At 41.7% G+C, this 288,358-nt stretch overlaps 2 protein-coding genes across 4 annotated transcripts; one reads left to right on the top strand and one right to left on the bottom strand.

The window, feature by feature from the left end:
• Nucleotides 1-71,581: 71,581 nt before the first annotated feature.
• Nucleotides 71,582-241,027, bottom strand: TLN2 (talin 2). 3 transcript variants are annotated; one of them, XM_075273793.1, is made up of 59 exons: nt 240,944-241,027; nt 200,210-200,242; nt 179,620-179,785; nt 179,156-179,253; nt 177,489-177,618; nt 175,497-175,649; nt 174,971-175,113; nt 174,653-174,780; nt 172,379-172,442; nt 169,937-170,041; nt 166,551-166,706; nt 166,123-166,224; nt 163,313-163,389; nt 162,989-163,172; nt 161,351-161,464; nt 160,063-160,171; nt 158,277-158,485; nt 157,336-157,434; nt 157,084-157,251; nt 155,906-156,200; nt 155,469-155,635; nt 154,878-155,006; nt 153,295-153,408; nt 151,793-151,906; nt 150,692-150,826; nt 150,484-150,612; nt 148,894-148,996; nt 141,113-141,321; nt 139,171-139,290; nt 138,567-138,764; nt 137,033-137,172; nt 136,610-136,703; nt 133,415-133,504; nt 132,600-132,722; nt 130,454-130,597; nt 129,811-129,972; nt 126,427-126,567; nt 123,587-123,768; nt 123,006-123,138; nt 109,373-109,474; nt 107,456-107,626; nt 106,240-106,386; nt 104,946-105,047; nt 104,617-104,736; nt 104,175-104,321; nt 102,426-102,592; nt 101,814-101,997; nt 101,639-101,710; nt 95,118-95,243; nt 94,439-94,555; nt 91,520-91,705; nt 91,308-91,415; nt 91,122-91,227; nt 87,012-87,136; nt 86,371-86,496; nt 74,346-74,408; nt 73,453-73,635; nt 73,033-73,158; nt 71,582-72,195 (listed from the first exon to the last, which is right to left on the bottom strand). In XM_075273793.1, exons 3-59 carry the CDS (start codon nt 179,753-179,755, stop codon nt 72,067-72,069), a joined length of 7,704 nt encoding a protein of 2,567 aa, XP_075129894.1. In that variant the 5' UTR covers nt 179,756-179,785; nt 200,210-200,242; nt 240,944-241,027; the 3' UTR covers nt 71,582-72,066. The 3 variants fall into 3 exon arrangements, with proteins under 3 accessions (XP_075129894.1, XP_075129895.1, XP_075129896.1); XM_075273794.1 differs by lacking the exon at nt 101,639-101,710; XM_075273795.1 differs by lacking the exon at nt 129,811-129,972.
• A 12,902-nt stretch (nt 241,028-253,929) lies between these two features.
• LOC142203202 (C2 calcium-dependent domain-containing protein 4C-like) lies at nt 253,930-256,152 on the top strand. The gene is made up of 2 exons (XM_075273747.1): nt 253,930-254,023; nt 254,213-256,152. The coding sequence occupies exon 2, from the start codon at nt 254,241-254,243 to the stop codon at nt 255,459-255,461; it is 1,221 nt and encodes a 406-aa protein (XP_075129848.1). The 5' UTR covers nt 253,930-254,023; nt 254,213-254,240; the 3' UTR covers nt 255,462-256,152.
• Nucleotides 256,153-288,358: the final 32,206 nt, after the last annotated feature.

The following is a 288,358-nucleotide window of genomic DNA, read 5'->3' as shown; positions in this document are numbered from 1 at the left end:
TAAAATTTGTATGCATATAATGCAAAAAGAATAGCATTCAATATACATCTCAGACAGTTCACACTCTTCATTCACATAAAAGGGGCCTGGCCCTTGCCTCAGACAGTCTTTGAACTAGGGGCCCTGTAAGTAGCCTGTTGACTGGTTTTGACATTGAACTAGAACCATATTAGCCCTGTGACCTGAGGGTACATAGTCACACAGCAGCAGGCGACAGATGATTGGAGCCTCTGCAGCAACATTGATGTAGAATTAGGAGAGAGAGAAGATACTGGTTGTCTTTCTTCCATGCCTAGCTAGACATTATCTCAGCTTCGCAATGTGATATAAACGTAAACTAGGTTGTCTGTTAAATAATCTGCCCAGGCTATTATTGCAGTGCATAGGGTGGTTGCTATTCTATTCACTGCCTATGTGTATTGCAGTGTACTGTGCTGTGTACTGCTCATGCAGGCGATGGAAGGTATGGGGTCCACTGAGGAATTCACCTGCTCACCTGTAGCTCTGTCCAGGGCTATACCTGTTATACTATAAATAATTCATACAATATTGTTCACTATGAACAAATTGTTTTCACTAAAGGCATTCTCTCATTAAAAAACACATAGGAATAGCCTTTAGAGAGGCTATTATATTATACAAGCAGTCAATCCATCACACTTTTAAAGGGAATCTGTCAGGGTGATTTGGAACACTAAAACACCCACACTTCCACAGGGATTGGGGGTTTAGTGTTCCAAATTGTTCTGTTGCAAAGTCATCCATACCTGCAATAAAATGAAAAAAGTTTTATGCTTACCCTGCTGCTGTACTGGCACAGTTCATCACTGAAGCCAGAAGAGTAAACCTCTGTTTAGTGTGCATGCGCCTTACCTCTGGCGCTTGGTCAGTGAAGTCAGAATATAGGTCCTTTGCTTCTCTGAAGAACTCCATAGGCCCTGGCAGCAGCAGAGATGAATCTGATGAGATTCATCGGACTCATCTCTAAGTAAGTATAAGGCCGGGGCCCCACGGACTGGAAACGCCGCGATTTGCCCGCAGGGGAGACGCTGCAGAAAAAATCCCGGCGTTGTACAGTGCAGGCAAAGTGGATGGGATTTGCATGAATCCCATCCCCACTTTTCTGAAAAGATTGCAGTGCGGACATGCTGTGATTTACAAAGCCGTTGTGGCTTTGCAAATCGCAGCATGTCAATTATATCTACGGAAACGCTGGCGGCTTTCCCGTAGATATAATGTTTAGAGAAACTCCGCAGAGGAAAACTCTGTGAACTTTCTATTAAAAGCGCTGCGGAAAGAACCGCAATGCGTTCACGCAGCGATTCTTCCCGCAGCGCTACAGTGCTGTGGATACTGCCCGCGGGGCCTTAGCCTAAAGATTTGTCTTCCTAAAATGCAGACATGGAAGGATTTAAAAACCGGGTGATTTGGGACATCTTTCATGTTCACTAAGAAAGGGTATGTTATATACCATTATGAAGATAATAGTGCATTGAATTCAGAACACTTTCAGCTTTGTCGGTATAATCTCCTGTTCCAGAGATATTAGTGCCATTAATTTCAGCTACTGACTTCACTGTACTGTCGGGGGCTGGTCTTACAGCTCAGTATCTTTGTTTAGAGGATGGGGAACGCCCCCCTCACAGAATACTTGCATAGTTTTGTACTCCGAAGGGGGCATTTCAAACCACCCTCTGACAGTGAAGTGATATTGGTAGCTGAAACTAACAGCACTGATAATTCTGGAATGGGGGAAGATACTGGCAGAGTTGAAAGTCTGCTGAACTCAGCGCATTGTCAACACCATTCCCCCCTCCCCCCCCAAAAAAAGTCCCCTTATTTCAATCATTCTTTCTAAGTGATTCTGTCACCAGAACAGTCCCTTTTGAACTAATAGTACAGTCATATAGCTGGGGTTCAAAAGAATGAAATGCTTTTACCTACTTCCATTATTGAGATATTAGCTTTTTTCCTGATATTTTAATTAGCTGTTTGGTGACCCTTAAATAATATTTCACCATTAAAAAATCCATATTTGGTAGTGCTATAATTGTAACAAACAGAGTGAAAGTTAACCTATTATTTGCATGCTTGGTGTAGAAAAAAAAATTGCCATTTCAAAGTTGCCATGACAGTCAAAAGGCCAAGCAATGGCCTCCTGCCTGCTTAAACCCATCACATATAGTAAGCCTATGTGTGATGTGCTGGAATACGTTATGTTATACAGTGTTGGCCAAAAGTATTGGCACCCCTGCAATTCTGTCAGATAATACTCATTTTCTTTGAGAAAATGATTGCAATCACAAATTCTTTGGTATTATTATCTTCATTTAATTTGTCTTCAATGGAAAACCACAAAAAGAATTGTCAAAAAGCCAAATTGGATATAATTCCACACCAAACATAAAAAAGGGGGTGGACAAAAGTATTGGCACTGTTTGAAAAATCATGTGATGCTTCTCTAATTTGTGTAATTAACAGCACCTGTTACTTACCTGAGGCACCTAACAGGTGGTGACAATAACTAAATCACACTTGCAGCCAGTTGAAATAGATTAAAGTTGATTCAACCTCTGTCCTGTGTCCTTGTGTGTACCACATTGAGCATGGAGAAAAGAAAGAAGACCAAAGAACTGTCTGAGGACTTCAGAAGCAAAATTGTGAGGAAGCATAAGCAATCTCAAGGCTACAAGTCCATCTCCAAAGACCTGAATGTTCCTGTGTCTACCGTGCGCAGGGTCATCAAGAAGTTTAAAGCCCATGGCACTGTGGCTAACCTCTCTAGATGTGGACGGAAAAGAAAAATTGACGAGAGATTTCAACGCAAGATTGTGTGGAGGGTAGAGATGAGCGAACACTAAAATGTTCGAGGTTCGAAATTCGATTCGAACAGCCGCTCAATGTTCGTGTGTTCGAACGGGTTTCGAACCCCATTATAGTCTATGGGGAACAGATACTCGTTAAGGGGGAAACCCAAATCCGTGTCTGGAGGGTCACCAAGTCCACTATGACACCCCAGGAAATGATGCCAACACCTCTGGAATGACACTGGGACAGCAGGGGAAGCATGTCTGGGGGCATCTAACACACCAAAGACCCTCTATTACCCCAACATCACAGCCTAACAACTACACACTTTACACACTCAATACCACCTCTCTGACAGTAGGAAAACACCTTGAAACATGTGTATTTGGCACTTGCAGTGAGGAGAGCTTGTCACCAGCAGTGAATTTGGCCCTTGTAGTAAGTTGAGGTTGGCACCAACATTTGTTTTGAAAATCAGGGTGGATTGAGCCTCTAACCAGCAGAGTTTGGGCAAATTCATGGTGGAGGGAGCCTCTAAACACCCCAGTTTGGGCAAATTCATGGTGGAGGGAGCCTCTAAAAACCCCAGTTTGGACCAATTCATGGTGGAGGGAGCCTCTAACCAGCCCAGTTTGGACCAATTAATGGTGGAGGGAGCCTCTAACCAGCCCAGTTTGGACCAATTCATGGTGGAGGGAGCCTCTAAACAGCCAAGTTTTGGGAAATTCATGGTGGAGGGAGCCTCTAACCAGCCCAGTTTGGACCAATTCATGGTGGAGGGAGCCTCTAAACAGCCAAGTTTTGGGAAATTCATGGTGGAGGGAGCCTCTAACCAGCCCAGTTTGGACCAATTCATGGTGGAGGGAGCCTCTAAAAAACCCAGTTTGGACCAATTCATGGTGGAGGGAGCCTCTAAACAGCCCAGTTTGGGCAAATTCATGGTGGAGGGAGCCTCTAACCAGCCCAGTTTGGACCAATTAATGGTGGAGGGAGCCTCTAAACAGCCCAGTTTGGGCAAATTCATGGTGGAGGGAGCCTCTAACCAGCCCAGTTTGGACCAATTCATGGTGGAGGGAGCCTCTAACCAGCCCAGTTTGGACCAATTAATGGTGGAGGGAGCCTCTAAAAAACCCAGTTTGGACCAATTCATGGTGGAGGGAGCCTCTAAACAGCCCAGTTTGGGCAAATTCATGGTGGAGGGAGCCTCTAACCAGCCCAGTTTGGACCAATTAATGGTGGAGGGAGCCTCTAAACAGCCCAGTTTGGGCAAATTCATGGTGGAGGGAGCCTCTAACCAGCCCAGTTTGGACCAATTCATGGTGGAGGGAGCCTCTAACCAGCCCAGTTTGGACCAATTAATGGTGGAGGGAGCCTCTAACCAGCCCAGTTTGGACCAATTCATGGTGGAGGGAGCCTCTAAACAGCCCAGTTTGGGCAAATTCATGGTGGAGGGAGCCTCTAAAAAACCCAGTTTGGACCAATTCATGGTGGAGGGAGCCTCTAACCAGCCCAGTTTGGACCAATTAATGGTGGAGGGAGCCTCTAACCAGCCCAGTTTGGACCAATTCATGGTGGAGGGAGCCTCTAACCAGCCCAGTTTGGACCAATTCATGGTGGAGGGAGCCTCTAAACAGCCCAGTTTGGGCAAATTCATGGTGGAGGGAGCCTCTAAAAAACCCAGTTTGGACCAATTCATGGTGGAGGGAGCCTCTAAACAGCCCAGTTTGGGCAAATTCATGGTGGAGGAAGCCTCTAACCAGCCCAGTTTGGACCAATTAATGGTGGAGGGAGCCTCTAAACAGCCCAGTTTGGGCAAATTCATGGTGGAGGGAGCCTCTAACCAGCCCAGTTTGGACCAATTCATGGTGGAGGGAGCCTCTAAACAGCCAAGTTTGGACCAATTCATGGTGGAGGGAGCCTCTAAAAAACCCAGTTTGGACCAATTCATGGTGGAGGGAGCCTCTAACCAGCCCAGTTTGGACCAATTAATGGTGGAGGGAGCCTCTAACCAGCCCAGTTTGGACCAATTAATGGTGGAGGGAGCCTCTAACCAGCCCAGTTTGGACCAATTCATGGTGGAGGGAGCCTCTAAAAAACCCAGTTTGGACCAATTCATGGTGGAGGGAGCCTCTAACCAGCCCAGTTTGGACCAATTAATGGTGGAGGGAGCCTCTAACCAGCCCAGTTTGGACCAATTCATGGTGGAGGGAGCCTCTAACCAGCCCAGTTTGGACCAATTCATGGTGGAGGGAGCCTCTAAACAGCCCAGTTTGGGCAAATTCATGGTGGAGGGAGCCTCTAAAAAACCCAGTTTGGACCAATTCATGGTGGAGGGAGCCTCTAACCAGCAGAGTTGGTGGAAATCAGGGTGGAGGGAGCCTCTAACCAGCAGAGTTGGGGGAAATCAGGGTGGAGGGAGCCTAGTATTAGCAGAATTGTGCAACGCTTATGGTGGATGAGTATGAGGATGCGGAGGAATTGGAGAGGTTGAGTACAGACATGGAGTTTCATGTTGGGGTGCTTTACACAGGTGGGCACAAAAATGACGGCTCTACCCAGTGGTGGTTCATTTTTATCAAAGTGAGCCGGTCGGCATTCTCAGCTGACAGACGGGTGCGCTTGTCAGTGATGATGCCACCGGCTGCACTGAACACCCTCTCAGATAGGACGCTGGCGGCAGGACAGGACAGCACCTCCAAGGCATATAGGGCAAGTTCAAGCCACAGGTCCAACTTCGACACCCAATACGTGTAGGGCGCAGAGGGGTCGGAGAGGACAGGGCTGTGGTCGGAAAGGTATTCCCGCAACATGCGCCTATACTTCTCACGCCTGGTGACACTAGGACCCTCCGTGGCGGCACTTTGGCGAGGGGGTGCCATCAAGGTGTCCCAGACCTTAGACAGTGTGCCCCTCGTTTGTGTGGACCGGTGAGAACTTGGTTGCCTACTGGAGGAACTGCCCTCCCTGCCGCCAACGTCACATGCTGGAAACATCTCCATCATATTCTGCACCAATTGCCTGTGGCAAGCATTGATGCGATTGGCCCTCCCCTCTACCGGAATAAAAGACGAGATGTTGTTTTTATACCGGGGGTCAAGGATAGCAAAGATCCAGTACTGGTTGTCCTCCATGATTTTGACAATACGCTTGTCGGTTGTAAAGCACCCCAACATGAACTCAGCCATGTCTGCCACAGTGTTAGTTGGCATGACTCCTCTGGCCCCACCGGAAAGTTCAATCTCCATTTCCTCCTCATCCTCCATGTCTACCCATCCGCGCTGCAACAATGGGACGATTCGAAGTTGCCCGGAAGCCTCCTGTATCACCATCACATCATCGGACAACTCTTCTTCCTCCTCCTCCTCCTCCTCCTCCTCCATTAAACGCAGTGAAGCGGACAGATGTGTGGACCTACTCTCCAGCTGTGACGGATCGGATGCTATCCCTAACTCCTCTGTGTGATCTGAGTTATCCCTGATGTCAATCAGGGATTCTCTCAGAACACACAAGAGCGGGATTGTAAGGCTCACCATCGCATCCTCAGAGCTCACCCTCCTTGTGGACTCCTCAAAGACCCGTAGGATGTCACAAAGGTCTCTCATCCATGGCCACTCATGGATGTGAAACTGAGGCAGCTGACTTTGTGGCACCCTAGGGTTTTGTAGCTGGTATTCCATCAAAGGTCTCTGCTGCTCAACCACTCTATTCAACATCTGAAACGTTGAGTTCCAGCGTGTGGGGACGTCGCACAAAAGCCGGTGTTGTGGCACATGCAGGCGTTGCTGGAGAGATTTTAAGCTAGCAGCGGCTACTGTCGACTTGCGAAAGTGGGCGCACATGCGCCGCACTTTCACCAGTAGCTCTGGAACATTGGGGTAGCTCTTTAGGAAACGTTGCACCACTAGGTTGAAGACGTGGGCCAGGCATGGAACATGTTGGAGTCCGGCAAGCTCCAGAGCTGCTACCAGGTTCCGGCCGTTATCACAAACGACCATGCCTGGGCCCAGGTGCAGCGGCTCAAACCATATTGCCGTCTCATCGAGGAGGGCATCCCTCACCTCGGAGGCAGTGTGCTGTCTGTCCCCCAAGCTGATCAGCTTCAGCACAGCCTGCTGACGTCTACCAACGCCAGTGCTGCAACGTTTCCAACTCGTAGCTGGGGTCAATCTAACAGCGGAGGAGGAGGCGGTGGCGGAGGAGGAGGCGGTGGCGGAGGAGGAGGCGGTAGAGGAGGAGGAGGAGGGGGGTGTTCTTCTCGTGTCCCTGCCAGGAATGTTAGGCGGGGAGACGAGGTACACCGGGCCAGTTTGGGAAGCAGTCCCAGCCTCAACTACATTCACCCAGTGTGCCGTCAGTGAAATGTAGCGTCCCTGTCCGCATGCACTTGTCCACGCGTCGGTGGTCAAGTGGACCTTTGTGCAAAGCGCGGAACTAAGGGCCCGCCTGATGTTGAGTGACACGTGCTGGTGCAAGGCGGGGACGGCACACCGGGAGAAGTAGTGACGGCTAGGGACGGCATAGCGAGGTGCCGCAGTTGCCATCAGGTCCAGGAAGGCGGGAGTTTCAACAAGCCGGAACGCCAACATCTCCTGGGCCAGCAGTTTAGCGATGTTGGCGTTCAAGGCTTGCGCGTGTGGGTGGTTAGCAGTGTATTTCTGCCGCCGCTCCAATGTCTGAGAGATGGTGGGTTGTTGTAAAGAAACGCCTGATGGTGCCTTTGATGGTGCAGGAGAAGGAGATAAGACAGGACCAGGGGAGGATGAGGTAGAAGTCAACAAAGTGGCGGAGGCAGATGAAGTGGTGTCCTGGCTCGTCCTCTGGAGTGCATCGCCAGCACAGTCAGCAGTGGCAGTGGCAGAGGCAGTGGCAGAGGCAGTGGCAGTGGCGTGAACGGCAGGCGGCCTTTGTCCTGCCGTTGCTGCCTGCCACTGATTCCAGTGCTTGGATTCCAAATGACGGCGCATTGAAGTGGTGGACAGGTTGCTCTTCTCAGAGCCCCTAATCAATTTCGAGAGGCAAATTGTGCAGACAACACTATATCTGTCCTCGGCGCATTCCTTGAAAAAACTCCACACCTTCGAGAAACGTGCCCTCGAGGTGGGAGTTTTTCGGGGCTGGGTACGAACTGGAACATCTTGGGAGATTCCGGGTGTGGCCTGGCTTCGCCTAAGCTGCTGACCTCTGCCTCTGCCTCTAGCTACCCTTTTTGGTGCTGCACCTGCCTCAACATCCACACTACTTTCCCCGCTTGACATCCCCCCTGTCCAGGTCGGGTCAGTGTCCTCATCATCCACCACTTCCTCTTCCAACTCCTGTCTCATCTCCTCCTCCCGCACAATGCGCCGGTCAACTGGATGCCCTGACGGCAACTGCGTCACATCATCGTCGATGAGGGTGGGTTGCTGGTCATCCACCACCAAATCGAACGGAGATGGAGGAGACTCTAGTGTTTGAGCATCTGGACACAGATGCTCCTCTGTTAGGTTCGTGGAATCGTGACGTGGAGAGGCAGGTTGAGGGACAATGAAAGGAGCGGAGAACAGCTCTGGGGAGCAGGGACAGTTTTGGTTATTGTTCTGTAAAGCTTCGGAATTTTGGGAGGAAGGAAGACAAGACTGTTGGGTAATAGGAGGAGAGGAGGCAGAGTCTGACTGGCTGCTGGACAATGTGCTGTAAGCGTTCTCTGACAGCCATTGCAAGACCTGTTCCTGGTTCTCGGGCCTACTAAGGTTTGTACCCTGCAGTTTAGTTAATGTGGCAAGCAACCCTGGCACTGTGGAGTGGCGCAATGCTTGCTGCCCCACAGGAGTAGGCACGGGACGCCCTGTGGCTTCACTGCTACCTTGCTCCCCAGAACCATTCCCCCGACCTCGCCCACGGCCTCGTCCACGTCCCTTTCCGGGAGCCTTGCGCATTTTGAATTCCTAGTTAGAAATTGGCACTGTATACCAGTAGTAAAAATTGTGGGTGCACGTAACCCCAATATATTCTTTGAATTACCAGTCAGAAACTGGCACTATATGGCAGTAGCAAGAAATGAGGGTATTTATAACCCCAATATATTCTTTGAATTCCCAGTCAGACAATGGCACTGTATACCAGTAGTAAAAATTGTGGGTGCACGTAACCCCAATATATTCTTTGAATTACCAGTCAGACACTGGCACTATATGGCAGTAGCAAGAAATGAGGGTATTTGTATTCCCAATATACTCTTTGAATTCCCAGTCAGACAATGGCACTGTATACCAGTAGTAAAAATTGTGGGTGCACGTAACCCCAATATATTCTTTGAATTACCAGTCAGAAACTGGCACTATATGGCAGTAGCAAGAAATGAGGGTATTTATAACCCCAATATATTCTTTGAATTCCCAGTCAGACAATGGCACTGTATACCAGTAGTAAAAATTGTGGGTGCACGTAACCCCAATATATTCTTTGAATTCCCAGTCAGACAATGGCACTGTATACCAGTAGTAAAAATTGTGGGTGCACGTAACCCCAATATATTCTTTGAATTCCCAGTCAGAAACTGGCACTATATGGCAGTAGCAAGAAATGAGGGTATTTGTATTCCCAATATACTCTTTGAATTCCCAGTCAGACAATGGCACTGTATACCAGTAGTAAAAATTGTGGGTGCACGTAACCCCAATATATTCTTTGAATTCCCAGTCAGACAATGGCACTATATGGCAGTAGCAAGAAATGAGGGTATTTATAACCCCAATATATTCTTTGAATTCCCAGTCAGACAATGGCACTGTATACCAGTAGTAAAAATTGTGGGTGCACGTAACCCCAATATATTCTTTGAATTCCCAGTCAGACAATGGCACTGTATACCAGTAGTAAAAATTGTGGGTGCACGTAACCCCAATATATTCTTTGAATTCCCAGTCAGAAACTGGCACTATATGGCAGTAGCAAGAAATGAGGGTATTTGTATTCCCAATATACTCTTTGAATTCCCAGTCAGACAATGGCACTGTATACCAGTAGTAAAAATTGTGGGTGCACGTAACCCCAATATATTCTTTGAATTACCAGTCAGACACTGGCACTATATGGCAGTAGCAAGAAATGAGGGTATTTGTATTCCCAATATACTCTTTGAATTCCCAGTCAGACAATGGAACTGTATACCAGTAGTAAAAATTGTGGGTGCACGTAACCCCAATATATTCTTTGAATTCCCAGTCAGACAATGGCACTATATGGCAGTAGCAAGAAATGAGGGTATTTATAACCCCAATATATTCTTTGAATTCCCAGTCAGACAATGGCACTGTATACCAGTAGTAAAAATTGTGGGTGCACGTAACCCCAATATATTCTTTGAATTCCCAGTCAGACAATGGCACTGTATACCAGTAGTAAAAATTGTGGGTGCACGTAACCCCAATATATTCTTTGAATTACCAGTCAGAAACTGGCACTATATGGCAGTAGCAAGAAATGAGGGTATTTGTATTCCCAATATACTCTTTGAATTCCCAGTCAGACAATGGCACTGTATACCAGTAGTAAAAATTGTGGGTGCACGTAACCCCAATATATTCTTTGAATTACCAGTCAGACACTGGCACTATATGGCAGTAGCAAGAAATGAGGGTATTTGTATTCCCAATATACTCTTTGAATTCCCAGTCAGACAATGGCACTGTATACCAGTAGTAAAAATTGTGGGTGCACGTAACCCCAATATATTCTTTGAATTCCCAGTCAGACAATGGCACTATATGGCAGTAGCAAGAAATGAGGGTATTTATAACCCCAATATATTCTTTGAATTCCCAGTCAGACAATGGCACTGTATACCAGTAGTAAAAATTGTGGGTGCACGTAACCCCAATATATTCTTTGAATTACCAGTCAGAAACTGGCACTATATGGCAGTAGCAAGAAATGAGGGTATTTATAACCCCAATATATTCTTTGAATTCCCAGTCAGACAATGGCACTGTATACCAGTAGTAAAAATTGTGGGTGCACGTAACCCCAATATATTCTTTGAATTCCCAGTCAGACAATGGCACTATATGGCAGTAGCAAGAAATGAGGGTATTTATAACCCCAATATATTCTTTGAATTCCCAGTCAGACAATGGCACTGTATACCAGTAGTAAAAATTGTGGGTGCACGTAACCCCAATATATTCTTTGAATTCCCAGTCAGACAATGGCACTGTATACCAGTAGTAAAAATTGTGGGTGCACGTAACCCCAATATATTCTTTGAATTCCCAGTCAGAAACTGGCACTATATGGCAGTAGCAAGAAATGAGGGTATTTGTATTCCCAATATACTCTTTGAATTCCCAGTCAGACAATGGCACTGTATACCAGTAGTAAAAATTGTGGGTGCACGTAACCCCAATATATTCTTTGAATTACCAGTCAGACACTGGCACTATATGGCAGTAGCAAGAAATGAGGGTATTTGTATTCCCAATATACTCTTTGAATTCCCAGTCAGACAATGGCACTGTATACCAGTAGTAAAAATTGTGGGTGCACGTAACCCCAATATATTCTTTGAATTCCCAGTCAGACAATGGCACTATATGGCAGTAGCAAGAAATGAGGGTATTTATAACCCCAATATATTCTTTGAATTCCCAGTCAGACAATGGCACTGTATACCAGTAGTAAAAATTGTGGGTGCACGTAACCCCAATATATTCTTTGAATTACCAGTCAGAAACTGGCACTATATGGCAGTAGCAAGAAATGAGGGTATTTATAACCCCAATATATTCTTTGAATTCCCAGTCAGACAATGGCACTGTATACCAGTAGTAAAAATTGTGGGTGCACGTAACCCCAATATATTCTTTGAATTCCCAGTCAGACAATGGCACTGTATACCAGTAGTAAAAATTGTGGGTGCACGTAACCCCAATATATTCTTTGAATTACCAGTCAGAAACTGGCACTATATGGCAGTAGCAAGAAATGAGGGTATTTGTATTCCCAATATACTCTTTGAATTCCCAGTCAGACAATGGCACTGTATACCAGTAGTAAAAATTGTGGGTGCACGTAACCCCAATATATTCTTTGAATTACCAGTCAGACACTGGCACTATATGGCAGTAGCAAGAAATGAGGGTATTTGTATTCCCAATATACTCTTTGAATTCCCAGTCAGACAATGGCACTGTATACCAGTAGTAAAAATTGTGGGTGCACGTAACCCCAATATATTCTTTGAATTCCCAGTCAGACAATGGCACTATATGGCAGTAGCAAGAAATGAGGGTATTTATAACCCCAATATATTCTTTGAATTCCCAGTCAGACAATGGCACTGTATACCAGTAGTAAAAATTGTGGGTGCACGTAACCCCAATATATTCTTTGAATTACCAGTCAGAAACTGGCACTATATGGCACTAGCAAGAAATGAGGGTATTTATAACCCCAATATATTCTTTGAATTCCCAGTCAGACAATGGCACTGTATACCAGTAGTAAAAATTGTGGGTGCACGTAACCCCAATATATTCTTTGAATTACCAGTCAGAAACTGGCACTATATGGCAGTAGCAAGAAATGAGGGTATTTATAACCCCAATATATTCTTTGAATTCCCAGTCAGACAATGGCACTGTATACCAGTAGTAAAAATTGTGGGTGCACGTAACCCCAATATATTCTTTGAATTCCCAGTCAGACACTGGCACTATATGGCAGTAGCAAGAAATGAGGGTATTTGTATTCCCAATATATTCTTTGAATTCCCAGTCAGACAATGGCACTGTATACCAGTAGTAAAAATTGTGGGTGCACGTAACCCCAATATATTCTTTGAATTCCCAGTCAGACACTGGCACTATATGGCAGTAGCAAGAAATGAGGGTATTTGTATTCCCAATATATTCTTTGAATTCCCAGTCAGACAATGGCACTGTATACCAGTAGTAAAAATTGTGGGTGTATATAGCCCCAATTCTATTGCTAGGGGACTTGCAGGGTATTTCTGGGGTGAAGGTGGGGGGGCACACCGTTGGAACGGGTATCGGGGTATATATCGGGTATACGGGAATACACTGACAGTGTATTCCATTCAGGATCCTGGGAAAGCTGGGTTGCGGCGATTGAGCCCGTCAGTGCCACGTTACACTGACAAGCTTCTCCCTGGAATTTAGCTCTTATAAGAGCTGTTGGTTGTCTTCTCCTTCCTATCCTAGCCTGTCCCTGCCTACCCAGAATCTAAGCCCTAGCTAGCTGGACGGAAACCTCCGTCCTCGGTGAATTGCAAGCTCAGAATGACGCGAAGCTGGGCGTCGCTGTTCTTTTAAATTAGAGGTCACATGTTTTCGGCAGCCAATGGGTTTTGCCTACTTTTTTCAACGTCACCGGTGTCGTAGTTCCTGTCCCACCTACCCTGCGCTGTTATTGGAGCAAAAAAGGCGCCAGGGAAGGTGGGAGGGGAATCGAGTAATGGCGCACTTTACCACGCGGTGTTCGATTCGATTCGAACATGCCGAACAGCCTAATATCCGATCGAACATGAGTTCGATAGAACACTGTTCGCTCATCTCTAGTGGAGGGTGGATAAAGAGTTCAAGCTGCCCTGCAGTCCGAGGGTACAACAGTGTCAACCCGTACTATCCGTCAGCGTCTGAATGAAAAGGGACTGTATGGTAGGATACCCAGGAAGACCCCACTTCTTACCCAGAGACATAAAAAAGCCAGGCTGGAGTTTGCCAAAACTTACCTGAGAAAGCCAAAAACGTTTTGGAAGAATGTTCTCTGGTCAGATGAGACAAAAGTAGAGCTTTCTGGGAAAAGGCATCAACATAGAGTTTACAGGAAAAAAAGAGGCCTTCAAAGAAAAGAACACGGTCCCTACAGTCAAACATGGCGGAGATTCCCTGATGTTTTGGGGTTGCTTTGCTGCCTCTGGCACTGGACTGCTTGACCGTGTGTTTGGCATTATGAAGTCTGAAGTCTACCAACAAATTTTGGAGCATAATGTAGGGCCCAGTTTGAGAAAGCTGGGTCTCCCTCAGAGGTCATGGGTCTTCCAGCAGGACAATGACCCAAAACACACTTCAAAAAGGACTAGAAAATGGTTTGAGAGAAAGCACTGGAGACTTCTAAAGTGGCCAGCAATGAGTCCAGACCTGAATCCCATAGAACACCTGTGGAGAGATCTCTTGATGGCAGTTTGGAGAAGGCCCCCTTCACATCTCAGGGACCTGGAGCAGTTTGCCAAAGAAGAATGGTCTAAAATTCCAGCAGAGCATTGTAAGAAACTCATTGATGGTTACCGGAAGCGGTTGTTCGCAGTTATTTTGTCTAAAGGTTGTGCTACCAAGTATTAGGCTGAGGATGCCAATACTTTTGTCTGGCCCATTTTTTGCAGTTTTGTGTAAAATGATCAATGATTTGACTTTTTTTTCATTCTCTTTTGTGTTTTTTCATTGCAAGCAAAATAAATGAAGATATTAATACCAAAGAGTTTGTGCTTGCAATCATTTTCTGGAAGAAACTGAGTATTATCTGACAGAATTGCAGGGGTGCCAATACTTTTGGCCAACACTGTAGTACATTGCACTGGGAATCAAAGATCACATGTTGAAGTTGCCTTGTGGGACAGGTAAAAAGTGCAAAAACTAAAATTTAAAAATGAAGAATAAAGAAGAATAAATGTAAGAAGGTTGAAAAAACAAAAAAACAAAAAACAAAACACCTTTACAGTTAAAATAACAATGTAAACAAAAAACTAAAGAAAAAAACATGTTTGGTATGCCAATGTATCAAAAAACAGCGTTATTTATCCCATACAATGAATGATGCATGTACATGTTCACACTATACATCATCTTTCACCCACACTACTGTAATATCTGTCTATTTGGCCCCGTCTAACACCCTTGCAACCCTTCCATCCACCTTTAACTCCACAGCCTGGTTAATTCACTTCACCTCTTTGCCAGTCAAATAAAATAATATCCACAACCTTCCCTTTCCAATCTCTGCAATTCCCCTCATGATTCCTTCCCAGGTGTAATCTCTGGTCAATACTTTCTTCTCTATTCTCCTCTTATCTTCTCATATAATCTTCTTCTCCTATGTATCCTCCATACTCTCAAACTTTTTATCTCAGACTCTCCCACCATTGAAACATTTAAAAACAACCTGAAAATCCATATTTTAAGATAAATTGCACTACACATAAATTGCTGGGTTATAATATAATCTTATTCCTTTCCTCCTTTACCCTTTTTCCTCCCCCCTGTACATATACAGTATAGAATAGTAGAGCTACGGGGAGGAAAGGACTCCTAGTGTCACAGATCACTATGTTGCTTGGCGTCCCACTTTCCTGACTGGGTTTGGGCCAGAAATATCTGGCTAATGTACGGACAGAAATTTCTGTCCCGTATTCCCCCGTGCGCAGGAGGCCTAAACTGATTAGGGTTCTTATCTAAGGCTGGTGTCATTCACAGTCTTTTTGTCGTAGTAAGTTGCATCAAAGCCAATGGATTAAAGTAGATTCAAATGGAATGGGAAAGGGCGTACTTCAGGGAGAGCCACTTGCCCCACCAGATTTATCATCATTTACACCATGTTTCTGAGCAGGCATAGATTTCAGTATCGGCGCATGTACTGCCAGAGGATACACCTCATTTGTGATGAGACCTGCGTCATCCACACCATAAATTGGTCACAATATCTAGCGGCACAGGGATTATCAATATTATCAATAGCTGAAACTATCTCCAAAATCTCATCTGCATGTTATGAGAATAAAGCCTAACCCCGCATTCACTGAGTTTCTGCTGTGAAACTAAGTCTGTGTATTTGCCGGATTTACCGGACTGAACAGTAGGCCGGGAGAGGGACTCCTAGCAATACAGTTATCTGATCCATGTGTGCCAGTGACTTACTGTCCTATACTGATTATAGTACTGATTATAGTACAGGACAGTAAGTCACTGGGACACATGGACTCCTAGCATCATAAATAACTATATTGGTCTCTCGGCCTACTGTTCAGACCGGTAAATCCGGCCAACACACGGACTGACTTTCAGAGCTGAAACTCGGCCATGTGAATGCAGGGTAATATGAGGTAATGTTATAAAATGCCCTGAGTGCACCTTACCTATCTATCAGTAGAGATCTATACATTATCGCAAAAGAGGAATCCAATGAACTATTGGTCTAAAGCAACAACATACTGAACACATGATGTAATATCTATAAAGAACCAAGCCATAATTTCTAATTTCTCTGTTTGCCAAGAGAGCAAATTCTTCTAATCGTGAAGGAGTTAATAGTTAAACTAATATGAGGAAGAATGGGTTAATTGACTTGCCCAGCTGCTGCCTTCCTGATGGGTATTTTTAGAGTGCTTGTTGCACCTGCTCCACTTTGTATCTCTGTGTGTCATGACATGTGTTTCATTAGAAGCCCAGTGTAGAGGCATCTAAAATAGCCACAGCGCCCTTCATTTTAGTATATTAATTCATTAGTTAAATATGTCTATTTATTTGATAAAATATATAAAGAATGTATTAAGACAATGGCTGTCATTGGTTAATAAAATATCAATGGTTATGCAATGTGAAGGCCAAAATACAGGCAAGAGCAATTAATGCAATTGTGTCAAAATAGTTGCTTAACAGGAATTCCGTCATATATTACCAAAATTTTCAGGGTAAAGGATGAAGACACAAAATCAGACGCCATTTGTAGGTGTACCCACAAAAATCACAGAGCAGTGAACAGAGGAACAAGGCATAGTCAATAAATGATTAATTATCTGAGTGAGAATATTAGAGGCTCAATCTGTGACTGGCACTGCATCATGTGTCTTCACCCCGAGGGTGCCCGTACACAATCAGTTTCTGTTTAAGAGTGCATGTCCAAGGTGCAGCGGCCTTACATATACAAAATTTGCTTGCATGTGGCCACCAATGTTTGCATAGTTATATTGTAGACTCGTACAAACAATGGCGGATACAACTCCATGAGCATGAACCTAAGGCTGTATGCACTTGGGCCGAAATTGGACAGTTTTTCCTGGGTCAAACCTTGTTAGGAGACAGGACTCCCTGCCCCAATTATAATGATCTATAATGCTAAGAGTCCTTGCCTGCCCGTGGTTTCACTGTCCTGTATTGACTAGCTTCAGACCAGAAAATCAGGGAATGTGCTACTCATTGCTGTGAATAAATACTGCACACAGTTTTTCATAAAGAAGGCAGCTTGTAAACCCAGCCTTGTACAGAACCTAATCATGAGCAGACTGATCCATGGAACAACCAGCAAAGGCAGAAGAAAGGACTCACTCTTACCCAGATAGTCATAAAGGATGAGCTTTATTGATATCCACACGCACAATGCATTTTGGGGTTTGACCACACCTTTGTCAAATGTAGCAGGTTAATAACTAACATCAACACACACAAATTGTTTCATTATATATATATATATATATATATATATATATATATATATATATATATATATATCGTATTTTTCGGACTATAAGACGCACTGGACTATAAGACTAATAAGGTTTTAGAGGAGGAAAATAGGGAAAAAAAATTTTGAAGCAAAAAATGGTAAAATATTTAATATATGGGAGTTGTAGTTTTGCAACAGCTGCAAGGCCACATTGACAGGTGACCCTGCAGCTGTACGGGGATGCATAGAGTGTTTTTTTTGCGGGGCCAGAAGTACTTTTTAGTTATACCATTTTGGGGAATATCTATTTCTTAGATCACCTTTTATTGAAAAAAAACCCGGTGGTTTATGATATATGATTTTCTACATATATATATATATATATATATATATATATATATATATATATATATATTCTAGGGACAGGAGGTGATTTAGAACTTTTATTTATTTCATATTTTTATTATATATTTTTAAAGCTTTTTTTTTTTTTTTTTTTTTATACTATTTTATTCCCCCCCCCCCCGGGGCTTGAACCTGCGGTCACTTGATTGCAAGTCCCATAGACGGCAATACAACTGTATTGCCGTCTATGGGACATTCTGTCTATTAGTATTACGGCTGGTCATAGACCCAGCCACAATACTAATATAGCAGTGACAGGCCTGGGAGCCTCATTAGGCTCCCGGCTGTCACCCGAACAGGTCGGCTCCTGCGATATCGCCGCGCAGGAGCCGGCCTGCAACTTTACAGGTACAGGGCCGATGGGGACCGGCCCCGAGGGAGAAGGGGCCGCTGATACTGACCCGGCATCCGCTGTACTAGAGAGGCGGATGCCGGCACGGGATAGACGCCGGGGCCTGAGACATCGCTGCCCTGCCCTGCATGAAGCCAGCGGCGGGGGGACGGAGGAGCGGAATAGCAGCATCACTCCTCCCGCTGCTGGCTTCATGCAGGGCAGAGGAGCGCAGCGATGTGGCAGGCCCCGGCACCTGTAATGGCGTCTATCACTTGCCGGCTTCCGCCTCTCTATTACAGCAGATGCCGGGCGGCTACATTCGGACTATAAGACGCACCCTTCTTTTCCCCAAAAATTTTGGGGAAAAAAGTGCGTCTTATAGTCCGAAAAATATATATATTTACTTCTAATATAAAATCTGACCATGGTTTGAATGCATTTCTTTTTATGCTAATGTATTCTGCTGTTTGGTTTACATACATGAAAATCTCTGTAATATATCCAGCAGTTGATAGATTTAATTTTTATGTGTGTAAAATCCAAAGATTTATTGTATTTTTATGCTCTTTTTCCACATGGTATTTTTCAAAACATACAGTTAGTACTTTCTGTATACCATTAGACTGTAAGCAGCAGCCATACTGCTAAGGCCCCTTGTAGACGACTGTGGTATGGGTCAGTGTGCTATCTGTGTATTTCACGGATAGCACACTGATCCATTGTTTTCTATGGGCCTGTATACACAATCCGTGAATTTTACGGTTCCGTATGTGGCCCAACAGTCCGGGATGCAAAATATAGAACAGGTCCTATTCCTGTACTGTTTTGCGGCCCTGCTTCTGTGGCTCCTATTCATTTAAATAAAGGAGCCGTGGAAACACGGCATGTGCACGGGAGGCACACGGGAACATCCATGTGTCCCCTGTGTGCAGTCCGTCCTTTTAATTCATGGCAGGCCAGTTCCAGCAAAGTCGTCTGCAACTGGCCTAAATTTGAGCATGAGCAGACTGATGTCTTTTACAAAACAAATGGAGATTTTGGCTAGTATTGGGGGCATTACAGCTCAGTTGCAATGACTGTAACTGATACTGTGTGTTTCATCACATTACAAAGCAGTGAGCATGTACAGTATAATTGCACATGCAAAAATTATCCTTTTGCCAAATCCAACGGTACAAATCTGCATCAGAAATTGATGTGTCAGTCTTGGATATCATCCACAGATCCTTTTATAAAATAGATCTCAGATTTAACCATGAAATGTGAACATGACCTAATACAGTGATGGAACATCAGATTCCATATAATAGAGAATGAAACAGAGGTACATGGAATTCATATTTATCAACTGACCATTGCACCATAGTGAGAAGGTCTTGGCTAGGCCTCCTCTATCAGAACAGAATATAACGAAAATATGCTGCAGGCATCTTGCATATAATTTGAGATTACTTTATGAGCAGTTGTCTGCTTTTGCCAGCATTACCAGTTATGTGAATGAACTCTGAATTTTTAACAGTATTAGCTATAAGGAAAATAATTTCTATTGCTTCCTAACATTTAATTTCTTTCCAGTGTTCGATTATATACAGTCTGCAAGGAAAACACATTGAAATGTACAACAGGGAGGATTGCCAGGACATTATGACGAACAGTGGATTATCCCCTAATGCCCTAAAATTATCTAAATCAAATATTCTAGCAATAATATGAACATGCTGCCGCAGCCAGAAACTGTGCTGCCTAACTGTACAGGCCTTAAAAGGTAACCAGACTCAAAATGCACCATTCCCCTATTAGTTTGATAGTTTATTCTAGATTTTTGCCCAGCATTGTTAAAGTATGATGTGACATGAGAACCACATATCTCATGGTATGTGTGTATTTGTGTGTGTATATATATTCTGAGAGGGTGACAGGCAGAGTGCTGGAATCATACTATATATTACCCGGGTTTTTAACTTTTGTGTGGTCCAGTGCTTGAGTAGGCCTCAACTCCAGGTGTAGATCCTTGGCTCATTACTGGCCCAGAAAACACTGTAGACATGCCTCCTAACCGTCCCGATTTCCGCGGCACATTCACGATTTGGGTGACATGTCCCGCGGTCCCGGTTGGAAGGAGGTCTGTCCCGATTTCAACTCAGATCTACGCCCAGAGGACGCAGATCTGAGTTGAACACATATGTGGCTGAAGCAAGGAGCTGACACAGGTCAGCTCCTCGCTTCGCCGCTGTGCGCCTCTCTTGCTGACACATATGCGGCTGAAGCGAGGAGCTGACCTGTGTCAGCTCCTCGCTTCGCCGCTGCTGCCAGCTACTGGCTTGTAGACACGACACAGGTCAGATCCTCGCTTCAGCCACATATGTGTCAGCGAGAGAGGCGCGCAGCGGCGAAGCGAGGAGCTGACCTGTGCCGCACATTTTGTCCCTCTTTCGGTTCTTCAAAAGTTGGGAGGTATGCTGTAGATCCTACATTCCAGTTCAGATCCAGGGAGTGAAAGGAGGTGTATGGGTTCTTTCTTGTAACCCTGAGTCTGGTGAGACAAAGTTGTGGTTGTGCTTGTTTGTGTGGCTGGAAGTAAGCTGCATGCATTTTCTAACATGCAAACTATTGTATAAAGGGGCTCTATCAGCAAAATCATGCTGATAGAGCCCCACATATGCGTGCATAGCCTTTAAAAAGGCTATTCAGGCACCGTAAATGTTATATTAAACTACCCCCAGTTTTAAAATAATACCCTAGAAAAGAATGTGATCTACTTACGCATCGTGCACGATGGGCGGGCATTCAGGGTGCGCTGTCTTCTTCATCCACGCCTCTTCTTCCTCCGATGTCCTCCAGTCCCGTCCTCCTACGGCGCTCGCGAACTGACACTGATAAAAAAAAAAATGGCCTGGGCGCCTGCGCAGTAGCCGTAGTAGAAGCCGCATGCTACTGCGCATGCGCCCAGGCCATTTTTTTATATCAGTGTCAGTTCGCGAGCGCCGGAGGAGGACGGGACCGGAGGACATCGGAGGAAGAGGAGGCGTGGATGAAGAAGAAGACACACCCTGAATGCCCGCCCAGCGTGCACGATGCGTAAGTAGATCACATTCTTTTTTAGGGTATTATTTTAAAACATATTTTAAGATTTATATGTAAGGGCTCGTTCACATCTGCGCCCGGGTCTCCGTTATGTAGGTTTCCGTTTCCTGCACGAAACTAGGCAGGAAACAGAAACCTGCAGGCATTTTTCAAACCCATTGAATGGGTTTGAAAAGTGTCCGGCTGTGAGCGGCGGTGAGCGTTTTGTGCTCTCCGCGGCGACACCGTTTTTCTTTTAACCAGACACAAAGTTGGACATGCAGGACTTTGTGTCTGGTTAAAAAAAAAAAAACGGTTTCGCCGCGGAGAGCACAAAACGCTCACCGCCGCTCATGGCCGGACATGGTCTGACAGGTTTCCGTCTTCTGTCTGCAGAAGACAGAAACCTGAGAACGGAGACTGAGGTGCAGGTGTGAACCCCAGCGTAATCTGTTTTTTTCAGATTATGCATGAATAAATCTGTCAAGAATAAAACTAGTGACATGGGATTTGAATATATAGAGATCATCTAGCATATTGCTCCAAAGGCAAAATATGTATCTCTGTACACGCTGGGGAAATCTATTAAAGCCGTATTCCCATCTCAATGATTCTATCTAAACTACTATTTTATGTAAACTCAAGAGATTTACTAAATACATTGCTTTAGAGATGCTGCTTCTTTTACCTGGTATTTGAAATTATTCCTCCCATTGTTTACACAATATTATTTCAAGGTAAAGGCAATGTCTGTATCTACTGATGTACAGTACTTCATAGTGTCTTGTCCATCAAACAATAAGGGCTAGTTCACACGTGAACTGCCCGCGCGGGTTTTGACACAGAGAGAGACTCGGCGAGCCGCGTCTGTCACTTGTCAAAACCCGCCCGCCGCGACCATCGCTGTTGCGGCTTAACCCTCTGCTGTCGGCTCAAATGAATGAGCCGACATAGGAGGGAGCTGCCGGGGGCGGAAGCCGCGCGGCTGAGCCTGCGCGGCTTCCACCTGAAGAAAGGACATGTCCTTTCTTTTCTCCGCTAGCAGCAGCCCGCCGCTAGCGGAGAACAGAAGCCCGGCGGTCTCCATAGACCACCATTATAAGGGGAGGTTTTGGACGCGAAATCCGCTGTCAAAAACCTCCCCTTATACTCACGTGTGAACTAGCCCTAAAAGTACCCACCAGCCTACTGAAAAATTTAGGAAGTGAGAAAGAGACAGCTGGAAAATTGGTGAGAGGGCGAAATAAGAAACCCATTTGAGGCTGAAGCACTATGTTGCAGTAACACAACTTTTTTGTTGCAGATTTTGCTGTGTTTTTATGAGCCAAAGTCAGGAGTGGACTGAGCAAAAGGTAGACGTATAAGTACTTTCTATATATTTTTCATTCCTTTTGTAGCCACTCTTGGCAGCAAAAAAAGCTGCATTTGTACAATTTGGGGTCTTAGCTTAAGACTGGTATTCTGTGGGACCAAGACATCCCTGCCATAGCCGGCCTTGGTTTCTGCCCACTTTTGTATAAAATGGTGAGCATGGCTCAAAAAGAGGAAAGTGACATTTCTTTGGTGCTAAAAAAAAAAAAAAAAAAAAAAAAAAGCCGGTGTACCAAAGATGTGCCACAACTATTGCACCTACCCTAGTTTTTTGGAGTATAAGAAATAGTAATTTCCCTTCCCCCAAAGTCACGCTGTACATCCCTTGAGTGTGGAGCTGTACAGGTACTGTGCACAGGGTTCTGCCATGTATAAACGTGTATTCACATAACATATTCTTGATCAATCAGAACAGAATATTGGGGTGTGAGAAGTCTATATTTATGACAGTTTTCAGGCTTCACTACATTGAAGACATACTGGCACTTACACAATATGCCAATATTGATAAATACAGTTTATATTACCTTGAACCATGTTATTCAGAAAAATGTGAATTATGCATTTGGAGATGTAACATTTACAGATTTCTTAATGGTAATTGTGATTATACATCTTGTATTGGCTTATCATTTATTGTCATGCTGTTGAATTGACTAGTACCATTCATAGTCCAGATAAGGCATTCAGAATGCATGTGCCAATGTATGGCTGCTCATGTCACCATTGATTGACAGTTTAGTTAAGGAATGGTTAATTCCTTTAACACTATTTAAAGCCTGAGCTCATGTGTCACTTGTCTCACTTGCTAGTTCTGCTAGTATAAAAGGATACTGGGTATGGCCATGTGTTTTTAGAGGGTCATCTGCTAGAGAAAACTTGGCTGTACTAATAGGAGCTCCTGCTGGCACACTGGATTACAGGATTTTGGGACTGGCTAGTACTTCTAGTGGTGGGCACATGGTTGTAGTGAATTCATTGTCTGGGTTTTACATCTACATAAAGAACCTCTCCCTGACTTTAGTTTTCTAATGAATACAATGTACTCAATGCAGTGAATTCTAGTGAATCCAGTACAATCTGCTGTTTCTACTTCATCTTATATGTGATATTTTCAGTCATTTTATTTATTTTTCTAATTTCGCCTCATATTCTGTTTTGTATACACAATATTCTTCTTACAGCATTGTCACACATTCATTTATCCATTCACAAAATTTAGTCTCCCACAGAAGAGAATGAATAAGGCTCTGTGCACACTGCTTTTTCTCTTCCAATCAGAGGTATAAATTGGGAAGGCTTCTCAATGTATACTTCTCAAAGAAGGTTCTGATGTAGAGGAAGGAGAGACCCAGGATCCGCGCTCAAAGGTCACGCCAGGTGGATGACAACCAATCGGCAGATAAAATTAAATCGATCTTTATTGGTACAGAAAAAGCACAACGCGTTTCGGGTAAAATAAAACCCTTTTTCAAGTGCGTAAATTACCAGAGCATGTCGGGCAGGGATGCATCCACCTGGCGTGACCTTTGAGCGCGGATCCTGGGTCTCTCCTTCCTCTACATTTACTTTCCCGGATAATCCGGTGCTCTGCCCTGGAACCGCTGCCACTCTCACCAGAAGTATTTACTTTCCGTATACGAATGTAGGGTGTTGTGACTTTATCACAACCCCACCAGGTGAGAGGTCTACTGGTCAATTCTCTTTTTCTTTGTCTTTATCATCCCATTGCATTAATACTACACTTAGTGCGCTCGGTGTCCTTCTCTCTCTTTTTTCTCAAAGAAGGTTCTGAGATATGCCAATGTATATAGCTATATGGCGGCATATGTTGCTCCATAGCATCCCTTTATGGGAAATATCTATCACAAGGTGTACATTTTTTGTGGTGATCCTCTGTTTAAGAAAGTGCTATCTGCTGTGCTATCCTATACAAACGTAAAAAGGTGTGCCCACATATAACATCCTAGTGGAGGCCAAAAGAACAATGTTTGTAAACAACGATGTGTGAATGTGCTGAAAAAGCCCCCTTTGGCTTATACTCGAGTCAAGCAAAAAAAAAAAAAAAAATTTATTTATTTTTTTTTTTTTTTTTTTTTTTTGGGGGGGATCTATGACCAGCCACAATAGTAATGTATAGAATCTCCCATAAAATAGTGGAAAGAAAAGAAGCTTTAATAAAAATAAAATAAAAAAATAGAATAAATAAAAGTTCTAAATCCCTCCTTTCCCTAGGATACATATAAAATAGAAAATGACTGTGAAACACAAACACATTAGGTATCTATGTGTCACAAAGTGCCCGGTCTACTGAATATAGGGGATCTGCAGTGCTTCTGTTCCATCAGGAAGGGGTTAATAGGAGCACTGCAGATACCCTATAGTCAGCCAGGCTGAATTCCAAGTGGGGGAAAAAAAAACAGTCCTCAAGCTCAGGGAAGGGGCAGACAGACAACCAAAACACCCCCTCCCCTTTCCCAGCACCCAGCAACTACTGCACCATTTTAATTTTTGAAAACTTCCAGTAGCTGCTGCATTTCACCCCCCCCCCCCCCCTCGGCTTATACTCGAGTCAATAAGTTTTTTGTTTTTAAAATTAGGGGGGTCGGCTTATACTCGAGTATATATGGTATATTTTTCTGTCTTCTGTAATCTGATCTGTGTGTGTGTGCAGGTAGAGATTTTTGTTAGATGGTATTTGTGCAAGTATTGCAGCGTGTTTGGAGCTAGCAAGCTGTTTACCAGATATGATTGAGATGGTACTAGACACAGATCATCTTTCAGCTTCTAATTCATGTCTGCGTATTTTATAGACCACATCCCTATCTTGGCCAGCCACAATGTTTTAGTATTTATAAATGGTAACAATCCTGAGAAATCACTAAGGCATATTTATATAAACTCTCTTTTTCAACAATTTTCCTTTTCCAGGGACACAGGGTATTATGGCCCATTAGGAGTTAAAGGGGTTGTCCAGGATGAAAGCTATTTCTTACAATAATCTAAACACCCTCCCCCCACCTACTTTCTGAATTACATAATTCATCAAAAACAATCCATTTCCCCATTTCCAGAAACCAAATGAAGGCCGTAAAAATGAAACCCGTAAGAAAGTCGCACAAATGCATTTTTTCTTTAAATCCACCCCATTCTGAATTTTTTTCCAGCCTCCCAGTACATTATACAGAATAATTAATGGAAGCATCATGAAGAAAAATTTGTCCCGGAAACCTTAAGGCCTCATATGGCTCTGAGAGCAGAAAAATAAAACAATTATGGGGTTTGGAAGAGAAGGAATGGGGGGGGGGGGGGAGTCAAAAATGGAAATAAAAAAAATGCCGCAGCGGGAAGGCGTTAAAGACCATACACTGCACTGTTATTGGTTCGGGAGGTATTTTAGACCAGACAGTCTCCCTTTAATGTACCATATGCAAAGTGTGTGAATAACAATTGAAATTATTTCACAATGTAATTGCACCAAAGGAAATTTTTATCCATCAAACTTTTATGCCTTTGGCTTCCAAGGACCACCATTATAACTACAGTATAAGCTTCACTGCAGTATTGTTTGGTCATAAAGTCACAATCGCACATTGTGCTGTGGTCATGGCTCCAGTGGTCTGGCATTCGGTTTTTCTGTTCCAATATTGTCCCTGTGATGCTGGCCCTTAAGAGATTTATTCAGCCACATCAAGGTTTGCCCTTCTCCTCTCTTTTCTCAGAAGACAAACAACTCATTTTCTCTGTTGTACAACCAGTGTAATAAAGTCAAAACTGCTATATACACTTTAGCTACAAACATGGTACAAGCTGTTGTTTTGTAGAGAATAACACAAAATGATCAAATTATTTAATAAATCAGTATTACAAAATCAATTGTAGCAATAAGGTACCGAGAGAACAGAGTGTCATAAATGGCTTATACATTTTATAAGAAAAAGATGGTATCTGTTATGTTTGGCATGCATGCCATTGATAAATACCTGACGCTTCCCCTTTATGAAGTTATGCCTAAAGGATTAAAAGGTCCCATGTAGGACAAGCAGTTTGGCAGTGATGCAGTTATCTGCTATAGGTAAAATATTTGCCATCCATTCCAGTCATAGCAGGATCAGCGTATGTAGCTAATGCAATCAGATGTAACTCTGGCCTTGGAAATGCATTGCTGGATTATCGGCTGTTCACCAGTAGCAGGATCAGATTTCCGGCTTTTCTTCAAACAAAAGCTATAAGAAACTATGGAATATTACCAATAGCAAATGTTAAAACTGTATGCCTAACATTTTTTTTCTCTTTTCTACCCAAATGATAATGTATATATTAACAAAAAAGGAGAAAAAAAAAGCACAAATATATGCATGATTTAATATACATTATATACATATGTAGAATAACTGGGATTGGATCCAAAGGACTGCCAACACCTTTTTAGATTGGGGACAAAAAAATGAAAGGCATGTGAACAAGATGCTGTAATTGTGTGAGAATCTACACTGCAGTTTGCGATCAATAAGAAGTAAATAAATTTTATTTTTATTAAAATTCAATAAACGAATAATAAGTAATCAAAACGCTACCTGTGTGGCTTGAGCAAGATCATACTTATTAGGTACCCATAACAATCAATCAGAATTAAGATTTTATTGTAACAGAGCAGTCTAAGGGTCAGTGCACACAGTTTTTTTGATGTTGAATCTGCCTCAAAATCAGCCTCCAAATAGAGTTCTATTGGGAGGCTTTTTTTGGAGGCTGATTTTTCAGCGTTAAAATTAGCGCCAAAAAACTCAATGTGCACTGACCCTAAGAAACTAACTGGACCCATTGGTGCAGATTTCTTATGCCTTGTATGCCCATTGTCTGGTATACAAGGCATAAAAACATACAATTATATTTTTGTGCTGCCATACTCACTTTCTCAAAAAGGAGGCAAAGATATGCAAGTGGGTGAGGCCATCCCTCTTCCCCTAGATTTATTATCATTATTATCAGAAATCTGGCATAAATATGGGACAGTGATTGAGAATGTCTGTAAATCACTGCATAATATGGTGGCGCTATAATAAGCTAGCTAGCTAAATAAATAAATGATGCTGGAAATCTACTCCAACTGTGAGATGACATACATTTCATCCTGATGCATGGCCTGGCAGAGATCGTGCCTCATTTATTGACACCAGCATACGAAAAATTTACACCAATAGCCACTTCATGATCCAAAAATCTGTGTTTGGTGGTAGGTTATGGGTACCTAGATAGTGGGTCCAATTTGATGAAAATAAGAACACATATGTATAAGACACAGTGACTGAATTACCTGACTGGTAATGTTTTTGAAACAAATGTCTAAATTTTGCCCAAGCTGAAAAAGTAAACTGAAATTCATGCCTAGAATATCGAATATATGGTGTTGCAAAAGGTGTCCCTGAACATAAGACGGCCACAACATTGCATAGCCTCTAACCCTGTAATTAGTTTGTACACCATTGGAAAATGGACATTTTGTATCCCAAGTGTCAATACTTTGTGTGGCCACCATTTTTTTCCAGCACTGCCTTAACCCTCTTGGGCATGGAGTTCCATAGAGTGTCACAGGTTGCCACTGGAATACTCTTCTACTCCTCCATGACGACATCACTGAGCTTGGAAGATGTTAAGAGACCTTGCACGCCTCCACCTTTTGTTTGAGGATGCCCTACAGATGCTCAATAGGGTTTAGTTCTGGAGACGTGCTTGGCCAGTCAGGTACCTTTTCCCTCAGTTTCTTTAGCAAGGCAGTGGTCATTTTGGAGATGTGTTTGGGGTTTTTATAATGTGAGAATCCTGCTCTGCAACCCAGTTTCAAAGGGAGGGGATCATGCTCTGCTTCCTGTCACAGTACTGTATATCACAGTACATATGGTATTCAGGATTCTCTTAATGAATTTACCCACAGCCAGCAGCATTAATGCAGCCCCAAACCATGACTCTCCCACCACCACCAGGCAGACAGTGCACTGAATTCAGTGCTCTAGCGGCTTTCCCGTACTGTGCCCTCTGTGAAGAGCTATCGGTGCCGGTACCGTAGCTCCCTACCGTCAGAAGAACGTTTTTGACAGTCAGTCAGGAACGCCTTTTCTCACAGCAGTGTCTATAGCCCTGTACTGTGAGATCGGGGAGGAACGCCTCCCTCCCCTCCTGATAGTGCTTATCCATAGATGACACTAGGGAGGCATTCCTCATCGCCCTCACAGTACAGCGCTATAGACGCTGCTGTGAGGAAGGGCGTTCCTGACTGACCTTCAGAAACACCCTTCTGACGGTGACGAACTATGGTACCGGCACCGATAGCACTTCACTGAGGGCACAGAACGGGAAAGCCGATTTCTGCGCACTGTTAGCTTTCTAGCGGTGTATTAAACCGCATGTGCCCTAGATGGCACTACATGGCACTCTTTAAGATATCTGCTACCCAGTCACACCTGAGACCTTGTAATACTAATGTGTCACATACAACAGTGAGGGTAAATGAATAATTGGGGACAGTTTGTCTATTTTCACTTAGGGATGTGCTCACGTTTTTTGGCAGGGGTTTAGACATTAATGGCTGTATGTTGAGTGATTTTGATGGCAGAACAAACACTGTTCGGATCAGCTGATCCGAACAGCACGCTCCCATAGAAATGAATGGAAGCACCTGTGACGGCCGCCGGCAAAGTCAGCGTCACAGTGTTCGCTCATCTCTAATACCTACAGAAACACCGGTGGTTTCCCCATAGGTATAATTGTAACAGAAAGTCCACAGAGGAAACCTCTGTGAGCTTTCTGGCTAAAGCACTGTAGGAAGAACTGCGATGCATTGCTGCTGCGTTTTTCCCAGTAGTGTTTTTTTGATGCTGGACACCACATGAGCTCCACATTCCGGAAACACAGCTGTTTTTGTTGCAGATTTTGCCGCAGTTTTTTTTTAGTCAAACCCAGCAGTAGATTGGTAGAAGGTAGTATAAGAACTTCCTATATATTTCCTATTCCTTTTGTAGCCATTCGTGACTTTGGCTCCAAAAAAACACTGCAAAATCTGCAACAAAACAGCTGCTTTTCACAATGTGAAACACAGCATTTTTTGTTGAAGATTTAGCTGTTTTTTTTTTGTTTGTTTTTTTGTTTTTTATTTAGCCAAAGTCAGGAATGGAAAATTTAACCCCTTCCCGACATGCGCCGTAATAGTACGGCGCATGTCGGGTCTGTAACTATGGCGACCGCCATAGCCGCCGGGTGTCTACTGCTTTAAGCAGTAGACAACCGGCTCTAATGCCTCCGATCGGTCCCCGGACCGATCGGAGGCATTAACCCCTCCGGCGCCGCGGTCAAAGGCTCCGGAGGCGCCATTTTCCCGGCGGCGCATGGGCGCCGCCATTTTGGCCGGGATCGCCGGCTCCTGTAGCATGCTCCAGGGCTGACGTCCCGTTGCCATGACAGCCGGGAGCCTTGTACAGGCTCCCAGGCTTGTCTGCAAATACTCTCTTTTGCAGGCTGGTCTATGCAGCCTGCAAAAGAAAGGCTGCTTTTTTGCAATGCATTGCAATGCATTAGCATTGTAATGCATTGCATTAGTGATCAGACCCCCTGGGGTTCAACACCCCTAGGGGGTCTAATAAATGCAAAAAAAAAATAAAAAAAAAAAGTTTAAAAAAATATAAAAAAATATAAAAAGAATTAAAAGTTCAAATCACCCCCCTTTCCCTAGAACACATATAAAAGTAGTTAAAAACTGTGAAACATATACATGTTAGAAATCCCCGCGTCCGAAATCGCCCGCTCTACAAATCTATAAAAATATTTTTCCTGTTCGGTAAACGCCGTAGCGGGAAAAATAGTCGAAAGTTTTGATTCTGATAAAAATTTGAATAAAAAGTGATCAAAGCAATAACATTTCCCGAAAATGGTAGAACTAAAAAGTACACAAGGCCCCGCAAAAAAAGACGCCCTATGCATCCCCGTACACTTACGTATAAAAAAGTTACGGCCGTCGGAATATTTTTTTAGGGGTCAAAATGTAAATAAAACCATATAAATTTGGTATCCCTGGAACCGTACCTAAACACAGAATATAGGGGACATGTCATTTTGGCTGCACAGTGAACGCCGTAAAACCAAAGCCCGTAAGAAAGTCGCAGAAATGCATTTTTTCTTCAAATCCACCCCATTCTGAATTTTTTTCCTGCTTCCCAGTACATTATATAGAATAATTAATGATAGCATCATAAAGAAAAATTTGTCTCGCAAAAATTAAGACCTCATATGGTTCTGGGAGTGGAGAAATAAAAAAGTTATGGGGTTTAGAAGGAGGGGAGTCAAAAACGAAAATCAAAAAATGCCATCGGCGGGAAGGGGTTAAATAAAGCACATAGATGTTTCCCTTCTGTTAAAGGGGTATTCCCACCTCACATACTCATCAGTCTTTACTGTTGTAAAATCTTCTTTCTTCCTGGTTTCTTGCATCATTTGGTGGGCGGGGTTTCACATGCAACCTGCTGTTTAGCTCCGCCACCAAATTTGTGTGTAGCTCCGCCCACCCATATTGGACTATGAAGTACAGGCAGGAGCAACTCCATTCTGTATTACATACAGAGACTGCCTGTCTCTGACATAACGAACACAATTGAATTAGCTAGCCTGATAACTGGGAGAACAGAAGAAATGAAAGCAGCTCCTCTCCCCTATCTGATAGCAGGAAGCTAGGTCACATGGTGTAGACACAGGAATAGCTAGATACACAGGCTCACTCCCGTGCACTTAGCCCCTCCTCCCTCCCCCCTGAGAGCAGCAGATACATCACTTGACTCATGAGCAGCTAAGTCAGGGCTGTGGCCACAAAGAATTTAATAAAGTAAGATAATGGACAAACAAAGCAGTTTTGCTGAAGCAGTGTATTTAGGAAAAGTCTTACATCCACATTAACAAGCAGTATAGATAGAATCCTTGTGATGGCACAATCCCTTTAAATCCTGACTTGATCCTGGCTCAACAAAAAAAAAAAATGCAGCAAAATCTCAAGAAAAACAATGCTTTTCCCGTTGTGGAAAATTGCAACATGTTAACTTTAGCAGTGGCATTGCGAATGTGTTCACTATATATTGAATTGGGGAAGAAAATAAAAGAAAAACAGCAAAAATTGAATTAAATATATGGTGGAGAAACAGAACATTTTGACAGTATTTTGTTCCCGTCAAGGTTTTTTTTAGCTGCAATTTACTAGGTGGGAACCTAGCCTAAATCCTTTCTCAAATCTGAAGATCAGAAAACATTGCTCCACAGCAATTGTTAACAGTAGTTTCTTTGTTCTTTTATTTTATTTATCCTTTACTATTCCTATCCTTCACTATCACACTGGACATATATGAGCAGTGAAATGGTAATTCTCAATCCTTTCCTGAATGAGCAATTCTGTGAAAATAACCAAATAGTTTGCTAGTACTGTTGGTCTTTGACTAAAATTTTCATTAACTTGTCTGTAAACCTAAAATTTAACTTGACCATGGGTATCCCATATGTTCTCATATGTCCAATCCTCACCTCCTCATGTTGAGCAGCCTTCTCATCCTTTCCATTACCATAGAGTCAAACAGGCATAAGCTGCTGACAGGACATAAATTGTCTCTAGATCATGGCGAGCTGGAAGATCCATATTAGTACATGTGTTGGCATGAGTAGTACAATGGATACCTAATGCATACATTTCTGCTGGAACAATAATGAAAAAGCATGCTTCTTTTTACATTTGTATGTATGTGTTAGAGCAGTCTACCATATGTGCAACACAACAAAATACTTGGGGGTCGTCGAGAAGTATGTGCCCTTTGCTGCACAGAATTTTTTCAGCACTCATATTAATCTGGGAGGAAAACATTGTGTCCCTTCCCTTTCATCAGATCTTAGTTTTGCAAACAAATGTGCTACACCCACAGCTGAGCAAACCCAGCTTAACCCTTTGCCACCACAGTCAATTTTGGCCATTATAAACAAAACCTCATTTTCCAAATCTGACTTGAGTAATTTTATGTTGTAATAACTTTATAACGCATTCACCTATCAAAGGGGTTCAGAGTTTTTTGTTTTGTTTTTTCCCCATTTTATGACTCATAGCCTCTGGCAACCCCATGTAATTTCAGCAGGGTAAGGGTTGGCTCACATTAGTGTATGTATTCTGTCTGGATAGAGTCCACATGGAGACACCCCCCTACCCCAGATAGAATACATTCGCAATTGCCAGCGCTGTGCGGAAAAAGCGCGTGGACCCCATAGACTATAATGGGGTCTGTGTGCTTTCCGCGCACTGCCTGCACGAATGATTATAGTCAATGGGGTACGTGTGCTTTTACAGCACAGAGCTGGCAATTACGATTATATTCCTTCTGGTGTTCTCCATGCGTACTCTACCAGGACTGAACACATACGCTAATGTGAACCAGGGGTACGGGTGAAGCATTTGGTGTGGAATTTCGGCGCTGAAAAAAAAGCCTCCCATTGACTTCAATGGGTTCCTTTTTCTGCTAGCACCCTAAGATGGATGAGAGAGGGAATCCCCCTCCTTCTATCAACTACATGTATGCCATGATCACTATTGACTATGACTTCTTAGGGGTTAAACACATTTGATTTTTCTCCAATGGTGGGTGCCGCAGGAGGGTGTCAACTTAACTTACAGCTAACAACCTGCTTCCCTGATGCGCCATATACAATGGGGAAAAAAAGTGCTTAGTCAGCCACCAATTGTGCAAGTTCTTTCACTTAAAAAGATAGGAGAGGCCTGTAAATGACATCATAGGTAGACCTTAAGTATGAGAGACTAAATGAGAAAACAAATCCAGAAAATCACACTGTCTGATTTGGAAAGAATTTATTTACAAATTAAGGTGGAAAATAAGTATTTGGTCTCCTACAAACAAGTAAGATTTCTGGCTCTCACAGACCTATAACTTCTTCTTTAAGAGGCTCCTCTGTCCTCCACTCATTACCTGTAGTAATGGCTCCTGTTTTAACTTGTTATCAGTATAAGACACCTGTCCACAACCTCAAACAGTCAGGATCCATTCACACGGAGGAAAATGGTGAGGAATTTGGTGTGGAATGATAAATGAGGACATTTCGGTAGCAAGACCTTCTTCATGCTAAATCTACAAAATAGTAATAAATTACCATACAGTAATCATATCAACCAAAAATATACCGTATTACCATTTTACTTTCAGATGTACGGTATATTTTTGGTGAGCTTAGAAACTCAAAATGGCCTCAACATCCACGGAGCACAAGAGTGGTAGATGATTGCAGAATCCTTTCCATAGTGAAGAAAGCCCCTTCACAAAACCCACCCAAGGCTAGATACACATCTGGGTTGGAGTCTTCACAAGTGTACCATAAAGTGAAGACTTCATAAGAGCAAATAAAGAGGGTTAACAGCAAGGTACAAAGCATTCATTAGCCTCAAAAATAGAAAGGCCAGATTAGATTTTGCCAAAAAAAAAAAATCTGAAGAAGGCACCCCAGTTCTGGAACAGCATTAATTGGTCAGATGAAACCAAGAAAGTTTCAGTATGGAGAAGGCTTGGAGCGTCTCATGATCCACAGCTCACCACATCCTCTGTAAAACATGGTGGAGGTAGCGATGGCATAACAGTAAAGGCCTGGCAAATCATCACAAAGGATCTCCCAGACTTCAGAAACTCATTGCCTACAAAGGATTCTATACAAAGTATTAAAAATTTTAAAGGTATGTAATCTCTAAATTTTATAGTTAACATTTTTCAAAATTTGCAGTGTAAAAACAGATTTTTAATCCTAACATTTCTAGTAATTTTACGAAGATATGTGCAGGTAGATGTAGGCCTAAATTATATTTAGGAATTCTCTACATGTGGAGCTTCATTTTAGAAGGTGTGGTGCATATAAATTGGGTCATTCTATTAGCTATCAATATTCATTTTTATGCATATTTTTATATAAAAAATATACATTGAACCTAAACTGTAAGAAGGCTCCTGTGTGTAAACTACTGAGTGGCATTTTGAAAATGATTCTTGTGCCTACATTATGAGAATTTATAGGTACAGAAGTTAGTATTGTAGTATTTGTTTACAAGTCAAAAAAATGTGATCATTATTCTAGCTACCAAAGGTTCAAAAGCCATTTGGCAGAGAAAGGGTTATAATGGGACAGATCTGTTTTAAGGTTAGGAATATGTCTACATTAAAAAAAAAAAAAAAAATCTTTCATCATCAAAAATCACTGTGAATTTTGTTATCCACAGAAATGACTTCAATTTAAAGGGGAACAGATACAGAAAGAATATTGGAAAATTGTACAACTTTGATTATACAAAGAACCTGCGTTACTGAAAATGTAATAACCCTTTAAGATGCAAAAACCTATTACTATGAGTTAGTTCTACAGTTTCCTCCAACAATATGCATGCAGCTGCTGCTTTGATAACATGGAACACTTAGGTCTCCTTGTATCTTGGCAATCAGGTGTCAGTCTATCACTTCTTTGACCAGAGAGGATATTGTTGAAAGTGCTGAATAAGTGAAGCATTAATATCATCTTCTCTCTAGGCTGAAACACCTAGTCTACATAAAATGAACTGGGCCTTGACCCAAAAATAAAGTGGTCCTTCTCCTTACACTTTGTCAATCCACCATGCACGCTAGATGCCCTGTTATAAGATTACTCACCATGCTGCGAAGCTCTCCAGATCAGCACTTTTATATATTGATAACACACCAGTGATATGGGGAAAAACTAAGCCATCTTTGCTAGTTTTCTGGTGTAGATGGGTGGTAAGTAATGTGGTGCTACTTTGGCACACTGCCATTCTCTATACCAAAGATGCTCCACATCCTATGTTCTTTGTCTCATTCGTCACTTTCTGCAAATGTGGATGGAGTGGGTGGGCCAGGTTTAGGAATATTTATTATAACTCATTCCAGAAAACGAAAAAATGTATGAAGTTCCTGACTGGCCCAGATTTCCATTCTGGGAGATGGGGTTTCTTAATAGCTCAGGCTTAGTAATTGACTGTCAGAGCCTTTTTTTTTTTTTTTTTTTTTTTTTTTTTTTTTTAAAGGCTGGTGTAGGAAACACCAGGCTTAATAAATTCCCCATTCATTCCTCAATTAGATTGACCTTGTTGATTCCCTCGAAGACTTTTTCCAGCGTTTGTAGATCGTTTCATCTATGCGTGATGAAGTTATTAGACTTTTTATAATATAATTTTTTTTTGTCTGTTCCTCATGTTAAAAACTGTTCTCTGTATACGGCATTATTGTTTTAATTTAGACCCTAAAATTCATTTTAAACTTAAAGGGGTATTCATTTAAACTTAAAGGGGTAACTTTATGCTATCATGTGGATTGGGGATAACTTACTGATTGGTGAGAGTCTGACCACTCGGATCTCCACCAATCACATGAATGAAATCCCATTCACTTGTCTGAATGGATCATGAGAGCACACTCTGCTGCCTCATTTATACTCTACTAGCAAATACACGGTCTCCCCTCCCCCTTCCCTTGTGCACCCGACGTGCTGTACCCCCACCATCGCACCCCCAGCCCACATAACCTAATATAGTGGTTGGACCGCACAGATCAGCAAATCATCGCTTAATCTTTACCTAAAATGACAATAATAATCTGTTAAGGTGCTGCTTTTTAACCATACGGAGTTGCCCTCTGTTATTTTTTCAAATACTGTGACTACTCACCAGTGCCAAGATGGTGGCAATATGGCTGCTCCATTGCATCTAGCACAGCACTCTTATGCAGCCAACATGCCAATTTGCTGGCCTGTCTCCCCCTGAGCTGCTGCCCAGACACCAACTCCTACAGATGAATCCAAGCCTAACAATAGCTTTGTTTCGAAGCCTATTAGGCAGCCTATAAGACCCTCAGTCTGTCAGTATAAAATTGACAATGTAGACAATTAAACAATCCCATGTCCAAGTCTTCCCATAGGACTATAAATATTGTAAATAAAAATTAGAGAAAACTGGAGCTTTGGCAGCTATATCCATGCACCAACTGCACAAATAGACCATTTGCATCTTGGAGGCAAGATCACACTTTGACACAGGAAATGTATATGCAGTATATGAGTAGTGGCCCCCACAATAGCATATGAGTTGTTTTAAAGTGGTTTTGGTAGTGGTAGATTTCCTTTAACACCTTGCCAACATCCACCGTAGTATTGCAGAAGATGTCAGCAATAGCAGAAGCAAAATAGCTGTTTTAAATTCCAGGTCTCTGTTGCTGTAAAGCATTCTGATCATGGGCATATATTGCTGCTCTGCCCTCCTGATACCACCTCTGTGCTCCCCACCCCGGCTTCAATGAGGTTCTAGTGACAGCCTAGAGTTTTGAGATGGAGTATAACTATTGAGGCTTGTCTGTGGCAGGCCTCAATAGTGTGTAGGACATTTCCCAGAGAATGCAATACAATAGTATTACAGTTTATGGCACAAGTGACCTAATGATCGCAGGTTCAAGCTCCCTAGAGGAGCTCAAAGCAATAGAAATTCAAATAACCCTCCTTTCCCTAGATCACAAGTAAAAATAAACCAAATCAAACAAATGAGGCATCTCTGCATTTGAAAATAATAAACTATAAAAATATAATTAGATATATCTCATATGGCAAGCTCTCAGTGGAAGAAACGTCTAAATTGTTGAATAATTTTTATTACTAAATTTAATAAAGGGTGATCAAAAAATTGTTCAAAATTGTACAAGTAAAAAACAAAAATCAAAAAATTGAAAAAATAGCTGTAAACAAATATGCAATCAATATACACGACTAAATATAGGGCAAAAATTGGCAAAGCAATATAAATAGAACACTATGCTAAAAAAGCACACTGCCACAGAAAATGTTTAGCAAAAAATATATAAATCTTTATTTAAATACATTTTAAAACATATATAAGGGGAGCGCGTTCACTACATGAAGGTCCACCCATAGGTAATTTACTACTTGGTATCATGTTATTTCACAGAATATTTGCACTTTAAAAAACTATGTATGTTATATATGCACTTTAGAAACTATGGATGTTTTACATATCCTTATATATATATGTAATGCAAGTGTCATTTATTCATCATCAACCATTAGTATTCCATCTTGGGCCTTCATTGTTCTGTTTGGTTGTATCACCCCATTCATTATTTCTGTCTTATATATGTTTTAAAATGTATTTAAATAAAGCTTTATATATTTTTTGCTAAACATTTTCTGTGGAAATATGCAATCAATCTATATAATTTTTTTAAAGTATAAGTTTCAGACAACCATAATACAGATACATATTAAGATGTGATATACAATCCTAAGACAAAAATCCGCCACATTTGTACTGAACCAAATACAGTAGATAGTATTATGCACAATTTTAGGCAGGTACAGATAAAATTAAAGTAAGAATGATTTAAAAAATAGCGTTACTAATTATGTTAATTGTCAAAAATTACAGTAAGTGAATGAACAAAGGAGAAACCTAAATCAATATTTAGTGTGACTCCCCTTTGGAGTCCTGGAAGTATTGATATGGCCCCCAACAGCACCTGATATCAACCTCATCGAGTCTGTCTGGGATGAAATGAAGAGACAGAGGCCTAAATCCATAGACTATGTGCTTAGTTCTCCAAGATGTTTGAAGCAACCTGCTGAGTTCCTTAAAAAGCTGTGCACAAGTGTACCTAGAAGAATGGATGCTGTGCATTCTTAATTTTGTAAATAGCCAGAAATAAACTATTAACATTTCTATGTTAGAAAGTATTCCAATTTTGCTGCATTTTTTTCACATGTGCCTAATACTTTTGCATAGTATTGTGTGACAGTAATGATGAAGTCTGTACGCAATGTCCTTGCAATAGATTTATTGCTGTACAACAATCAGTAGTGAGTGAGTAACTTGTAGCTTATTGAAGATTTCCATAACTACATTGGCAAAATGCTATCTGTTGTCCTGCCAAAGTGATGGATCCTTGTTGGCTTGATTTCTCTGCACAGTGTCTGCAATCCTGTTCACAAGCTGGTTTAGATCTTGTTACACCGATAAGCCTCTCTAGTCCATCGTGAAATACTCTTTCCTAATATAGATCCCCTTTGAGACTGAACCAAGAGCACTCATGTATAGTACGGTTACTGTGTACTAACTATAATGAATGAACAATTGGTGAAGCCATATGGAAAGGTGCTGCAGAAATAAAAGCGCAATATAAACAAATATTTCCAAATTCGGAGGGTGCCTTTGAGACATCATGCTGCATAAAATTCTAAAATAAGGAAAGCCAAATCATCTCAATGTGCAGGGGAGGAGTATGTTAGTCCTGTAGGAAGCAATGCTGCCAGGGAATGGGTTAAATGTGGTGGGCAGTGTCATGATCTAAACAAGAAGGACATGCAGGACACCGCTGAGTGTTAGATAGTGGAAGCTATGGGAAAACACACATTCTATAGATAGCAGACATACGCACTATAAATAACAGACCACCTCACATCTACTACTAATGGCTCCAGGACCAATATAAAGAGCCTAATGCCTACTATATATTTATAATTCTATGTATAAAGCAAGTAATACACATTCATACCAAACACCCATAGTCACAATCTATAATGCTATATCAGTTACTGTTATCTTATTCATACCACAATCTTACTGGTATTTGACGTAGGAACGTGTTCAGTTTTATCACTGCTACTAGCGCAGATAAAAGTCAACCAGGCCAGACCCCTATCTGTCACATTTATTCATATTCATTATTGTTCTATCGTTTTGCTTACCTTGAACTCCATTTTAAGTCCTCTAAATAAGGCCAATTTAATATCATAATTTCTTATTAAGTCTCTACAGTATTTATAGAGCTGTTTATTTCTGATAAGAGACTTCATATTCCCTGCATAGCCAGCATTAAATGATAAAACATATGGGGTGAGCTTATTCCATACTGCTTATATATTGTATTAATGTATGCAAGAAATATGGAGGCTGCTGGAGGTCAGAATAGAATTCATGTAAAGCTAGCCTTCAGTATTGCATAAGAAATGAACAGTTGCTGTGGAATACATAGCAAATGTACCTGTGCCCTTCTTCAGGTCAGGTGCTGCAGATCTGCCGACTCCTAGGGCCCTCTTCTTTCACTTAAGAAGTTTTTCATATTCCTAGACTATATTATACCCAGTGTACAGTGATAGCCCGAGGCAATTGTCCCTGTGGATGTTGTGGGACATGGGATCTGAGCGGAAGACAGAGACTGACACAGTACTGATATCATCAGTGCCAGGAGCAGTGTAGAAAGGTGTTTATTCAATGGATGACTTATAATTTCTCTCCAGTTTGGTTGAACATATGCTTAGTGGCATATTTATTTATGGGGATAATGTCTATCCTTAGGGAGAGACCACCTTCTCAGGTGTGTGGAGACTTATACAGCCATAGTTGCTCCACTGCAAAGGAACATGGGAAGAATATGCAAATCTGTCTCCCAAGATGTAAACAGGGAGACAGTGCCTCTGTTATGCTGCCCTCTATAGCAAGCACCCTGAACAACATGCCCGACTTCCCAGAAGTCTTCACTGCATGATGCGAGGTTATAACCAAATCAATTTCTCAGCTATGGACGGCACCGTTTCTGTCTCTTTGGACTTCATCAGTGCAGCCTAGAGAGAATTGATTTGGTTTAAGTGAGAGGCTGAAAGACCAGATTGTGGGGATAACGTCTATCCTTAGGGAGAGACCACCTTCTCAGGTGTGCATATTCTTCCCATGGTATATTTATTGTAAGAATTATTTGATGATAATCGTGCCAATTTACTGTCTAATAGTTAGACCTAATAAACTCATTCTAAAATAGACTAGGCAGTCACAAATGTGCCATATTTATCACAGACTGTATTTGCATTAATCTTTTCATCAGACTTTGTACAAAGAAATGTTTGAAGAAAGGGCAAGTCCATCCTCAAAACACTTTGCTCAAAAATAAGTATCTTGTTTAATATACTACTTGGACTTTTCACTGTATGCAACATGAAACCCAGCAGCGCCATCCAAAGGCTTCTTTTGTTTTCCTTCTAGTCTTTCTTCAGTCTTCATGTGGCTCCATCTGGATGACATTCCAAACCATGAAAAGATGATGCTATTGTTGTTGGTGTTGTGCTGGGGGTGAGTACAACTTTACCAATGGTGTTGACCCAACTTAAAAACTCTCTCTCCTTATTGGTTCTAAAAGTTGATCCACTATGGAGAGTTTTTTTTCAGATTTCAAAAGATAAGTGACATGACTTGGGTTTTCTTAGGTCAACAGGTAAAGTTTAACAATTTACAATATTATTTAAAGTGTACCTCCAGTTATAAACAACTTCACAAAAATAAATAGTGAATGTGGATATAAGAAACTTTATCATATATTGTATTAAAGAAATATGTTTCTTTCTATATTATCAATTTTGAAGAGGGAAGTTGGGGAGGAAGAGGCTACTGGAAAAGTCTCTAAAATAATTGCTTCTGCTACACTCTACTAATTTGTGAGCCAGAAAGCACATTTAATACTAGGTTTGCAGATAAGAGACTATACTGCACAGAATGAGGCAATAAGTCAATTAAACAGCCAGCAGAAAGCCTCCTCCTGCCTCCACCCTAATACTCGTCCCATATTCTTCTGTGTGTGAGACTGGGGATGGACAAAAATCTCTATGTTAACAACAATCTGAGTGAAAATAAGGATGAGGGGAGGAGCTTAGGTGGTGAAGGAAAAAAGATTATTTAATAAGCTATATTACAAAGTTTTTTTAGATTCACATGCATTATTTAAGAAAAGCAGTCTATAACTGGAGGTACACTTTAACTGTAATTATTTTTATTATTGTTTATGTATATAGCACCATTAATTCCATGGTGCTTTACATTTGGGGGTTTACATACAATACACAAAATAACTAACTATTTTGTGTTATTTTATGTCTTGGTCATTACGTATTACCCCTTCTTACAATGAGATATATTGTGGAATTAATACAAATTAATTTTTCTGTTTAAGCACTACAAAGACAGAAATATCTGAATGCCACATCTGTCTTATGGATTTCAGTCACATTCATTGCTAAAAGCGGCACAACATTAAAAGTAAAGACAGAGATTGAGGCCAGCTCTACACTGCAAATTTTTGTAAGGCAATTGGTTGATTTTAACTATTGAGTGACAGCTGTAGAGCACAGGATTGCAAATATCATTCTTGCGGAGTGTAGATGTAGCTCAATAGTTAAAATCAGTAGTGGTCCTATAAAAAATTGCAGTGTAGCCCTGGCCTTAGATTTTGTTGATGCAAATCTCCAAGCCAAAACAAGGATTCCATTAAAAAATAAAAATGCACGAAGCTTGCTAGGTACTGCAGCGGGGGTCTCATTAAAGTCTATGTGACACCACTGCTGTTTCCATAACTTTTGCCACCAAGAACTCGACAAGACAGTGCTCAACAAACCGCTGATCTGCAAGGGTCCCAACAGTCAGCAAAAAAAGAAAATATAATCTGTGAGAGGTAACTAAATGACATGTGTGGCCTAAATCCACTTTAAAGCTTTTCCATATGAGAAGGACATTCATATGGCAGAAAAGTGAAAATCAACCCATATTAATGCTCAGTTTTTTGGTATATGCAATTTGTGTCTTATATGTGTTGCATGTTCAAATACTGTATCTTGTAGTATGTGTGTTTCCATGCATGCACCTTATATTTAGCATGGGAGATCCAGTCTATCTTGTAGCTAATGAAAAGGGTAATACGGATATTATTACTTTCGGCAGTTAATCATTAGATACTAGTTAGTCCTGAAAATCCATGCATTACAGGCTCCTACAGTGTTAATGCACCTTAACTGGACTCTTTGCTGATGCAGCCCAAATCGATATGTCTGCCAATACAAAGTATCTCTACTAGGTGTCAATTACACTCCTTCCGAAAAAGTGTGGTGGGAGCAGCCCTGAAGATCCAAAATTAGATCTTGACTGAATGCTGACAGCAGAAATTACTTGGTATCCCCCTTGACTCCAGGGAAACATAGTCTTTAAGAGGGGAGGGGAGCAGAGTAGAGCGTAATGTAGTAAAAAATGGCTGTTACATTGTAAATCATTGATGTACAGAGAAAAAATACTCTAACAATTGTATGGATGTTTTTATTTTACATGAGATAATGATAATATATTGTCAGGAAAATATTGTTAACATAATAAATATAAAATCAACCATAAATATCACTAACTATATGGTAACTCTATATATTTCTATTGCAGTAAAAGGTTAGAAATGTTGCAATAGAATTGTGGTATATACTTTCCATTGAAGCACACCTTGTTTTGAAGAGACTTAAGAGGCTGACAAAGCAGATATTTCTTGAGGAATACATTTTTGGAACTTCCTAAATACAAAAAAAAAAAAAAAATCAGCTGAAGATTTCTCACCAAAATCTGCATATATGTCATATACAAATCCCTGAAATGAAGGTACACATGCCCCTTTGGCAGTTCATGGGTATAGTGCTATTCCAGTGAAAGGAAAGTTGATGACTATTGCTGCAGCACCTTCAGACTGCAGATCTCCACAGATGTAATGTACTATAGCATCACTTCCTATAGTGTGAACACTCCTTTACGGCCATGTCATGTAGGCACCTGAAGTTCCAAGGTTACTCATGCTGAATTGTGTTAACAATTGGAAGGTCACTTTGTCATTTACAATTATTTAAAATTACTCTTAGTCTCTTACAGAGTTCCTAATGGTTATATTTTCCTTCTCCTTCCTAAATCTCAGCAGGGCTAAAACAGAGTTTATAATCTTTCCCCATCTCATTCAACCCTCCTACCTGACCTATCAATCACAGTTAGCGGCTCCACACTTTCATTAGTCTAACACAGGGGTAGGGAACCTTCGGCTCTCCAGCTGCCATGAAACTACAACTCCCAGCATGCTCAATTCACTTCCATGGGAGTTTCAAGAACAGCAGAGCAAGTATGCATGCTGGGAATTGTAGTTTTGCAACAGCTGGAGAGCCGTACGTTCCCTACCCCTGGTCTAACAAGTCCACTTCCTTGGAGTAACCTTCAATTCTGCTCTGTCTTTCAAGCCGCACATCCAAGCCTTTACAACTTACTGCTAACATCATTATACCCCTGCAATCCGCCCATCCACTCTGCTGCCTACCTGGTTAATCCACCTTCCCCCTAGTTTTTGATCTGTAACGTCTCTCCTATCCTGTGGACAGGGGGATAATTTGCAGAGGCGGGAAAACATCTTGCGTGAACGTATAAAACAGATCTACACATGATATTTTTGGCTACTACTTTCAAGAACAAACATCTCTGGCATCTCATTGGGTTGGGTGCACCGGTGAAGAAAATGCATAGTTTCATAGTCAAACAAATGGTTGAATTGGTGACTTGAATGTATTATCAGATCTAGTAAAGGCACCTTCACTTTATTCCACATTATACAGTATAACATCCAGATTAATCCTGTTTGGTCAGTGTTTCATGAAGATGCCTTTCTTGCTTTGGTCATTGTTTAAACATCGGATATACTTAATATAGCTGCCTGCAGAAAGTCTGTTATAAGGGTTTAGAGTACAGAAAACTATCAGAATGGGACGCCACATGGTGGGAAGAAACAGCTGAGACAACATGGTAGCAGGACCAGTTACAGACATACCACAGATATATTAAGCAGTAGAAATTTAACCCTTTAGAGACATTCCCAATAGATTACCTCTTCGTAACTACAAGTGTTGGGCAATAAAATTTGTCTTAAGGAAGTTCTCTTCCATCAACACACTAGATGAGGAAAGTGTAGTTTCTATGTTCAGCACCTCTCTCGGCTTACTTGTGAATTAGTAATGCTCATGCCCCAGGCTTACAGTTCTGTTTGTGCCTGCCTAGCACAGGATGTGTATAAAAAGCCTTCAGAGATGACAACATGGGGGGAGCTCAGTCAATCTGTAATGAAGGCACGTGTGTAAAGTACCTGACCCTGGAGTCACAGTACTTGAAGAGATGCTATTGTACAACTGGCCTTTATAACTGGGGAACGTCACATGAACATACAAAAAGCACAGTCTGGGCACATTCAGCAGGGAATAAACACATAACCCAGTTTACCTTTTATAGAGATCAGGCTCACTCACCTCCCTCTTCTGTCCTCCCCTCCATACCGAATTAAATTGGCAGAGACTTTACTACACTGAACTTCGGCAGGTATATTACATACACCAGGCTCTTTATTTTCAGGATACAAGCACACAAAAATACTGACAGCTGCTCAAGGATACCAGCAGCTGTAGATATATGTGCATGTGCTGCACTACATGAGCTGTGCTGTGAGAATACATAGTTAAGCTCAGTTTGTCAACATTAAAACTCATTATATATATCCTACTAATATTATAAATGTGAAAGTTTGTGTGTTTGGATGTTTATTCCTTAATCACGCCAAAATGACAGAACCGATTTGAACATAGGCTGGTTAAAATCCCTGGGCATCCCGACCACGAGCACTGGAATTATGTTCGGTGTAGGCCGATAGGGTCGAAAGGATGGTGTGGGCAGAGGTATAGAGGAAGAAGCTGGCCGCAGAGCGAAGTGAATAAGATGGCATCTCATGTGCAGGCCGGAGTGCAGCAAACATGCAGCCTTGCTTTTTTGGGGGTACGACGCGTGGATCCGGTGAACAGTGTAGGTGAATACGCCAGAGGAAGGGTGGGGGGTACTGGGGCAAAGTTTTGTCATCCCAGCAACAACGGGTGGTGAAGCCACGGGAAGGGGCGCGCAGGGTGGGTGGGGGCCTGGGGCGCATGGAGGGGGGGCCCTGGGCACGCGTGATGATGAGGGAGGTCTGGGGGTGCAGGGGGAAAGGGCATGCGGGAATGGGCGAAGGGGGGCTGGGGGCACGGGGGGGGGAAGGGGCATAGACGAGTTAGGGCTGGGGCATGGGGGGGGGGAGGGGCAGAGGCCCATGGGAGAGGAGGGCTGGGGGCAAGCGGTAGGTAGGGGGGCCAAGTAAGGGAGCGGGGGCGTGCACAGGGACGGGGCTAGACGTGGATCATACGCAACAGCACTTGCCTAACTATATGTGGCTCAGCGCCAACACCAACCCGCAGATGTGGGCAGTTCCTGTGAGGACCGATACGTGGTGTACTGCTTTTTCCAGTAAAAGGACATTTTCCATCCATACAACTTGCTGGCAGACCGGATTGTTTTTTCTATTGAGAACCCTTTTGGATAGAGAGGGGTTTCTGCCATGTAATTTATCGCATGATGCCCGGATTTGCTGGTGTTCATGCAATGGTTTATCTTTAAATATATATATATTTGGGCAAATTTACTAAGGCTGGCATATTGTAAATCTGTTGAAAGCTCTGGCACCAGAATGGAAAGTTGCATCAGGTAGCGATTGGCATAGATTTCCATTCTAACTCATGCCTGGAAGACTGGCATGGTTTTAATAAATCAGCTGGACTTCCCCGATCCCCACCCCCGTAACATCCACATTAAGCAAGGTGCAGATTGGGGCTTAAGGTGCTCGCGGTTTTCTGGCATAGAGGGAATGATAAGTTCATGCTCTTAGAAGAGATTACCTGATCAGATATCTGATTACAATAGTTAAATCTTTGGTTATCCATCCTTGGCTAAACATCTGCCTAACATATACATCAGTAGATGTGGTGTGAACAGCACCTTTAGATGTACACTTAGATTTATAGAATACCTGCCTGTCATAGTCAGGGCCTTACAACCTTTCTCCTCCTTCTCAGTCCATGGGGCAGGTTTTTTTTTTTTTTATCACGTTTAACTGAAAAACGGTCAGTATTGCCCATAGCAACCAATCACAGCAGTTTTCATTTTGTAATTGAAAGCTGCACAATGATTGGTTGCTATGGGCATCGTAGACAGCTTTTCTTTAGAAATTATAATAAACCTTCCCCATATGTGTTTGATTAAAGTAACTGATGAACTTGAGTACATTATGTAGCCAATGGTCAGCCATGGACTTCTATAACTCTAAAGAACTGTGAGAGCAACCATTGGCCTGCCCACTGTGCACATAGCCTGATGGTCCTGGCCATGTTGTTGTATGCTGCTGCATGTGTGGCCATGTGTCGATGTAATATACAGCAATCATTATTTTGGAGTTGGTTTGGTAATGCAGAATATGCAGTAGGGTTTATGCACAAAAACACACTAGAGATTTGTTTCATTTTGGGTTCGGGTGAATATGACACTCCTGTCATGACACTCAGCGTGGCCATGTGATCGCTCCTGGCCCAATCACAGGCCTCACCGGTGACCTCTGGAGAGTGCCATACACCGCAAGGAGGCCCAAAAGGTCTAAGGGAAGGTAAGTATGAATTTTTTTTTTTTTTTTTTTCAATAATCCCCTCCCTTGGGCCTCCATCTATAATGCTCTCGGGTACGAAGAGGCCATTTTAGTTTGCCAGAGACAAATCTCCATTTGTTTGGTTTTGTAAAAAAATTAACAATTTGGAACATTCGGGTCAAACCTGGTCCAGTATGAGTCAGTTGTCCAATCTCTAAGACACGCCTGTACATTACCACAGGTCTGTGTAGGGGGTTGTGAGACTGGGGGAAAATTCAGGAGAAGTTTCTTTACATGTCCATTTGGTGGCGGTTGTGTAACAGTTGGCTCCCCCTGGTGACCAGAAGCAGCCACAACCCTAAGGCTTGGGAGTGGAGTGATGACAGCAGGACTCCCCCCATTTGTGTGTGAGAGCCTGGCACTACCGGTAGTAAACCCTTACTGTTGTGGAGATCTACTTCACTAGTGCCATCTTGTACAGATAGCTCCCATAAAGTAATGTCCAATTCTTATGGGGATGCGATTTATTTTTATTTATTTATTTTTTTTTGGGGGGGGGGGGGTGTAGAAGGGGCTGTATTGGCTTTCCTTAATGAAGAGTCTACTGTATCTGTCATGCTAGGGCTTATTTTTGGGGAAACGTTATGTATTTCACTTGTATGCCAACAACCAGTAAACTGAAGACCTTCCATGTAGTGACTGTTAGTGTACAGGTGAGATGCAAACTAACGTGCTACTAATTACTTCAATTACCTCTTCTCGACATCTGCTGTATTATTAAGGCGGATATCGGGTATATATGGAGCCCACTGAGAAGCAGAGCAGGTGCCATAACTGCCTGGTCTCCATTGTTTCATACAGCAGAGAACGGGCAGTAATAGCCACGATTGGAACTAGCTCGAATTGTGGGCAATAACCTTTTCATTTAGTGGTACATTTTGCCTGTTGTTCTCTGAAGCGTCCGTGGAACAGAGACCTAAGGAACAGGGAAAACTGAATATTACAATTTTATTCTTTGCTTGAACCTTTGTACTGTGAGACCCAAGAAAGGGACATGAAACTGTGGGAGCAACCAGAAGGAGGACATTATACTGAGGGCACACCAGTAGAAAGACTTTATACTCTGGGGACTACTGAAAGGGGACATTATACTGTGAAGGCAACTGGAAGGGGACATTATAATATAATGTCTGATGGAGCCACTGAGAGGACAGATTGGTGTGTGATGGGCCATTATAATATATGCGGCTATCACAGGGGCATTCGCCCCATTTAGGGGCATTATATTGTATGGGCGACTAAGGAAGTATTATGCTCTGTGGGAACCCCTGAAGGGGCATTATAATTTGTATGGGTCAGGTATGTCTAAAAAGAGGGTGATGGGGAAAGGGACCACTTATGAAAGCTTTGCACAAGGCCAACCAATGTGTTAAAATGGCCCTTTTACCATGAAGTACAATCTATCCTGCAAAAAATAAGCCCTCATATAACTGTGAAAGAAACAAACATTGAAAAAGTTATGGCTTTTGGAATGTGAGAAGCAAAAATAAAAATAAAAAATATTAAAAATGGGTGCGTTGGGAAAGGGTGAAAAAACTCTGTGCAGCCCTTCAGCATAAAAGTACCATGTAAACTCAGACTCATAATCTCTATCATCTATGATATACTAGAAGATGATGTAACAGCGGGAGGAGAGTAGTTAGGTAGAGTTTAGACAGAGCTTGAGGAGTCACAGGGAGCGGTTTCTTGGCAGAGGAAAATTTTTAAACAGGATCTTTGTACTCTGTAATCTCATCCTTTAGGTATGCTGAAGATTAATGATCAGATGATGTCAAGCTCTTAATGTGGCCACCTTCTGTTCACATAAGTATCCGAAATAATAATTCCATAACATAATATGATAAATGATAGTCTAGACTTATGGAAGGAAACGGAGTAGCAGTACAATCTGGTATGTCTAGGCAAATAAAATGCCATTGAAATCTCCATGTCATTTCTATGTAGTTGTACACTGCGCAAGAAATTCTTTTGTAAGGCTAAGACCACACAGGGTGTAACGCAGAAAAACCACATTGCGTTTTTTTGCTGAAGCATTTTACATTGAGTTTTTGCTGCATTTTCTGCAGTTTTTCTCCCCTATTATATTTATTGGGAAAATGCTGGTAATTTTTCAGCTAAAATTAACATTTTGCGATTTGAAAAAAATGCACCTAAAGCTAAGGGAACACATTGCGAAAGAAATATAAGTCTAAGTCAAAAATAGATTTATATTTACTGCAGGTATAATGAACATGCTGTATTTATGAAAATAGTGTTTCCGCGCCATTCTGTTTCTGCAATGTCTGAATGAGATTATCTGAAGTATCAGCCACTTTGTTGGTAATGTAAATTGCAGCATTTTTGTTTTCTCCTGCATTTCCATAATGCTTAGCCTATGTGCAAGACCAGTGTATCAACTCCAGTCCTAAGGTGTTGTAAAAAGCCAGTCTGATAAGTAGAACTGCAGTGTAATGCAAAGGGAAAATAAGTAGTGAAAGTTTCTAATGATATGGCAAGTCTATTTAATCATTTCTACTAAATAAACAGAATGGTCACTTTATTAGAGGCATCCATCTCATAGCTCATTGGACTTTGGTCTTTAAAACTGCAGCAATTTGTTGTACGTACAAAGGTATCAGAAGAGCCCGGGTGTGCCAACATTACACCAGACACCATTACTCCACCTCCACCTGTCTGAACTGTTACCTGACAGGAAGTTTTTTTGTGTTTATGGTTCTTGCAACAAATTCTGGCCCTCTCCTCAGTATAATAAAACCGAAATGTGATTTCATCTGACCAGGCTTTTTCACCAGGCTCAGTGATGCCACTTTTGTGTTTCTGCCTACTTTGTTTCTTGCCATTGTGTCTTTTAGAATATTAATATTATGGAGAAAAAGCAAATGCCGGCATATTTTCATAATGTCATTTTAGGCCCCAAATTCTATGCAGATACATTTCTTAATTATCTTTCTAACAGTTGCAGCTTTGTATTTAATAATGATAAGTCTGGCTACCTGAGGCCACCAATACAGGGAGTTTGCATTATAAGTTTACACATTATACTCAGAGGCATAGTTAGCAGGGTGGCAGATTAAGCGGGTGGGCGCAGGACCACTGACTCTGGGGCCAATGCAAAGTAGCAATTTAATTGTAATACAGTTGAAAATGCGGTAGAGGAGGAAGCTGCTTTCGTCCTTCTTTATCATTCTTAGTTTGCATGATATAGGCCACTGCACACTCTAATGACCAATGTGGGGCCTGAAAGCCACTTTTGTACACATCCTGTGTGTACCTCCTATCCTGGTCCCGGGCCCTGTGGTACTATAGAGTAGTAAACAGGGGACTGGGGAGGAGAATAGGAAGTGCATACAGGAGGTGTACAAGAGTGGCTTCCATGCGCCATGTCAGAAGAGAATAAGAAGGTAAATGATGCAGTTTAACAGTGAAGGGGACATGCTGACATGGTACTAAAGGTATGTGAGAGGGCACTATGGCAGTAACACTGCCCTCCACACATAAGTAATTACATAATAGTATTACTTATGTGCGGAAGGGGTTTATTACTGTAGGGCTCGTTCACACGGGGCAAGAGGGGGCAGATTTTGACGCTGAATCCACCTCAGAATCCGCCCCCTCACAATAGAGGGCTATGTAGACTGCTAGCTTCCTTTTTCCCATGAGCGGTTTGTTCCTGCTCGCAGAAAAAAGAAGCGAGCTGCCCTTTATTCAGGCAGATTCAGCGGCTGATTCAGCCCCGATGTCCTCCTCGCGCCAGCACCCTCCGGACTAGGCCCATTCATTTGGGCCTACTCCGGAGTAGGAAGCCGCGACACTCGTATTTTGGTCCTATTCTGACGCAGCTATCTGCGTCAAAATCAGGACCAAAATACTTGGTCACTAGCCTTGTTTGAACTAGCCCGAAGTCTCCTCTCCAGGTAAGTCTCCTCCCACCTAGGTAATAGTGCGCCCAGGTGATAGATACAACCCACATAAAGGGAATAACTATTACCTGTATGGGAGGAACTACTACCAGGGAGTAAACTATTCGGTTATGTGGAATTCAGCCATCCACTGCTCTATTTGTATATAGAGCAGTTACAGTGGTGACGTCACATACACAGGACCAGGGAAGGCAGTATATACCTGAGTGTAGTGAATGGCTGCAGTGATCTTATTGCTGTGACATCACTGCTGTAGCCGCTAAGCATACATATATGCAGAAGGGATGGCTGGTCTAGCACAGAAACAGAGGGGAGGATGCAGATAAGTAGAAAAGCTTTTTCATTTATTTTTACATGTCCTCTGCTGTTTGCATACATTTTTGTTTTAAATCATGGGCAAACCATTTAATATAAGAGGGGCATACGGGAGCAGTATGTATGCATGGAGACATCAGCGACATACTATTAAAGAGGGCATTAGGGGGTTAACCACTGGGGAATTGGTCAGTATTAATTGGGCATTATTTATTTAGTTGTGGTCTTAAAGGGCACAAGGTGGAGGGCAAACAGAGGCATTACTAATTTAAGGGAGCACACAGGAAGTACTATTAACCTAAAGATGCACATGGGTCTTATTCATTTCCAGGGGATTTTTATACTATGTATGATATAATTGGAGGTAGCAGCAGGATGGGTGTGCAGGTGAGGACAATGTGAGTCAGGTGACTGGAAAAGTGAGAAGCCAAAGATGCCTGTGCTACAAATGTTACAGAGGCACTTTGCAGCTGGTAAAAGTGGTCATGGCGGTCCAGGTGGGAAAGAAGGGAAGTGTGAAAAATTACAGTCAGGTGTCACCTGTAAGTAACTAAATTATGCCTATGCTATATTCACCGAAATGGTCTGCAGAGCCTTGTGTACAACCAATATCTATATGGTCACTACATTTGGGTAATATTGCCCATAGCTACACCTGATTACTGATTGTGGGGGTCCCATGGCTGAGCTTCTCAACAATCCTAAGAACTTAGAGAGTTTGCAGTCATCTCCACTCCATTCATTGCAATGGAGACGCAAGATAGCCAAAGTTTTTGTGGCCTAACCCCTTTAATAACATTCACCTGTAAACTTCGTCACAGTACTGTACAATGTTTGAAAAGGTGACACAATATGCAGTAAGTTTGAGGCATGTTGAAGATTTTAAATCTACAGAAAAATCTATAATCTTTTGTAAAGGTGTCAATAAGTGAACTTGTCAGCTCAATATGCACCAAAATGAACAAAATTCACATGTAAAACATACAGTGTACATTTTAGGTTGGTTCTATATTGTAATTTTATACAATGTGTGAACCTTGTCTTAGGCCTTATAAATGCTTCCTTTTTCATGGGTGTATATACTGTCCATGTTCTCAGACAACATCATGGATGAGAACACCAACTCACTACACAAGCATGTGTGACCCTGGCTATACCCTTAAAGGGGGACTCAGTTTCCATATTTTCTAAAGTGAGCCCCACATCCATACAAATAGCTGCCGCCACCTGCCATTTAGAGTATACGAGACACCAATATACCCAATACCACTCACACCTGCACACACTGGAAAACATAAAAGTAACAAACCTAAGTGGTATTTTTTCTCTTTGGGATTGTGGGGACAGTTAGAGCCAATCTGTTCCCTAGTGACTACAGTATGAGACAGTATTTGATGTGTAGGCAGGGACTTATGACATGACATAACTACAGCATCATACAAAGATCATTTCCCTGCATAGCATTCAGGCTGGTAAATCCTGCTCACATATGGACTGAGTATCACAGTCAAAACTCAGGCTAATGCGGAAATGCGGCTTTTTGTTGCAGATTTTGTTGTTTTTTTTTTTTAATTTTTTTTTGTCAAAGACAGACTTAGTAGCCCCTACAGAAGGAATGGAAAATATAAAGGATGCAAACATGCTTCTCTCTCCTGCTCAATCCACTCCTGATTTTGACTCAAAACACCACAACAAAAAAAACAAACAAAAAACAACTGTTCTTCTTTGCTATAAAAACAAAACAAAAAACCCCAGATAGTATTGGCTGCGACTACTGAGTAAATAACTCTGACAATTTGACGGTTCCAAGAGAAAAGTCATTAGAAATGGCAGATTATTCCAGTAAATACATTCTATGTTGTGACTCTTCTGCATAGACACTCTTTGACACGACTAAGATGCTGTGCCATGTGCCAGACAGGCTACTCCACCAACTAACAGCTGAGGACAACAGTTGTGTTGAAGCATATTAGAGCTGGAACACATGGGTCATAAAACACAAGACACAGATTTTCAGCCCTATCATTCAAAATCAAAGTAGGTCAGAATAGGGAAAGGACATACCATGAGCATGGACATAACATTACTTCCATAGTCCTCAACTTGGGAATGTTCATTATCCGCACAAGTCTAGATACCCTGTTTTTGTTTTGATCTTGCAGCATGGATTTAAGACACGTCTATGATATTTTTGAGTCTGTCAGCACCAATCACAGCACAACATTCATTTCATAGTCAGCTCTTGAAAAAATTAAAGCTGCACTGTCATTGCAAATAAAATAGATTTTTGTTTTTCCATGGATTTCCGCTTCACTGTGTCTCAACCTAGTACCATGAGCCGATTGGCCGACTTTCAATAGTCCAGTAGTTTTCACACAAAATAGTTGGCCATAAACATTAGATATATGGAAACAAGATCCTTCAGTAATCTAATGTGTAGGAGGGCAGCCCTGACAGACATCCAGCATCTCTACTGGGGAAAACCAGTGTTTAGGTTTAACCAGTCAGAACCTGGTTAGCTACACTGAATGATAATGGCGCTAATCCATGTACCATCTACTGTGCATCAATGGCAAATGCATAGCAGAAATCCGTGGTAAGATTGGATTGTACATTGGATTTTAGTTATGGAAATACATGTTGGATTTTAATCCATGTAAACAAACCCTATGGCCAGCAGTTACAAGTTGTTGGATGTGTGGGAAATATGTCCGACATCTGGTCCATATTTCACAAAACAAATATGCCCATGAGAAGTTAGAAAGTCCTCATACCATGAAAAGCAGCCACACGATGGACATAATTTGCATTAACCGTCATCTGGCAGTCTTTAGAGTACATAGATTTTGTAGAGTTCAAGTACAGACAAAGAGATACATTATAAAGAAATAGTCACTTCACACAATGGGACTGAGGGCCCTGCTCGCAAAAGCTTACAATCTATGAGGTAGAGGGGTGACACAAGTGGTAGCAGGTGTGGCATCAGAGGTAGCACTTCTTATAGAATGGTCAGACTATTTTGTAATAGAGGTTACTGTCATTACACAAACATAAAACTGTATGAGCAGTCACCAGTCGTGACCTTTAACGCGCAGGTGGTGCCTGGACATATAAAGTTAGCCTGAAACGGCATCATATCGTGTGCTGGAAGAGAGGAGGGTTCATTTTAGGGATTCGAATTACAGAGCGGAAAGGTTTATACATTAGGAATTGGGATAAGCCTGTCTGAAAAGATGTGTCTTTACTTTGCGCTTGAAGCTGTAGAAATTGGGAGTTAATCGTATTGTCCGGGGTAGAGCATTCCAGAGAAGTGGTGCAGCTCGGGAGAAGTCTTGTATACAAGCATGGAAGGTTCTAATAATAGAGGATGTAAGTCTTAGGTCATTGAGTGAACGGAGAGCATGGGTTGGGCAATAGAAAGAGATGAGGGAGGAAATTTCGGAAGATGCAGCATTATGGAGAGCCTTGTAGATGAGGGTGATAAGTTTATATTGTATTCTGTAATGAATAAGCTGCCAATTTGGTGACTGACGCAGACCGGAGGCATCGCTCTAGCGTTTAGACTAATAAGTGAGCCTGGCCGCTGCATTCAGAATAGATTGTACAGGGGAGAGTTTAGCAAGGGGAAGACCGATTAGTAAGGAGTTACAGTAGTCAAGGCGAGAATGAATCAGAGCGACAATAATGGTCTTTAATGTATCTCTGGTAAGGAAAGCACGCATTCTGGAGATATTTTTGAGGTGGAGATGACATGAGCGTACGAGTGATTGGATATGGGGGGTGAAGGAAAGGTCTGAGTCAAACAACTCCGAGGCAGTGGGCATGCTGCCTAGGAGTTATAGTAAGGCCGGAGACTGCAATGGATATATCAGGGACAGATCTACTGGATGGTAGACTTTGTAACTCATCTGCAAAACAGCTCTCTGACAAGCTTTGGGACTCTCAGAAGCTAAACAAGTTGAACAGCCAACATGGAACAGTCCAGATAAGTTGCCATTTTGCTGTGTCAATAGACCTCAGCAGGTGGCAGTGAAATATTTGGACTGTATTGAAAAAGATATTATTTGTGCCATATCATTATAATATTCTTATTTTGTAAGTTGGTGATAAGTCTTCACCAGCTTAGAATAGTTCCTATAGGAGTTTCTTGGTTTATTAAAGGGGTTGTCCACTTTCAGAGCAATATTGAGAGACAAATGTTATGGTTTGTATAATAAAAAGTTGTACAATTTTCCAATATATTTTCTGTATCAATTCCTCACGGTTTTCTAGATCTCCGCTTGTTGACGTTCATTCTGTTACTTCTAGTGGATAAAGGCCTGACTATGGGCATGTGATTTACGGTCCATGGTCATGTGATGAGCACACAGGTGCCGCTTGTTAGTCACATCACAATAATCAGACATCTGCCTGGTAACGAGCTGTGCACCTGTGCGCTCATCACATGACCATGGACCGTAAATCACATGACCATAGTCAGGCCTTTATCCACTAGAAGTAACAGAATGAACGTCAACAAGCCGAGATCTAGAAAACCGTGAGGAATTGATACAGAAAGTATATTGGAAAATTGTATATCTCTTTAAGGTACAAACAATAACATTTGTTTTGCAGTATTGGTCTGAAAGTGGCCAACCCCTTTAAGTTACAAGCCATACTTTATACATAGGCTTCATCATTTAATATTGTAGTGTGTTGAGCTCCCCTTGGGTGACTGATCTGGTAGTGGCCTTCTACCTATAGCTTATGTATAGTGTATTCTGTTACATGGGTTATTCTATGGAATGTAAAAGGCCTCTGTTCACCTACCAAAGTTATGATGGTATTGTGCAGGGTATATTAAAGGGATCCTATCATTCAATCACTTTTTTTTCTAACACGTCGGAATAGCCTTAATAAAGGCTATTCGTCTCCTACCTTTCGTTGTCTTCTCCGCGTCGACATTCGCCTAAAATCCCGTTTTTTCTTGGTATGTAAAGGAGTTCTTTCGCAGCACTGGGGGCGTCCCCAATGCTGCCAGAGAACTCTCCAGCGCTACCTCTTTCTTCTGCAGTGACGTCTGGTGGTGGCTTGTAACTTCTAGGCCTCGGGCCTAGGACAAGCAGACTGCACATGCTCACGGCAACAAGAAAAATGGCCGCTTACATAGTATTGGAAGCAGCCATTTTCTTGTGGCCGGCGGGGCCCGCCCCCAGTGTTGCGACAGAACTCATTTACATACCGAGAAAAACCGTGATTTTAGGCGAACAGCGGTGCAGAGAAGACAACGAAAGGTAGGAGACGAATAGCATTTCTTAAGGCTATTCCGACGTGTGTGTTAGAAAAAAAAAAAAGTGATTGATAGGATCCCTTTCAATGCCTTAAAGAGGATATTGTTCTGTTGTAGGAGACTCATTTGGCTGAGGAAGATTTCTGCCAATGGACAAACTTTTTATTTATAATGTGTATAGCCCAAATGCAGGTCAATTGTCCTTCTTTAAGACATTACAAGCTAAGATCTTGCTGGACTTGTGTGTTGGTATGTTATTTCAATAATGTACAGTAGTTCTAACCCAAGAAAGCAGATGAGCTCATGAACCAAACTTGCCAATGCCAGAAAACCACCCCATCTTTTTGGAAGATCTATTCTCTACCACCTTACTCACGGAGTAAGTAAGCACTTCCATGCGGGTGATAGAAATATAGACATTACTCTCATGTACATACTTCCTGATCCCATATAGTTTATTTCTTTAGAATCTGTTGGGCTGCCCCTTAGAAACTTCCCTGATCCTAGGTAGTATTAATGACCTGGTGATTTATAATGTCAGGGTCCCCCTGGATAGATGCCCAAAGGAAGATGGATTTCTAAGGAGATTTTCATCTTGTCCTTTGCAGGATAACAATTTTATTGGCCTATTTGGAGGATGGTCATTTGAGTATACAGATGTAAATAGAGAGAATTCAACAGTCCATTAGCTAGGAGACCAGGAGAACAGCTATTAGGGGATGCCGAAATGCTCATATGGCAGCATGGATAAAAGGGAGGTCGAGAGCAGCATAAAAACACTAATTCTTGGCTGCAGGAGATAAAAATAAATGGGTTTCTACAGAGTGAGACTGATGCTTGGGTTACCATTGGAAGGGTTTTTAGTAGGACACAGTAGGAAATTGAATTTAGACAGTTCTTGAATTTAGGCTTCAAGAAGGCCCTGAAGACTCACCTATTCAGGAAGGCCTACAACCTCCAATAACACTATCACCACACCACCATCTATACAGCCTCCCCCCTCTCCTCCTGTCTCTACCCCCCTTCCCTCATAGATTGTAAGCCCTCACGGGCAGGGCTCTCTACCCCACTGTGCCAATCGGGCATTGTTAGTATTATATCTACCTGTATATTCTGTGTATTGTATGTAACCCCCAAATTGTATGTAACCCCAAATGTAAAGCACCATGGAATTAATGGTGCTATATAAATAAATAATAATAAATACTACATTTTAATGATTATTGGCCAACTTGGTTGTGGCATGAGACCCTATCATATTATCTAAGTGATGCGATTACTGGGTGTATCCCTGACCTCGGACCATAAAGAGAACAATTTTATATTGGGACAGTACTTTGCAGCATTATACACAGACAACCCTGGGGAATTGACTATGGGTAGTGTATTACTAAACAAAATCTCTTTGCCAGGCATCAGAAACAGTCAAGAGCCCTGAACACTCCTATATTAGAGGATGAATTCAAGAGGATGATAAAATCCTTGCTGCCTGGTATGGTCCCAGGCCCAACTGGTAACTCAGGAAAATTGTATGAGTTTATAGAGTTTCAGATCATCTTGGTACTTTTTTTTTAATGACATACTAATGGGAACAAATCCAGTACTTCAGTCTAATATGCTTAGGTGAAATTTCTCCTCAGGGAGTACAGAGATGTAGAGTTGCCATCTAGATTTTGACCTCTACTTCATTGGCCAAATTTTAAAATCCTGCTTAAATTTATGGTAGACTGACTGGCACAGATTCTACTGACACTGATATTCACCTTTCAAGTGGGTTTGAAAGGTGTGTAGACACCAATCTGCAGAGTCCTGATGACCATGGTGATGCAGATGTATCTGGAAGGGGCAGACTGGGACCTTCTCTGATCGTCCTCAACATGAAGAAATCTTGATCTAGGTTAATTGTTGCAGGATCAGGTGCTATATGCTGTGGGGGGGATGGAAAATTTCATGCAACTCTATCAAAAGTATACTTTGAACCTTAGTCTAGGGTATCCACAACTGGTTTTCTCTTAACCCCTTTCTCCCTCCAAAAGGGTACACGAAAGGGGTGCTCATCACCCTACTGCTCTTTGATCTTGGTCTGAAGCCCATATCCTGAACATTAAATGCACTGGATGTTTTCTGTAGCATCCAGGTGGGACAGAACTATCTTCGCTTAGCCCTTTTTGATGACAATATTAATTTATTTATGGCAGACCCAAGGGAAAATTCCCTGAGTGTTTTAGGGTTCCTTTTACAATTTTTGGAGATTCTCCACCTTTTAACAAGTTCTAGTTAGACATGAGATATTGCATTTGGTTTTTCAGATTCTCAGAGGCAAAATCTTGGCATTACACTGGGACACACTGCAGATATAATCTACCAACTGAATTACCCTTCCCTTATCTCAAAAGTTCTACAAGAGCTTCAATGCTGGAATTATCTGCTCCTAGACCAGTGATGGCGAACCTATGGCACGCGTGCCAGAGAGGGCACGCAGAGCCCTCTATACCGGCACGCATGCAGTCGCCCTGATCGCTCACTAACGGGGAATCCGTTACAGGGTTCCCCGTTAGTGAGCGATCGCTGCCTTCAGCTGGTTGTGCAAATGCACATCCAGCTGAAAGCTGTCAGTGTAGGCCGCGCGGTCCGCACTAACTACAGTCTCTGACCTCTGCATCGGCGCGGGTGTGATGACGTAAGTCATCAGCGCGCGTAGTGAACAGAAGAGAGGACGCCGACAGCTCTTCAGGTAAGTATATTTATGTTTGTGTACTGTCTTGGGGAGGGGGCTACTGTGGACCATTTGATGCTGTGTGGGAGAGGGCTACTGTGGACCATTTCATGTTGTGTTGGAGGGGGCTACTGTGGACCATTTGATTCTGTGTGGGAAGGGGCTACTGTGGACCATTTGATGCTGTGTGGGAGGGGGCTACTGTGGACCATTAGATGCTGTGTGGGATGGAGTACTGTAGACTATTTGATGCTGTGTGAAAGGGGGCTACTGTGGACCATTTGATGCTGTGTGGGAGGGGGCTACTGTGGACCATTTCATGTTGTGTGGGAGGGGGCTACTGTGGACTATTTGATGCTGTGTGGGAGGGGGCTACTGTGGACCATTTCATGTTGTGTTGGAGGGGGCTACTGTGCACCATTTCATGCTGTGTGGGGAGGGGGTCTACTGTGGAGTATACAGGTGTAATCCTGTGTGGGGGGCCACTGCTGGGCCGATTGTACTGTGTGTGGGGGGCCACTGCTGGGCAGATTGTACTGTGTGTGGGGGGCCACTGCGGGCCAGATTGCACTGGGTGGGGACCACATTGGGACAGATTGTACTGTGTGGGGTCCCTTCACTATTTATATCACACAGTATCTGTTTTATAGCAGACGTGATTTTAGTTCAGGCTGTAACATTGCGTGGTCACTATAAAACAGATCCTGTGCAATGTAAATAGTGAACATTAATTGTTCAAAAGTAAAAAATGCAGACCTTTACCTTTCAGTACAATCTCTGTAAAGCCCCATTCACACAACTTTAATTTGTGGGTCTATAATTGTCCGCAATTGTGGATCCACAGAGTATTAAGGTTAAATTGCTGTGTTGGCACTCCGCGATAATTTATTGAGTTTTGGGTTGCAGTTTGGGCACTCGGTCTCAAAAAGGTTCGCCATCACTGTCCTAGACCCATTAAAAATGAAGAATGTATTCAACTACTCAGTCTTTTACAAATGGTGCCACTGCTCTTAAAACAGTGACATAAATAAAAAAAAAAAAAACTAAACTGACTAGCCTTTGCAGATTTCTTTTGGTACAATAGGGTGCCATAAACTGATGGCTACCAGGGAAATACATTTACCCAATTTAAGGGAATATAATTTTGTAGATTTCACTAGACATTTTATTGACTAGATTAAAATGACCAGCTTCCATTCTGATCATGTTATGGAGTTGAAATTTATGCAGATGAGTCTGCAATGTGTTCCTAGTTCCTTAGGTTCAGGTGCAAGTGTATTACCTGCTCACATAAACAGAATACCTGAACCAAAACGTGCCTTCATACTTTGAGACATGAAGAACTTTATGGACAATTATATACTGGAAACTTGTTTCAGATAATTTGTAGTTAGTCCTGTGCCGCTATATAGACTTAGTCTAATCTCATTTTGTAACTCATAAAGATAACAAGAACCCTCTTCTAATGTATTTATAGCATAGAGTGAAGAGCTGAGCATAGACGACCCAGGCCAGAAAAACTTATTTGAGAATGGAAGTGACAGGCTACATTAGCAGACAAGACATTGGATAAACACAGCCAAATATGGTCCTGCTTACTAACCACGTTTGAGCCCAATCCTTTATCATCTCTACTCTGTAGGAAGGGAACTCAGCCTTCCCTCCCACCTAAAAATGAAGGCGTATTAACACTCTAGCCAACTGCACTGGGAGTGAAGGGATACTTACAATTAAGTGTAGCAGAACAGAGCAGTATTAACAAGATAACATTTACTGTACAGGAAGGAGAGACAATATCCCAGGAAAAGTACAGAGTCGCCCTACTTGGTTAGGCGGCACTGCAATCTATGTGGTCATGAAAGGGTGAAGCCACAGCCCACCAAAATGAATTCTCAGCCTCAGACAGTGATGCGCTATATAAGGAATGCACTTCTTGTAATCCTGATGGGAACCTCAGATTTACAACACACTCCTCACATCCTCCCGACTCCTGTTATTTTTTACAGCCACTGCAGATTCTGAGTTACTACATGAACAAGCCTTGGCTACAACCCCAACCAGGAAACAACTATTCTGCACTCTGGGAAACGATGTATTATTGCTCAAATTCCAGCAATAGGGTATATATGTGTATATATAGAAAGGAGTACGAGGCTAAAACTTCTGGAATACTTAAATACTTCAGGATGAATAAAGCCTGTTTTGTTTTAGCATTTCTTTGTATTCACTCCTGGTTTGTAGTTTAGCTTAGGGGCCTTTAATAGGAGCAGAAACATCCATTTGTGCCCATAAACTGATGAAGCAATGCAGGGATCATCTTTTTATGGATTTGCTGTATGATTTGAATGAGGAGGGGCCACATTTCCCATATTTGTCTTTAGACAATCTCAAGTGTTCCAGTACTCCTCTGTTACTGCCTAACACCATCTCATTTTCTGGCTCTTCCTGAGTCACATCTGTCTGTAGGCAAATCTGTGAAATTAGACCCAACCCCATTGTAGTAACCAGTATATCCATTAAAATCTTTACTTCACTTCATCTGTCTGTGGCCACACAAGTAAGTTTCTGTGCCTAATAGAGGCCGTTACCATTATTGGTTTGGAAAGCATTTTGGACATGATAGATTCCTTTTAACCCCATCCTGACATTTGCCATACTATTACAGTGGATGTTGGGTCTTTAAAGATGGTGGCCGCTCTATTGCAGAGCGGCCACCATAGCTACCAGTTCTCCCCTGTATTCTAAAGTGAAGTACAAAACGAGTACAAAACTCTTTTTCTTGGTAGAATTTGGTGAAATTGTTGATAGAGGCTCAGGTGGCAGCCTTACAGACCTAGGTGGCTGAAGTCTAGGAGGCTCTGAAACCCCTTGTGGAATGAGCCGTCTTTAGGCAGCAAGCTACCCTTGAGTTGATAGGCCTCCCTGATAGAAGACCAGTCCACCTGGAGATGGAAGCCTTGGAAGCAGCCAGGTCTTAACGAGGGCCCTCAGGGAGAATAAACAAGTCATCCGAACGACAGGAGGGGTCTGTGAGAGACAGGGAATGGTATGAGGATGTCCTCTGAAGAACAAGAAAGGAGGCTTACAGGAAAGAGCAGCCAGTTAAGAGACCCTGAGAATGAAAGCAATGGTCATCGAGAAGGCAACCTTCCAGGACAGAAGTCAAAGAGAGATCTCACACAAAAGCTTGAAGGGGGAGCTTTAAGCACCTCAAGGACTAACTTAAAAGGTCCTACAGAAGGATGGTAGGGAGGAGCACAGTGCACTACGCCTTGCCTGAAAGTCTTGAAAAAAAGGCAATGGTGCCGCACACTCACAAATTGAGAAAATGTGGTGCAGACGTCGAAGGGTCCTTCGACCCCACAATCAGATTAATCAAAAAATGTTGTCGAACACACAGGTTTTGTTGCCAAAAAGGGAAATAAATTTATTTACAACACCGTGTACTCGGTGTTGTAAATAAATTTATTTCCCTTTTTGGCAACAAAACCTGTGTGTGCGACAACATTTTTTGATTAATTTGCCTGAAAGTCTTCACTTGGATTCTAAAGGCCAGGGTCTTCTGAAATAGAATAGAAAGGGCAGGCACCTGTCCTTTAAGAGAAGAAAGACCAAGTCCCCAGTGCAGACCAGATTGGAATAAAAACCAAGATCCTGGGAAGAGAAAAGGAGAGCTGATGGAAGTAATTACTCTCGCACCACTACACGTAGGCCTTCAACATGCAATGATAGATCTTAGCAGACTGAGGTTTTCAGGCCTTAACCATGGTCTGGCTAACAGGCTCCGAAAAAAACGTGATGTCTTAGGACCTCGGCTTCAACAGCCATGCAGTTAGATGCAGTTGAGGTAAAGACGGGTGGAACAGCGGTCCCTGGGACAGGAGGTTGACTTGCGGAGGAAGAGGCGAAGGAACGTCTGCCAGCAGTGAAATAAGATCTGCATACCAAGCCCTGCGGGGCCAATCTGGAGTCACCATGATGACTGGAAATCTCTTTGTCTTTAATTTCTTGAAAATCTGCGGGAGAAGAGGAAGAAACAGGTATAGTAGGTGGAAGTCCAACCAAGGGATCACAAGAGCGTCAGTGGTGATGGCCCGAGGGTTCTGGGACCTGGCCACATAGGAGGAGGAGCTTGTGGTTCAGGCAGGAGATGAAGAATTTACAGCACAACTGGAGCAAGATCTGCTAGTGAAGCAACCACTCATCCAGGTTATGCCTTTCTTGGCTTAGATAGACCGTCGCCCAACTTTTCACTCCTGGAATGTGGACCACCAACAGGGCTAGAACATGACACTCCACTCAAAAAAAGAGTGCAAGAGGCTTCTGGTGTCCCCCTGATGGTTTAAGCAAGCAACAGGGGTAGAGTTTGCTGCCATCTTGGCAGAACAGCGAGTTACCTCCAGAGAGGCATTGCACAGGTCCTTGGAAGCGTTTAGAATTTGTTAAACAAGCAGCTGATAAGATCTGCATACAAGACCCTGCGGGACCAATCTGGAGTCACCAGGATGAATGGAAATCCCCAGTTTGGAGACACACTGGTGTGGAAAAGGAATGATGATGCCTGACTTCTTAATTGAAGGACCAGGATATGCAAGCCTAGCTGACACAAAGGGGGGGGGGGGGGAGGAGTCGACCGACGGAGGCTTTGACTGTTTGGAGACACACTGGTGTGGAAAAGGAAAGATGATGCCTGACTTCCTAATTGAACATGGGAATAATATGCAATTCTGACTTCCATGGTGTAATTAGGATGTCAGTGCCTCAAGTATGCACACCAATAGAGGGTGTTGACTGAGAATGTGCAAGTCTATCTTCCATGATGTAATTAGGAAGACAGAGTCTCAGTCAAACAAACCTATAGAGGGCGCTCCCTTTAACATCATGCCAACCTTCTCAGAGGCCTTTGTTTGCAATGATGTTTCGATTATACCAGATACAGTCTTCTCAGCCAAGGACAGCCGTTTTGATGTATTTGCATCTATGAGCCTCTCACCTCTACCAGATCAGTCCTCTCTGCATCAAGCTGATGAGATGCAAATACATCGAAACGGCTGTCCTTGTCTGAGAAGACTGTATCTGGTATAATCCCAACATCATTGCAAACAAAGGCCTCTGAGAAGGTCGGCATGATGTTAAAGGGAGCGCCCTCTATAGGTTTGTTTGACTGAGACTCTGTCTTCCTAATTACATCATGGAAGATAGACTTGCACATTCTCAGTCAGCGCCCTCTATTGGTGCACATACTTGAGCCACTGACATCCTAATTACACCATGGAAGTCAGATTTGCATATTTTTCCCATGTTCCTTTGCACAGTGGAGCGCTTATGGCTTAATAAGACTCCACACACCTTAATGGTGGTTCTCTCCTTATGGACTGATGATATCCCCTCATTCCTAATTGAAGTCATTCTTCATTTAAGATATGGTCAAACGCCCTGTGGTTGAGAGAAGACCAGAGGAGGGTGGTGACTGTGGCAGAAACAGATGTCCTCTTGAGAAGTAGGATCCGGGTCCTCTGAGGTATGCAGGGCATCTTTGACCGCATGGATGAGCTTCTGCATAACAGCGGATATAGATGTTCCTAGCTTAAGGGGCCTCTAGACGATCAATATTATTGCGCAATATTTTGGTTTGTGCAATAAAATTGATCATATGTGGGCAATATTGAAAGGTTGTGCAATATATTGTGTGATGTTCAAAATCTTGAAAATATATTGTGCAAACGGGATAATATTGTGCCGCCTGTTGGCAATATTGCGCAAATTTTTGTGTTAGTGATGCATATGCATTTGGGCTTGATAGTGTTCCTTTTACCGATTTCAGGAGTAACCAAAGCGAGGAATTCATCAAATAATTCTCCATCCATTTGTACAAAGTTGCGGAAATCATTTGGTTCAATTACTCTCAGTTCATTGAGTAATTTGTCGCGGGTGAACTTCTCCCTATCAAACCACTGTTTGGCCCATTTTCTACCTTTCTGTGAGCCTTTTTTCTTTCCTTTTTTACGACTTGCGGTCAAAGCAATTATCACGCAACACAATTCAGTTTCACTCAACATGTTGACTTCTGGCAGAGCCTGTTTGCACAATGTGGTTGTACGTCTGTGCTCGCGATTGCGCAACGTATTGCACAACCTTCAATATCGCCTCCATACGGTACAATCTTTTGTACAAACCAAAATATCGTACAATAATATTGACTGTCTAGGGGCCGCCGGCAAAATATTGCACAATAATATTGAACATTGTGGGGAATCGCTCAGGTAGATGCTTGTAGCAGTGCAGGAAGCAGGGACACAGACACTGGATTGCACACAAGTTCAGACTTTATTCACATGTAGCGCATACACTGCTTTTGCAAAGCCACAGGATAAACAAATACAAACTCCTTTGCGGCTGAGAAAACTAACTTAAACGTAAGTAAACTTTTCCCTGACTATACAGGAGGCTGGCTACCAGTCTCCCACCTTGGCAACAACAACGGGTGGCACAGTACCTGCTTTGGAGGTCCGGTCTGGACAGTTCAACTCTGTCAGTGTGGTGCCACCCTGCTAGTCTTCACACTCAGACTGTTATTAGGGTCTGATTAGTCAGATGACCTCCCTGGTGTGAATCTTTACCAAACACCCTTTAGATGCCTGGCTGGGATATACCTGTCTTCCCAGACCACACTCTTCACTCTCTCACAACATCTATGGGCTACTTTAGGCTCTGAGTCAGAGTCAAAGGTGTCCACAGGTGAAACAGACTGTTCAGGAGGAGACAAGATTCCGCCTGTGAGCTGTGGCCCTGGCACTCCCCAGATAGGAGGAAGGGGAAGAGTACAATGACATATAAGATGATTTCCTGGTCCTTTTGTGATGACAGATCTTGGAGCTGGAACGGGAGTGAGGAGGGTGCCCAGGGAGGAAACTAGAAATCGCCAACTGAGCACCAATCTGGGAAGGCAGCCGTTCTAAAGTTTCCACCACAAACTGGTTAAGTCTGGCAATGTCGCCTATCGCTCAGGTAAAGGAAGCTGCCCAGTGCAGGGCGAGGATCCTCCAGATGGGCTGGGAGGGTCAAGAACTGGCTTAGGGGGAAAGCACAGAGAGCAGATGGACTCATGTTACCTGCATTGGAACATTTTTTTTTATAGCAGGCGTACACGTAAAACATGGCAGGATCTTCCCTGTCTAATTGGCCCTTCATGAGAGGATATGGAGGAAGGGGTCCTAGGTATTTTTTTTTTAAAAAAAACTGTAGCTGAGTGCTACAGTATGGCGGCACAGGAGCAGGAGAGGTGTTGTGACCATCAGGATAGGCTGAGAATCCTGTGGAAGAGAGCCTGGAGTAGCTGCAGGAAATTGCTGATGCTGCTGAGGTAGCAGGGATACAAGAACAGAAGAAAAAACTTGCAGAAGATGAGAGAAAATCCCTTCCACAAAACTTCTCCTGGGGTCTATAGGAAGGCTAGAAGCAGACTGGAAGACCGGGAAGAGGATGAGCCTTGCTGCAGCTTAGTCAAAGGCAGAGACTGGCGAGTAAAGTATTCAGCTGGTGGTGAGGAACAAGCAGTGGCACTGGAAAGCCCAGAGAGGGCTGAAAAGACATGGGGGCCTGGATTAGGTCCCCAGAAGAGGGAGGACCATAAAAGTATTGACCTGTTGTCAGAGGCTAGAGAGATGTGCGGCATAAGTGTGGGTTAATAATTAAACCCCAGCAGCAATGAATGCTTCAGTTCAAGGCAGCCCGTTTGGGGGTGGGGTGCTGGGGGGGAAGGGAATTGGGTGTCAAGGCCAGATTGCTCCCAGATAGCCATACCCTAAAGGGGGAGTTAGAGCTCTAATACATATTTTTCGGGTGCTGCGGGATCACCCCCATCGGTGGACCTCGCCCATGATAGTGGGATCACCAGCATACCAGCCACCAATGCAGTAGTGAAGACTGGGTGACCCTCGATTGTGCAACTAGAGTGGCATACTCTCCAAGGCCCCCCTGCACCTGAAAGACGTAAAAACAAAACAAAAATGCAAGACAGAAGACCTGAGTGAGCTTGTGTCTGCCTCCTACGGACATAGACTAAAACTGCGAAAGGCTGTGGAGAAGCAGAACTGACATCTTTTGTTATTCCTAGTCTCAGCCTCCTAGTGGCCAGGTCTATACCCATTCTGCTACGTCCCCCAATGAAATGAGAGAGAAAAATCAAAAGCTCCAAATTGCCGGTTTTTTTTCACTGTTTTGAAAAATATGAATAAAAGCAAACAAAACATCAGACATTCCCCCCCCAAATAGTATTACTAAAGTACATTCATATTGTTGTTCAAGTAAATAGAAAATCCAGTTACAAATACTGTTAATGCTATGTAGTGCAAAGGCCTTCTGTTTCAATATCTTACAGAGCCTTAAATGTAACAACGCTGCCTTCATGTGGTCACTATTAGAACTACAATGTACAAGAAATCACACAGAACGGAGCAGGTCATATAGAAGAATAGTGAATGTAAAACAATGTGGTAACCGTATTTGTGGTTAGGGTTACGGTTTCTATGGAGTATGTAAATCACTGGGCAGTGTAAAATACAAATTATATTAAGTACGAGTAGTAGTTTATGTCCCACACCAATATCTACAAATATAATCTATGGGAATTATACGGCACATGATTTCACAATTACCATGAATAGTTTCAGACTAGGCGTAACGGTTGTTCCAACATTCAATATTATCTTTCTCTGTATATTGCAAAATATAGCAATTTCTTAAACTGAATGATTTTAAAAAAAAAAAAAAAAATCACTTTGGTCTCGCTGTTACATACTTGTTATGGCACCATACTTGTTATGGATGCAGAACTGCACTACTGTTTGCCCCCGAGCAGAGGTAGCCTGTGAATCTCCCCCAGTGCCCCATCACAGTGTAAGGTGAACCTTCGATGACGGCTACCCATGTGCTTAAACCAGAGCAGTGATGGGGTGGGCAGGACCGCCTCTTGCACACAGCCTTTGCTTGTCTTCTATTTTTCTCCCAGCAGTACCATACACTAAAGGTGGAGGTACCAGTAAGAAAAATAAAGAAACACACGGGTTGTGTGCAACAGGTGGTCCTGTCTGCCCCGCATCACTTCTCTGTACAATATGAGCATTGAATGGTAAGGGGGGGGGGGGGGGGGCACTGTAAGGCACTATTATCGTTATAGGGCCCACTCACAGTGGATATCAAACCTATATGGGAGGCTATTACATTAATAGTGTCCCCTGCAGGTTATAGCATTATTTATGAGGGGCTCTATTTCCTTATGATTGCCTTCAAGTGAATATAAATGTAACCACGCCTGCCTGGCACAGCTACATTTACACAGTGACAGTGTTACTAACTTCCTTGAGGGTGATGTGGCCCTCGGCAAAAGAGAGTTTGACACTCCCAATCTAGACAACAGTATTTCATTTAAAAAAAAAAAAAAATGTGTTTATTGCATAATCTGGCAGAGAAACATAATATTAATTCCCAAATAATGGAAATGAATCTTTCTTATATACTTAATGTTTCAAATACTCAACATTTCACCAACAGTGTGGCTCAGTACAGTTTAGTGATATTCACACATACCGTGTTTCCCCGAAAATAAGACAGTGTCTTATATTAAATTTTGGTCTTAAAGATATGCTATGTCTTATTTTCAGGGGATGTCTTATTTTATTTTTGTGTGCTGCTGCCACCACTGCTGAGATGTGCTTGCTGCGCAAAAATTGTATGAAGAAAAACATTGCAGCCGGCTGAAGGCTGTCTGCAGTGCTCCGTGTGCGCAGATATGCTGGCTGCTGACGCCGCTGCGATACGTTGTATCCACTGTTCCTGCTGCTGTAGGATGAGCTGGGAGAGTGGACCCCCTGCCGCATACGATACTTACCGTAGTGTATGCACAGCGGGCATCTCCTAGCTCAACCTACAGCAGCAGGAACAGTGGATACAACGTATCGCAGCGGCGTTAGCAGTTGATATACATGTGCACACGGAACATTGCGCACAGTGTTCAGCTGGCTGCAATGTTTTTCTTCATACAATTTTTGCGCACAAAAATTATTATTATTGGGGATGTCTTACTTTCAGGGGGTGCCTTATATTAGCAGAGGTTTTGTTGAATTGCCTATGTCTTACTTTCAGGGGATGACTTATTTTCGGGGAAACAGGGTAGTATTGACTGTTTACTGAAATTTCTATATATCTAAATGAAGTTGTTTCTGTGGAATATGCATGGATTTCTGAAACACCTATTCCCATGGATATAATGGTGAATTTCAAAACTTTCTGCAAAAATCTGGCACAAGTGAATATACCTCAAAGAAAGGTTACAATGGACATGTACAGGACAGGTTATAGCTTTTATCAAGATGTTTCCAATGACTGACGGCAAACTGGGATCTATAAAATGATGAGCACTTGAAGGACAAAGTAGATTAGAAATGCATAGTGTTTTTTTTTTATTATACAGTGATTACTCAATACTTACAGAAGACCCCTTACTCTTACTGCCAGTATACCAATGTGTCTATTTTTGGCTTATGCATGCTACCAAGCATTAACAATCTAAGGCATATCTTAAAAAACATGAATGGCATAGTACCCAGTACCCAAGTGAAAGATTATTTGTCAGAAATACTGCAACTGGTGCAAACATTATTAAAAGGAGAAATGCTTAAAACGTTAAATCAGCAATTAAGATGTTTTTTTAAGTGTAGATTATGATCCCATATAGGGCTCACAATGTACATGTTCCCTACCAGTATGTCTTTGGAGTGTGGGAGGAAATCCACGCGAACACCGGGAGAACATACAAACTCCTTGCAGATGTTGTCTTTGGCGGGATTTGAACCCAGGACTCCAGTGCTGCAAGGCTGCAGTGCTAACCACTTAGCCACCATGCTGCCCCCAGCAATAGAGATGTTGTACATTAAATACTGGGTGATTATGACCTAAATCAAAATCGTGACCAATTGGACATTTTATCTCAATTATGATTAATGGCGATTATTTAGGTCACATCCCTTTTAAAACCACACCCCTTTTAAAGTACAAGTATATGTTGAGGGATTCATCTTGCGAGGTTTGCCCAGTGGCTTTGAGCAGACTGAATGTGCCTGAACTGAAACTGCTATCATATTCTGGGGTGTCTTCAGACCTCAGAGTCTAATTACTGGAAGCCCATGGGGATCAAACCTAGACAAAAGAGTTACTCTGCTCTCCTGAGCTCCACCATGATTCCTTGTTCTCTTCAGGCCTTCTACCTGATGTCTGGGACTGATGAAGCCTGTGTGTGGGCCCAATCACAGGCTTCAGCAATCCCTGATGTCAGTTAGAAGGCTGGAAGAGAAGAGTCGCACCAGAAGGTGAGAAACACTGTTTTGTTATGTTTGCTCACCTTTGCTGGGCCTCCGCTTATTATATAAGATCTAAAGACACCCTAGAATATAATAGAAGGTTCAGCTCGTTTTCGGTATAACCTTGCAAATATTGTAATATCTGATCCAATATAACCAACATGAACAAAATCACATTGGTTATTTGGTTACGGCTATTTTTCTACTAATTGCCCAGCCCTACACTGAAATACTAAGTAGATCAATCGTATTGAGATGAAGGGGGTACACCCATATTAATACTGAAGTAGGAAAATGCAAAACTCTCCAATAATAATAATAATAATAGAAATACAGTGTAAAAGTCTAAATTAATGACAAGTTAAAATATTATAGACTACAGCAGGGATATTTTGGCCCTCCTGGACCTTGTTCATGTTGCCACCAAAAGAGTTAAAGAGAGGGTGCTTATAGTAGATACTCCTTGGCACTACCCACACCTTCCTTCACTAGCCTGTCCCATGAACATGCAGTCCGATCTGCAGGCAGCATCTTATAGAGCAGGAGGAGCTGAGCCGATTGAGTCTAGATATATACAGTATATGTTTTTAGTATATCTTGTCATTTATTCATTCAGCAGACAAGACTGACATCTCAGCCTATTTCTGAATGCACAGTGAAAGGGGAGGCCATCATCACTTACTGGACTAATAAATGGCAGGCTATACTAAATGCTTTCCTACAAAATTATGTATGAATCTGCTCAACTACTTGTGCGACAATGTGGACAGGGTCGGCCAGGCCTTTTCAGTAACACTACATATATTATTTTTACTAATCGTTCATTTGGACTTTACATTATGAAATATTATTTTAATGGAAATATTGGTGGCATGCGCTACGATTTACTTCTACAGCACTGTGATCCCTGAGCCAGACATGTCCTGCGACCATTTTCTGCCCTTTGCTGTAATAAACACATGAATATGAAATATTAAACAAATGAATATGAAATTAATTGAATATGAAATATTTTAATGGAAATATTGGTGGAATGCGCTACAATTTACTTCTACAGTACTGTGATCCCTGAGCCAGACATGTCCACTGACCATTTTCTGCCCTCCGCTGTAATAAACACATCACCGCACACGTCGCTGCTTAATTACAAGTGCCTTTAATTCCCAACAGGCTTTGTGTACATCATTTCAGGGTACATAGTTGATCCATTGACCAAATTGTAAAACATACTAGAAAATAAAGGTCATCATTTTAACCAACTTTATGCTTTACTCTGCATTGCAGACACCTGCAACATGAGTGGTTACATGAAAAGGGAGACAATCTTTAAAAGCACACATGTTATTGCAGGAGGGGCTGTGCCCTAGGTCACAGTCTCTTAGACCCCCCGCTGCTATGTATAACTTTTATATATACTTTATTTATATAATTGTGTATGTCCACCTTGGGAAATAATACTGCTTGTCTTCGGAGTGTGACACTCGCACTACCCCCTCCATGATATAGTGGTTTTAGTGGTTTCCAGTGGGAGACAAGGAGGGAGGCTTCCAGCTACAGTAAACTTTTGTCCCTTCCTCCTGCAGAGTAGACTGGTTCCAAGTCTGAAGACAGGAAGAATCACTAGCTATCCTCCTCTCTTAGGGCGGACGGAAGGAACTTATACTGTTGTTGACGGATTTGGGCCAGTTTCTTACGTGCTTCTTCCAGCTCTCTTTCCTTTTTCAGCATTTCCTCTTGAGCTGCAATGATCTGTGAGGAATTTTGCCAAAAATGATTATATTTAATCTTAGGCTTTGCTATTCTGTCTATGACATGTTACCCACTATGTATTAAATAAACAATACATGGTAGATGTGATCAGTAGGGGTCGGACTCCCATCAATCTAGAATAACTTGTTACTACCACAATAACCCATTAAGGTTTCTGATAATAATAGCGCTATGAATAGTGCTCTAACTATAATGAGATGCATCAGGATTCCATCATTTTTGATAGCAAGGACAGTACTGAAGCAAACTAAACCTTAAAGGGGTTTTCTGAGACTTTTAAACGGATTTTCTTAGGATAGGTCAACAATTGATGATTCCACACTCAGGACTCCTGTGGGTTAGCTGTTTTTCATGGCAGTGGCTCTCCCTGAGTGTCACTTCCTCTTCACAGGCCATGCATGTGAGATCACATAATCGATCATATGACCAGATTGAAGCTCAGTTCCATTGAAGTGAATGGGTTGAGCTGAGACGCCAAGCACAGCTATTGCACAAATATATACAAAGCTGTGCTTATTAAGTACTGAAGAGGCTGAAGCACTCGCCCAAACACTGCAACCACTTTATACAGTTGATCAGCTGGAGCCCTGAGTGTCAGACCCCTGCCGATCTTTAATTGATGACCTATCCTAATAAGTCCAGAAACCTCCTTTAACCCATTTATGCCGGAGGTTATATATTGTTCAGTTCCATTAATGGAACTTAAGGCATAAATGGGTTAATGCTTAATAAATTCTGCCTATTGTAATGTATATGTTCACATTCTTGCCTAAGATCCAAGTCCACTGTAGACAGAATTGTGTCGTTTTTACTAACCTGTGCAATTCCACCTACAAATTTTGTCTTTACGACAACATCATCCTCTTCTGCTTTACTGAAGGCAGCTTTTTGGGCTGCCCTGACCAGGTTATCCGATGCTCGCTTCACAGCATTGCCGGCAGCCTGTACAGGAAAAGGTCAGGTACGGAAAGAATATAAAGTAGGAAAACAGGTAAACAATGAAGGCAACAGAAAGGAAAGTGCAGGTTAAAAGAAAAAAAAAAGAAAAAGGCTTAGCCAGTTTATCACAACCAAAAAATAAATCATGAAATGAATGTGCTTCCCCAATTCCATTGTGAGCTTTGCTGTATTTATAGCATTGATAATCTAATCATACTATTACATCTATTGTTAATAGAAGGATCCATGTTGTGTGTGACAATCAGGCCCAATCCAATGCAGATTTAAGCAAACTACCTGGAGTCTTCTCATGGCTTCCGAGTCTTGGTCAGCTTTCACCTTGCAGGCGACCAGAAGTTGGGCAGTGGATGCTGCTACTTGCTTGGCAGAGGAGATCAGTTTCTCCTCACTGGCGTGGCCTTGTACTGAGGCGTTAGCCGATTCACACAAGTTGCTTGTTGCCGCGGCCACCATCCTGGCCTAGAAGAAGTCAACAGTGGCCAAATGTCTAGCAAAAGGAAATCTTTGTCTGCAGTGTAGGACAGCTGCAGTCTATGCAACCTATACAATGTTAGTGGCGCTACATCCGCTACAGAATATTGTTTAATAGGTTATTCATGTTTAGTATCACAAAGCTTACAATCTAAATTGGAAGTTGGTTGGTTGGCAAGGACAGGAGGACTATCTTCTGCCCTTGCGTTTTTGTAATGCATGGTGACTTTTTTTTTTTTTTGGTTAGCTATGATGCTTGATGCATTGTTAGAAGGTACTTAGATTTCATGGTTGACAAGTGCAGGGAGTTGCACCAAACAGTGCTCCATACAGTTAATGGTGTTAAGATTAGAGGGAAAATGCAGTATCAGGGTGAAGACACAAGCAGAGTCTCTGGTCACACTACCAGCATTTTCATTTATTGACCATTGGCTGGTGCCAATAATCCATAAATATTAAAACTTTTGAAGGTGCTGCAAGTTTTTTCACCCTTACAATGATGCTGGTAAGTAGAAAAAATATTAAACATCAATGGTAGCTTATATGGAGTTTCATTAGTTTAAGGCATTTCAGGTAATATTCTATTGAAGCAAGTAAATATATATGTATTTCAGGAGAGCAACTCAAAGGGGAAGCAATGTTCTATGTGGCATTAAGCAATAGAGAGAGTATATGGATGAAAAAAACAATATACTTACAGCAGAAATTAGTCCCTGGGACCACTGCCCATCATCAGCTGCATTAGCAGCAATTGCGCCAACCTGCAACACAAAGAAAGAAATGAAATAATGTTGTTGAGTAATGACCATGGATGGAACTCTGTAAACCTTATTCCATGGGAGCACATAACCTAAGGACTCTTGCAGAAACCACAGCCGTGATCAGTGTGCTATCTGTGTACTTTATATTCATTTCTATGGGTCCATACACATCACATGACCGTGAATTACATGGTCAAGTGTGCAGGCCGAGAGTCCGGGCCACAAAATATAGAACTGGACCTATTCCTGTCCTGTTTTGTGGCCCTTGCTTCCGTGGCTCTGATTCATTTAATGAAAGGGGCCACAGAAGGATGGCCAGGGCACAGGCGGTACACGGGTGCATCCGTTTCTTCCTCGTGTGCCGCCCTTGTCTTTAATTCATGGATAGAAGCACACGGTCGTGTGCTAAAGGCCTAAAACTGTAACTTTTAGACAGTGCAAAGACCAAACAATCTTAAATTGCACCAGATTTTCTAAAGTGTCTATTGCTGTTTGAAAATCTGGCCTACTTGTAGACTATCTAGTCTTCCAAAGCATACTAATCCACACCCCTTTAACTACATGCTATAAGTATATAAACTGTTAAGTGTCAAATTACACCAGAATTCTAGTACATATTTATTAGTTTATCTGTCCACTAATAAAAAAAAAAAAATAAAAAAAAAAATTCTACTGCTCAAGATGTAGCAGTGACTTGTCTTGTTCCATTATGTGTAAGAGGTAGTTCCCATTCAGCTGATACTTTAAACAGAAGAACGGGTAGTTAAGAAGGCTATTATTTGGTTGACATGACTAGATCTTTGACATTTAGCACTATAGATCTCATCCTGCTCTACATTCTTCTCCAGCAATAACCTCTGATTAGAGATGAGCGAACAGTGTTCTATCGAACTCATGTTCGATCGGATATTAGGCTGTTCGGCATGTTTGAATCGAATCGAACACCGCGTGGTAAAGTGCGCCATTACTCGATTCCCCTCCCACCTTCCCTGGCGCCTTTTTTGCTCCAATAACAGCGCAGGGTAGGTGGGACAGGAACTACGACACCGGTGACGTTGAAAAAAGTAGGCAAAACCCATTGGCTGCCGAAAACATGTGACCTCTAATTTAAAAGAACAGCGACGCCCAGCTTCGCGTCATTCTGAGCTTGCAATTCACCGAGGACGGAGGTTTCCGTCCAGCTAGCTAGGGCTTAGATTCTGGGTAGGCAGGGACAGGCTAGGATAGGAAGGAGAAGACAACCAACAGCTCTTGTAAGAGCTAAATTCCAGGGAGAAGCTTGTCAGTGTAACGTGGCACTGACGGGCTCAATCGCCGCAACCCAGCTTTCCCAGGATCCTGAATGGAATACACTGTCAGTGTATTCCCGTATACCCGATATATACCCCGATACCCGTTCCAACGGTGTGCCCCCCCACCTTCACCCCAGAAATACCCTGCAAGTCCCCTAGCAATAGAATTGGGGCTATATACACCCACAATTTTTACTACTGGTATACAGTGCCATTGTCTGACTGGGAATTCAAAGAATATATTGGGAATACAAATACCCTCATTTCTTGCTACTGCCATATAGTGCCAGTGTCTGACTGGGAATTCAAAGAATATATTGGGGTTACGTGCACCCACAATTTTTACTACTGGTATACAGTGCCATTGTCTGACTGGGAATTCAAAGAATATATTGGGAATACAAATACCCTCATTTCTTGCTACTGCCATATAGTGCCAGTGTCTGACTGGGAATTCAAAGAATATATTGGGGTTACGTGCACCCACAATTTTTACTACTGGTATACAGTGCAATTGTCTGACTGGGAATTCAAAGAATATATTGGGAATACAAATACCCTCATTTCTTGCTACTGCCATATAGTGCCAGTGTCTGACTGGTAATTCAAAGAATATATTGGGGTTACGTGCACCCACAATTTTTACTACTGGTATACAGTGCCATTGTCTGACTGGGAATTCAAAGAATATATTGGGAATACAAATACCCTCATTTCTTGCTACTGCCATATAGTGCCAGTGTCTGACTGGGAATTCAAAGAATATATTGGGGTTACGTGCACCCACAATTTTTACTACTGGTATACAGTGCCATTGTCTGACTGGGAATTCAAAGAATATATTGGGAATACAAATACCCTCATTTCTTGCTACTGCCATATAGTGCCAGTGTCTGACTGGTAATTCAAAGAATATATTGGGGTTACGTGCACCCACAATTTTTACTACTGGTATACAGTGCCATTGTCTGACTGGGAATTCAAAGAATATATTGGGAATACAAATACCCTCATTTCTTGCTACTGCCATATAGTGCCAGTGTCTGACTGGGAATTCAAAGAATATATTGGGGTTACGTGCACCCACAATTTTTACTACTGGTATACAGTGCCATTGTCTGACTGGGAATTCAAAGAATATATTGGGAATACAAATACCCTCATTTCTTGCTACTGCCATATAGTGCCAGTGTCTGACTGGTAATTCAAAGAATATATTGGGGTTACGTGCACCCACAATTTTTACTACTGGTATACAGTGCCATTGTCTGACTGGGAATTCAAAGAATATATTGGGAATACAAATACCCTCATTTCTTGCTACTGCCATATAGTGCCAGTGTCTGACTGGGAATTCAAAGAATATATTGGGGTTACGTGCACCCACAATTTTTACTACTGGTATACAGTGCCATTGTCTGACTGGGAATTCAAAGAATATATTGGGAATACAAATACCCTCATTTCTTGCTACTGCCATATAGTGCCAGTGTCTGACTGGTAATTCAAAGAATATATTGGGGTTACGTGCACCCACAATTTTTACTACTGGTATACAGTGCCATTGTCTGACTGGGAATTCAAAGAATATATTGGGAATACAAATACCCTCATTTCTTGCTACTGCCATATAGTGCCAGTTTCTGACTGGGAATTCAAAGAATATATTGGGGTTACGTGCACCCACAATTTTTACTACTGGTATACAGTGCCATTGTCTGACTGGGAATTCAAAGAGTATATTGGGAATACAAATACCCTCATTTCTTGCTACTGCCATATAGTGCCAGTTTCTGACTGGTAATTCAAAGAATATATTGGGGTTACGTGCACCCACAATTTTTACTACTGGTATACAGTGCCATTGTCTGACTGGGAATTCAAAGAATATATTGGGGTTATAAATACCCTCATTTCTTGCTACTGCCATATAGTGCCAGTTTCTGACTGGTAATTCAAAGAATATATTGGGGTTACGTGCACCCACAATTTTTACTACTGGTATACAGTGCCATTGTCTGACTGGGAATTCAAAGAATATATTGGGGTTATAAATACCCTCATTTCTTGCTACTGCCATATAGTGCCAGTTTCTGACTGGTAATTCAAAGAATATATTGGGGTTACGTGCACCCACAATTTTTACTACTGGTATACAGTGCCATTGTCTGACTGGGAATTCAAAGAATATATTGGGAATACAAATACCCTCATTTCTTGCTACTGCCATATAGTGCCAGTGTCTGACTGGTAATTCAAAGAATATATTGGGGTTACGTGCACCCACAATTTTTACTACTGGTATACAGTGCCATTGTCTGACTGGGAATTCAAAGAATATATTGGGAATACAAATACCCTCATTTCTTGCTACTGCCATATAGTGCCAGTGTCTGACTGGGAATTCAAAGAATATATTGGGGTTACGTGCACCCACAATTTTTACTACTGGTATACAGTGCCATTGTCTGACTGGGAATTCAAAGAATATATTGGGAATACAAATACCCTCATTTCTTGCTACTGCCATATAGTGCCAGTGTCTGACTGGTAATTCAAAGAATATATTGGGGTTACGTGCACCCACAATTTTTACTACTGGTATACAGTGCCATTGTCTGACTGGGAATTCAAAGAATATATTGGGAATACAAATACCCTCATTTCTTGCTACTGCCATATAGTGCCAGTGTCTGACTGGTAATTCAAAGAATATATTGGGGTTACGTGCACCCACAATTTTTACTACTGGTATACAGTGCCATTGTCTGACTGGGAATTCAAAGAATATATTGGGAATACAAATACCCTCATTTCTTGCTACTGCCATATAGTGCCAGTGTCTGACTGGGAATTCAAAGAATATATTGGGGTTACGTGCACCCACAATTTTTACTACTGGTATACAGTGCCATTGTCTGACTGGGAATTCAAAGAATATATTGGGAATACAAATACCCTCATTTCTTGCTACTGCCATATAGTGCCAGTGTCTGACTGGTAATTCAAAGAATATATTGGGGTTACGTGCACCCACAATTTTTACTACTGGTATACAGTGCCAATTTCTAACTAGGAATTCAAAATGCGCAAGGCTCCCGGAAAGGGACGTGGACGAGGCCGTGGGCGAGGTCGGGGGAATGGTTCTGGGGAGCAAGGTAGCAGTGAAGCCACAGGGCGTCCCGTGCCTACTCCTGTGGGGCAGCAAGCATTGCGCCACTCCACAGTGCCAGGGTTGCTTGCCACATTAACTAAACTGCAGGGTACAAACCTTAGTAGGCCCGAGAACCAGGAACAGGTCTTGCAATGGCTGTCAGAGAACGCTTACAGCACATTGTCCAGCAGCCAGTCAGACTCTGCCTCCTCTCCTCCTATTACCCAACAGTCTTGTCTTCCTTCCTCCCAAAATTCCGAAGCTTTACAGAACAATAACCCAAACTGTCCCTGCTCCCCAGAGCTGTTCTCCGCTCCTTTCATTGTCCCTCAACCTGCCTCTCCACGTCACGATTCCACGAACCTAACAGAGGAGCATCTGTGTCCAGATGCTCAAACACTAGAGTCTCCTCCATCTCCGTTCGATTTGGTGGTGGATGACCAGCAACCCACCCTCATCGACGATGATGTGACGCAGTTGCCGTCAGGGCATCCAGTTGACTGGCGCATTGTGCGGGAGGAGGAGATGAGACAGGAGTTGGAAGAGGAAGTGGTGGATGATGAGGACACTGACCCGACCTGGACAGGGGGGATGTCAAGCGGGGAAAGTAGCGTGGATGTTGAGGCAGGTGCAGCACCAAAAAGGGTAGCTAGAGGCAGAGGCAGAGGTCAGCAGCTTAGGCGAAGCCAGGCCACACCCGGAATCTCCCAAGATGTTCCAGTTCGTACCCAGCCCCGAAAAACTCCCACCTCGAGGGCACGTTTCTCGAAGGTGTGGAGTTTTTTCAAGGAATGCGCCGAGGACAGATATAGTGTTGTCTGCACAATTTGCCTCTCGAAATTGATTAGGGGCTCTGAGAAGAGCAACCTGTCCACCACTTCAATGCGCCGTCATTTGGAATCCAAGCACTGGAATCAGTGGCAGGCAGCAACGGCAGGACAAAGGCCGCCTGCCGTTCACGCCACTGCCACTGCCTCTGCCTCTGCCACTGCCACTGCTGACTGTGCTGGCGATGCACTCCAGAGGACGAGCCAGGACACCACTTCATCTGCCTCCGCCACTTTGTTGACTTCTACCTCATCCTCCCCTGGTCCTGTCTTATCTCCTTCTCCTGCACCATCAAAGGCACCATCAGGCGTTTCTTTACAACAACCCACCATCTCTCAGACATTGGAGCGGCGGCAGAAATACACTGCTAACCACCCACACGCGCAAGCCTTGAACGCCAACATCGCTAAACTGCTGGCCCAGGAGATGTTGGCGTTCCGGCTTGTTGAAACTCCCGCCTTCCTGGACCTGATGGCAACTGCGGCACCTCGCTATGCCGTCCCTAGCCGTCACTACTTCTCCCGGTGTGCCGTCCCCGCCTTGCACCAGCACGTGTCACTCAACATCAGGCGGGCCCTTAGTTCCGCGCTTTGCACAAAGGTCCACTTGACCACCGACGCGTGGACAAGTGCATGCGGACAGGGACGCTACATTTCACTGACGGCACACTGGGTGAATGTAGTTGAGGCTGGGACTGCTTCCCAAACTGGCCCGGTGTACCTCGTCTCCCCGCCTAACATTCCTGGCAGGGACACGAGAAGAACACCCCCCTCCTCCTCCTCCTCTACCGCCTCCTCCTCCGCCACCGCCTCCTCCTCCGCCACCGCCTCCTCCTCCGCTGTTAGATTGACCCCAGCTACGAGTTGGAAACGTTGCAGCACTGGCGTTGGTAGACGTCAGCAGGCTGTGCTGAAGCTGATCAGCTTGGGGGACAGACAGCACACTGCCTCCGAGGTGAGGGATGCCCTCCTCGATGAGACGGCAATATGGTTTGAGCCGCTGCACCTGGGCCCAGGCATGGTCGTTTGTGATAACGGCCGGAACCTGGTAGCAGCTCTGGAGCTTGCCGGACTCCAACATGTTCCATGCCTGGCCCACGTCTTCAACCTAGTGGTGCAACGTTTCCTAAAGAGCTACCCCAATGTTCCAGAGCTACTGGTGAAAGTGCGGCGCATGTGCGCCCACTTTCGCAAGTCGACAGTAGCCGCTGCTAGCTTAAAATCTCTCCAGCAACGCCTGCATGTGCCACAACACCGGCTTTTGTGCGACGTCCCCACACGCTGGAACTCAACGTTTCAGATGTTGAATAGAGTGGTTGAGCAGCAGAGACCTTTGATGGAATACCAGCTACAAAACCCTAGGGTGCCACAAAGTCAGCTGCCTCAGTTTCACATCCATGAGTGGCCATGGATGAGAGACCTTTGTGACATCCTACGGGTCTTTGAGGAGTCCACAAGGAGGGTGAGCTCTGAGGATGCGATGGTGAGCCTTACAATCCCGCTCTTGTGTGTTCTGAGAGAATCCCTGATTGACATCAGGGATAACTCAGATCACACAGAGGAGTTAGGGATAGCATCCGATCCGTCACAGCTGGAGAGTAGGTCCACACATCTGTCCGCTTCACTGCGTTTAATGGAGGAGGAGGAGGAGGAAGAAGAGTTGTCCGATGATGTGATGGTGATACAGGAGGCTTCCGGGCAACTTCGAATCGTCCCATTGTTGCAGCGCGGATGGGTAGACATGGAGGATGAGGAGGAAATGGAGATTGAACTTTCCGGTGGGGCCAGAGGAGTCATGCCAACTAACACTGTGGCAGACATGGCTGAGTTCATGTTGGGGTGCTTTACAACCGACAAGCGTATTGTCAAAATCATGGAGGACAACCAGTACTGGATCTTTGCTATCCTTGACCCCCGGTATAAAAACAACATCTCGTCTTTTATTCCGGTAGAGGGGAGGGCCAATCGCATCAATGCTTGCCACAGGCAATTGGTGCAGAATATGATGGAGATGTTTCCAGCATGTGACAGTGGCGGCAGGGAGGGCAGTTCCTCCAGTAGGCAACCAAGTTCTCACCGGTCCACACAAACGAGGGGCACACTGTCTAAGGTCTGGGACACCTTGATGGCACCCCCTCGCCAAAGTGCCGCCACGGAGGGTCCTAGTGTCACCAGGCGTGAGAAGTATAGGCGCATGTTGCGGGAATACCTTTCCGACCACAGCCCTGTCCTCTCCGACCCCTCTGCGCCCTACACGTATTGGGTGTCGAAGTTGGACCTGTGGCTTGAACTTGCCCTATATGCCTTGGAGGTGCTGTCCTGTCCTGCCGCCAGCGTCCTATCTGAGAGGGTGTTCAGTGCAGCCGGTGGCATCATCACTGACAAGCGCACCCGTCTGTCAGCTGAGAGTGCCGACCGGCTCACTTTGATAAAAATGAACCACCACTGGATAGAGCCTTCATTTTTGTGCCCACCTGTGTAAAGCACCCCAACATGAAACTCCATGTCTGTACTCAACCTCTCCAATTCCTCCGCATCCTCATACTCATCCACCATAAGCGTTGCACAATTCTGCTAATACTAGGCTCCCTCCACCCTGATTTCCCCCAACTCTGCTGGTTAGAGGCTCCCTCCACCCTGATTTCCACCAACTCTGCTGGTTAGAGGCTCCCTCCACCCTGCTTTCCCACAACTCTGCTGGTTAGAGGCTCCTTCCACCATGAATTTGCCCAAACTGGGCTGTTTAGAGGCTCCCTCCACCATGAATTGGTCCAAACTGGGCTGGTTAGAGGCTCCCTCCACCATTAATTGGTCCAAACTGGGCTGGTTAGAGGCTCCCTCCACCATGAATTTGCCCAAACTGGGCTGTTTAGAGGCTCCCTCCACCATGAATTTGCCCAAACTGGGCTGTTTAGAGGCTCCCTCCACCATGAATTGGTCCAAACTGGGTTTTTTAGAGGCTCCCTCCACCATGAATTGGTCCAAACTGGGGTGGTTAGAGGCTCCCTCCACCATTAATTGGTCCAAACTGGGCTGGTTAGAGGCTCCCTCCACCATTAATTGGTCCAAACTGGGCTGGTTAGAGGCTCCCTCCACCATTAATTGGTCCAAACTGGGCTGGTTAGAGGCTCCCTCCACCATGAATTTGCCCAAACTGGGCTGTTTAGAGGCTCCCTCCACCATGAATTTGCCCAAACTGGGCTGGTTAGAGGCTCCCTCCACCATGAATTGGTCCAAACTGGGGTTTTTAGAGGCTCCCTCCACCATGAATTGGTCCAAACTTGGCTGTTTAGAGGCTCCCTCCACCATGAATTGGTCCAAACTGGGGTGGTTAGAGGCTCCCTCCACCATTAATTGGTCCAAACTGGGCTGGTTAGAGGCTCCCTCCACCATTAATTGGTCCAAACTGGGCTGGTTAGAGGCTCCCTCCACCATGAATTTGCCCAAACTGGGCTGTTTAGAGGCTCCCTCCACCATGAATTTGCCCAAACTGGGCTGGTTAGAGGCTCCCTCCACCATGAATTGGTCCAAACTGGGGGTTTTAGAGGCTCCCTCCACCATGAATTGGTCCAAACTGGGGTGGTTAGAGGCTCCCTCCACCATTAATTGGTCCAAACTGGGCTGGTTAGAGGCTCCCTCCACCATTAATTGGTCCAAACTGGGCTGGTTAGAGGCTCCCTCCACCATGAATTTGCCCAAACTGGGCTGTTTAGAGGCTCCCTCCACCATGAATTTGCCCAAACTGGGCTGGTTAGAGGCTCCCTCCACCATGAATTGGTCCAAACTGGGGTTTTTAGAGGCTCCCTCCACCATGAATTGGTCCAAACTGGGGTTTTTAGAGGCTCCCTCCACCATGAATTGGTCCAAACTGGGGTGGTTAGAGGCTCCCTCCACCATTAATTGGTCCAAACTGGGCTGGTTAGAGGCTCCCTCCACCATTAATTGGTCCAAACTGGGCTGGTTAGAGGCTCCCTCCACCATGAATTGGTCCAAACTGGGTTTTTTAGAGGCTCCCTCCACCATGAATTTGCCCAAACTGGGCTGGTTAGAGGCTCCCTCCACCATGAATTGGTCCAAACTGGGGTTTTTAGAGGCTCCCTCCACCATGAATTTGCCCAAACTCTGCTGGTTAGAGGCTCAATCCACCCTGATTTTCAAAACAAATGTTGGTGCCAACCTCAACTTACTACAAGGGCCAAATTCACTGCTGGTGACAAGCTCTCCTCACTGCAAGTGCCAAATACACATGTTTCAAGGTGTTTTCCTACTGTCAGAGAGGTGGTATTGAGTGTGTAAAGTGTGTAGTTGTTAGGCTGTGATGTTGGGGTAATAGAGGGTCTTTGGTGTGTTAGATGCCCCCAGACATGCTTCCCCTGCTGTCCCAGTGTCATTCCAGAGGTGTTGGCATCATTTCCTGGGGTGTCATAGTGGACTTGGTGACCCTCCAGACACGGATTTGGGTTTCCCCCTTAACGAGTATCTGTTCCCCATAGACTATAATGGGGTTCGAAACCCGTTCGAACACACGAACATTGAGCGGCTGTTCGAATCGAATTTCGAACCTCGAACATTTTAGTGTTCGCTCATCTCTACCTCTGATACCTCTGTACAGAGTCTTCTAATATGAATTCACAAGTCTTTCATCTCAAGGTACTATTTCACGTTAATGCCAACTCTAAATAGCATTTCACAGTTGCGGCCAGCCAGGGATTTCCCCGGTATTCAGTTCGACTAGTCATGTAACCATTCACTGGACACCATCCAGGAGAAGATAAAGCTGTGGGTTACCAAATACTAAGGAGGGATTAACCCACTTCAGCCTCATGAGTTCTAATGACAAGGTCAGGAGAGAAGCCATTTCTGCACCTTATCAAATCTCATATTGTCATTCTGCTCCTGCCAAGCACCAGTGATGATTTTACATTGGCAAAGACATGCGGCATGTACATCAACACACACAACTTGGCTTACACATTAGGAAGGAGGCAGAGAGTAAAAGAAATAACCACACTCTTGACATTGATCCTACTAAATGTAATAACCTTGTTGGATGGTAGGCAATATAGCATAAGCTATCATGGAGATCTCAGCAGTTGAGCCCTCATTGATTTAGCAATTTTCCTTTATCAAGTGGGCATCTAGTTTTAGTACCCAACATTGGCTAAGAACTGGCACCAATGGACAATGCAAGTCACTGTAGAGTGTAAGAGTCCACAAAGTGTGCATGCAAGACTTTGCTTGTTTATTTATGTATAATTAAAATTACATTTTTACTTTTATATCTTCATTTTAATGTTACATATATGCAATCTTGCTGCTAAAATGTAAGACATTAATGTAATAGTTTATTGTTGTCAATTAATATAATGAAGTATAAGAATAAGAGTCAATTCTAAATCAAAATCAATATTTTGTGTGACCACCCACTGGAAAATTCTTGAAAGTGATGATATGGTCCCTGCAGAACTCTGATCTTAACATGATTTATGCTAGGTTCACAGGTTTTTTGGATCTACTTGGGACCTGAAAAACATAAAGCTAACACGCTTAAAAAGTGGTTACCCGCAGAACTCATAGACTATAATGGGGTCTGCCAGGTTTTTCGCCTGAAAAATGCGAAGAGATAAGCCCTGCTTGCAGGATTATTCTCTCCGCAATTTATAGGCAGGTTTGGAGATGGAAACCATTGAACAAGCAATGAGTCCTAATGTGAACCAAGCCTTAGTCTGTCTTGGATTGCATGAAGACACTGAAGGATTTGAGCAAGTCTACACATTCAGATAATTCTCCAAGGTGTTCGGAAAAACCTACTTGCTGAGTTCTTGCAAAAACTGTGTACTTAGAAAAACTGATGCTTTTTGAAAAATAGTCACACCATATATTAATGCAATTTAAATTTCCATTTTGTTTATTCACTTAATAGTTACATTTTTGTCAATTATGTGTCCATGAAAATGTTTTTGTGTCAGCTTACTAAAATGGGCCAGATATATTATACCTTGCATGCCAATTAGCAAACAAATTAAAAATATTTAAAAGTATATCTAGTGTTAAAATTACTCAGTGGATTCATCATAATAAATGGATTCTGGACCCTCTAGCTTCATACATAACCTCAAAATAATTTGCAACATAAGGGAAGCATGGACAAAAAACCCCCAGAGAATACTTCTAATCTGTATATTTATCTAGAGACACAAACACACATATAGATATATATGAAAACGTATATCCAGTGCAAAGATAAAGAATATATATATATATATATATATATATATATATATATATATATATATATATATATATATCTTTATTTGCATTGGATATACCTTTACATATATAATCCGTATGAGGTACTATAATAGCACCACATGTTAAACGTGTGTGTCAATGTTTAAAGCAATAAGTATAATAAAATAGTATGTATACAGAGTATTTCTATGATCTTATTGATCCTTTATTTATATCCTTGTTGGCAGTTGTTATAACATAACTACAAAACTGACTTCCACTAACCCAATAAAACCAGACATTTTCCTTGGTGTAATACTTACACTATAGTGACTGATGAGATTACTGATACAATCAAATAAATTTAAATGAAAACCCCTATAGCATATCCATTCGCTCTCTTCATCTCTATTCTCTTGTGGAAGTGAACATATTATCAGCACCCTATGATGACTTACCTTGCCTTGTGCCACCAATTCCCTCTGTGCTGCTGAGGCAGACTTCACCAGTGCACTTGTGGCGGCTGCTATTGATTTTGCCGCCTCCAGGATCTGTTCTTCAAAGTCGAGGGTCTCATCTGCTTGCTAAAATACAAGAGAAGGGACATTAAAAAGAGGATAAGAAAATGTCTGATAGTGAATAGAATGGTGACCATCCTGCGGTAGCTCTCTAGAACCCAGCACAGCCCTGGAGCACACGCAGGACACTGTAGCAATATGTTTGATATATAGTTGAACGAATTAACAATCTAATATATCAAACATATCAGACAGAGACTGCAAGAGAGGGTTCTTGGACCGATTCCACTGACAGAAAGGGACATGGATGGGATGTGACTCTTGATCAGGAAAATCCTCTAATTCTGGGTTAATTTGACAACAGACACTGCTGTGGTTAATCCACATGTTTGTCAGTAACACTGAGCCCTACTTTCTATGTGCACAAACATCTGCAGAGGGCTCGGCATTCACTGTATAACAAGCATGTTATAACATTTACACTGGGCCTGGCGTATGAACGTAAAGGTACAAATGAGATGGCAGCGTTTACATGAAGACTTGGATTGCATAAAGTTATGAACTTCACATATAGCACTTACTCTTGGCTTGGCTCGTGGCTTGAGTTGTTCCAATTTTTTAGCCGCTGCCTCGATAGAAGCTGCAGCTCCAAGTAATTCTGTCTCAGCGATCACTGTCGGATCTTCAGGGTCAACCCATTCTGAACCTAGAATCACAATAAGATTGGAAAGGTGAAAGGGAACACTATTCTATATAATGTAATATATGTGAAAAGTGACAAGATATATTAAATAATACTTGTCCATAAGCAGAGTGGGCAGTTAAGAAAAATTTATAGAACTGCTATTCATTTTCTGTTATTATTAACAAAGGCTCTATAGAGAGTTTTCTAAAAAATACTATTGTTTTGAGTGGTCCTTTGCTTCAAACTTGCAGCAAAGAAATCTCATTACAAGAAGTGATATTGTTCATGATGCTCCTGGCCATTGTGGTAGAGCCTGATATACCCCATTAAAAGTCAATCTTGTGCCATGAATCCACGACTGTTAAGGATTCCCATTTTTGATAAATACAGCCAAGATGCAAACAAGCTTAAAGAGGTACTAAAGCAGAGAAACTATAAAGACATTTAAAAGGAGGTGTGAAGGATGTCACCTTGTGGCTGTAGCCATCTTACATTCCTTTCTCAGGGTGCGGCCCAGAGCTCACCCTCCTACAAGAAAATGCTTAGCTACTGGATAAGGCACAGAAAAAGTTACATCCTCTTTCTAGATACGTTACAACAAATTCTATTCATCACACCGTCTCTTTGTCTATGCAATGTATAACCACACCTACAATGTATTTAAACTTCACCCTTTCATTCACTGAACTCAGAATCCATTATTCACACCAGGTGTCTTAGTACTCTTAGCTAGCCAATATAACAATTAATTTATTTGAACTTCAATACGATGGTACTTAAAGCATAACTCCCATGTGAATGCAATCTGCTCTAACGCTTTTGCTTCTAAGTATCTCACATAGCCTGAGAAAGAGTTACTTTAATGTGTTAAGGGCATTATTTATTTTATTTTAATTTATTATGCCTACTTGTATAGCGCCACCATATTTTGCAACGCTTTACAGACATTAACAGTCACTATCTCATATAAGACTCACAATCAACATTCCCCATCATTAGCAGGAAACTGGAGTAACTGGAGGAGACCCACGCAAACACATGGAGAACATACAAACTCCTTGTAGATGTTGATGTTGTCCTTGGCAGGATTCGAACTCAGGACTCCATCGCTGCAAGGCTGCAGTGCTAACCACTGAGCCACTGTGTTGCCCTAGGAAATACCTCCATGCTATGTGCAAGTCAGTGACGTAATTAAATTCTTGTGGGCTCTGGTGCAAACTTTTGTCTGGGGCCCCCTACCAATTCCCATCAGCAAATTTTTGATAGTGATTTTTACCGATGCTGCAGCGGTGTTTCAGATACTTGAAAAGGATACAGTTTTAGTACCCAAAACTGCGCTATGATTATTATTATCATCAATAGTACAGTGAGTGAGCAGCACAGTGCTCAGCATGGAAACAATACTGAGAGATGCAAGCTGTGGGAAACAGCTGATCTGCAGGGTCCTAACCGTGTAAGATGTAAGAGATCAGTGGGTGTCCAACACCCAGGGTCCCTGATGATCAACTCTTTGAAGATACTGTGGTGCTTTTGCGAGCGCTGTGACCCCTTCACTATTTACATTGCACAGTAGCTGATTTATAATGACCATGCAATGTTATAGGCCGTTGTTTTCTAGCCTTGCTAGATAACAAATGGCATCTTATATGAATAGAAAAGGTGCCCCACACAAAAAAAATATGCTCCACAGTGACCCCACACAGTATTATATGCTCCACAGTGGCCCCCTAGAGCCGCTGTTATTATTATACTCCTGGGTCTCCTCAGTCTCCAGAGTATAATAAGTAGAGGCCCAGGGGAAGTGATTCAAAATAACTAACACTAATACTCGCCTTATCTCACCTTTCCTGGGCATCCTTGCTATGTCTGGCTCTTTTCAGCATCTTCTTTAGTCTTCTTCTGCCTGTGACTGAAGTAAACACACCCCAGGCATCACTGCTGGTGCCTGCAATTGGGCCTTAGCGGTCACAATGGGCGCGATGATGTCATTATGCCGTCAAAACACGTGACCACTGGGACCCAATTACAGGCCCCAGCAGTGAAATCTGGGAGGCAAGACCTCAGTCACAGGCTGAAAGAGTCCCAGAGAGGATGCCGGCAATTGTCAGCAGCCTAGGAGAGGTGAGTATAAGTATTTATTATTTTTACTCATCTCTCCTGGGCTGACATCGATTAGAAAGGGGCCCCATGCTGGCCCTTTCCATTAACAATTTGTATAGTGGTAGGGGAAGCTGCCTTTCCCCCTCTGTTATGGTGGTCTTGGGCCCAGGCCACTTGCAGCTGGCCGCAGACCTTGTACCCCTTCCATGCAGAGTCTCAGTCACACCCCCCGCAACTGCGATAACTACGCCACTATTTACAGTGCTCTCTTGGAATTTATAATACCTAGAGTTGTGAATTGAGCTGAAATTCTCAACTCTAAAATGGTACTATTGACTGGCTGTATCTGCGATTGTATAGAAGCTAAAACCACAGTTGAAAACATGGGAGAGTGGGAGCTCCCTGTATCCCTGTAGTGCTCTATCTTGGAATCTAAAGCAACTACACCTGCAATCCTAGTAACATTTTGAAGCTGAGAAAGCTTATCAGGATCACAGTTCTAGGTACTACAGATCCCATCATACAGCAATCTGAGATACTCCCAGAGTCCAGCTATCAACCCCACATTCACCATCAGAGGACTTATTTGCTCTCTAAATATCATCTATGGGGGGTCTTTTTTCAGTGTGATGATGAACACTTACTCAACTTATTACTCCTTGGTGCCCTAGTAGGTAATTTAATGAATCAAACAGACATTTACTAGTGTCTGATTGCGTTGTCTAAAAAGTCTCTCCAAACACTTGAAACACATAAACCATAAGAGGGGAAATAAAGCACATGTATTATTACCATCTTAGTTATGTAGGTCTAATGATATTGTTAGGGATTATAGTTATGGGTTAGGGTTATGGTTTGTATAGGGGAATAGAATTTAATTGCATTCAAAAATTGGTTGGTGCATTCCTGCAGTTTTCTGGCTATAGCAGTTGCTCATGATTTTTTTTTTTAATTTATGGTATTTCCTTAGGATAGACTATAAATATCTAATTGTGGGGGGCTGACAGGTGGGCACCACATGGATCAACTGTTCAGAGTGTCCAAGGAGAGGCCATAAATAAAACTCCTCTTGTCTTACAACAATTTGGAGAGTTAATTTTGTTTGCACAAGGGGTCTATTAACGTGCGAGTTTTAGTTGTATATTAGAATTTTTGTAAAATTTTTGCTTAGAATCACTCTTTACTGCAAAGTTGCATTATGGTGGTTGTGTGTAATCATTTTTAATAAGATTTTATCAGTCCAGCAAGATTAAGATCAAATATCTTTATTTAGGCGCTTATCAGTATATGGCAGCCTACATGTTTTGTGTGTTCATATTGCTTTTACTGATGGCTAATGACCCATGCACGGTTACTATATGCTGGACAGCCAAAAACCTGGAGAAATATATCCAGTGGTTGAACTGTTCCAATTTTTGTATATATTCATTAATCAGCTGTATTGTTATATATTGCACTGTATGATGAGATGTTTCGCAGCACTATAGCTGTGTGCAATGCATACTTTTAGCACATTTATAAATAATGGCCAAATAATGCATGGCTTCTGTTTTGGTGTTTGTATTAGTACAAACTCTTACTGATATTGGGAACTTTAACCCATTAATTTTTAATGTCTGCCTTCAAGCAGGATTTAGATGTGCAATTCCTATATTTTATAGATTACAACTTTCTCAAAATTTTCAATTTAAAAACAGATTTTTGACCTTTTATGACACTTCAAATTCTAGTGATTTCATGAAGACATGTGCATAGACGGACAGAGGCATTAATGGCCTGTAATACAGCGGAAAAGAAGGGGTTAAATAAGTATACATAATCATTTACAGATGTCCCTCACTGCAGAGAATTTTCTGACAGTTCTTGCTTCTTCCACTGTCTACAAGGGTGTCTGTAGAGGTCCTACCTTTCATAGTTTCTGTTGTCTGGATTAGTTCGGTCACTGCTGACGCAATACGTTTTGAGAAGGCTGAGAGTTGATGCTTCCCTTCTGGAGTGGGTTTCTGCAGAATCTAAATGTAGAAAAGCACCAGCTGAGTGATATACTATATTCACCTTCACTGTAGACCCACTTCATAAATAATGTACTCACAGCCAGCACATGCTCCAGCATCTCCAGGTATCCTAATGTACATTCTGTGCCGTATTTCAGTGCCCGCTCCCTTGTTTCCTCATTTATATCAGGGTGATAAACAGCTTGCTGCAAAAACAATGTTTTCTTGTAGCTGACACACCTTTAATCTTCATTCATTCTTAAGAATCTTAATTCTTCATTTTACAGATCTCCAGGTGTAAACAACTCACCTTGCAGGCCGTCAGCATTTCAGAGACCGCTTTACGGCTTAAGTTGGCGGTAGCAATGACATCTTCCTGTCTGCAAGAGTTTCCTGCTGCTACTGCTTTAGCTGTTGCTGCAGTAATTCCTTTGGTCATGCGGATCGATTCTTCTGGTGTTGTGTTTTTTTCAGGTGCGACTTTCGACTGAAAAACCTGGAAAGTATATCATTTGCATGAATGATCTTGATATAAGTGACATTGGCTGCTCCCAATGAATCCTGCCGTTCAGTGAATTCTAGAAATAAAGTATCTCACAGTCTATAGTAGCAGACAGCAGGCATACACCAAATAGATCTAACTTATTTCACGATGATAGAATCAGCAAATAGGATTTACTGGTGTATTAAAGAGGACCTTTCACCTCCTGGGGCACATGCGGTGTAATACACCGCTAGAAAGCAGACAGTGCACTGAATTCAGCACACTATCGGCTTTCCCATTCTGTGCCCCCAGTGAAGGGTTATCAGTGCCGTTACCGTAGCTATTCACTGTCAAAAGGCCATTTATTTTTTCTCTATGTAGATTGTGAGCCCAACATAGGGATCACAATGTACATTTTTCACTGGACGAGTACTATCAGGAGGGGAGGGAGGCGTTCACCACTCTCACAGTACACCGCAATAGACGCTACTGTGAGGAAGGGCGTTCCTGACTGACTGTCAGAAACGGCCTTCTGACAGTGAAGAGCTACGAAACCGGTACCGATAGATCTTCACCGGGGGCACAGAACGTGAAAGCCAATAGTGCGCTGAATTCAGTGTGCTGAATTCAGTGCACTGTCTGCTTTCTAGCGGTGTATTACACCACATGTGCCCCAGGAGGAGAAAGGTCCTCTTTAAGATTTTACAAGTCATATTTAAAGAGGTTTTCCAAAATTATATCAGTGATGTCTTTATCCTTAGGACAGCAATATCAGAATGTTGGGTGACTAACATGCAGAAACCACACCACTCAAATACTTGAATAGGCTACAGCCTATCCACTGCTTACAAAATTAAGTGGTGTACATTGTATAGCTGCTCTGAACATGACTGACCTGCACACAAGCGAAAGATGAATATGTGGTTCCTGAACACCCCTTTATTTACCCAGTGTCGCAATATTTGCTCTTAAAGCACACCTCCACTTAAAAACAACTTTATAAATTAATAGTGATTTGAATAGAAGAAACTTTGTAATGAATCCTAAAGAGATCCATTTTCTTCTTCACTATTAAGCTGTTGATCTCCTCATCTTCAATTTGGCAGTTTTGTTTACATAAGTTTGTCTCCGTATTCAGCCTCACACACAGAGCTCTATGGAGAGGGGAGGGGGAGAAGGAGCAGCAATTATTTAACTGTGTACTCTAGCAGCCTTTTCATCTCCCTCTCCTCTTCAAAGACTAATATGTAGAAAGTATCTCTGCCTGAAAAATGGATAAGAAAACATATTTCTTCAATAATATATATAAGAAACTTTTTGTATTAAGGTGTACAATTTATGCAAAGTTGTTTATAATGGGGCGTATACTTTAAAGTTTTGTTTATGGCTTGGGCTACAAGATGACAGTGACTACAACAGGTCAGATGACCAATGACTACAATGTAGTGCTGCTTTCATGGAAAGCAAAGAAAGTGAATGCCGTCTTGGTGCAATCTGCAAGTTACTGCAACATGACAGTCACAAAAAAAAAAAAATCAATCAAGTTTGTATTTCTTGTAACAGTCATGTCTCAGAAGCAACTTTCACATCACACTGTAACCAAATTCATTTCCATGACCTGCAATAAGGGCAGAAATAAATTATGTTTTCTTGCATGGCTTACTAAGAATGGATTGGTTTAAGATTCAACACTGTGCAAAAACATTTTAGTGCTTCTATTCGGTGTAAACAGCTGGTGTAAAGTTTAAAGAGGACCTTTCATTGTCCGGGGCACAGGCAGTTCTATATACTGCTGGAAAGCTGACAATGCGCTGAATTTAGCACACTGTCGGCTTTCCTGATCTGTACCTCAGGTAAAGCGCTATCGTTCCTGGTACCGTAGCGCTTTACAATCAGAAGGGCGTTCCTGACAATCTGTCAGGTAGGTCCTTGTCCACAGCAGCACCTATCGCACTATACAGTGAGAGCAGGGAGGAACACCGCCTCCTTCTGCTCACAGTGCTCATCCATAGATGAGTATTATCAGGAAGGGAGGCAGGCGTTCCTCCCCGCTTACACTGTGCAGCGCGATAGGCGCTGCTGTGCAGAAGGACGTTCCTGACTGACTGTCAGGAACGCTCTTCTGACTGTAAAGTGCTACGGTACCGGGACAGATAGCTCTTTACCCGGGGCACAGATCGGGAAAGCAGACAGTACGCTGAATTCAGCGCACTGTCGGCTTTCCAGCAGTATATAGAACTGCCTGTGACCTGGACCACAAAAGGTCCTCTTTAAGGGATTGTACCAACTTTTCAAGTTATCCCCTATCAATATTTATGATACCGGAGACTTAGGAGCAGATGTTAACCTACCATTACACAGTGTGAACTTAGATTTGTCACTGGATGATGCTGAATGATAAACACGGTGTACTTGTAGATGGTGTATTGTAATTTTAAACCATCTATTCGTTGGCTTACTTTCTGGCAAAATTGTGCCAACATACTGGAGCACATTGCTGCATCATAAACCATGCCTCTCTTCCCATAAGCCACAAGGCCTTGTTAGAGGAAATGAAAAATGGAGACTACAATAAATATGGCGTATAGCAGGTACACCAGCTTTTTGGTGGTGTACTTGGTTTAGTGAATCTCCCAAAATGTTTCCAGCAAAATCTGCACCTTATCTTGGCCTTAGGGTACTAATACACATTTGTACAATTATTAGAAATCTGCATGTGTAAACTACAAGCTGCATTCTCCTCACAGTAAGCTCTTGCTTGATGTGCTCAATTGTGGCCTCCAAAGCCCTTGTACCACGTGTAGCTTCATCTTCCACAGCTTTCACAGTCTTCAACAGGGAAGTAACATTGGTTACCATAACCTGGAAGAAGTACAAAGAGTGAATATAGACCTTCTAGACCACATACCCGCCTTAGCTGCATGCAGCTTTACTGTGATTTAGCAAGGTTATGCAATGGAGTAATTTCATACATTTGTTAACATTCTACATTACTTTGGCAAAAAAAATTAAAAATAAATAATATTTATATATATATATATATATATATATATATATATATATATATATATATATATAATATTTACACACACACATACATACACACACACACATATACAGACACACATATACAAAACTGGGATTTGTGAGTTTTTGAAAGCTACTTGCAGAGCGGCACTTTTGCATCACTGTGGCCTCTTGCACCAATGCATAGGATTTACCAAGACAGGAATACTAAGTGTTCGTTTTGATAAAATCCCACCCCCCACAGCCACAATTACAATTTCCTAAAACCACTGCAGATACTAATCACAGTGCCTTAATAAAACCTTCCAAATCGTATCATATTAGACTCTCATCCAGGATGCTAGACACGTTAGAAACTTGTTACTTAGATTACGTAGTCATTTAGCTGGGTCATTACCTTAGCCGCGCTCTTTAACTGATACATGGATGGATCATCGGCTGCTTTCCCAGCTGCCCCTTTGGTGGCTCCGATAAGATCCCCTAGAGCCTTTGCCACATCCTTGATAGCATTGATTAGCACCACCTATAATACAAGCAGATGACTCATTAGACATTCAATTAAACTTACATGGGTCCCATACAGGAGCGCATGATCCATGCTTCTTTAGCAAACGGGATTAATCCTTATGGTGCCACAGAAAGCAGCAATACAACACAGTGCAGAAAGCCTAGCAGATATCACACCCTTTACAGCAAGATGAATCTTTCATCATGAGACATAATGGCACTAGATTGGCCATCCTACATTCAACAACTGTTTGTTATGTGGAGGGATATAATGTATGAACATTTAAAGGGGCTCTATCACTGGGAAAAGTCATTTTTATCTAAACACATGCTTGCACAGGCTTTAGAAATGCTATTCCACACTTACCTTTTGTATGTAGATTGCCTCAGTGGTGTCTGAATAAGTCCGTTTTTATTCATATGCTAATGAGCCTCCAGCCAGTACAGGAAGTTTCCAGCAGCCTCCTCTCTCCCATTATCTTCTATGTGTGTGAAGCAAACAGGAAGCGAGTCATCAGCAGCAGCAGGAGCCGTCTCCCATAGAAGACAATAGGAGAGGTGTGCACCTTCTATCGTGCACTAGTCTAATTAGCATATGAATATAAACAGACTTATTCAGAAACCAGTGAGGCAATCTACATACAAAAGGTAGGTGTGAAATAGACTTTCTAAAGGCTATGCAAAGGTGTGATTAGTTAAAAATGACTTTTCCTAGTGATAGAGCCCCTTTAAGCATTTTTGCTCAGATTGAAAGTTCATCTTTGATTGAGAAATATATATTAAAAAAAAAAAATAAAGCTCCAAAATATTAGTTTTTGAAAGGCATAAATCTGTACATTTCCTGCTATGCCTATATAGCACAACACCTATGTTATACAGTCAGAGTGACCATACCATCAATAGGGGACTACTTTTGGATCAAAATATTTTTAAGGAAGCAATTTACTATGCTAGGCTTCTTTCATGTTAGTGTTCGCTTTTGCTGCTCTGCTTTTTTACAGGCAGATAACCACAGAAGCATCGTATCTCTGCTCAATTCAATTGGTATTTTCTTCCAGTGGTCATCATTTTGCTGTATTTAATAAAAATAATAGAAAAAAAACCCAAAACACACACAACATGTCCTGCAAGTAAATTTACCATTTGAGGCTGAGGTCCCATGTTGCGGAAATACAACTTTTTTTGTTACAGATTTTGCTGTGTTTTTTTTCAGCCAAAGCTAAGAGAGGCTACAAAAATAATGAGAAGTATAAAGAAAGCTCTTATGCTTCTACCTTCTGCTCAATCCATTTCTGGCTTTGGCTCAAAAAACCGCAGCAAAATCGGCAACAAAAAAAGCTGCGTTTCCACAACATGGGCCCTTAGCCTTAAGCCGCTTGCACATGACCATATGAATGGTTAGTGTGCTGTCCGTGTTTTTCCCGGATAGCACACTGAACCATTCACTTCTATGGGCCCGTACATATGACCGTGAATTACATGATCCCATGTGAGGGCCGACAGTCCGGGCCGCAAAATATGAAATGGGTCCTATTGCTGTCTGACTTTGTGCCTGCGCTTTCTATCCATTGAATGAAAGGGGCTGCAGCAGCATGGCTGGCAAACATATGACACCCGGGTGTCACCAGCACGCTGCCCATGCCGTTCATTCACGGCTGCCAATAGCACATGGTCATGTAAAACCAGTTTTACGCAGTTTTTATTAAAAAAAAATTTTAGTCTCTTAATGTGTACCTTTCCACAACTGCATGAGTGGGTATAAAACTTTTATAAAATACCATATTTGCTGATATAATTTGGAATATGCAAGTTCTGCCCTGACAAGCCCACAAACTAACCATTTTGGAAGTAAATTTGCTAAAATAATGCCTTTATATGCCCAGCTTTTGGGACTGTCTGCAGATTTGCAGTGCTTGCAAAGCCATTTCCCACCTTTAAAAGCCTTGGTCTCAGAAATGTATGTAGTTACTTCCTAATTGTAAAATTATAAGTCATTGTTATAGACAATAGCCAGTAAGGTGTTTGGGGTAATAATAGTTTCAATATGATCAATACACATAAAAGTGTAATAGGAGCAAAAACGGAAAAGAAATAGGCCAGTGCCTTTCCAAAAGAACTGAAAGTAAGTATGGGGATAACATCAAACCCATTTGCAACACCACGAATAGAACGGAAGCTTGACAGGCTTTGGGAGTATTAGTGCAACGGTTCTTTCAACTGCATTTGATGAAATAGAAGCAGCAGTACTAGGAAACCAGTTTTTAGTGTGCAACATTATGAATAGAGTGGAGGTCAAATATGAAACTGAATTTGACTATAAAAAATAACGTAATTCATGCGCCCAATTTTAAACACAGAGGGCAAGTTCAGCCATCACACTTGGGGAGATGATCCACTCCTTTTTACCTTCACTTGTCTTCTTTTTCTTCTTCCACTTTTCTCCTCCGTTTACTTTTTAAGGACTTTTCTTCCAGTTATTTTATAGTCTAAGATATGCTCTTCATTTCTTCCATCATGAGGACCCCCCCTCTTCTAACATGTGGTTATACCTCACCTTTTGCCAGCAGCATTGCCAGGCCCCCTGCACCTTGACTAATGGGTGTACCATAAACTAAACACATATCTTCACACAGTAAATTCTGAATAATGCTTTGTACTGCCCTGGCTCTTCTGCTTATTCATACATGTTTCAATAATATTTAATTATAAAATTAATCATAAAACATCTTTGCTAAAAGTCACACTGAATAAAAAAAATCTGAATCAAAATTGGCTATGTCCGTTACTGTTGATTAACCCCAAAACACTACATTTGCAACATCTAAGCATCTGAACAGAAGGACAGGGTTCTCTTTGCTAGTCCCTCATCCTCCCACGATATAATTGTGGCGTGCTGGGGTTGCCATGGCAGGAGGAAGCCCAACGGTGGGCTCGGGATCTAACAATTATGGAAGCCTATTAAACCTGTCATAGGAAGAATCTAAAAGGCTGGATGTCTGGCAGAATAAAACAGACATTTTATAATACACTGCAATAGAAAAGTACTGCAGATAAGTACTTATACAAGCTATCAAGTCATTGCATATTGAAGGCCTCTACTGGTAGTAATAAAGAAAAGCTTAAAAAATGTTTAAATTAAGTGTTAAACATTTGAAAAAAACATTACAAAGACTTTTTCCCCTCAATCATCCGAAGCTGAGGAGATAATATTATAAATGTAAATAAATAAAAATGTACACATAGCGGTAATTGGTAATGACCCAAAATTAAAAAGTTATGTTATGTAACCCATATGGTGAGCACAAACGTAAACAATGTAAAAATACCCATTTTTGGTTAAAACTGTGCCATTATAAATTCAACTTGCCTCTCAAGAAACAAGTTATTAGGCTGTATTGATTTAAATAAATAAATAAATAAATAAATAAAAAAGTTACAGTGCTCAGATGAGGAGGAAGAAAAAAAGCTGGGAAAAAAGGCTGCATTCTAAAGGCCAAGAGAGTGAGGGTAAGTTCATACGGGGTTTTTTGGTCCGGAACCTGAGGCAGAGGCCGCCTCAGGTTCCGGACCAAAAACTGGGTAGCCGCAACTGAAAGCCGGTGCCCTGCACCAGCATCCACCCGTGTACTCCACTCCAGATTAGTCCTAATGAATAGGCTTAGTCCGGAGGAGGGAGTGTCTTCAGGCCAAATCCCGAGGTGAAACGTCCTGAAGAATGCGCATGTTGCTTCTTTTTCTGGGAGCCGGTTTGTTCCGGCTCCCAGAGAAAAGACCTGAGCGGCTCCCATTGAAATCAACGGGAGCTGTCTTTTTGGTCAGGATTTTGAGGCGGATATGGTCTCAAAATCCTGACCAAAAATCTCTGTGGGAACTTACCCTAAGGGTAGCTCACAGTTCAAATTGCATTCTTATTTCCAGCAGGAGACAGACTGGATGACCAGACTACTGGAGAAGATCATCACTGAACTAAAGCGTGCTACTTTTTTTTTTACCCCACATCGACTGTTGAAAAATTGTTGTTTATCTGGCAGTATGCATTGATCATAGCAACAAAGTGAACCAGCCACACAAAATATATGAATAAAAATTAACTTTTATTAAGTGCTCCTAAAAAGGTGTAGCAACATATATACATACAAAATATATAAACAAACATAAAACAAAATCATATAGGGGTAGACAATGCTACGAATACCAACTTGTCAGCCATGGAATGTACACTGGATGGCAACACTAATATCATGGTACAAAGGGCTCAACCATAGCTAAAACTGAAAGTGTCCAATAATAAAGTGTTGTAAATGAAAACAACAAATAATCAGTGTAATAACCCACAGATAGCTATGAGACTGCCCACATAGGATGATCCAAGATTAGCCTCCATACATACCAACAGTAAAGGGACCCGACGCGCGTTTCACCTGTACTTGACAGGTTTTGTCAGGGGTCCCCTGACGAAACCGGTCAAGTACAGGTGAAACGCGCGTCGGGTCCCTTTACTGTTGGTATGTATGGAGGCTAATCTTGGATCATCTTATGTGGGCAGTCTCATAGCTATCTGTGGGTTATTACACTGATTATTTGTTGTTTTCATTTACAACACTTTATTATTGGACACTTTCAGTTTTAGCTATGGTTGAGCCCTTTGTACCATGATATTAGTGTTGCCATCCAGTGTACATTTCATGGCTGACAAGTTGATATTTGTAGCATTGTCTACCCCTATATGATTTTGTTTTATGTTTGTTTATATATTTTGTATGTATATATGTTGCTACACCTTTTTAGGAGCACTTAATAAAAGTTAATTTTTATTCATATATTTTGTGTGGCTGGTTCACTTTGTTGCTATGGTCATTTACCCACACATAATTTGTTATATTTGCCTCTATTGTTTACTATAGTATGCATTGATGCAGGTGCATGAGCGGCTTGTGTGAAGTCCAAAGTAGACAAGGACTGAAAATACGTCAGTTTATGTTACCGCTATAGAGTCAGTTTTAAATGTTGTGATAATTTTTTAAAATCTGTTTTTACTGGAATTTAGTTTTAAACACAATTGCTGTCTCTATTGCACTTGGTGGTTCACAAGTCTGAATCCACAGAAGAACTGGAAACACATGAGAAAGCAGTTAGCTAAATGATTATTTTGCCATAAGCTTTCTCCCAGCAACTTACCCACAAACATGCATGTTTGAATAAGCAGAGGGTGAATATTTATGGAAGGGAGTGAGGAATAAGCCACAACCAATCATTACCTTCAAAGAAAAAGAAGGACCGAGCACGTTGATATCCAACATGCCCAACCCTATGTTACCACTAGCACCAGACCATAATGGACAGATGAACTCTCTCCCTACAAATATTCTGCAGGAATTGGTGCATTTGGCTGACATCTAATGACTTCATTGGTAAAACAATAAAAGTAGCTGCATCACCAACAAGAGAATAAACATTGGTGGAGTAAAAGGAAAATTCTACAAATTTCTATTAGGCTGGTATCACACATACCATTTTTCATCAGTTTTTTCTATCCAAAGTCATTAGAGAATTTGAAATGAATAAGAAATATAAAGCAAGCATCTTGACTTCTTTTATGCTGGATCCACTTCTGGCTTTGGTACAAAAAAACTGCATCAAAAAGTGCATGTGCTACAGTCTTAGAGTTTACCTGAACTTCTTCAATTAATTAAACTGTTGCAGCATGAAATCTGGTCACAGAAGACCAACCCCCCCCCCCCCCAAAAAAAAACAAAAAAAAAAAAAAAAAAAAAAAAACCCAAAAACATTGTAAAGTCATTGAAAAAAATTTCAAGACCACAGTCTAACCATTTGCAGATGCTCAGGTTAACACAAGGAATGTCACCCAATCTTCTATACCAAGATGTAGATGAAGGACGTACTCAATGAAATATGGAGAGGTATTCACACAGTGTGGACAAGACAGTACCCTACTGACCCTCATTTAGGTTATTATTAATGACAGCATTTTATTCTACAGCATACAAAGTGAGCTGAATTCCTATGGACCATGAAAGTTCTGGCTGGTCTAAAAACGCATCCAAAAAATGCAATGACTGTGTAGTAACAGTTCACACTGACAAGAAAGTTTACTACTTTGTACATCTCTTCATTACACTGTGCTGCAAAAACTGTAATGAAACAAAGGATAGTACTGCTGCTTTATTTAGTGGTCTAAGTGAAGTTAGCAAAACAGCAAACAGGTAGGAAGTTATATAGGACTTTACCAGTGAAAAACATGGGTAAGATCAAACTTATCCCCAGTGCAGTGCTGTGGGGGTCCTTCAGGAACTTTATATTTAAAGACTGCCTCGAAGAGCAAAATAAGGGTGGGGAGGAAAAGGAAGGGGTATACAGAACACACGGGCAAAGCTTGTTACATGACTATACCCGACAGTGCTCCGTGTTCATTTGGAAAATCTTTTCCTGGCCAGGACGTCTTATTTGAAGATAGATATAGAGCTGGAGGGCGTATAAAGGAAAGCAGGAGTAAGAGACCCACGTCTCACATTTCTGATCCTCCAAGGTAGTAGCAAAACCCTCTTCTTACAGTTAAATCTCTTACCTGAGTTTCAGGGTCATCAGACCCTAAACTTGCTGCACCCAATTTCACCACCTCTGCCAGCTGTGTAATAGTGTTGGCGGATGACTGAGCTGCCTGTGCCAGTTTATCTTGACTAGATGCTGCACCAGATACCAGCAGCTTTGTATCCTCTACAAGAGCCTTGGCAGTCTTCAGGATGTTCTCCCTGTGAGTAGAGCAAGTATAATATCACATACTGAAATAATTAAGATACATACAGTCACTTATACGTAGATGTGTCCAAATCTGACAGGGGCAAAAAATAATTAAAAAAAAAAAAAAAAAAAAGCAAAAAAAAAAAAAAAAAAAAAAGCTCAGGCTCTTTAGACAACCGTGATAGAAAATGGGCGTGAAAGAGGGACCTTTTTGGGGGTGCTAATACATGGTGATCCCAGAACTCAGAACCTGGTCATTTAAACACAGATAGCCTATCTGTAGGATACCAGTAAAGGAAAAAGTCCAGGAGAACCTGTTTAAGATCAGTATACTAAAAACCTACAATATAGAATACCACACGTTCTTAAAAATGTTAACTATAGCAGCTTAAAAAAATCACATAAAATTACCAAGACATTAAAAATCATTTTAGAATACCTGTGGTCAGCAAAAGATTCCTTGTTCTCAGAGTTTAGTGTGCCAGCTGTGGCAAACATAATGGTAGTGTCCAGATCGGCAATAATTCCAGAAACAGCAGTGCCCGCTGTAATACAGGCCTGTGTGCCCTTATTTCCTGCCTGTAAAGCTGAGAGTACCAGAGATACCTGGGCAAAAGCATGATCATCAATTAGCATGGAATATTTCATTGTGTATAAATGTATACTACTAAAATAGTATTTTAAGTCAACGTAAGCAGAAAGTTTATGAAAAATTGACATATTGTATACCATAAATTAAAATCTGCACTAAATGACCACTGTACTTGAGACATCTATACAGTAGCTCATTGGACTTCCTTTGGCCTTCAAAACTGCAGCAATTCATTGTAGCATACAACACTGCATCAGAGGACCCAGGGGGCCAAAGAATCATCATAGAAGACCATTATCTCTCCTACAACAATATGAACTGTTGACATCTTACAAAGAGCTCATCAATTCATGCCAAGTGAGTTGAATCCTAACCCTCCTTTCAGCACGGTGCCACAGAGATTTGGATTCATCTATCTAGGTGATGTTTTTCTATGGCTCAGAGGTACAATTTTTCTGCCCACTCAAGACTTGCCTTTCAGTTTCCCTTACACAGTGATGGCACTGAAACTGGTTATCTGCTCTTATAGACCCATCTGTTCTATAGAACAATGTGTTGTGCAATTGGATACATTAGATAGAGAATCAATACTTAATATTTGACTGCACACCGCCTGTTCATCAGAACAATTATTGACATCCTTCTCTGACTCCTCCCCTTCTCCCATTTTTTTCCCCAAAAAAGCTTACATCTACAGGATCCAATTTCACGTTTTATGGCCCTTGATCAAACCATTCTCGGTATATTGTACTCTTGAGACAGTTGCACAAAGAAAATCCCACAAGGTTGGCGGTTTTTGAAAAACTGAACCCAGTTAGTGTAACACAGATGAACATTCAGTCTTGCTCAGATTCTTCAATCTTCTGTGGGGTCAGGTTTCTTATTTTCCCATACAGTAAAGCTCCAATCATGAAAGGACAGGTATCTCTAAAAAAGTGGCCATCAGCGTACCATTCATGTTATGTTATATTGATATAAATAAATCTTTAGTACCTAATAGAGATGAGCGAACACTGTTCGGATCAGCCGATCCGAACAGCACGCTCCCATAGAAATGAATGGAAACACCTGTGACGCCGGCCGGACGCCGGCAAAGTCAGTGTAACAGGTGCTTCCATTCATTTCTATGGGTGCGTGCTGTTCGGATCGGCTGATCCGAACAGTGTTCACTCATCTCTAGTACCTAATAATGGGATAGTTTATGTTTTTTAACCATTACTCTTCTTCTTTTTTTTCTTTATCAGAAATAGCAGTTTATAAAATTCATAGTGGCAAAATAATAAATTAAATGAACTGGAGGACGGGAAACCACATTCAGACATTAGCAGAACCTCCAAAGCTGCTCTACATATGAGGTATATGTATACTATTTAGTGTCTGCATATTATTACATTAATCATCTTTTTCACACATTCTTTCATCTACAGCTGGGATTACTTTATAGTTTAATAGATTTTGGAAAATTTCTACAGAATCTCAGCTCTCATTAAACTAAAAATACTTTTAGGATTGAAATTAAAAAAAAAAAAAAAAATCTGGTTTCAACTACACAGAGACTTCTGATCACCAAGGATGAGGCATAATCTCTTAGGTCACCTTTTCTGTCACCGCTCGAGCACACTCAATCAGCTCCCGTTTAGTGTAACTATCAGATGGGCAGATTTGTAGAGCTCCAGCTTTCTGCACCAAAAATATACAGCCATGTCCCAAATCTTGAATTCTTGTCTTGATCTGAAATCCAACCTGAAAAAAACAAATTAAAACAGTGAGATCATAGATGCACTTTGTCCAAACACACCCTATCTCATCAACTCTCCACTCACAAACTGCAAGAGATTTGTTTTTGTAATGTTTTGATAGACAAAATTACAAAAATGTTTACACTTTCAAAATGTGCACAACAAACCCTTTGTTCCTCCCATACACTGTCCCAAGGAGCCAAACAAAAACTTAAGGAGAGATCTACAAAGTCAAGGCCATTAAAAATAGGAATTTAGGGAGGTACCTAAGAATGTGACATTTAATATACAAACTTTACCTCTTTAGGTTCTGCTGTAGCAGCAGCCATTCGCCCCTGGACAGCTAAATTTCCATAGTCGCTCGTCACCTGGGATGCCAAACCACCTAGTTCCTCTGGATTTGTTACAGATTTTGTCATCTAAAGACAAAAAGAAAATAATGGAGCTCCAATAATTTTGCATATACATACATTAAGCTATATATGTATATTAAAAATAATATATGTGGTCAGTATAAAAGAGTATAGATGCACAGATATACTGAGCAAAACTACTTGGGAAATATAAAGATACTGTAAAAAAAAAAAAAAATTATTATTTTCTTAGACAGAAGCACATTTCTTCTTACCATCTCTTGGGCAGTTACGGCGATGGCCTTGGAGTACTTAACACCTGTGGTTTGGTAATCCACAAAAGTCCCTGTGGGTTCTGGTGGAGTCCCTTCATCAAGCTGCAACAAGAAAAAGTTAAGAAGCATTGTCAAAGCAAACCCTTTTCCTATGACTTGACTCTTAAAAGTATTACTTCACTAGCCTTTTTAGAATAAGTTGCCGTGTACATCAGGAGTAATAATATTACTGGTCTTTATAGTACTTAGATTCTGCAATTTTTAACAGATTTCCCCTCTGCAGGCTCTGAGAAGGTTGGAGGAGACTAGCTGAATTACAGTGCTCCATAACTGACTGTCTCACACTCAAACATCCCCAGGATCATGCAGGACATAAATAGTTAAGTGTGACATGTAATTCTTTAAATAAAGTTCTTTGGTTAAGATTGAAAGCTATGGAATTGGACTAAGCTTTTGCTTCCATCTCTCTCGGCTTGTGCTTACTCCTCCACCTCCCCATAGACTTCTATAGAGAGTTACATGACCTGAGGTTCGCCTTGAGACAGCTACTGTATAAAAGATCATTCAATAATGAAAATGAGTTTAGGAGAGATGTGGAGGGGGATGAAGGTACACAACTATATTACAAAGTTTCATATAATCACATTTGTGTAATATCGGTTGATAAGATAGCGCCTAATTAAGCTTCTATAAAAGAATCTATGATTCCCTCTTTGGCAAGTACAATAAGGGACCTTACAATGTTTTATGAGCCATAGACAATGTTGAAAAATATACATTTCTGCTGTATTCACACTACCCAAGGGTGTTATATAGTTTAAGCAAATTAATGCTATTCTTTGTATAATGAAAAGTTGTGCAAATTTCCAATATACTTTCTGTATCAATTCCTCACAGTTTTCTAGATCTCTGCTTGCTTTCATTCATTCTGTTACTTCTAGTGGATAAAAGTCTGTCCATGGTCATGTGATGGACACACAGTCATTATAGTCACAGCACAGAAATCAGACATCTGACTGGTAACAAGCTGTGCACCTATGTGTCCATCACATGACCGTGGACTGTATATTTTTATCCACTGGGAGGAAGCAGAATAAATGACAGCAAGCAGAGATCTAGAAAACTGTGAGGAATTTATACAGAAAGTATATTTAGAAATTGTATAACTTTTCAACATACAAAAAACATTTACTGCTGAAACTGGAAACCCCTTTACCACTGAAGAAAGCAGGAAAACCCCTCTGCCCTCATGTTAGATGAACCTTTTCAACAAGATAATACTAAAAGAGCCTACCTTGCTCATGGCATCTGCAATGGAGTCCACCATGCCTCCCACCATGCCAACTTCACTGGCAGCCTCATTCAGTGTAATCATTAGGTCGTCCACAGCCTCCTTCATAAGCTGAGCTGCTTCTGCAATGGCATCATGTGTGTGGGCCGCCTGTCAAAAGCAGATACATGAAGTTATGTACTGTTGTCTGGATAACAATAAAACTGAACTCTGAGCCGTCACATATTTAAGTGCATATTTTTAGGTGGGCTTAACAGCAGACTGAGAGGAGGGACATTGAAGTTGGACAAAGTTTCTTCTTGCATACGAGGTAAATTATTTATATTAGTATACTATTAAGTCAATTTTCATTTTATTTTAACACATGACAATACAATTCCACTTATTGGGTTACCAGAACGCTATAGACCTCATATTTTCCCATCTCACATGAATCTTGGGTTTGATAATCTATACATTGCCATTTTGTTATCAATGAGGTAATCATGCAGAGTACTGTCAAAAACATGTTGGCCCCTTATGTCCACCTTAGAAAAATATCTCATTTATGCCCATATCAACCAATGATAGCATTTCAAAACCCTGGCTCAATTTCCTGTATGTGAGAACAAATGGGGGCCATTATACTGTGTGTGGTTGGCACTAAGGGGCCATTATATTACGTGGGGGCATATATATGCATATTTAGAGGTTATTGGTTAGAGCGATTTGAAGTGGTAGAACCAAAGACCAAATGTATTATAAAAAGGTTAATATTGCTTCTTAAAGATTCTTGCTTCTCTTCCATTTCAATTATAGTTCTATTTTAGCTTTGTTTCAAGCTTTCTAGAATGTTTTGGTACTATCTGATGCAGAAGGTGTAAGGTCATGTTCGAAACTAGGAACCGTGGGACAAACTTGTAAATTTTAAGCGAGGATGGGGGAGTATGGCTATAAGCTATAAAGGTTCAATAAATGTTACGTCAGCTAACCCATGCTGCAACTAAAAATCCCAGCGGTTTTAAACCCACAACATGTCAATTATGGCCGCAGGTCTCACCCACAGCTTTTTATGGAACACTTACAGCAACTCCAGCAGAGGTTGCTACAGCAAAATCAACCAGTTTCAGTTGATTTTCATGTGGAGGAACACACTGCCACCACATGAGTTGTTCACTGGATCGATGTTGCCCAAGAAATCCTGGAGCTGGCCCTGAATGAAGTTATAAGCCTTATGTACCTTAGGGTTTCCACCGCCCTCCTTGGCTGCATATAGCATCTGCAGTGCTGATTCAGCAAGGGTCTTGGTTTGATCCAGCACGGTCATCTGTTGTTGATGGTCCAGGATTTTGGAAACCAAACCAACGGCAGCTTGAATTAGTGGCTCAAAGTAACGGGCAAGTTGTGTCACCTGTATTAAAGAATAATCTTTACATGGCTTGCAAAAAAAAATTGTAACATTGTCTTACAAACTTACTTTTGCTTCCTAAAATGCATTTCTTTGAAGATTGGTGAAGAATTTATTTCATATTTATCTAGATTCATCTTAAACTGAACCTCCAATTATACAACTTTTTATATAAAATAGTATATTTCAATCCAATATATCTAAGTAAAGAAATAAAAGTTTTCTTCTCAAATTCAGCTTTTCTCCCCTCCTTATTGTCACTCAGTCGGTTAATTTGTAAAGACTCCATCCCTGTTCTTCCCTAACACACACAAAAATATCATCTGTAAAAGGTGTACTTTAACATCCAACTATGGTACTCTTTGGCATGAGTCAATGTATACAAAAAACCACACACACTAAAAATAAGCCTAATATATAGCAATACTTTACACTATATTCCTTCTTCAAATCAATGTTACCAGACACCTATGACAAAGGGCTGCAATTGATGATGTGCTAGACTTCTTTGTTATAAGAAACAGTCAGGAAAAGAAGGGAAAAGGCAGTGGCTAATAAGAAGCACTGACATAAAGCTAAACATTTATTCACATATTAAGCCCCCATGCATGCGATCGTATGAAAGGTCAGCGTGATATCTGGGTTTTTCCTGGATAGCGCACTGACCCATTCATTTCAATGGGCCGAAATACATGACCATGAATTACACGGTTACGTGTGGGGGCCAACAGTACGGGCCTCAAAATACAGAACAGGTCCTATTCCTGTCCAGTTCTGCAGCCCTGTTTCCGCTGGTCCTATTCATTGAGTCAACGGGCTGTCGAAGAACGGGTGGCACACAAGTGATTTCTGTGTAATTCTTCCAGTTACCACCCCACTTGCTAGGGACAGTTATTCAATGCTCCAAATATATAAGGAACAGGACGAAAAAGTCAGTATGACTAAATGTGACCAACTAAATATAGGCCTCTAGAGGGCAATATTGCAGAAGTCAGTCCCATAAATTACCCCATCTTACAGAGAAATAAAGCACCAAGGTTTAGCTGATTCCTGCTTATCTTGGTTTCCCTGACACAGTTAAGCTTAGGGGCATTTTACACGGTTCTAACGGTTGGTCAAATATATCGTCTGTAGAAGTTTTCATTACTGATCAGTCCACCTATCAACTGTCAGACGAGGAAACGCTTCTTTGCGGGCTGAACATGCCCTTAATACAAGACAAAAAAACCAAACCTGTTGACAAAACAGCTTCCATGTAAATAACGCAGGCATAATTTACAGTATATGTAGGGGGGGTGGGGGGGTGGAATGGTTCACCCCTTCAAAATCTTTCTGATTTTCACCAGTGGCAAGTAGAAAATCGGGACTTATAAAAGTACCTTTATACATAAGATAATAAGAAGTTCTGCTGACCTTATCCAATGTGTGTGGCCAGAATCACAGTTCATGCTTTGTATTACTCATTTACCAGCAATTCAGTTTCCTTGATATATACAATCAAAACTATTCAGATGTTCAAGAATAAGAGTAAACTTGTTATAACAAGAATCAATCAAACATCAATTATGACTTCCCCTCCCCCACCCCACTGTCACAATTATCTATTCACACAACATGATAGCACTTGTAAAAGAGCATGGGGAGCCTGGAATATACTATAACCATGCTCACTCTTATATAATCCATTCACTTACTTTTTATAGATAGGGGACACTACCATCATACACTCACTGTACATGGTGTTATTACCTTATGACCAAGCTGGGCTGCTTCACCCCTTGCGGCTGTAGTAATAGGATCTATCAGGTGACCTATCTCTTGTACCACAGATGTAAGTTGTTCTTGAAGAGCCTGAACAATGGAAAGCAAAAGACAGCAGGAACGAGTTGTGACTGTGATCTCAACATTAACCATTTCTAGTCAGACTTGCACAAACTGTTATCGAGTCTTTTCTTCATAGCACCTATAAACTACATCTTCGAGTCTATAAAAGTACTAAAGCTGGCCATATAAATCTTCTAGCTCTCAGATTTGTTAATATGTGCCATATTTGGTGTAATATGGCTAAAATCATCTTTTGTTGTGGATTTTTAAGGCCTGGTTCACATCTGCATTTGGTATTCCGTTCGGGAAGTCCGCATGGGGGCCCCCCGAACGGAATACCAAACGCATTGACAAGCGGTGAGCAATGAAAACACACGGACCCCTTAGACTATAATGGGGTCTGTGTGTTTTCCACGCGGTGTCTGCACAAGTCATGTGGAAAGGAAAGTAGTTTGTGAAGTACTTTTATCTCTGCATGTTCCATGCGGACACAGTGCAGAAAACACACAGACCCCATTATAGTCTATGGGGAATTTGATCACACTGTACGTAATGAATCTATAATATATAGGAGAGTCACTTATTGAATTGGATTACTGAAATAAGATATTCTAAGTTATTGAGAAGCACCTGTAAGTAGTAGAGATGAGCGAACAGTGTTCTATCGAACTCATGTTCGATCGGATATTAGGCTGTTCGGCATGTTCGAATCGAATCGAACACCGCGTGGTAAAGTGCGCCATTACTCGATTCCCCTCCCACCTTCCCTGGCGCCTTTTTTGCTCCAATAACAGCGCAGGGTAGGTGGGACAGGAACTACGACACCGGTGACGTTGAAAAAAGTAGGCAAAACCCATTGGCTGCCGAAAACATGTGACCTCTAATTTAAAAGAACAGCGCCGCCCAGCTTCGCGTCATTCTGAGCTTGCAATTCACCGAGGACGGAGGTTTCCGTCCAGCTAGCTAGGGCTTAGATTCTGGGTAGGCAGGGACAGGCTAGGATAGGAAGGAGAAGACAACCAACAGCTCTTGTAAGAGCTAAATTCCAGGGAGAAGCTTGTCAGTGTAACGTGGCACTGACGGGCTCAATCGCCGCAACCCAGCTTTCCCAGGATCCTGAATGGAATACACTGTCAGTGTATTCCCGTATACCCGATATATACCCCGATACCCGTTCCAACGGTGTGCCCCCCCACCTTCACCCCAGAAATACCCTGCAAGTCCCCTAGCAATAGAATTGGGGCTATATACACCCACAATTTTTACTACTGGTATACAGTGCCATTGTCTGACTGGGAATTCAAAGAATATATTGGGAATACAAATACCCTCATTTCTTGCTACTGCCATATAGTGCCAGTTTCTGACTGGTAATTCAAAGAATATATTGGGGTTACGTGCACCCACAATTTTTACTACTGGTATACAGTGCCATTGTCTGACTGGGAATTCAAAGAGTATATTGGGAATACAAATACCCTCATTTCTTGCTACTGCCATATAGTGCCAGTTTCTGACTGGGAATTCAAAGAATATATTGGGGTTACGTGCACCCACAATTTTTACTACTGGTATACAGTGCCATTGTCTGACTGGGAATTCAAAGAATATATTGGGGTTATAAATACCCTCATTTCTTGCTACTGCCATATAGTGCCAGTTTCTGACTGGTAATTCAAAGAATATATTGGGGTTACGTGCACCCACAATTTTTACTACTGGTATACAGTGCCATTGTCTGACTGGGAATTCAAAGAATATATTGGGAATACAAATACCCTCATTTCTTGCTACTGCCATATAGTGCCAGTTTCTGACTGGGAATTCAAAGAATATATTGGGGTTACGTGCACCCACAATTTTTACTACTGGTATACAGTGCCATTGTCTGACTGGGAATTCAAAGAATATATTGGGGTTATAAATACCCTCATTTCTTGCTACTGCCATATAGTGCCAGTTTCTGACTGGTAATTCAAAGAATATATTGGGGTTACGTGCACCCACAATTTTTACTACTGGTATACAGTGCCATTGTCTGACTGGGAATTCAAAGAGTATATTGGGAATACAAATACCCTCATTTCTTGCTACTGCCATATAGTGCCAGTTTCTGACTGGGAATTCAAAGAATATATTGGGGTTACGTGCACCCACAATTTTTACTACTGGTATACAGTGCCATTGTCTGACTGGGAATTCAAAGAATATATTGGGGTTATAAATACCCTCATTTCTTGCTACTGCCATATAGTGCCAGTTTCTGACTGGTAATTCAAAGAATATATTGGGGTTACGTGCACCCACAATTTTTACTACTGGTATACAGTGCCATTGTCTGACTGGGAATTCAAAGAGTATATTGGGAATACAAATACCCTCATTTCTTGCTACTGCCATATAGTGCCAGTTTCTGACTGGTAATTCAAAGAATATATTGGGGTTACGTGCACCCACAATTTTTACTACTGGTATACAGTGCCATTGTCTGACTGGGAATTCAAAGAATATATTGGGGTTATAAATACCCTCATTTCTTGCTACTGCCATATAGTGCCAGTTTCTGACTGGTAATTCAAAGAATATATTGGGGTTACGTGCACCCACAATTTTTACTACTGGTATACAGTGCCATTGTCTGACTGGGAATTCAAAGAGTATATTGGGAATACAAATACCCTCATTTCTTGCTACTGCCATATAGTGCCAGTGTCTGACTGGGAATTCAAAGAATATATTGGGGTTACGTGCACCCACAATTTTTACTACTGGTATACAGTGCCATTGTCTGACTGGGAATTCAAAGAGTATATTGGGAATACAAATACCCTCATTTCTTGCTACTGCCATATAGTGCCAGTGTCTGACTGGGAATTCAAAGAATATATTGGGGTTACGTGCACCCACAATTTTTACTACTGGTATACAGTGCCAATTTCTAACTAGGAATTCAAAATGCGCAAGGCTCCCGGAAAGGGACGTGGACGAGGCCGTGGGCGAGGTCGGGGGAATGGTTCTGGGGAGCAAGGTAGCAGTGAAGCCACAGGGCGTCCCGTGCCTACTCCTGTGGGGCAGCAAGCATTGCGCCACTCCACAGTGCCAGGGTTGCTTGCCACATTAACTAAACTGCAGGGTACAAACCTTAGTAGGCCCGAGAACCAGGAACAGGTCTTGCAATGGCTGTCAGAGAACGCTTACAGCACATTGTCCAGCAGCCAGTCAGACTCTGCCTCCTCTCCTCCTATTACCCAACAGTCTTGTCTTCCTTCCTCCCAAAATTCCGAAGCTTTACAGAACAATAACCCAAACTGTCCCTGCTCCCCAGAGCTGTTCTCCGCTCCTTTCATTGTCCCTCAACCTGCCTCTCCACGTCACGATTCCACGAACCTAACAGAGGAGCATCTGTGTCCAGATGCTCAAACACTAGAGTCTCCTCCATCTCCGTTCGATTTGGTGGTGGATGACCAGCAACCCACCCTCATCGACGATGATGTGACGCAGTTGCCGTCAGGGCATCCAGTTGACTGGCGCATTGTGCGGGAGGAGGAGATGAGACAGGAGTTGGAAGAGGAAGTGGTGGATGATGAGGACACTGACCCGACCTGGACAGGGGGGATGTCAAGCGGGGAAAGTAGTGTGGATGTTGAGGCAGGTGCAGCACCAAAAAGGGTAGCTAGAGGCAGAGGCAGAGGTCAGCAGCTTAGGCGAAGCCAGGCCACACCCGGAATCTCCCAAGATGTTCCAGTTCGTACCCAGCCCCGAAAAACTCCCACCTCGAGGGCACGTTTCTCGAAGGTGTGGAGTTTTTTCAAGGAATGCGCCGAGGACAGATATAGTGTTGTCTGCACAATTTGCCTCTCGAAATTGATTAGGGGCTCTGAGAAGAGCAACCTGTCCACCACTTCAATGCGCCGTCATTTGGAATCCAAGCACTGGAATCAGTGGCAGGCAGCAACGGCAGGACAAAGGCCGCCTGCCGTTCACGCCACTGCCACTGCCTCTGCCTCTGCCTCTGCCACTGCCACTGCTGACTGTGCTGGCGATGCACTCCAGAGGACGAGCCAGGACACCACTTCATCTGCCTCCGCCACTTTGTTGACTTCTACCTCATCCTCCCCTGGTCCTGTCTTATCTCCTTCTCTTGCACCATCAAAGGCACCATCAGGCGTTTCTTTACAACAACCCACCATCTCTCAGACATTGGAGCGGCGGCAGAAATACACTGCTAACCACCCACACGCGCAAGCCTTGAACGCCAACATCGCTAAACTGCTGGCCCAGGAGATGTTGGCGTTCCGGCTTGTTGAAACTCCCGCCTTCCTGGACCTGATGGCAACTGCGGCACCTCGCTATGCCGTCCCTAGCCGTCACTACTTCTCCCGGTGTGCCGTCCCCGCCTTGCACCAGCACGTGTCACTCAACATCAGGCGGGCCCTTAGTTCCGCGCTTTGCACAAAGGTCCACTTGACCACCGACGCGTGGACAAGTGCATGCGGACAGGGACGCTACATTTCACTGACGGCACACTGGGTAAATGTAGTTGAGGCTGGGACTGCTTCCCAAACTGGCCCGGTGTACCTCGTCTCCCCGCCTAACATTCCTGGCAGGGACACGAGAAGAACACCCCCCTCCTCCTCCTCCTCTACCGCCTCCTCCTCCGCCTCCTCCTCCGCCACCGCCTCCTCCTCCGCTGTTAGATTGACCCCAGCTACGAGTTGGAAACGTTGCAGCACTGGCGTTGGTAGACGTCAGCAGGCTGTGCTGAAGCTGATCAGCTTGGGGGACAGACAGCACACTGCCTCCGAGGTGAGGGATGCCCTCCTCGATGAGACGGCAATATGGTTTGAGCCGCTGCACCTGGGCCCAGGCATGGTCGTTTGTGATAACGGCCGGAACCTGGTAGCAGCTCTGGAGCTTGCCGGACTCCAACATGTTCCATGCCTGGCCCACGTCTTCAACCTAGTGGTGCAACGTTTCCTAAAGAGCTACCCCAATGTTCCAGAGCTACTGGTGAAAGTGCGGCGCATGTGCGCCCACTTTCGCAAGTCGACAGTAGCCGCTGCTAGCTTAAAATCTCTCCAGCAACGCCTGCATGTGCCACAACACCGGCTTTTGTGCGACGTCCCCACACGCTGGAACTCAACGTTTCAGATGTTGAATAGAGTGGTTGAGCAGCAGAGACCTTTGATGGAATACCAGCTACAAAACCCTAGGGTGCCACAAAGTCAGCTGCCTCAGTTTCACATCCATGAGTGGCCATGGATGAGAGACCTTTGTGACATCCTACGGGTCTTTGAGGAGTCCACAAGGAGGGTGAGCTCTGAGGATGCGATGGTGAGCCTTACAATCCCGCTCTTGTGTGTTCTGAGAGAATCCCTGATTGACATCAGGGATAACTCAGATCACACAGAGGAGTTAGGGATAGCATCCGATCCGTCACAGCTGGAGAGTAGGTCCACACATCTGTCCGCTTCACTGCGTTTAATGGAGGAGGAGGAGGAGGAGGAGGAGGAGGAGGAAGAAGAGTTGTCCGATGATGTGATGGTGATACAGGAGGCTTCCGGGCAACTTCGAATCGTCCCATTGTTGCAGCGCGGATGGGTAGACATGGAGGATGAGGAGGAAATGGAGATTGAACTTTCCGGTGGGGCCAGAGGAGTCATGCCAACTAACACTGTGGCAGACATGGCTGAGTTCATGTTGGGGTGCTTTACAACCGACAAGCGTATTGTCAAAATCATGGAGGACAACCAGTACTGGATCTTTGCTATCCTTGACCCCCGGTATAAAAACAACATCTCGTCTTTTATTCCGGTAGAGGGGAGGGCCAATCGCATCAATGCTTGCCACAGGCAATTGGTGCAGAATATGATGGAGATGTTTCCAGCATGTGACAGTGGCGGCAGGGAGGGCAGTTCCTCCAGTAGGCAACCAAGTTCTCACCGGTCCACACAAACGAGGGGCACACTGTCTAAGGTCTGGGACACCTTGATGGCACCCCCTCGCCAAAGTGCCGCCACGGAGGGTCCTAGTGTCACCAGGCGTGAGAAGTATAGGCGCATGTTGCGGGAATACCTTTCCGACCACAGCCCTGTCCTCTCCGACCCCTCTGCGCCCTACACGTATTGGGTGTCGAAGTTGGACCTGTGGCTTGAACTTGCCCTATATGCCTTGGAGGTGCTGTCCTGTCCTGCCGCCAGCGTCCTATCTGAGAGGGTGTTCAGTGCAGCCGGTGGCATCATCACTGACAAGCGCACCCGTCTGTCAGCTGAGAGTGCCGACCGGCTCACTTTGATAAAAATGAACCACCACTGGATAGAGCCTTCATTTTTGTGCCCACCTGTGTAAAGCACCCCAACATGAAACTCCATGTCTGTACTCAACCTCTCCAATTCCTCCGCATCCTCATACTCATCCACCATAAGCGTTGCACAATTCTGCTAATACTAGGCTCCCTCCAACATGATTTCCCCCAACTCTGCTGGTTAGAGGCTCCCTCCACCCTGATTTCCACCAACTCTGCTGGTTAGAGGCTCCCTCCACCCTGCTTTCCCACAACTCTGCTGGTTAGAGGCTCCTTCCACCATGAATTTGCCCAAACTGGGCTGTTTAGAGGCTCCCTCCACCATGAATTGGTCCAAACTGGGCTGGTTAGAGGCTCCCTCCACCATTAATTGGTCCAAACTGGGCTGGTTAGAGGCTCCCTCCACCATGAATTTGCCCAAACTGGGCTGTTTAGAGGCTCCCTCCACCATGAATTTGCCCAAACTGGGCTGTTTAGAGGCTCCCTCCACCATGAATTGGTCCAAACTGGGTTTTTTAGAGGCTCCCTCCACCATGAATTGGTCCAAACTGGGGTGGTTAGAGGCTCCCTCCACCATTAATTGGTCCAAACTGGGCTGTTAGAGGCTCCCTCCACCATGAATTGGTCCAAACTGGGCTGGTTAGAGGCTCCCTCCACCATGAATTGGTCCAAACTGGGGTGGTTAGAGGCTCCCTCCACCATTAATTGGTCCAAACTGGGCTGGTTAGAGGCTCCCTCCACCATTAATTGGTCCAAACTGGGCTGGTTAGAGGCTCCCTCCACCATGAATTTGCCCAAACTGGGCTGTTTAGAGGCTCCCTCCACCATTAATTGGTCCAAACTGGGCTGGTTAGAGGCTCCCTCCACAATTAATTGGTCCAAACTGGGCTAATTAGAGGCTCCCTCCACCATGAATTGGTCCAAACTGGGTTTTTTAGAGGCTCCCTCCACCATGAATTTGCCCAAACTGGGCTGTTTAGAGGCTCCCTCCACCATGAATTGGTCCAAACTGGGCTGGTTAGAGGCTCCCTCCACCATGAATTTCCCAAAACTTGGCTGTTTAGAGGCTCCCTCCACCATTAATTGGTCCAAACTGGGCTGGTTAGAGGCTCCCTCCACCATGAATTGGTCCAAACTGGGGTTTTTAGAGGCTCCCTCCACCATGAATTGGTCCAAACTTGGCTGTTTAGAGGCTCCCTCCACCATGAATTGGTCCAAACTGGGGTGGTTAGAGGCTCCCTCCACCATTAATTGGTCCAAACTGGGCTGGTTAGAGGCTCCCTCCACCATTAATTGGTCCAAACTGGGCTGGTTAGAGGCTCCCTCCACCATGAATTTGCCCAAACTGGGCTGTTTAGAGGCTCCCTCCACCATGAATTTGCCCAAACTGGGCTGGTTAGAGGCTCCCTCCACCATGAATTGGTCCAAACGGGTTTTTAGAGGCTCCCTTCACCATGAATTGGTCCAAACTTGGCTGTTTAGAGGCTCCCTCCACCATGAATTGGTCCAAACTGGGGTGGTTAGAGGCTCCCTCCACCATTAATTGGTCCAAACTGGGCTGGTTAGAGGCTCCCTCCACCATTAATTGGTCCAAACTGGGCTGGTTAGAGGCTCCCTCCACCATGAATTGGTCCAAACTGGGGTTTTTAGAGGCTCCCTCCACCATGAATTGGTCCAAACTTGGCTGTTTAGAGGCTCCCTCCACCATTAATTGGTCCAAACTGGGCTGGTTAGAGGCTCCCTCCACCATGAATTGGTCCAAACTGGGTTTTTTAGAGGCTCCCTCCACCATGAATTTGCCCAAACTGGGCTGTTTAGAGGCTCCCTCCACCATGAATTGGTCCAAACTGGGTTTTTTAGAGGCTCCCTCCACCATGAATTGGTCCAAACTGGGCTGGTTAGAGGCTCCCTCCACCATGAATTGGTCCAAACTGGGGTGGTTAGAGGCTCCCTCCACCATTAATTGGTCCAAACTGGGCTGGTTAGAGGCTCCCTCCACCATTAATTGGTCCAAACTGGGCTGGTTAGAGGCTCCCTCCACCATGAATTTGCCCAAACTGGGCTGTTTAGAGGCTCCCTCCACCATTAATTGGTCCAAACTGGGCTGGTTAGAGGCTCCCTCCACAATTAATTGGTCCAAACTGGGCTAATTAGAGGCTCCCTCCACCATGAATTGGTCCAAACTGGGTTTTTTAGAGGCTCCCTCCACCATGAATTGGTCCAAACTGGGCTGGTTAGAGGCTCCCTCCACCATGAATTTCCCAAAACTTGGCTGTTTAGAGGCTCCCTCCACCATTAATTGGTCCAAACTGGGCTGGTTAGAGGCTCCCTCCACCATGAATTGGTCCAAACTGGGCTGGTTAGAGGCTCCCTCCACCATTAATTGGTCCAAACTGGGCTGGTTAGAGGCTCCCTCCACCATGAATTTGCCCAAACTGGGCTGGTTAGAGGCTCCCTCCACCATGAATTGGTCCAAACTGGGATTTTTAGAGGCTCCCTCCACCATGAATTTGCCCAAACTGGGCTGGTTAGAGGCTCCCTCCACCATGAATTGGTCCAAACTGGGCTGGTTAGAGGCTCCCTCCACCATGAATTTGCCCAAACTGGGCTGTTTAGAGGCTCCCTCCACCATTAATTGGTCCAAACTGGGCTGGTTAGAGGCTCCCTCCACCATGAATTTGCCCAAACTGGGCTGTTTAGAGGCTCCCTCCACCATGAATTGGTCCAAACTGGGTTTTTTAGAGGCTCCCTCCACCATGAATTGGTCCAAACTGGGCTGGTTAGAGGCTCCCTCCACCATGAATTTCCCAAAACTTGGCTGTTTAGAGGCTCCCTCCACCATTAATTGGTCCAAACTGGGCTGGTTAGAGGCTCCCTCCACCATTAATTGGTCCAAACTGGGGTTTTTAGAGGCTCCCTCCACCATGAATTGGTCCAAACTTGGCTGTTTAGAGGCTCCCTCCACCATGAATTGGTCCAAACTGGGGTGGTTAGAGGCTCCCTCCACCATTAATTGGTCCAAACTGGGCTGGTTAGAGGCTCCCTCCACCATTAATTGGTCCAAACTGGGCTGGTTAGAGGCTCCCTCCACCATGAATTTGCCCAAACTGGGCTGTTTAGAGGCTCCCTCCACCATGAATTTGCCCAAACTGGGCTGGTTAGAGGCTCCCTCCACCATGAATTGGTCCAAACGGGTTTTTAGAGGCTCCCTTCACCATGAATTGGTCCAAACTTGGCTGTTTAGAGGCTCCCTCCACCATGAATTGGTCCAAACTGGGGTGGTTAGAGGCTCCCTCCACCATTAATTGGTCCAAACTGGGCTGGTTAGAGGCTCCCTCCACCATTAATTGGTCCAAACTGGGCTGGTTAGAGGCTCCCTCCACCATGAATTGGTCCAAACTGGGGTTTTTAGAGGCTCCCTCCACCATGAATTGGTCCAAACTTGGCTGTTTAGAGGCTCCCTCCACCATTAATTGGTCCAAACTTGGCTGGTTAGAGGCTCCCTCCACCATTAATTGGTCCAAACTGGGCTGGTTAGAGGCTCCCTCCACCATGAATTTGCCCAAACTGGGCTGTTTAGAGGCTCCCTCCACCATGAATTGGTCCAAACTGGGTTTTTTAGAGGCTCCCTCCACCATGAATTGGTCCAAACTGGGCTGGTTAGAGGCTCCCTCCACCATGAATTGGTCCAAACTGGGGTGGTTAGAGGCTCCCTCCACCATTAATTGGTCCAAACTGGGCTGGTTAGAGGCTCCCTCCACCATTAATTGGTCCAAACTGGGCTGGTTAGAGGCTCCCTCCACCATGAATTTGCCCAAACTGGGCTGTTTAGAGGCTCCCTCCACCATTAATTGGTCCAAACTGGGCTGGTTAGAGGCTCCCTCCACAATTAATTGGTCCAAACTGGGCTAATTAGAGGCTCCCTCCACCATGAATTGGTCCAAACTGGGTTTTTTAGAGGCTCCCTCCACCATGAATTTGCCCAAACTGGGCTGTTTAGAGGCTCCCTCCACCATGAATTGGTCCAAACTGGGCTGGTTAGAGGCTCCCTCCACCATGAATTGGTCCAAACTGGGTTTTTTAGAGGCTCCCTCCACCATGAATTGGTCCAAACTGGGCTGGTTAGAGGCTCCCTCCACCATGAATTTCCCAAAACTTGGCTGTTTAGAGGCTCCCTCCACCATTAATTGGTCCAAACTGGGCTGGTTAGAGGCTCCCTCCACCATGAATTGGTCCAAACTGGGGTTTTTAGAGGCTCCCTCCACCATGAATTGGTCCAAACTTGGCTGTTTAGAGGCTCCCTCCACCATGAATTGGTCCAAACTGGGGTGGTTAGAGGCTCCCTCCACCATTAATTGGTCCAAACTGGGCTGGTTAGAGGCTCCCTCCACCATTAATTGGTCCAAACTGGGCTGGTTAGAGGCTCCCTCCACCATGAATTTGCCCAAACTGGGCTGTTTAGAGGCTCCCTCCACCATGAATTTGCCCAAACTGGGCTGGTTAGAGGCTCCCTCCACCATGAATTGGTCCAAACGGGTTTTTAGAGGCTCCCTTCACCATGAATTGGTCCAAACTTGGCTGTTTAGAGGCTCCCTCCACCATGAATTGGTCCAAACTGGGGTGGTTAGAGGCTCCCTCCACCATTAATTGGTCCAAACTGGGCTGGTTAGAGGCTCCCTCCACCATTAATTGGTCCAAACTGGGCTGGTTAGAGGCTCCCTCCACCATGAATTGGTCCAAACTGGGGTTTTTAGAGGCTCCCTCCACCATGAATTGGTCCAAACTTGGCTGTTTAGAGGCTCCCTCCACCATTAATTGGTCCAAACTGGGCTGGTTAGAGGCTCCCTCCACCATGAATTGGTCCAAACTGGGTTTTTTAGAGGCTCCCTCCACCATGAATTTGCCCAAACTGGGCTGTTTAGAGGCTCCCTCCACCATGAATTGGTCCAAACTGGGTTTTTTAGAGGCTCCCTCCACCATGAATTGGTCCAAACTGGGCTGGTTAGAGGCTCCCTCTACCATGAATTGGTCCAAACTGGGGTGGTTAGAGGCTCCCTCCACCATTAATTGGTCCAAACTGGGCTGGTTAGAGGCTCCCTCCACCATTAATTGGTCCAAACTGGGCTGGTTAGAGGCTCCCTCCACCATGAATTTGCCCAAACTGGGCTGTTTAGAGGCTCCCTCCACCATTAATTGGTCCAAACTGGGCTGGTTAGAGGCTCCCTCCACAATTAATTGGTCCAAACTGGGCTAATTAGAGGCTCCCTCCACCATGAATTGGTCCAAACTGGGTTTTTTAGAGGCTCCCTCCACCATGAATTTGCCCAAACTGGGCTGTTTAGAGGCTCCCTCCACCATGAATTGGTCCAAACTGGGCTGGTTAGAGGCTCCCTCCACCATGAATTTCCCAAAACTTGGCTGTTTAGAGGCTCCCTCCACCATTAATTGGTCCAAACTGGGCTGGTTAGAGGCTCCCTCCACCATGAATTGGTCCAAACTGGGCTGGTTAGAGGCTCCCTCCACCATTAATTGGTCCAAACTGGGCTGGTTAGAGGCTCCCTCCACCATGAATTTGCCCAAACTGGGCTGGTTAGAGGCTCCCTCCACCATGAATTGGTCCAAACTGGGTTTTTTAGAGGCTCCCTCCACCATGAATTTGCCCAAACTGGGCTGGTTAGAGGCTCCCTCCACCATGAATTGGTCCAAACTGGGCTGGTTAGAGGCTCCCTCCACCATGAATTTGCCCAAACTGGGCTGTTTAGAGGCTCCCTCCACCATTAATTGGTCCAAACTGGGCTGGTTAGAGGCTCCCTCCACCATGAATTTGCCCAAACTGGGCTGTTTAGAGGCTCCCTCCACCATGAATTGGTCCAAACTGGGTTTTTTAGAGGCTCCCTCCACCATGAATTGGTCCAAACTGGGCTGGTTAGAGGCTCCCTCCACCATGAATTTCCCAAAACTTGGCTGTTTAGAGGCTCCCTCCACCATGAATTGGTCCAAACTGGGCTGGTTAGAGGCTCCCTCCACCATGAATTTCCCAAAACTTGGCTGTTTAGAGGCTCCCTCCACCATGAATTGGTCCAAACTGGGCTGGTTAGAGGCTCCCTCCACCATTAATTGGTCCAAACTGGGCTGGTTAGAGGCTCCCTCCACCATGAATTGGTCCAAACTGGGTTTTTTAGAGGCTCCCTCCACCATGAATTTGCCCAAACTGGGCTGTTTAGAGGCTCCCTCCACCATGAATTGGTTCAAACTGGGCTGGTTAGAGGCTCCCTCCACCATTAATTGGTCCAAACTGGGCTGGTTAGAGGCTCCCTCCACCATTAATTGGTCCAAACTGGGCTGGTTAGAGGCTCCCTCCACCATGAATTTGCCCAAACTGGGCTGGTTAGAGGCTCCCTCCACCATGAATTGGTCCAAACTGGGTTTTTTAGAGGCTCCCTCCACCATGAATTTGCCCAAACTGGGCTGGTTAGAGGCTCCCTCCACCATGAATTGGTCCAAACTGGGGTTTTTAGAGGCTCCCTCCACCATGAATTTGCCCAAACTGGGGTGTTTAGAGGCTCCCTCCACCATGAATTTGCCCAAACTCTGCTGGTTAGAGGCTCAATCCACCCTGATTTTCAAAACAAATGTTGGTGCCAACCTCAACTTACTACAAGGGCCAAATTCACTGCTGGTGACAAGCTCTCCTCACTGCAAGTGCCAAATACACATGTTTCAAGGTGTTTTCCTACTGTCAGAGAGGTGGTATTGAGTGTGTAAAGTGTGTAGTTGTTAGGCTGTGATGTTGGGGTAATAGAGGGTCTTTGGTGTGTTAGATGCCCCCAGACATGCTTCCCCTGCTGTCCCAGTGTCATTCCAGAGGTGTTGGCATCATTTCCTGGGGTGTCATAGTGGACTTGGTGACCCTCCAGACACGGATTTGGGTTTCCCCCTTAACGAGTATCTGTTCCCCATAGACTATAATGGGGTTCGAAACCCGTTCGAACACACGAACATTGAGCGGCTGTTCGAATCGAATTTCGAACCTCGAACATTTTAGTGTTCGCTCATCTCTAGTAAGTAGTAATTTACTATACATTTGCCCATTGAACGTTCAGCAAGCTACGGATTTCTCCAGTCTCTTTCGTGCTTTTACGCGCAGAGAAAAGCATATCACCTGGAATTGGGGTCTGTGTGACCACACACATATCAGTGGAAACATGACCTTAAGATTCAGGCGTAACCAAACCACTAATCACGGACTAATACCTCTAGTGAGATGTCATCCCGCATGGCTAAATTCTGGCTGACACTTGCTAGAGATGCTTGTTCAATGTCTCGAATACAACGGTTGATGCTATCAATGGACTGGTCACACTCTCTCTGTCCTGGAGCTTTGTCCCTTTAATGAAAAAAATAAGTTTATTATGAATTAAAATAATTACTGAACAGAAAAACTGTGATCCACATTTCCTTTCACTGTCTTATGTCAACCAATGGTTTGGTGAAGATGAGAGTAAGAGACTTTCCCTCGAGTTTAGTACACCAGCAAGATGGCCATCAGACGCCCCTATGTGATCAAATGAGTGCAGTCATACTAACAATCTGATGCCAAGAAACCCCACACTTAGATGAAAGATGAAGAAAAAAATTACTATATGCAATAACATTTGCGTGGGCAGGGCACTGGGGTATAACACAACTCCCCAACAGTTTTCTTACAGTGGAAGAGATAAAGGAGAAACAAAGGGTGCATAAATAATTCCCTAAAGATAAAGAGGTGCAGGTACTTCACATGCTCAGTCAAAATTATTTAAGTTCTTATAACCACACAGCACTTCTATGCATACCTGATAGATGTGATCAAGCTCTTAATAGAGTCCGAAACTATTCTGGAGTGCCCAGCGAGACTAGACCATGTTGGAGGATCTTTTGGATTAATTGCTAAAGAGCGGGCTGTTTTGATAAGTGATGATGAACTCTCTAGCATGGTAACAGCAGACACCAATATAGGCTCCTGTGCCCGAGCCCCCTGTGTGAAAAAATATTTCATGCTTTTACTTTTATACAGAAAAAGAAAATAAAGAAAACAAGCAAACATGGAATCAGTTAATTTTCATATGAATTTTTGCCACATAGAGAAAGTTATCTTGTGCTGGGAAAGTATTCTATTCTAAGGAAACGTCAGTCAATGGTTACCACAAAGACAGATGTGATTGTAACTTAATGGGTTTAACACAAGCTTCAATGTTACCCCCAATTCACAGAATAGGAAATAACATGTTGTTAGGTGGGAGCCGAAACACTAGGATCTCCACTGACCACAAGAATGGTCCCATTCCACCATGGGCAATATGGCTCCACTCAATTTTTATGACAGTTCTTTGTATATTTGTAACCTACACCTACTAAAAAGATGTCTAGCAGTTAGGGTTGAGCCAATCCTGACTTTTCAGGATCGATTTTAAAATCCGATTTCCGATCATTTTTTATTCGAACCCGATCTCGATCCCAATGCAAGTCAATGGGATTTTTTCTATTAATCGGAGATCGGATTTTAAAAGCAATCCTATTCACTATACTGCATGGAATCTAACAATTGTTAAAATCCACGCTGTGTAGTGAATCACTAAGTAGCTAGAGGATTTTTTTTTTTAATCCTCTGGCTACTTAGTCCCCCCTGGTGTCCACTTACCTCTAGAGATGGCTGCTCCGCTGCTTCTGCTTCTTCTTGTCCTCGCTGCCGCTCCAGCTGCAGTCTTCTTCTCCCTTCACTGCCCTCTCCCTGTCAGGTTAGGAGAGTGTGGGCGGGTTAGGAGAGTGTGGGTGGGTACTGGGAGGGGAGACGTGACGTCTCTCCGCCCTGTACCCGCCCACACTCTCCTAACCAGCCCACACTTTCCTAACCTGGCAGAGAGGGGGCAGTAAAGGGAGAAGAAGACTGCAGCTGGAGCGGCAGCGAGGACAAGAAGAAGGAGAAGCAGCGGAGCAGCCATCTCTAGAGGTAAGTGGACACCAGGGGGGACTAAGTAGCCAGAGGTGGTGCAGGTGGTGATAACATATATAATGGCTTTTTCTCACTTTTAGGCTAAGGGTCCGTGTTGTGGAAACTTCCTTTTTTTGAGCCAACGCCAGGAATAGATTGAACAGTAGGGAGAATATAAAAGCTTCCTTTATATTTCTCATTTCTTCTGTAGTCACTACTATCTAAATCTGCCAACAAAAAAAGCAGCAACTCTGCAGCGTGGGGCTTAGCCTTAAAGAAAAAAAAAAGAAAAACCCATGAAATGTGACTACGAGGAGGCACATCTGCTCAACTGGTAAGATGGATAATAACGTTAGGGAAAGATCAGGTGCCCCCTTCATGGGGTCATTTGAGGCTATGCAGAGGAGAGATCACAGTAGCAGGCTAATAACTTTCTTTCTGATTGTTACGTACAGCTTTCCACCTCCCACACCTCTGCTACACAGAGAAACAGGAAATAATTTCAACCCTGTTCCCCAGCTTCAAATGTGTGTTGCCGAGCTCTAAGTTAATCCATCATCTAACAGCTAAAAAAAAAAAAAAACTCATGTAAATTTAAAGATTCCAAGGGTAACTCATCTACTGATTCCAGTGCTGTTGGAATTTTTTCTTTAGCTCCCACCATTCCCAAGCAATCAACGAAGGTAGTTTTCATATGTGTTATGCCAACTATATTCTCTAAGATCAAGTGGGTGGTGCCAGGCAGAAGAAGTCAAGGGAGCATGACTCAAATCCTCAATTAGCTCAGGACAGTGTCAGAGCTCAGGACCATGCCCCCTGCCCTTGCCTTGTTTCGACCTGGCACCACTCACTTGACATTAAAGAATCTAGTCAGCATAACACACACCAAAACGAACGGCACTCATTGTTTAGAAATGGCAGGGGTTCAGAAAAAAAAAAATCCAACTGCACCAGAACCAGTGGTGGAGCAACTATTAATGGATGAATAGAACTCAATTTGGTGGAAGCAGTAAAATGTCCTTTTTTTTTTTTTTTTTTTAAAATGTAGATTGTGAGCCTCACATAGGGCTCACAATGTGCATTTTTCCCTATCAGTATGTCTTTGGAATATGGGATGGAAATCCATGCAAACACGGGGAGAACATACAAACTCCTTGAAGATGGTTTTATGCCCTTGGCGGGATTTGAACACTAGGACTCCAGCGCTGCAGTGCTAACCACTGAGCCACCGTGTGGCCCCCTGAAATGTCCTTTTCAACGCAACATCAAGATCTGAACCCCAGTCCTTAAACTCTAGTCATGGCAAGCAATTTAAGCCATGACATGGTACATTCATCTTTGGTAGTCAAAGTGTTAAAGCTGTAGTTCTACTGCATTTTTGAAATAGTAAAGAATAAAAAATGAGATGTTATAGTGTAGATGTCTGAAAGGATATTTGGAAGCTTTAAAAGGGCAGTGAGGAAAAGTGTCAATGTGAATAATGACATAGGGACTTAACTAGAAAGTAGTACTGGAAAATATTACATCTAAGGACTATAATTCATGGGCACAAAAATAAGAACCACAAAGACCAAGTTATAAGACACTTCCACATTACCTTAAAAGCATAAGGTTAAAGTAAGCCAAGCTGTAAGGAAGCGTGAAATGGAAAAAAAAAGCGAATGTCATTTATGAGATGAGTAGGAACGCTTTCTGATTTATTACCTCTGAACTTATCTGGGCTGGAATACTGGCAAATTCAGGATTTGATGCAAACGCAGTCAGGTTCTCCACAGCTGATATGAGGGGTGATGTAGCTTTGCTGCACTTCTCACGATTATCATCTGAAAAGTCTCCATCCAAAGTCTGCATGAAAGACAAATAAAAACTGAATAAATTCCTTTTACCTGCAACAGAACGGATAAGCTAAAATTGTTTAAATGGTTAAAAACGTGCTAACAATAATTCAGCACAAACCCTTAAAAATTACACCCACGTGTCAATAATGAGGACCACAGATTGTTCTTTCCCTGACTATAGGAAGTGGCTGTATGGGCACCATGAGGATAATGCGTTGGTATGTAATATGCCCATTGTGGCATGTATACATCCATTGCTAGCCTCTTCAGCCACCTCACAAAATATCTATTCGGGAACTTCCCCAATTTCAGTGGGACAAACCTCCCCTTAGATTACCAAGAATATAAGCTGCTACTAGTGGCTTACTATACGCTACTCACCAAAAACATAAGCACACTCGGTCTACCCAAGAGTGTATGTGTATGGGAGAGTCATGTCGAATGAACAAACAAATGGCTGGCAGCTATTGAGAATGTATGGGAGAATTTAGCCCAGGTTCACATGTTCAGAAATCTTTCAGAATTTAAGAGCACATTCTGTTGCTAATCCTCCCTCACAGAATCCACCGACATGCTGCTGGCATTGCATTGGAGTGTGGAATTTTATACCCCACTCACATTCCTTAGGAAAATTAAAGGAATGAAGTAGACAACACAATAAGTCTTCATTTGGAAAAACCAGAGCCTAATACAACAGCATGCAGGTGAATGACATAACATAAGTTACACACTGCAGATATTTTCACCCAGACAGCAATATAAGGGACAGAATTTTCACAGCATATTTTGTCTATTTCAATAAGAGGGGGTGAATTTAAAAAAAAAAAAAAAAAATCAGCTGCCAAACGCATAAGTATAACATGCAGACTTTGGTGCGGAAAATCTGCAGCAAACACTTTTGCATGTGCATGTAGCCCTGTAATGTCATTTACATTACTGGAAAAATTAATGAAATCTAGAAAATATTACTGTAGGAAATGGTAAGCTGGGACAAAGGAACTTGGCAGATATCTTTTATAGATGTTGTAATGAGTATTAGATACAGAGAAGAAAACAGGTGTCATGTTGTTAATTTACTAGTAATATCTCATATTTAGACTGGGTTCACCCTCTGTCCAGCACAGATCAGTCATAAATCATCAGAAGAAAAAAAGTGCTGCAAACCCGACTTTTCATTTGACAATCTCACTTACAATGAACATTCGACATACCCCATTATAACCAGTGGATTTTCTTGGGCTCTGTTTGTTGTCCGTATTTCCATTTTTCTGGTCTTTCATTGGACCAAAAAAAAAAAAAAAAAAGGACAACTTGTGCAGATGTGAACCTAGTCTTGGATGTTACGTGGACCTCCACCTTTCATCACCATGAAATTTCTGGGCAGTTTAATTCACTTTTTAATATCTATTGCAGTTGGAGTGGGTTTTTTTTACCTTCCACAAAGCATCAACTCTCCTGCGTAGACATGGATTTAAAACACTGGTGCTGCTGTACATCCCGGCAGTGGTGGGCGGGGCTTAGCGAACCTTCATGGGCAGGGCTTAGCGATCCTCAATTCACTGACAGCAGCCGCTGGAGGCTGTGCTCTGTGTGCACAACAAAGCCGGCTGCTGCCTCTTCTGTATGCCGGCGGCTGCCTCTGGGATGAGCTGGGAGAGCTCATCCTACAGCAGCAGGGACAGTGGACACAACAGCAGAGGCAGCAGCTGGATTTCCTTTGCACATCAAGCACAGAGCACAGTGTTCAGTCGGCTGCAAAGATTTTTAGGCATGCCTTATTTTCGGGGGGTGCCTTATATTAGGCAATTCAACAGGTGTCCTATTTTCGGGGAATCACGGTAAATTATGGACGTATACAAGAAATGAGAAGAGGAGACAGCAGGCAGGGCTGCAGAAACAGATAGATAGAAAAACCCCTTTAAAGAGGACCTTTCATGAGTTGGGGCACAGGCATTACTATATACTGCTGGAAAGCCGACAGTGCGCTGAATTCAGTGCACTGTCGGCTTTCCCAATCTGTGCACGGGGAAAAGAGCTATCGGTGTCGGTACCATAGCTCTTTACAGTCAGAAGGGCGTTCCTGACATTCTTCACAGCAGCGCCTATAGTGTTGTACTTTGTGAGCGGGGAGGAATGCCCCTCCCTCTGCTCACAGTAGTAGTTCCTCCCCGCTCACACTGTACAGTGCAATAGGCGCTGCTATGGAGAAGGACGTTCCTGACAGAGTGTCAGGAACGTCCTTCTGACTGTAAAGAGCTACGGTAACGGGACCGATAACTCTTCACCTGGGGCACAGATCGGGAAAGCCGACAGTGTGCTGAATTCAGTGTACTGTCGGCTTTCCAGCAGTATATAGAACTGCCTGTGCCCAAATCCCTGAAAGGTCCTCTTTAAGGGACTATCTATATTAATATTTTATGGCATATGTCTCATATCCGTTTTTCAAACGTAATATATTTTAACAAGTCAAATAAAATAATAACTGAAGAACATGGGGGGGAGGGTTTAGAGCAATAATAGAATAAGGGCAACAAAATGCATAGACAAAGACATTCACGAAAAAAAAGCCTTAAGGACAGGAAAAATAACATGGCAAGAGATCAAAGCTAGAACACTGTAAGCAACAGATAATAGCATATTCTGGCTGAATAATATTTTCTCCTACTTCTACATTTATTGCACATTCCTTGGGCAGATTTGCAGTTAGAAGCTTTATGTGCACCATGTATTAGTTTTGCATTACTTAATTGAGCAGGAAAAAAAATGAAGCCAATCACATCTGCACATGCCTAATGCTACAATAAATTCATAAAGTGGTGTTTATGGTATGAAAATATTGAAACATAACTTTCATTCGTATGCCCTAAAAACGCTAAAAAAAAAAAAATTGCTAGGCTGCAATTGTTTTTAATGTTTCTACTAAGTTTGACAGACAGTGGATCCATCACATTGGTGGTATGCTTTAGATCTGTATAATGGGCAGTATCGCCTCTTGTAGCCTTGAAGCGGGTTGTGTGCCCTATATTAGGACAGTAATAAGGTCCTATTCGTTTGTATCTCTATGCCCATTAGTACCAATAAATATCTAACACATTACAATTGTCAACTATCTATAGTGGTCAGTTGAACCAACAGTGTGGTGTGCAGACAAGCGCGTATAGCATTGAAAGCAGCCACTGGAAATATTGTAGATCTCGTGTTAATACAAAGAATGAGCACATGTACTGTGTAACAAATACACTGGCATTACCTTGATTGTTTTCACTAAGTTGGCAGTACTGTTCGCCACCTCTTTGGCTGACTGGACAAAGTGCCTCTTAGCCACAGGATTGGCTGTTTTGGAGGATGCAATGCGGCAGGCATTGCACAGTGCAGAGGTGTGTTTGGCAACTATGGTGGCAGCTGATAGAACCTACAGAACAAGCAAACAAGTGGAGACAATGCCAGCAACAAACATAACAAAACACAACATTTGTGACTTCTGCTTATTTATACCAACTTGTAAAATACACCAATACAAAGACACATTAAACAGAAACGTGTATATGCTATATTTCTGAAATATTGGCATCCTCTAATTATACAACATTGCCGAGTTCTGTAGTCCATTAAAGACATAGTGCGAACCTTATCTGAATAAGTGTTGGCCCAAAGAATTTACTTGTTACTTTTGTGTTACTTGTTACTTTTATTTTTTATGAATAATAGATATACGGGAATTGCACACACTATTAGGCAGTTCAGATCAGATTTTGTGGTTACATTAACAATAATACTCAGTGAAGAATAATGGAGGGTTCCATAAATTGATACCATATGGCTTGATGATAAAGTCATTGTGTCTGTACTTAAACCACTCTTAGGTTTGAAAATTGCAACCTAGACCTACTTACCTGGGAGGGGCTACTGGCTGGATCCACTAGATTCTGGCATGCCATTTGGATGGCTTGATTAGCTCTAGCAAATTGAATTGGGTCAACCAGCCCTTGTTGTCCAGCCTGGCTATTGGGATCTGAAATGCCCACCAAGTAAGCTGCCTGAAGGAAGAAATAGGATTAGAACTTTATATGTTAAGTCACTGAAGGAAAAAAATATATAAAATAAAGCAAATAAATACACAATAATATTTCAGCCAATATGAATATCTTTGAGGATATAGCTACATATTCAGTCCACTACAATTATACGTACGGTATGGACTTTAGAGAGAGAGTACCAGCAGAAAAATCGTTATCAGACTATTGAACAGTACCTTGTAGGACAGCTTCTACACTCTCCAAAGAAAGTCTCGCTTATCCTTCATTGCAGATTTATTTTTATGAAAAATCAACATTTTATTCCTATGCAAATTAGATAAAAAGGGCTTTATGGGGTTTTCTTCTCCTGCCAATGCTTTGCTTTCTGCTCTAGATAATCAGTCCTAACTGCAAAAAGTGATAAAGTCTGCATATTCACACAAGTCTACCAAGTCGCTAAACCAGATGCCCTGGCCTTTTTCCTGTTACATGTCTAAGGATCCATTCTCACGGAGTAATGCGCCGCTCATTTAGACACGTATACACTAGAGATGAGCGAACACTGTTCGGATCAGCCGATCCGAACAGCACGCTCCCATACAAATGAATGGAAGCACCTGTGACGCTAAATTTGCCGGCGTCCGGCCGGCGTCACAGGTGCTTCCATTCATTTCTATGGGAGCGTGCTGTTCGGATCGGCTGATCCGAACAGTGTTCGCTCATCTCTAGTATACACGTGTCAGAGCGCGGCGCTTCAAAACAGATCCCATTTATTTCAATGGGTGCCGGCTTATGCGCGTAACACATTGAAATCGATAGGTTACAAAGCCTCCCATTGATTTCAATGTGTAGTGCGCGTAAGCCAGCACCCATTGAAATCAATGGTATGTGTTTTGAAGCGCCGCGCCCTGACACATGTATAGGTGAGAACGGAGCCCTAAGAGTTCTCTCTTAGTGCCTACCATAAGTCTTCTCTTAAAGAGGACCTTTCACCACTTTTGGGCACATGCAGTGTTATATACTGCTGGAAAGCTGACAGTGCGCTGAATTCAGCGCACTGTCGGCTTTCCCGATCTGTGCCCGGTGTAAAGAGCTTACGGTGCCGGTACTGTAGTGCTCTATGGTCAGAAGGGCGTTTCTGACCATTAGCCAGAGACGTCCTTCTGCCTCGCGGCGCCTATCACGCTGTACTGTGGAGCGGGGAGGAACGCCCCCTCCCTCTGCTCACACAGCTCGTCCATAGACGAGTATTATCACGAGCGGGAGGGGGGAGTTCCTCCCCGCTCCACAGCACAGCGTGATTGGCGCTGCGAGGCAGAAGGACGTCTCTGGCTAATGGTCAGAAACGCCCTTCTGACCATAGAGCACTACGGTACCGGCACCGTAAGCTCTTTACACCGGGCACGGATCGGGAAAGCCGACAGTGCGCTGAATTCAGCGCACTGTCAGCTTTCCAGCAGTATATAACACTGCATGTGCCCAAAAGTGGTGAAAGGTCCTCTTTAAACACTTTGTGAACGCACTTAGAACCAGTATCCTGGCTGTCTAGAAGTCTCCTATCCAACCTACACAAACATTTTGGGTCCACATCCAGAAGATAAAGGACCTCACAGCCATATAAGGGTCAATTACTTATATTTGCTGATACTGGCGCTGATGGTGTCACATGTGTGCCTTTATTGTTACTTTTCAACTATTTGTATTTCTTTTTTGATGAAGAATTTATAAAAAAAAAAAAAAAAAAAGTGTGACAAAGTGAAAGATGGCAAGATGTCACTCACACAATGAGGGGGTGGAACTGAGCAGCAGGGGCAATTATCTACAGCAGAGAGACCCCCTTTCATCTAATTTGCAGAAGAATAACATTGAAATTCAGGAAAATTGAGCTGCAATGCAGCATAAGAAAGACATGTTTGTTAACTGTAGAATCAGCCTTACAATGTGCTGACGTTAGTCTGATACCGATTTTCCTGCTGACAGACTCCCTTTGCTGTTTGTTTGAGAGACACATATTCTGTCTTACCTGTGCAGCAGCCTCTGTGAGACCACACAGGGCCTTGGAGGCTACACCTACACAATCTCCAAATGCTGGTAAAGCTCCTGTTTTTGCATTCTGAGAGATACCAGCCATGGATTCTCCAAGGACCTATAGTAAAATCCAGCAACAATGAAAGTCTTAATATAGTTTGAAAATCCTAATACGTGTAAAAACATCAATTATCAGTACAGAGATTTCTGTAATGACCTTTTCATATCCAGGCATGGGTAGATCAAAGAAAGTTATGATGGGTCAGATTTACAAACTAAGCTACGCTGTTTCCAGAACTCACACAAAAGTGAATTAGCATTATGGAAACAGCTTAGCACAGTCAGCTTCTGTGTTTCCGTAATTTGTGATATGCATAGCCACGCTGTTTCATTAAGGCGGGAATAAATGAGGCTGCATGGGATTTGGGCATACCTCCCAACCGATTCAGCAGGAGAGTCCTGGATTCCGGGCCCTGTGCCGCTGCCCCAGTCAGTGGGAGGTATGTCCCAACTTCAATTCATCTGGGTCCTTTCTAGTCACAGATGAGTTAAATAAAGCGGTAAACCAGTAGTTTCACCACTCTGCTCTGTGCGCTTCAGCCCTGGGAGCTGTAGGCGCAATGTGATGACATTACTCACATCGTGCCCTTAAGACTCCGAGAGAACAGACCTCAGATAAAGCAGCAGGGAAGTGAAGAGAGGTGAGTATCAGTGTCTTTTAAGTTTCTTTGTTACCAGCAGGAAGAACTTAAACTAGGGGGGGGGTTACGCATTTATGTGGAACACATTAGAAATAATTTACATTTTTACCTTAGAATTCTCCATAACACTTTCAATGCAATCAAAATAAGACAGGTCACTGACAGGCTCATTGGGATTCTCAAGCATTCCTTTCACAGTCTGAAAGAAAGAATGAGAATAAAATACAGCATAAATGCAAGGATATATCAAGGAGTTTACTATGAATGTGAGGACAGAGATGTCAAGACTGGCTGCCATGTTTGTGTACATGAAAAAGAACACTATTTCTTGCCATTATAGGAATTAAAATTCTGCATTATTTAGTACTAAGCTCCTCTATGGGCTCAATCTATAGATTGCATTTCTCCCGAAGCAGGAAAGAACATAACAGCTCCCATACTGGCTCTAACTGACCATCTGTAACATAAAAACGGCACAAGGATAATACAGAAGACCTATACCACTACTGATGCGAATAAAGTACCTGCATTGTCATAGAAAGTTCATAATTAGCTTCTGCAAAAAAGGCATTCAACTCCGATAAGATATTACAGAGTTTCTTATATTCACTTGTGCTATTGAGTTATGCAAGGTTTGCTGAAATGACAGACCATTTAAAGAAAAATTCAAAAGATCAATAGTTAAGAGTATTGCTTCAAAAAAAATAAAAGAACAGACCTGCCTTACAACCTACATTTGGAGAATACAAACATATTCAGCAGCTTACAAAGGCATCAACCCAAGCTTATTTATTGACCAAGCTACTTAAGAGCATGGCCAGACAGTGCAATAACCACAGAGAATTACGTAGGTGGGGCTTCTAATGTATGCAGTTGCCACAGCCATGCCCTAAATGGTTAGATAATGGAACTTCTAAACTTGCAATCCTACTAATTCTACTAATCATACTAATATTATAAATGTGACAGTTTGTAGGTTTGGATGTTTGTGGATTTGGGTGTTTGTTCCTCAATCAGGCAAAAACGGCTGAACGGATTTGCAGGAAATTTGCCACATACATAGATAGGAACCCCGATTAAAACATAGGCTACTTTTTATCCCAGTAAAAGACGTCACTACACGACCGCAGTAAAGGAATTTAGGTACACACAACACTAAAGGACCTGTGATGACATCATCACAGGTCCTTCAGCCATTCTAGGATAGGATCATGCTAGGCAGTGGGTGGAGTTACACACTATTTTGTGGGCGGAGCTATATAGGATGAAGCTGGACAGTGTGAAAGCTGAAGAAAATGGAGTCTCATGGAAGATCAGGAGAATACAGAACATGCAGGCTGTGTGTGGGAAAGAGGAGTATATCAGGTGTAGAGTTTCAGTGAGTACGACGGGGAATGTGTTGTTCTGCTTCTGATGGGGGAGAACTTTGGAACATTTCAGCAACATCCGTTCAGACCTTTGTAACACAGAAGCTGATCAGTCACATAACAAAAACCCCTGTAATCACAATTGCCCGATGTAGCAGAGGTACATTGCGCTGTAGCACACCTGTAGGCTCTCCATATGCAAACATGTACATACAGCTGGGTATCCTACACATATGCAGCGATGTAGCAGAGCCAAGACGCAGGAGCAGGCTGATCGAACTTTTGGCACATTTCAGCAACATCCATTCAGCCCTTTGTAACACAGAAGCTGCTCACACACTGACATAAGAACACCCCTCTAATCCAAATGGCCAGATGTAGCAGAGTTTAAGCCACGCTGTAGCACAGCTGAGTACGCTCTCCATATGCAGAGATGTACATACAACTGAGTATGCTGCGCATATGCTGCGATGTAGCAGAGCAGAGACGTGGGAGCAGGCGGATCATCCACAGCAGCAATTGGCTAAATATAAGCGGCTCAGCGCTAACACCAACCCGCAGACGAAGTCGCGGGCAGATGCTAGTTTTCTAATATAATTTAGACTTCTGCTTTAAACTGTTGATCACTGGGTGTGTTGGTACCAACTAGTACACATGTGGAGTTGTAATAAGGACTACTAAATACTATATTTACCTACCTCTTTACATTATAATTAATCTTATAGCTTCCCATTCAGGATTCTGGGAAAGCTGGCTAACATACCAGATAATATAGTATCAGGGTTTGTTGAATGCTAAATATACCTAAATAAAATCGTTGCTTGCTCTCAAAATCATGCCAAAGATTGCTTGATTTGCTTTTCAGAGTTCTGTGAAATTCAACTAAATAAATCCAAATCCTTGCCATTTTATTGTGTCATATAATATCAGATGTGCTTTTCGGGGTCCCAGGAAAGCTGTGTAGCATACCAGCTAATGCTGTACTATAGCCTGCTAAGTACTAAATATACCTAAGTAAATCCTTCATCTTGCTGTATAAATGAATGTATTTTTCAGGGTCCCATGAAAGCTTGGTATCAAGCCAGTTAATACTATAATACCAGTTAATGCTATAATACAGACTGCTGTAGTATCAAAATTTACCTATAAAAACCATTTCATAAGTTATGACATAGTTAGCTAGCTTTGTCTTTCAGGAATCTGGAAAAACTGAGTGATTTGCACAAAGATGACAAAAGCCACACAAATATAATCCTCTTTTCTTCCTGGTATAATTCATGCTCTTGAGCTGCACTGTCTCCATTACACTCAATGGCACTCCATTACATTATTAGACTGATTGGGAACTAAGTCTTATCCTCTCTTCAACATCCTTTGATGTCCTTCAAGTGCTTTTGTAACTGTCTCCAGCCGGTAATGGCACAGCACAGAAGCTGGAAGCACTGCTCAGAGGTGCAGTTTAGCAGTTGGTCCTGTAGACATAGCTAGAGATGAACTATATCATGCAGAGTTTTGTTTTTATTCTTGGTATTCAGGATTTATTTTACCTTCAAAGAGGAATGTTGTAGAAAAGGGAAAACAGAAAATAGGTCATGGTTTCTGCCATACGTTGGCACAGACTTGAAAAAATGGTGTGAATAAGGATTTGAATGCATCTATTCCTCTGAATGATCCCTTATGCATAATTCAATACCATTTTCACTTATTTACAGATTTGTTTAATGCATATTTGTTCTAAAAAAATTCTAACTTCTGAACAGTAAACAAAAACAAAAAAAAGTGCTTGCTAACTTCATACTTTCAATGTGCAATCTATTCCCACGCAGAATAGAACATACGATTGGTACTTTTGGCACTTGCTTTGATGTGAAATAGGGGTCATATAAACATACTAGTACACTAGGTGGTATATCAATTGCTTAAATCACAAAACAGACCTCCAGTTCACGCAGAGCATTGTCACATTCTTTCTGCCCTGGTGCTTGTTGAGTGCAAATGGTGATCAGCTGGTTTATGCTCTCTGTCACGGCCCTGGAATCATACAAAGCAGATTCAGTATTAAGACTTTGTACATGCAGGTTCTCCTGTCTAAAGTTGTGCAGAAGAAAGGTAAAGTTCAGTGTATAATTTATGCTATAGATACAAAAAAGTAAAAAAAAAAAAAAAAAAAAAAAAAAAAAAAAAAAAAGAAGAGGACAGAGAGGGAATGATAAAGAAGAAATTCAACAGGATGGCATAAGGATGAACAAAAAGCAAGGTGAATGCTAAGATTACAATAGAAAGACAATTGACAATAAGAGAAAGGAGTATCTGAACAGTGACAAAGTTACGACACAGTGATGGTAACTTCAGCCTCCCACCTTGCAGCAGCTGCTAGAAGATTTTTGGCACTTGGTGCTCCAGAATCTACAGAAAGAGACTTTGCAGCGAGCAGCAGTTTGCTAGAAGCCATAGAGATGGTTTTGAGGTTTCCTATAACTTGCATCTGGTCATCTTTATTCTGTAAAAAGTTTACAACACTAGGTGAGGTATGTTCTGAACCCACAACAGCAGCGCATACACAAAGGTGTGTAGAGGATTTGGTCCCTTCTGACACTCTTCTTCCCACAGTTTCCAAACAAATTCTCATGTTGGACATACAGGTCTTGGTATCCGATTCTTACATCAATAATGTTTGGAGTCTGATCTCATTGTGAACTGATCATGCATTATTCAACACGAAGGTCTTATCCATTTACAAATCTAACTATGGTTCCAGGTCAAAACATTAAAGGAACAAAATCACAAATTATATGTGTGTGTATATATATATATATATATATATATATATATATATATATATATATATATATATATATATATATATGTGTATATATATATATCTGAAAAAGCAAAATTCAAATTAATTTAGATACAACTTCCTCTAAAGAGGAACAAAAATAGAAAACAAAATTCTAAAAAAACCTGGATATTAACTTTTACTGTAATAAGTTACTTTTTTTTTTTTTTTTTTTAAAGACTGGGAAAGGCCTCTGCAGAAAAGTATTGCAACAATACTTACTTGGCATAATGTAATACATTGCTAAGATATGTGCTGCTCTATTACTAACTGAAATCTACTACAGGATTTAGAGAAATTGCACACAGAGTTAAATGCAAGGCGCCTTCTTTCCACCATAAGATTGCCCGCCTGTGTCTATGGGTTACTTTCTGTTAACAAGTGAGACAAACTATGTCATGAGTAAGGAACATAATACAAGGCGGTCTGAAGCTAGTACGTTTTTGTAGTATACAATTTCTACATTCGTGTTGAAATATATATTTTTTATTATTTAGAAATGAATGCATTACCACTAAAAGGGGCTTTATTAGAGTTAAGTATAGTTGACCGATCATAGGAGTAACGTCAATAATATAAGCTACTTGAAGAGTCAGTAGTGCCAGGGTGAGTGCTGGTTCTCCTTCATAGTCTATTGATATCACGTTGATTTGTCACATGGCCTGTTTGCAGCTCAGTCCCATTTGTATGAATGTGTTTCAGCTGCAACACAAGCACAGCCCCATTGCAACGTATGGCATGGTGTTTGGTACTCAGTGATAAGACTGCTGCGCTTACCCAAATGCTGCCGTCTCTTCAAACACATGATTTGTGGGGGTCACGGCTTTCGAACCAACACCAATCAGATATTGCTGACTTACGCTGTAAGGGTAGGTCATCAATATTTAACTCCGCAACAACCACCTCTTCAAAATTTTAGGTATTCATAAAAATTCCGAATTTGTAGTCCCCATAACTATGGTGGGAAGAAGGAATTTCCTTTGCATTTCATAATCCCTTTCAAATTATACAACACAAAACCACAAGAACAAGCTTGATGTGTATGACAATCTGACCTGTGTCTGTCCAGCCATTTCAATTCCAGCATCCAAGAATTCGTCAAAATCTTCACTAAATTTACCAGAAGCAGCTGCCAACTCTCCACTTTGCCCCCGGGAAGCATGGACCACCTCTCCAGCTGACTGGTTCAGATCCTCTGCTGCCTGGTTTAATCCACTCTGTGCCTCTTGGAAAGACTTAGTGCTTGGAGGAAGCTAAATAGACAGTTCAGAGATGTCATTGCCATTGTAAAGAACAACAAGAGACTGTAATGTAATGTGTAATTGAATAGTAGTAAACAGGAGCTGTCATGAAGAAAAGGCTCTTCTCCACACAGTACTAGCTTTACAGCATTCCTAGGGTTGTAAAGTGAACAGAGGGCATCAGCCAAGAAGCTAGGTCTCTGCTTTACCTGTAGCTCTGTACTTCTGGAAATGTTCACAGTAGTGCAGAAGTGAAAAATGTACTAATTTCTGACAATATAATTTTACCATGGAATTTTACCAAACACTATGAAATGCACATAAAAATAAAATATAAATATTAATAATAGTAATAATAATAATAATAACAATAATATCTACAATACAAGAAAACACTATATTGGAGGCACATGCTCACCGAATCCACAAGGAGCTTCTTGCTGGACTCTCCAATGCTCTTAAGAGCCATGTCTACATCCTTCTGCCCCGGAAGGCAATTCACACAGTTATTCAGTGAATGAGACACAGCTTTAGCCACCTTCAAAAACAAGAGATTAACTGGTGTCAGAGTATGAAAAGTAATTTCCCATTGACAAAGGGATTGGTACATCCATTTTGTCAGTTTAGTAGAATTGATATTTTAGGCTCATTTTACATGGTGTGTAAGGACGAGGATGTTGTGATGGATTTCAATCACCTTTGAAACATTAGATTATACTAACCAATTTAATTACCGTATTTTTCGGACTATAAGACGCACTTTTTTTCCTCCCAATATGGGAGGAAAATGTGTGTGCGTCTTATAGTCCGAATGCAGCGTGTGCAGCGTCTGTGTCCTGTCTATGAGGAGCAGCACGGAGAGCAGCACGGTGCCTGCCTGCTCTGCCCCTCCTTCCCTGTCTGTGTCGCGTGTTTGCAGGAGCGAGATATGAGAGGCAGGGAAGTAAGGGCGGGCCAGACGGGTGAAGGAAGCCTGGTTTCAAGCTTGCCGAGAAAACGACGCCTCCTTCTCCCGTCTGGCCCGCCCCTCCTTCACTGCCTCTCAGATCTGGCTCCGGCAATGAAACCACACAGACAGGGAAGGAGGGGCGGGCCAAACGGGAGGAGGAGGCGTGGTTTTCTCGGCAAGCTTGAAACCACGCCTCCTTCACCCATCTGGCCCGCCCCTACTTCCCTGCCTGTGTGGCATCATTGCAGAAGCAAGATCTGAGAGGCAGTGAAGGAGGGACGAGCCAGACAGGTGAAAGAGGCGTGTTTTCAAGTTTGCTTAGAAAACCACACCTCCTTCACCCGTCTGGCCCGCCCCTTTTTCTCTTCTTACATAGCTTCACTGCAGGGTGTCTCTTTCCATCCATGGATGAGATTAGATAGAATAGATAGACAGACAGATAGACAGACAGATAGATAGGAGATAGATAGATAGATAGATAGATAGATAGATAGATAGATAGATAGGATAGATTAGATAGATAGATATGTTCAAATCACCCCCATATCCCTACAATACATATAAAACAAAAACATTACTGTGAAACACATACACATTTGGTATCCCTGTGTCCGAAAGCCCCCGGTTCTATTTACATTGGTGAAATATTATATTATTAGGTTATTAAATATTTCACCAATTTTTTTTCCTTAATTTTTTTTTCCCCTCTTTTCCTCCTCTAAAACCTTAGTGCGTCTTATAGTCCGAAAAATACGGTACAGTCTTTAATGAGAAAAAAAATGTTCCTGTGTCTACAGTAGCCCCCTTGGTGTTCTTTTGATCCTATCTCAGACTGCCCACTACCAGGAAGAGGGCTGGAAGGCTACTAGGGCAGCCGGAGGATCCAGGTTAGATGTGGTAGCAACAAAGGGATGGCACAACAGAGGCTCAATGATTATCCAGAATTGTCATTTTATGGGAAAAGAACTATTTACTAATATAGACAGCCTATATGACAGACATAACTTCCAAAATCAGATCTACTAAACAAACGTTTGGCTTCTGTGGTGATCCAAGTTCTACCCATAGTGCTGGCCACCCATTGCTTTAGTACATGACCACCAATCATTAGAGCTAGCAAAACAAGAATTATGTAAGTAGAAAATTTTCTACTGTAACAGTTAAGACAAGGTGTATAAGGGAATATGTAGGAGAGAAAACTGTTAACTGCTTAATCTGCAATGTTTTCTGTTTGTCTCCAGTATAATCATAGGTACTGTATACATTTGATGGAAACCATGGATTATTATATATATATATATATATATATATATATATATATATATATACACACACACACATACATATATATACACATACACACTATATAATTTGTATGAGTGTTACTTGCTAGCCGGGTTGAATATCTGACCTGAGCCAACCTTTGCTGGACCTCTGCATCCCCAGGAGCTACTAAAGCTTGCTTTGCTTCCTGGATGAGCTTGGCTGACCCATCCATTACATCTCTGGCTGAATCCAACATGTCATTTGCAGCCTGTGGATCAGTAGTTGAAGCTGCAACCCCTCGAGCTGCTTGTGCCAAGGTTTTCAGGGCCTGTGCAGTTTCCCTTGCAGCAACACCTAAACAGGAAATCACATGAAATAATTATGTCAGATGATAGAAATAATTATGTTCATGCAAAAATCAAGTATTGTCACAACTTTGCTCCGAGTCATAAAGTAGCCTTGGAAAGGGGGAAAAAAAAAAAAAAAGAATTAGTTATGGTGTACATTTAAAACACACAGAAGTTATTAGTGGTGAACCACAAGGATCTCGCACATGTGCAGCTAGTCAAGCTCCCAGACCATGCACAGAAGCTGTCAGCTCAGCAGAAAGTTGTCTCACCCCGTCCGTGCTCCAGGCACATGGGTGAGGAGTATGAAAACAGGCCCAGGCTTCACTGGGCAGGATAAAATGTGTGAGATGTATCGGAAACTGCTTATGTAACGTTAGACCATCCTTAGAAAGCCTGTCCTGCTGCGAAAGGCGTCAATGAAACGCCAATAAAGCTTACTATTCAATGCGGCAGACATGCCCGATGGGTCATACAGCATTACCATACAAAATAATGACAGGGCACCACGTTGCGAACTGCTGCATTTTACAGTACCTGCAAAGTGCATGGGATTTTGTCTAATCCTATCCACACATTGCTGAAAAAAATTCAAAGCAGAAAAGCTGCATTTTCAAAATGCAACATGTCAGGTGCAAAAAAGTCAGTAGAGAAAAACTTTGCAGACTCTCTGTGAAAAATGTAGCAGAGAGTTTATGCCGCAGTTTTTTCCGCAGCTTTTTTTTGCTGTGCTTCACTATGTGGGGCCTTAGCCTAAAATTTTCATTTAAAAAAAATAAATAAATAAAAAATATTGCTCTATTTTTGGCAAAAGTATGCCTATAAAACAGTTTAGGAGGACTATGGCAAAATAGTTAGGGTTTAGGTTCATCATTAGAGATGACGAGTAGTATTTGATCGAGTAGGCATTCGGTATACGGTATTAGAAATACTTGTACTCGATCGAGTACCACTCGCTATTCAAATGGAAAAGTTCGATGCAGAACCAGCATTGATTGGCCGAATGCTATACAGTCGGCCAATCAACGCTGGTTCTTCTCCTACCTTTAGAAGTCTTCTCCGTGCAGCTTCCCCGTGGCGTCTTCCGGCTCTGAATTCACTCTGCCAGGCATCGGGCCTGGGCAGAGCCGACTGCGCATGCCCGCTTGTAGTGCAGGCATGCGCAGTCGGCTCTGCCCAGGCCCGATGCCTGGCAGAGTGAATTCAGAGCCGGAAGATGCCGTGGGGGACGCTGCACGGAGAAGACTTCTCAGAGGATCCAGCCCGACCCTCACTCGTGGACTTGGTAACTATAATTTGATCGAATGTTGCCTACCCCTGAAACGAGCATTTTCCCCCCCATAGACTATAATAGGGTTCGATATTCGATTCCAGTTGTCGAACATTGAGGGGCTACTCGAAACGAATATCGAACATTTTACTGTTCGCTCATCTCTATTCATCATGAAATCCATGCAGCAGGTTCCCTTTTAATGGCGCAGATAGCTGTACATAAAACTCTAGAGCGGACAGCAAAACAGACAGATCAGAAACAGAATATTCTAGCACTGAGGAAAAATTATGGAAAAATAGACTTTTTAACTTGTATATAAGATTAAAAAGTCTGCACTAACCAACCAATCTGATGGTACCTAATCCAGGCCCATACACTTTATATGACAGCTATTCTTACTAACCTCCAAAACACTTCAATGTTCAATACTGCTAAGTGTGCATGTGTCCTGAATGGGGAGATAGGGAGTAAACTATAGGGCACCTTTGCAGCTCATCCTTACAATAGGTACTCAATATCAGATAAGTGGTGTCCCACACCTGGCACATCTGCTGACCATTAGCTTTGAGAAGGCAGCAGCACTCTTTACAGCTTGACATCAGTTTCATCCGTCCTATGGCCGGTTTATAACTCTGACAGGGCCCCCCAGAGCAGACTTGCTTGGGGGACACATGGCACCCCCGAGTTTTTATAAAATAACTTGGGTAAACTTTAACTTCCAGAATGCAATGTGGAGGCTAATTTACATCTGAATAAAAGCGGGCCCATTCAAAAACTACTGAGGCGATTTACATACAAAAGGTATGTGAGGAATAGCCTTTCTAAAGGCTATGCAAGTAGGTGCTTAGTTAAAAATTACTTTTCCCAATGATAGAGTCCCTTTAAATACATAAGGGACAGTACAGCACAGTAACATGGAAAATTAAAAATAGAATACTCAAAAACTTTAAAAAATATGTTTAACATAAAAACTTGGTAATAAAATAAGTCATTTTCAGGTTAAACATTCTCTTTAAAAAGATCGTTTAGAAGAAAGAGGTCAGAGAAGAGGAGACAAATTTGCCAGAGAATAGTATTCTGCAGCTTATATTGTAGCAGATGAACATCAAGCTGTAAAAGATTCAACTAAACCCAAATACAAAAGTGTTTTAGCATTTTAGCACAGAATATTTACAGTTCTATAAAAAAAAATAATACATATATACACACACACATACATATATTTATTACATATAATTGAGAAGGTGTACATATCTTTTTCCAAGAGGAAAGTAACAACACGCCTTTTTATGATAAAGTATACTCTGATAAGTCAGCGATAGCAGTGCTGGCTGAACACCAGAAGGCAGATTACAGAGATCCCATTGTTCAGAAAGGCACTGAATTACATTGTGTTCTTATGGTGTGTGAGGACATAAGATCTGCATTTTATAAGTACACAGACCATAGAAATAATGGTGTTTAAAACCAGATATGATCCTGAAAGATGGAAGGTGATCACGAGGTCATACTGCTATTACATAACATCAGGTTATTCAGTATACATCATACTATACATTTTCAGTGTAAACACAGATTACGCTATTATGGGTAATGTGTATGAATCACACATTTATGGGTAAGTTACAAAGGATCGATGCACATATATTGTCCAGAACCTCTGCATACTTAACCCAGCTTTCCTACTTGTTACTCTGTGCTTATCTAAGCCATTTCTTCTCACTCCCATTTTGGACTAAGATCAGAAAACAGTTCTGCCAGATAATGCATTATTACACTTTCAGCCGGGTCTATGGCTTGAAGATACACTGGTGCCATTCTGTCTCACCAGTATCTGCATATTACTTCAATAGTATTTTACAGTCATTTACGTTCATCCGCCTGGGTCCTATTTCTACAAGGAGAACAGTAATTTATCAGGCATAGTTTTCTCCAATGCATGCAGTTACATCATATAAGCCAGATGACTAATGTACTCGTTTCTCAACAGATGATTTAAGTCACTTGGAAAGAATAAGTGAATATAGCAAAAAAAAAAAATAGATCAACTGTTAGTGAGGCCTCCTAAGGGATAGTGGAGGAAAAATGTCTCTCTGTATTCATAGATGAGTGATTGGGAAATACAAATAAACTATTTAAAGGGAACCTGTCAGGAAATTCAAGCTACCTACACCATGAGCATTATGAAATCCCAACAGGCTGTTTCAATCAATTCTACAGCATTGAAGAGGTAGAAGTTTCTCCTGGGCAGCTCCATGCCCGCTTTTCTATGCCCAACTTGATTAAAGGGATCATATCATTAAAACACAATTTTTTTGCGACAAACACGTAGGAATAGCTTTAAGAAAGGCTATTCTTCTCCTACCCTCAGATGTCTTCTCCACGTCGCTGTTTGCTAGAAATCCCGGTTTTCGTCAGTGTGCAAATGAGTTCTCTCACAGCACTGAGGGCGGGCCCCAGCACTCAAACAGCACTGGGAGCGTCCTCAATGCTGCGAGAGAACACTCCAGCACTGCCTCCATCTTCTTCTGGAACGTCCTCTTCCAGCGCAGGCTTACAGACTTCTAGGCCTCGGGCAGAGCCGACTGGGCATGCCCGCTTACACAGTAAGTAAGCGACCATTCTCTTGTGGCCTGCGGGCATGCACAGTCGGCTCTGCCCGACGCCTAGAAGTTTGACCCCCAACGCCGGAAGACAACGTGTGAAGAGGCTGTTCCAGAAGATAGAGGTGGCGCTAGAGAGTTCTCTCGCAGGATTGGGGATGCTCCCAGTGCTGTTTGAGTCCTGGGGCCCGCCCCCAGTGCTGTGAGAGAACTCATTTGCATACAGACGAAAACCGGGATTTCTACCAAACGGTGCCCTGGAGAAGACATCTGAAGGTAGGAGAAGAATAGCCTTTCTTAAGGCTATTCCAACGTGTTATTCACAAAAAATTGCATTTTAATGATAATAGCTTTAATAGCTCGCGCCTTATTTTTGGAAAGGGAGATTTGACAATAAATCCAAAATGGGCAGAGGGCAAATGGAGGGGAGCTTCCATGTGTACACTTTCCATGTGCCCAACTAATATTCCCAATTGTAACTATAGACCGTGCTCATGCCACTTTCAAAATGGTAGGAGTGAAGTAGACAAATCCAAGAAAAGGGGCAAAAAGATTCACTAAAATCTCACCAGTCCCTAACTAGATTTCAGCTTCTGCTGCATGGACTGCAATATTGGCCAACATTATTATTAATAATCTATTATTATTATTATTATTATATTGCTGTAGTAAGCAAAGGCTACCAAAATAAATAAGAATATATATCATCAAATGCAAGGGTTAATAACAAAACTTCAATAAACTAAATGTAAATTCCCCTCTGCCTCTTAATCTGTTCTATCCATCTTTATTATGTAATGCCAAAGCTTAGAACTGTTCTTTGCCTTAAATGGACACTAAATGTGACTGATTCTATGAGGTGAGTGAAGATCCTTGAAAGAAGTTGCCAAATATGTACTACTAAATACTATTCCTCAGATCTGGGGACACATATTGCGCACATTCAGCAACGTGTGTAGATGAGGTCCACACATATCGGAATAGGAAAGTGTACAAAGAATGCACAAGATTTTGCCCTAAAACTAAATGTTTGGGCCCCAACCTATTTCACAAGTCACTATTGGCATCAATGCTCAGAAGAAATGACCTTTATAAACCAGTTACTTGGCTGCAGATTCATCTGCATCTGTAAGTTTTATATGAAATTGAAGGAATAAATAATACAGTTATTGCTCCAACTCTCAAACTGCACTCATACTGAAATTCTACATGTTGTGTAATATAGACAATACAGTCGCACAGCGTTGGGTCAAATACTGTAAACTCAAAGAGAATTAAGAGGACTGAAAGAACAAAACTGTATTGATGACTAAACTGAACCAGTGCCGCACCTCCCATGAGGCGACCTGAAGCGAGCGCTTCAGGCGGCACTATGCCAGGGCCTCAGGGAGGGCGGCATTTTTGCTTCCCTAAGCCAGTCCAGGACAAGCTGTCCTGGACTGGCTTATCACCGAGCGGTGGTTTGGGGAGGCCACTGGAGCAGCGCTGCTCCAGCAGCCTCCCCTCACGCTCAGGCAGAGAGCAGGCAGTCTCCGGGCCTACTCTCTGCCGGCGAACGGCGCCAAGCCCCGCCCCTTCACTCGGCCACGCCCCCGACCCGCCCGGCCACGTCCCCCGCTCCGCCCCCTCCTCGGGGGGGGGGGGGGGCGGCTTTCTGCAGTTAGCCTTATACTGCATTGCATTAATGATCAGACTCCCTGGGGTTCAAAACCCTTAGGGGTTCTAATAAATGCAAAAAATAAAAAATAAAAAAGTTATATATATTTTTTTTTTAAATATAAAGTATTAAAAATTCAAATCACTCCCCTTTCCCTAGAACACATATAAAAGTACTTAAATACTGTGAAACACATACACATTAGGTATCCCCGTGTCTGAAAACGCCCACTCTACAAATCTATAAAAATATTTTTCCTATACGGAAACGCCATAGCGGGAAAAAAAGTCAAAACTGCCAAACCCACATCCAACATTTTCTATCAACAAACTTTAGCTAGTGTTTCACAAGTTAAATAAAAAACTGATCCGATTTTTTTTAGCAAAAAACTGATGCAAATAGATGCACATCTGTTAACAGATCAGTCTTTTTGATGCCTGAATTGACATCAGTTTGAATCAGTTTTTTGATTAAAATAATGGATCCGTTTAACTGATCAGTTAAACTGACATGAAAAACGTGATGTGAAAGCACCCTTAGAGGGTAAAGAGATCCTGGGGCCCTTCTACTACAGGGGAGAGATTGTGAAAGACTGCACCCCAAATAAAAATATGATGTGAATCACATAGTGTATCTGCTAAGGGAAATCTTGGCGTTCAAGGAAACAGAGGGGAAAAAAAGAAGTCTATTAAACTTGCAATTTAATCAGGTCTGCTTGCAAAGCATTATACTGAATGACAAAAATTAGTCAGAAGAAGGTTAAAACAATGCAATTACTATAAAGACAACTATTTTCATTTTAACTGAAAAGACCTGCTTTTAAATGAGAAATCTAAATATGGGATATAAAGTATATTAGACCATCACACTTTGAAAATACAGGATATAAAAGTAATATCTGATAGCACTAGAAGTAAACATAGAAATACACCATTTTCCTATATTTTACTGGAATAAAACAAATCTATAGACATTTTGGAGAGAAAAAAAAAATCTATACTTATTGTATTATTTCACAATGTTGTACCTTGGCTCGGAGCTTCACATCTTACAAAAGGCTATATTTAATTTAATCTAGAAAGCCAAGCATCACTAGAGATCGGATAAGGGTGGGGAGGGGAGCTTAGTGTTTCCCCATCTTCTCCAACACTACTTGGAGTTCAGGCCCTTCAAACAGCTCATATTCACCCAGGAACTCCCATGTTTTGAACAAGATCTTCACTACTAACAAATAGTAGTGAAGAAATTGATTTGGTTATGACCCCGCATTATGCAGTAAAGACTTCTGGGAAAGTCGGGCATGATGTTCAGGGTGCTTGCTATAGAGGGCAGCATAACAGAGGCACTGTCTCCCTGTTTACATCTTGGGAGACAGATTTGCATATTCTTCCCATGTTCCCCTGCAGTGGAGCAACTATGGCTGTATAAGTCTCCACACACCTGAAACGGTGGTCTCTCCCTAAGGAGTGACATTATTCCCATAATCTGGTCTCTCAGCCTCTCACTTCTACCAAATCAGTTCTCTCTAGGCTGCGCTGATGAAGTCCAACCAGACAGAAACGGTGGCATCCGTAGCTGAGAAATTGATTTGGTTATAACCCTGCATTATGCAGTAAAGACTTCTGGGAAAGTCGGCATGATGTTCAGGGTGCTTCCCATAGAGGGCAGCATAACAGAGGCACTGTCTCCCTGTTTACATCTTGGGAGACAGATTTGCATACTCTTCCCATACTAACAGATAGTCCACTTTGTTACCATCCTCCTTGGGGGGCAGAGGGTCTCTCTCCCCACCTTGTTCAAAAAGATATGTTGCACGGGGACCTTAATAAAGGTCTTGTTCTCAACTATTTACCAACTCCTCTCCTCCTCAGAGGGCTCCAACCTGCCTCTCATAGATTTATGGACAAATGAGAAGAAGCTGTAAGTAAGACCTATTTCTCCTGAGCAATAGCAGGTAATCTGGAATTGGCCTCTAAGTAATCTATGCACATTACATATAGAGAAACTATTTTTTTCTTCAAAATGTTAGTATAAAGATATCTATACCTGTGTAATGTTCATTCCCCTGAGCTGCACATGTCAACAGCTGAGCCATAGAGGAGCCAACGGTCTTGGATGTACTGCCAAGGTCTTGGGCACATTTCTCCAACTGCAAAGTCATAAAGAGAAAGGGAGAGTTTTTATGTGCAGTCTAACTTATATCTGTCATAAGTAAACTTAATCTCTTTTTCAATTATTTGATTTGTCTTAGATAATAACACAAAGAATTTATAATACTGTTGCTAAGGCTGGCAATACACTTTAGACTGCTTTCAGACGGAGTAACTCTCCGCTCATTCTGACACGTAATCAGAGTGAACGCAGTAAAATAGAATCCCATTGACTTCAATGGGTTCGGTCTTACACGCGCTACCCATTGAACTCAATGGGAGGCTTTTTTACCTATAGCTTTCAATGTGATACGCGCGTATACGAGGGTTACTCCGTCTGAAATCAGCCTTAGATGGCTGCCAGATGAATGCACATTCGTCAGACAACTGTTCTCCTGATCACCTATACTTAAACCTGCATGGTTTTTCATCGGTGAGAAGGTAATAGAGTTGTTGCTAGTGAAAATATCTTTCTGTGAGAATAAAAGGACAGGGCAGGTTGAATTGAATTTACCCACCAATCCTTTTCCCAAACACCAGCTATCATGAAAATGTCGCAACAGACCCATACACACCCGATAGTCAGAAGGGCTGGCTGTAATGCACCTAATGTGTGAAGCTCCTTATTTTAGGGGGGAGTCATAGGTCTAATAATACTACTAAACATATTACTATGTATTGCTAATACAAGAGCTAGGTTTTCTAGCAGGACACTATAGTAAACGGGACATCTGCCTACAGTACATATAGCAAAAAGCAGTTGTCACTGTGAGGACCTGGCCACTCCACGGGTCACTATGCAGCACTCCATTTTCCCTGAAGCAGAGTCTATGACTGGCTGTATCATCATGGTGATAACAGCCAGCAGGAAAATGCTGACATCACTGCAAAAATGGTTAATTTCATGAGGCATGCAGTTTACAGTGATGCTTGAAGGGAATTTTCCTAGGAAACTTTACAACATGTAGAACATAACCATGTTTTTCAGATGAGGTTATTCCGCCGTGTTTTTTCCTTTATGAATAATGGGACTAAACAGCCACAAAACCAGTTATTTTATAATTGGCAGCGTGCTATATAAACGGTGAGGCTCTGCAATTTATTACTTACCATCTAGATTTAGAGCAATTCAATGCTACAAACTGCAAATGTGAACAGAGTGCTACGATGACAGCTTTAGCTATACATCATATGCAGGTCAAGGATAATCATAGCCAGGATCATTACTCATTACTGTTAATACCAAGTACAAATCAAATGCAGTAGAACAGCATTACTTAATACGACTATCACTTACTAATGTTCTCTGCATTAGATTTTTATGTTATCGTATTAGAAACAAGCTTCCGGCATTATCGTCTAAGGAAAATTGCCAAACACTTTTATATAAATTTCAGTACACCTGGATACCGAAGAGACACAACGTAATGGATCGCTTATTCTGTAAGCAGAGAAAATCCAGTAAATTTACAAGGTTCTTAATTACCGTCTCCCCAGGAAGGGGCTTCAGTTGCCGATCTGTAGCTGCTATCTTTGCATCTTGCAATTCATTCTTAAGAGTTTGGACGGAATTCAGGGCAGAATCAATCTCCATAGGGCCACAAGCTTCATGAGCCTAGGTAACAAAAAGTTGACTCATTATCCTTCATCATAAACAGTATGGCAATATGGGCACATAAACCTAAGTAACTCACCTTCTGTGTTGCTGTACGCAGCTCGGCCAAGCTAGTAGCAAGGTTCTTGGCACACTGACCTAGCTGCATGGCAGCTGCTTGATCTGTCACAGTGGGTACAGCAGCTTTGGCAGAAGCAACCATCTTACTTCCAGGCTGTATTTAAAAAAAGGATCATTATTCACATTATTCATAATTTCTACATTTTATATATTATTGCAAACATGACTTCAAGAAGCAACTCCATTAGTCATTTCAACCAAATGCATTATGGGAACTTATTGCAGATAACGGGGATTTTCAGTGTGAAAATGCTAAAACAAGGGTTTCGATGTCTCACCCCCTTCCTGCACCTGAAAGAACATCTAATTATCATTCATTATCACTCTTTACTGTGTCTTAATAGCCAACATGGAAGTGGTTGCATTGGCCAATAAGCAGAGTCAAGACTATTGTGCTTTGTAAATATGCATCGCTGCATCTCCACGGCCTCAAGTGGCATTTTCCCAAGAGTGCACAGCCAAGCACATATCCATTTATATGGGGAAAATGATACATACTTGTGAGCTATACCAATCACCCCATATACATTGGTGTATGCCAAAACCTTTATAGGGCTTACAATGGCTCTACAAACATGTAAAAATTCAGACTGATGTGACATTTCAATACAGTCCATTGCTATTACTATCAAAAATCAAATGAATTCAAAAGAAAAGCTAAATGTCCATTAAAGTAAAATCCAATAGTCAGAGCACATATATGCCATCTCTGAGAGCATAACGTACCACCCATCAGAACATATGTTATAAATCAACTGGGCCTCCTTACTAATCTCAAAACCGCACTGTTGTACTTGGACAAGTAGTACAACACCGTGTCGCAGTCACAACAATAAAGAAAAGCACACTGCAACATGTAGTAGCACCCAGAGGGAAAGGAGACATATTCAGGTTTTACTGATATATTTGAAGCCAAAACCAGGAGTGGATTGAAAAATAGGGAAATACCATAGGCCCTTTATGAGCCACACTGGACATGAAAAACTACATTAACAAAACACCAGAACTTATGTCCTTAACCTTAGAGTCATTAGGCCAAAGAAAAGGAAAGGTCTCTCACCTGTAGGAAGTTCTGGCTGGAGACAATGAGAGCTAGCTGTGCACTCAAATCATCAGCTTGTGCTTGACTGCCTCTTACCCCTTGTACCAACTGAGGGATATGGTCGGCCACAGCCTGCAGATAATAAGTTTAAATACCTTATTAGAATGGAGTGCATATCAATATCCACATCCCACACAACGTATTTCTCACAGTCACAGTATTACATATTATACAATGGGTAACAATCATTAAAACTGCTGTAAAGTGAATCCAATAGACTTGGCCCACAGCATCTAATCATATAGATGGGTCCCTGCAAAAATTCACTGCTTTCCATGAGCTGCTCCTTATTTTTCCTCTGCACCTGTTTGATAATCTTCCCCCATTCTCGCTCCATCTGTTCTAGTACACTTGGAAACAGACGCGAAAGCTAAAACATTACATCTTCATTTTAGTTCCAAAAGATTACTTGTTAAATGTTTTATTCCAATCTATAAAAACATAAAGCAGAAATGTCTATATATAGCTATTTAATATTAAAGTGGTTGAACAGAAATTGAAGAAGCAGAAGAAAAAAACAAAAACAAAAAAACCAAAAACAACTATCTATGGGTAAGCTTGCTATTGCAGCCCAGCTTCATGGGAATTGATAAGGTTGAGCTGCAGCCTTTTAGTACTGGAACGTTCCTTGTTGTTAAAATAGACATACTATATAGAATCTCAGTTTACAGATCATTTAAAGGGTTTTTCCCACCTCGGTGACTTATCACCTAGCTTTCAGAATAGTGGGGGCGTTTTTCTCTACAGTTTGATGGAGCAGTGTTTGGAATGGTACATCCACCTTAAATACATATCAGTGGGATTACCATATTAAATGAAGGGAGAATCGAAAATTTGAGAGAAACACCCTTGGAACTCCAACTTGACAACCTAGGCAAAATATTGTATGGCTAGCTGGACAAAAAGTCCCAAATCCTATCCTATGTCAGGAGTTTGAAATCCTATGTAGAAGATGACAATAAATACAGTACAATGCAAAAGCTTTTGGAGGATGTGAGAAAAAATGATGTAATGTAAGAATGTTTTCAAAAATAGAAGTGCTGATAGTTATTAAAGGCAAAGTGAATTAACAAAAGTGAAATCTAAATCCCATTAATATTTGATGTGACCAACTTTTTAAGGAAGAGTCCTTGAACTGATGTGATCCCCCACAGAAACCTGATGTCAACATCATAGAGTCTGTCTAAGATTACATGAATCCCAGAAAGATTTGCGCAAGACTACATCCACAGAAGATCTATGCTTAGGTCTCAGATGTTTGGAACAACTTCTCTGCTGACTTCCTTCATGAATAGTTTGAAAGTGTACCTAGAAAAATTGAAGCTGTTTTGAGGGAAAAGGGAGGTCACACCAAATATTGATTTGATTTAGATTTCTCTTTTGCCAATTCACCAAGCATAGCTTATTTACCGCAGTAACTGAACTGCATTAAAACAGAAGTACAATGGCTTCCCAGTTACCTTGCAGCTCTGGACCAGCTGCTGATGAGCCGACATGTTCTTGTTGGAGACCGAGGCATTCTGTGAAGCAGCAATGGTCTGCGTAGCTGCGGCAGCGGCCTGTTTTGCTGCAGCCTGCAAAAATAAAGCAGATAAGTAATGACACCCAAACGACTACAACAAAGGAGCAGTCAAAAGGAAGAATGAATGATTTTATAGTAAAAGTCACTGCAATTATATAAAAAGGAAATTACTCAGTCATTAATATATTTTTGTTTATTTCATGTTCCATGGTGTAAGGCAAGCACAGTGTCTGTGGGAGAAGTTACCTTCTGTTACAAAGCTGAAGTCAAAGATGTTGTGACTCAATAATGCCTTGATTTTAAGATGGGAGTATAACATTACCATAACTGCTTTAGGAAATGATTTGCGGTGGAACAAGAGCTTTTCTTATTACTTGCATAAAACCTCTATTATTGTTCAAGTAACATTCAAGTATCAATTCCCCAGGATATTGCATTCTGTAAATGTAATGTTATTGCTTCACATATTTAGTATCTGAATAAAATCTAATAGAAATTTGGAAGGTTAAAAATCAGATCTCAAGTCTCCGCTTATATAACACTGATCTTCAAGCTGCCATGGTGTCCTGATTTAGAGACCAGAAATATGTTGCACTGTGTAGTAGATTACTGCCTCTATAGAGCTATACCATGTCATGGAATCAGAAAATGGGAAATTTAAGAAATAATTGACACTATTTTTGTAGTTCGTAGTTTTGTAGCAATTTTCAAAAGTGACAAAACTTGGAAAAGTTTAGCGGGAGTGGTTTCTATCTGTCCAACAAACATAACATATTTTTCGCAAAATAAGACACAACTGATGATAAGAAGCACCCTGCTTTTAGAGGAGGAAAATAGGGAAAAAAAATTTTGAACCGAAAGGTTCAATATTTTTAACCAATTCTTGGACGACCTCTTTAAGAATAATGTCCCACAGTGTACACAGTATAAAGTCCCACAATTACCCCTTTACACAGTATAATGCCCCATAGTGACCCCTTCACACACTCTAATGCTATATAGTAAGCCCTACACATAGTACAGTGTCCCCTGATGAACTTTCCAAACACTACAATGCCCTAAAGTGGCACATACAGGTTTTTTTTAATGATTTTTTGGGGGGTTTGTAGCCCCAGAGAATAATCAGCAAGGTCCAGGGAAGATGATGAAACATAATAAGCTGTTTAAATGACGTCAGAGCCCCTGCTTGGTAGAATATATAAAGAAAAATAGCAGAAAAAGATCCACAGCAGATATACTGTCAATTATAGCTATGGAAATGCTGGCCGTTTCCATATAGGTATACCGTAATTAAAGCACAAAGTTCACTAAGGAAAACTCTGTGGTCTTTCTGTGAAAAGCGCTGCAGGAAAAATGCACTGTGTTTCCGCTGCAGTTTTCCCCGCAGTTCTTTTTGGCTGCAGCTCGCTATGTGGGCCCTTAGCCTAAAGCTTTTTTGTTTCCTTTTAGCAATGTGTGATAATTTATGTTATCTACTGTTAAATTTTATTTCTATGTAACCAGAAGGCCAAAGCCATTTACCTCAAGTCTATTAACAATCTTCTTCTTGATGGCGTTCTGGGCTGCAGCATTGGTAGCCACCCTCAAACCCTCTGCTGCTTCTCTAAGCCGCTGCTGCTGATCTTCATTCTCAGGGTTGGCAGCAGCTCCCTGGGAGTAATATGGACTTCATTAGGTCAAGTCACAGCAATATACAGTATAGCATTAAGATCTCTGCCCTATATTTGGCACATATACCAGAAGTGATCCTAGAGTAGGTTTAATGTATCCATAGAGCTCTGTTCACCTGACAGGAATCAAAAGTGTGTTCTTAGGGTAAATAAATAAATAAATAAATAAATAAATAAATAAATAAATATTAAATAATACTGTATTATTTCTGCTTCAATACTGTGTGTTCTTAGAGTAAATAAATAAAATAAATATTAAATACTGTAGAGCATGCATTTATTTTATCTACAGTTCAATTTTCATCTTAAGTCACTGGGTGATGTATGCCACTGTATACTAATGAAGTATACATCATGTTAGAAATAGATCCTACAATAGGTTCTACCACCATGTGCACAGAGCCCAATCCCTGCAATGATCATGGTCCACTTATCTACTTACCTTTGCGGCCTCCACCATACGAGCAGTAGAATCAGCTAAAAGCTTGGCAGCAGCCAACAGTTTCTTGGAGTTGTCCATATCCAACTCTGCCTCAGCATCAGATCTCATAGCGTTGACAAGATCAGATGTTGCCTGAGCCAACACCCGTGCTTGTCTCACCATTTCTCCTGCAAATATACACACATTATGATGATATAACTATATACTTGCTCTATGAAGTATTTACTTTTGAGTTCTCAAATCAGCACTGGGAAATTCAACAAAATGTAAGGAAATTGAATTAAACAAATATCATATTAAATAACATTTATTTATTACAAGGATACAGAAATGCACATTCTAGTACAGTTGTACATGATCACCAGTCACTACAATGGACTCCTGTCATGTACTCACACTGCAAAATTACAAGTCATCTGCTTCACGAGACCACTAACCTGCATCACCCATGGAGCTGAATATACTCTCTGTGACTGACATGATTGTGTCTGTTGCTTGGTCATAACGTCCAATGGGTTCCCCACGGCTGGCAAATTGGCGGACATGTTGCAAGAGGTCATTAAGGGCTTGACTGACCACACTGGCTGCAGCACTGACTTGCTTTAATAGTTCGACATCTTCTGTGGCCGATTGGCAGGCTCGCACACAATTCTCCACAGAACGATCCACGAGTTTCCCAGCTTCAATTAGTTGTTCTTGACATACTGGTGAACTAATAGTAGGACTGACCACCTACAGCAGAGACCAATGATCAGATCTGACAGCAAACCATTACATTGTAATTTCACACTTCTAAAGCAATAAATCATGGCTTACACCAAAAGACATGTAGATACATTTGCTTCATTGTATATGTAAGAATCTATAATGGATAGTAAGTGCCACTTTTATCCACTTTGCTGCACCGTGAATGTTATTACCTTTCAAATGGGATGTTAAAGAGAACCTTTTACATCTCCACTATGTTCTTAGCATCTGTGAATAGGGGAGAGACACTTCACCGATTCCAGCGCAATTGGATTTTTCTCTCTAGCCCCACCATTCGAAAAAACAAGCACAGTGGTGATGTTGCCTGATGTTCGATGCAAGCTCTGTAATGTCAGAAGGGCCGTGTCAGGCAGTGCATGTGATTCAGAGCTCCAATCAGAGGCAGCCAGTGTCAGAGCTCAGAATCACACCCTTGCCTCTTCCTGTCGGAAACCGCAAACCTCACAGTACAGAGTCTAAATAACACATCAAGCACCAAAACAAACAGCACTGATTTCTAGGGAATGGTGAGGGCTAGAGAAAATATTCTATCTGTTCCAGAACCAGTGGGTCAGCAGCTATAAATTTACTTGTAATGTACTTGTAATATATATGTAAGCCTGTACAAAGTACCTCTGGCAGGTTATTGCAATAAATTGAAAAAGCTAGTAAGAATATTAGAGATTCATTTTTGACAATATTTAAACAGAGAGAAAGGACTGCTCCTATTTGGCATGAATTTCAATCCTACAAAATACAGAAGATCGCTCACAAAACATTCTGCTTTCATTAAGCCCCCAAAGATTTTCATGTAAATAAAGAATTGCCTTGGCGTTCCTTTAATAATCTAAGAGACCGGCTGGCTCACCTTTGCACATGCCACTAGCTGGGAGGTAGAAAGCGCACACTGAGTAGCAGCTGCAATCACTCTGTTCTGTAATACGGTGTCTTCAGTTACTTGGGCCACATTTTTAGCCTTCAGGACCAACATTGCAGCTGCATTGGCTACAGCTTTTGCCAAACTCATTAGCACATCCTATAATACAGAAAACATAAGAGGTGTAGAGAGGAGACGGTTATGAGGAACAGATCGTCATCAATCTTACTACTTTATACTTACCTGGAACCGTTCATCCGCTTCACTCTCTCCAATCTGTCGTAGCAGGTCTCCACTTGCCTGCCCTATACTGCCGGCTGCAGTGAGAACAGTCTGACGGGGCTAGAAGCAAAAGTAAACATTTATATGTAATACATTGTGACAACATCATTTGTTTCAGGAGAAATATAGTGAATTTGTATTGCTCAGTTTACCCGGATGTCATCAGATATATTGTGGTTCATCACATAATTTGTCAAAGATTGGTCATAGTAACAAAATACTTTGACCGTGATAGATTAATAGGTTTATTAATCACATGAATGACATTACGACAGTAAAAAATAATGGTAAATCTGTTGCAATGCACATGTAGCCTGATCTGCCAGTAGACTGAATATAAACGTAAAATTGTGTGTGGGAAAAAAATAAATAAATAAAAAGTTTCACTACAATATACTTCACATTCATTTAAATCTCTTTCTATGCTTAAGAGTCCAGTGGGTAATCTTACTCTGTGATTGACAGCAATCACTATATGCACACTGATACGGGAAGGTTGTCAGTTATTCACCCACTGGCACTCCTATTCATAGAATGAGAAAGGGATGAAATGAATAAAATGTTACATATGGTATATAATATATTCTTTATTCTGAATCTTTTCCTACAAAACTATGTAACTATCTGCTCAGGTTTAACTCTAACACGCTGCCCATATACGACACAAGTTTTAAGGGCAACTGGCTCCATTTACAGAAGTTTCCGGGATTAGAAAAACTGTTTTGTTTTGTTTTTTTTTTAAACGAGGTTAAACTGCTAAATTGCAATCAGTCAATGGTAAAAGTACCATTGGGGGAAATTTTTTTTTCTTTTATAACTTTTGATAACCTGCTTATAGTTTTCCTTTTATAAGAAATATAAAGCTTGTGCAATGCGTTCTTTAATGAATCCTGAGGGCCTACCTCTCCTGAAGATGGCTGTACTGCCGTTAGGAGATCAGAGACTGCCCCTGCCAGTGTTCTTGCTGCTCCTAGTAATTTTTCCCCACTTCCAACCTCATCCTCCATTAGAGCAGCCAAAAGTTTTACACCCTTTGACATCTCCGTCAAGTTAGAAGAAATAGTAGTAATTGCACATCCCACAGCTGTATAGTCTGTCTCAGATGGATCCCCTTGAAAGAAAAAAAAATTAGTTCCATAACGGTCATTGAGTACGTCAATATTAAACTAACTAAAGACATATTCCTCCTTATATAATGAATGCAACAATTGATGACCCAGATCAGTGGATGTTAGCTTTCTGTATACAAGAGCCCGCTAGCAGAGAAGCAAAGATTTAAAGCCAATCGGGGTAACCAAATACTTCGCTCTTATGATCTTCTTTGTAGTCCAAGTTCTGTCATAAGATCAGAACAACAGACTGAAAAACTAATATAATAGAAGTAGATGGATAACATTCCATCACTGATCAATGTAAAAAGAAAAAAAAAAAAAATCTTTCTTCCATCTTGTTTAGTCATCAGTCTTGTTTGTTACATAACAGTGAATGAACGGGGATGCCAACAGGATGTGCTCTGCCTCCATCCATCATTATATTATTTTTTTTTTGTCTCTTGTTCTGATCTCACGATGGTTCTAAACAAACAGGTTTAAAAGAAGCTAATGTGAATTTAGCCTAAGAACTTCTGATTTATTTATCTTGGCAGAATTTGGACCTGTGGAATTTTGCTTTTTTTTCCCCCTGGCAGGAAACAAAACGATTTTATGAAAAACAGAATAACTAAGCACAAAGAGTTAATATACTGACAGAGGTCAGCTAAAGTAGTCTACACCTTATAGAATGTGGTTGGATACGAAGCAACAAAATCATCAGTTCACAATAATGGCACATCTTGAAAGCTTATTCTACAAAAGTAACTTATTCTTCATGGATTCCAATGCTTAAATAATAAAAGCTTTTTTTTTGGAATAAAAAATGTATTATTCAGTATTATGCTATCTCTGCAGGAAATGTTTGTTTCAATCCACACAGCAGAAAGCTGAAAAAACATCTTAGCCCATCGTGCAATCGTTTCAATACCAGAAATTGCAACCACAGACTAATTGGAACTCTAACTGCAGCAAAAAACCACTGCTGTACCTCTATGCTTTCTGTCACAGGTTTCATAGCTAAAATACTCGTAATACTATTCACTGCATAAACATGCCCTTACAGTGTTGAAAATAAACCACTAGGGTTGGGTTCAATCCCCGAACCTGTTTAAAGAATGCAGAAAGAAAAATGCTGCATGAAGCGCAGAACCGCGGCGGAAACCTGGCGGACCTTACTACAGTCTATGGGGTCATCGGGTAAACTTTTTTTTTTTTTTTTTTTTTAAAGTGAGTTAGGTTTCCATTTGGGGGGGTCCCTAAGTGGACAACCCCAACGGAATCCCTAAGACAGGTGAACCTAGCGCAAGTTGAATGAAGTGCACACAGACAATTATACTTTTGCACATCACCTATGACATTATTTCAGAAAAGGTTGACTTTAATAAAAGTCTAGTGAGGTTAAATAAAAGCTGCCAGTGGAACACTTTCCTCCATTTCTTGTCATTATACAACACCCTGCAGCATGCTGTGAGTACTGCCATTATTAAATTCCATAGGGTCCTCGTACTATGTATTACAATACATTACATACATACATTATTATCAATCTCCACTTTTAACAAAGCGTAAATGTATTTAGGTATCTAAGCCATAATACCTGCGGTCAAGTTCACTACTGATGCTGTTCCTGCGGTTATTGCGTCCACTTGAGAATGGATCTCATGTTTTGACTCATCTACTTTGTTCTGAATCCAAACTCTGGATGCCTAAAACAATGGCAAACACAACACAATACATCTGTACAATCAAAGTCATAAAGCATTATGCATAAAATACAGAATATGTACCATTACATATTGTTCCACCTCCTGGACTAAATAATCATGGGCTAGCCTTAGGACAAGCCACTAATGTTAGAATGGCAGAACAAATGAACAGAATTTGATCAGCAGATAGGCGGCGCTATGTTGGCCTGAGCTGCAGTACTGAGCACAGCCACAATCGTATATATGTGGTTGTACTTGTATCAACAATGAGAGAGACCAAAAACTGGTTTGAGCAATTCAGCCCCTTCACTCGGATGAACAAATTCAATAGCAATTCCTTCACTTTGCTTATCAAACATTTACGGCCGAGCCTAAGGGCATGATCTCAGAAATAAAGGCTAAGACCACCTATTTCAGGTTCTTAGTCTTTTTTTGTGTAGAATGAAACCATCTACAATTACATGGATAAATCCATAAGCATATCATGAACAGATGTTCAAAAATAATGCAATAAGGCAAATTTTCCAGTCCATTGACTGGTTTTAGTTGCAATGGAAAAAATAGATAAGGGGGAGGGGTACACACACACTTTTAATGCCGACAAAATACAGATTCAACAGCGAGTAATACTGATGCAGCTACAGAAAGCACAACAGTATTGTTCATCACTATTCATTCCCAAGAATTTGGCCATCAGCTGTGGCAGGAAGCAATGAAATAATGTGACACTGAGATTCTATGAGGCGATGAAAAATTCCATGTTGCCTGTTGAATAAACAGTCATAATAATGGTTTCCAGGCCATTTTTATCAATTCCATATTCCAGTCTGTCAGACTAGTTTCCAAGCATTTGGTATATTAAAGCATCACAGCAAACCTAGGATGAATGATTATTACCATATCTTTGTACTGATCCTCAGGTTCCCCAGCTCAGATCTCAGTCAATGCAGAATATTGTTTTGAAGATGAAACCAAACTGAGTAAATTAAAAGCTTCATAGCCTTTAGTGCTATCATGCTAACCTACTTTGTGGCTGCTTCTTCCTAAATCTGAGAATCTCCATTAAATTGATAATCCATCGACTATATGTTGGTTCATCAATTCTAAGCCCTGTATTCAGACAGACAGGTGGAAGGATGCACAAACATTCATTCATTCTCGGAATTAAAAGGTTCTTACCATGTCGTGTCCTAGCGGTGGTAGATTGTCCACTTGGCTTAGATCATCATGTGCCTGTTGTACTGCGTGCATGCTGGTGTTAATGGTCCCCATCAGTGCTTGCTGAGCTGATGTCTGAAGAGAAGACAAATATGGTTAAGATGCACATACCAACTCAAGCTAATTCATTCTTAATAGATAAGATCTGGCTCCTTATAGAAGACTAACAAAAATGAATATCTGGAGAGCACACATTCACATACACAAATACACACACACAGCCTGAAAAGAGCCGTCCATTCATAGATGTCACAGCAGATGCAGCCACTGCAACAACGATAAGGGAAGAGAAGGCTTTTTTTCTCCCAGCAGTGCACACATCCTTACAGAACACTGCAAATATTTTCCAGCAGCCTTGAAAAGGAAGACAAAGTAGGTTAGGAGACAATTGCACTAATTAGCAGTGACATATGGCCGGACAGTTCAGGATGCGAGTAATTGAACGGATGGGCATAACAAGGCATTTAATGAAGCGCAGACCTAGACAAAATGCTTCAATAAAAAGGGCGCAAGTGTACACCGTGGTGGGGGGCGGTATCCAGCAACTACACACTCCCCCCCCCCCCCCCCCGACACAGATTTATCATAATGGCAGCACATAAAACTGGATCCATAAATGGACAGAAAACCTTTAATGAACCCAAGGAAAAATTACTTAGTAATAAAAGAATCTAAAAACAGGAGAGCTAATTATTACATCCAGGTGCCAATTTTATGTCAACTTCTATTATTTTTAGGTTTTGCTTTCTTTCAAGATTTTCACTGGCCACAGAACACAAAATGCCTTCACAGTGCCTATGGAGCTTCTCCAAATTGATTCCAGTTCAGTTACCTCAGCAGAGTTGACTTTCCATCCAATACTAGTGGCTACCCTGAAACTAATTATCCGACATGGCCGAGGACATGTTTACTTTTGCATGATTTGGAGTCATTAAACAAGTGATTGGCTTCATCAAGCATGAGATTACACCGTGGCGAGCAACTGCGCTTTGTAACAGAAACGTTCATTTACACAAAAGAGGAGTTATCATGGCAAATCAAAGGCGATCGTAAATAAAATACCGTGAGCAAATACGGAAAGATTCACTGATTCCTATGTTTCTCAAACACAGGGGAAATACATTTTAAAGGCACATCAATTTTGCCAGAAATTTTATTGGTTTTACATTACAAAACAGCATTTTTTTCCCTGCATTTAAAAAGCACCACATAAAAATGTGATAAAAGCTAGGGGAAAAAAAAAGACAGTCTTGCGCTAGTTTGAATACATATGGCTCAATGTGTAGGAGTTGAGGATGTAGCTTTCATTCAACAAGGTAGCAATGAATAACTCAGGCTAGGTTCACACTAGTGTTTTATTTCCCTCCTTTGGATCCCCAAAAACCTGCGGATCACATAGACTATAAAGGGGTCCACCAGGTTTCCGACTACTTTATACAGATATTGGTTGAGAGAAAAGTCTTGCTTACAGGACTTTTCTCTCGGCTTATTTAAGCAGAATCTCAGGCGGATTTGCCCAAACGTTAGTGTGAACCTAGCGTCACATGAAAAACAAAGAAAAAAGTCAAAGAGAAGTCAAATCAGCTGCCTTGTACTTACCAGTGGAGGCATGTGACCTCTGTGCATTTGGCCGGTGGTAAGCTGTTGTTGAGCTGATGGCATGGTACCTACATTAAAAGTCTCTGGTCCACTTGACCCTGAGCGTATAATCGCAGGCAGAGCAACTGTGCCATGTTCAAGCTTACCAGGACGAGTGACTTGCTGCTGCTGAAGAATTGTGGATCTGAAAGGATATGGGGTATAAGCTAAAAGAAGCGTCACTTGCATTTCTTTTTGGCTTGGTGAGTTGTAGGAGTGCAGTCATCATTTCTTTGTAACTTTCTGCGGCATTTAATAAGGAAGAATAATGGCAGCAATACTCACTTCTTTGGGGAAATTGATTCTTCTAACATTGTCGATTCTTCATCCCCTTCTAATCCAAAGCGGTCTTTACTTTGTTTCTTAAAAAAAAAAAAAAAAAAAAAAGTACATATAAATTAATAAATTAACAGTAGTTCAAGAAAAAAGAAGGTTGTTTAGATATCACAGACTTACATTGTGATAATCAAAAGGAAAGTCAATGGTTACACTGTTCATTATTTATTATCTACACACATATAGGTCATGTACATATAGTGCAGTAGTGAATAGTTTACACTGGGTTCACACCAGCATCGGCTGTCAATTGTTCTGGTCTGTCAGAAAAGCAGAAGGATTTTTTTGTAGCTTGTGTTCAGGTGGACATTGCAACATTCTCTGTCACAAGTGTGAACAAAGCCTTACACACCATTTTGAGAGTGCAATATACAGATTGCAAATTTAACCTGAACATCTGCAATTGGTTAAATTCCTGGAGCAGAAATCAACAAAAAGACATTCAACAATTAGACAAACTTTTCAATGACATTTCAGTGGTAATTTAACCAATTGTAGAAGTTTGGGTAAACTCTGCTACATTTGCATAGTTCCCATAGCACTACACAAGCGTATTGCGCATACAAAGTACGCTCGTGAACTGCCATTGATAAAAATGGCGGCGAAGCCTGCGCAGTAGCGCTCCGGAGGGAAGCGCTACTACGCAGGCGCGGGATTTCAAGCAATCCAGCCGGAAGAAGACGAGGATGAAGCCATGGAAGAGCCGGGACCAGAGGGCGTCGCTGCAAGAAGAAAGAAGAGGTAGGCGTGCCAGAAGATTATGTCGGATCGTGCACTACTGCCCACTGTGTACGTTCGGGTATGATTTACATATATGTTTTTATAGTTTTATTTTAAAACGGGAGCGGGGTTTAAAATAAGAATACCGGTGCCTGAATAGTCTTTTTATGAATAATCGGGTTTTATTGAAGTTTTATAACAGAAGAACGAAACACAAATAGGTAAAGTATCCAGTAGGGCACGCAGGCCCAAAGTAGCATGAAAGGGCAAGGGGAATGCCCTCACCTACATCATACAACACATATGATCATTGCCAAGGCGAATAAGATGAAAGGACAGAAGCGGGCCAAGGAGCCCATCAATATAAATGGTAATACAAGGGGAAAGGGAAGAGTGACAACAAACAAGTAAAAACAGAGATGACAGACAAGACAATAAGACTAGGACACAAACAGATGGGAAAAACCATGCAGGGTGAATAGTCTTTTTAAAGGCTATTCATGCATATGTGGGGCTCATACAGCATAATTTTGCTGATAGAGTCCCTTTAAGGCTATTCCTATGTGTTCGTTAGAAAAAAAAAGGGATTCTAATGATAGGATCCCTTTAAAAGTGCAATGAATGTGTTCATCAGTATTAATGGAAGTGCTCAATGCACAAACTAAGCTGGCCCCCACAGTTACATACACACATTTATAAACATATACACAGACGGTATAATAAATATATACAGGGACATAACTAGCATACTTTTGACTTTAAAACACAGAATGTCCCACAGAAGACCCTCCAGGACGCATAATGTCCCATAGCAGCCCCTAAAGGCAGTATAATGTCTCATAGCAGCCCCTCCATGCGGCATAATGGGCTATAGTGGCCCCTCTAGGCAGCATAATGTCCAATAGCAGCCCCAACAGGCGGCATAATGTCCCATAGCGGTTAATCAATGTGGCATAATGTCCCATAGCAGTCCCGATAAACTGAGTGCTAAGTTAAGTCAGCAATATTAGATCTGCAAGGATTTTATTATTATTGTTTATTTATATAGCACCATTAATTCCATGGTGCTTTACATTTGGGGGTTTACATACAGTACATAGAATATACAGGTAGATATAATACTAACAATGACCGACTGGCACGGTGGGGTAGAGGACCCTGCCCGCGAGGGCTTACAATCTATGAGGGAAGGGGGGTAGAGACAGAAGGAGAGGGGGAGACTGTACAGATGGGGGTGCGGTGATGGTGTTATTGGAGGTTGTAGGCCTTCCTGAATAGGTGAGTCTTCAGGGCCTTCTTGAAGCCTGTGATTGTGGGGGTCAGTCTTATGTGTCGTGGTAAGGAGTTCCAGAGTATGGGGGATGCACAAGAGAAATCTTGGAGACGGTTGTGTGAGGAGCGGATGAGAGCAGAGCGGCGTAGGAGGTCATTGGAGGATCTGAGGTTATGTGTGGGCAGGTAGCGGGAGATTAGGTTGGAGATATATGGAGGGGACAGGTTGTGGATGGCTTTGTATGTTAATGTTAGTAGCTTGAATTCAATTCGCTGGGCTATGGGATTTGACATCCTGACACAACAATTCAGCTGTTATAGGACAGTGAGTCTTCAGATAATACTTATATGTCAGGTGCTGTGCTACACACTCACTGTATAAAGTGAAGCAGTCGTTTTAGGTATTGCCCCATTGCCCCAAGTCTACTGCAACACCTACAGCCACCACTACACTATGTATGGAGAGTGCGCAGCTTGGCTCCCAGCATGTAAACAATACAGATCTAATAATAGTCCATTTACATTAAAAGTCCATTTAAATTAAAAAGTGGATAACCCCTTTAATGAATCAATCACAAATCACAATTACTTTTGTGGTTCACAACAATGAATATGTGACCAAAATAGGTTATCTAGCATTTTCTTAAAGGAGTTCTATCAGACTTCTTGGTACTTCTAGTCGGTAACTACAACGTAATTGGCGCTTTAATTGACAAATTTCAGACACACATACTGTTTTAAAGTTAGCAATGTTAAAGTAAATGTACCTTTTTCAGGATTATGTCTATGTAGCCAGCGATTAGCTGAGAGATCTGCTCTCCTTCTGTGGTTTGTACAGAATAATAACTCTCTTGATATTCTCCAAAGTCCTGAAAAGTATATAAGTGAGACTGGGTAATGAAATATTACAGAGAAATATATCTCCTAAGGAGGACCCCAACACTGCATCAATCCAAACATACAGAAGGCAGCTTCGGGAAGCAACTTAACTTGTTTCAAAATAGGTAAGAGATAAATAATAGAAGACGGCTCTTGACTGATCTTAGCAGCAATTTCATACAGTATTTCATTGTTACCTTTTTTTTTTTTTTTTAGTCAGACTTGGTGGCCACATATGATCCACAGAATAACTAATAATGGACCTTATTTCTTCCTAAGGTATCATAAAGAAGTATAAGAGAAACAAAACATATACCAGAGTGAAGCTTTTTGGAGAAGCAGCCCATCGTTTTACTGTTGTTAGTGGCCATTCTTGAAGGACTTCCTTTGTTTTTTCATCTACCCTCATCACAGAATCCTTTGTGATTCCCAGCAAACGCGGCACAAGCTTGTTCTTACTCTTCATCTTTTCCTGGAAACACAGAAGTAAGGAAATGATATGCAGAAATTCAGTTAAGTACCTGGAAAAAAAAAAAAAAAATTATATATATATATATATATATATATATATATATATATATATATATATATATATATATATATATATATATCTCCAATGAATAGGCAGCTCTCAGTCAGTTTAGAAACTAAAAATTATTTTATTTCACATGTGCGATATATCTGCTCCTCATCCAGGAGCCTTTCTCAAGTAAACAGTAGACTGTGCCAAACATATATAAGGTATGTCATCAATTACAATTAATTCATTAAATACAAAAAAAAGTGATAAACATTCCATACAATACAGTACAATATTGTGTATAATCCACTCTCATGTACTTAGAATTGTGTTTAATACCAATTATTTTGTATGGTGCAAAATAATGTTTAATGTAATTCATAATTTGCCAGTTATTACAATACTCATACCAACAAGTTAGCTGAACCCCTTACACACTAGTGTCAGCACCCCAATATGTTCAGTATACATGACCAGAAGTGAGTATGTTAGGCTATCTAGGAGTAAAGGAGTAAACAGATGCTGTAGACATCCATGTAAGTCACAAGTCATACAGACTTTCTCGGCGTATATGCGCAGTGAATGAACACAAGCACTATGCCCTCTCTTAGAAAAGGTTAAATGCCTGTATCTTACTGGATTGATACAGTGGTGGTAAAACACTCCAATGTCAATCCTGATAAGGAACACCTGATATATCATTATATTAATCATTACATAATAATCTAACCACATACAGATTAGAGTGACCTAAAATATGTATCCCATACACATTAGATGCAGGTTGGACATGACTGCCATATTCAACAGGTTCAGAAAACCACCTAATGGATATGGGGACCTACTGACTCTCACCCAACAGCAGGTGTTGAGGGAGATCAGGAAGGGATCATGCAGGTGGATTTGAAGTGGCTGATCCTTCAAGGAAATAAGACACTGGCAGGGATGTTGGTCAGGGGCTTTATCCCCACTTATTCAGTGTAAATGCATTACTCAACCAAACCAAGTGTGCATCTGTATAGGGTAATCAGGAGAGAAAGAAGTCAGTCTAAAACTTTAAGGAGGCATCTACCTCATGTACATGGCCGTCTTTACTTTGCAGTTCATCTTGTATGCAGACTATACCGCAGGTCTGCCTTGCTTAATCTAAGGTGATTAATAGCATATCTGAATGATGGAGGAAGTCCAACAGATTACCTCTCAATCTACTTTTATATAGGACTTTACTTCTAGGGGTGGGGGTTGGTAAATGAGTCAGGTCAAGCCTGTATTTTATATAAATTTGCTGAATCCTGGGGTCAGCAGAAAACGTAGACAGAAAATGTGCAACAATCTGACCGCAGGGAGGGCGTCTAGGTTAAACAATCAAATGTTAACAAGGATGATAATTAGGTAAGAAAGCACCGGAGGAGATGAAAGATGTAAGTAGATAATGTAAGAGAGGCAGAAAGAATGTGCCGTGAAATCAGATTTAATTTCTCCCACCATATCATACACTACTGAGCGAAGCAATGCTGAAACAATAATGAAAACATTACAAAATAGCAGAACTACAGACATTGTAATATTTGGTCTTCATAGTAAATAGATATATTATAAAGCATACCATCATATTGAATTAGAACCTAAACTTTGTCATATACATTAGATAACTGTCCACCTAACATCTCAGCCAGCCATCTTTCCCTCACTCCCATACAAGCAAGCTCAAGGGTAGCGCAGAAAGGCACGGCTATGTAACTCTGGCTGAAGCAATCTCTCCAGGAACATAAAAATCAGCCATGTTGAAAAAAACATGCCCGATCTTTCATTCCGTTTCCATTACCTGCCATCTAGGGAGAGGTAGATCCCATCCAAACATTAGTTGGCCAGCCAGTCCTACTGGAATTGGCAGGTTTGACTGATAGAGGTCTAATGTGTATGACCGGCTTTAGCCTATGCGCACATGAAAGTGTGCACGTCTGGACTGTAGAAACACATCATTTCATCCATGAGTCATCCATGAACTACAAGGACCCATACATTTCATTCATAGGCCCAGGACATCAAAACAGACAGTAATTTGATGTGTTCTGAGTTTTGATACAGGCTCAGGGCTGCCCTATACTCACCATGAGAATACATAACGTGTATGAAGCCATAAAAAATTAATAGGTCAGATTTTATTGCCTATTTTGATATTTTTTCGTCTTATTATATTTTAATTTAATAAATACCTTTGAAATTAAAAAAAATAAAATAGGTCATTATGCTAGCACAAGGCTTGTGATATTGTGCACGAAGGGTTTAAAGTGGATTTTACATGTGTTATATGTTAATAAAAATCTGACAAAAATATAACCTATAATACCGCTAGCAACCAAGAACAGGTGACTACCAGAGGTTTATGAAACTGTACCGGCAGTGTTCAGAGGAATAGCGTGCCAGCTGATCCACCACTTACAGTCACTGACTTGCTTCCCGGTGATGGTAGCTATGACTGACTAGCATGAATGAAAGAACGCCATCAACTGATCTTCATCGATCATGTTGCCATAAAAAAAATTGCTTTCAAAAGCTTGATCAGTAAAAGTAGCCATTCCTAGTGACTTTTATATTCAAGAAAAGCATCCAGTGAGCCATTTCTAGGCAACTGTAACATTACCCACTGACTGTAAAGTAACATTTCAAGCCTATAAAAATAATAATTGAGTTCCATGAATGCATAATGCGATATTAGAGAACACAGACAAGTCACAAATGAAGGGTCTGCAGCCCCTACTGTGTGGCCAAGATTTTTTTTTTTTTAAACTAATTTTTATTGAACCATTTATAAATTACATAATTAAGAAACGTAATTGAAATAAACAAGGAAAAAATTATGTATAAACAAAGTCAGTAAAGACAATACAGGTAACAAGCGGAGGGTGGGGGAGACAACAAGGGAAAGGAGGGAGGGGGAGAAAAAGGAGGAGGGGAGAGAAGGAGTCAGAGACCTGTGGTCAAGCTTTAAGTATCTTAAAGGTCATGTAAAACTTTCAGTATTTAGTATTGTGCAAACTGCTTTGATATGCATGCTGTGGTTCCTTCTGCACTAGAAAGGCACAAGAGGGGAGTTGTGTGTTGCAGAATAGAGTTATAGCTAAATACAGAACAACAAAATTCAAACAAATGAAACAGATAAATCTCTATGTATCTCCTACCTTGACTAAAAAGAACGAAACTCCATAAGTGCGTAAAGACCGAGCCAGCTTCACATACTTCACTTTAGCTTCAATTTCTGTCATTTCTCCACAGTTTTTATGCTCCTGGTGGCCATAAAAATCATATTGCAGAGTGTAAAAACTAAAAGATTATGATCTGCTCTAGGCAAAAGCTTTAAAGTTTATGTAAAATATTAATTCAATAACAAATACAATAAATAAGTGGCATGGAAATGGATGGCAGCATAACCTACAACAGAGATCATAAATCTGCACACACTACAGCGTATGTTACTGCCTATAATATAGTGAAATGTGGATGGCAGACTGAAGCAAAGATACTACAGTTAGATGCTGAAAAAGGTGCCCTGTACAGCAAGTTGTCTTCACAATATATGAGCGAGACATCATAAAGGCTTTTATGCAAAAAGCACAACTAAAGCAACACTCTGCTGTGAGCCTGTACTACTAAATTACTGTTCCTCCAAGAAAGACTCATATGTTCTGGTACAAACCGCCTGCTGTACTTGCTAAGAATAGAGCCATCAGTCTGTGGAAGTTCAAGTAATGCTCACTCTTCAGCCACCATCCTGACTATTGCCCTCTTGAATAGACTGATCGTTGTGAAGAACTTTCTTTCTAATAGTTCAAACACGTCCCTAACTCAAGGGTGCCCACTAGGGTTGAGCGATAGGGATCGGAAAAGATCGGAATCCGATCGGCGATTGAGTAAATTTCACAATCGCAATCAGAATTCCAATCCCAATCTTTTTAGGCGACATCGAGGTCGGAGGTTATTTCCCACAATGCTTTGCTACCGGCCAAGCATTGTGGGAAAAGCTAACAATGTTAGCTAGGTCCCATAGTAATGAATGGATGCAGCCGGCACAAAGCCTGTGACGGCGTCCAGCCGCTTAACCCCCTGCACGCCGGCTGCGTCCACTCATTCCAATGGGAGACTAGCTAACATCTCTAGTAGCTTAAAGCTTGGTTCACATATGCTGATGTCCGCATGAGGACCCCTACGGATGGAACACAGACGTAACTGCAAGCGCTGTGCAGTTCAAGCACACGGGCTCCTTAGACTATAATGGAGTCCGTGTGCTTAAACTGCACAATGCTTGCAGTTGTGCTTGTGTTCCGTCCGTAGGGGTCCTCATGCGGACCCTTACGGACGGAACACATCAGCATATGTGAACCGGGCATAACACTTACCTGCACAGAAGCGCTGCCACTGGTCCGGTCCCACTGTTCTCGCTCCTCTTCTCGCATTGCTGCCCCCACCTCCCAGGTTAGTGCTACAGACCTAGGAAGAAGGCGGGGCTTGATGGCTTAGGAGAGTGTGGGCAGGTAGTGGGTGGGGAGCACTCACATCTCCCCGCCCTGTACCCGGACTAAGTAGCCAGAGGATTTATTTTTTTTATCACTACACAGCGTGGAGCCTAACAATTAAAGTGTTCAATTTTTAGACTCCATGCTGTGTAGTGAATAGGATTGTTTTTAAAATCTGATCTTCGATTATTAAAAAAAATCCCATTGACTTGCATTGGAATTGGAATTGGGATCGAATGGAAGATGATCGGAAATCGGATTTTAAAAATGATCCTGAAATCTCAAGATTGGCTCAACCCTAGTGCCCACGCAAGTAATGAGGGCAAGCTCTACCCTATGTGGGAGACTCAGTGGCCCAGATCCACTATTGTGGTTCCAACGAGATACTGGCATTAATATAATGTATCTTGTTTGGGCTAAATTTTTTCAATTTGCAAGACATGTGGGCGTGGATTCTCCAAAAAAAGAGGATAAGGCTTAAATGCACCACAATGTGCCGTAAATCCAAAAAAAAGCCTACTGAAGGATGGTATAAATTTAGACTAGACAACATAAAGATAAGCTAACATCAGCAAATGTCCCAAAGTAGGAAAACAAACAGCATCACTTCCTTCTAAAAGCCGTATCCAATACCAAACTAGAAAGCTCAATTCCCAGTAGTGGATTCAACCCAATGTCATAACCAAAAAATAACTGCCTACTAAGCAGAATGCACTACCTATGCTGGAATATGCTATACATAAAGTGTTAGGGCCATGGTTAGATATCCTAGTCCTACCATCTAGGGCCTTGTTGTTAGATTTTGTGCGCCCATCTCGGGCCACCTTCCCTGAGAGGGCCGAGGAGAGTTAAGTAGGCAGTACCAGGGGTTCAGAAGTACTAGTATGTATATACAAGGCCTCTCTAACATACATGCCCAAAAGCTCAGAGTACATAATGTGTTAACTAGCTAAGTGGCTTTTGTGGTTTACCCTGACGATAGATCACAATGCACTATGTCAAGTTAAACTCTGCAACATATGTACATGGAAACCTGAAATGAGCATCTAGGTTGACAGACTTTGTGGACACTACTTGGACAGTTTTATTCTAGCTAGTTGGTAACTGTACCTGGAATATCTTTTTCTCTGCTCCTCTTTGCTTGATATATTCCTTAGGAAGAAACTCCTTCAAGCTGAAAAGATATGTGACAAGCATACTGACTTCTTGCAAGCAATAAAGGATACAAGTGATAAAATATATTAAAAAACAAAACAAAACAAAAAAAAAACTAAAACAACTTGAACGGAATTGGCCACTTTCAGACCAATATTGAGAAACAAATGTATAAATTTGTAAAATTATACAATTTTCCAATATACTTTATGTATCTATTCCTCACAGTTTTCTAGATCTCGGCTTGCTGTCATTCATTCTGTTACTTCTAGTGGATAAAATTCTGACCATGGTCATGTGATGTATAGTCCATGGTCACGTGATGGACACACGAGTGCACCAGATAGATGTCTGATTGCTGTGCTGTGACTACAATGACTATGTGTTCATTACATGACCATTGTAAGAATTTCATCTACTAGAGGTAAGCAGAATGAATGAAAGCAAGAAGAGATCTAAAAAACTGTGAGTAAATGATACAGAAAATATATTGAGAAATTGTACAACTCTGTCATACAAACAATAACATTTGACTCTCAATATTGATCTGAAAGTGGCCAACCAACGGCTCTTTATAAACTGATTAGAAGTTAAATAAAAACTTGTTTAAAAGCGTACTTGTTCTGGTATATGTCATACTTCATAAGATGTATTATTCTCTTTCAGTCTAAGGTTTGGGTTCACGACAATTCTTTTGGAGCCACGTTTGGGGCTTTTCCATTTCAGAACTCGCTCCAAATTACATCTGCTTCAACAATACCTGAAAACGCTCCCAGTGATTTCAATGAAAGTCAGTCAATTTCTATTTTAAGCTAGCTAAAAAAAAAAATTAACGAAAAACTCTGCCCTATCCTGAAACAGAAAAAGCACTCCAAACCCCATTGAAGTCAATGAGAAGCTGAAAAAAACCTCACCTAAAACTGACAAAAAAAAAAAAAAACATAATTGAAAATGGAACTTAACAAAACCAACCTTAAGCCGTGAATAAAAGGCACGGGCGATACACGGATGTCATGTAAAACTTGTCACAGAAATGAACGTGGAAAAACCCAGATAGCACATTGTCCTTTCATATGGTTATCTGCAAGGGTCTTTAAAGGGGCTCTATCACTAGGAAAAGTCATTTTTAACTAATCACATCTTTGTATAGCCTTTAGAAAGTCTATTTACACCTACCTATAGTATATAGATTGCCTCAGTGGTTTCTGAATAAGTCCGTTTTTATTCATATGCTAATTAGACTGGTGCACGATAGATTGTGCACACCTCTCCTATTGTTTTCTATGGGAGACTGCAGCTGATGATGATGACTCAGCTTCCTGTTTGCTTCACACACATAGAAGATAATAGGAGAGAGGAGGCTGCTGGGAACTTCCTGAGCTGGCTGGAAGCTCATTAGCATATGAATAAAAACGGACTCATTCAGAAACTACTGAGGCAATCTACATACAAAAGGTAAGTGTGGAATAGACTTTCTAAAGCATATGCAAGCATGTGATTAGATAAAAATGACTTTTCCCAGTGATAGAGCCCCTTTAATACTGTATTTTTTGAGTTGTATAGAAAATAAAACTTACAGTCAGCTCTTAGTACTGGAATAGTTGTGTTTGAGTAGCCTTGGCCTACTTTGAAAGGAGTGTCCTAATCTATCCACAATGGCAGAAAAAGAAGGTCAGGGCTATTAGAATGCCATATGTGTGATCTGGAAACCACTTTCTCCGCTTCATCTTTATTATGACACATATATGTTCAGCTTTGCTAAACATGCATAAGTATGAGGAAGGATAGCCATCATCTCAACAAGTGTTCGTTCCAACAGTTATTAAAAGGCGTATGGGCACGATCAAAAAGGTACAGCAACTCAAAAACAGGCCACAACAAGGCTCTGCTCACAAATGTAATTCCATTAAACTCTCTGCCCCATCCAAAAAAAAAAAACAGCAGCAGCTTCTTTCCTGGATTTCAATATATTTTCCCAATAAAGTTGCACAGAATCCAGTCACAATACTTTCATTAAAACAAGACCATGAAAGAACTTGATGAACCTATTATAAGTTGATGGTGTAGGTCAGGCTACATTGGAGTCAGTCAAGTGATGTATCCATGTTTCCTAACACAAATATCAACTCAGCCTACAACATAACTGTCTCTTTCAAAAACTCACTTAGCTTTAGTGTGGCATAGCGTAAGCCTATCTTATTAGTAAAACTATACTCTAGTTTTACTTACTCCAGGAATCCAGGTTTATGTTTGACTTCCACATGAGGTCCAAACTGAATTTGTGTTTGTATCCCTCCAAACTCACAGGCTTTGTCAAATGATACAGGGTGGGAACCATTTAAGATGTCATCACGAGCCTAGAAGAAGTAAACAAATAAAATGTTTGCTTTTTGCCAAGAGAACAATTTAATAGGCTGCAAATTGTATACAAGTGAAACCACTATAAAGATTAAGTGCTGAGAAACAAAAGAAATATCCATGTACAGTAAATGTGACATTACCAGAAGACATTTCATCTGTGTCCTCAGTCTTGTTTCTGTAGATTACCTGCACATACAGCAAGTTGAGCTGTACAGGATCCCTGGAATCCACATTCTGATCTGAATAGAAGAACTTTCTCCGGAGAAGTAAGGTTTCATTTTCATCAACTCCCTGCTCCCGAAATGTGCGACTATGATCGAGCCAATTCACTGAAAAAAATCATATAGTGGAATCAGTGAGATCTTCTAAGTTACATTTAGAAGTTAATGGCAAAATAGCAATGGGTAGGCCAAAGCACCAACTAACTCCTACTCCTTCATAAATAGCTGACAGCCTTTGTCAGATGGAAACAGAAAAGCTCCTCTAATTCACAAAAAAAAGACAGTGACTGAGTTCCTATGAAAGTAAATGAGCCCCAAACTATGCATCTATTGATAACAATATAATTTATGTTAATGATTTTATTTTCGAGTTGGTAAGTTCTTTCCAATTCCAACCAAAACTGGCCTCGACTCTGACCCCACAGTCCCTGTGGAAACCCACCTGTGAATGGGAACAGAATATATGAGATGTATAGACATTGATCACTCACATTCATCCTCTGTGTGAAGCTTAGCTTTTAGTTTCTCCATTTTCTTTTCATCCCGGAGGAGGGTTCTGTCCTTTTTCAGGGTTCCAGTAGGCTCTTCTTTCTTCTCTTCCACAGTCTCCCGGATTAGAGAGTACTCCTCATAGTTAGTAATTCCTGCCACACAAAAAGTATAAAATGCGCCATCAACACACTATCCAATTGCTTAATTTCTATCTTCGAGAGCATTCACACTTACAGGTTTTTTTTTGTTCTTTTGAACACCAATCATTTACTCCACTCTTCCATGTTTGTAAAAATTATTTTATAAAATCATGTTCACTCTCCATTTAAATAGGCACTGTTACTTTGCATAAATGTACAGGTAATTGTAAGAAACTTTGTAATACATCAGAGAGAAATGTCTCAACTCTCAGACATTTTTTCTGCTCCCCGTCCCAAATCACCGTAACTTTCACTCTGAAAATCACTGCTCTATCCATAATGAGTTGGAATGCAGTTCACACAGTGATTTATATCTATAGAAGTCTATGGAGAAGGGAGGGGAAGGAATGAGCAGGGAGTGCAAATGGGTCCCTATAACCTATGGAAAAGTTTTGTTTGACTTACGTTGGCCATGATACAAAGCCTCTTAACCCCTTCCCGCCGATGGCATTTTTTGATTTTCGTTTTTGACTCCCCTCCTTCTAAACCCCATAACTTTTTTATTTCTCCGCTCCCAGAGCCATATGAGGTCTTAATTTTTGCGGGACAAATTTTTCTTCATGATGCTACCATTATTTATTCTATATAATGTACTGGGAAGCAGGAAAAAAATTCAGAATGGGGTGGATTTGAAGAAAAAATGCATTTCTGCGACTTTCTTACGGGCTTTGGTTTTACGGCGTTCACTGTGCAGCCAAAATGACATGTCCCCTATATTCTGTGTTTCGGTACGGTTCCAGGGATACCAAATTTATATGGTTTTATTTACATTTTGACCCCTAAAAAAAATTCCAAAACTGTGTTAAAAATTTTTTTTTCTAAAAGTCGCCATATTCCGACGGCTGTAACTTTTTTATACGTGCGTGTACAGGGATGCATAGGGCGTCTTTTTTTGCGGGGCCGGGTGTACTTTTTAGTCCTACCATTTTTGGGAAATGTTATTGCTTTGATCACTTTTTATTCAAATTTTTATCAGAATCAAAACAGTGAAAAAACGGCGGTTTGGCAATTTCGACTATTTTTCCCGCTACGGCGTTTACCGAACAGGAAAAATATTTTTATAGATTTGTAGAGCGGGCGATTTCGGATGCGGGGATACCTAACATGTATATGTTTCACAGTTTTTAACTACTTTTATATGTGTTCTAGGGAAAGGGGGGTGATTTGAACTTTTAATTCTTTTTATATTTTTTTTAACTTTTTTTTTAAATTTTTTTTTGCATTTATTAGACCCCCTAGGGGTGTTGAACCCCAGGGGGTCTGATCACTAATGCAATGCATTACAATGCTAATGCATTGCAATGCATTGCAAAAAAGCATCCTTTCTTTTGCAGGCTGCATAGACCAGCCTGCAAAAGAGAGGATTTGCAGACAAGCCTGGGAGCCTGTACAAGGCTCCCAGCTGTCATGGCAACGGAACGTCAGCCCTGGAGCATGCTCCAGGAGCCGGCGATCCCAGCCAAAATGGTGGCGGCCATGCGCCGCCGGGAAAATGGCGCCTCCGGCGCCTTTGACCGCAGCGCCGGAGGGGTTAATGCCTCCGATCGGTCCGGGGACCGATCGGAGGCATTAGAGCCGGTTGTCTACTGCTTAAAGCAGTAGACACCCGGCGGCTATGGCGGCCGCCCGGCTCCCGGGCGGTCGCCATAGTTACAGACCCGACATGCGCCGTACTATTACGGCGCATGTCGGGAAGGGGTTAAAGGGTGAAATGCTGAATTATATAATTGCTATTATATTATATTGCCTGTAATTCTCAGTATGCTAGAGATGTTTCTCCCTCAAACTCACCTATACGGCTGCAAATGGTCACCAGGAGTTCCCCTACAGTCTTGGAGTCATCCACCATAATCATTTTTGCTGCTCCATCCAACATCCGAATCTTCTGGGGTCGCTGTTTCTTTTTATACTCCAAGACATCCTGAAAGAAAATGCAATAAACTGGCTTAGACAGTCATGGTAAGTCAAAAAACACGGGTTGGAAACCCAAAAAGACAAAAAATCTTGGCCATAACTACAGAATAAAATCCTCCAAAATTGTCTGCTGCTGTAATGGACAGACCATATGAATTCCAGACTGTGATCTAAGACTGTAGCTTACTTATAGTGCATACAATGAAACTGAGGTAGGGAAGACACTTTGTAATTTTATTAGCACCCCCAGGGGACTTGAAACTACAATATTTAGTAATTGTAGACCAGCGTCAATAATTACATACCTATGACCTGCGAGCCTTCAAAAGGCTCCAGGCTGTCATAGGAACAGGATGGGTCGTTTGTCCTCACCGCTAGGGGGACTTGTACTGTGGAAGGGATGGGTTCGAGGTCCCACATTTAGAAAATGGGCATTTGCTCCAGGTCTTTGCTGTAATGTACATTACAGTGGAGACCCAGTGGCTATACAGCCACCATCTTTAAAGATCCAGCATCTGACATGATAGTATAGAGGATGTCGAGAAGGGATTAAACAGGACTTTTCACCACCTCCACAAATTCTGGTTCTTAGCATCTGTAAATAGAAGTCACTACACTGATTCCATAACAGCTGGAATTTTTGCTCTAGTCCGAACCATTTGCAAGCGCAGTTATTTTTGATGCCTGATGTGCTATTTAAGCTCTGTAATGGGCAGTATCAGGTAGGATGGTTTGATTCAAAGCTCCAATCAGAGGCAGCCAGTGTCAGAGCTTTGAATCACACCCTTTGCCTGCTCCTGCCTGACCCCACCCTCTTGACGGTACAGAGGGTGAATAGCATATCAGGCACCAAAACAATCTGCATTGACAACTCGGGAATGGTGGGGGGTAGAGAAAAAATTCCATTTGTAATCAGTGGAACAGTACCTATTCAATGATGTAAAGAACTGGACTTAAAAGTGGTGAAAGGTTCTTTTTACGGAAAGCTAAAGACCAAGTTTAAAGCAAATCGGAGTGAAACTATTAACACAAAATTGAAAAGCATGTAGTTAGTTTCCTTCCTAGAAGTGCAATATAATGTGCAATTGTTAATATGAGCAGAAAATAAAGGATATCTAATTTAAAGGAAAAAAAAAACAAAAAAACCCCAAAGATATCCACTTTGCTCAGCAATACATATAGGTATATACCGTTATATGAGAGTAACGAACCCAGGACTGAAAAACATAGGGATGAAGGGAGAAGAGTTTGTGACTACATTTATATTAGAGTTGCATCTTTTTAAGCTGCAAATGAATGGCTACAAATGCAACACCTTGGTCTGACTATCTCAGAACAAACTATTACACTAACAATGGTAGTACAGTGGATATTCCAAACAGGAATATTCATGCAGAAACGTACTGTTTATTTATTAGATGTAATACAAATATTAGAACATTTTTATTTTACTCATTTGACCTTCCTGTGCATTTCCAGCAAAATGGCTGCATGCACAGGTCAGCACCAAACAATACAAAAGAACACAGATATTTAGACCATACCCCATTCCTCAGCATGTAGTAATCCAGGGTTCTGCCAGCCTCCAGCCAGATTCCTTTCCTCGGATCTTCATCAGACAAGAAGAGACCAAAGTCGAATGCTGTGGGCAAAGGGAAGAGGTCAAGTCATACAGAGGCTCTGGGGCATGTGCCCAGTAGTTGGACACAGCACAGCAAAGCACTGTTTCCTTGAACAAGAAACTCCATTGTGCAAGAAAGACACATTACCAACAATAGAACCATATGAAAAACTCAAATATGAAGTGTTAAAGTACTGACATGATAGCAGTTTGCCCAACTCTACATTTTAGAGAGCAATGTAACAGCTAGTGTCTGAAGTAAAGTGGTCATCTATAGGTCGTGAGCATTATACCCAGGCATGTCAAACAAGTAAGTAGTATGCAGGATTGATATTTCCAGGATTCTCTTAAAAGCACAAGTTAAAACTAGAAAAAGGTGTAAAATACCTTGGCCTGTCTGAGCCTCTGGGACCCTCTCACGAATGATCCGGCAGGCATCATACACCGCAGTGGACGGCTCAAATTGCATGGTCTTGACAACATTGCACTGCCGTACGCAGATCTTAAGCGACAGGGCAACCATGGTGACTGATAACTGGACAAAATCTGCACCCTGAAAGAAATGAAGATAGTAAATGTAACAGATGTGAGATTAAGTGTTTGCCATTTCAGTGTGAGGGAGCCTTCACACGGAGTTTACGCTCCGCTCATTCTGAACGTAAACTCGTTCAAAAGGAGCGGCGTTAAAACAGTTCCCAATGATTTCTATGGGTGCCGGCATGCGCGTGCTCCCCATTGAAATCAATGGGAGGCTTTTTTACCAATTGCTTTCAATGTGATACGCGCGTATGCCGGCACCCTTAGGGTGCATTCACACTACGTTTACGGCAGCTTATTCTGAACGTAAAACACGTTCAGCATAAGCGGCGTATAAAGCAGCTCCATTCATCTCTATGGGAGCCGGCATGCGAGCGCTCCCCATAGAAATGAATGGGCTGCTTCTTTCACTCCGAGCAGTCCCATTGAAGTGAATGGGGAGTGCCGGCGTGTACACTCCGGCATGAGCAGAGCTAGCCGTACACGCCAGCACTCCCCATTCACTTCAATGGGACTGCTCGGAGTGAAAGAAGCAGCCCATTCATTTCTATGGGGAGCGCTCGCATGCCGGCTCCTACAGAGATGAATGGAGCTGCTTTATACGCCGCTTATTCTGAACGTGTTTTACGTTCAGAATAAGCTGCCGTAAACGTAGTGTGAATGCACCCTTAGAAATCAATGGGATCTGTTTACCGCTGCTCATTCTGAAAGAGTTTACGTTCAGAATGAGCCGAGCGTAAACTCCGTGTGAAGGCTCCCTGATTTATATGCCAAATATAACATGTTCACATTCTAAAAGTATAGCTATTGATACTGCTTAATAAAATAAATGTATGTTATGATATTAGCATTACAATGACTGTAGCACAGTGAGTATTGATATTTAAAATACACACGATAGACAGACAGATAAATAGATAAAGACATATGCACCTGCTATACAACATAGTAACACTAACAATGCAACATAAATTTGATATTGCAAATTTAGTCATGCACCAAAAAAACCTTTTCAAATTTATTAGCTATTTTAGATACAGATTTTTGCATTGACAGGTGTAAGCCAATGGCTGGTCAGGTAATGGAGGGGGTGTACATCTCACCCAAACTACTAAGGTGGGTGAGATGAGAAAACTCCAGAATGAATGTTTGTTCTCAGCAGACAACTTTCGTCTGCTGAGCATTTTGGTAAATGCTCAGTATTGGGCTGGATTTTTAGGAATGGCAGGTAGGTTGGTAGTGGGACCTGTCATTCCACCCCCCTTCCGGTCCTCACTTTGGGGATGTTCCGACAGCAACTCAGCTGCAGAGAGTCTGCTCATCAAAGGAGCTTAAAAAGCCAGCTCCAGCAGCAGACTTTGGGCAGAGCTTGGCTGGAGAGCCAAAGAAGAGAAGTCATATTTTTGGAGCTGTGTCCTGAGTGATTCAACTGGGTTTTGGATTTCTGTTATTCTAGGTGAGGTAACCAATTCTATGTTTAGCTGGAGCCTAGCCGGGCAGGTATTTATTTTAGTATTGTTTCCTTTTGTTGCTGCACTATATTTTTGAGTGAAAATAAAACTCTACCTTTGTTTTGGACTAAAGAAACTGGACTTGTGTGTCTATGCCACCCCACCTAGCAACCCCAGATCCTGACACAGGCAATGGGACATGGGCTGAGGAAAGAGATGTAGATTAAAGTGTGTCTTACTTAGACAAAGGTTCATGGAGTTTTATGTGGCGTGCTACAATACATCAACTTAGATTGATCATTGTGTCTAGAGAGACTCACATTCTTAAGCTTTCCAGTGGTATAGCTTTCCATATGCTAGTTGATCCTGTGGTTATGCAATGACGCTTTAGAGCAGGGATAAGGAACCTTCGGCTCTCCAGCTGCTGTGAAACTACAACTCCCAGCATGCTCCATTCACTTCCATGGGAGTTCCAAGTACAGCAGAGCAAGTATACATGCTGGGAGTTGTAGTTTTACAACAGCTGGAGAGCCGTACGTTCCCTACCCCTGCTTTAGAGAAACTAGTCTAAATGATGTATAAAATACGCGACTCATGGTTCCACATGTAAAACCCATCATCTCCTAGAAATCTCCCACTTTGTGCAGCATTGGACCTTTAAACAACCCTGTCTAATGTAACATTTAGCAGCTGCAATACAATGTGGTAGGCTCAGCCAGCACTTTGTTCGGCAAGAACACTGCCCTATGTGTAACAGTATCTCACTGTAGTCTCCATTTACAGCACAGAGATAAGCACTGAACAGGCTATGAAAAATTTGTGGGAGGAGAAAAAAAAATACAGCATAGGAACAGCAGAGCAAAGAACTACAAAGAGACAGACCTAGAGAATATGAAATAGCAGAGCCAGAAGCCTGAAAGGAAAGGGCGAAGGATAAATAAAAGCAAAGATAAGAGGATAAAGATAAGATATAAAGGAGATATCTGCTGCATCATAAAAGGAAGAATGACAGAAGGGAAAAGATGAAGATTACTACTCTGCAAATCAGATTGCAGATTTAACAAGGTTACTGCTTGGGCAAGCCGGTAACATCTGAGGCACAGTAACAAGTAGCATGATCTGTCTATGACCTTATGATGAGAGCTGTGAGAGAGTAACAGCAAATCACAATGTAACCTCTCCTCCGGGAAAGAGTCCAAAAAGAAATTAATTTAACAAGCAGCACATGTAGCCCTAATTACCATTAAGGGGTGCACATCACATCACTGCCACCAACTCCAGCACTGGCTTATAGAAAATGGTCACTAACTTTTCAGACAACTTAGCCTTGATTAATAAAGCATGCGATTCTGGGCAAAAATTTCTAAAATTTGTTACAATGTTGCGGTTTTCTGCCTGAAAAAGTTATATAAATTTCCTGCCACCAGGTGTCTCCCTTATAGCTAATTTGCTGTTCACTATCTGTTACTATGGAAGTCTGTCCATAGATCTCTTCCATGTCATACATCTCTTCCAATGGAGAGGTATCAGCATTTTAGCAGCCGTGCAGAGATACAAAAACAACTTTGAGGTCTGCTTGCCCAACTGTTTAGGAGGGAGATTGAGTAGATAAACAAGAGGGTCCAATGGAACACCCTGGATAAAGAGGGCTTCAGTAGTAGATTGAACTGCAGACCAGAAGGGGCGAATACACGGGCATTCCCAAAACACATGGTATAGTGAGCCCACATCTGTTTGGCACCGCCAACACTGAGGGGTAATACTAGGGTTCAGAGAGTGGAGGAGGGCAGGGGTGTGATACCAGTGCATAAGTAGCTTATATTGGGTTTCACAAAACGAGATGCAGGTACTTGAGCTAGCTCCACGGGATCAAATAATCTGCCACTAACCGGGGGAGATCTGCCTATCCAGGGCCCCGGACCACTTGTCCACGTACCTGTGGGAAACAAAAGATCATCCCTCAGGAGAGCAAAGCAGCCTATAAATTCTAGAAATAAGGCCAAGTGTGGAGGTACCCGCCCGACACACTTTCTCAAAAGCGGTGTGTGGAGAGACCCTCAAGGAGCCATGGAATAGCCTTTCTAAAGGCTATGCAAATATATGCTTAGTTAAAAATCACGAGAGCCAATGATAGAATCCCTTTAAGTCCATCCTGGTGGACAGGATTTGCAGCCACTTATTCCCATCCCGCCATAATTAGATTAAATGGAATAATACTTTAAAGAGGTTCTCCAGGCTAAAAATATTGATGAACTCCACTAAGGCTAGGTCAGCAATATCAGATCCTTTTTAGTAAAGTACGTACAATATACTCTGGTCCAGGTGCTGCCAGGTCCTGTTGCACTACACTTTCTGATGTTTGACATAAAGGAAGTGATTGGAGAGTCGGTCTCAGCCAACCACATGCTGATGCACATTACTGGCTGAAGCAAGCATCTCCAAGTATATCCTGTTTGGTTGAAACCCCCCCAAAAAACGAAACACAGGGGAGACCCAGACATCATCTTGACTGCAGCAACTGGGGATCAGGAAGATGTGAGTAACCTTTATAATGTTAACACCCATACGTAGTTTAACTATGGTGCAGTGGAAAACCTCTTTAATGGAAGAGAGCACAGCACAAAGCTCAACCTCATGAGCATAAGATGTGTGTTGCCAGCCTGACTGTGTGACATGAGTGATAACAAGCCCAGAAAAATAATCTCATGTGGAGAACTGCTTTTATAGAAGTATGTTCCACTCTCTGTGCAACAACATACTTAACCTCTTAGAGTCTGGATGCATTCTGAAAATAAAAACTAGGAAAGATCTTTACTTGGCCATCTTTTGGTATGGAGAAGAGACTTTCATATAAGTTTGAGATAGATTTTTTTTAAACATGTTTTAAATATGATCATAAATGGTGTCCTGCTATTCCCAGAGCCTGCATCTCCATATGAAATTAGTTTACTCATTAAATGAAAAATTCTGGTAAAGCTGTAGTAGAACCTATAAAGGCATAAAATCTAAAGTGGTAAACAAAACAGGCCCTAATATAAATGTACATAGAAAGGGAATGCAACTGACTGCAGAATACCAGACTGGCAGGAACAAAAAAAGGTTACAGGATTAGCGTGAACCAGAGCTCCAGAAAGTGGTGGTGAATGAGGATCACTGCAAGTGTGCAAGGATATCCCTGGCACAGACATGACATAAGAAGGAGCAAGCACCCTTCTCACAAGTCACCAACATTTCATACCATGCACTAAATGGACCGGACAAAACTCAGGAATGGAATACTGATCAGGTTACCGTCCCGTGCGAAAAGTGCAATGGGGGCGAAATATTTAAATTACCTGAACTAAAATACTGAAGGCGATCAGAGTTACACAAGTAACAACCATCCTATACATACAATATACTAAATGCAAAATGTACAAATTCTTATTTTAAAAAAATGCTGCGGGATGGTGGAGCTGGTCTTTATAAACCGAGGCTTAAAAGGCAGTGGTCTTTTCTATACCGCAAAAAGTGTCACTACAAAAGTAGCCCCTACAAAGAGGAAGCGATTATTTGCTCTACCCTTTCATATACTGTATTTGCAGTTTTGTTGATAACAGACCGCCAGATCAGATATTGTGTAAGACCACAATCTTTACCTGTTTCCTTTATAACATGACTAATTCTGGCCATATACATGTGATAGCTGTTCTCTCTCCTGACATTCCTCCACATGCCCCATAACCATTTCTTTTATGTAAGGCTATTTTGAAAAACAGGCCTGAATCAGTCTATTAAAGCAGCTGGGTGTCAAGAATCAGCCTCCATCGATCTGCTATTGATACGCTATTCTAACCATAAATCATTAATATTCTGATCTAGCTGTGGCAACACGGTGGCTCAGTGGTTAGCACTGCAGCCTTGCAGCGCTGGGGTCCTGGGCTCGAATCCCACCAGAAACATCTGCAAGGAGTTTGTATGTTCTCCCCGTGTTTGCGTGGATTTCCTCCTTTTCTACAAAGACATCGTGATAGGAAAAAAAAATGTACATTGTGATCCCTATATGGAGCTCACAATCTACATACAAAAAAAAATAAAAATATTCCGATCTAGCTAAATACATTTATATGTCTTATTAGGGCGTTTAACCGTCAATGTGCACATGGTCAGCATAGGGAACAAACAAGAAACTTAGCTGTATTGGCTGTCACCTACAGTCATTTTATTAAAGAGTTTCCTCGATAATGAGCCAAAAACTAAAACAATATGGCTGCGCTTCCTGTTGTCTCACTGCTGCGACTAAGTAAAGTTGTGTTAATTAGAGATGAGCTAACACTATTCGGAACAGCCGTTTCGAATAGCACGCTCCCATAGAAATGAATGGAAGCGGACGGAACGCAGACTTTACAGGCGGACGGCTGCTTAAACCCCGCGTGCCGGCTACGTCCATTCATTTCTATGGGAGCGTGCTATTCAAAACGGCTGTTTCGAATAGTGTTTGATCTCTAGTGTTAATCTTTCTGGAAATAAAACATTACTAAAGCCGCTGCATTGTGTTTTATTTGCCACTGTAAGGGTGCATTCATAGATGTACAGCACAGCTATCAGTTTCCCTCTGGTGTAGTGCAAAACTCATTCTAAAATGGATCCCATAGATTTCTATGGGATCAGTTCTGGCACAAGAATCATCAGTTCTGGTGCCGGATCTGTGGCTCAGCTAGATGAAAAAACACTTCCTGCAGCGTTTTTCCATCCGGCTGCCATAAAACTTGTGCAGTCCCGAATGCACACCAGTTGTGGCCTGAAGATACAGCACTCATTGAGTGCTATATACACAGCGATAGAGAAGGCAGGAAAGGGAATAAACCTACCCTGCCATCTCTCTGGGAGCTCTGGCTGAAGTTACAGCCGGCTCCCAGCTTCACGATCTCTGTGCAGCTGCTGTGTTTCCTGATTGGATGTATCGGTACGACCTGTCAGAACTAGGCAACCACTATCTGGACGTTTCTAGTCTATGGGCGGTCTCGAAGTGGTTAAAGGGCATAGAATAGGGGTGTTAAGGATTATTATACTATGGGAGGGACACTAATGGGACATCATTGCCCCCACAAAGTATAATGCCCAGTTATTATGCCTCCAAGCAGTATGCTCCTTAATATCACCCATCCACCGACACCAAATAATCTGCCATTAGTGTCCCCCACACATAATTCACATTAACAGCGGGCAAGAGGAGCATTCATCTCCTGCCCACTGTACCAAAGCATTGATCCCTTACATTAAGTGGCAGCAGGGATCATCAATCCACCCTGTTGCACAAGAGCCAACACGTGAAAGTAGCAGGGATGAATACCCATCCCTTCTGCCGCTAGTGCTAGGAATCTGGGAATCGAGGCTTGGGGACAGCAGGCAAGAGAAAGGTTTTTACTGCCCACTGTCATAATGAAACTGCTGGGAGGCAGGGATCCAGACAGCAGGAGACCCCCTGTCCCAGTACAGTAGTGAAGCTGGCAATTGCCAACTTCACTACTAGATGTAGCGCAGCGGTTCTCAACCTGTGGGTCGCGACCCCAGCGGGGGTCGAACGACCAAAACACAGGGGTCGCCTAAAGCCATCGGAAAATACATATTTCTGATGGCTTTAGCCGCTGAGAAGCCGCGCTGCCTTTGCAGCAGGGTAGATCCTAGTGGGGGTGAAGGACCTGTGATGACGTCATGACCATGTGATCGGACTCTGGTGTGGGCGGAGCTATTCAGTACAGTGCCAAGTTACACAGGAAGGGAAGGCTGCAGTGAGTGGAGACTGGAAGGTAAGATGGAGGGAGGAGACAGCAAGTGTAAGCAAGGGGTGGGAAGGGGATGCAAGCTGTGTGTGAGTATGATAGGAGGGGTTCAGGCTGTGTGTCAGCATAATAGTGGGGTTCAGGCTGTGTGTGAGCAAGATGGGGGACATGAATCTGGGGGCAGAGATGGGGGGACATGAATCTGAGGGCAGAGATGGGGGGGTACATGAATCTGGGGGCAGAGATGGAGAGGACATGAATCTGGGGGCAGAGATGGAGAGGACATGAATCTGGGGGCAGAGATGGAGGGGGACATGAATCTGAGGGCAGAGATGGGGGGGGGACATGAATCCGGGGGCAGAAATGGAGGACATGAATCTGAGGGCAGAGATGGAGGGACATGAATCTGAGGGCAGAGATGGGGGGGACATGAATCTGAGGGCAGAGATGGGGGGGGACATGAATCTGAGGGCAGTGATGGGGGGACATGAATCTGGGGGCAGAGATGGAGGACATGAATCTGGGGGCAGAGATGGAGGGACATGAATCTGGGGACAGAGATGGGGGACATGAATCTGAGGGCAGAGATGGGGACATGAATCTGGGGGCAGAGATGGGGGACATGAATCTGGGGGCAGAGATGGAGGGGACATGAAACGGGGCAAATGAAGAGGTTATATGAAACTGGGGGAGAGATAGAGGGGGGACATATAATTTACGGGTGACTGTAGGAGGATTATACTGTGTGGGAGCACATGAAAAATGAATGAGAATGGGCGGAGTCAACATAAGTGGGCGGAGCCAAATTTGTCGCATTTTATCCCTCTTTCTACTTTTCAAAAGTTGGGAGGTATGGGTTGTAGCAAAATTAAGGCCCGTTCACACAGGCACAGAGGGGGCAGATTATGGTGCGAAATCCACGTCATAATCCGCCCTCTCACAATGGAGGACTATTTAGACCGCCAGGCTTGTTTCTTGCGTGAGCGGCATGCTGACGCTCACGGAAAAAAAAAAGTGGGCTGCCCTTTCTTCAGGTGGATTCCACAGCTCGGTGACCCGTGGCGTCCGCCTGGCGGTAGCAACCTCCCGAGTTGTCCCGACTCCGGGGGGGGGAAGCCGCGACAGTCGTGGCAAGCGTGTTTTGACCCGAGAGTGACGCGGCTCCCCGCGTCACTCTCAGTGCCTAAATCCGCTATAGATCCGCTATACCGCCCCCTGTGTGAACTAGCCCTTACAGTTATGAAGTAGCCACCAAAATTATTTTTTGGTTTGGGGTCACCGCAACATGAGGAACTGTATTGCGGGGTCACGGCATTAGAAAGGTTGAGAACCACTGATGTAGAGTGTGTGGGGGGATGGATCAGGCCACAGCACCTATAGGAGGATCTGCCGCACATCCACTGTTCAGGTACAGTGACTATTGTACTTAGATGGACTGTGGAGAACGCCAGGTGCTTCCGTATCCATCCTCAGGCAGCATCCAGCATGCATCTGGCGCTGCAGAAAAGTTAAGAAAGGAAAAATACTGCATGTAGCAGCATAGATTTCCATTCCAGTGAACCGACATTACTGTTGAGAAGTAATAATCAGTCAGGTTCTTTATTAAGACTGGTGTATTAAACACCTGTCTATATATTTCCTCCACTTTATTAACATTGAGGCCTGGTTCACATCTGCGATTGATTTTCCATTTGGGAAGTCCGCTTGGGGACAACCCCAAACGTAAACCTATATGCATTAAAAAGCGGATACCTAAAGAAAACCCACAGACTATAATGGGGTAATGGGGTCCGTGTGGTTTCCGCTCAGTTGCTACGTGAAACATGCGGAGAGAAAAGTGCTGCTTGAAGGATTTTTCTCTCCCCATGTTTCGTGCGGAAACCACACGGACCCCATTATAGTCTATAGGGTCTACGGATTTTCCAGGTAAACACTTTTTAATGCATATAGGTTTCTGTTCAGGCGATTCCCAAGTGGACTCCGGAACGGAAACTTAAAACAGTGAACCGAGCCTTAGTTCACACACCATATGAAAAAATAAAAATGTAAAAAAAATTGGTACTGAAAAATCTGCTACGTTAATAGGGTTTTCAGAAACCCTACTCATGTCTACTTTGCAGTACTTCATTAGAAAGGTTTTGGTTTTCTTGTTTTTTATTACCATGAAACCACAATAAAAACTGTCAATAAGTCCACCATATATGAACATACCCTTAGCACAAGTTTTAATATTATAAAAAAAAAACACACACACAAAATGAGTAATTCATAGGCGGGTGTGTGTGACTAATCACTGATAGCGTCCCAACCATAATCTGAGGGATGGATGTTGGCATAGTACAGCTGTTTCTTAGATTCTTCCAAAAGGTCTCAACTTGGCAAGGGCCTCTATGAAAATGCAGCTGTTGTAAATGCTTCATCGTTGCTGAGATTTGCAGTGTATAATGTATCAGAGACTGCAGTCACATAGAAACCAAGGTCCCTGCCAGACTGTATCTCACACAGTATTACCAGGACCTTCAGAAGAATGACCTGGGACATGGCAGGAACACAACACAAGATGGGGGATTATAGATGAAAGACATCTGTCAGGCAGGAGTGTCTGTACTGTACTATACCATCCAAAAAAAGAAAAAATAAAGTAAATGCATTCCCCTTCTATAAAATATATTCTGTATAACCACAGATAAATAAGTGTGTTTCTACACACAATAAATATATATATATATATATATTATACACACTCATATACTTATGTGTATGTCTGCACCTGGAAAGGTGCAATGAATTCAATACAGATCCCACTATACCCCCATCAAATATATATACAAACACACATATATATATATATATATATATATATATATATATACACACACACACACACACACACACACACACACACACACACACATATGTAAAGCGATTCAACATGTAGATGAAAAATTTGAATTATGTTGTCATTTTTATGAAATAAAAGGTATAAAGTATAATCATTTGCCTTGTCTGAGAAATTCACCATTCCTAAGGTCTAAGGAGATGCTGTGCCTGTAATTAACCCACTTCCATGTTAATTTGCCTGCTGGAGACCTATAAGCCATAATTCAGGCTTATGTGCCAATTACAGTTCTTTGTATACAATTACATGCCGGCTCTTGGCATCTACAGTATAGAAAAAAATAATGTACATAGCCCTCCCAACTACTGTAGAACAATACATTGCCATTCTCCGTCTCTGTACAGTGTAACATGACAACAGCTGCTGCCAGAATCCAGCTGTCTTTTATTAAAAACGCAATGACTAGGTGTCCTGGTGGGGCTCAGATCATACACTAGCAATATCCCGATTTTAAGGTGTAACCATGACTATGTCCCAGTCCCGTGAGATGTGGAATTAAAACAGCTGCTTCTGCCTTCAAATTCTACATGAGGAATTCATTCTGCCTGAAGAAGCCTCTCCCAGCCTGAACCTACAAAATATAGGGCGTGTCAGCCCAGGAGAGGTGAAAAGGACTCGGGAGCGCCCCAAATGCAACTGGTCAGAAGTCAGCGAATCCTCCAAGCCTGCCGCTGGCTGTAATTCTCACTGCTGGCACATAAAGCTGAAGCCTCCTATACTCTTCTCCATGGACATACGCACAATAATTAGTCAGCGCTGAGTAAAAACGCAGCTCCCAGAGGAAATCATTGGAATTATTTAGTGAATGTGATTTATATACTGTAGATGAGTCACTGCCTAATCCTTTTAGGCAAATGTACTGACATAATACTGTATGTCCATCTACTAATGCACAACCCTTACTCTTCTGCCAGACACACATGGCCAACAAGGCCTCCAGTACAAAGCTTCAGAATGTGATGGCGATATACAACAGAAAATAAATGCATGGAGGTGAGAAAATGGAGAATATAACTAGAAAGCCAAATTCACGATAGTGTTCGGAGAATTTGTCCTCCATTCCACTTAAAATATTTGGAGAGAAAAGGTCCTGCATACGGATAGGGTTTCCATTTTTTGGGTCTGCTTGGGAAACCCGTAATGCTGGTGTGAACCTAGAGTAATACTGCGAGAAAACAAAAGGTTTTCATACGTACAATAAATCCTGCCCTGCACAGCTCGGGATGATCACCAGTGTCCATAGTATACAGCAGCTATTGCCTTCAAGGGGCCAATTAAAGGGGATGTGTTGCAAGGAAATGATATATTAAGTTAAATTACATTTTAATGTTAAATATAAATTTAAAGATTTTTTTAAGTTTTAAATTTTTTAAATTAATAGTTATATTTAAAGTTTATATTTTAAGACAAAAATTAAAAATCTTACAATTCCAACTTTTCCACTAAACTATTATTACTCTATGACCTCCTAAGATCGAGCATGATGTTAAAGGGAGCAGCCTTTATTGGGCCATATCACTGAGATTCTGTCTTCCTAATTACATCAGGGAAGACAGGCTTGCACATTCCAGTGAGCGCCCTCTATTGGTTTGCAACACTGAGGCACCTGACTTCCTAATTACATCATGGAAGACAGATTTGCATATTCTTCCCATAGTCTATGACCGCCTGTCACCCACAGAAGGACATGGCCATAGGACACGATGGTCTGGAGTGGACCCTAATCACTTGTATAGGAGTTTTCTAGGTATTCTCTGTGACTTGGGCAAAGGTAATTGTGTAGAGATGGGAGAAGATAATGTGTGAAATCCTCTATTGTGGATTCAGTATCTTATCTACATACACAGGATAGCTGAGATCATCAGAGTCCTGAAAACTGAGGTGGCTACCACTAAGAAATTTCAGAGGAAGTTTCCCCATTTTATATGGCCTAGTGAGAAGGGGAGGAGCCAGTAGGGAACCGCCCACACGACTTCTTGTCCCCTTCACACCTCATGTTAAAGTCTCTTTGAATTGCCAAAGCATTTCAGAGTAAAATATTACTGTCTGTAACAAAGAACCCTGTCTGATTCATGTTCAAGGAGTTTGTGGGCCCGTGGGTGACAGAGCCTCAGTAACTCATACGTACTGCAGCAAAAAGAAAAAAAAAAACCACAATGAAATTGGGCGTTTTTTTTTTTTTTTTGCTGAGGTAGACCTACTGGAGTGGACTGTCTTATAGTCCATTCCATACAAGTAGAGGAATTTTCGGCGCGCAACTTGTCTAAGAGAGAACGTAGTTCCCCAAACAGGCGAGGGTAATTAACCGAATAGAGAGTATAGTAGGAGGGAGATAAATGAATCCCCAGGTAACGGAGGGAGTGGGTACACCACTGAAAGTCAAAGTTAGACCTCAGAAGACGTAGGGCTGCATCAGGGATATTAGGAGGGAGGGCTTCCGTTTTAGTGGGATTAACCTTATAGCCAGAAAGAGCACCATTCGATTTCAACTCACAGAGGAGGTTAGGGAGGGACGTGTGGGGTGTAGTGAGGGTCAAGAGGACATCATCCGCAAAAAGGCTAATTTTAAATTCTCGGTCCTTAACCATCACACCAGCAATATCAGGATTAGAGCGAATCCGGGAGATTAGGGAATCTATACACACATAGGAGATAATAGGAGAGAGGAGGCTTCTGGGAACTTCCTGTACTGGCTGAAAGCTCATTAGCATTTGAATAAAAACGGACTTATTCAGAAACCACTGAGGCAAGCTACATACTAAAGGCAAATGTGAAATAACATTTGTAAAGGCTATGCAAGCATGTGATTAGTTAAAAATGACTTTTCCCAGTGATAGAGCCCCTTTAAGGGAGGAAAGGGCAGAGGATGGGAGTTTAGGAAGGACACAAGCCTCTAAATACGAGCGGAGAGCAGTATCACAAGACACTGGGTCCACTCCAGTACTGGTAGGGAGGTTATATAACTTCATATAAAAATCCTGGAACAAGGAGGCAATTGAATCAGGGTGATGCTGTAGCACACCATAGGGGTCCCGAATTGCATGAAGGACAGAAGAGACCTGGTGATCACGTAAAGTATTGGCAAGGAGGGAATGGGCCTTGTTGCTTCTTTCATAGTATCGCAGATGACTATACACAAGAAGGTGCCGAACATTTTGAGTAGCTAGGTCTCGGAGATCAGCCCTAGCCGCTACCAGACGGCGGAGGGTAGAAATCGAGGGGGATGCAGCCAGGCAGACCGTTAAGTCCCGAATGCGAGACGTTAAGGCAAGTTCGCTGTCCTTACGGTTCTTCTTCTGTCGAGTGCCCAGGGCAATACAGTGACCTCTCATAACAGCCTTATGGGCTCCCAAAGGATACAGGTCGAGGAGACTGAATGTGTATTGTGGGAGAAGTATTCTTGGAGGAGAGTACGTAGGATGTTGCGAGAGGTAGAGGATTGGAGAAAAGACCTGTTCAACCTCCAGTGACACCGTTTAGTAGAAGTAGATGCAGGGGACAAAGAGAGGAGGACAGGGGCATGATCCGACCAGGGGCCAATATCAGCATCGGACATAAGCCTAAGGGCCAATGTATTACCAAAAAAATAATCAATTCTAGAGTGTGTTTTGTGGGGGTGAGAACAGAAGGTATACGAATGGCCTATGGGATTGCTCACTCTTCAGAGGTCGTAGAGGGAGAAAGATCTAATTAAGCAACGAAAGTCCCTGGCCAGGCAGAGCTGCGGGGCACGAGGAGAGTCACCTGATAAAGTCAATTTATCAGAATGCGTGGAAAAGACCATATTAAAATCTCTTCTCAATAGCAAGGCTGCGTTAGAGAAAGCCTGCAATCACCGCAATACCCGCTTGAGAAAGGGAATTTGGGAGGAGTTAGGGGCGTACACCTTGCACAGAACTACAGGTCGGCCCTGAAAGAGGCCATCTAGGATAACGTATTGTCCATCAAGATCCAAGTGTGAGGTCGATACATGGGGAAAATAATGACGGGCAAAATTAAAAGTTACTTGTGTGGTCGAAGTGGGTTTCTTGAAGAAAAGCCACATCCGCCCTGAGGGATCGCTACTCACGGAGCACCATACGCCTTTTAGCATTGGAGCCCAGGCCCTTAACATTCAGCGTCACACATTTCGTCATGGCAAAACAGAGGGAAAACCACCAGCAGATGTAGAGAGAGTGGCACACAGACATATCTCACCCAGTCCAAGCAGCGGAAGGCCCAGGGGAGGGGCACAGCTACCAATCGAAGTGGATGCGAGACTCCTGACATGAGGAGGGGGAAGGGTGGAAAGAGGGCGGAAAGGAGGATACATAACCAAAAGAACAGTAAATACAGTGAATACGTCAACAGAGTGGATTAGATCCATGGACAGGACTAAGTCTCCTGACCAGGGGTAGTATACAAATGGTGAAGCCAATACAAGAGCAGCAACCAAAGGGGTCAAAAAAATGTGACCCACAGCTAAAAAAAAAGTCCCTAAAACGTAGGGGTGGTAAGGGGCCATCCGCAGACAGACCAAGAACAGACGACAGGGAGAAAAGTTGAGAAGTATCAAAAAGGACGAGAGGAAGGATAACCTCCCACCCCACCTGTGGAGAAAATGCATAAAAAAAAAAAAAAAAAAAAAAAAAAAGCTAATAAAGGACCTGCTAGGGGAGAGAAGACATAGGTAACATTAAACACAAAGCAGGTTGACCTATCTTAAGTTTAAGCCATCAGTCTTGGAGACTCTTGTAAGAGTTGCCAAAAGTGTGAATTGAATACAAAAATCTATCTTTAGAAAACATTAAAAGGCTGATTTTATGTGACATGCAGGATTTTGGAAACATGAAGCTCAGATTCCCGTGAAGAGGTGGGTCACAGGCTTTGTGTTTGTTCTGTGCAGACTGAGCTCATTTCACTGCATGTCCTAATAGGATTAGGCCAGGTCTGGTGCACTCCCTACATACTGACAAGCACAGGATCCCCTCCCCGCTTTGACTGGCCATGGACCATGTAAATAAGGGAGATTAACTCAATGATGATACAGCCATCATCTGTCATTAACCATTGAAGCACTGTAATTTCTAGTAGTAAGACTCCAAAAGCTGTGAACATTATAAATATAACACAAGGTCCACACTAGCGTTAGGATTTCCGTTTATCAGGTTTGCTTGGGAATCCGAAAAACGGAAACCCTATCCACTTAAAAAACAGTTACCCTTGGAAACGGATTTATTACTGAAATCGGCAGAGAGAAAGTTTTGCTAGTGTGAGCGAACCCCAAGACATAAAAAAATGAAGCATAATTAGAGGTCTTGGAAGTGAAATAGAATACACGTTACTACAGACAACGGCAATGGCCGAAGAGTCTCTATTCCAGTAAAATATAGACATCAATTCTACATGCCAAGGAACACTCTTCTTATAGGGGAGTCTACCACTTCTCCCAAGCATATTCAACCTCCGGCACCAGGTTACAGAGCACATTACAGAGATAAATGACATTTTTTATGTATGTTATTTTTGTACCTTTAGAGAAAAACTGATGCAATACATTCTTATGCAAATGAGGCAGTTGGTGCACTGGGGACAGACCTTCAGCCAAGAGAGCACTCTTGCTGCTCAAATAGAATGGTTAACCTCATAACAATGGAAAGCTTGTCTCCAACAGCGAAGGGTTGCACATGCAAGAGGTAGTAAGGGTCTCAGTGGCAACATGGAACTGAAAGCCTGTGCACCAACAGCATAACTTGCATGACACTTTAAAGTTCATTTGTCCAAATCTACAAAAGTGACATAAACAACAAAGGTATGTTGTCTATCACTGTACGGTGCTCCGTAACATGGTGGTGGCAATTGAATATGCTTGGGAAAGGTGATTGTTTTTCTTTAAAGAGAATCAGGGGGGGTCACTTTGATTCTGCGTCCTTGCATGGAATTTGGAGCACAATTACAAATGGAAGTCATGACACTAGTGTCAACACAACCAAAGCTTTCATGACCTGTGTGTTAAAGAGGACCTTTCATGTAATCGCGCATATGCGGTTTTATATAGTTAGAAAGCAGACAGTGTGCTGAATTCAGTGCACTGTTTTCCCGTTATGTGCCCATGGTGAAGCGCTATCGGTGCCGTAGCTCTTAAGGGTGTTCCTGACAATGTGTAAGGAGCGCCCCTCCTGACAGTAGAGTTGATAGTGCTGTACTGTCTGAGGGGGCGTTCCTTACCGCCCAGCCCTGACCCTGAATGGTGAGGAACACCCTCTCAGTACTAGTCTATAGAACTGAATTCAGCACACTGTCTGCTTTCTAGCGGTTAGAGATGAGCGAACACTGTTCGGATCAGCCGATCCAAACAGCACGCTCCCATAGAAATGAATGGAAGCACCTGTGACGCCGGCCGGCCGCCGGCAAAGTCAGCGTCACAGGTGCTTCCATTCATTTCTATGGGAGCGTGCTGTTCAGATCGGCTGATCCGAACAGTGTTCGCTCATCTCTACTAGCGGTATATAAAACTGCATGTGCCCAAGGACATGAAAGCTCCTCTTTAAGCAAGTGTCTACACTTTGTATTTTTGGTAAATTATTTTCTCACACTCTTTGTGGCCATCATTGCATATATCATTTTTTCTGTTAATGAAAAAAAAAATCACTGTAATGCTAAAAATACAAATTTTCATACATTATCTCAAACAGAGCTGTGTACACACTATGAAACTGTAAATTACAGTAGAACAAACACAGCATGCTATATTAAACAAGATTTATTCCATCAATTCACTCTTGACTAATGTGATTAGGCTCTCATACTTGCTGGTCTCTGCCGTGACTATGAGCCGTGGAGGCTGAGACTGTTCTTATTTTAACAGGCCCCATGCAGCACACCATGATTCACAAACATAACTTAATAAGCTGGAAAATAATTTAGTAACTGAAAATAAATGATGTTGTAGACATTAGGAATGATGCATCATGGGACAAATGAGTAAAGCTAAACCACACATAGCAGTTTCCATAAATCATTAGACAGTTGAAATCCACTAGGACACCAAGCACAAAAATCACACATAGCCACACCGTTGACCCTCCTTTTCATGTATCTAATTTTGTAATACTACAGATGAGGACAAAACTGGGGGAAAGGTGGATTTGCTAAATGTGATCTTGAAATGTGTGCTTGTGTCCACAAGCAGGATAGTTTAACCTAAAAGCATAGAAATTGTCTGCTTAACACGAATATCCAACATGAGAACTTAGAAACATCATTAACTGTATCCAATTAGCATAACAAGAAAAATAAGGAAAATCTGGAAATAAACATTACCTCACTAAGATGCTTATTGTCACACAGCATAGGAAAGCTTCCATATATCCATGGCCGTTTCTTAGATACTAATATTGGGACAGGTCTAACTGGCTCGCAAAAACCTAATACCCTGTTTCCCCGAAAATAAGACATCCCCCAAAAGTAAGGCATGGGGGGAGGTTTTGTTAAATTGCCTAATATAAGGCACCCCCCAAAAATAAGACATCCCCAAAAACACTGCAGCCGGCAGAACACTGTGCACGATGTTCCGTGTGCACAGGTATGCCGGCTGCTGCCTCTGCTGTGATACCACTGTTCCTGCTGCTGTAAGATGAGCTGGGAAAGCATCGTATGCTGCGGGGAGTACACTCTCCCAGCTCATCCCACAGCAGCCGGAACAGTGGTATCACAGCAGAGGAGGCAGCCAGCTTTCCTGTGCACACGGAGCACAGCGTTCAGCCGGCTGCAATGCCCACTAAGTGAGGCTCTCCGGCACAACCGCCGGAAGCCTCGCTAATCTCTGCTAAGCCCCGCCAACCACTTCCACCACCGTGACCAACAGCAGCACCAGCGCTGCTATGAAGATGGGGAAGGTAACTAGCATACCTCCCCACCACCACCTCTTGCACCACCTACAACCGGCAGTCATGCCGGCACTCTGTTAAGGAAGCGCCGGCATGACTGCCGATTGTCCCCCACTCCAGCCGCTCCATAAGACAGGTCATATATAAGACAGGTCATATATTTTGGAAGATAATTTAATATAAGACACTGTCTTATTTTCGGGGAAACAGGGTATTAGGTCTGTACAACTCTGTCGTAACTAATCAGAAAAGACAAAAACAGCTAATAAAAACCTGTCAGTAATATATTTTGTTGTAATTCTTTTCTTTACTATTTATTCTTCACAACATGTGCCTTATACTGAAAAATAGCATTAGCTAAAATATTTGGCAGCAGATAAGAAGTGACATCTCCTGCTAAGAGCCAGGAGGAAGCTGATCCGGATGGAAATGTCTCATACAGAGCAAGGAGGTTTAGCTATATTCTGAGATAACCCTAAATGGGACAATTGTTAATTATTATTATTTGGTTTTAGAGCACCATTGGGATTGGTTTACGCAGTAGAATCTGGCAGTGATTTTGCGATGAATTCTGCCTCAAAATCAGTGGCCGATTCCGCCTGCCATAGTTTCCAAGTGTTCTGCTCAACCCTACACTTTGCTTCGGTATTCTGTTGCAGGCAAATAGGGAAGGGGGATGGTGAAGCCAGTTAAATAAAAATAAATTAAGGCAGCTTCCTATTCATTTTCGACTGTGTGAATGGCCCCTTACTTCTATGGTGCTTTACATGTGAAAAGGAATTGCATACAAAACACACAAAAACAATTACAACAGAAGTTCAGTAGAAGAAGTCTTATAGGATAATAAATCAGACCTTCTAAAAAAAAAATAATAATAATCTGGACTACCCTATTCTGCGATATATGGGTTGAGGATTAGGTTGAATGCATTAGAAGAAGGAACTGTGCAGAAAGAGCTTAACTTTTTGCTTTTTGGGAGAATACGGTACCTTATGGACATAGCATACGGTAACATATGAAGTTACCTCAGTAGTATGGACATAGAACCCTTTATATCTGGTAAATTACAGGGACCTTGTGCAAACTATTAGTTAGCCAATGACTAGACAAAGAAATAAATATTATATTCACCAATAAGTGTTGTAAACATATACATGCACATAAAAATGCCTTTGAGTGTGGCAGACAAGCTATACATGCATCATGATGACACAAGATGCTTCTTCTAGCCTTGAAACCTGATCTGCTTCAGGAGCTGTTTTCTTTGCTGTCTACACAGCATTTCCTGCCTCCACAGAGGAAAGCATCTCCATTACAGTAAACCGATTCCTCTATAGACCCCATCCAGTGGAATACATAGGAGTCAGCTCAATTCAACACAACCTGAAAACACTAAGAACAGAAAGGGTGTCCAGAGTGTGTCTGGTCTGCATTGCAAATCAGGTTATATCATCTGCTGTCACATCCAGAAAGGAAGTAGGCCACATGGTTGTCTTATATTGCTCCAGGCTCAGCAACTAATTTCTGAATGAACACAGACGTCAGCGCTTAGCAAATAAGAACCCAAGAACACCCTTTGTACAGTGTAAAGGTGTGTTTACACGTTGCGATTTTCAGACCATGTGCAAATAACTCTATTGACGGTTTCATTTGATAGCTGCGGTTATCAAAACTGAAATTAATCTAGTGTGTTTGCCATATTGTTTCATTAGACAGCTTTACTATGCCAAGATCCCACCATAGCTACATTGTATAGAATAATCACTACATGTATTATTAGGAGCAATGTACATGTAATGAATGAAGTTATTGTAGCCTGATACTAGACCGTAACCCTTTTCGTTACCGCAGGCACATGCCAGGATGCAGCGACAGTGTGATCCTAGGTTAATGTAAAGCATACACCCTATATTTGATCAAGTCTTTAGTACTTGTTTTGCACTCTCATGCATGTTTAGACCTGTGCCTTTAACATGAAGGTGTATGACAAAAAGAGAAAAACAGAAAAGCGTCGCTGTGAACCTTATTACCTGCATAACACATTGGTGGCAATGTGGAGTCCTAAATCCCTCATCTTGACTTTGAGACTAATAAAAATAGCCTGCTAAAAACTCAAGCCTACCCTTATTATAGGAAAGAAATATTTGACAACCGGCACCAATACCGATCAGCTGTACAGGGAAACTTCAGTACCAGCATTTGACCATTATACAGGGTACACAGCCAAATACACTCAGCCCTTGTATTGTTTATAGTATGGATGCTGAAAGCAGCCCCATACAACCAATTGGTGAAGGAACCAGCCTCTAGACCCCAAACGCGAAATATTTAGGGCCTATCTTAAGCATAGGGTTTAAGTTCTGGAGACAGTCTAGTCTAGTATATTTACTGTACAGTACACACAAGTTAATTTCCCCAGTAATGTAAACCAATCAAGTAAGCATGTAAGAAGTTACATACCTTAAAGAAGCGGAGTCCGTCCAATTAACAGACCTATGGAGAAAAATAGGAGAGATTTTAGAATTCTATTACCTGCAGTGAGAATGCATATAAGAAAAATGGAGAAAGTTGTTTTTTTTTTCTAGGTCTAGAGTTAGGGCAAATAGTTTTTAATCCACCCCCTAGTTGTGGTTTGAAAAACTGAATCAAATTGTAAAGTGTGAAAATAGCCCAAACATAGACTAGGTTTTCTGTAATTGATATACCACTGTCACTTACTAGAACCTCACAGCATCATTTAATGCCCAGAACAAATGAAGACTAATATAAAATTGGGACTCAGCTTGTCTCCTTCTTTCACATCTTCCTCCTAAGACAGGGCATCACCACGTTACAAATACCGTACATTTAAAGGGAACCTGTTGGGTAATTTTTTTTTTTTACTCATAACTGGCCCCAGCACATGCAAGTAATGACATTTCTTGCAGCACTCCTCACTAAGATGTTGTCACTATTGCTGAAAAGTTAAGTTATAAGAATAAGTTTGGATATGCAGACTTACTAGAACTAGTCATAGGGGAGGTGAGCAGCTTCATCTAGTCACACAGTCATTGCACTACACACCCTGTGAGGCCAGCAGATAGGTACAGTATTAAAGATCTTTGGCCTTTGATTTATTATATAGATGTTTTTATTAGTTTGCTTGATAAAAGTTAAGTTTTAGTAGCCATTGACCCTATGTAAATTCATGATTTTCATTGATGGCATAGTTTCTTTTGGGGAGAAGAAACCTTTGCATCTGAGTAGTGCATTACTCCCCAATGTGTGAACTCCCTTAGGTACGGTGACTCACATCAGACAGTAAAGGTCATGTCTTGGTGCACAGGGTGTGATTTAATGCAATGACTAGATGAAGCTGCTCCTGCCCTCATTGACTACTTAAGGTAATCTGCATATTCCAAGCCAAGGTTGTTAAAGCTTAGAACTTGAATTTTCAGGGCCAGAGGAAAGATCATTCACATGCTGGGACCAGTTAAGAGTGGAAAAAAAAGACACCTAACAGATTCCCTTTAAACGCCAGCTAAGTGCTGTACATAAGAAGCTGCTTATTTCCGTCCTCCAGGTGAATCGTGTGACTGTCACATGATATTATGCACAATATGACTGAGACAATTTTAATATGCCTGAGATATTGACTCGAGTATACTTCAAATACATTTTTTTCTCCACTCCTTTGAAGCACTTCACACTTGCCAATAGTCATGCAAGAGAAGAGGAACGTACCTTCGATTATGAATGTCTGCCCATTACAAGCCCTCAACATGCTGCAGTTCTAGCACATCTTTAATAGTGTGTAATAAACTCAACAGTGCATGCTAGTAAGCATTGAAAGAAAAAACGTTGGCCTTAAGGGACATGACGCCAAAAAAAGAATTGCAATCTGAGCTTGCCACGGCTGAAGAGATAGCAGTGAACACAGGCAGCTTTTTGGAATAGAACTTGGCTCTGCTTAAACCGGATATTAATCTGATGAAAAAATACACAGAGCTTGATACTTGCCCCCCGCATTCAGCTCTTTGGACACATGAATAGTGCTCAGTTGGTTAAAAATGTCAAGGATTTTTTTTTTCTTTCCAGAAAGACTAAGAACTAGAGATAGACTTGGGGAGAATTCCATTAAAGGATACAAAATCTTTAAATTCCATTAAAGAGGTCTCCTGGGTAACATTTATGTAGCATATAGGACTACAAACCTTCAGCCATTTGTGTAGTTAACAATGAAATAAGTGCAAACATGGCAACCACTTGCTTCAGTTTTATAGTAGATGACATTTATGCCAAGTCTGGCATTCCAAACAATTACATAAAACCTCTTTTTTCCAAGAGATCATATTATAAAAATAATTATATTTCTTTATAAAAAGTACACATATAGTGGTATGGATTCTAATAATAATAATGATAATAATTATAGAGCAATACTAAGCACATTTGTAAGTATTTCTAGCTTTATTATCAAGATTCAAATGGCAGAAAAGTCACTTGTTTTCTACTCATGTCATAATAGAGCATCACAGTAAAGTTGCTGACAACCTCCATGTAATGGGGTTGTATCATAAAGACACTGCCTGCTCATGACCCCTGTTAAGACATATGGATGTTGTATGTTTGGATCCTCCCTTTATGTGCCAGAATACAGTGCTGCTATGAGAAACAGGAGGGATGGGAGATCTCCTCTTCTGGCAGACTGTAGCCAACCATGCACTGGATTACACAACTGGTCATTCATCTGAATGGCTGCCAAATACTATATGGCTGGCTGGACACAGTTTTCCCTGGCAAAATTAGCTATTTGCCAGGAGCAGCTTATCGCCCCAGGGCCAAAGTTGGGGCAACCCTTTTCAGGTACAGCACAGATTTTGTGTATAATGCATCATTGTTCACCATTTCTGTGCCTTGCATTCTGAATAACAAAAGCTGGAAAAAAAAAAAAAATCTAAAGTTGTCCAAATTAGGAAAGAGTTCCAATGGAAACATGGAAATCATGACTTCAACGACATGCATAACACAATTAGAGAGAGAGGAGTTAGAAGGGAGAAAAAACAACAAACCCAGGATCAAATATTGTTATAGTAAGAAGTACCGCCTCAGCCACCGTCCCCATGTCTCCATCTCAATTCTATTTGCAAAAAGTGTCAATGGAAGGTTTGATGACTTGGGGGGTGGGGATTGTTAAGGGTCTACATAACTGATACACAATCAGGAGAATATCAGAAGTCCAACCATTGATTCCAAGTCTGAACGTGGGTATCTTTTGACCCAGCTATACCTTCCATTCCCTAAATATTAAAGATTTCTTGAAACCATGCAGTGAATAGATATCACCTGAGCTGGAGAAAATATGGAGTCCTAGGTACTTTATAGCTTATTCTCACCTTTCTTATCCAGAAAAAAGATGACTGCCTGGTACTAAGCACGCAGACTGAGGGTCCAGGGTTATATTAAGAGCATCACTCTTCATGTAATTATAGATATTAGAGATTTAAGTGTAATGTGGGGCTAAAGGCCATAAAAAAAAAAAAACTTTAATATGTGATTTTTACTCCCGATACATCTGCTACCTTATGGGTCACCACCAGGTTTTCTATAGCTATCGCATCAAGTTCTGTTAAAATATAGTAGAAGGGAATTAGAGGGAGCCATTTACTCTGATCTGAGATTGTGGACCATGGTATAAGGCCCCAACTTGACTGAGCATGAGACAGACTAGGCTAATTTGGGATAAAACCGCCATAAGAAAACCCTAGTCAACCCTACCAGAGAACTGCGCCTGGTGGATCAAAGAGAATGCCTTCAACATATGAGCTGAGGACCCCACAAAACCTTAGCCTGTTAGCAAAAAGCTTTGCAAATAGCTTAGTAGCCATGTTTAACAAGGAGATGGGCCTATAGTTAGACCATAAGTGCAGGTCATTCCCATCTTTAGGTATGACAGTGATATGAGTGTGCAGGAAAGATGGAGTGAATGGGGTGTCAGTTGAGATAAAATTAAAGGTTAATTGTGTGGAAATGAGGTCCTCATGGAGGGTTTTGAAGAAGATAACTGTGAACCCATCTAGCCCAAGGCTCTTTTGATTGGTCTTTCACAGCTGACTGAAGCTCCTTATCATAGAACAGGGCCTACAGGGAAGAAACATCCTCACTTGAAAAGCTAGGGAGTGCTGTGATACTAAAGTACTGGATTATGGAGGCAGTCGGGGGGTGTAGTCGAATGTGAAGGGGAATGGTTCGACAGGTTATAATATAAGAGCAACTGAACAAGTACTAAACTGTGCAAAGTCATGAGTGGAGACAAATGAATGCTTGGCACAACATGTTAAAACATTAACAGTGAGCTACCGCCTGTGGTCGCTCACCAGCTATCTTGGATGGGCCAGTTTAACTACAATAGCAGAAATCTTAGACCGAACTATAACGGATATGTCACTTTTCTATACAGACATTTCAGGGGCTCAGAAGTTAAGAGCATCAGTATCCCTGGTTGTCTTTCGTGGAGCTACATCGTCTGCACATTGGCTGCTGGGAGTGAGGGCCTCAGGACAGCTTTAGTCGTGGAGGGCCTTGAAGGTGGATGGTCCCAGAGTTCCTATTGGATCTTTGAGGATGGTGTCCCAGTCTGAGAGGGACAGTGGAAGGATCTCAAGTTCCCTAAGAAAGGAAGGAAGGAAGATCACCAGGAGAAGGCAGATTTAGAGTGGTCTTAATTCTTCTGATGTGCAGGGCAAAGAGGAAACCCCATATTTAAGAGATATTGTGTTTGTGTATGATGATAAGCAAGGACTTCAAGGCTGCTCTTTGTCTTTGTCATGAAATAACACCAACTTTGCTCTAAGTCTATGATGGGTCGCTACCTGACTTTCTGCATAATCTCCTCTTTGAAGGCATAAATAAAGAGCCAACAAAATTCTTGGCTCTTAACGTTCTGTGTGCCCTGTCAATTTCGATAGGTGAGCTTGCCAGCACACCCAGAAGTTCGATACCTTTAAGGATTGGAATTAATTCTGTTGAGTTGAATAAAGCACAGATGCTTTGATTTCAACACAGATCCAGGGCTTTGTTGGTGGGTGTTCTTGCCCCCTCAACTAATTTTGACAGGCAGGTATGCTAGTCTGCAGAAGGTCATCATCTACCTCCGATGAGTAGGCCTCTACTTGTATATTGGCTGGATGAGGGTGCCATGTGAGAGGAGGAGACAATAGGATGGAGGGACAGTCTTTTTGATCGGAGACTGACAACCTAGTCACTTTGTCATTGACTCTCCCTGACCAAAGAGTGAGGCAAAGTGCAAGAGGGTGGGTTTGGCACTGGCTGAGAGGGTCCTGGAGGTAGAGGAATTCAAGGACTCAACCAGGGTTTTTCCGATTTTGGTTTTCCCCATGAAAACAAGTGTAAGCTCCCATAATGCTATGGCCTAAGGATGGAGCTCAGCTAGCAGAGGTCCACCAGCCATTGGAGCAAACCACACACCCACACATCATTTTTATATTGTAGACCTTCTTTTACGGTCTCATATAAATATAATTGACTCAGTGTGGGTCCCCTTGCATATTAACTCCTTAATGATGATGCTGATGGAAATGAGTACCATCAAAAATTGTCTGACCCCCTACATTCCTTAGACATAACTTGTAGATGTGAAAGGTCATTGACTGACATTTATTTTGTATAGCAAAAATCACTGGGCCTGACTTTTTTTCTATGCAGATTACAAGCAGTTCCAGTTACTGCACTCCACTCACAACTTCTGCATAAGCTGTGCTCAAGAATAACAGTACTGCTCAGGATAAGCAGTAGAAGGGTTAACCAGGTCTGGCAGTCATTCAATGATCACATTGATTTCTACCAAGTGTATAGAAACAGTGCAGCTCCCATAGAGGTACATCGAACAGTAATTTCCATAGAAGTGAATGGGAAGTTAAGGAAGCAGCACAATGGTCATCTAGGTGGTTTCCTTAACTTAAATTTATTTCTCAGAGTGTTACAGAATTAAAACCCAAGCCCTGCTGACAGCTTGGATATCACCATCTGTGAAGTTGCCAGTAAACCCGAGGATGTTAGAGTATTAGATGACATACACTATGTGATCAAAAGTATCCAGACACCCCCAAAAACATACGTTTTCATATTAGGTGCTTTGTGCTGCCACCTACTGCCAGGTACCCCCATATCAGCGACCTCAGTAGACAGACATTGTGAGAGAGCAGAATGGGGCGCTCCGCGGAACTCACGGACTTCGAATGTGGTCAGGTGATTGGGTGCCACACATCACACAGGTCCATGCCAAACGATGCCTCGCTTGGAGTAAGGAGCATAAACATTGGACGATTGAACAGTGGAAAAACGTTGTGTGGCGTGACGAATCACAGTAGACAATGTGGCGATCCGATGGCAGGGTGTGGGTATGGCGAATGCCCGGTGAACGTCATCTGCCAGAGTGTGTAGTACCAACAGTAAAATTCGGAAGCGGTGGTGTTATGGTGTGGTCGTGTTTTTCATGGAGGGGGCTTGCACCCCTTGTTGTTTTGCGTGGCACTATCACAGCAAAGGCCTACATTGATGTTTTAAACACCTTCTTGCTTCCCACTGTTGAAGAGCAATTCGGGGATGGTGATTGCATCTTTCAACACGATCGAGCACCTGTTCACACTGCACGGCCTGTGGCGGAGTGGTTACACGACAATAACATCTCTGTAATGGACTGGCCTGCACAGAGTCCTGACTTGAATCCTATAGAACACCTTTGGGATGTTTTGGAACACCGACTTCGTGCCAGGCCTCACCGACCTACATCGATACCTCTCCTCAGTGCAGCACTCCGTGAAGAATGGGCTGCCATTCCCCAAGAAACCTTCCAGCACCTGATTGAACGTATCCCTGCGAGAGTGGAAGCAGTCATCAAGGCTAAGGGTGGGCCAACGCCATATTGAATTCCAGCATTACCAATGGAGGGCACCATGAACTTGTAAGTCATTTTCAGCCAGGTGTCCGGATACTTTTGATCACATAGTGTAGGTGTATAGTAACATGAAATTCTCTATAATGGAATGGGAGGGCGATGCAATGTGATGTACCTGGATGCGGCTACAGCTGTATACACAGTCTGGGCCACTGATGCTTTCACTTCTCAGTAAAAGACAAATTTCAGCTATTTATCATTACTGGCCACACAGTAAGAGCAAAACTGTGCATCCAGTAATGAAATATAGCTATTATTCAGTGTTTTACATGCTGAGAAATTAGTGCACTGGTGGCCCAGGACTGAAGGTGGCTATAGCCGCATCGGGGTACACCACACAGCACGACTTTTAAAAAAACACATTATAATATTAGATTTTGCATACTTTGATAGGAAACGCTTATTGCATATATGTCGAAAATGAATGCGTGCTCTGTTTTAAAAATCTCTTACTAAACCAGGAACATTGCTGTTGACACAGGAGGAAAGTCTTTCTTCTGCTGTGAGGAATATTATGATGGAAAATTTCAGATTTTTCACAGTTTGTTGGAGGTTTGGAAAAAAAAAAAAAAAAAAAAAGGTCAAAAAGCAATTTTCATTGCGAGCTAAAATGAACAATTCTATGATGTCTCCATAGAACAGTAGATTCAGTATGCAATGGAGTACAGCATGAATAATTAAGAGGATTTGTGTAAAGCAAAATTATACCTTTGCAGCATCCCAGTGGAACAATGGTAAAAGTGTTAACTGCTGTTTAAAAAGGACCTTTCATGTTCTCATGAATATGCGGTTTTATAGACTGCTAAAAAGTGGACAGTGCGCTGAATTCACTGCAGTGTTGGATTTTTCGGTATGGATCCCGGGACTGGAAAGATCGGTGCTGTTAATCACAGCACAGATATCTCCCCGCTGTCAGAAGGGTGCTCAGAGTCATCATTTCTGACAGCGGGGAGATATCGGTGCCGAAATTAATGGCTCCAATCTCTCCAGCCACGGGGCTGATTTCAGCTTTCTAGCAGTATATAAAATCCCATACTCATGAGGACATGAAGGGTCCTCTTTAACTGTATTTTTGCAGTTTATCACCCTTTTTATGCTGTTTAGTGTTTTAAGTCATTGTAACTTTAAAAGATAGGCTGTACCAATGAGGCTGGAGAAAGGTAGATGGTATATCACTTTAAACTTTTATCATTCTAGTAAGGAAGAGGAGTTTGTAGATTAGGCTGCCCCAAGCCTAGGGCTGGGCAATCTATATATATAAAACTCAAATTCTGTAGTAGTCTGCTTTATACAAAACCCGATTTGGGTGAAATTTGGCACGCCCCCACTCCACGCACAGGAGCAGAATACTGTGCATGTTACATCTCGCTAGCGTCCCCCCCCCGTCATGAGATTGGGGGCCCCCAAAGTTAGGCCCGAAACATATAATGGGGAAATGTGAAAGTACTGAGGGGAAAACAACAGTTATGACTGACAGGGACGGATTATAGCGGTGGTGCCAAAGAATCGCTGCTAAAGGGGCCGCACCACCACACACAACACACGAACACCAGATAAACATCACACAGACATCACACATACACCAACCCACACGCACAATACCACACAAATGCCACAACACCTCACTCACACACACACAGAACACAAACACCACCCCACAAATATCACAGCACCACATGCACATTACACACACACACACGGACCACACATGCACACAAACACACACGAATGCACACTACGCATACGGACGAACAAAGCACATGCGTACTCACACACAACTACCGCACGGATGGACACTTGCACTGCGCACGAAAAAAAACCATGGATCATATGCGCACATACACGGATCACACACACGCATACATATACAGTATAAGCGGCCAGTTTCTTGTGGCCTGGGCATGTGTAGTTGGCTCTGCCCGAGGCCTAGAAAATTGAAAACCCAGGACGGAAGAAGACGCGCAGAGAGGCGGGTTCCAGTGCTGCGAGAGAACTCATTTGCATACCGACAAAAAAACTTGATTACAGACGAACGGTGGCGCGAAGAAGACAACGAGAGGTAGGAGAAGAATAGCCTTTCCTAAGACTATCCTGACGTGGTACCTAGAAAAAAAAATTGCGTTTGAATGATAGGATCTCTTTAACTATAACCAAGACTATGCAACCCTGCTTTCGGGAACTGAAGAGAAAAAGTACACTTTTGAGAGAAAACCTGCCAGAACTAGGAAAACATTAGCTGACCCTGGAAGAACCAGCGTCAGCCCAATGTTGTCAACTAGGGATTGTGGTGTCATTTCTTCAAATGGCTTACTGAAAAACACATTAAAAACCATAAGTTGTTTGTACTGCCTCAATCATCTTCTGAGCCTTTAATCCAGAACCAAAATTAAGGGCACTCAACCACCATCAGGCAGGAGACTTCACGACAGGGTGTGGCCTGGAGAAACTACCACCACCACCCATAGTGCAGGCTCCCTCTTCAATGCAAACCCAAGGAGTATGATAGGTTTGGTACAGCCAAATGAATACAGCCAGAGTGAACTCAACCATTACACCATATTATTCACATCTTCATTGGATTGCTGTAATCTTAAATATAAATCACAAACAGATAATCATCAGAATACGAAGTGCTTTGCTTGGAAATAAAGAAAAACTATGCTAATGCATTTCAGAGTAGTCGGTAATTCAGGGTTCTGTCCGCTGCTGAAGCTATAATATAGCTATAATACAGATTTCTATGAAAAGACACTGTCACTTCTTGTTAGTAAGACGCTAGACAGACGGGTGTGAAGGCTCCAGTTTGGTCACGTGGAACCAAATCTGAGATAACCTTAGACTTGTGCTGTACAATTGAGAGAAAGGAGTCAAAAACGTATTGTCCACATCTTTTCCAGTATTGTCACTACTTTCTGCTAATAAATTGACCCCTTTGACCAAGTTCATCCAGATCTAGAAATGAATGCATAAATCCCAATAGAGCTAGAGCTGAAATCATCCCTATAAATAAAGATGCCCAGATAATTACATAAACACAGCTAGTATTAGACATTTACCCTGAGATACAATGGGGGAGGGAGGCTCATTCACGTTAGTTACTTTGAGGAAGGAAAAAAAAAAAAAAAAGAAAAAAAGAAAAAAAAAAAAAAAGAGATTTGAAGCTTTATGACAGGAATGTGGGTGGGTGGAAATGGGGTATATGACCTCATAGAGGAGAGCCTGCCAGATACACAGTACATGAGGAATTAGAAGGCACAATGGAATGACAGATCAGACTCATGTCTTTCTCCCAGTGTCTCTTCTGCGACACTGACTTGGTGCTGGTTACCTGTAGCTCTCAGATCTGCAATAAACAACTAATATCAAATCTGTACTGGCTATGAAAGGGGGCAAATAACAAGCACAGATTCATTATGTGTCTATTAAGAATACATTCAGATATTTCAGATTTGTGGATTTTTGCTGTAGGTTTAAAATATGCAATTAGAGATGAGCAAACGCCGTTCGATCGAATTGGTATTTAATCAAATATCAGGCTGTTCGAGGAATTCTATTCCAATCGAATACCACGCAGCAAATGCTGAGAGGAATTAAACGCAAATTACATCCACTACTGCAAAAAGACAACCATCTAAAAATCCATATTTCCATATCCCCCTCTCCTGTGCTATAGACAGCCACCAAACCTCAGGAATATGATTATTAGCAGCTCACTGTCACCTCCAACTAACAAAGGAACATTTCCATGTGGACAGAAGAGGTGCAAAACCTGCCCTCACATACTGACCACGGATAAAATAAAGATCCCATCCTCTGATCAACACTACAAGATCGCAGGTAACTTCACCTGCAGCACACCTAATGTAGTGTATTTAATAATGTGTACCAAGTGTCCTGGGGGCCTGTATGTAGGTGAGACAGGACAGTCACTTAGGATGAGGATGAACTTACACAGACATACAATTAGAGAGCAGAGAATGGACCTCCCTATGCCAAAACACTTCTGCAATGAAAATCATAATATCACCAAGGATATGAAGATCCTGATACTAAGAGGAAATTTCAGAACCAGAAAGGATCGCCGCATATGGGAGATTAAACTCATGATGACCTTCAACACTCTCCAAAGGGGGTTAAATCAGGCACAGGGTTTCATGACGTTTTACACCTAGACACCACGTCACTGAACAAAAGAAGCCATAAACCTAGAGAGCTTTTCCTGTGAATGGATATATGTTTTTTTTTTAAACTGTGTATTTACATGTTCTGTTTTCCATCTATTTTGCATCTAACACTCCATTCCTGCATATATATGCCTACCTTCAGGAACTGTGTTATACCATCCTGATGAAGTGACCTAGTAGTCCCGAAAGCTTGATATGTCATCAAAATTTTTTTTAAGTTAGCCATTAAAAAAGGTATCAACTACTGAGGACTTCTCTCAAAAAATGTTTTTATTTTCTGTTTCGTTAGCGCTTAGACAAACAGGATTTTGTTTGAGGTTATTTTGCCTAAAGTTAAGGCTATATTTTATTTCGCTTATTTTTGTGCCCGACGTAAAAGTTTATTTATTTTGCTGTTTTTCTGAAATAAACCACTTTGCTGCAAGATCTATGCCCCTATCTCTGGCTGTTTGGGTCCACACCACTGCTTCTACCACGCTACCTTCCCTACACTGCATTTTCTGTATTTTATACACTGACTGACTTGTTCAATAGATCCACAGCCTTTTTAACTCCATCAATGTGGAGACTCCAATGTAATGTGTCTATTTTATTGTCCACTATTCATTTAATAAAGTCTACTATTTCTTTACATCGTGGTTGTGCTATTTATATAGGCAAGTTTTATACACATGTAATCCGAGCCATGTAACCTGTAGTCAGTCCCCAGTCGGACAGAGATTTCCAGAGTGAACGTTATATCAGCAGAGGGAGAAAGGAAATAGCCTTTCTCTCTGGTAAGATCGATTACAAAGTTTCCAATAATAGCCTATAATATCGATTTATACAGATTGTTGAAAAAGTAGAAACCATTTAAAAGGGTTATCCAACTATAAGGGCTAACTCACACATGAAAACCGCCTGGCTTATTTTGGTCTCGAAAAAAAACACACTTTCTAATTAGGAAGCTGTTTTTTGACCTTTAGGCATTTTTTGGAGCATTTTTTAGTAAAACCTGCTTCAGAAAACGCCAGGCGGTATTCCCCTCCCCTAAAGTCAATGGACTGTTAAAAAAAAACATTCCATTCACTTCATTTGCTTTCCTCAGGCGGAATCCACCTGAAGAAAGGTCATGTTGCTTCTTTTTTCTGCTAGCAGCAAAAAACTGCTAGCAGAAAAAAAAAAAAAAAAGTTATCAGTCTCCTTAGACCACCATTGTATGGAGACAGATTTTGAGGTGAAATCTGCTGTCAAAATCTGCCACATTGCTTCTGTGTGAACTAGCCCTTAATCAGAAGATCAGTGGCTTCCTGCATTGTTGACATGCGGAGGGCCGTACTGCTTGCTTTCTGTATTCTCGATGGGTTATGGGTACAGCAGCAGCGTCCCAAAGACCGCTAATTTCAAGAATGCAGTGAATGAGCACCACAGCACTCAGCATGTAAGCAATGACAGAAGTTGTGTGCCTGGGGAAACAGATGATCTGTGGAGGTCCAGATAGTTAGGGACCAACCTACTAGCTCTCAGTCCTCTGACTGGGGCAATATGGTAAGGTGAATTTTTTGAGACCCACTATAAAGAGGTCGCCGTTAAGTGGCTAGTAGGCTTATCCACATTGATCAATATGTATACTAAGAACCTCATGTTCGGTATGGTTAAATTTGCTGAGAAGCACTAGATCAATGTATAAGGTTGGAATGTGTGTGCCATGCCTTTCTCTTTTTGCACACACCAGATAGTTAGACACCATTGAATCAAAATTATGGACAGATACATTTTTAAAAGGTGGACAATCCTTTTAAGAGTAAGCCATCAATATTTGATCTTTTGATCTTTGGCAATCTCCAAATTTATTGTCAGAGTAAAGTTTAAAAAAACCCAAAAAAAACACGGTCCCAAAGCCTTGGCATTACAATTTCAGACACAATGATAGAATATTTATTTCCTTTAGTTACAAAGCATTCAGATTTTCTTTAGTCAGAATGTTATTACCCCAAGCACGAACAAAATAAAAAATTCAGGAGCTTTTCAAAAGGAATCTAGAGGCCAGCAGGATCTATTTAGGAGTATTATTTGCATCCATTGACATTAACAAATCCGTCCCATGGGTTGGATGCTAGTAACTACTTTTTCAGATAGAGTGGTTGACTGGTTTTTGGGAACTGTCCAGACCTGAACTATGGATAATGCCACCACTAAATGCTAAAGCCAAACATTTAGTTTCCAAGGCCCTGTTTTACAATAATGAATGGCAAAGGTAGCATGTGTCAAAGCCAGCAAATATTAGGCTAGGTTCACTCTAGTGTGGTCATTTCTGTTGTTCCGATCCATCAGAGGATCAGTGCAAAGGACGTTAAAACTGCTAGAATGACACATCAATTAAACATGAAAGGCGTCTTTAATGTTGTTTGCTGTTATCCTATCACAATGCTAGTGTGAAGCTACCCTTAATAAGATAAAGCTTCATAATAGTATTGTTCTTCATGTAGGTAAAGTAACTACAGTTGTATTATCTAGTAATAACAGTGCCCTCCATCTATAATATTCACAGTAGGGACCCTTTGATGCAACAATGCTGTCCTCAGAGCTGTGACAGCAGCTTGCAGTAGTCAGAAAATGAAGACTCCCCCACAGTGCCCCTACTTCATAGTCTAGCTACTAAAATATTTATTAACTGATGGAAATTGGTTAAACACACAAACACATTTAGAACGTCAATTATTTAAGAAAGACGATAAGCATATCAATTTGGTTTTGGAATGTGGGTAAAATGTGGGTACCAGAAAGGAACCCACAACCCCTTTAATTCAGAGCAATATTACAATTAAAGGTACGAAACACATAGGAGGAAATCCCACTGCAATAGTGACTTTAGGAAATCTTTTTTAAGCAATTGTTTATAATAGTTGGCACTAGAAATAATTGAAACCGTCTCTGTTGAAGTGATGTGTAGTTTCAGTACATGGTGGAGACATCCTCAGTTCCTCTACAGCGACCATGTGCTCACTGCCAATAGGACAGAACAAAACTGATGCAAGGAAAAACCAGAAGTCAACCTTCCCAACACCAGCAAAGGAAATCCCAACTGTTTACAAATTAGCTGCGTTGTGAACATTATTTCCTTGTCATTTCTAAAAATACTGGATTTCTCTATTGACCATATATTCCTTAAAATATTCACAAAGAGTATAGGAAAGTTAGTATACAGTCCTTATAGAGTATACTGTAAATACCCAAAAATATAGGTAAGTGGACATCAGAACAATATGTACTTTGTGAAAATGTCATACCAAAAGCAAGGAGTTATGTAAGGAGTTAAATTGGAAGCCCCCTAAAATCTAGTTACCACTAGTCATTTTTTTTTTCTATACATACTTAAATAATTTTTACATGGCTACTTCACAAGTTTTATTAAGCAAATTTTTCAAGCAACACATTGCATAGACTGGTAAGCCAAAAAAATCAAAATGAGTGGAGAAAGGAGAGAAAAAAAAAAATAGATGTGAGCATGATCATAGTTATTCTACTTTTGAGTAAATAAGGGTGGCTAGAGCACCTATGCTCATGAACACAGTGGTAACCTGTAACAGGAACGCAATGGCTGGTACTAAGAAGCAACACATTCACTGAGAAGGCCGCCGCCAGCGGAGTCAAGAGGGGAGGCAAGTGAGTAGAAGAACCAATTGGTGTAGGCCCCATGATGCAGGAAACAGAGACATAAACAGGGGAAAAGAGAAACAACCATAACAACATTGTAAGGGGGAAAACAGAAGGGTAGAAAGGCAGAAGTAACTAAGCTACAACTGAAAGGGAGAACAATGCAGAAGAGGTTAGAGAACTTGTCTGATTCCTGAAACAGCACCCTCAGCTGCCAGAGTGCCTCAAGTTTAGAGGAGTCGGGAGAGTCCTCTGCCACCATAGTCTCCATATGTGGAGAAGGTCCTGGAGCAATTCCACTAATGTGGGAGTAACAGCACTAACCCAGTGTCTGAGAATGACAGATCTGGCAGCTGGGAGGAAATGTCGCAGGAGGTCCTTTCTTTCTTACCAGGAATAACAGAAAAGAGAGCCAGCTGGGGAGAAGATGTGAGCGAGTGGCCAATGACCCTAACATGCAGTACTTCATATGTTTTTACATCTCTTCACTCTTACACTTTAGCCAATACCATAAAAGCAGTCCACTGATGGAAACCTGAGCACAACATTCTCCTGTTGCTAGGACCTCCAGTGACCACCTACAATCTAGAAGATAAAAAAGCACAGCACCAGGCCCTTCAGCCCCCTGCAGAACCACCCTAAGGAAAACAAAATGACCAGCTTTACCCAACAACAAAAAATAAAATTCTTACTCCTTCAGACATTCTAAATACAAGATTTTATTCTCATTTATTTTTAAACTGGTCACCTCATGTACATATCTTGGAATGTCTTGAAACAATGAAAAGGGTAAAAAGATACAGTTACCACAAAAATTTAATTTGTAATAGGAAATAGGCATTTCCTTGCATACACATCTTACTGACATTACTGCTGAGGAAGAAGAGAAGGATGGCCGCTTGTAGGATCAGATTGCTGTATGCACCAGGAAACCCCTTGGCACATAAAGTAAAATTATCCACAAGCCCTCATTCACCCAAAGGAGGTCAAGTGGGTGTCCTTTAGCCATCTATAAACAAATATTTGCCAAAAAAAACAAAAAAAACATACACCACATGGTATATGTCTCTCCATAACATATCTCCTATTCTATGGCACCTGTCAGAGGTATATAGTGGGAAATTCTCCCGATTTATACTTTCAATGGACGCTGCAAACCACACGAAACCAAACTAAAAAGAGGGACTTGGGGAAGTAGGGCTCCTGCCCCGACAACTGAGGAAAAGAATGAACAATAGAACACAAATTTTACTCCTGGAGGAGAACAGACTGCAGTTTGTACCGAGGGGGCTTATATACTGTACATTTTTACAGCCTGGTTATATATTGTTATGGTGATATATTTATCATGAAAAGCATGAACTCCTACAGTAACAACTAAAAATGACACAGATTCCCTCACAGTGGCCAACACCTGCACGCTGAAAGGGACTGGAGACGTTGCCTTGCTTCCTTTTGGCAGCAGCATGAGGTGAAACAAATAGAGGATTACATTTCTTTTAATTCCTGTAATATAGCATGACTGATTTCTAGGAATACAGGTTTTCAGCTCCAAAAGGAGACTGGTTTTTACAATCTAGGACTCAAGGGATCTCTACGTAAGAGGAAACTAATCTTTTCTAAGTGTCAAGTAGACAGCATAATCTCACCGTTTAGTTCAGCAGTTTTATGGACCAATGGATGAAACTCGTGGATAAAAGTCAAGACTTTCTGCCTCCTTTCTTTGCTTGTAGAGGAGCAAGATCAAATACACTGCAATATAGATCTGAACAACAGACAGACCAGCATTGAGTTGGGGCATACACATTTTATAGAGGCAGATCTTTCTGGCACACTCACAACAAAAACTACAAGACTGGAGATTTATATGTCAGCAATTTGTGTACTTTTCTAATACAAATGTCTTGTACTCAAAAAATGACACCAAAGTAAACTATGCTGCATCTATTAAAAAGCAATAAATGCACCCCAATAGAGATGTGGTACGCATCTTCTGGTATTCATATAACCTAGTCCATCCAATCCTTATCTATTTAGATCCCCCCCTTCAAATTATTGAGGTCAGCGTGGAAGCCAGAAAATACTATATATGTGTGAAAAAGTGTAGTGTATAATATTATTATTATTATTATTATTATTATTATTATTATTATTATTAATAATAATAATGTTTCTTTTCAGAGCACTATTAATTCCATGGTGATGTACATTTGAGGGTTTACATAGAATACACAAGAGTACAATACTAACAACGACCAACTGGAACAGTGGGATAGAGGGCCCTGCCCACAAGGGGTTACAATCTATAATTGAGGGAAGGGGGATAGAAACAGTAGGTGGGGACTGAAGCTGTTCAGATGATGGAGTGGTGGAAGAAACTCAGTCTTCTCTATGTTCCATTTGAGTAAGAGGAATGAGAGGAAGAAGGCTATAGCTGACAAACACTCTGGAACTTTGCACAACACAACGGTAATTGAGTGTTGTTGGTTTAACAGTGGTATTGAAAACCAGTCTATGAACTGGCAAAGCCCGAGGGTGTAATTGGAGAACAGGAGGGGTCTCAGGACAAAGCCTTGAAGAACACCAGTAGAAAGATGAAAACCAATAAGTTTGCTTTTCTGCTTCTCTGACAGAATTAAAAAAAAAAAAAAATTATAATATATATATATATATATATATATATATATATATATATATATATATATATATACACACACACACACACACACTGATCACAGACAGATTTTACTTGCCCAACACGTTTGATCTAAAGAAAGTAATCGCTCCCAAAGGCAGTAACGTGCCAGTTTAGTACACATGCCACACATGGATGTGCTGGGTGTGCACGTATATAAAGACGACAAGCAAGATCACCGTCAGCCAGCAGCTACCTAATACGTATGGTCAACTTAGTACCCAGAAGACGTATGCCATACTGAACAATAGGAACACACAACTTTCCCAGAAGGAACAACACCTAGTGATTACCCAAAACTCATAGGAATGCCCTTAAAGCAAAGCCCACACAAATACCACAGAGAAGTGATTATCTGTATCTTTATTCCTGGTGTTTACACTGCAGAGTTCAGTCATGTCTTGGCATTGAGAGCATGAGAGCATTGTAATAATTTAGAAGAATCCATTGTTCTGCTGCTATACAGAAAACCCACACAGGTAATTACAGAAGATAAGGGTAAAGACTTCAGTATAGGTAAAAATCACAGCATCTCATGCAAAACGTCAACGAAAACCACCATTGTATCTACTGACTAGATGAATGGCTTACTATTCCTGGACAGGGTACAAATACTTTTACCTCACAATTTCTAAATCGTACACACATATATTGTGGTTATGACAAAGGCAGTGTTCCAATATAAATCTATTATAAATGTAAGCTGTAATTTGTATGTTTCAATATGTCATAGAATCACGTTTCGACATTCACTTTTGGAATCCTTGGAACTTGAGGACTTTTTTCCACATTTAAGAAAGTCTCTTCCCTGTTCTAATCCATCTCAGCAGGAATATCAGCACATTATGTTTTACTATAAGTTGCCTCCTGTTGTGCTCACAAAGCAGTTGCTTCAGGGGAAATGTATCATTTTATGGCACCATTTAAACGAACAGTCAACTGAGTAATGCATGGACTCTCCAGAAGGAGTCTCAAGCATGGACCCCCTGTACAACACCCACACACTTTAGTAAAGCTTATGGGTTGTCATTCAAGAAAATGTACACAATATATGCAGTCAAACCATTTTTTATTGCAGCTTGACTGCCTTAAAGGGGTTTTCAGACAGTTAAATATCCAGAGCATCATTGTTACTTTGAACATGTGATCTGTGGGGGTCCCAGGTCATCACTATTTAACGGTCAGAAAATCCCTTTAAATACATCAAGGAGAATTCATGGCATCAATGTACTGTATTATATTTATAAAGACTTTTTCATTCCATATATTCATGAAAATAATTTATAATAATACACACAATGTATCTTTATTTCTACATGTTGTTGAAGTGTGGATCTTGGAAACTATTGGTATCTGTGAAAAGTATCTATACATTTTGTAGTGTATTTTTTCATATCTAATTTATAGATTACTCAGAAACTGACAATTATACTCCAGGACACCATTTATTCAAGATCAATTGTGCCAACAAGCGCGCAGATATTGCGATGACTACTACATTTTTATGAAGTTAGTATAAACGATGATATCACAGTTTAGCTTCAACAAAAATGTTCCCAAAAGGACAAGAAAAAGCTGCAGAAAAATCCCTCCACATTCCTATCTGTTTCACATCAGGTTTACAATTCCTCCTCTTGTCAGACATGTGGTTCTTATAAAAGGGCCTGGCCGTCACATCTGTATCAGCTCCATAAAGATCAGAGACGGGCGTGCAATCTCCATGTTACAATTTATTCATTACCTTTATTTAATGCATCAGAAAGAGACAAACTTCTGTACCATTATGTACCAATGCAAGTGCCAAAAACAATCTGCCATCTAATGGGCTGGTAGATTAAACTTTTGCAGCGTAGCATTAGCCTAGACAAATGTAGGCACACCATTGAGTTGTAAAATAAATCAACACTTTATTTTTGCGAGACAAAGTTGTGGCAGCCCCATTCACTGAAATTGCATGCAACATTATAAGGCGATTCTTGGTAGAGAAACTGGTGTAGAAGCCGCAATTGTGTAGCCCCAACATAAATTAGCCCCTTTGAGGTTTCTTATTTCAATTAAAAATTTTTTACTCGAACCAGAAATTGTCATTGGAAATAGTGTTGCAGTTTAGTAGATTTAAGGCCATCATATTATCCTGTATACATCCACCAATCAAATACTCTAACCATTATTACTTCTTGTACACTTACCTTATTGATTCTAAACATTACTAATCCTTTAGATACAAAGTTACAGATTCTACCAATTCTATCTTCCCATAAATAAACAGGACATCTGACATATGTGAAAAGCCAAGATTGCTGCTGGTGAAAGGGTCATTAGGGTCAAGTCCTATGAGTGGCTCTTACAATGACTGGCTTTAATGTGACCTTACTAATGACAATACACATACTTCACATAGAAGAATATGCAAATCTGTCCTCCATGATGTAAATAGGAAGACAGTGCCTCAGTCATGCAGCCCAATAGAGGGCACTCCCTAACATCATGCCCGACCTTCCCAGAGGCCTTTGCTGCAAATGATGTGGGATTTTACCAAGCCTGTCTTCACAGCCGAGGAGAGCTGTTTCGATCTGATTGGATATCTTCAGCCTGGCGCAAAGAAGACGTGGCAGAGGTGAGAGGCTTCTAGACAGGGTTAGGGGGATATCATCACTCCTTAGGGAGAGACCACCACTTAGGTGTGTGGAGTCCTCTGAAGAGGATCATGGGAAGAATATGCAAATCTGTCTTCCATGATGTAACTAGGAAGACAGTGCCTCTTTCATGCAGCCCAATAGAGGGTGCTCCCTTTAACATGGAAGACAGATTTGCATATTCTTCCCATGATCCTCTTCACAGTGGAGCACAAATGGCTTAATAAGACTCCACACACCTAAATGGTGGTCTCTCCCTAAGTAGTGATGATATCCCCTTAATACTTCACAATAGTCATTCAACTACTTTTTCTCCACCCCTATTAAAAAAATTTGGGATAATAGTTATTCTAGAAACAGACACGTTTTTATCTCCCTTTACTTTCTTTCTTGCAGCTGTAAATTTCCTGAAGATATACCTCTCAGCTTAAGAAACAAACTTAAAAAAAAAATAGTACTTCCAAAAATGTTGCGACCATTATGACCTAACTTAAAATTAAGGATCCACCTTTATTGTCCGGAAAAGCAGGTAAAATGATCATGCTGCATGTTTGAAAACACAGTTTTCCCACATAATTTTTTCCCGCCAAGTGGGGATAAGATTAAACAAAATCTAATTCACTTTGTTGGGACTATGAAACCGTGTTTCGTTTTATCAACAGCCAAAAACACTGAGCTTCCATAACATGTGGCAGCCCCATACACCACACCGTGAAAATATACAATGGTGTATATGGGGCCATAGAAATTAATGGGTCAGTGCACTAGCCATGAAAAACACGACTAACTCAATAACAGTAGTGTACATGAGTCCTTAGACTGGGTTCACACTTCCATTCCCATTCAGTTGCTTTTATGTATAGTCATATACAATGGGAGACTTTAGTATTGCTTTCTGAAAAATGGAATGCTGACTACAGGGACTTTTCACTTTTATTTTCACATTGGTTTCAGAAACAAAGTCATCCATATGTATCTTTTGATAAATGTTAGTGATAAGAATATTCCCCGCTGATACAATAATGAATATGGGGCATACCAACTGAATCCAAATGCGTGACAAGTATCAGTAGGTTGGATTTCAACATGTCCAAATCTTTGTTCTCCCAGTAGATAAGCCACTGCTGGAGGCTTCTCTCCCTCTTACCTATTAAATGGAAACAAATGCTTGCTTACAGGGAGGTCACCAGACTCAATTGTCCAACAATTATGTGTATAGGCTCATAGAGTATTACAGTTAAGAAAGAAAAGTTTCTAAAAAAAAATAAAAAAATATTAGGTTAGGACCTTTTTGGGTTGTTCTACTGTACATGCCAAGCACAAGTCTATAAAAACACTAAATGTAAGGTCAGCTGCTGCTCCACAGGTAGTCTAACAGCGTCACCAAAGCAGCAACATCATATACTGTGAAATATATGGGTGCTGTAGATACTAAATGAAATGTGTCCATGTAATGTATTGTGGTCTCTTTCCATATTTTTACATAAATATTTATTTATCTTGCTTATGTAGTGCCAACGTATATCTGCAGCGCTCATCAGACATGGTCATTACTCACTATCCAACATAGGGCTCAATCTAAAATTCCTATATTAGTATGTATTTGGAGTGGGGAAGGATACCAGAGTACCCAAGGGAATCCCATGCAAACAAGGAGAACATACAAACTCCTTGCAGAGGTTATCCTTGGTTGGATGTGAACCAAGGCCCCCAGTGCTGCAAGGCAATAACACTAACCACTGTGCTAACCACTGAGCCACCATGCTATCCCTTAATTACCAAATAAATTAAATGTTGCACAAATATAAGTATAAATATAAGTATAATATAGAAGTAGAATATACTTTGTGCTTCACTTTGTAATCTTTTTTAAGATATTTATTTGCAGTCAGCCATAACATTAGAACGATTTGCTTAATCTTTTATAGCATCCCACAGATCAATTAGAAAGCAACAATTTGACATGTTCTTCAAACCATTCCTGTCCAATTTTTGCCATGTGACAGGGAGTACTAACCTGCTGAAAGAGGCCACTGCTATTAGGACATACAGCTGACATGAAGGGATGTACTTGATCAACAACAATGTTTAGCTAGAGATAATCCTATTAATATTATAAATGTGAAAGTTTGTGAGTTTGGATGTTTGTGGGTTTGTGTGTTTGGATGTTTGTTAGTCAATCACGCAAAACCCGCTCGACCGATTTGGCTGAAATTTTCCACAAACATAGATAATACACCCCATTGCGCAATAGGCTACTTTTCGTCACAATAGCGCACATATGTTTTTCCCAGGACCCCCACAAACCCCAAACTCACATCACCATCTCTGCAATCTCACACACTTTGGACCATAGCAAGCCACAAAATTCATATTACCCTCTGCAGCCTCGCCCCTAACCCCACACAATCACATATACTTTACCACTTTGCCCCTCACCTTAACGATACTCCAGGAGGTTCTCTTTAACGCTCCGGAGCAGCCATGTTTGCCAACCCCCACCGCTCTGACAATCCGCGACACCGCCCACCCATGTCAATACCCCTAGGCGGTCTAATAAATGCAAAAAAAAAAGTTTAAAAAAAGTAAAAAAAAAAATATTACAAACAAAAAAAAAAAAGGATTAAAAATTCAAATCACCTCCCTTTCCCTAGAACACATATAAAAGTAGTTAAAAACTGTGAAACACATACATGTTAGGTATCCCCGCGTCCAATATCGCCCGCTCTACAAAGCTATACAAATATTTTTCCTGTTTGGTAAACGCCGTAGCGGGAAAAATGGTCAAAAGTGCCAAACCACCGTTTTTTCACTGTTTTGATTCTGATAAAAATTTGAATAAAAAGTGATCAAAGCAATAACATTTCCTGAAGATGGTAGAACTACAAAGTACACCCAGTCCCGCAAAAAAAGACGCCCTATACATCCCCGTACATGCACATATAAAAAAGTTACGGCTGTCGGAATATGGCGACTTTTCCAAAAAAAATTTTTTAACAGTTTTGGATTTGTTTTTAAGGGGTCAAAATGTAACTAAAACCATATAAATTTGGTATCCCCGGAATCGTAACGAAACACAGAATACAGGGGACATGTCATTTTGGTTGCACAGTGAACGCTCTAAAACCAAAGCCCGTAAGAAAGTTGCAGAAATGCATTTTTTTATTGAAATCCACCCCATTCTGAATTTTTTCCCTGCTTCCCAGTACATTATATAGAATAATTAATGGTGGCATCATGAAGAAAAATTTGTCCCGCAAAAATTAAGACCTCATATGGCTCTGGGAGTGGAGAAATAAAAAAAGTTATGGGGTTTAGAAGGAGGGGAGTCAAAAACGAAAATCAAAAAATGCCATCGGCGGGAAAGGGTTAACTTCAAATCCCTCTGTCCCGAAGTCACTATGTAAAGTTTCTCACAACACCGTATAGCAGCTCTAATACAAATTAACTTCAACACAAAAGTCTCACGTATTCTCTGAATTACAGAAAAAACAAGATACAAAGTTACATTTCATATCCCATCCCTTATACACAGTACGAAAACCTTACCCACGCCTGTATATACCCACTTCAACAATCACCGCAGACGAAGTCGCGGGTACCAGTTAGTAGTGGATATAAGTGGAAGGCAACAATGACATTAAGGCCAAGATCCAAGGTTTCCCAAACAGAACGCAGTTTAGAACATCACACTGCCCCCAGCTACTTGCCTTCTAGTTCCATATCTTTCCCTGGTTTGCAATGCGCAAACACCTAATTTTACAGATGGTAAAGAAAAAAAGTGATTATAAGAAAACAAGGCTACGTTTTCTCCATTGACTTGTCCTGATGCTTACATGCCCACTGTATGTACTTTTCATGGTGCGCAGGGGTCAGCATGGGCATTCTTATCGATTAGCAACTATACAACAAGCATAGTGCAATGCACTGAGTTCTGATATACTTCCATCATAGGCAGCATTACATGTTTTTTCAACAATTTATGGTTTCAGATCTTCCATGGTTTGGGACCAGACAGGCTTGCCTTCTCTCCATACAAGCATCTTTGTGTACCGGCCACCAACAAACCTGCTACTGGCTCATTAGATGTCCTTCCTTGGACTACTTTTGGTAGTTGCCAACCTCTGTATAATAGAAGCATATTCAGGAGAAACTAGCCATTACAACTCAGCCCTTGTCGAAGTTACTCAGGTCGCTACACCTGCCAATATTTCCTACTTCTATAACATTAAATTCAAGAACTGACTGTTCACTTGCGTCGCAATATATCATGTGTCACAAAATGTATTAATGAAACAAATACCGCCGGAAAATCAAAAAGAAGTTTGTCAGAAGTTTGTCACTTTAACTAGTACTGTAATAAGCAGTAAATTTAATGCATGCAATTCCATAACAGAAAATCTGCAGCGTATCTGCAATGTGTGATCACACCTTCAGAAAACTCCATTACCTCTTATAACCCGACCACAAGCAAACATGAAAGATTTTTATTTTATTTTACACAATTTAATCATTACTGTTCATTTCAAGGGCTCATATTCATAACTATACTGGGAAAATATGTTAAGTATCCAAGTCTGTAAAACGTGTAAGGAAATAAAGTGTCATGTAAAAAGCATGCCGTATTAAGATTGCTTCATGCAGCTAGGGGAACGGAAAGGCCTGAACACAGATGTGAACTGGGCCTGAGCCGCGCACACAGGACTGTTTCTTCTGTTACAAATTTAAACAAACAAGATGGAAGATTGCCAATGGGGAGCAGACACAGAATCAGTCTAGGACCCACCGTTCTCTGAGACATGACGGAAGACAGCAAGGGACATTTACAACAGTGGTGTGAACTCCCCCTAAGTTTATACCATGTTATGACACAATCTTGGTTATATATATATCTAGAATGTTAAAACATTTTAGCCCAAACTAGTTTCCCCACATTTACACCAGCGTCTAATTTTAACCACAATAGTAAATCTGGACCAACGCCTTTTTGCTTAGGTTTATCCTCAGGGACTAACATAGGAGCAAGAATACCAAAAATACTTTTATAACTTTTTATTGTGTTTTTAAAGTGTAAGCACATTCTGCTGTGAAAACACAGTAGAATAAAGTTCAGATAAAAGTCTGAATCAGAACAGGAAGAGAGCGCCTTCATTGGAGAGATCAAAAGAAAAAAAAAAAATGCAGAAACCAGAGTATATTTCATCTCATCCACATATTGTAGGGGAAAAAATGCAAAAACTCTGAAAAATGCTGCAGGAAATCTTTTTTTCTTACCTACATTTTACTATGTGGTGCCTTGGCCAGATGGGGCATACTCAGTTTGTCGAAGGAAGGGTACACTGACTCATAGATGCACCGTACAGTGGCACACTGGGGAAAATAGTGTATCCTACATGCATTACAACAATGCTATGGCGGAACAAATTTATTATAACTCTTGCAAGAAAACTGGCTCGAGATACACGTAAAATCTACACCAACCTTACGGCACAGGCCAGAGTCCCTTAATTCTAATGCACTGCGCTAGCTGGGTATTCATTATGAATGGCGGAGGAAACATATCCTGTGGGTCTGGGAAATGCATATGGTATTAAGGTAAGGGTTCAGATGTTCACCAGCTAATATGAGCTCTGACTCCTTGAAGTATAAAGCAAGTAGTAATCAGGAATTCTCTAACTGGATTTAGAGGACATATAGTAGAACCACTTCACAGCACACACCTGGTTAACCTCAGGACACACATTCTTCCTGCTCTCAGAGGTGGTTACCCAGGAGCGTGAACAGGAAGTTGTTGGGTTTTACACTTTAATCTGAAAAAATCATGGATTTTGGTGTAGAGGAAATAACTTAATTGCAATGCATTTACCTTTTTTGCATTTTGAACAGATGTTACATAATGACTGAGATTTTCAATGTAACCAAATAAACAAGAAATAGTGTAAGGCACAACAGGCTTCCAAAAACAGGGGAATAACCAGCAATTCTACAATAAGAAAGACAACAGGATACTCACTCATTACCCAATAGGGCAACATCTGGGGTCACACTTGTAACAGTTAAGTCATCAAAATGTCATGGGAAAAACAATTGTAGGCTGAGGAAACAGTATTTTTGGCCACTGCAGCTCAGGGTAGATTCACATCTGCGTTGGAGTCTCTGTAGGAGACTGCGCCACAGATTCCACCTAAAATCAGCAGAGAGAAAAGTCCTGCAAGGAGGACTTTTCCCTGCACCAGTTTTAGTATAAACCCAGCAGACCCCATTATTATGGGACCCACGTGTGTCTGCAGGTAACCACTTTTTAAGCGGACTGGCTCTCCCTTCTTACAGGTCCCCATGTGGACCCGAATGACGTAGACCTGAACGCTAGCGTGAATCTAGCATCAGTGTTAAAACCCGTGCATTTCAAAGCTGCAGCAAAGTGAAACTTCTAGGCCTCGGGCTAAGCCAACCGCGCATGCCCGCCGGCCACAAGAAAATGGCTGCTTACATAGTATTCTAAGTAGCCATTTTCTTGTGGCTGACAGGCTTTGCCCTAGACCTAGAAGTTTGAAGCCTGCGCCAGAAGAAGACGTGTGAAGAGGATGTTCCTGAAGAAGATAAAGGCGTCGCTAGAGAGTTCTCTCGCAGCAGTGCTGTTTGCACGCTGGGGCCCGCCCCCAGTGCCGCAAGAGAACTCATTTGCATACCAACGAAAAACGGGATTTATACCGAACGGCAGAGTGGAGAAGACATCTAAAAGTAGGAGAATAGCCTTTATTAAGGCTATTCCAACGTGTTAGTGAGAAAAAAAATTGAATTTTAATGATAGAATCTCTTTAAGGCTACATTCATAAGACTGTCTTGCATCTGAGGGGCACCTATTTTCACAAATACCCCATTACATTTGAGTCTATGAAGAGATCTGTGAAAACAGACAAAAATAGAACATGACCAATATTTTGCCAATCCATTTAAACAAACGATCAAAACAATAGCTCCCATTTACTGACAATGATTTGCAAAAAGTTAAAAAAAAAAAAAAACGTTTGCCACACAGACATTAATCACTGTTGTGTGAATGTAGCCTAAGGCTGGAGACACGCTGGGAGTGAATGCGAACCTGCTTGTTGCTAAACCCCTGTGATCAGTGTGGCAGTATTGTGGATAAGTCTTAAGAAAATTTTATCCACATATTGCAACTAATGGCGAGGCAAAGGATGGATTGCAGGAGACCTGTAGCTATTTCTGCAGGTTTGCTGCAGCAAAGGTTGCCCTACTTTGAGTGATTTATGATGCAGCAGCTTCCATAGGAACAAGCATGTTCACTGTGCATGGACACAGGATTAGAGATGGCCAATTTTTTTTTATTTTTTTTTTAAATACCAAGAAACACAAGTGCAACATTTTTCGGATGTAAAGGAAATAACTCGACTACCAAGCAAATTTGTATCCAATAAGACAAATAACTGGAAAACCCCTGAACATCTATTCATCCTAACCAGAAATACAAAAAAGTCCAGGCAAACTCTGTAATGTACTGGTAGAACGCTGAAAGTTTAACAATGTGTGCTGCGGACAGTAACATCTATTAATGTTTAATGTCTCCTACTAGAGGTGATCAGAAATGTACTGAATTTTTATTATTTAGATTTCTTTTTCTGTTATGGGAGATTCTATACATTACTATTGCAGCTGGTCATAGACCACCCCCACCAAAAAAAAAAAAAAAAAAAAAAAAAAAATTTTTTTTACTTGACTCTAGTATAAGCCGAGGGGGGGCTTTTTCAGCACAAAAACTGTGCTTAAAAATTTGGCTTATACTCGTGTATATACTTCATTAACCCTGCATTTTTTCACTCTTCCCCTTGCTTCTTCTGTGCTGACAGCTGCTCAATGAAAGTTACTGTGTATGGAGTACAAGACTGTAAAATGTAGAGAAAATGAGGATCACTTCAAGAAGTTATAACTCAGACATTATAAAACTAACTTGCCTTTAGAGTCACATAAAACAGTAGAATCACTTCTTTCATATGACACTAATGTTGAAGTGATGTCTATTATTTCCAGAGATATCACTGGTTGAAAATACAGTAGAGATTAGGAAATATATTATGCAGCTGCTGTGAGAGAGTGAAGGGTGTGGTCTGGGAAGACAGGTACATTCCAGCCAGGCACCTAAAGGGTGTATAGTAAAGACTCACACCAGGGAGGTCAGCTGACTAATCAGGCCCTAATAACAGTCTGAGTGTGAGGACTAGCAGTGTGGCACCACACTGACAGAGCTGACTTCTCCATATCAAACCTACAGAGCAGGTACTGTGCCACCCGTTGTTGTTACCGAGGTGGGAGACTGGAAGCCAGTCTCCTGTATAGTCAGGGAAAACTGTTCCTATGTTTAAGTCAGTTCTCAGCAGAGAAGGGTTTTGTTTTTGTTATTTGTGCCTTTGCAAAAGCAGTGTATGCGTTACATGTGAATAAAGCCTAAACTCATGTGCAACCCAGTGTCTGTGTCCCTGTTTCCTGCACTGCTGCAAGCATCTACCTGAGCGAATCCCCACACTGCATATAAATAACCTAATATGTGCACACCCAATTATGCAGTGAAGAGGGATGCCCATCAGGTGTTATCAGGGTCAGACTTGCCCACAAAAGAAAAAAAAAAAAAAATCACCATTCTTTCTTTTTACATGCCACTGAATTTTGGCTTTGTTTACTTATGGTACATATATCAGCTATGCTGATGAGATAGTGTAGAGCAGCAAAATATCCTTTAGCCAGTAGCAGTGTTTAACTATCGATGTCAGCAAGTTCATATCCAGCAACTGAGCTGAATTAATTGCCCAAGAACAAGTAACTAAGGTTTTCCTTTATTTTAGTTCTGCCTAAAGTGAAAGTCCCAAAAAAGCCACAGCACAAAAAAAAAAAAAAAAGAAAAAGAAAAAAAAGTGCTACAAGAAAAAACACTGTGGCAGCGCATAACGGTTTTATCACAGCGGTTTCCACTGCGGACTTTCTGCTTCCATGATACCTATAGGGAAATGAACGGCATTTCCATAGGTATAATTGACATTCTGTGATTTCCAAAACAGCAATGGTTTTGGAAATTACAGCTTTTGCGCTGTATGTATTTTTCTGCAATGTGTGGATGAGATTCACTAAACTTTAGAACACCACAATTTTTGCCGCAGCGTTTAGGTCATGTTGTGGACTGGCCTAATTGTCTCAATTGAATTGAGTTTTGCCACTAAATAGTTTCGACAAGAATGTTTACGCATTACTTAACACATAATATCAGTATGAGAACCTGCTATTACACGACAAACAGCAATATCCATCTAAAACACAATTACTGGTGGGCAAGGTACTCGGGACCACGTGCACCCCCATCAGTCCCTTCATTTGGTCTGCCAATCAGTTAACAGTTCTAAGTGCTGCATTTGTGAATTATTAATGAGTGATGCTACAGAATTGCAGGAACAGCGCCCTTACTGCAATTACAGCTTCCTGATAATGGAACCCAACCAGCTCTTCAGATGATGACCTCATCCCTTGTTACCACTAAACATCATGATACCGCTCACTTACACACACACCACACAAACAGGCTTCAATGAGCAGAATGAATAAAACTGCTTAACCCTAAAACAAAGCCACATTTAGCTAAGGAACACACTGCAAGATCATAGTGGAGGGTCTGCGACAGACCTGCTAACAGTTAAAACAACCAAGATGGGCTAGTTTATGCTGCAGGTTGCAGGGAGGTTCCCCGTGTGATAAGCCAAGATTTCAACCTTTGCATTGAATGGACAAACAGGAAGCAATAAATGACATGAGGCGTGGTCAAAACTGCAAGGTTTTTTTCTGCAGTTTGGAATCCCATTCAACAAACTTGTACAGTAATTTGCAATGGGTTAAAATGGGATGTTATAAAGCCATAAATATCTGATCATGGGGAACAACAGTATTGGGTTGGGGGTTGCTAATGATGCCATATTACGCAGTGCAAGGAGGCCATGGTGCTGGAGGCAACTACGCAGGACACGGAGCTATCTGCTTCCAGCTCTATGAACTGTATTGTACAGCATCAGAAGTGACCCTAAAAAGCTGGTCCATGCCAGAGGCCATCTAATGGTCCCCATCAGCCTAAGGATAGGCTATATTATATAACAAAAAAAAAATCTGGACAACCTCATTAACAGCCTTAAATTCCACCATAGGTAACCTATTAAGAACTTATGGTGTGTCGCCCTAGCCTAAAATATCTAAATCTGCCTTTAAAGATGACCTGTCCTCTCTCCAGACATGTCCGTTTTAGCATATAATTGCTAAACATCACATAGGGCACCAATTATGGATCACATTTTCTTTTGTTAGGCCCTTGCTATATTATTTATTCCTACAAGAAACTTGTCCACTGGACTTTACCAGTTGGGATTCTGTCCAAACATTGTTGTCATTGTCGGACTGTAGGGAATTGCCCCTTTGATAAGGAAAATGGAAATACCAACTAGTCATTTCAGTAAAATTTACAGGGCACAACAATACAGAGAAATTTTGAAAGATGGTCCTAAATTATTATTTCATGAGAAACTTACTAAAACTGTCAAGTCAGGTCCACTTTACGAGATTTCTCTTTTAGAAGTTTTTCTCTCATATTTCCTTTCAGAGTATCCATGTACAGATAGCTCTAGAACCCAGAATTGGTAAAGTTGCAATGGAAAGTGTTCCTATTTAAAGGGATCCTACCGTTAAAACACATTTTTTTCTGGTTAACAAGTAGGAACAGCCTTAAGAAAGGCTATTCTTCTCCTACCTTTAGATGTCTTCTCCTTGCCGCCGTTCCATATAAGTCGTGGTTTTAGTCGGTATGCAAACTTGTAGGCCATTTCTTGTGGCCTGTGGGCATGCGCAGTCGGCTTTGCCCGAGGCCTACAAGTTTGACTGCTTGCACCAGAAGACGCATGAAGAGGACGTTCCTGAAGATGATGGAGGTGGCGCTGGAGAGTTCTCTCACAGCATTGGGGACGCCCCCAGTGCTGTTTGAGCGCTGGGGCCCGCCCCCAGTGCTGCGAGAGAACTCATTTGCATACCCACAAACTGGATTATATACTGAACGGCGGTGCGGAGAAGACAGCTAAAGGTAGGAGAAGAATAGCCTTTCCTAAGGCTATTCCTACGTGTCAACCAGAAAAAAAATTGTGTTTTAATGATAGGATCCCTTTAATTACAAATCATAACACAAAGCATAACTATGGCACTCATTTTGTATCTCCCACTTCCCTAGAGCAGGTGAAATTCATTTAGCAAATGGCTAAAGGTATATTCACATATAGCATCTGAGACATGTTTATAACTGCACCGTAAGCCACATATGGTTTCACAACTAGCCAACTGGCTATAAAGGCCACAAAACTTGCATGCAATTTTCATGCAGTTTTAACCACGCCTGTGTGAACGGAGTCACTGCAGCTCACCTAACATTCAAGTAAACGGGAGTGGATTTGCAGTACCTGGTCTGGTCACTACACAGTACAGCGCTTGCTGCTTCCCACTCTGATCTCTCTGTATATCAGCTGATCAGTCAGGGTGTCAGGTGTTGGGAAAACCCATTAAAATTAATCAACCAATAATATGAATCTACATGCCATGATAATGATCAATTTATAATGCAGGAGTCTGTTCTTGTCTGCCCAAAAGAATGCCATGTCTATCTATTGAATACATCAGATCCTGGAGCTCATATGCATTAGGCCTTAGTTACATTTCCATTTTTCTCAGACATGTGCAGTCTATCATCTCCATGGCCAGCACACAGACCTATTGATTTCTCTGGATGAGTTTAGTCTGGGGCTGAGATCTGGTTTATCCCCATCAGTGAAAGCATAACTGAACTACATGCATGTGAGGTCAATATTGGTAGCGTGCTGTATTGCGTGATGTAGGAATGGACTAGTTGGAGATCAGGGAAGAACATAGATTTAAATCTGTAAAGCGAACAAAAATGCATCGTAAAAAAAATTACAAACTTTTGCACAAAATAGTCTTGTTCTAACATTTGGTATTTTTATAAACCTGAAAACTGGCATAGTGATATTAATGAATTCCTCCATTTATCTAAATAAGGCCTACTTGCTGTTATGCGTAAGACACAAAGCCATTTATCCGTGTATGGGTGCATTCACACTGAGTAAACGCTAGCTTATTCTGAACGTAAAACACGTTCAGAATAAGCGGCGTCTAAAGCAGCTCCATTCATTTCTATGGGAGCGGGGATACGAGCGCTCCCCATAGAAATGAATGGGCTGCTTCTTTCACTCCGTGCAGTCCCATTGAAGTGAATGGGGAGTGCCGGCGTATACGGCAAGCTCTGCTCATGCCGGAGCGTACACGCCGGCACTCCCCATTCACTTCAATGGGACTGCACGGAGTGAAAGAAGCAGCCCATTCATTTCTATGGGGAGCGCTCGTATCCCCGCTCCCATAGAAATGAATGGAGCTGCTTTAGACGCCGCTTATTCTGAACGTGTTTTACGTTCAGAATAAGCTAGCGTTTACTCAGTGTGAATGCACCCTATCACTGTACCATCTATAGTTTACAGATACAACCCTTAACCACCTGAACAAAAATAGACTATACTGAGTAAGGAAGGGGAAAATAAATGGATTATTTTAACACGGGCAAATTTTAGTGCTTGTTTAGCACATTCAAATGGATTAATAATTTTTTGTATAGGGATAGACAATCACTAATACAATTGTTCATCCACCCCCAATATAAAATACGCTGGATGAGATAAAATGGAATCGCAATCACTTAGCCGATACTGTGAAACCCAGTTCTTTTACATGGGGCTTTAGTCTTATGCTCCATATATCCTATGGTGCTGACAAAAACAGCTGAGCAATGTACTTCTTGGCTGACTCAGTCAGTCCCATAAACTTTGAATGAAACTGCACTTTCACATACAGGTTTTTTTTCTCTCTCAAAAAAAAAAGAAAAAAAAAGCTAATAGGCTGTAACCAGATGTCTGCTGGAAATCTACAACAAATTATGAGAAGATCAACACACACATTCCTCTTTATTCAGTCATTTTTCTTGATAGGCTTTTGAAAATAACTTTAGAGGCTATAAACCCATTTACACAAGTTTTATATTGCATTTCATGGATTTTAAGACAATTTTGCATCATTTGCCTTTTGCAGCTGGCAATGCCATTCTGTGCTAAATCCGTCATATGAGATCTTTGACGGCTCTGTCTGCAGCCCTTCTCTGACCTTTGCTGAAGCTAATTTAATAAGAAATCATATTATTATTAGTAGTATTATTTTAGATTTTACATGGGGCTCCAATGCTAAGCAACAGAGGCATATTTGGAAACAGCAGAATCCCCTCTACAAGGTACTGTGACTAGGCTTATAACTTACTGCTCTCTGAAAATGTTTATCTATATGTATACTAAATACAGTAGTAAACAAGTTAATGGCCTAGACTATATTTTAATAAAAATACAAATATAATTTTGATCTCATCACAACTTCTGAAAAAAACAAGGTACAGATCCTTTAATAATCTCTGTGGGTGCCAAAGAGACTGGTTCCTTTAAAGCACAGAAACACGGGACACCCCAGTGATACAAAAATAGATGTTCACTCAAGAGCAAAATATTTCTTCCTCTCACCTTTCACACTAAACTAGACTTACTGGACACTGAGGATCACACACATGTACCGCATAAAAGATCAGAAATTTCCCTAGATAGAGCTTGTATGCTTAGTCTCCTTTATTACACAGGAGCTCCACTAGCAAGTCAGAGTAGCCAATACATTTTTGGATTTTAATGACTGTTTGTTGTTTTCTCTAAGGGGGCATTCACACTACCGTCGGTGTCCGACAGGTAGTGTCCGCTCCTAGTGTCCGCTCAAAATCTGTCATGGACACTAGGAGCGGACACTAGATGTGTCCGTGACACCTGTCATTCAAATGAATGGGCATCGGGTGCGTTCTTTTGCACTCCGTGCCCGTCCTTCCCTGTCCGCAAGAGAAGATGTCCGACTTCTCAAGCGGACAGAGGAACCCTGCATGCAGGGCTTTTCTGTCCGCTTGAGAAGTCGGACATCTTCTCTTGCGGACAGGGAAGGACGGGCACGGAGTGCAAAAGAACGCACCCGATGCCCATTCATTTGAATGACAGGTGTCACGGACACATCTAGTGTCCGCTCCTAGTGTCCGTGACAGATTTTGAGCGGACACTAGGAGCGGACACTACATGTCGGACACCGACGGTAGTGTGAACGCTCCCTAACAACCCAGTTATCTAAGTACAAGTTCAGTAAGCACAATCCATAAAAAGTAAATGGAGACATTTGGGCAGGAGCTTCATTCACTTGTGGCCACAAAAAAAACATGCAAGTCCCAAAAGTGGAACCAACACGTATTAGCCATGTATTGCATATCCTACGGGTATAGTCATTAAATGTTAAAATTGGAATACATACAAGGCTCTAATGTGTATTGGCTTTCTAATTGAAGCTTGGGGACCTGAAAAAAATTTAAACCCAAGGGAGAGAAAAATCCCTGGATGCTATTGTAAACCTCCAAATGAAGGTCTTACACATACCACTGTATAGGACATTTAGACTCAGAGTATACTGACAAATACCAATCCAGAGTAAGGTGGCGAACATAATATGAACACACCCCAACTCTAATGTTAGGAGAGCTAGAAAACCGTGAGGAATTGATGAAGTCTAGCGAATCCCATCCACACATTGCAGAAAAACACGTGCAGCACAAGTGCTATAATTTCCAAAAACATGGCAGTTTAGGAAGTCGCAGCATGTCAATTATACCTATGGAAATGCCTACAGTTTCGCTATAGGTATGATAGGAAAAGAAAGTCTGCAGAGAAAACCACTGCGTGCTGTCAGTGAAAAAAAGCTGCAGGAAAATCCACTTTTTGCTGCGGCCCACTACATGAGGCCATAACATTAAAGCTACAAAAAATGACTTCTGATGACTGTTGCCATTGCAAAATAAATGAAAAAAATAAAATAAAAAATAAAAGAGAGGTCCCTTTTAACAGGGGCAGATGTCTGTTTGCTAGCTACTGTGAAATACTTTGGTTTGGCATAGAGCAAGCTATATAATTATTAACATGGTTATATGCTATGCTAATTAGAACATCTGTACAGGAAACTGGAAAGGGCGCAGGTTCACACTGAGGCAATGAGAATCAAAGCCACGAGGCCTCATTCACATAAAGGGGAACTCCATTTTCTTGGGACAACCTTTATATTTGTAATAATTTAATGAAACATGAAAAAATGTCACAAGATGGTATCTGTGCATAATCCGTGCTTCCCACAGACCCAAATGTTTCAATGAATAAAACTGACCACAACACAGACGGGAATAGGCCATGTTAAAAACAAAAACAGCACATTCCCCAGAAATCCAACCTAGGAGCAGGTTGCAAACTACATATCTAGAGGTCTGAAGATGAACCAAGGACTGCAAGACATAACTTAGTGAAGCTTTATCCAACTCAAGAAAATCAATAACATATCTACATTTTTTTTTCAACAAGGCATCCATGGTCTATAGGTGCATGCAGTGTTACAGTGGGGCAGATCTTGAAAACTGCCTAAGGCCCCAAGTAACGCAACGCACCTACAAAACACTGTGCAAAATAATGCAGCAAAAGTGTATTGCATTGGCTTTACCGTAACGTGGGGGATTAACCATGTTTCACACAACAGTTTCAGACATTATACTTGGTCCGTGTCTTTGCTTATCAGCCTGTACACTATGAGAGACGGACTCCAAGCATTATAGCCATCTATAACGCTATGTTTCCCCTTCTCTTCATGACACACAATCCTATACCTATTACAGGACAGGACAGTATTTCAAAGAGAAGCAGCGAGTCGTAGAATCATAGACAACTATATTGCTAATGGACAGACAGCACATGGATAGCATTCATGTGCAGTCCACATTTGTGTTTTGATCCTATGGCCACTGCATGGATCACAGCCACGTAGGTCTGAATGCCATCGGTTATTATGGTTACATAATAAACAGCACATAGACAAAAATGTGCTTGAATACATGGAGCCTAAGGCCGGGGCACCACACACCACAACTTGTCTGCGGTGGAAACACGACGAGAAAAATCGCAGCGTTTTACAGTATGGGCAAAGTAGATGGGATTCTAGCGAATCCCATGCCCACTTTGCAGTAAAAATCACCTTCCAGACACTCCTTGACTTCCAAAACCAGCACGGCTTTGCAAATCGCAGCATGTCAATTATATCTACGGAAACGCTGGCGGTTTCCCCATACATAAAATGGTAACAGAAAGTATGCGGAAGAAAACTCTGCAAACTTTCTGTTTAAAGCGCTGCAGAAAGAACCGCAACGCATTCCCACCAGAGTTTTTCCCACAGTGCTTTATTGCTACAGGACGTCCCATGGGGCCTTAGCCTAAAGGAGAACTATCTTTGTTGCCCACAGCATCCAAACAAAGCACAGCTTTCACTGCAACAATATAAGGAATGTACATATAGCTACAATAGGTTGCTATGGACAACAGAGAGCTTTCTTTTAAGACCACACCATAAATCCACCCCCTATATTCACATTTAATCTTCTAAAAAACCTACATCTAAAGTACTGTATTGCCGAATTCATGTCAACATTTCTGCAGTATGTCATGGGCTTATTCACCTTTCTATTACACCGTTCCTATATGTTTGCAAACGTTTCCCCCGCCTTTGACCTGGCAGGAGGCAGTACTGTTCTTGTCACTAAATATACTGTTCCCACATCAAGCTAAATTATGGCACTGTAAATGAGCTCTGATCTCTGCATTGATCTTTTGCTACACAGTGTGGGAGTCAGAAGAATCCCATTTACTTGAGTGGGACTTATTTAACAAGAGAAAATCTGCACTTGTTTATTAAAAAAAAAAAAAGCATGTTCGTATGGTACAAATGCATATCAGAGAAGTCCAGAGTATCTGCAGTAGGATCACTGGTGGAAATCCAAGCTTTACCCTTGTTAGGGTATGTTCACACAGCGGTATTTGCATTCCGTGTGTGAACATTACATGCAACTAGTGTAGTGAACCAACATCCCGTCGTGGCATTCTGCTCTGGATTAGGCCCAAATGATTAGGCCTAATCGGGAGGGAGCCTCGCGCCGCTCATTCAGATGCGGAATCCGCGGCAAGAAGGATCATTTCGCTTCTTTTTTCCACTACTAGCTAGGTCCCCATTGAAGTCAATGGGAGCCGGTTTTGGTAGCGGATTTTGAGGTGGATTCCGCATCAAAAGCTGCTGCTAAAAAACTCAGCGTGAATGAGCCCTTAGAGTTTTGTAGTTTACATTGCTGACGCTAGGTTCACACCCGTGCTCAAGTTCCGAAACCCAATCTGCTTAAAAAGCTGTTACCCAAGGACTTCATAGACTATAATGGGGTCTGCTGGGCTTCCACCTGAAAAATGCAAAGACAAAACTTCTGATTGTAGGACTTTTCTCTCAGTATTTTTCAAGTGGAATGGTGGGGGGACGGAATCCCAGAATGGAAACCGAGCGATGGCGTGAATCTAGCCTAAGGATCTTCACAATACTTCGTCCCATTCAAAGTGGCCAACCACAGCAGTTTCGGCACTGTTTAAGCCAGTGATTACCAAAGTGGTCCAGGTGGACCCCCAGGGGTCCATGGGAGACTCGTTAGATCTAATCTTCACATTTTTTGACGAGTTTTGGGAATATGGTAGAAATGTAGCAGCAGGGGGTCCACTGAAACCAGGAAAATTTTGAAAGTAGTCTACGAGAAAAAAAAAAATTGTGAACCTCTGGTTTAAGCCTTAGATGCATGCATAAAGGGGTTATCCACTTTCAGATCAATATCGAAAGACCAAGGTGATTGTATCTATAATGATAAGTGATTATTCCTTTAAAGAATCCTTATTTCTAGCAGCGTCTTTCATTTCTAGCACAAATAGCATTGATAGGTACAGCTGGATCTGAAGAGGGTACAGAGCATCTCCATCTGATTGTGTCTGAAAGAGAAGCCCTAAATAGAACACAGCTTTTACCCTGGTTATCATCCCATTGAGCAGGAGTCTTGTTTCAAGCTTTACCAGTCAATATTTATTTCCTGAAAAGCTAATTCACTATACAAATGAAAAGTTGTATCGCTTTCTAATATACAATGTGATCTCTTTCTGCTGTCAGTGAAAGAGAACATTCTTGTCTACATTCAAAGGCTAAAAGCCTGCATGGTCCTTGTATTTCTCATTGCTGAGTCTCTGCTCCAACTATATCCAGTCTAGACAATCCTCTGTAAGTTACACTGCCTGGAATATAGACTATTACACTGTAGAAGAGGCTTGTTCTACTCTTCTGTCTAGGCCCTATATAATTCCTATGAGTATTTGGTCTTGCTAGAACCACTAAGATTACATTCATATCTATACCGGAGTTTCTGTTGCAATGTCTGCAGAAAACTGGCAAAGGAAGAAAAAACAAAACAAAAAAAACTCTGGCACTGAGAACTTTTTTTCTCTACCTGTTTCAGTTAAAAAAAACGGATGAACCCCATTATTGTCATTGGGGGTCTATCAGGCTCTGCAGGTAACCGCTGTTTTAGCAGTCTGCCTCTCCGTTATTCAGGTCCTTCGACGGATACGAACAATGGAGAGGCAACAATAGTGTCAACCTAGCATAAGTTATAAATCTATTCCCCTACTTGGCTATATATGCAAATAAAGTATTAAATAGTACACAAGAGTTTTCTCTGGGTACACATGTGGTCAATAGGCTAAGAAATAGTCAGCATGCCTGACCACATTCTACATGGAACCTTGCCATCACTTATTTCCTGGTGCAGCACAACTGGCAGATTTTTTATGGCTATAAACCCAGAAACTGAGCACAGAAATTAGGACTTTTGCTACCCATAAACCATGTATCTATTGTGACTCCTAGACAATTCCCTGACATCTGTCAAGGGGAACAGGTTGGATTTTAAAGGGAGTCGGTCACCAGAAGTAAGTATATCAAGCCCGCCCCATAGACAAGTTATGTTCACCTGAATCAAGCTTGCTGCCTCAGATGCTGAGTAACTGTCTGTTTACAAATGGGCTGTTTAGAGCAAAGAGGATGTTGCTGTAAAAATGTAAGAGGTAACGCCCCATCATTGCTCCAAAGAGCTCATTAGCATTTTAACAAAATTAGCAATATCTCAGCAACAGAAGTGCCAATGCACAAGGGTAAAACACTTTGTTTCTGGTGATCTTAACCTAACTATCTGCAGGGTTGGGTTGATCTACTGGGTTCTAGTGAGAGACTCACTTTATTCATCCACAGATCTCTGGTAGCCACTTACTACCACAAGGCTAAACGTGCAGGTCATTGAAGAAACTGTGTACGATAGCTGCCAAGCAATGTCTTTGTGAACTGCTGATCTATGGGCAGCTTTAGCAACCAAACCATGTAATGAAATCTTCTAATGGGCACTATAATGATCCCCACCAAATGACAAGTATGTGGCCAATGTGATACATGCATAGACTAGCTGAAACAAAACACCCATATGATTGTATAAACATAGTGCATACACTTATAAAGGTAATGACAAATACACGGTCTGTGAATAAACATACACTAAATAAAATGACAAATACCAACACTTCATATAGGATACACAATATACATCCATGTTTAGAACTATGTGCAAACCACATGAACGGTACAGTAGGGAATTCAAGTGCTTTACAACTTTCTGGGTATACTGTGTGAAAAGTTTGTGACATTTTCCATGTTTACAACACACAAGTAAATGTGAACGTGGATGCTTTTCTCCTGTCTAGATGGCTGCACATCAGATTTTTAGCAAGTTACAAAAATTGCAATCTCACTCCAGTAGAATGCATAGTAACATTTCAGGATAGAAGTGTTATGCCAAGTATATCCCACACTGTTGTACAGTCCTTGGAAACTTGCCATGCATTGTGACAACACAGACTCAGGCAAAACTGACTTATTCCTCTCCTGATAAATATCCATCTTTATCTTCTGAGATGAAAATCTCACATTCCTGTTATGGGGTAACCTTGTAACAGGTAGATCAATGCACAATACCAGCAATTCTGCTCTATATTGAGTGACACCACTAGGTCTGCACAGAAAAGCAGAGGATCCAGCATTGTCACCCACTGGCAATGGCACTTATTGCTAAGCAGCAACTCCAACTATTCAGGCACTCCTTGGAAGTGAAGCAGTCAAAGGAATTATTCATTAGAGTCCAGGAAACCCCCAACTGAAAATTATAGCGTGGGATACTCAGATTTACCCTTAAAAAAAAGTATACCCAAGCTGGGTGCATGAATTCCTAAAAATTCTCAAGGGCACATGAAATGGCATTTGAGGCAGTGCATGCTGTGAGTCACAGGCTACAAAGTTTCTCCATATGGACAACAGTAACATCATAATACAATGCATGTCAGGAATCTTGCTGCCCCTTGTATCAAGCTATGGGTTACTTTGTATCCAGCCTCAGGACACAAAGTAACCCATTGCTTAATACAAGGAGCAGCATGGAGAAAAGACCCCCAACTATGTGGGGAATGGCTCACATCACTAACACACACATAGAAGACAACTCCTAAAGAGACCAACTTGGAGCAAAGCCACCATGGGATCCAGACATTGTAGGGCTCACAGACAGCTGTGTGTTCATAGACAGGACATGTACAATTCCCAGCAGTCTGGTCATATCAGTAGCACATGGGCCAGCTCTGCAGAAAGGTATATAAGCAGAGCAGAGCAGCCACACATGTCCATGGATACATGCACCCAATGTATGAGCCGATCCCCTATACACAGGAGCCCCCTCCCTGCATACATGAGCCACAGTCCCGCAGCTGGACATTCCTATACATACAGCACATGTGACAAGCTCTGCACCGATGACTACACATCCTATGGGCTTCTCCTCCATACTCCACACCTAGAGATTACAGACATTCCTGCACAGTCCGCATATGTAGCCAGGCAGGCTCCGCTCCACCACTGCCTCACATAGTACCCACTTACCCGGCCGTAATCCCTGCCGGACCCCGGGTCACTCCCTCTCCATCCCCTGCTGTCTCTCCGCCCGATGCGCTGCCCGACCCCCCCTGACCAGAGCATGCGCATGCGCGCAAAATCTGGAGGTGGCGGGGAGAGAGCAAGGTGGTCACATCACGCCGCTGCGTGATTGGCGGGCACTGGGGGGTCTTGTTGGTATAGCAACGGGCGCCATCTTGTGGCTGGCATGGTTCGTTCTTGCTGCTGGATCATCTTGTACGGTATCAAATGCCTTCCTTTGGAACTGTATGTGCGTTATTTTCTGTTACGTGTGTACATAGTCATCAGTTCGTTTTTCTGTCTAATAGAAATGAATGTAGATTTTATATGGCTCTAAATGTACCACTGTTTGGACGAAATAGTTATGTGTATGACAAATGTATAATGTGTAAGAGGAAGGCATGTCACTGCTGTCACTATGGCACTTCCATACGGTAGTATTGCCTCTGTAGACCAGCCAGCTTTCAGAGGAATGAAAGAGGGACAAAGTCTACAAATGTATGTCTAATAAGCCACGCTACCCCTTTGGCTCCATCCATTCCCATTCAGTGCCTTTCGTTCCCCCACCCATTATACTACACCTTTAGGGACCACGACACTATAATTCCACTTGGGGACCCCCCAAACTGAATACCGAATGCATTAAAAAGCAGTAACCAATGAAAGTACACGGACCCTATAGACTATAATGGGGTCTGCGTGTTTTCCGCACAAATCATGTGGAGACAAAAGTACTTCAAGAACTACTTTCCTTTCCGCATAACTCGAGCGGACACAGCCCAGAAAACACACAGACCCCATTATAGTCTATGGGGTCCGTGTGTTTTCATTGCTCTCCACTTTTTAATGCGTTCGGTATTCTGTTCAGGGGGACCCCAAACAGACTCCCCGAATGGAATAGCGATCGCGGATGTGAACCAGGCCTTCCCTGCTCAAAATCTGCAACAAGTAAGCACAGCTTTTCCGCAGCATGTGGCCTCAGCCTAAAAAAGGTTTTCCAGATAGGTTATCAATACCAGATCTGTAGGGTACTCGCAGTGATCAGTTCTTTACAGCAGCTTTTGGTGCATTGATAGGGACATTAAGGTGTCCTCATAAGAGTATGTTGCAGAGTTCCAAATTAGATAATTAATTAACAGGCCTAGATGGACTGCCAAAATACAAAGATGGAGGACTGAACTCTAACATGCATGTACATACACAGACAATGGAGCCAGCAGAAACTAATTTCTCTGGTTACTTCAAATCAATTCCCTTCCATTCTGTCACCTTTGTAGTCCGGTACTGTCCTGAATTAGCCAGATGGCTACACGGTCTGGTGCCTGCCTATATGTTAAGGAGGAGCTTTCACCACCTCCACCGATTGAAAAAAGAAAAATGTCCATCAAGTTCAACCAGGGAATGGGAAAAGACATGACATTCTTTACATTTCCATAACCAGCAATGCTATTTTGCTCTGAAAAGGCATCTAATCGTTTTTTGAAACTGTTGGCAGTTGCTGCCGTGACCAGCTCCTGGGGTAGGCTATTCCACAGATTTACAGAACTTGCAGTGAAGAATCCTTTTTCAACTATAGGACATCCTTACTAGTTTTACTCCCCCTAGGACATACGTAGATTATTTTTACCCAGATGTATAATTTAACATCGATTTATAAATTGTAAATAAATTAAATAATAGCAGACCCAGCACAGAACCCTGGAGTACACCACCTATAACAGAGGCAGTCTGAGCTGAAGTCATTGACCTCAACTTTCTGGATATGATACTTTAACCACTTTTCAAACCAATTACAAATTATATTTTACAAGCCAATGGACCTGATTTTCCCTATTAAATGTCTTTGAGGGACATTGTCAAACACCCTTGAAAATCCAAGAACACTATATTCACAGCCTCGCCTCTGTGCAGACTTTTACTCACCTCTTCATAAAAGCAAATCAGGTTAGCCTTACAACTTCTGTCTTTAGCAAAAAAAAACATGCTGTTAATAACAGTAATAGTGCCCCCATAGGTAATACTTATGTGGCGGGACTATTTCCCTTGGGAGTGTGCTATTAGAGCACTATTACAGTAATAGTCCCCTACTCAAAGATTATACTGTCCTTGTTATCAGTGGGGGCACTATTATTCAATGGTGGGGACCTATTACTCATGGTGGAGGCCCCGTTCACATGGCAGAAAAAAAGAGGAATTAAGGCAGACTTCCGCCTCAGATTCCTCTCCATTTTAGGCTTCTCGTTGATTAGCCTCAGATGAATGGGGATATTCAATTGAGTGGCTCGCTCTGTAGGTTCTGCGACTGATGAGTAGCAGAATCCACGGGAAGATAGAGCAGAATGCTTATTTTTTCCTAATGAGGAAAACATTTTAGCCAGGGTGAAGGGGAGCATTTTAATTTTTGCCAGTTTTAATAATTGGCTCGGATTCTTCATGATATAAGTGCATTTAAAAGGATTTCCTTATATATTACATTGAAAACTGGTCAAAGGTTTGTATCCTGAGAGTTGTGGTCAATGCCTGCTTCTGGTTCTATGTTATAAGTGGTGTACCCCAGTGTTCAGGCTGGGTCTGCTGTTATTTAACTTATTTATTAATGATATAGAAGATGAGAGTAATAGAACTGTCTCTATTTTTGCAGATGACACCAAGCTATGTAGTACAGAGAAGTCTATGGAGGACGTACATAGGTTACAAGCAGACTCGGACAGACTGAGTATGTCTGCGGCAATTTTCTTGTGGCCGCTTACACGAGCATACTGTGCATGTAGTGCGGGCAGAGCCGATTTGCGCATGCGTTGAATTTTGACCTCCCGCACACCAGAAGAAGACGCGTGAAGAGGCCGTTGCTGAAGAAGATGGAGGCGGCGCTGGAGAGAGTTCTCTCTCAGCATTGGGGACGCCCCCAGTGCTTTTTGAGCGCTGGGACCCACCCCCAGTTCTGTGAGAGAACTCATTTGCAAACCGCCAAAAAACGGGATTTCAAGCGAACTGCGGCGTGGAGAAAAATAGCCTTTCTTAAGGCTATTCCAATGTTTTAATGAGAAAAAATCATTTTAAATGATAGGATCTCTTTAAAGGAGTTAAATCTGTTTAGTCTTGAGAAGAGGTGTTTAACCCTTTCCCGACATCTGCCGTACTAGCACACCGGATGCCAGGTGCTTCAAGATGGCGGCCACTTGGGAGCTGGGCGGCCGCCATAACCGCTGGGTGTCTGCTGTTTTATATAGAAAATCCCCAGTGCTAATGCCCACCATTGGTGCCCGCCTGATCACAGCTATTAACCCCTCTAACGCCTTGGTCAAAGCGCCATTTTACTGGTGGTGCCTGGGCGCTGACATTTTGTCGGGGATTGCTGGCACCCAAAGCAAGCTCCGGGGCCAGCGTCTTGTTTCCATGACAGCTGGGAGCCTTGTGAAGGCTCCTAAGCCTGTCTGTAATCATTTTCTATTGCAGGCTACTCTATGTAGCCTCCAATAGAAATGCCGGTATTTTACAATGCATTGAAATGCATTAGTATCGTAATGGATTGCATTAGTGATCAGACTCCCTGTGGTTCAAGTCCACTAGGGGGTCTAATAAATGCAAAAAAAAAAAAGTTACAAAAATATATATAAAAAAAAAATATTAAAAGTTCATTTCATCCCCCCTTTTCCTACAACATATATAAAAGTACTTAAATACTGTGAAACACATACATATTAGGTATCCCTGTGTCCGAAAATGCCTGCTCTACAAATCTATAAAAATATTTTTCCCGTAGGGTAAACCCCACAGCGCGTTAAAAAACAAGTGTGCCAAACCACCATTTTTTTCACTGTTTTGCCTCTGATAAAAATTTGAATAAAAAGCGATCAAAGCAATAGCAATTCCCCAAAATGGTAGAACTAAAAAGTACACCCAGCTCCGCAAAAAAAAGACGCCCTATGCATCCGCGTACACGGAAGTACTGTATAAAAAAGTTAGGGGTGTCTGAATATGTCAATTTTTATAAAAAATAAAAAAAATTTGGTCACAGTTTTCGATTTTTGTTAAGGGTTAAAATGTAAATAATACCATGTAACTGTGGTATCCTCGAAATCCTACTTAAACATTAAATACAGGTAACGTCATTTTGGCTGCACAGTGAACACTGTAAAAGCAAAGCCCATAAGAAAGTTGCACAAATGCACTTTTTCTTCAAATTCACCCCATTCTGAATTTTTTCTCAGCCTCCCAGTACATTGTACAGAATAATTAATGGTTGCATCATGAAGAAAAATTTGTCCTGCAAATATTAAGACCTCATATGATTCTGAGAGTGGAAAAATAAAAAAAAGTTATGGGGTTTTGAAGGGGAGGAGTAAAAAACGAAAAAAGAAAAATTCCTCTGGTGGGAAGAGGTTAACTGAAAAAGGGAGGGCAAAGTTTGTTCCTGTCACTTGTACTATTTATTTATGAAAAAAATAAATAAAAGTTTACTTCTTGAGAACATTCTTATTTTGCAGCATTTTTTCTATGCCTATCTAAAACTCTTGTGCCTTCCTTTTCAGGCTGATGTAAATACGCTGCCCTTTGTATGTTTATTGTAGTCATTCAGCCTTTCCGAGGCATGGATGGAGGCTGCGGCATCAGCACCTCACTGTGGAACAGCACATAATAGACTTTATGCTTTACCACAATCAGTTGTTGATGTTGCACCCTTTTCTATCCATTATCATTGTAGTCTGTAAGTTTTTATTGGCAAAGAAGTGAAGGGCTCCATGTCACTTTTTGCCTTAGGCAGCATAAAGGTGAGGTGATTAAGGTGTTAAAAACTTATTGTTATTATGATGGCACTTTATTACCAACTGGTAACGTACATTGTTAGGGACATCAAGGGGTCCTCATAATAGAGTATGTTGCAGAGTTCCAAATTAAATAACAGGCCTGGATGAGCTACACCCATCCTTTAGGCCTGGAGAAGCCACACACACACACAGCTGATAGTGTATCAAGTGAGTTCCGATTTTAATGGTGCAAAAAGGTAGTTTAAATACAATACAGACAAAAGCAGGTTGGACTATTCTAATGAAATGATTGGTTGAAGAGTTATAACATAAGGTGTGGCACATGACTATTGGATAAGGCCTAATGTAATCTGCATCTCATTATTACTTTCCAAACTGAGTTGACCTTTCTCATGAAGCAAGAGAGATAATGATCACATGCTGGTCTGACCACTCCGGTCTTGGGAGAACGATCAACAGGTTATAGAACCTGTTTCTACACACACCTTCAAAGATGAGACCCTTACCACAAACAGATAAAGAGTTATAACCCATCCATTAACATTCCACACGCCTTATCCCCTAAAGGGGTCTCTTAGACTCTAAACAGACATTGCTTATAAAGTTTATATGAAAGAAAATTACAAGATGACTGAAAAGAATACAAAGATGTAGGATGTCATCCTAACATACATCAAAGTTCTTGTAAAGCTTTTTGACCAGAAGTCATATTTGACAGTCCAGAAATTAACAACTGGCAAGACAGTATGTGGCATAGGTAGTACATTGCAAAGAAGTCCTCACATGCAACAAGTGGCACCAGTGTCAGACAGGTACCTTGGGCCCTATGCTCTTTGGGGGTCTTCTGGCATGCGTCTGACATCATGCATGCTGGTGCCGACTTTAGTCATGTCATCGCCCACACTATCCTTTTTCCTTCTGTAGGACCACTATATAATGCAATAAATTGTGCTATTCCATACAAACACATTGTGTAAAAAAAACAAACCTTAGGGAGCCTTCACACGATGTAACACTGCGCTCATTCTAATCGTAAAAACACGTTCAGAATGAGCGTGTAAGAAGCAGCTCCCATTGACTTGAATGGGAGCCGGCATATGTGCGCTCCCCATTGAAATCAATGGGAGGCTTTTTTCCCTATTGCTTTCAATGTGACACGCGCGTAATACATTGAAAGCATAGGGAAAAAAGCCTCCCATTGATTTCAATGGGGAGCGCACGTATGCCGGCTCCCATTCAAGTCAATGGGAGCTGCTTTTTACGCGCTCATTCTGAACGTGTTTTTACGATCAGAATGAGCACAGCGTTACATCGTGTGAAGGCTCCCATATACGTTCACGCAAGATGTTTTCCTGCCTCTGAAAATTATCCCCCTGTCCACAGGATAGGAGAGACGTTACAGATCAAAAACTAGGGGGAAGGTGGATTAACCAGTTAGGCAGCAGAGTGGATGGGCGGATTGCAGGGGTATAATGATGTTAGCAGGAAGTTGTAAAGGCTTGGATGTGTGGCTTGAAAGACAGAGCAGAATTGAAGGTTACTCCAAGGAAGTGGACTTGTTAGACTAATGAAAGTGTGGAGCCGCTAACTGTGATTGATAGGTCAGGTAGGAGGGTTGAGTGAGATGGGGAAAGATTATAAACTCTGTTTTAGCCCTGCTGAGATTTAGGAAGGAGAAGGAAAATATAACCATTAGGAACTCTGTAAGAGACTAAGAGTAATTTAAATAATTGTAAACGACAGTGACCTTCCAATTGTTAATACAATTCAGCATGAGTAACCTTGGAACTTCAGGTGGCCACATGACATGGCCGTAAATGAGTGTTTACACTATAGGAAGGGACGCTATAATACATTACATCTGTGGAGATCTGCAGTCTGAAGGTGCTGCAGGAATAGTCATCAACTTTCCTTTCACTGGAATAGCACTATACCCATGAACTGCCAAAGGGCCATGTGTACCTTCATTTCAGGGATTTGTATATGACATATATGTAGATTTTGGTGAGAAATCTGCAGCTGATTTTTTTTTTTTTTTTTTTTTTTTTTTTTTTAGTATTTAGGAAATTCCAAAAATGTATTCCTCAAGAAATATCTGCTTTGTCAGCCTCTTAAGTCTCTTCAAAAGAAGGCTCCCTTATGTTGCAAAGTGTAGGGCATTTCTACACTGGGAAGATAAGAGTATCACTAATCACATGGGTAATACTACCGAAAATTACACTTATGACTTTAAAATGGCATATGTCAGAGGTATATAATGGGACATTGTATCAACCTATACATTTGATGGATGCAGCAAAATGGAGTATGAAAATCACCTTGATGTAAAAATTCCTTAGAAGTTTGTATGGGCTTAGTTATTCTTAGTGGTTGTTGTCATAGCCAAGACAATCTTTAGTTTGGCATACTGACACAGACTTCAGGCATAACTCGAGCCAGTTTTCTGGTGCAAGTTATAATATGTTTGACCTGTCTTGGCTTCTATCCTGACAATCAAAGAAGTGCCACAACACAGAACTCCTAGAAAAAGATGATTAAGATTTTATTCTGTGAATACAATATTAGACCATATAGTGAAGACAAATAAAGCAGCCACAAGCAGATTGTCAGAGTTGCTAAGCTGAAGCAAAAAACAAAACCCATATATCACAATATGGTATAGGTATACACAGGGACGTAACTACCATAGAGGCAGCGGAGGCGGCTGCCACAGGGCCCGGGCCATTAAGGGGCCTGGTGACTACCGCTGCGGTTTTTTTTTTTGTTTTTTTTTTATTGGCCGTTACGGGCCCTATTCACTTGCTGATCCTGGCTGGGTCGGGATCGGTAAGTGAACCGCGGGCCCCACAAATACTATCATTATACTCGGGGGTCTTTGCAGACCCCCGAATATAATGATGGGCGGACCGGGAGATGTAATAAACATAAAAAACACTGTTACTTACCTCTCCACGATCCTGCCAGGCCTCCATCCAGACGTCCTTTTTGACGTCTCTGACGTCACATGAACCTGGCCTGCGTCCCGGGTCATGTGACGTCTGACGTCATTTCAGAAGACAGCCTAGGAGCCGGGGGACAGGTAAGAAACAGTAATTTTTTATGTTTTTATTACCCCAGGTCTCCGATTATTATACTCTGGGGTCTGAAAAGACCCCAGAGTGTAATAATTGTTTATGGGTGTCCACTATGGGGGATAATACTGTGTGCAGGGGCCACTATGGGGGATAATACTGTTTGCAGGGGACACTATGGGCTATAATACTGTGTGCAGGGGACACTATGGGCTATAATACTGTGTGCAGGGGACACTATGGGGGATAATACTGTGTGCAGGGGCCAGTAAGGGACATTATACTGTGTGCAGGGGCCAGTAAGGGACATAATACTGTGTGCAGGGGCCACTATGGGGATAATACTGCGTGCAGGGGTCACTATGGGGCATAATACTGTGTGCAGGGGCCAGTATGGGGGATAATAATGTGTGCAGGGGCCAGTAAGGGACCTAATAGTGTGTGCAGGGGCCACTATGGGGGATAATACTGTGTGCAGGGGCCACTAAGGGACATAATACTGTGTGCAGGGGCCACTATGGGGCATAATACTGTGTGCAGGGGCCACTAAGGGACATAATAGGGTGCGGAGGAGGGGGCCGGTCGAGGTCTTCGGTGTCGGTTGGGGGGGGGGGGGGGCACGTCAAAAGTTCGCCACGGGGCCCCAACATTCCTAGTTACGCCACTGGGTATACACAAAAAGACTATATGGAAGTATAAAAGTATAAAAATATTTAACTCATACAGCGAACACTGTAGTGGTTAAAAGATCAAAATAGCCAAATCATTGTTATACCTCCCAAAGGAAATTGAATAAAAAGTGATCAAAATGTTAGACATTCCCCAAAATGGTAGAAATAAAAACTGTATCTTGTGCTGCAAAAAAAGAGAAAACTTTTTACACAACTCTGTCCACAGAAATATAAAAAAGTTACAGGTATCAGAAAATGGCGACTAAAATATATTTTTCCATTTTTCTAACTTTTTAACTTATGTAAAGATATAAAATTATAACAAAACCTATATAAAATGAGTATCGCTATACTCCCACCAACCCAAAAAATATAAGGAATCACGGACTGGACAACGGCCTGGGACACTTGTAACAGGTGACTGGTTTTTTGGGGTTTTTTTTTTTTTTTTTGGGGGGGGGGGGGGTTACCTTCTCTGGTCTCGTGTCACAATACTAAAATATCATGGACCACCTGTTTAACAGATGAGTACTAGTTATTTTCTATTCTCCATATTACTTGCTCCTGCAGTTTCACAAGGAAAAGAGCAGTCTAGTTTCTTTAGCCACTAGGTGGAGCTCAGTGCACATGGATTTATACAGCTCGAAACATATTCAGTTAGATTTTTTTTTTTAATATGGATCTGTGTGTAAGGCCCGATTCACATCTGTGTTCAGGTTTCCGTTCAGGGAGTCCGCTTGGGGACCTTCCAAACGGAAAACTATACGTATTAAAAAGCGGTTACCTTTAGGAAACCTGTGGACCCCGTAGACTATTATGGGGCTCATGTGGTTTCCACATGAATCATGCAGACAGAAAAGTGCTGCTTGTAGGGCTTTTCTCTCCACACGTTCATGCAGAAACCACACAGACCCCATTGTAATCTATGGGGTTTCCTGGTTTCCAAGGCAATTGCTTTTTAATGCGTATAGGTTTCTGTTTTTGGGGGTCCCCAAGTGGATTCCCCGAATGGAAACCCGAACACAGATGTGAATAGGGCCTGAGAAGCACATGATCCATAGTCATAGAACATCTAGATACTGTTTTTAATGTGGTTTCCTGATGTTCACCAGTCTCAAATTGGGCTGTGCTACAAAGCATTTTGCAGTTTGCTTTTGCAATACAGTCATAGCAGATTTTACTTTTTATATTAAGAGGAATTATATACAGAAACCTTTCTTAGTAGATTTTCCTTTATAATTAGTATATAATGGCTTTATATATATTGCATTAAAACATATAAGACTAAGTTCATATCTGCGACCAGACTGTCCATTGGAAGACCAGAAAAACAGACAGGCGGACCGCTACAATAGTGGATGTATATAGAGCCAAATGGACCCCACTGACTATAACAGGATCTGTTACATGTCCATTGTTTTTAAACTGAAAACAGCAGGTGTAACAGTAGTACATGTGGGACCTATGTTAGGCAGATACTGTGAAAACCTCACAAACAACAAAAACATTTACACTACTAAAATTATAACACCCATCCCTATATCCTTCCATACATAAATACTTAAAAATAGTTTCTGGTAGTATTTAGAAGGCAAGTAAATGCCTAGTGTCTTATGTACTGTAGATTAAAAGACTGTTACAGAGGGCATGGTTTTTTTGTTTCTACATTTGTACTTGACCAGCAGATGGCACTCTTCTCCACTACAATACTTTATGCATACTTTCATGACTACAAGGTATTAATAATCTCAGGAATAAGTGGCAGAAAGTATTATATAGGTCAGTGCATTTGCTCTTCTATAAGTAAAGCATTTTAGTGCTCTAATGATTGCTTAAGATGCTGCACTATTTATTCTAGGATCAGTGCCATTGATTTTCTTGTTTTTATTTTTATATATTTTCTTTTAAGACACCATACTTCTCAGACAACTGTAATGAGAAGAATAGTTATTGGGAAGAGTAGTTTGAATTACATTATGGAGGGCCTATCACAGACACCACAATGAAATCCCAGTGGTCCCACTAAAAGATCAGCCCCTCCTAGTAATAAATGTCCAGGCTGGGTTCACATATGTGGCAGAAAATCCGTCGCAGTGACCACTGAAAAAAGCCAAAATAAAAAATGCTGCAAGTCTGACATTTTTGTCTGGCGGTTTCAGTTTAAAACAATAGATAGCCAACTGATCCATTGTACTCAAGAACAGACACCAGGGTGAAGATGTGAAAATGGCTTGCTGTGTAGACTAGATGTCTCTGTCTGCTGCCTGCTGTTACTATTGAGAGCTGCCATGTACTCAGATTCATCAAAATCCTACACCCAAAGTCCTGCCCTACCTCTTATATGAAAATGCTCATTTTAACTCTCACAAATCTGTGAGCTATAGATTCTGTATTTAGCCATGTATACACTGTCTACCAATAAGTATTTGGACACCCATGCAAATGAAGATATCTGCGGTGTCACGCCTTCCACCGTTAAATATCATGTAAGAAACAGCATTGGCATTAGTCGCATGCAAGATGCCACGAAGTGCAGAGTTGTCCAATTTCGAGAAAGGGGTAATTGTCGGGTACCACAGAAATGGTTGATCCTTAAGGGACATAGCAAGCAAACCGAATTACCCTAAATCGACGGTGGCCTTTGTTCTTTTGAAGTGGAAGCTGAAGGTTGATTGTTGGAATGTGTCCTGAGTCGGTAGACCACTGAAAATTGTAGATACTACAGACCGATGGGTGCTGGCCAGAGAAATTTGGAAGAACCGTGCGCAACCGATGGCTCACATACACCAGGAGTTGCAACAGACATCCGGGAGTATTGTGTGGATCAATACCATCCGTAAGGAAGCATCTGCTGGGTTCTACCAACTACTGAATATGAATAAATGGTGTTTTTCTGTTCTACCACAGGTGTCCAAATACTTATTGGTAGACAGTGTATATGGTCTAATGTAATTTGCATACCTCTTTGTTAACAGGAATCCAATACAGCTCTAAATTCGCTTTTCTTTCTGTACCGTCAATAAAACTGCATGCAATGAAAACATTGTACAAGATCAAATCATCTACAAAAAGATACATTTTCATATAGGTTTAGGCTTCAGTCACACCTGTGTTCGGTGACCGTTTGGGGACCCCGTCCCTAGTTCCACTTGAGATATGTGGAGAGTAAAGTCCTGCAAGCAGGACTTTATAAGTGGATTTTCTATTTTAACTGCCATTAAAAATTTACATACATGTTTGGTTTTAATGGCCATTTTGTATCCATTTTGCATCCATTCCATCCTGTTTTTACGCTTTTGATGGCCTAGTGTAATCTGTTTTGCATCGGTATTTTACTGTCGGTGAAAAAAAGGAAGAAATTCTTTGGTCTTTCTTTTTGCCACAACTCACTGATCTGTTTTTAATAGATATAAGGTGGACATTACTCTAGTTTACATCAATTAAATACAGAACCATTGATTTCTATTCGGTCCATGTGTCTGTTAAAATGGACAGATAGAACATGTCACTTTTTTATGCTGGTTAAAAACGGTCATTCAAAAAAAAAAAAAAACGGACATGTGAATAGACACATGAGAATCAATGTGATCTCAAAGCCGCTGCTCTTCACTGTCATGTGATTTTTATTCTCTGCAATCCTGCTTCAAGTCATATAAACCTATATATATTACAGAGCTCTGCTTCTCTCGCTCTATCATATCCTTCTGTCAGATATGGCAGCAGATATCACTTGACAATATTTCAATCCTGATGCTGTCTATTATATTGCACAGGCAAATAAATCCGTCCAGGCTGAGTTACCTTAAGATCTTCTACTGTATGTCTGTGCTTTGGCTCATTACATGTAGGGCTTCTCAGAATTACTGTAACATCTTACTTCTGATTCATATTGTTGTTTTACTAGAAACAGGTCTGTTATTGTCATTACCTGGCAGCAGACACAGCACAGATTGGTAATGCTGATATCAGGGGGTACAGAAGGTCAGCCAACCCAGAGTAGCATAATACTTTCTCTGTCCTCACCATGCAGGCTCCCATGTTTCATATTTCCCCATCCTTATATGACCTTTGGAAAGAAGGATGTAAAGGGTTAACCGCAGTTATGTCTAAATTACTAGGTTTTAAGTGGAACTAGGCGATAACTACTTGAATCATGAATGGTATTCCTGACATTTGCGTGTAATTATAAGTTCAGAAAGTTGTAAACGTGTACTTCTTCTCCAAGTGTGTATTAGAGTCAGTGTTCTCCCTCTGGGTCTGTCAACGAGAGCGCTAACGTATGAGGTGTTATCACAAAGCTGTGTTGTGTCACACTGTTTCCTCGTGTCTCTTTCCAGTGGAGGATGGATGCCACCCACTTCCTTGCAATTGGCTGGAGAGATCCCAATTCAGCTATAAAAGCAGGTGACGGAGGTTGCTGAGCTCACTCACTGCTCTGGGCTCAATAGCACTGATTTCCTTGCTGGCACCAGTAACATTTCATCTTACACAAGACTTTTTCCAGGTGATGTGAGCAGGACTTTACCACTGCAACAGGTAAATACTGTCTATAGTTTCAAGCTGTTTCTTGTCTGCATTTAAACTCTACCTAGAATGTAAAATCTGTTATACCATGTCGTATATCCTGCACTTTTGCAGTGGATGTTCATTAGTTATACTTGTCAGTCAAGATTTATTACAGGGGTTTAGCAATTTCTTACCATTATGTTTTGTTTTTTTTTACAGTATAATTATAAACCACCTAATTGGACTTATGTGGCTATTGGAGAAGCTGAAGGTACCAGAAATGCAGGGATACATGTCTGATCTCACACCAAGGGGATCTTATCCTGACAAGGGCCAACGTGCAATACCTTGTCCCAATGTATTAACTCCAGACAGAATTCCTGAATTCTGTATCCCTCCCCTACTTTCATCACAGAGGGGTATGAGAATGAAATCTCTTTACAGATCTGTACCTGACCTCTGTGGAGCAACTTTTGGAACTGAAGATTTTAACACACCAGAGACACATATTATTCAGGTGGACAGTGCAGAGGAAGCCCTGGAAGAGGAAAGCACAAATGCTGACCCTCAGGCACAAGCAGCTCTTTCTTTGCCACATCTTCCCAAAGCTCAAACTTCCTATGGATTCTGTACGTTACTAGAAAGCCCAAACACAAGAAGGAAAGAATCTCTCTTCCACAATGACCCTGCCAGCCTTCCAATTTTGTTGCCTAAATCACGTTCAAATACATCTGCGTGGCAACGGGCATCTTCCTGCAGCAGCTTCTCAACGTTAAAGCTGAGGTCATTGAGCCGCTCTGGCACCTTGGACAGCGAAACGTCATCTTCTACAGATTCTTCACCTTTTAGTTCTCCTCTGCTTCACAGATCTCCTCCTCGGTGTAACTCCTTGCTGAAAGCTTTAAGCCAGGACAAGCTCTTCTCCAAAGCTCTTAGAAGGAAGGAGAAGTCTGGACTGTCTAGAAATAATTCACTTTCAGCTGATGAGTGTAGTTCCACAGACAGCAGTCCTAACATAATTCGCAGAGTTTCTGATGGAATGATGGATTCTGTCTTTCCAATGGATCTTTTCTATTCTAGAGGTAGATTTATGTCAGAAAATGCTGTGCTGTTAGAAAATGGAGGTTCCCTTCGCTTATCTACAGAATATTGCCCTGAAGCACAGAGACTGCGTGTCCGACTCATAAGTGTTGAAGGACTTTACCACCCAGATACTGACCCCAAATCCATTAACTGTTTTGTGACCCTTTCCATCACTCCCGGAAAGCAACAGAAGCAGCGAAGTACTGTAATCAGAAGGAGCAGAAATCCCATCTTCAATGAGGACTTTTTCTTTGAGAATGTGTTTCAAACACAGCTACATAGCCGCAGTCTTAAGATTAAGGTCATCAACAAAATGTGCAGCATGAAGAGAGACTGTGTTCTTGGACAAACTGAACTCCCTTTGCTCAGCATCCTTTCCCTGTGAGAAGAGGGGTTTCAACATGGTCCCAAAGCACTTTGAACTGCATAAAAAGAGAACAAATATTATGTTGCAAAACAGTTCTAGTCTAAAAATTGAAAGTATACTAGATGCAGGTATATGAGTATCCTGAACTTTGTTAAAGATTGCTGGTTTGATAGCTGGCCTAGACAACTGGTAGTTATGAGTCAGTTTCATGACACAGATCTACCAATTCTTCTTACAGCTACCGTAGTGACTAAGTAAAAGTTGCTGTTGTTCTATTTTCTGAGGCAGCTTTGCAAATGTACAAAATATTTCCAATCTGTATACCTTAAGTCTGTATACCTTAATTGCTGTTTGTTAAATACAAGGCTGCATTGTAAATGCAATTGGTCCTATAGCTACTGTGCAAGTATCAGCCCTATAGACCTCTTCTTGTAACTGATACAGTAATTTCAGGTAATATTCCCAATGCAAACTCTCTAGATAGGTGTAACATTGCTCTAGTAACAACAGAATGTTTTGTATGTATGCATTATTTATTTTTTATATTTAATTTTTTTTATCATTTATTTTAAAAAAATATTTTTTATATATGTTTTACTTAATATATGTCTACCATGAATGAATGACTAAGTTTATTTATTGTGAATATATTTGTATAACATGTCATTTATTTTTCTAAGTTTAATTAATAAATTATTTATTTTATGAACTATGTGTCTTTTAATTGAGCTATGATAATATATATCAAGTTTATTCATTTCATGCACCCGCAGATCTTATAAACTCTGCCCATCCAACAGAGAAGCTATTAGCAGCATCACACAATGATCTAACAATGGCACCCACTATAAATCCACATTAGTGAGCGTGTGTGCGTGCGTGAGTGTGTAGTATAATTTATAAGCAGGAAGTAAATATTGACAGTGTGAAGCGCAGGATGATATTTTTTTTCCTAATAATAAACTGCAACCTTGATTTGCTTTCCACACTGATGATCTTAATCCATGAGAAGAAAGCATGGACACTCTCAGTATTGATCCTCTGCCACTAATGCCCAGATCATGCATATTGAAGGCAAATATGCCATATTGGTTATGTTCTGATTATCATTGTTAGGAATGAATCAGTTAGGCTTGATTCACATCTGCGTTGGAGTCTTCGTACGAGACTCCTCCACAGATTCTGCCTAAAATCAGCAGAGAAAAAAGTCTAGCAATGAGGACTTTTCTTTCTGCCAGTTTCAGCATAACACCAGCGGAAACCCCGCAGACCCCATTATAGTCTATGGGCTCTGCTGGTTTCTACGGGTAACCACTTTTTAGGGCTAGTTCACACGAGGGCAATAAGGCAGATTTTGACAGCAGATTTCGCCTCAAAATCTCCCTCCATACAATGGTGGTCTATGGAGACTGCTAGCTATTTTTTTCTGCTAGCAGTTTTTTTCTGCTAGCAGAAAAAAAGAAGCGACATGACCTTTCTTCAGACGTATTCCGCCTGAGGAAAGCAATAGAAGTGAATGGGAGGCGAAAAACGCCTAGTGTTTTTTTTTGCAAAAAAAAAAAGCCTAAATTTTTTTTTTTTTTTCAAAAAACAGCGACTGAAAACACCTAGCGTTTTTTTTTTTTTTTTTTTACAGTCCATTTAGTTTAGTGGAGGGGAAAACCGCCTGGTGTTTTCTGAAGCAGTTTTTACCAAAAACTGCTCCAGAAAAAGCTCCAAAAAACGCCAAAGTCTAAAAACCTTTTTTTTCAGGACCAAAATAAGCCAGGAGGTTTTTACATGTGAACTAGCCCTTAAGCAGACAATGTCTCCATCTTTCTGGTCTCCATGCAGATACGAACAATGGACACATGAATGACAGAGACCTGAACGCTAGTAGGAACCTAGCACAACATATAGATCGGAATTTGTTTTTATATGTACTCATCACATGACCATGGACCGTAAATCACAGGAGCATAGTCAGACTTTTATCCACTAGAAGTAACAGAATGAATGGGAGATATTGGTACAGAAAGTATATTGTAAAATTGTACAACTTTTTATTATGCAAACTATAACATTTGTCTCTCAATATTGGTCTGAAAGTGGGCAATCCCTTTAAAATGTTGTTACAGAAGAACTTGCTATAGAAAGATAAAAAAGAATTCCATAGTTTTTACGTATGTATATATGTAGGTCATCATACAGTAGATAGAAGAACACAAGTTGAGTTGGGTTCACATTGATTTTGAAAATAATCCAGAATGGCCCATTTTTAAAAGTACATGATGTTCTGTGACTGTGTTGCCTGCAATTACTATTGAAAATATCTAAGGCAAATGAATTGCTAATGAAGGTTATTTTAGGCAACAATGAACCCCACAGCACAGTTTAGTTCTATAATTCATGAGGTTGAATAATCAGAATTATGTTATTTTAAGGGATTGTACAACTAAAATCAACCTCTTTCTAGGGGTTACAAACAGTGAAAACAAAGGTACCCCGTTCCAGCGGTGGTAGGTGGTACCTATTCAAATGATGTCCTTGATGTGATGTCCTGTTTTTATTCAAGACATGGTCATAGCCAATCACTGGCCTCAGAATTCACGTGTACACAAACGGCACGTGGCCTCTGTACACACGTGCCCTGTGTATCTACAGGTATAATTTGTGTACAGACCTTTTATATTTGCCTGATAATGTTGGAAATATCACTAGATCACTCACCTAGTTTAGTTTAATCAGTCGTACTGTTTATTTGTTTTAGTGAAAAACACATATTAAAATAAAATACATATAAGGGCAAAGGAGGGCATAGTAGGTAACACAAAGAGCATAGGAGAATTTAGGCACGATTAAGCCATAGTCAGGTATATAGAATCCACTTCCACTTTATTGAAAGCGACCACCACCTGTGACAATTGGGGGTAGTTTAGCATCAAAGGTAGTGGTTTCTTGGACTTAATAGAGGTGTTGGTGGCGCTGGGTGCCAAATAAACAGCAGATCAGGTAATGTAATCCAAAATAAGTGGCTTTATTCAGCTCATAACAGGAACAAAAAACATAATACACAACCTAGCCCACACACAGGGCAATACCTCACTTCTTGAACCCTGACTAATCTATTGAGGGCAAGATACTCTGAGGTTTCTTCTCACCAGTCTGGTTCACACTGAGCTTAACCAAGTCCTTTCTGGATATCAGTTCTCTTGGGACAGACCTCCTGTCCATCTCCAACTGGTCCACATTACACCTGCTCCTGCAGGTCACCAGCAATACTCTCTCTCTCTCTGGAGTTGGGCTCCTTCTGGAATCCAGTCTTCTTGGGACAAACCACCTGTCTCTCTCCAACTGGTCTACAGTGCACCTGCTCCCTACAGGCCACCGGCAGCACTCTCCTGCTGTGTGCTCTCTCTCTGGAGTTGAGCCCCTTTCTCAGGTATGGGTGTGGTAAGGGTCGTTTTCAACCCTGTTTTTGGTCGTTCTACAGCGCCCTCTATGTTCACACCCTCATATACCCTATAGGCAACTAAGAAAGGAGGGAAAAATATAGAAGAAGGATAAAGGAAGGAAGAGGGGGAAATCACATAAGAATCAGCTCATACACAGAATCAATAGATGTTAAAAATTAAAGGTTTTGGCCCAAGTTATAATGCTATTTTCTTTCCACAGGATAAGAGACAATATGTTCATTGGTAGGGCTCTGACTGCCTGGGCCTCCAACAGTCACAACACCTTGGGCCCCATTCTCCTGTTCAAATAGAGCAGTAGGCTGAGCGTGCACACTGCCATTTAATTCATTCTCTAGGACACTGTCAAAGATAGCTGAGCATTGTACTCATTCAGGCAGTCCCACAGACAGTGGATGGAGCAGCTGTGGGCATGTTCAGGGTACCACTCCATTCAGACCAGGCAACAGGACCCCAGTTCTCGTGATCAGTAGGAGTCCCAATGGTGAGACCATCATCACTGGTCAACATGTTATCTTCTGGAGATAAGAGGAGTGCATTAACTTAATACTTTCTCTATTAAAACATGAACTAACCCCTCTAGGGTGAAGGTTTGAGGATAGAATAATATCTGGACACTTAAAAAATATAATGAAAAAATATATGGAATCATAATTGTGTACTTTTATCAACCTGTAACTGGACAGAATTATGAGCATGCACTCACTAACACTAAGCATAAGAACTAAAATGACTAAATGAATAGATATATTTTTTTAAAAAAAATTCAAAATTTTGCATGTCCATAAATAGTCAGAAAAATGGTAACCAACATATTATAAGAGTTTCTAATGCACCCTTTACTCCAACAAAGATTTGTACATTACCAACAGACAAGACCAGCTTAAAGGGAGTCTGTCAGCACAAAAGTAAGATATAACCTGTCAGCACAATTTACAATTATATATTTCTTATTCAGGGCCGCTGCTCCATTGTTGTAAAAATCATCCTTTTATCCCTATGCAAATTTGCAGAAATGGGCTTTAGGGGCGTGGCTTACCATCAATGGGCTTCACTATCTGTTGCCGCTAACTGCTGTTCAGGACTGCCTCTATTAGTTGACTGACATCTCTCCTCTGCCTCAGTACTAGTTGGACTGAGCATGTCTGATGATAACACACTGCACCCATCTGAAGCCAGCTTCCTTCATTACCATCGTCAGAGTCCAATTTAATACAATGTACAGTAGGGAAAAGTGTGACAACTGCTTACAAGATACAATCTGATGACAACCAATTTTTGTGGGTTTTCATCGTTCATCCATTTTCATTGAACGATAATTGTTATGAACGTTGTGAATCATTTGCATGGTAACAATATTTTTCTTACGTGAGCTGACTTCGATTAATTAATGAAACAATAACCAAGACACGTTAGACTCCTTTCTCTGAGCTGTTTGTTCAGACAGAGCCTCGTGCAATATTTAATTAAGATCCGCAGTAAAAGACACTTTTAAATGAGTTTGCTCAGAGGAGCTAGGAAACGACACGCAGACCTGCAGGGAAGGCCAGGAATCTTTAGTCATCCTCTTGTACGTGAGTCACAGTTAAAGTGGCACTACAACATTTTATTCTATATTATCCTAGTTATTCTATGCAGTTTTACAACTAGTTTACTTACACTACTTTACATATGTCTAATGTAGCTCAAACGTACCTTGCAAAGACAAATTAAAAAGTGCATCTAAAAGAGGACCTTGCACCACTTCCGCCAAGGTCTTAGCATCTGTTAATAGGCTCTGATCCACTGATTCAAGCACAGTGCAATAGAATGAAGGCAATTTGTGTACCGAGCAGATCAATGGAGCAGTTGGTATAGTCCGTTAAGGGAGTCTCCAATTAGGGGAACTGTCCCAAATGGTTTGTAGGGTTGAATACCAGCAGCAGTCATCTTATGAACCCCGAGCAAGGAAGAGTATTTGACCAACAGTGTGACCGGCTAGGCGTCCCTCAATTGTATCGAGTGTTCTTGTGTGTCTTCAATAAAGGAACAAGACATTATTAGTCAGCTCTAGCGTAGTGTTCTTTTGGGAAAACCTTCTGCAATCGAGGGACGCCTATCCAGTCACACTGTTGGTCTAGCACAGTGGGAATTTTTTCTCTAGTCCCCGCCATTCTTGAGCAACAAGCACAGTTAATTTTGGTGCCTGATGTGCTATTTAAGCTCTGTAATGTCAGAAGGGCAGTGTCACGTTGGGGGCATAATTCACAACTCTAGTCAGAGACAGTCAGTGTCAGAGCTCAGAATCATACCCCTAGTCTGTTACTGCCTGACACTACCATCCTGAAAGTACAGAGACTAAATAGCACATAGGGCATTAAAACTTATAGCATTGATTGCTCAGGAATGGTGGAGGCTAGGGAAAAATATTCCAACCATGCTGGAATCAGTGGAGCAGTACTTATTGAAGGATGTGAAGAGATTGACTTATTGAATGTGAGGAAAGGTCCTCTTTAACCTTTAGATCAAAAAAACTCTTGATTCTTCTAGATGTAAATCTGAAAAAATTATTTCAAAATGCTCACCTGATGCATCTGATTTATGTGTAATAACATTTTATTAAAACAAAAAAAAAAAAAAAACACAATATGAATAAAAATACAAAGCACACAGGCCTTGCTGGGGAATGGAGGGCCAGGGGGAGACCCCTCTGCACCTGATTTATGAGGAGGCTTGGGCCTTCTCATAAATCTGTGACATCGTCCATCATCTTAATAGATATAAGATAAGATAATCCTTTAATAGTTCCACATTGGGGAAATTTCAGCATGTTACAGCAGCATAGTAATACAGGTACAGGATAATACACAGAAATATAATACAGATGTAGGCACGCATATGCTGAGAAGAGAAGAGATACTAGGAGTCCATAGCAGCTAAGGAAAAACAGAAGAGAAAGAAGGAAGACTTCAGAGTCATTAGTTCTCTGTGCGGAGTGATCTTCGCTTGGTTTGATGTAGATTATACAGCCTGGTCGCGGTTGGAAGGAAGGACCTGCGATAGCGCTCCTTCTCACACTTGGGGTGAAGCAGACGGTCACTTACAGTGCTGCCAAGTCCCATCAGGGTCCCATACATGGGGTGGGATTTGTTTTCCCGCATGGAGGTCACCACAGACAGTATACTTCTGTCACCCACCACCTGTACTGGGTCCAAGGGGCTCCCCAGGACAGAGCTGGCCCTCCTGATCAGCCTATATGAAGAGTGGCCCTTTTCCATTCACTTTTGATCAGGTATTTATGGCGTGTCCTATGGCTATAGTCCTAAATACTGATATACAAAATACCAGTTCAACAAAAGTGTGACTTGTTTTCCTTACAGGAAATGGAATTCACTGCAGTATTTCTTTTATTTTTCTCACCCAATGATTAAGCTTGATCTAGAAGACCATGTAATATGTGAGGAAGTAAGACTGGTGAAATTAGTACCATATTTACATCTTAGAGCCCTAAACGCACACATTGTCTGGAGCCTTCACTCATCATGTCTCACTGCCGCTGATAGTTCATGGGAGGCTTCTTTCTAATCAATTCTTTTTTTTTTTTTTTTTTTTTTTTTAAATGTAGATTGTGAGCCCCACATAGAGCTCACAATGTACATTTTTCCCTATCAGTATGTCTTTTTTGGAATATGGGATGGAAATCCATGCAAACACGGGGAGAACATACAAACTCCTTGCAGATGGTTTTATGCCCTTGGCGGGATTTGAACACCAGGACTCCAGCACTGCAAGGCTGCAGCGCTAACCACTGAGCCACCGTGTGGCCCCTCTAATCAATTCTATGGGATTTTTAGGAATACCTGAACCTGCTTGCTCAACCTAAATGGGAGGGAGTTAATGTACTCTTTTAACAGGATGACAACTTATGACCACCCTTACCCCACTCCCTATTATATAATAGCTGTGAGGTCGAACTAGAGATATAAGTAGCGTTAGGAAATGATGTGTAGTGGGGACTGATTTAGTGTATTCTATACTTGTGCAGTAGGCATGCATTATTCTACTAGCTATTATTGTACTTCTGGGTTCCAGTACTCTTTGGTGAGATGGCAATCATGGCATTACCTTTGTGTAACCTATAAATGAATTAAATTATCAGACAAATTCTGGTTGTTTATATGCTCTTGTATTGCCACTAGACATACTGGCACAGTACAGCACACCGTTACCTATAGTTTTACCGGTACCTAAAAATATGTTAAGGTGGCACTATATCTTAGATATGTGACTTTTACTTAAATGTATTTTTAGATTCATGTAATTGGTGGTCACAAGACATGTTCATGTTGACATACTTGTACATATGTTGTTAAGTCAAGTCTACTGGCTGTAACAAAAAGGAGAAACCGTCAATCCAGGTATATACACTTAACACATGGTATTGTAAGCATTGTTTCCCTTGTAAAATTCACAGTGACATTCTGGATGCCAAATGGCCAACCTAAGGTTTATAGAAAATCATACTAGATTCTTCATAACCTTTCATGTCAGTACGGAGTTGTTGTGGGTTGTGTAACTGTTGGACTGGCTGACCCTGAAATCTTGTATCTCTGGAAACTTGGTGCCATGGTCCTAAAATGCGCTGTTTGTGTTTCCACTTGGAAAGATCTCAGGAGTCTCTAAAGTTACTTTACTTGCCAAAACGTTATGTTTTATGACCAATATTATCAAGAAAGGATAAGATAACACATTTCTGTTTACTGTAACTAATATTTTACTTATCGTATCTTGTTTTTGATCTACTTTTGGCAAGAATAATCTTTGTCTTTGAATCCACATGAATTCCAGGAAGGTTCTGGCAGGCTTTGGACTTAGTAGAGTAAAAATAGAAAAACAGTTTACAGTTTGTTAACAATATCAATTAAAATTTTAAAGGGAGTTTGTTTTTACATAAAAACTGGAGGCTGCTCCAGTAGGTCCAATATCAAATGTCTTATCTATCATGACACAGGGATCCTCTCAGTTGCTGTGTCCTACACCACCTCTCAGATCCTGCCCTAGGCCTGATACTGTGGGCTCCTTGGTTTTTTAAGTAAAGAGATTTAGATAAGATAAGACAAGACAGCAGTTGTCAAACAAGTATAGCACATGGCTATCTTCATATCTTAGGCTTTGAATGAAGCAGTAGTGTGCATGTGAAGAGTAGACAAGGGACAAACGTTCTTGTGATCAGTAGGGTGTCAATGGCAGGATAGGGGATGAGTGTTGATCTTGGGACAATCCATTTACTGTACGTCAATGATAACATAAAAATACAATAGTAGATGTCAGTGGAGTGTAGTTACAATACGTGTACAGTTTGCATAACTTTTACATATGCATATTATTACTTATGAGTTGCCTTTGTCGGCTGTGTAGCTAAAAATAAACTCACAATACAGGACTTTAGACGGTTGACGGCTTTTCCTGTAAGACACAGAAAGCTGAAAGCAGCAGCTGGCAAAAGCCCATAAGTTTTGTTGGCAAACAAATCTATGACCTTCTCTACTAAGGCAGGAAAGCTGCCAACCCTGGCATATAAAGGTTATGATAAACACAATGTGGAAAATTAAAATAAATCCTGTATTTGTAGAGTACCTGGTTGCTCCAGTCGGCTGATGCACCTGTACGCTGTATTTATCATAAACATACACGAGACTCACGTTAATTTCCACTTACGACATTTAGTCAAGGTGGCATACACTGTACTAAGAGATCTATTATATATAGACTAATAGACTGTTACAGTATTTTAAATGCAGTATAAAGAGTTGTGCCATATGGATGTCCTAATGTGTGAAAGCCGGAGGAAGCTCAAGCTTGGGAGATAAAATATTTTTTACATATACTTTAATGGATTTGTTCTTTGAATCATTGTCACACTAAAAATCGTAAAAGGTTATTAAAGTTCTTTTAAAGTAATGTTTCTAGCATAATACTTTTAATACCCTTGTTTCTTCTACTCTATTTTCTTCTAGCTGACATTGTAATCTTTCCCTATAAAAGAGTCTTCTCAGTTTTACAGTAAAGGGACAGCTCAGTCTGAGGTGTACTTGAATAGGCACTGTTGTTTTAACAAACTTTGCAAAAATAAATAGTATAGATGGATATAAGAAGCTTTGCAATATACCTTATCAGTGTAAAATGCTTTTCCTGCTCTTATCAGGCTGTTTCGCTGACCCTCTTCCTTTGCTAAAGTGTCTTTCACTTTGAAAACAGCTGCTGTATCTGCCTGGAGACAGACTGTAGGTCACATGACTCAGATGAGTCATTGCTATAGAAGTCTATGGAGAGGGGATGTGGAGGAGAGAGCAGAGTGAGAGAGAAATAGCAAGAGAAAACACAAGCTTAGGATGATATCGGAGCTGAACAGAAACATTTAATCACAACCAAAGCATTTTGTACATCAATACCGGTCAGTATATATATATATATATATATATATATATATATATATATATATATATATATATATTTTTTTTTTATTTTTTTTTATTTTTTTTTTTCTTATGGTAGAGTTGGAAGGGACCTCAAGGGCCATCGGGTCCAACCCCCTGCGAGTGCAGGTTTTCCTAAATCATCCCAGCTATATGTTTATCCAGATTCCGCTTGAAGATTTCCATTGATGGAGCGCCCACCACCTCCCGTGGCAACCTATTCCACTCTCTCACTACCCTCACTGTCAGAAAGTTTTTCCTAATGTCTAATCTGTATCTCTTTCCCTTTAGTTTCATCCCATTGCTTCTTGTACTTCCTTGTGCTAATGAGAATAGGGTAGATCCCTCTGCACTGTGACTACCTTTCAGATATTTGTAGACTGCTATTAAATCTCCCCTCAGCCTTCTCTTCTGCAAACTAAACAATCCCAGTTCTTTTAGCCGCTCCTCATAGGACATGATTTGCAGACCTTCCACCATTTTGGTTGCTCTTCTCTGGACTTGCTCCAATATATCGATGTCTTTCTTGAATTGAGGTGCCCAGAACTGTACACAGTATTCCAGGTGTGGTCTGACCAGGGAAGAGTACAGCGGAATAATGACCTCTCTTGATCTAGATTCAATGCTTGTCTTAATACATCCCAGAATTTTATTAGCCTTTTTTGCAGCAGCACCGCACTGTTGGCTCATGTTGAATTTGTGATCTACTATTATGCCCAAGTCCTTTTCCCCTATGCTATCACTTAGTTCTATTCCTCCCATACTATATGTTTTTTACATTTCTGTTACCCAGATGTAGAACTTTGCATTTGTCCCTGTTAAATACCATTTTGTTCGCCTCAGCCCATTGTTCCAGTGTGTCTAAGTCCTTTTGAATACACTCTCTCTCCTCTCTAGTGTTGGCTATTCCTCCTATCTTCGTATCATCTGCAAATTTTATGAGTTCCCCAATAATTCCATCGTCCAGATCATTTATAAAGATATTAAAAAGTACTGGGCCCAGAACAGAGCCCTGCGTCACCCCGCTTTTGACTTTCTTCCAGTTAGATGTGTAGCCATTTAGTATTACTCGTTGTGCCCGATCATTAAGCCATATATATTTCTTATCTGGTTCTGGTTCTTTTTCTTAGTGATGGAGAGATAATTATAAAGTACATTTTCCTCTATTGTGTGCAGTCTATAGCAGCTAGTCTCCATTAGTGATGGGTCATTTGCAGATGAGTCGGATCTATGTTCCAGTTCTTTCATGTGACCGCTTGGGGTCCCCCCGAATGGAAACATAATCTGCTTTAAAAAGCAGTTACCTTAGGAAACCCACGGATCCCATAGACTATATTGGGGTCCACTCAGTTTCTGCCCAAAAAGGGCAAAAAAAAGCGGAGAGAAAAGCGCTACAAGCATATTTCATGCGGAGAGGGAAACGGAATCCCCGAATGGAGAGCCAACGTTGGTGTGAGCCCAGCCTGACCTTGTTTTTCATACAACTACTATACCTGTATAGTAAAATACAGCAGTGAGAGATAGATGTACCAGGTATGTATGAGACATTTAGAGTGCAGGACACACAGGTCCAGATGTGTTCAGTAAAAAGCAGTACTGTAAAAGTAAACTTAACCATCTACAGTATCATTGTGACCACGAACGAACATGTATTACAGTTATGTCTGGTTATATGCTCTTGTATGACAGCAAGGGTTAATGCCCATGTTTATCAGAAAACCTGTAATTAGCCCAGATTCTCTCCTATTATTTAACCTATTTCTTCTGCCCTACTTGTTTTGTGTTTGCTTTTTTTAATTAATTGCTATGTTGTTAACAGTTATTGTGCCAGTAACTAGGTCACAAACTTTTCTATAAATCAGACAGTTCTTTATTTCAGCCTCTTTAGAGCTCACCCAGAATTATTTTTAAATTAGATTACTTAACTCAGTTTTGTACAAATGGGACAAGCGTGCCGCATGCTCTTCACCGGCTGAATTAGGTCAGAAGACGGGGTATATGCTAAGAGATAAATAGATTTATCTAAAATGTTATTATCCTGCACAATTGTTTCTGTAGCATCCAATGTAGCAATGTCTAGCATTCTATACTCTGGTGACTTTGTCTGTTCTTTAAATTACATAAAATATTGTTGTTTTATTCCTTAGCTATCCAAAACCACCAATGCAACTTATGAAAGACAGTGTGAACATTCAAGATTTAATACTGATGTTATTTCCATGCACCCTTGTGACTATCACATTTCCAAATTCTACCTTTTTTAAAACTGCAAGCAGTCTTCAAATATCAGAGATGGCATTGATCCACACTGACTATTAAAAGTACACAATCCCACTGAATATGCTGTCTAGTAATATGGCTATAACCCTAGGTCCACGTTCTAGTAATACTACAAAATTACTGGTGCCACTAGTGTACTTTCCTACAGCTAAAGAGTCACATGCAGTTTGGCCAAGAACAACATTGAGTTCATGAGCCACTGGTTTGTGAATAAGTGCTCCAAAGCACCTCTCACCATGAATAAAAGATTATACTGCTATATACTTATGTTCAGTAACTGTGCTGTCCTTCTAGGTTTTCAGTTCAATTCTTTGGCGTTGATAAATGAGTACGTCCTCCAGTGTACAAGAATTACCAAGGCCAACATGTGAAACACCAGTCTTGGAACCCCCCTCCCCCTCCACACACACAGCACTGCCACCTCTAAATCACCTCCACACACAGCACTGCTACCTCTAAATGACTCACACCCACACAGCACTGCTACCTCTAAATCTCCCACACACACACAGCAATACTACCTCTAAATCTCCCACACACACACAGCACTACTACCTCTAAATCACCTCCACACACAGCACTGCTACCTCTAAATCTCCCACACACACACAGCACTACTACCTCTAAATCAGCCACACACACAGCACTGCTACCTCTAAATCTCCCACACACACACAGCACTACTACCTCTAAATCACCCACACACACACAGCACTGCTACCTCTAAATCTCCCACACACACACAGCACTGCTACCTCTAAATCACCCACACACACACAGCACTGCTACCTCTAAATCTCCCACACACACAGCACTGCTACGTCTAAATCACCTCCACACACTCAGCATTGCTACTTTCCCCCTCTACACCCATCTCTGTAACTCTATGTTCCTCCCACTACAGGTAGTCCTGCACAGCATCCACCATACACAGAGCGACTGTAACAAGTACAACAGATTTAGTGACCATCTAGTACAGAGGGCCCTGCCTGCAAGGGCTTACAATCTATAAAAGAGGGAGATAGTGACAGTAGGTGAGTGTAAGAGCTGTTGAGATGGTGATGCTATGCTAGAAGGGTTTTTGAAGTTTGTAACCTTTCCTGAACATTTCGGGAAATAATGTTCTATATAATAGAAATGTTCCACCATTCAGCAATGTCTCCTAGTCCACCCATACACAACTTTAAAAAAAAAAAAAAAAAGAGTTAAAGCCCAACTAGGGTCAGCTTTATGTGCAGCATTCTCAGAAGCAATAAAAGTAGTCAATGACGATGGATTTAGATTAAAACAGTGGAACATTTTGAATAAACTGGAAATAAATGACCAGAGAATTCTACAATAGGTTGTCAATAGCACGTGAAATCTAAACTGCCCATGGCATCCTTGTCAACCTGACAATAGACATTGACTGTTTTATCACAGGCGAGCAGGTGTCTGGCAGCTTCTTATCCCCTGTGCTCCTCTGAAATAACACGAACATTTGACCAAGCCCAATGTCCAATGATAGCTGACAGTTCTCTTACATCTACAGCCAGCTTTGGAAAGACATGTAGGGTATCACACACAAACTGCATATAAGTAGATTTAGGGACAGTTTGCAGACCTGTTCCTGCCAGTTGACTGGTTGAAGCAATTAGAGTTTATCTGGAGCTGAACACGAAACCCTCATCTCCTTCCTGATAAGCATCAGGAGACGTGAGAATAGGCCAGACCTACCATAGCACCATCACAGAACGACTCAGACAATGTAATCATGTAAGCACTGCTTAAACCATGTAGGGAGGATATTTATTATGTAATTGTACTATTGGTGGTGTTATTTAGGATGTTATTTGTCTTCTGTAATATACACTGGGTATGGAAAGTATTCAGACCCCTTTAAATTTTTCACTATTTGTTTGATTTTATTCCATTTGCTAAAATCAAAAAAGTTCATTTTATTTCTCATTAATATACACTCAGTACCCCATTTTGACAAAAAGAAAAAAAACGAAATGTAGGTATTTTTGCAAATGTATTAAAAAAGAAAAACTGAAATATCACATGGTCAGAAGTATTCAGAACCTTTGCTGTGATGCTCAAATTTAACTCACATGCTATGCATTTCCTTCTGATCCTCCTTGAGATGGTTTTACTCCTTTTCTGTGTTATTACCTATATCTCGGTAGGGTTTTGCTGCCCAGTTGTCACCTGTCGCTTAGGACAGGCAAGTAGGAAGGGAGAGCAGGGGGCGTTCAGCTTAGGGCTCTCTGCCTTGTTGTGCCCCTCTCCCCAGGGTTCACCAGCAGCTACTGGGGATTACTCCTCTGGTAATTCCCTTACACTGGGCTCAAGAATTCCTTAATACTCTACTAGGAAGACCTAAAGATATGCCTTTGGAAAGAGATGGCATTCACAGAAGCCTGGTCCCTAAGTCCTCTAACCCCTCCTGTCCCATGGACATGATCTTTAGAATTCATTTTTACAAAGAGAACTAAACCATTCTGCAGAACGCTAGAGACTTGGAAACTCTCCTATAGCAAAATTCCACTATCACTCTCCTATTTGGCCTGGCGAGACATATCCTACAACTACACAAGGCTATCAAACCATTGCTCTCAGCATCACGAGACTGAAACATTTTGTACCGATGGAGCTACCCCTTAAACATAAAGCCCTAAAGCAGGCAAATCTGCTTCCTTGCAGTTACCTCCCGGTGTTTCTTGGAATGTTTGACTTAACTGTCTAAAGGAATGGCCCTGCCTTACCATGCTACAGTAACATCCATCTCTAGATATGACATGACTTTCCGTAAAGCAACCTCAGTGTGTCCCAGAAAACCCTGCCTAATCCAGATCACTATGTCGCTTACTGTTTGATTATTCTATAGTGTCATTACTTCTTAGTTTAGTTATATGGGTATGCCACCCTCCTGGTGGATTCTGCACTAATTCTCCCCCTCACACATATTGCCAGTGTCATTCTTTTATATCAGGAGCCTCTCAAAAACTTACTCCCCCCATTTAGAGACTTAAAGGGGCTCTATCAGCAAAATCATGCTGATAGAGCCCCACATATGCGTGCATAGCCTTTAAAAAGGCTATTCAGGCACTGTAAAAGTTAAATTAAACTACCAACCCCGTTTTAAAATAATAACTTATATAAGAATGTTCTCTACTTACGGAACGTGCACCCTGGGCGGGCATTCAGGGTGCGCCGTCTTCTTCTTCCCCGCCTCATCTTCCTCTGACGTCTTCGGGTGCCGTCCTCCTCCGGCGCTTGCTCGCGGACACTGATAAAAAAAATAGCCTGGGCGCATGCGCAGTAGCACGCGGCTTCTACTACGGCTACTGCGCATGCGCCCGGGCTATATTTTTTTTATCAGTGTCCGCGAGCAAGCGCCGGAGGAGGACGGGACCCGAAGACATCGGAGGAAGAAGAGGCGGGGAAGAAGCTGACGACACACCCTGAATGCCCGCCCAGCGTGCACGTTCCGTAAGTAGAGAACATTCTTATATAAGTTATTATTTTAAAACGGGGGGGTAGTTTAATTTAACATTTACGGTGCCTGAATAGCCTTTTTAAAGGCTATGAACGCATATGTGGGGCTCTATCAGCATGATTTTGCTGATAGAGCCCCTTTAAAGACTGCAGCATACCAACTGTGGTCATCTTGACATTTCTGTTAGAACCCCTTACTGAGTAGTCCTCTCTCCATTCCCTTTCTCTCTGTTTCTTTTCTCCCACATTTCTTTCTCCTTCTCTCTTTCTTTTATCACTGAATCTTTACCTTTTGCTTTATTCAACCCCCTACCCTCAACCCCATTCCTAAACCCATCTGGTACACTATTACGACATTTGGCCCTTCACTACTGATCTTTTGCAATGGCATCCCTGACCTTTTGCATGTTCAGTGTTCAGGATCTTTATTTCCCTGCAAATAGGGGCCAAATCCTATATAACCTGCATAAAAAGAAGATTATGGTGGCCTTGCTGCAAGAGGCACACTTTAGATATGGGGTGATACACAAATACCCTATGAATTATTACTCTACATGATACCATAACCCACATCCCAATAAGAAAGCAGGAGGGGTTTGTATAGCCACCCATAAAACATTTCAGTACACATTACAGTCCAAGATTGACCCCAATTTTGTCCTTACTTTTGGAAGCATTGCTTTATCTAATATTCCTTGTTCCCGTGTTTTATCCATTACTGTGTTTTGTTTCATCCTTTTATGTATTCGCATCTTTTCCACCTTCAGAATGTATACAGCATGTTTTTGGTTAAAGAGTTTGTCTCTATGAAGACTATGCTGCATTGGCTGTTGTCCTACTTATTGTCTCTTTGTAATGTTATATTCCTTATTATTACTGTATATTATATGTACCCAATCTCTTTTTCTTATTTTCTGTTACATTTAATAAATAATAATTTAATTTAATAATTAAAACTGTAGTAAATAGTTATTTTCAATCTCAATAAGTATACCCCTCATACTGATGATGTCTGATGAGTTTTGCTATACCAGAATCAAGTAACCTTTGTCTTATGCTGGATAAACTAGTCTACCCTTTTGTGTGTCTATGAATTTGTTTGTTAGTTTCTCTTGCACCCTTGTGAACTTCATTAGTCATAGGGGAGATCCTGACTGTTCTTTGTCAGTACATTTTGCTACTGAACATTAAACAATGGCTGGCAGTAAAATCTAAGTGACACAATCAACCGGTTCACTCTGTATAGTAGAAGTTCTCTGTATTGCTTCATTTCATGAGAGACACATGGTACAAGAGGCACATGCTTTCTTTATAGAACATGTGACCATATATAATATTGGCTTCTCTCTAGATACACTGTGATCCAAAAAGAGTCCAAGATCCCCTTCCCCCCCCAAAAAAAATAAAAATATTCAACAGCTATTATTGCATTACAGAACACCTTACAGTAATAAACAATATACATTTGTTTTGTATGTAACTTTTATAGACTTCTAGAAACTCAACTTTGAAATCTTATATAAATGAGTCTTTAGCCCTGGGAACACCGCTCTTGCTGCTCATGTAGGATGAGTGATGTCATAGCAGTGGAAAGATCAACTCCCACTGTACAAGGTGGTGCAAGCAGGAGATGGTAGGGGTCTGAGTGTCAAGAGAAGTGCTCCAGGGAGTGCAAAAGAGACATGCATGACAAAGTATTATGATCACCATAATGTGCTCTGTAACATAGTGGTGACAACTGAGTATGCAGAGTACACCCCCTTTAATTGTCTGACCACTGTATAAGCAATGCCGCCCCTGCTACCTCTTGTGTGACCTCCTCTACCTCAGATTATAAGCTCTTGCGGGCAGGGCCCTCATTCACATTGTGTGAAATTACTTTCTTTGTAATGTATCTTTTTGTCTGTATTTGCACCCTACAAATTGTACAGTGCTGATATGTTGGCGCTATATAAATAAAATTTATTATTATTATTATTATTATTATTATTATTATTATTATTATTATTAAAGAGATGTAGCTAAAATTCTTACAAGTACTGTTTTACCCAAACATAAATACTGTAGTTGATGCCTATATACAAATAAATTGGACATCAGACCTTTAAAAATATGTCATTTGGTCTGCTAAGTCCAGATTTGAGATCAAGGAATGGGGGGCCCCAAGGCGAACATTTGACATGGGGCCACTCCAGCCCCCTGAGCCCCCATCGACTCTACCCCTCCACACAAACCGCATTCCTGCACATACTATCATGCCCCATAGTGGCCCTTGTTAGAATCATATCTTCTATCTTGTATTTTGTCATAACTCTTTCTCTAGCAAAGATAAGTCTTGTCTCAAAAGGAAGTGGTTAGACTAATTAACATGGAGATGCTATGGGGATCAAAGAAGGAAAACCCTTTTCTTCTCTAGGTAATAAGGAAATGGAATGCTAATGAATCCTCATGAATCTGATCAGCTTTAGGGCTGCACCTCTGTCTTGTCAATATAGAGTGTGTAACACAGGATGCCTATAGAAACACTGGAAGTTAGATCCAAGAAGTGACACAAAAGTCTTTGATGTGTAATTATCTTCTGAGCCTTGAAATACACATACTGTATACAGTGACTGTAGGGGGGTAGTTTCCTGTTGAAGTGTAATTAGTCAGCACTCCACATCCAATCCTGAAATGTTATAAGTCCAACCTGCTTTTGTCTGTATAAATATTGCCTCTTCTGTAACAATAAATCAGAACTCACTTGATACACTATCAGCTGCGTGTGTGTGTGTGTGTGGTTCTCCAGGCCCAATCGGTGGTAGCCCATCTAGGCCTGTTAATTAATTATTTAATTTGGAACCCTGCAACATATTGAGGACCATTTGATGTCCCCAACACCCTACACACATCATTATACCCCATAGTGACCCCTGCACACAGTATTATGCCCTATTGTAGCCGCTGAACACAGTATTATGCCCCATAGTGGCACCTACACATAGTATTGTGCCCCATAGTGGCCCCTGCACACAATATTATGCCCCATTGTAGCCCCTGCACACATTATTATGCCCCATAGTGGCCTCTACACATAGTATTATGCCCCATAGTGGCCCCTGCACACAGTATTATGCCCCATAGTGGTCGCTGCACACAGTATTATGCCCTATAGTAGCCCCTACACACACTATTATGCCCCATAGTGGCCCCTAGACATACTATTATCCCTCATAGTGGTCCCTGCACACACTATTATGCCCCATTGTGGACCACCCATGAACAATTACTATAGTCTGGGGTCTTTTCAGACCCCAGAGTATAATGATCAGAGACCCAGGGGAGGATACAAACATAAAAACACTATGACTTGCCTCTCCTGGGCTCCAGCGCACACCCCACAGAGGTTTCCAATGTTGGACCAGACGTCCCCTATCTCGGACTGGTATAGGAACGCATAATGACTCTGGCCTGGACCACATGACGTTTGTGAAGCCACCAAACAGGCCTGAAGCTTTCCATAGCACAGAAGAGGTAAGTAACAGTGTTTTTTTTATGTTGTCTCACCTCCCCTGGCCCAATTCTATCCTATCCTACTATTAAAAATGTGAAAGTTTGTGTGTTTGTGTGTTTCTTACTCAATCACGCAAAAATGGCTGAACGATTTAGATGAAATTTGGCACATAGATAGTTTGTAACCTCAATGAGGCTACTTTTTATCCCGGTAAATGACATGGCTTCATGACTATTATGAATTTATGTTCATATACTATATTAAACTGCTCTTCCTGCCAGGAGAATCACCTAATCTGCAGATTGCTGATAAAACCTGCTCTGTTATCTCTTTATGTAAACCCACAGATAACAACAGAAGACTCTGCATAAGTAAGTCTTCTGTGTCCTGTTGAGCCAGAGGGAGGAGGGGAGACACAAATACAGAAAGGCCAAAGCAGACTCTGGAGGCAGCATGTTCGGACACTGACTTGAGAAAACACTTTTAATACAAATTGGCAGTTTCCCAATTTTAAACATGATGAGGAAACCAAAATTGAATTTGACACAAAGTTCCAAAAAAACAGAGCTATGAAGGTAGCCAGAAATCAACAGATTTCTGCTCAAGCGGAGCTGAGGAGGATTCAGCAAGCTACATGTCAAGCTGCTCTTAGAGCAGCCAAAACGCTGGAACAGACGTATCATCAACGCCAACAACACGCTCATTATATGGCGTCCCAGCGAGCCGCTGAGATGCCGGAACATTCACGGGCTCGGCGCAAGTAAGAAGTTGAGCAGCAGGCCAGCTTGAGAGCTGCCGAAATGCCGGAGCAGGCGGATCATCGACAGCAGCAAAGGCGGATCATCAACGACAACAACACGCAGATGAAGTTGCGGACAGAGGCTAGTGATCATTATATTCTGGAATCTGAGAAGACCCCAGAGTATAATAATAGTAATGTTTGTGGGGTTTGCGGGCTGCAGCCTCACTTACTGATCCCCCTTCTGCTCACAGCCACCTCCGCTTCTGCAGAAGGAGAAGCGCAGGCAGCCGTGAGAGGATTGGTAAGTAAATAGGGTTGTTACCTGCTGGGGTTACTCAAAAAAAAAAAAACACATCAGGGGCCCACCAGGCCCCCTAATGTCTCGGCCCTGTGGCAGCTGCTACCGCTGCTACTTCAGTAGTTAAGCCCCTGTCTCAAACTGCTGTGTCTCTGTAAGATGCATAGAAGATGAACAGGAAATGTGTAGCATTGTGAAATGAATGTCGTATTATGAATGTCATAGTCTAGTTCTGCTTTGCTGTTGACATTGTTAGTAACTTATATAAAACTGAATCACCATGGAGTCTTCTCCATCCAATATGGCAGTCCAGGGTCCCCTGTTAGCATGTACAACGCTTTTACATACTTCTGTCTCTCTCTTTCCACCTGTCCTCTGTTTATGTCTACTAAGTTAGGGTTGCAAAGTGTGGAATATTGTTATGTGAGTTTTGGATGTGAGTGTGTGACTCCTAGTGCTATTTGAACATTGATGCACTTAATATGTTAGCATATTTGTTGGCTGTTTTTGAGTTTTTGCCTTTAAAGAGGACCTTTCATGGGTTTGGGCACAGGCAGTTTTAAATAGCGCTGGAAAGCCAACAGTGCGCTGTTTCCCCCGGTGAAGAGCTATCGGTGTCGGTACCATAGCTCTACACAGTCAGAAGGGCGTTACTCTCAGTTAGGAACATCCTTCTTCACAGCAGCGCCTATAGCGCTGTACAGTGTGATAAAAAAAAACTGATAATAATCGTCTATGGACGAGCACTGTGAGCAGTGGGAGGGGGAGTTCCTCCCCGCTCACACTGTACAGCGCTATAGGCACTGCTGTGAAGAAGGACGTTCCTGACTGACTGTCGGGAACGCCCTTCTGACTGTGAAGAGCTACAGTACCGGCACCGATAGCTCTTCACCTGGGGCACAGATCGTGACAGCCGATAGTGTGTTGAATTCAGCACACTGTCGGCTTTCTAGCGGTATATAAAGCAGCCTGTGCCCAAACCCATGAAAGGCCATCTTTAACCCCTGATGAGCCAGTGTGTATGTTTATCCTACTCACTCTGACGAAACATGCAAGTTGGGTTGGCATTTCATTAGGGCATTTCTTTGCCCACATGTTCACAATTGTTACAATTATTATGAGTTGTTTTCTAGGGAATACCATTTAGGGTGTCCATTATTGAGGGATAAATTCCAGTCAGGGCATTGACTATTAGAGCGGTGACCCTGAGTTTGGTTTTAGGGTCTTCACTGTCCCCTCACACCTTCTAGTTTGTACGGATAGTTTTTGTGCCTCTCCTAATTATGCCTTTCCTCCATTTTGTTATATACTACACCCGTCATCATTTAATAAGCATCTCTCCTATGAATTTGGGCCTGGTATGCAATTCACGTGCTGTCTTCTGTCCATCACTATTACATGGTGAGTTGCCTGGTTTTGTTTTCTTGGAGGCCATCGTGTCCCGTTACTGCTATTTTTTGCATTATTGCTTATATAGCTCATGGGTCCTTTTGGCCCTTATTCACGTGGGAGTATTGGTATATTTTAATTTTTTTAGTTCATGTATTTTAATGGCATGCATTAAAAGTTATATTTTAATTGATTATTCTTTTTGGAATTGGAATTATTATTGGATGATCTCTTTTCATCTATTTTTTTATTTTTTGAGTTTGAATTTTGTCTCAGATAACTTTGACCAAATTCTCAGACCTTAATTAGCCAGTTAGGGTTATGGCTTGTTCACTATAATTGTTAGGAAAGGACATGGCAAATTTTACAGCTTTATAAATACCCAGTCTCCTATAACCTTGTGCCAAAATACAGCAGCCATGGGTTCTACTAAGTAGCTACCTAGCACTCTAAAAATTAAAATGGTTGAGCCCCACAGAGCAGAAGAAGGAGAAAAGATAGCAAAGCGTTTTCAAGATAAGTTCTGGAAGACCAAGAACAAGTTCAGAGACAGCTGCTTGTAGGGTTACCAGAGTTGCAAATCAGAACCCCCCTACTTGGCTGCAAAAGACCTTCAGGAAGATTTAGCAGACTCTTGAGTTGTGGTATATTGTTCTACTGTTCAAAGACACCTGCACAAATATGGCCTTCATGGAAGAGTCATCAGAAGAAAACCTCTCCTGCATTCTCACCATAAAATTCAGCATCAGAAGTTTGCAAAGAACATCTAATGCATCTGATGCATTTTGGAAACAAGTCCTGTGGATAAAATAGAACTCTTTGGCCATAATGATCATGTCAGGTATGTTTGGAGAAAAAAGGACACAGAATTTCAGGAAAAGAACATCTCTCCAAACATTAAGCATAGGGGAGGATCAATCATGCTTTTGGCATGGGGAACATTTCACGGGTAGAAATAATAATAATAATTAATAATACATTTTATTTATATAGCGCCAACATATTCCGCAGCGCTGTACAATTTGTAGAGTTAAAGTACACACAGAAAGATACATTACAAAGAAATACTCACTTCACACAATGGGACTGAGGGCCCTGCTCGCAAGAGCTTACAATCTATGAGGTAGAGGGGGTGACACAAGAGGTAGTAGGGGCGGCATCGGAGATAGCATTGCTTATACAAAGGTCAAACAATTTCGTAATAGAGGTTACTGTCATTACACAAACATAAAATTTTAAGACATGTCCTTTAATGTGTAGATGTGCCTGGACATATAAGATTAGTCTGAAACGGCATAGTATTGTGTGGGGTAATGTAGGAGTGTGAACAGAGAAGGGTTAATTTTATGGCTTCTAGTTACAGTACAGAAGGGATTACATTAGGAATTGTGATATGCCTGCCTGAAAAGATGTATCTTTAGTTTGCACTTGAAGCTGTAGAAATTGGGAGTTAATCTGATTGTAAGGGGTAGAGCATTCCACAGAAGTGGTGCAACTCGGGAGAGGTTTTTTATACAAGTGTGGGAGGTTCTGATAGTAGAGGATGTAAGTCTTAGGTCACTGAGTGAACAGAGAGCATGGGTTGGGCGGTAGACAGAGATGAGGGAGGAAATGTAGGGAGGTGCAGCATTATGGAAAGCCTTGTGGATGAGGTTGATAAATATATATATATATATATATATATATATATATATATATATATATATATTATACAGTCCAAGGTAACATTTCCCTAAATTTGTTGTTGAGTTACCAGCAACATGGGGACTGTAAAGGGAAGTGTCCAAATACAGTTATACAATTTAATATCATACAAAAGTTTATAAGGTATTTCAGATATGGTTGGCAGTTGAGCAGTAAGTAAATATAAAGTTTATAGTAAGGTGGATATATCATCCCCCTCACCTGGATAGAACTGGTATGCACACCTCACATTCTTGTGAGATTACTGTACTTGCCCAGGAGGGGTGAATACGGGTGTGGACGGAGGTCATACAAGCCATGGTAGCAATTTACTAGTTCTTTTATGTACCAGAACTACAAAAACCATGTAATGTGTTGAGTATGTCAGGAGATGGGATAGAATACACAGTGAATTGATCAGTATCTAATTCTTTTGTGTACGAGAACAAAGACTTGGGATGGTGCCTGGGGCATCACCATAAAAGTCAGGATAAAAAGACCAACTTTCCTTAACTGGGAATATACAATGACAGTACATCAGAGAAGTACAATTATCTGATGGTCCAGCCAATCTGGTTGGGCCACATTATAGTCAATGGCTATAATGTGGCTAAAAAGAGGTTTCAGAGGACATTGTATACATTGTAACTGTTCACAACTGTTCACTGACACCTGGGGTGTTCAAACTTTTGCATATCACTGTATATATTGTATAGCTATGGGTTCAGGATTTCGGCTGTTACTTCAGCCAGACATCCCATAGGGAAGGCAGGGAGGGTTTATTACTGCCCCTACATTCCTAATCACTGGGTACAAAGCACTCATAGCAATGGGTACTGCCTTGATGCAGCTCACCTCTGACTCAGCAGTCACATGACCACTGGGGAGAAAGGAACCTAGAGGACCCAAATCAACTCTGGAGTACAGCAGAGGAGACTGTATTCCTCCTGTAACTGGGGCTGTATGTCAATCATAAAAAAAAGCCAAAATTTCTCAATAGTATGTAAAAATATATTGTAACTTTAATAAGACATACAATAATAAAATACATACAAAAGACCACTGTAAGACCACACAAATACATTTCACTGCCCCTACAGGGAAACGTGAAAATGTTCAGTACTAGTACAGTATACCAGTGAAAGTACATGTAAGGCTGGATTCACACCTGTGCTCGGTCTTCATGGGGATTCCATCCCCCATTCCACTTGAAAAATGTCGAGAGAAAAGTTCTGCAAGCAGGATTTTTCTCTTTGCATTTTTCAGGCAGAAACAAGGCGGAAACTCAGTGGACCCCATAATAGCCTATTGAGTCCACAGGTTTCAGCAAGTAACCAATTTTTAAGCAGATTGGGTTTATGTTTTTCGGGACTCAAAGAATGGAAACTTGAGTGCAGGTGTGAACCTAGTGTAATAGGCATATAATGTCTAAATATACAGAGACTAACCCAAATATAGTAGCAATAAAGTCAACAGTACAAATGAGGAGGTGCCAGAACATAATAAAGCCACTTGCATAGTAAAAAATGGTAACCAAACACAGAACCCTGGAGAGGAGGAGGGCGTTTCACCAACAGCTTTGTTTGGGGGCGCCTCAATACTGGACTCGATTATGGATATGGGCTCGGTGAGGAAGATGTATTTTAACCACAGTCCCAGGAACAAATTTGCATATGAGGGCGCACATATTGCCCCCATAGTGGTCCCTTGGATCTGAAGGTACACCGTCTCAAATCTGATATGTCTAGAAATGCTTGGGGTCGACGCTGAGCTGGCTAATGGCATTGATATCTCCAGCATCGGCGTTCATGTCAGGAAAACTGATGAAAGCACTGTTGGCTTTCTAGCTGTATATAATGCCGAACATCTATGATTATAGATGTATATAATAAAGAACATCTACTGAACATCTAAGACTGGCGTAAATGTTCAGGGAAGTTATATATAACAGTAAGTCGTTTGCAAAGAGAGACAGTTTGGGTTTACCTGGAATTTTACTTTCCTTGAATCCAAAGGCAGCACAAAAAGGCCTTTAATTCCTCCAAGGACCAGTCCATCTACATAGCAATGAGAGAGTTAATGAACATAATTAATAGTATAAGAACCCCCCCCCCCCTCCCCTCCCCTCTCTCTTTGAGTTTTAATGGACAAGTGTTTTTTAATTAACCACTTCCATACCAGATCCTTTACCCCCCTTCCAGACCAGGCACATTTTCAGGTTTTAGCCATGTTCCAGTTTAACTGCAAATTGTTTTTCTATTACTTTGCCAACCTATATGTATTTGGTCTCCTTTTTCTCGGAACATAATGGGCTTTCACGTTTTATAACAAAATAAGTGATAAATTTAACCTTTTAGAAAAAAAATAGAGGGAAAAGGGTAAAAAATGTGTAAAAAAAATGCTTTTTTCCTACATTTATACACAATAGCCTAAAAAAAAAAAATGCAATAAATATATAGATTCTAAAATATATTTTCTTATTTCTGCTGTTTGTATTAATACCACATTTGAGTATTTTATCCATTATTTGGGCCTACAGAAGAGCCTGCAATGAATGGTGTGCAAACCGCTGTGTTTCTGCACCCTGAGGCCAGGGCGTTGCACAGTGTTGGCGGCGTTGTACATTGCTGGCAAAGTGGATGGGATTCATGCGAATCCCATGCCCACTTTGCGGAAAAGATCGCAGCACAGACACGCCGCGATTTGCAAATCTGTTGCGGCTTTGGAAATCGCAGCATGTCAATTATATGTAAGGAAATGCCGGCTGCTTTCCCGTAGATATAATGGGAAGAGAAAGTCCGCAGAGGAAAACTCTGTGAACTTTCTCTTCAAATCGCTGCGGGAAGAACCACAATGCGTTCACGCAGCGATTCTTCCCGCAGCGCTTCAGTGCTGCGTATACGGCCCGTGGGGCTTTAGCCTCAAAGTGTAATAATAATCTTTATTTATGGGTCACAAAAAATATGAATTTATGTATAAAAATAGAGAGATAGATAAAAAAGCATAGATAGATAGAGAGATAAATAAAAAAGCATAGATAGATAGAGAGATAGATAGGCGATAGATAGATAGATAGATAGATAGATAGATAGATAGATAGATAGATAGATAGAATAGAGTGGGGGGCACTAAAGGGTGGGGGGAGTGTGTGTATGTGTAGTGATTTTTATTTACCAATCGCCCTCTCTGTCAGGATCTGAGGAGAGGGAGATTGGTAGCCACTTTATATACTTTTATTACTTTATGTGAGCACTGTGGCAGGCTGTCACAGTGCTCACATGCCCCAGAGACCACTATGCCCTATCAGGGTGGTCTCTGGGCAAAACTCTGTGATCATAGCTGTCTTCTGACAGCTGACCACGGAGCATTGCTGGGGGTGTAGGCAGAAGTGCTGATCTCCCTCTCTGATAAGCTAAAGGAGAGGGAGATCAGCATTCAGCCAATGAAGTTTGTCTCTGTGACAAACTTCCTTGTGATCGCTGTGACTGGCTGTTCACCTGATCACTTTTGGTGCTTGTCCTGTAAACAAAACAGGGCCAGAAGCAGAACACTCTATCCACTGTAAAGCAGCACCTTCACTGCATCTCAGCCCATATTGAAGTCAGTATGAGTAAGGCAGCACTGCCATTATACAGGGGACTGAATTTCTGCTTATGATCCTGAATTGTGTACAGAACAGGGTTTTGGAAGCGGCGCCATATAGCTGAAGGGGCTGAATGTCAGCCCCCTACCAATCAGGTATTTATGGTCTATCCATTTAAAATTTAAGTCCAGACAACCCCTGTAATATTTTTCCCAATACCCCACACATTTTAAATCCTCCCCCACAGAATGTTAGCCTCTATCCTTGTCACCATACAATATAATGGCCCAATCCCATACAGTATGCAGGACCAGTCAAGTAGTCACTCTATGGGGGGACCCAGTGAAGAGGGCATAAAAAAATTAGGCCAAGACAACCATGTTAAATAGGTTCTCCATAAATTGGAGTGACCCCTGTGGTGGACAGGGAGGTGGAAAAAAAAAAAAAAAAAAAGCATACCCACTGTCCCCAACACCCCGTTGTTCCTGGCAGTGTCTGTCGGTCATTTGGGGGCACCTCTTTTCTGGAAATCCTGTACCACCCGTATTAAATTGGTCTCAGAGGTCACATGAAGTGCAGAAGGCGCTGGCATGAGACAGAATGGAGATTGACGGCGGACAACAATGCACTGGGGACAACCTTTTTAAAGGGTTTATCCAACTTTTTAATATTGGTCACCTGTCCTTAGGATAGACTGTTAATATTACGTCTGCAGGGGTATGACAGCAGTTTTTACAGGACAGCCATAAAGAGTGTAGCAGTTGGTTTAGGTAGTGCAATGGTGCACATCGGATGGCAGGTTAGCAGCATAACACTGTTATTATCTGTAGTGGCACTGTCGCGGCAGATCTGATCTGCAGGGTTCCTGGCAGTGGGCCCTACCAACAATTCCACTGGAGGGCCCTAGATATCCCAGTCCAACACTGATTTTCGCATATTTGAAAGGTTTGTTCCAGAATTACAGTTCCAGTGCCAGGAGGCTGGGGAAAGTGAAACAAAAAAAATCCAAAACATACTATATGACTTTTTGATCAGTTTTAATAGCATATTTTGTAAAGTGAGATGGCAAAAAATCATTACTTCCATTTTTTTTTCCAATGTTCACCATGTCCATTAAATAGTGTTTCAGTTTTATTATACAGGTTGTTATTGTTATGGACACGGTATATGTATTGTTTTTATTTTTAGGTTTTCTTTGTAGAATTAATTTTATTTTGGAAAAGGGAGTTTTGGGGGCTTTATTCATTTACTAGCCTCTGCTCGTGACTTCGTCTGCATGTTGTTGGTGTAGATGATCCGCCTATATTCAGCAAATTGCAGGCAGGATCAACCAGGTACTGGAAGCCTGTAGCAGCCTGGGGTCACTGGGCAGACCTCAGGCTGCAGAAAATAGAAAACGGCAGCCCCTCATGTCACCATGGGGAAGAAGGCAGGAAAGGAATGCTGAGGGGGGCAGAAAACCCTAATCAGAGTTCAGCTCTGTACAGGGGCTATGAAGTAGGGTGTTAGATGTCAGTTACAGCTAGCACCTGCTTCCGATGCAAGCTTCCAGTGTGTGCGAAATACCTAGTGTCAGGGATGTAATAGTACGTCCAAGGTCGCTAAGGGGTTAATATAAAATTTAGTTTAATAAAATATATATTATTTCCTTTGCTCTCATCATATTTTACAATCAAATCTTGAGGCGTACAGCACGTACCCAACACATTGAAGCCCTGACAGCTGTAGATATTGCTGAAGCCAGACCTGAGTATACTTGCTAAGGAAGGAGGTGGAGTTGGCAAACAAAGGACTAATAATTAAAGGCAGAAGCATCAGGAAAGGAAGATGACAGACTATGCAGCATTATACTACTGAAATCACATAAGACAAATACATGGTATAGATTGTGCTCAATAACTATATGATCTGTTGTGCATCATGCCAACAAAATACAGTATATTTTTAGTCAGCAGGTATACTAGCCAGCCCTGGCCTATATATTTTATATTTTACATCTATAGTCTTCATCCCAACTATCAGAGGGCAATAAGTGGGACAAACTCCATGGCATGTGCAGCATATTGTGACAAATTTGTGTATAAGTCACACCTTATCAGTAACACACAACACACAACAAAATTTGCCCCAAAAGAATCCTATTAGGTATAAGTCTCCACATAAAGAAAAATAAGCCACTCAAAAAAGAAGAAATTGTGGAGAGCAAGGCATAGAACACATATCAGATGATAAATATCGGAAAGAATGAACAATCCATAATATGTATAAAAATATATCAAGTTTATTTAATAAATATAACAAAACATAAAAAAGAGCAGCAGGGCAAGATGTTACAAAGACAGGAGAATGATATAGGATATATCACACAAGCATATACTGTATCCAGAACAAAACACACCAATATATTCTTAGGGGTATAGTTATCCTGATAGGCAAGAGATGAACACCTAAATATGGTGCCCACCACTATACATATATATTAAACCCCTAATGTCAGACTAGGGCAGCAGATACTAAGCATATATGAAATAGGCCATATGTAAATCACAAATGGCAATCCACAATTCCTGAGGGAAACAAGATTTATAACCCTACACATATATATGCTTATTCCTGACAAAAGGTCAGTTCTAGACTGAAAGGAATAAAGTAGTGTACACACAATAGCCTAACACTATAACCCATGTATATGATATATAAGTAATGCAACAATAGCTTAGTGGTAGTAATACAGGGCAAGGCAGTAGAACAGTCTAGATAGAAACATAACAGGAAATAGAGACGCTACCTGTAGTCATGGTGATAGTTGTGACTGGTACAGTGCTCGTGATTGAAATGGAGTACTGGAACACCCTCGACGCGTTTCACCAAGAAGGCTTCATCGGGAGGATAGTAGCCATAACACAAAGACGCAGCCTATTTATGCTGTGGACACATGTGGGGTTAATTGGAGCGCGTATCAGCGGCGATGCCGTCCAGCGAGATGCACCGAGCCCGCGCGCATGCGCCGGCATCACCGTAGTGTGCCGGTCACATGATCGCAAGGTCTCGCGCGAGTCACACGAGGGCAGTGCACCGCCCCTACGCGCATCCTCCACAGAGATCGCTGGATGGGTAAGTATAAAAATGACGTAAGTGCTCCGGTGAAAAGATAAATGCAGCGCCGACTAAGGCTATGCCGACAAGGAGATGATTGCTACATCCAAAGAGAGATCGTATGTAAGAACTTACTAAATCTCAACACATAAAAAAGTAAGTGAAAGTGCAACAATTGAATGAAGGATCAAAAAAAAACAAACCAATGTGAGCCAATAGTGACAAAAATATATAAGTGAAAGTGCAAGTAAATAGTATCAATAAATGACAGCAATAAATGCTGAATTAAAAAGAATTCCACACAGTATAGATAATTGACAATGACGCAAAAATGCGAGTGAGTGCAATACAGTGACTAAGAGGTCGTGCATATTTATTTACGACCAAATATGTGAAACACAAATAGAATGAAAGACCCAAAACATAAATTGAAAAAAGTAGTTTTTATATCATACCAAATATTATCTATATTTAAAAAAAAATATATAGAGAGCAAAAAACACTATAAATAATGAAATAATAATAAAAAAGACGCATGGGATAGGGCAAATACCACTAACATATATAATTGATATAGATTACATAAACCAATTATACAAGAGAATATAATCCAACAAAATTGCTATGGATCTTTTGTAGCAAAAAATTCTTGTCGCCTTGCATTCTTAATTCCAGATATTATTATAACGTAGCGGCGATGCATCCATCAGGTACACCAAGGCACATCAGCAGGAAGTGAACCACAGATAATAGATAAACTGTATAACAACATAAAAGAAAGAAATTAATATACATAAAACAGAAAGACACTATACAAGACTACGCCACTGCTGAATATAAAAACACAGTACACCATTATAGGAATGCACCAAAAGTAACCGCTTCATTTAGGCCCCTAGGAGACGCAGTGTTCAAGGTAACAATCCATCTGGTTTCTTTCCGAAGAAGCGCCTTATTAAGGTCGCCTCCACGTGAACCCAGATGGACACAATCAATTCCACGGACACGAAGTCCGCTTGGATTGCAATTATGATGGTCCCTAAAATGACAAGGGATAGGCTGCAAACGTTCATAATCAATTACAGTGCTCGCTGATCTTATCTTGCTGACATGTTCAGATACTCGGGTCTTTAACGCCCTGGTAGTCATACCTACATATATCAGATTACATGGGCACGTCGCATAGTAAATGACCGCACTCGAATTACAGGTGATGTTATGACGTATTTCAAAATTTGTTACCCCCGAAGAATCCATAAAATTAGTAGATCTAATCATAAATGGACACATAGAACAGTTTCCACATGGGTAAAACCCATTTCTTGGGCCTTTTGAGCCAAAAGGGCAGCTATTAGGGGTCACATAATGACTGTTAACCAAAATATCACGCAGATTCCGCGAACGTCTCCACGTGACCCTTGGTGTAGGGGGTAGGAGTTTAGCCAAATCAGGGTCTGTGAGCAAAACAGACCAATGAGAACGAAGAATCTGGTTAACATCATGCCACCGGGCATTGTATGTCGTAATGAAGCGCAAAGGTTGGTCTGAAGTACAACTCCGTACCTCCCCTACTCTGTCCCTTTTACTCACAAGCAGGGAGTCTCGTGATGAGTTCTTTGCTCGAAAATAACCCCTTGTGATATCTTGGTTCTTATATCCTCTATCCTGAAATCTTTTGGATAGATCCGCTGCTTGGCCCTCGAAATCCGAATCCTTCGAACAAATACGTCTTGCTCTTAAAAATTGTGTATAAGTCACACCTTATCAGTAACACCCTGTCCATGTGCCCTTTGAGTCTGCCCAATCCCACCCAGTCCCTTTGTGCCCACATACATTAATAGTGCCCTCCTTTGAGTAACAAGTAGTGGTGAAGTCTCTTAAGTTCTGAATAATTTTCCTATGTGCCCCCACACAATATTATGCCCACTTCGTGTTTACACACAGTATAATAGCCCCTTAGTGTCCTCACACACTGAAATGTTCCTTAAATACCCAAACAGAGTATAATACCCATTTAGTGCCCCATTATTGCTCCCGCACACTAAATTGTTTGCTAAGTGCCTCAGTACAGTATAATGCCCCACTTAGTGCCCCTACACAGTATAATGTCTTTTAAGTACTCACACACAGTATAATGCCCCATTAATGACCCCAAACAGTATAATAGTACCATTGGTGGCTCCGGACAGTAATTGTCTCCACACAGCACAATGCCCCCTAGTACCCCAATCAATATAATGTTCTCTTATGGGCCTTTGTCAGTACAATGTCCTCTAAGTGCCCTAAACACAGCATAATGCTCCCCTTAGTTCCACCTCACAGTATGATGTTCCCTCAGTGCCCCAACAGTATAATATAACACAATGGCCCTCACTTCAGTGGCCCCCACATGGTATAATGCCCCTTTGTGTCCATCAGAAGGTATATTACCCTTCTTTTATGCTGTATACAAACATTACCTTGTCCCTTTCTCCAGAGATGTCTGCAGGTCCACTTCAGTGACTTAGATCAGCAGGTACAAAGTAGAGATGTCATTAGATCATGCCTGCCCGCATCCAAGTCACCGGCAGCAGCGACAGGGGGTGAATGGTGGAGCAGAGTGCTGACACCCCTTGCTTTACTACAGTATTCAACTCCTCAAGATGTAGATAAAGAACGCAGAACATGCCAACCACTGCCTGGGATGGCAGGATAGCACCCAATATCTAGTCTGCCCACTGAATCTGAGATAGTTGGGATATATGGTGTAATATAATACAAAGGACTGCACTGGCACTAAGCCACTGTTAGATTTGGAAATGAAGCAGTTCTTACTTATTTACTCAACTTTCTAGCCTCTATGGTACACCGGAAAGTGTTGGTTATTCTGTCACTAGGTGGTGTCAGAATACTTTTTGGTGTCTTACATACAAATATTAGCAATTCCTTTGCCTGACACATAAAAACTTGCACAACAGAATCGCC

Source organism: Leptodactylus fuscus, chromosome 5, assembly GCF_031893055.1.
Source record: "Leptodactylus fuscus isolate aLepFus1 chromosome 5, aLepFus1.hap2, whole genome shotgun sequence".
Taxonomy (NCBI): domain Eukaryota; kingdom Metazoa; phylum Chordata; class Amphibia; order Anura; family Leptodactylidae; genus Leptodactylus; species Leptodactylus fuscus.
The sequence above is the reverse complement of the archived record's forward strand: the minus strand, read 5'-3'. Positions and strand labels throughout refer to the sequence as shown.

Coding starts and splice junctions, on each gene's coding strand:
- TLN2 (XM_075273793.1), bottom strand. CDS start 179,755: ATGGTTGCCCTGTCGCTTAAGATCTGCGTACGGCAGTGCAATGTTGTC. Junction 161,465..162,988: donor GAGGTCACATGCCTCCACTG/GTAAGTACAAGG, acceptor TCTTCTCTTCAG/ACATCAGCTCAGCAAGCACT. Junction 104,737..104,945: donor CCGTAACTGCCCAAGAGATG/GTAAGAAGAAAT, acceptor TTTTGTCTTTAG/ATGACAAAATCTGTAACAAA.
- LOC142203202 (XM_075273747.1), top strand. CDS start 254,241: ATGTGGCTATTGGAGAAGCTGAAGGTACCAGAAATGCAGGGATACATG.